Source organism: Lepidochelys olivacea (assembly GCF_965140295.1).
Source record: "Lepidochelys olivacea isolate rLepOli2 genome assembly, chromosome: 24".
Taxonomy (NCBI): domain Eukaryota; kingdom Metazoa; phylum Chordata; order Testudines; family Cheloniidae; genus Lepidochelys; species Lepidochelys olivacea.
The window spans coordinates 11,307,411-11,570,741 of record NC_140434.1 but is presented as its reverse complement, the minus strand read 5'-3'; the positions used below and the strand labels follow the sequence as shown (position 1 = coordinate 11,570,741).

General features: G+C 53.0%; 5 protein-coding genes and 3 long non-coding RNA genes across 15 annotated transcripts; 6 read left to right on the top strand and 2 right to left on the bottom strand.

Moving 5' to 3' along the window:
• Positions 1-21,285: 21,285 nt before the first annotated feature.
• On the top strand, positions 21,286-37,340 carry LOC311512683. The gene is made up of 3 exons (XR_014709528.1): positions 21,286-21,393; positions 31,856-31,895; positions 36,378-37,340. It is a non-coding gene; the product is annotated as an uncharacterized lncRNA (long non-coding RNA).
• Positions 37,341-38,712: 1,372 nt separating this feature from the next.
• DUSP23 (dual specificity phosphatase 23) lies at positions 38,713-45,734 on the top strand. Of its 2 annotated transcripts, none has more exons than XM_084613178.1 (3): positions 38,713-38,899; positions 42,903-43,177; positions 45,009-45,734. In XM_084613178.1, exons 2-3 carry the CDS (start codon positions 42,908-42,910, stop codon positions 45,192-45,194), a joined length of 456 nt encoding a protein of 151 aa, XP_084469304.1. In that variant the 5' UTR covers positions 38,713-38,899; positions 42,903-42,907; the 3' UTR covers positions 45,195-45,734. The 2 variants fall into 2 exon arrangements, with proteins under 2 accessions (XP_084469304.1, XP_084469303.1); XM_084613177.1 differs by lacking the exon at positions 38,713-38,899 and adding an exon at positions 38,926-39,126.
• A 26,087-nt stretch (positions 45,735-71,821) lies between these two features.
• Positions 71,822-126,000, top strand: IGSF9 (immunoglobulin superfamily member 9; the record flags this gene model as incomplete). Of its 3 annotated transcripts, XM_084613172.1 has the most annotated exons (22): positions 71,822-74,226; positions 74,651-74,723; positions 75,598-76,019; positions 77,175-77,366; positions 91,343-91,495; positions 94,882-95,033; positions 96,618-96,735; positions 97,168-97,309; positions 100,541-100,686; positions 101,285-101,427; positions 101,520-101,660; positions 111,294-111,410; positions 112,341-112,491; positions 113,389-113,512; positions 113,818-113,993; positions 115,661-115,920; positions 116,760-116,844; positions 117,156-117,326; positions 118,315-118,360; positions 118,732-120,225; positions 124,371-124,516; positions 125,771-126,000. In XM_084613172.1, exons 3-22 carry the CDS (start codon positions 75,962-75,964, stop codon positions 125,998-126,000), a joined length of 4,245 nt encoding a protein of 1,414 aa, XP_084469298.1. In that variant the 5' UTR covers positions 71,822-74,226; positions 74,651-74,723; positions 75,598-75,961. The 3 variants fall into 3 exon arrangements, with proteins under 3 accessions (XP_084469298.1, XP_084469300.1, XP_084469299.1); XM_084613173.1 differs by lacking the exon at positions 74,651-74,723 and having other exon boundaries at positions 71,823-74,226; positions 115,661-115,911; XM_084613174.1 differs by lacking the exons at positions 74,651-74,723; positions 77,175-77,366.
• LOC311512119 lies at positions 95,709-99,313 on the bottom strand. Its single transcript, XR_014709398.1, has 2 exons — positions 98,976-99,313; positions 95,709-95,978 (listed from the first exon to the last, which is right to left on the bottom strand). It is a non-coding gene; the product is annotated as an uncharacterized lncRNA (long non-coding RNA).
• A 94-nt stretch (positions 126,001-126,094) lies between the features above and the next one.
• On the top strand, positions 126,095-151,491 carry TAGLN2 (transgelin 2). 2 transcript variants are annotated; one of them, XM_084613175.1, is made up of 5 exons: positions 126,095-126,228; positions 148,265-148,457; positions 148,867-149,041; positions 149,697-149,799; positions 150,341-151,491. In XM_084613175.1, the coding sequence occupies exons 1-5, from the start codon at positions 126,206-126,208 to the stop codon at positions 150,480-150,482; spliced, it is 636 nt and encodes a 211-aa protein (XP_084469301.1). In that variant the 5' UTR covers positions 126,095-126,205; the 3' UTR covers positions 150,483-151,491. The 2 variants fall into 2 exon arrangements, with proteins under 2 accessions (XP_084469301.1, XP_084469302.1); XM_084613176.1 differs by lacking the exon at positions 126,095-126,228 and adding an exon at positions 137,930-138,061.
• Positions 151,492-168,253: 16,762 nt separating this feature from the next.
• CFAP45 (cilia and flagella associated protein 45) lies at positions 168,254-230,276 on the top strand. 3 transcript variants are annotated; one of them, XM_084614059.1, is made up of 12 exons: positions 168,254-168,424; positions 168,915-169,040; positions 178,191-178,333; positions 181,938-182,082; positions 189,055-189,225; positions 190,511-190,689; positions 190,929-191,058; positions 191,477-191,623; positions 192,258-192,371; positions 193,903-194,096; positions 194,855-195,079; positions 229,783-230,276. In XM_084614059.1, the coding sequence occupies exons 1-12, from the start codon at positions 168,422-168,424 to the stop codon at positions 229,838-229,840; spliced, it is 1,635 nt and encodes a 544-aa protein (XP_084470185.1). In that variant the 5' UTR covers positions 168,254-168,421; the 3' UTR covers positions 229,841-230,276. The 3 variants fall into 3 exon arrangements, with proteins under 3 accessions (XP_084470185.1, XP_084470184.1, XP_084470186.1); XM_084614058.1 differs by lacking the exon at positions 229,783-230,276 and adding an exon at positions 203,046-203,260; XM_084614060.1 differs by lacking the exons at positions 189,055-189,225; positions 229,783-230,276 and adding an exon at positions 203,046-203,260.
• On the bottom strand, positions 182,611-187,735 carry LOC311512721. The gene is made up of 2 exons (XR_014709544.1): positions 186,652-187,735; positions 182,611-186,547 (listed from the first exon to the last, which is right to left on the bottom strand). It is a non-coding gene; the product is annotated as an uncharacterized lncRNA (long non-coding RNA).
• A 23,001-nt stretch (positions 230,277-253,277) lies between the features above and the next one.
• VSIG8 (V-set and immunoglobulin domain containing 8) lies at positions 253,278-261,956 on the top strand. Of its 2 annotated transcripts, none has more exons than XM_084613102.1 (7): positions 253,278-253,382; positions 255,932-256,098; positions 257,381-257,582; positions 258,678-258,842; positions 259,223-259,302; positions 260,671-260,809; positions 261,143-261,956. In XM_084613102.1, exons 1-7 carry the CDS (start codon positions 253,334-253,336, stop codon positions 261,622-261,624), a joined length of 1,284 nt encoding a protein of 427 aa, XP_084469228.1. In that variant the 5' UTR covers positions 253,278-253,333; the 3' UTR covers positions 261,625-261,956. The 2 variants fall into 2 exon arrangements, with proteins under 2 accessions (XP_084469228.1, XP_084469229.1); XM_084613103.1 differs by having other exon boundaries at positions 259,223-259,357; positions 261,143-261,295.
• The last annotated feature ends 1,375 nt before the right edge of the window (positions 261,957-263,331 follow it).

The following is a 263,331-nucleotide window of genomic DNA, read 5'->3' as shown; positions in this document are numbered from 1 at the left end:
GCCTTGCCCTGTCCCCAAGCATTAGGTGGCTTTCAGAATGCCCCCCGCAGCAGGCCACACAGACAGGGTAGGCAGGGAACCCCTTGTTGCGAACCCTGCTGTGGCTGAGCCGAGAGCACACCTGCCCAGCAGCAGAAATGAGGCACCTGGAGACTTTTACAGAGCAAACTGTAGGTGCTGGCACCAAGGGACTTCGGGCCAGTTACCCAGCCCTGCAGAGACACCGGCTGCTGTACTAAGGGCAGACCCTCGCACACGCTGCATGGGGGGAGTGCACAGACTGTGCCATCACCCAGTGGCTGCCACGTGTCCAGGCTGGGGTTGGGGGTGGAGCAAACGGGGCAGACTCTGTGGAGGTCTCTGCCCTGCCAGCCTCGAGTCCGCCTGACAACACCCTGGGCATCACAGCCCTGACAGCCAGCTGTTTGGATGCAGACTACACAGCAAGGCAATTATTGCAGGGGTGATCGCTGGGCTGAGTCATTTCCCAGGCACTCTGGCCTCTTGGCAGATCCTGCCCCTTCCACACAGCAGAATCCCAAGGTTCTGAACCCCAAACCTGCAGAAGTTAATCCTGTTCGGGGTCATTGCATGGCCCGGCCCTGGGAAGGTTCTGAGTGTCTCCCAGCCCTACGGCCTGCTGGCATTGGGGTTTAATTGTAGCCACTCAGGCTCCTCAGTGAGCAGGTGTGTTCCCTGAGGTGCCCTGAGGAAAGCCAGCTGCTCCGCAGTGCTACTGAGAGCTCCCCAGGAGCAGGGCAGCCATAATTCCCTGGCATCACATTTCATTCACTCTCTCTCCTCGCCTGAGTCACCCCTGCTGCTGGTGTTAGTCACTCACCTGCTGGAGCAAATACAGACCAAGAACTTGTTATACAACCAGGAACATTTGCTGCCTCTCTTGTCCCATATTGCCTGGGCAGGTATTGCCTTTAAAGAAGGGCTTCCTCTGTCCCAGGCTTCTCCCTCTGCCTGAACCTGCTATAAGCTCAATCCTCTCTTTATGACATCAGCTTGTTGCCATAGGAACGACTGTGATGTCACCAGCTCAGCATTCTGACCTCAGCAAGGAGCACAGATGTAAAAATTAATGACCATCATCAGAGAAACATGTGAAATCCTGTATATGAGTGGCAATGCTTAATATGAGCTAATTCCCCACTGTGACAGCCCAGATACTATGGTGATGGGCAGCAGTATAAAACCCTGAACTAGAGAGTCCTTGGCAAGTTTGCTGGTGTGTAGACCATGCTGGGGATGTCATTTAAAACTCCCTTTTATTTCCAGCATTTGGTGCTTATGAATACTTCCCCAGGTGGCCTACGGACAAGCCGGCACCTGCTTGCTGTTGGGTTTAGTTAATGAACCTCCTCCTGGCCCAAACCACAGTCTTGAGCCAAAAGCCCATAAAAGTCACTGGAAGCCTTTCCATTGATCCCAGTGGACTCTGGATCAGACCCTAAAATGCCTGTGAAGTTGGAGCTGGTTCCGCTTCCCTGCGACAGGATCTAGGACATTCCTCCTGGGAGGGGAAAGGATGTGGAGTGAAACTGGATAGAGGGGAGAGTGAGTGATGCCAGGGCCCTGCTGTGACCCCATCAGACAGCCCAGCTGCTGCTCCCCTGTGGGCCAGGGCAGGATCAGCCCCACTTGTACACTAGCTCAGGTGTGGTGGAGTCCAGGGAGCTCCACATTCTCCACCCCACCAGCAGCCAGGCGGGTCCTGACAATCAGCCTAACCCTTTCCTGTCCTAATATTTGCTCCTGGTTACTAACCCTGGGCCTTCCCCAGTCGCTCATCAGTGTTAGGCCCTTATCAGGCCTCCCCAGGGCCAAGCTAGGCCGATTCAGCCCTTCCCAACAACACTGCCCCTCCTGCCCCTTAGTGTTTGGTGGCTCCTCTCGGTCAACCTGTTCCTGGTACTGTGGGGCCCAGAGCTGAGCATGAGGGCCTCAGCCAGGAACTAGCCACAGCAGCTCCCATATCGTTCTCAGGAGCCAGCCACAAATGGGAGCTCAGCCCTGTCTCCACATTAGTGCAGCAACCCAGAGCGCAGGCACTCAGCTGCTTGCCCCTTCAAACCAAGGATAGCAGTGGCCAGCAGCTCCACCAAGACAGTGTCAGTGCGTTACTGACACAACCTGACAGACCCACACACCTGGGGCTGGGGCTGTGACCCAGAGGCAGAGCGACTTGCTGCTTTCCCAGAGCCCCAGTCACTGGCAGAGGGACAGTGTGACGAGCTCAGGGACAAATTGTCTGGCCTCTCCCATTGGTTTGCTTGTGTCTCAACTAACAGATTCCCATAACCTTGTTGTGTTTGTGCCCCAGCCAAGAGATTCTCATAACCCCGCTGTTTTCAGATCCGCTCTCTGAACGGCAGGGTGGGGGAGGTGGGGCAGGTTTGATGGCGCGTTGAGTGCCCAGGCTGCAGAGAGGCATTTCCGCCCAGTGAAACAAGCCTGTTTCCAGCTCAGACCTCGGAGAGAAAGGATTCGCTGCTTAGTGCGGGGTGAATAACTCAGCAGAGCGGATGAATGCTCCACGGAATTCACTGGTGCTGCTTTGCTTCCTGTGCATAACCAAGTGACAGCGCTGCCAGCCTGAATGGGCATGGAAAGAGAATTTTAAGCAACTAGTGGAATATATTTGGGGAAAGCAAATTCTGAACTCACAGACCTGAGCTTTTCTCTGATCCAGTCAGGGAACAGGATCAAATCCAGAGTTCTGTGTGTCCAATCAAATTACCCACGCCGCCTGAACTTCCAGACTATGGGCCAAGAACTAGTTGGGGAATAAGTTGAAATAGAAAATAAATCAGAGAAAATCGCACCCTGCTCAAGGGCTATTAGCAAACAGAAAGAGGGGGAAAGGTCTGATTCCCTTCCTCCCTTCGAGCAGCCATTCCCTTTAGTGTGGTTTCTGCTAGGAAACTTCAGGGAAATGACTTAGGACCATAATCCCCAACAGGCTGCTGTTTGTGACGGCTGGATTAGACCCCAGATGAACTGAGTGGAAGAGTCTCCAAAGAGCAACTCCTGGGTTCTGAGACACAAAGTATCTGCCTGCATTGCCAGGGCCCTTCCAGCCAGGATCTGATCTACCTGCCTTGCCCATTCCTTCCTAACTGGTTCTCACCTTCCCCTTTGCTCTTGAAACCCTTGTTTCTGGGATCGTACATCATTTTACTGAAGTCACAAAACTCTCTGCAGTCATGAAAATAAAAAAACCCTCTGGGCAAACATGGTGGCTGCTTCCCATCAATAAACCCTATTTTTCTAAGGTTAATGAGTAGATTGTTGCCCCTTTTGACCCAAGAGGTTAATCAGTGTTTGGGACCTTGCCAGGTTGTTTCCGTTAGGAGGAGAAATTGATTCCATGAGTCCGGGAATCCTGTTTATTTACAAAGAACATGCGGAGTCCTGTTCCCTTGAACTCAGCAGGAACAAACAATAGTGTTAGGATATAGATATTCAGGCTTGCCTGTAAAGGCCTATACTTTAAGAACCTAGGTGTATTCTTATCACTTGGCTAGTTAGGGGTATAAAAGAAAGAATCAAAATCACTGTCTGCCGGTGTAAGGGCCTTCTTTTACTGTGACAGTCTGAGGCCCTGTTCTTAGGCTAAGGCCTTTGGCTAAGCAACAGAGGCAGCCATAAGCTGGGAAGCGACCAGTCACATCCTCACATTCCAAACCAGTCACATCGAAATAAGGTGCTATTGGGCTGTTAGGAATACAATCCTGTCCTGATAATTCCTATCACCTCCAGAGAAAGATGGTTAAAGAAAACTTAGTTTGATAGCATCCTGTCGGGCAAGAAATCACTTCTCAATAGTTGTGGTTGTGAAACCCTCATTTCTGTATGTTTTATCTTTATGGCCCCCACTTTTCTATTGTTAATCTGTCTGGTTCTCTAATTGTTTCTGTCTGCTGTATAATTAATTTTGCTAGGTGTAAGTTAATTAGGGTAGTGGGATATAATTGGTTAGAGAATTATGCTACATTATGTTAGGATTGGTAAATTGATCCCCTGGTTAATTACCTGTACTGATAAAATTTTACACCTTATTTCCAGTCTGAATTTGTCTGGCTTCAACTTCCACGCATTGGATGGTGTTTCTCTCCTGCACTGAAGAGCCCATTATTAAATATTTGTTCCCCATGTAGGTATTTGTAGATTGTAATCTTAATCTTCTCTTTGTTAAACTAAGTAACTTGAGCTCTTTGAGTCTATCACTATCAGGCCTGTTTTCTAATCCTGTGATCATTCTCATGGCTCTTCTCTGCCCCTCTCCAATTTGTCAACATCCTTCTTCAATTGTGGACACCAGAACTGAACACAGGATTCCAGCAGCAGTCACATTAGTGCAAAGTACAGAGGTAAAATAATCTCTATTCCTACTTGCAATTCCCCTGCTTATGCATCGCAAGATCGAATTAGCACTTTTGGCTACAGCATTGCACAGGGAGCGACCCCCAGCTGACCCCCAAATCTTTTTCAGAGTCACAGCTTCCCAGGATAGAGTCCCATGTTGTGGAAACATGGCCTACATTCTATGAGATGTCTGCATTTACATTTTGCCATATTAAAATGCATATTGTTTGCTTGCACCCAGTTTACCAAGTGATCCACAATGCTCGGTGACCTGTCCTCTTCATTATTTACCACTCCTCAATTTTCGTGTTATCTGCAAACTTTATCAGTGATGATTTTACCCAGGTCATTCATAAAAATGTTAGGGCTAGTCTACAGCAGGAGCACTACTACTACATGCCACTGCAGCATGTCTGGAGAAGACGTGCTCATGAATAATAAATCCACGTCCATGAGGGGCAGTAGCTCTCCCACTGTCCACGCTGGTGCTAAGGTCAGTGTAACTTACCTGGTTTAGTCACATCTCTGAGCAACATAAGTTATACTGAACTAAGTGGCCGTGCAGACCTGGCCAAAAACAGACTGCTGCAGGACCCCATTAGAAACACACCTGCTCAGTGATGATTCGCTGTTTACAATTACATGTTAAGACCTTTCAGCCAGCTTTTATCCATTTAATGTGCGTTAGGTTAATTTTATATCTTTCTCCACAAAGGACCATTTCATTGCTCCCTCCACTCAAGCCAAATGAAGGGTACCTAGCACACCCATCAACTCCCTCTAGGTCTGTAAATGATCTATAGATAAAAATCCTACTTGAATTGCAGGATGATTGTCAAATAATTGCAGATGAGTTTCAGACAAGACATGGAAAATCAGAGAAAAGTAATAATGGACATTTATTAATTGCAGTAATTTGGAAAAGCCAGAGAAGACCTATTTAAGAAAAATTTGCTGGAACAATATAAACACTCACGTATTATGTTAGGCCTGCGAATTTTTTGACAATCAGACTTTTTGCTGCAACTGTATTACAGTCATTAATGTGCGGGGCTCACAGAGGGAGCCCACGATGCACGGGGCTGGCAGCCTGAGCCCCAGCCACGATCAGCTCAGATAAATGGCGTTCTACTGTACTAATGGGGAAAAAAGTACAGTGTTGCAAACCTCTAAATGTATGCAAAATTGTGGCCTGTGCAAAGTAAGCTAATTAAAATCAAAATTCCAGTGGAAGCCTAATATTGCAGGATCTACAATATAGAAATTAAGTAGGGCCTTATTTGTAGATTAAAGACACCTTGGTGGCAGCCATTAATGCCTTCCAGAATAACAACATGATGGCAAACACCAGTGTGGACAGTGCTCAATGCAACACAAGCCTGCTACCATCACTTCAGGTGAAGGCCAGGGCCACAAAGCAGGTATGGGGCCACAGGGGGCCCTGTCAGAGAGTGGCAACAATTCAGATTTTTCGGGGCAGGGCAGGATTTCAGTCCCCATTCTCTCCACCCCCTAGATGGACCCCATTCCAGGCCCTGCTCATCCCCCCACTCCTCCCAGAGGCGACCCTTGGGGTGGGGGGAGCGATAGCTCAGTGGTTTGAGCATTGGCCTGCTAAACCCAGGGTTTTGAGTTCAGTCCTTGAGGGGGCCATTTAGAGATCTGGGGCAAAAATTGGGGATTGGTCCTGCTTCAAGCAGGGGGTTGGACTAGATGACCTCCTGAGGTCCCTTCCAACCCTAACCTTCTATGATTCTATGACCCCAGGTCTCAGCTGTGGAATCTGCTCTCTGTCTTATGCACAGCGCATGAGACAGTGCCACCAGAAGTCGAGTTTTCAGCAGACTCCCCTGCGCTACACCATTCAGGAACAGACAGTCCATGTGCCAGCACCCAACACCAGTTGTCCCGGCTGCCCCCTCCCCCCACTCTGTACAGAGGGGTGGCCAAATCAAATTTCAGTGGCGGATTTCAGCTGGAGCAATTCTCTGGACTCTCCAGCAGTAGCCATATTGAGTGTGGGCCCATTACTTCACAGTGGTCAGGTCAGGCCACGTCCCCCGCCCAGATCTGCGACCTATGGAACTTTGAGCCAGTGAAAATTGGCACCGCTGCTGTCAGGATGAGCCTAGCGCCCAGACAGGGTTGCCAGTTTTGGTTGGACGTATTCCTGGAGGTTTCATCACATGACATAATCTTTAATTAAAGATTAGTCTTTAATTTCTGGAGACTCCAAGACAATCCCAAAGGGTTGGCAACCCTAGCCCCAGAATATGCTAATCCTGTCCTGTGTCATGGCCAGGTCATGGGCAGATAGACCTAGTGGTCAGAGCCATAGTCCACAGTCACGAGACAGGCGTCAAGAGTCTACTAGGTCAGGGGGTCAGAGGCAGGAGACAAACTGGAGATCAGAACCACAAGTCAGACGCCAGGAGTCAAGCCAGGTCAGAATGGCAGGAGCAGGACTGAGCTCATTTGTTCAGACAGCTTTCTGCTTCTACTGCTGACTTAAGTAGGGCCAGTGGCCAACCGGCTGCTCTGGGACTCTGCCAATAGGACCTTAGGGGCAGAGCCTAAAACTGGGGCGGGGCTTCTTGGGTAAGCAGCTGTCAGCAGGTTGCCAAGTGGTGGGTTGGAGTGCGGCTGCTCCTTTGGACCCAGGTTCAAGGCCTGTGGGTCATGACATCATCCACTTCCCTAGGGTGCTCTCTGGGTAAAACGGGTCCAGGTTTCTCAGGGTGGCTCCTATGGAAGACCCGAACCAAGGAAGCAGCATGAACATTCACTGCTGGCTCCCAAGTGTGTTCCTCTGGGCTGTAATCTTCCCACTCCATCAGGTACCATGAATTATCCTGCTAGACCTTGGAATCAAGGACTTCGTGAACAATGTATTCCTCCTGATCTTGTGGTTGCACTGGTGGGTGCAGTGATTGGGTTCGATAGGGAAATGTGTTCTCAGTGTAGGGTTTGAGAAGTGAGACATGGAATGCAGGGTGGACTCTGAGGAAGCGGGAGCTCAAAGGTGACCAAGTTGATTTGTTGCCAAATCTGGTACAGGCCAAGAAACCAGTGGTCTAGTTTCCAAGAGGGCCTGTCTGGGTGGAGGTGTTCTGTAGAAAGCCATACCTTTTGTCCTATGGAGTAGGCAGGCCCTTGTTGGCTATGCTTGTCCACACGCTTTTTGTAATCCTCCTTTGCCTTCTCAAAGTGTCCTTTCACCTCTTTTTGGGATGGATGTGCTCTAATTGGTCCAAGGCCAATGGGTTGCAGAAGGATGTGGGTAGTTGTGGGTGAAATCGGTGGTACCCACAGTTGACAAGGAAGAGGCTGTGGCCTGTGGATGCGTGGTCTGTATTATTATGCGAGAACTCAGCATATGGTAATAGTGTGGACCAGTTCTCCTGATGATGGTTGGTGTAGCATTGTTGGTATTGCTCTAGCATCTGGTTGATTCTTTAAAAGTTTGGCCATTTGACTGAGGGCAGTAGGCATAGGACAGGTGCACATAGACCCCTAATAGACGTACGGCCTCATGCCAGAAGTGGGCAGTAAACTGGGAGCCCCAGTCAGAAGTGACGTGATCCAGGACTCCATGAAGATGGAATATGTTGTTGGTCCAGACCCAGGTGGTTTCTCCTGCAGAGGGTAAACCTGAGAAGGGAATGAAGGGGTCCATTTTTGAAAAGCGATTCACAACCGTAGTGAAACCACTGGATTCTGGTATTTCCACCACAAAGTCCAAGGAAAAGGCCTCCCAGTGCCGAAACAGGTGTACAAAGGAGATTGCAGCTCAACTCAGCTCATTCTGGGCTAAGTGAAGAGAGTAGTTGGGTGCAGTAGCCTCCTGCCAGGAAACTGCCAGGGCTCCATGTCGCCAGGACTGAGCCTTGTAGCCAAGCCACAGGAGGCCCTTCAACAATGGGAGCCACGGGTGACGACTTGCTGTCATCAGCAGAAGAGACTTCAGAGACAGACCGCAGAGGAACACAGGAAGGACCCCCAATACAACCCACTATGATGACAAAGGGATCAAAACAAGGGTAGGAAGCGATCCAGAGAATGCACTTAAAGGTACCAGACCCTAGGCTCAACACAGGGGCTACTGTTTTGAAGGGCCCTGGGTCAGTACCTGGTGGAGTAGGTGGGCCAGGTTCACCAACCTCCTCCCCTGACACATCCCGAACTGTAACCGCTAGGTGAAGTGGCCTTGGGACTCTCATCACTGGGCGACACTCCCCCGAACTGTAACCACTAGGTAAAGTGGCCCTGGGACTCTTGTCTTTGGGTGTTACACCCTGGAGTATCACCAACAGTTGGTACTGCCAGCCCAGAGCAGTGGTCTCCAAAGTGCGGTGCGTGCTCCTGGGCCTTTGATTCTTCAGCGGCACGCCGGCGGCAACTCAGCCCTCCCCTTTCCATCTTCAGTGGCAGGCCGGCAGCAACTCAGCCCTCCCCACTCCGTCTTCAGCGGCATGCCAGCAGCCGCTTGGCTCTCCCCGCTCCGTCTTCGGCGGCACGCCGGTGGCTGCTCGGCTGTCCCCGCTCCGTCTTCGGCGGCACGCCGGCAGCCACTCGGCTCTCCCCGCTCCGTCTTCGGCGGCAAGCCGGTGGCCACTCTTTTTTTTTTTTGCTTCCCTAGAGCTGGCCCTGGGCGTGCGCGCTCCAAAAAGTTTGGAGACTACTGGCCTAGAGCACACAGCCAACCCCTGACAATGGGACAGGGCCACACCTTTGGGACAAGGCATCAGTCTCACCATTTCTAGTTCCAGGTTGGTAGGTCAAGATACCGAATGAACCTGACCACAAGTGAGGGAGATTGGGCCCAACTAGTCATTATAGAGACAGTGAAGGAGGTAGTACAACTTGGATACACAGTATGTGCTATGGGATACTACAACTTTCTGGTGGAGACACCATGCCAAGGGAGCCTGGATGGATTTTCTCTGAACCTCACCTCTCTGATGCAGATTGGGACCCAAGCCCTTTGGCCAAGTGTGAAGATGAAGGAGAAAGTGACAGAGGCTGTGACAGACAACACCAAATGGGAATCACTGGTGACTGATCTCTTTGCACTCTCTTATCCATTAACACCACTAATTTGGTACAAAGGAAAATAGAGCAATTGGTGCCCATTGCCCAGATAATAGCTGAGCAACAAGCAATTGGGGATGATACTCTTTAGGCAGTGGAGACACCCTGGTGTGCCACCAGAGGAGGTGAGCTTGCACCCCCTGGCTCATACTTTAAGCCTAATGTTGGTGGTGACTCAAATGATTATTACCTTTGCAGTCTTGGGAATGTCCTGGTGGGTAATCAGCTTGAAGAAGAAAGCACAGAAAGACAGGAATGTGTTGCAAAAGAAATGAATGCTGATATGAAAAGAAAGAAGCAGGGAAATTAGGTGAGGCCTGGCCTGACATAAGTAATTAAGACATGGAGGGAGGCCTCATGTTTGGAAGGTAGGATTAGGGAAGGAAATAAATGATTAGGTTGAGAACAGAATGTTTGTGCTAAATAAGATAAATAAATAGGTCAGTAGGCCAAAAGGACAGAATGTCTGAGCCAACTAAGATAAAAGGGAAAACACTCAGGGAACTATTTACTATGAACTAGATAACAAGGGACAACAAATATAGAGATGAGGTAAAGAGCAAGTCAAATCATGGTCAGTGCATGGACAGCACCTGCTGCACAGGGATTGGTTCCTGAAAAGTAACTAAGCCAAGTCAAAAATGTGTGATGCAGCGTATAGTAAATGCAGTGAGATGTGTAATGTATGTAAAAGGAGAAGGTTTCTGTGTAACTATGGAGTTGTAATGTACCCTGCATCCGTCTCCCCCACATTTGAGTTTGGTCAACTTCAACGTAGCACTGCTGTATGTAATTTGCCATTTGTACAGACACATTTCCTGTTAGTATCAGTCCTAATTTGGGGTCAGTGACACAGCACCCTAACTAAGGCACAAGTTATTCAAAACAATCTTGTTCAGTGTCAGATTACCAATATTGAATCCTGACAACAATATTTGATAAATAGTTGACTGTTCATTCAGTAGGTCACCTGGAAAACAACATCAGCAAGGAACAGCTCGATCTATATCAACTACTGGTGTGTCACAGAGCCATGCAAACATGAAGAGCACCACACACGGCTTGTTATGCCAGAAATGTTGTTGGCATCGCAACTCCAGTGTGTGGCCACAATAATTTAGGCCAATCCAATGGATCAGAGAAGCTAGCCACTCCTGTCTTCTGCCCAGCAAAGCTTACCAGATGGTGACAACCAGCAGTAAGGGCAACCTATGTCATGGATGGACAGTACCATGTAGTAACTAATTGCAAGAAATTTATATATGAAGGCCTCATTTCTGATGTCACTATTCCAAATTCCTGTGTTACTCCTCATGTAGATAAAACTATGGAATGTATTGTAATAGTGCCTATCCCAGTTTTTCACAATGAATTTAAAACTACAAGCCTCAATCAAAATCCCAGAAATAACATTCCCAGGCCCACAATACAGGACTGAGATCAACTGCCTGAAGGAAAATTTCCACAGGTCATATGAGGGAATGTGCAGACCATTGGACACATGGGGCATGAATGTATGGATGAGCAGAGCAAAATGGCCATAAAATAGTGTTTAGCCCACTGGATCATTTTCATGCATTATGCTTTTCCAGGATGATGGGTAAACATTCTCCCCATAAAAAGACAAAAAGCTGTGGAATGTAGGAGAGAGAGAGAGGCTGGAGCACTGGGCCTGGTGCAAGATCTGAGGCCTGAACCAAAGGTTGTGAACCAAACTCAGGCCATGTATTAAAGCAGATGCTTACAAGATCACTATCCAGTACATGGACTTGGCAAAGTTACTGCTAATGTACTACGCACTAGATATTTACATAAATATATTCCAGCTAGTACAGATACATCCCAATCTAGTACAAGATAAGACGGTTTGACCAAATAATGAATAGGGATGTTGTGTTCAAGATATCAGGAACAAGGGGAGGTAACAAACAAATGTCATGAAATATATACAGTGGTACGTAGGTTGTTGATCCCAGTTGTTTGTCTATAAATGTTGGAGTACCTCACCTTAACCCGTTGTCCAACCAAGGGGGCAGCAGAGAGTCCCACTGCTGACTGAACTGACTCCATTGTAACAAGCATATGTATGTTAGTGTACGTATAGACGTAGATCCAGGGAGCTGGTTCCATGCTTCATTGACAATAAAGCTGGCTGAGCACCTCTGCCACCAGACCAAGTCTATGGTCTTTTTTTATGAGTAACATTGAGGTCTGCTGAATGAGCAGGCTGCCCTGTCTGCGGCTAGTAGTGATAACGTTGGAGCTCCAAGGACCAAAGCACTGGGCAGCCTGAATGACGTTACTGAGGCAACAACATTCCAGACTTCAACACTTAACAACAGAGATCACGGTATGTGGGTAGAGGGACCACTTTTTTCCTCTCTTCGTTCTCACAGTGCTCACCTATGTGGATGGCAAGGTCCACAAGGGCATCTAGGCCCATAGGTGTCTCTGCACAGGCCAGTTCATCTTTGATTTCTTTCTGCAAGCCCCACCGGAATTGGTACAGCTGCACTGCTTCATTCCCCGACTATCTACTGTGAGGCAGTGGATGTGTGCCACATAAGAGGCCACTGTGCCTGTAGGGTGACCAGCTGTCCGGTTTTCGACCAGAACACCCGGTCAAAAAGGGATCCTGGCGGCTCCAGTCAGCACTGACCGGGTTGTTAAAGGTCTGGTCAGCAGCGCTGTGGTGCTAAGGCAGGATAGTCCCTCCCTGGTCTGGCACCGCGCTGTGCCCTGGAAGCGGCCAGCAGGTCTGGCACTATTGCGGGGGTGGAGGTGCCTGCCCCGAGCACCGGCTCCACACTCCCATTGGCCAGGAACCGGCCAATAGGAGCTGGGGGGCAAAGCCTGCAGGCGAGAGCAGCACGTGGATATTTCTGTCCCTCCTCCACACTAGTGCCAGACCCACTGGCCGCTTCCAGGGCATGCGCAACACAGTGTCAGGACAGGCAGGCAGCTTGCCTTAGCCCTGCTGCACTGCTGACCGGGAGGCGCCCAAGGTAAGCCCGCACCCCAACCCCAAACCCCTGCCTCAACCCTGAGCCCCCCAAACCCAGAGCCCCCACCTGCACCCCAAAGTCCTCATCCCCAGCCCCACCCCAGAGACTACACCCTTAGCCCAGAACCCATACCCCCTCCTGCACTGCAACCCCCTACCCCAGCGCTGAACCACCCCAAACTTGGAGCCCTCTCCTGCACCTCAAAACCCCTCATCCCCAACCCCACCCCAAAGCCCACACCCCCAGGCAGAGCCCTCACCCCCTCCTGCACCCCAACTCCCTGCCCCGGCCCAGAGCCCCCTCCCACACCCTGAAACTCTCATTTCTGGCCCCACCCCACAGCCAGCACCCCCAGCCCAGAGCCTTCATCCTCTCCCACACCCCAACTCCCTGCCTCAACTCGTAGCCCCCCCCCCACATTCTGAATCCCTTGGCCCCACCCCCCAGCCTGGACCCCCCCCTCCTGCACCTCAAACCCTCATCCCCAGCCCCACCCCAGAGCTCACGCCCCCAGCCAGAGCCCTTATCCCCTCCTGGACCCCAAGCCCCTACCACAGTCCAGTGAAAGTGACTGAGGGTTGGGGAGAGCGAGCCACTGAGGGAGGGGGAATGTAGTGAGTGGGGGTGGGGCCTCAGAAGGGGCAGGGCTATGGCTGTTTGGTTTTGTGCCATTAGAGATGTAACCAGTGTCAGGATGAGCTCCACCCTGACATCTGGTGGTGAGGTGTGGCAAGTTGTGGAAAAGAACTTCAGGGGCCGATCTCATTTGCATAGGCACACCCACCCCGCCTAGAATGAGGCCATAGCTGCCCAAATGGTCACTTTGGCTGCTCTGGGATCCCCAGTGTCTCTGTTATTGGGGCAGGAAGAATAAATTGTTATTACCCTGATTATGGGAACTGTGCTTGGAACTGTACTTGGCCTTTTGTTATGACGGAGGGACTCACCATCAACTAAGTAGCACTCGCTAGGCAAGGGTCATGGGTTTTAAAACTCTGTGAATTGAGAGAGAGGCTGGGGACAAGTATTAATACTTGGTGGCATGGGCCCCTTGGTGAGGGCCTTACATGTTAATTGCACTTCCTCCTCTCTCCACTGTGGAATATCAGAGCTAATTTTGATTCCATTAGGAGTCTAGTTACAGGCTGCTGAGCTTACTTTGGGCTAATGGTGCACCAGCACTGAGGATCCTCTAGTACAAGCTGAATTAACCTAAGAGCTGAAATCATTGAGTGTTGTGTTAAGTAGTGGGGGAGCCTGAAGATATATTGCGGAGCAGTTTGCGGGATGGCTGGAGTGCCTTGTGGACAGGCTGGTGGAGCAGTTCGTAGGACGGCGGGAGCTGCTGGTGGGACGCGGAGCAGTTTGTGGACTGGCTGGTGGAGCAGTTCATGGGATGGCGGGAGCTGCTTGTGGGCCGCGGAGCGGAGCAGAGCGAAGGAGTTTGCGGGGCGGCTGGTGGAGCGGAGCGAAGTAAAGCGAAGCGAAGGCCTATGGAGCTGTGGGGTGGTCAGCTTCAGATCAAGTAAGGTGCCTCTTACCCCTGTCCCGTCTCCACCCAGGTTGGGAGGTAAAGCTCCGCAGATAAACTTTCGAACTCTGGGGCTGCCCTGAACGGGGACAGAGACTTTTGGGTCATTGGACTTTTGGGACTTTGGGTGATTTGGGGTTGCTGGACTCAAGAACCAAAGGGAAAGGGGCATGCCCCAATTTGCTTGGGGTGGGTTTTTTTGCTCATGGGTTGTGTTATGAATCCTGTTGGTGGTGTTTCCCCAACATAATGCCGCATTGTTTCTCTCTGTTATTAAAAGGCTTTTTGCTACACTCAGACTAGGTGCTTGCGAGAGGGGAAGTATTGCCTCTTGGAGGCGCCCAGCGGGGGTGGTATATATTTGTCCCAGGTCACTGGGTGGGGGCTCGAGCCGGTTTGCATTGTGTTATTGGAATGGATCCCCTAGATATTGAACCCGGCCCTTGTTGCTGCCAACTCTGACGGGCAGAAGGGTTACAGAAAGTTGGCAATCCTATGTACCTGGCGCCTACTGGAGCCTCCTCATAGCAACCTCAGCCATTCAAGTTTGGTGCAAGGCAACAAAGATGATTGATCTTGTCTGGAGAAAAGCATCCCAGTCTGACAGCACTAGACTGTGGCCTTCCAGCTGGGGGAGGCCCAGTCTAATGCATCTCCTGTCAGCAGGCTGATTACTGGCCAGAGGCATAGATTCTGGGGGGCATCCGGAACAGAAGGAAGCTTTGGTTCACGAAGACCCAGAACCACCGGCAACTCCCATGTAACTGTTCTGGTGAGGGTATCGTAGGCCCCTGTTCAAGGCAAGGCACCACAGGCTGTGCTCACAGCATGGCATTCTCAGCACTGAGCTGTCTCACTTGCCCCTGCAGCTGCTGGTTGCTCCCAATCAGTTGCGTAACTTGGGCTTGCAGGGCTTGATTATCCGCCTGAAGACAGACGGTCAATTCAGGCAAGTCCAATGCTTCTGATGACTGTGGCAGTGCGGTTGGATCCATTGTTCTCATGCTGGGTTCAGTCCTGTAGGGCAGAGGTAGTCAATTTTCTTTGTCAAGGTCCAAATTTCTTGGTCAAGGTTGAGACTCCAGAGAAAACAATTTTAAAAAATGATGATAATAAGTAAAAGATTTTGGTGTCTGTTCAAAAGCATCTGGTGGTCTAGATTTGGCTCGCAGCCCGCCTATTGACTACCTCTGCTATAGGGTTACTGTGGTCTAGACAAGCTGTCATGGCCAGGCCCTGAGCAACCAGACCCAGTGATCAGAGTTGGGTCCACAGACCCATGACAGGAGTCCAGAGTCACCTGGGTCAGGATACCAGGAGATCAGAAGCAGGGACAAATTTGAGATCAGAGCCACGAGTCAGTAACCAGAGTCAGGCCAAGTCAAGATACTGGGAGGGGTCAGAGGCAGGAGACAAACTAGAGGTCAGACTCACAAGTCAGATGCCAGGAAGACAAGCTGGGGGAGCGGGAACAGGAAGCACAAGGCATACAGTCCAGGGTGGAGCCCAGTTGTTCAGACATCTTCCTGTTCCTGCTGCTGGCTTTCCCCCTTAGTCGTCTCTTTTCTGAGCTGAAGAGTCCTAATATTTGTAGTTTCATACCACTTCATACTTTTGATGAGCTTAGTCACCCTTCTCTGAACCTTTCCCAGTTCTATTATATCTTTTTTGAGATGGCGTGACCAGAACTGCATAGTATGCAAGGTGCGGGTGCACCATGGACTTACATAGTGCCATTATGATATTTTCTGTCTTATTTCCATCCCTTTCCTCATGGTTCCTAACATTCTGTTTGTCTTTTTGACCATTGCTGTGCACTGAGCAGAAGTTTTCAGAGAACTATCCACAATGACTCCAAGATCTCTTTCTTGAGTGGTATCAGCTAATTTAAAACCCACCATTTTATATGTGCATTTGGGATTATATTTTCCAATGTGCTTTACTTTACGATTATCAATGTTGCATTTCATCTGCCATTTTGTTGTCCAGTTACCCAGTTTTGTGAGATTCCTCTGTAGCTCTTTGTAGTCAGCTTTGGACCAACTATCTTAAATAATTGTGTATCATCTGCAAACTCTGCCACTTCGCTGTACACCCCATTTGCCAGATCACAGAATCATAGAAATGTAGGACTGGAAAGGAACTCAATAAAACATCTAGTCTAGCCTCTTGCACTGAGGCAGGACTAAATATTATCTAGACCATCCCTGACAGGTGTTTGTCTAACCTGTTCTTAAAAACCTCCAATGATGGAGATTTCACAACCTCCCTAGGTAACTTGTTCCAGTGCTTAACCACCCTGATAGTTGGGAAGCTTTTCCCAATGTCTAACCCAGTGGTTCCCAAACTTGTTCCGCTGCTTGTGCAGGGAAAGCCCCTGGTGGGCCGGGCCGGGCCAGTTTGTTTACCTGCCGCGTCTGCAGGTTCGGCCGATCACGGCTCCCAGTGGCCCACTGCTCCAGGCCAATAGGAGCTTCTGGAAGTGGTGGCCAGTACATCCCTTGGCCCCCGCTGCTTCCCGCAGCTCCCATTGGCCTGGAGCAGTGAACCGTGGCCACTGGGAGCTGTGATCGGCCGAACCTGTGGACGCGGCATGTAAACAAACTGGCCTGGCCCACCAAGGGCTTTCCCTGCACAAGCAGCAGAACAAGTTTGGGAACCACTGGTCTAACCTAAATCTCTCTTGCTGCAATTTAAGACCATTGCTTCTTGTCCTGGCTTCAGTGGATAAGAAGAACAATTTATCACCCTCCTCCACATAACAACCGGTCGTGGAAAAATTAACCACGTGTTGTGTTTGGATCAGAACAAAGCTTGAGGTCCATTTATTCAAGCATGCGCATATAGGGAGCGTTAGCCAAAGCTGTTCTGGCGTATACAGAAAATACAGGAGCTTATATTGCTGAAAACCACAATTTGTTAAACCCACTTTTTTTAACAGCATTTTTTTTATTTGGCATATAGTGCAAGTTTCAACAGTAGCTTTGCCTTATTTGGAGTTTAGCAAAAACAAACTTTTCCTGTTATTGACAGGTGTTTTCTTTGTGGTTAATGATCTTTTTTAACTTCTAGCGGTTATGGTTACATTTCTTAAGCTGTGCTGTTTGCAATCGCCCCTTAATGGAATTTTCCACACTCTTTTCTTGTGCTTTATATCCACAGTTAGCTTGACCAAAGTTTTAGGCCTTCTCGGGAAGTTTATGCCTACTTGAGTCCACTGAATTTTTCCTCCACATTCCCCCCTTTTGGTGCCTTTTTTGGCACCACAAATTGGGCCTAAACTTCTATAGCCATGAGCCTGTTAATTTTTTTTTGTCCTTTTGCCAAACTGTGTCACACATTTTATTTACAATCATTAGTGCCACCTGCTTCCTTGCGTTGAGGTTGGCAGGTCTAGGGCTGGATAGGCAATGATAAATACATTTATTACAGCAACAATAACACAACTCTATGCTAAACAGCAGTAAAAGCAACAACATTTCCCCTGGTAATAATATGATGTGGTTGGGATTGGTGTATAGCTTTAGCCACAAAACACAATACATTAGTTTGGGTACACAAAGTAGGCATTCTATAGGCAGTATAAAAGGCATTTTTTTTTTTGGCTTGATATATATTTTGGAGCATGTAAATTTGTCCCTGTAATTTGGAATTTTTTGAACCTTTAATAGGAGTGAAAACAAATTTTGGAATCGGTTAGGTACTAAAGCAGTCCAGTTAAAGGGTATCTGGAACCTAAGGGCTAATTGTAGAGTTTTATCCGCAGGACAGTAAATTATATGATTGCCTGCGGCTGTGGTGAGATTAAAATGTACAGTATTTAAGTTAGTGGTCTTAACATGCACACAGCTATTATTAGCTTGGAGAAGTAGATGTCCTGTCAGGGTAGTCCCCTGTCCCATACCCTTCCAACAAATGTTGTCATGAACAGCGACAACCTCTTGTGGTTTTAGTTTAAGTACACACTGAAGTTGAGGGGGTTTTAACGGCCAGAGTGTCCACTGGCTTCCAATCCCTCCCCAAATGTCGGGCGTTACTCCAGGAGCACTGACTACGAATCAGTTGGACATACCAGGTGGTTTAAGTTCCCAAATGTCTTGGTGAATTATCCAATCCCACATGCATCCTCCCCACGGACCCGGCAGGATTCGGTAGGTGGGAGCCTATACCCCTCCGACCGGCCTGTATGCTTGGAAGGAGCACTGTGAACGTCTGCATTTCCATTTAGAAAATTTCCAAGTATGTCTTCATGGCCACAGATTAGATGGAACTCCTGAGGTATTTGTAAGGGCAGTAGGCCATGCCTGATATTCAAGATCCCTCTGAATGGCCGTGAGCTGGTCATTTAGAAAATCCTGAACCTCCGAACAAGCCAGATCCCACTGCAATGCCTTTCCAGTGTTGGTGATACCTAGTACCATCTCTGTTAACAGCTTTTGGGTTATTGAACTAAGGGCAGAGATAACGTGTAATTCACCAACACCATCCTGAACCTGGGCTAGCTGTGCTCCAGTAATAAGGCCCGTGGCTTTTTCCAACTGTTCCAATTTTTCCTCATGTTGCTGACCTTTATAGATATTTCAGATTGCAGCTACGCTATTTGCACCATCCCATAGGTGTCCAGCCAAGTCTTTCTTTTTTCTAGGGGAAACCCAGGTCTGTTGCTGTGCCAACCTAATGGCAGCTCCCTTTGAACAATTAGGATATATAGAGGTAATCTGAAAACTAGATAAGGGTAGTGTAAATTTTACAGTCCTTAGTGTAGCATTAATCACAGTTCATTGAAAGTCCAACACATTTTTTCTGATGAAGGTTTATACCACATTTGATGTGTTATACCTTTATTTACTTTTGAGAGCCCTTAACATCAATATCATAGGACGGGGTGTACTGCAATATGGTGCAGTTTACATTATTATTTGTTGGGACATTTTCAGTACAGGTAATTTTTTTCAGCAGCGGAACAAACCTTTTGGGTATTTGTTTATTACTTACCAGTTGGTTGACCAAATAAGAATAAGGGCCTTCTTATCTATCATGCTACAAACTTTGGGAATGGCCATTATATCTATCCCGCTATGGGCCCCATTAATTTCAATTTTTGACTTTTGGGGCTCAGTTGCAGTAATATTATATATTTTTATTTCCACCAACCCATCTGTTTTTCACTTTATTATTTGCTTATATGAACTATTTTGAACTTTAAAAAAAAATTTTTTTAACAAAATTTTAGTAAATTACTAAGATATGAAGGCCTGGGCCATTGGGTTTCATTAGAATATACAGTATTATTTGTATTGGGGTAAATTTTAGGGTTGATGACAGAGGTGGAGGGAATGGTGGGAGTAATGTCTGTGGCAGCAAGGTGTTTTTGGTATTCATTCTCCAGAAGCCAGTTAGGGAGGGCAGTGCATTTTGATGGTACTTGTTAGTAAGCACGGAGCCCAGCCCCTGGAAGAAAAAAAAAACCACCCCACCACTTAATCTTACATTTCCAAGTGCGGTCCCCACAATTCCCTCCCTGACAGTTAACAACACTTTGTTTTTTCCACCAGGACCAATTTTTAATGTCTTTTGTAGTCAGGAATTTCTGGACTTTGGTGGTACGCTAAGGGCTGCATTAGGGAGGCTGTGTTAGTGAGTATCTGAGTGTCTGTTGTGGGGACAGTTTGACCGTGTGCTTTATTGGTTGTTTGAAAAGTGTGAATTGGGAGTGCTTTGTTCCAGGTGAGCCTTGAGTGGGCCTGCCTGTTATAAAAAGCTAGTCACCTGCGAACCAGCTCAGCGGCGAACAGCAGAGGGGCTAACAGAGGGAATTTGCCTGGGGAGAGCCCACTGAGCTTTTACATCTTGCCGTCTTCTCTGAGTAGTCACTACAACTCCTGAGGAAGCTCATAGAAGGAAGGTAATATGAATGGGGAGTGTTCAGCTTTTGTGACCTGCACTGGATGTGCTATGTTTGTCTTTCTTCCACAGGGCAGAAGCGACTTCGTCTGTACAAAGTGCAAGTTGGTCTCCATATTGGAAGAGCAGGTTCAAGGTCTGGAGCAACAGGTATCGACCCTGCGTTGCATAAGAGAAACTGAAGATTTCCTGGACAGACGTCAGGATATGCTTCTACAGGCACAACGTTCTGAAGATTCAGAGCAGGCCGCACTGCGGGGACAGGAGGACGGTGAAGAAATTTGGCAGCATGTGACCTCCAGAAGAAGAAAGGGGAGTGTCCATGTACCAGCAGTGCAAATTCAGGTAAGCAACCGTTTTCATGTTCTCTCCACAGGTACTAATGTGGAGAGTGGACTAGATGATACATCCGAGGGAAGGGAACAGAAGGAGACTCCGCCAGTTGGAAGGCATGAGATGCACTGTCCTAGGGATGGGGGTTCCACGACCACCACTCCCAAGAGAAGGAGGCGGGTGATGGTGGCTGGGGACTCTCTCCTCAGGGGGACTGAGTCATCTATCTGCCGCCCCGACCGGGAAAACCGAGAAGTCTGCTGCTTGCCAGGAGTTAGGATTCACAATGTGATGGAGAGACTGCCAAGACTCATCAAGCCCTCGAATCGCTACCCCTTCCTGCTCCTCCACGTGGGCACCAATGATACTGCCAAGAATGACCTTGAGCAGATCACTGCGGACTACGTGGCTCTGGGAAGAAGGATAAAGGAGTTTGAGGCTCAAATGGTGTTCTCGTCCATCCTCCCCGTGGAAGAAAGAGGCCTGGGTAGAGACCGTCGAAACATGGAAGTCAACGAATGGCTACACAGGTGGTGTCGGAGAGAAGGCTTTGGATTCTTTGACCATGGGATGGTGTTCCAAGAAGGAGGAGTGCTAGGCAGAGATGGGCTCTACCTAACGAACTGAGGGAAGAGCCTTCCTCTGTAGCATGGGGCATGGGTCACTTGCTGGAGGATTCTCTGCTCCTTGAAATCTTTAAACCACGATTTGAGGACTTTAATAGCTCAGACATAGGTGAGACACACCCGGAGTGTTGTGTAGGAGCAATGCACACACGGCTCCTCTCAAGGGCATGAACCTTGGAATCTCGCCCAGAGGGCATGAACCGTGGGAAGCCTCCCAGGACTGGGCTCAAGGCCCGAGAGCAAGGAATGCAGTAGATAGAAATTGGTAAATAAGAATGTTAAACAAAGCCAGTGTATTCCTTTTATCTGTTGGAGAATGTAATGCGCGGGGCGAGAGAAAGAATAAAGGAGAGGGTGGAAAGCTGACAGGACGAGCCCGTTGGCAGACCAGCCTGCTTGCTTGCTTAAAGCTTTGTGCTGTCTTGTATTTGGACTGCAACAACTGGCGCCCAAACGTGGGGCCCTAAGCACTCACCTCGCCCGACAAGGGTTTCAGACGTGTCACTCATCCGCTTCGCGGATCCCGGTGAGTATTTTTCATTGTGGTAAGTATGGGAAGCTCCCTCTCTGCTTTGCAAGTGCAACACCGCAATGAGCTACAGTATTTGCTGTGTAAGGCTCAGCATGATTGCCCCACTCGAGAACTCACTCTCCTGCTACAGGAGGTGAGTGCCCAATGCCCATGGTACCCTGAAGCCGGAACCCTTAAGCTAGCGGACTGGGAGCGGTTGGGCCAGACATTGCACAAAGAGCCTTGGGCGCCCGTGCAGGCTTTACATGCCTGGCACCTCTGCCGCGACGCGATACAGCATGTCGCCTCGGAAAGGCCCTCCCTCGCACCAATAGAAAGGCTGGTGATCTCGCCACTCCCGTCCGCTCCTGCAGCCATCCCCCCTCCTGGTGATGCGATACAGCGTGTCGCCTCAGAAAGACCCTCTCCCACGCCAGTAGAGGGGCTGCCGATCTCGCCACCCCCGTCCGCTCCTGCAGCCATCCCTCCCCCTGCTTCGTCCCCAGTGCCTCAATTACTGCCGCCTCCTTTGTCTTCCCCTCTGGAGCCGGTGAGTGGTCACCGTTCCCCCGTGGGGCCCCATGCTCCGGGGCCCCCTGGGGGGTCATCCGTGTCTGCTCAGGGGCTTTCGCTGGTGCAACAAGTGGTTCACGCAGCGAAGACTTGCCCAGATCTTACAGCAGAGGAATTAGCTGATCTGGACTCAGTTTGCCCGGTGACCTGGCAGAATGATGGCCAGGGCAACCAGCTTGCAAACTTACAGTTTGCCTTACTCGGTGATCAGAGACATAAAGAAAGCGATTCGTGAGTTCGGCCTGACTAGCACGTATGTACGTGGTCTTCTTGAAGGACTAGGTACTGGGTACACCCTGGTCCCGGAAGACTGGAAGGCGCTGTTGCGCATGATGCTGATGCCCAGTCAGTATGTTATTTGGCTAGTGAGTATCGGCAGATAGCAGAACGCCAAGCCCAGGTATATATAGCGCAAGGTGTCACTTATGAGCAGTTAGCACGGGAGGGCCCGTTTGCTACCGTTCAGATGCAGTCTCAACTCCCTCAGGCCGTCTTCCCCATTATTTCTGCCTGCGCCCAGCATGCTTTCCGGAAGGTCCCGGATTCAGGCAAGCCTACCAAAAGCTTTGCCAGTATCCGTCAGGGTGCATCAGAGTCCTTTATGGATTTTACCAACAGATTGCAGGAGGCTATCCTCCGACAGGTGGATAACCCTGCAGCAGCTCAGGAGATTCTGTTAAAAATGGCGGTTGAAAATGCGAACGAGGATTGCCACCGTGCTCTCCAGGCGGCACACGCTGCTGGCGTTCTAGAGCTGTCGGACATGCTGCGGGCGTGCCAAAACATCGGCACACAAGCACATAAAGCTGGGGTTCTGGCCACCGCCCTGCGGAAAAGCGGGAAGGAGGGGAAGCGTTGTTATCGCTGTGGTAAGGAGGGTCACTTTCAGCGGGAGTGCCGCTCATCGACGGCGGCCGCTCGCCCCTCAAAGAAGTGCCCCAAGTGTCGGAAGGGCTATCACTGGGCTAATCAGTGTCGTAGCGGGTCGGGAAACTGCACGACGGGTCCCCCCCGAACCCAGGGCCAAACGGGGGTGTTTCCTTCTCAGACAACTGTTCCTCTGCCTTAAAATCCATAGACTCCATGAGGGCAGCGACTGCTGGAAGTGCAGGGCTTGATTTGATTATGCAGGAGGACGCTGATTTTCAGTTGCCGGGGGAGGTTTGCGCCATACCTACACAGGTGACGGGACCTCTCCCTGCCAGATTTGTGTGTCTGGTTCTCCCTCGCTCACATGCTGGGAAACAGGGTTTTTTTGTCATCCCAGGGGTCATTGACGCTGATTACACCGGCGTTATTAAGGTTCAGGTGTGGACCCATCTTCCGCAGTCGCTCCCACGTGGACGGTCGATTGCACAATTGATTTTAGTCCCTTATCAGGTGCCAGCCGCAGAGGATCGAGCCCGGGGCGGAGGCAGCTTTGGATCGACGCTGTCTCAGTCGCCGCCTCACGACATGTCCTCTCCACTTGTTGCTCTAACAATGTCGCTCCGCCCCTCGAAACCTCAGTTAACACTTCTTTTAAATAATGTTCCTTTTACAGGGCTGGTGGACACTGGAGCTGACGTTACGGTGATTCGTGATCAGGACTGGCCGGTCAGTTGGCCAACAGTTCCTTCTAAAGAGTTGTGGGGGATCGGGGGTAGCAAACCCGGGCGCCAAAGTTTATCTTGGGTCACAGTCTCTAAACCAGGAGGCCGTGCCCTTGCTACGATCCGCCCTTTTGTGCTCCCTGTCCACCTCAATATTTGGGGCCGTGACTTACTTGTAAAGCTGGACACCATGCTCGATATTAATATATAATGGCCCAAACCCTCCCCCACCCACCTTGCCCTCCGCATTGCCATTGGTATGGCAATCCTTAGAGCCCGTGTGGATTGATCAGTGGCCTCTCCCCCTAGAAAAGCTGAAAGCGCTTCATTCACTTGTGCGACAACATTTGCATGCACAGCGCTTGGAGAGCTCCACCAGTCCTTGGAACACCCCGGTGTTCGTTATTAAGAAAAAATCTGGTGCATGGCGGCTGTTACACGATTTAAGGGAAATAAATAAACGCATCCAACCCATGGGCCCCTTGCAGTTTGGGTTGCCAAACCCGAATTTAATTCCTCAAACCGATCAGCTTTGTGTGTTAGATTTAAAAGATTGTTTTTTCACAATCCCCCTTTGCCCACAAGATCGTGAAAAATTCGCATTTACGGTGCCAGAATATAATAATCAGCGACCCTCTCGAAGGTATCAGTGGAAGGTCTTGCCCCAGGGAATGCAAAATAATCCAACCTTGTGTCAATTTTTTGTGAATCGGGCCCTTGCCCCTTTTCGTGCCCGATACCCCACACTAAAGGTCTACCGTTATATGGATGATATTTTGCTTAGTGGTCCCCAGGTTACGGCACAACAGCTTGAATACTTGTCTCAGATTCTTGGCCAAAATGGCCTGTTAGTGGCACCAGAAAAAATTCAACGCTCTTATCCCTACCAATATCTTGGGCATAAGGTTTTACAAACCTATGGTGCCCCTGTTCGTCCGGAAGTGGTCCTACCCCAACCGCTAACCCTCGTTAAATTACAGCAAATTTTGGGTCATTTAAATTGGATTTGACCCTACTTCCATCTCCCCACATCGATGCAGCAGCCGTTGTTCGAGCTCCTACATGGAGCTCGGGCACTGGGCGCAGTTATTGCCATCACTGAGGAGCACATTGCCTGCATTCGACAGATCAATGCAGTTTTGAGTCAGCAGTTTGTGAATAGACTCACTGAGGTTCGTCCCCTGCGGTTAGTTCTCCTTGCCACCCCTCATATGCCTACTGCGGGTCTGTTTGTCCCGCGTACAGACATAGCCGTCTCTATCATAGAGTGGATATATTTGTCTTCCACTCCTCCCCGGAACATTTATCCTTATTTCGATGCCCTCTCCGACCTTGTTCGTAAAGCCCGCCACCGTGCAGTGCAACTCACGGGCACTGATTTAGTTGCCATTGTTTTCCCCTCATCACGTAGTAAATTTGATTCCTTGTAACACACCTCCTTGGCCTGGCAGGTTGTTCTTTCTGATTATGTGGGAGAGATTTCTTATAATCCCCCAAAAAATCCTCGGTTGGTGATCACACAAAAGGTGCCACTAATCGTACATTAGAATCATAGAATCATAGAATATCAGGGTTGGAAGGGACCTCAGGAGGTCATCTAGTCCAACCCCCTGCTCAAAAGCAGGACCCATCCCCAATTAAATCATCCCAGCCAGGGCTTTGTCAAGCATGACCTTAAAAACTTCTAAGGAAGGAGATTCCACCACCTCCCTAGGCAACGCATTCCAGTGTTTCACCACCCTCCTAGTGAAAAAGTTTTTCCTAATATCCAACCTAAACCTCCCCCACTGCAACTTGAGACCATTACTCCTTGTCCTGTCCTCTTCCACCACTGAGAATAGTCTAGAACCATCCTCTCTGGAACCACTTCTCAGGTAGTTGAAAGCAGCTATCAAATCCCCCCTCATTCTTCTCTTCCGCAGACTAAACAATCCCAGTTCCCTCAGCCTCTCCTCATAAGTCATGTGTTCCAGTCCCCTAATCATTTTTGTTGCCCTTCGCTGGACTCTCTCCAATTTATCCACATCCTTCTTGTAGTGTGGGGCCCAAAACTGGACACAGTACTCCAGATGAGGCCTCACCAATGTCGAATAGAGGGGGACGATCACGTCCCTCGATCTGCTCGCTATGCCCCTACTTATACATCCCAAAATGCCATTGGCCTTCTTGGCAACAAGGGCACACTGCTGACTCATACCCAGCTTCTCGTCCACTGTCACCCCTAGGTCCTTTTCCGCAGAACTGCTGCCTAGCCATTCGGTCCCTAGTCTGTAGCTGTGTTGTCTTAGCCGCTCTCGACCTATTGTTTCAGCTATCACTCTTTTTACTGATGGCTCTCCACATCGCGGTGTTGTCACCTATCAATTAGGTGACCCCCCTCATTGGCATTCTCGTTTTACGCTGCCTTAGCGTTCCGCGCAGCGCTCAGAACTGGCTGCTGTTATTTTGGCCTTTCAACTTTTTGCTGATTCTCCCTTTAATTTAATTGTGGACACCCATTATGTTTATCAAGTAATTGATCATTTACCCCTTGCCCTCATTACCCCTCAGGTCGATGCGGACCTTCTTCGCCTGTTTTTGTCCTTACAGTATCTCATCACCACTCGTAATTTCCCTTATTTTGTTGCTCATATTCGCAGTCATACCCCTCTGCCTGGGCTGCTCACTGAAGGCAATGCGCGCGCCGATCGCGCATTACGTGGTCAGGTAAATTTCCTCTTTTCTGCCCCCATTGAAAGCCATTCCTTTTTTCATCAGTCTGCCTCTGTTTTGCCCCGACAATTTCACATTCCTGCTGATCATGCACGTTCTATTGTTCGCTCCTGCCCCCACTGTGCCGCTGCTGCCCCTACCTTTTCTTATGCCGTTAACCCCAGAGGTACCACAGCGAATCAGCTGTGGCAAATGGATGTCACTCACGTGCCACAATTCCCCCCCTATTCGTTTTTACATGTTTCCATTGATACCTATTCGAGATTCCTCTGGGCGACCCAACAGCGTGGGGAAGCCACTCCCAAAGTTATTCACCATTTGCTAGCCTGTTTTGCTGTTATGGGTCGCCCGAGCCAGATAAAAACGGATAATGCCCCAGCCTATTGCTCCACAGCTCTCTCCACCTTTTGTGCCCAATGGGACCTCCGTCTCAAACACAGGATCCCTTATAATTCCACAGGCCAAGCTATTGTTGAACGTGCAAATCGCACGCTAAAAACCTTGCTCGACAAACAATTAAAACAAGGGGAGCTGCGTCTCTGAACCTTAGGAGACATTCAGCAACAATTGCATGTCCTTTTGTTTACTTTAAATAATTTAACACTGAATACAGATCAGCAGACTGTGCTTCCTCCCGGTATCCCGCTTTCCCACTTACCTCAGGGCTTTGGTCTCCTTCCCCTGGTGAACCTAGTTTAAAGCCCTCCTCACTAGGTAAGCCAGCCTGCTCGCAAAGATGCTCTTCCCTCTCTTCGTAAGGTGGAGCCTGTCTCTGCCCAGCACTCCTCCTTCATGGAACACCATCCCAGGGTCAAAGAATCCAAAGCCTTCTCTCCAACACCACCTGCGTAGCCATTTGTTGACTTCCACGATTCGACAGTCCCTACCCAGGCCTTTTCCTTCCACGGGGAGGATGGACGAGAACACCACTTGCGCCTCAAACTCCTTTATCCTTCTTCCCAGAGCCATGTAGTCCGCAGTGATCCGCTCAAGGTCATTCTTGGCAGTATCATTGGTGCCCACGTGGAGAAGCAGGAAGGGGTAGCGATCCGAGGGCTTGATGAGTCTCGGCAGTCTCTCCGTCACATTGCAAATCTTAGCCCCCGGCAAGCAGCAGACTTCTCGGTTTTCCCGGTCAGGGCGGCAGATAGATGACTCAGTCCCCCTGAGGAGAGAGTCCCTGACCACCAACACCCACCTCCTTCTCTTGGGAGTGGTGGTCATGGAACCCCCCATCTCAGGACAGTGCATGTCATGCCTTCCAACCAGCAGAGTCTCCTTCTGCTTTCTCCCCCCAGACATATCATCTGGTCCACTCTCCGCAATGGTACCTGTGGAGAGAACATGAAAGCGGTTAGTTACCTGTGTCTGCGTTGCTGGAACCCGGACATTCCGCTTACCTCTTCTGGAGGTCACCTGTTGCCAAGCTTCTTCACTGGCCTCTTGGCTCCTCTGTGCAACCTACTCTAAATCTTTAGAGCTTTGTGCCCATAGAAGCATATCCTGACTTTTGTCCAGAAAATCCTCCGTTTCTCGTATGCAACGCAGGGTCGTTGGTAGTCCTGGGTGCTCTTTTAACTGACCTCGATGAGGTCAGGGGTGCCTGGGCAAACATGGGAGTGACTCCGGCAGGTCATTTCCCTTTTAAGTTTCGCTCCATGGCGATTGAGTCCTACCAGCAGTGCACTGTCTTTTAATCAGCAGTCAGCAGAAGATGATGGCCAGCAGTCATACTGCACCGTCTTCTGCCGAGCACCCAGGAGATGACGATGGCTAGCGGTTGTACTGCACAGTCTGCTGCCAGCAAGATGTATAAAGATAGATGAAGTGGCTCAAAACAAGAAATAGACCAGATTTGTTTTGTATTCATTTTCTCCTCCCTCCCTCCGTGAAATCAACAGCCTGCTAAACCCAGTTTTGAGTTCTATCCTTGACGTTTTGAGTTCTATCCTTGAGGGGGCCATTCAGTTTCTTGCAAAGCCACCCCCTTTGTTGATTTTAATTCCCTGTAAGCCAATCCTGTAAGCCATGTCGTAGTCGGCCCTCCCTCCATCAGGGCAACGGCAGACAATCGTTCCACACCTTTTTTCTGTGCAGACGCCATACCATGGCAAGCATGGAGCCCACTCAGGTCACTTTGGCAATTACGAGCACATTAATTACCACACGCATTATCCAGCAGTATATGCAGCACCAGAACCTGGCAAAGCAAAACTGGGCGAGTAGGCGATGTCAGCGCGGTGACGAGAGTGATGAGGACATGGACACAGACTTCTCTCAAAGCACGGGCCCCTGCAATGTGGGCATCATGGTGCTAATGGGGCAGGTTCATGCGGTGGAATGCCGATTCTGGGCTCGGGAAACAAGCACAGATTGGTGGGACCGCATAGTGTTGCAGGTCTGGGACAATTCCCAGTGGCCTCACTAGTCAAAAGCACCCTATTTCAACCATGAATGATATCACTCTCCTGAGGATAACACAGAGGGATAAAGAACGCCAGCAAACATACACTGCAATGCTTTGTTCTACAGTGATTCCCGAGTACCTGCTACTGGCCTGGAGTGGTAAAGTGTCCTACCATGGTGGATGGAATAAGGCTGCCCTCTCCAGAAACCTTTTGCAAAGGCTTTGGGAGTACATCCAGGAGAGCCGCGAATGCCAGGGCAAATTAATCATTAAACATGCTTGCTTTTAAATCATGTATAGTATTGTAAAAGGTACACTCACCAGAGGTCCCTTCTCTGCCTGGTGGGTCCGGGAGGCAGCCTTGGGTGGGTTCGGGGCGTACTGGCTCCAGGTCCAGGGTGAGAAACAGTTTCTGGCTGTTGGGAAAACTGGTTTCTCCGCTTGCTTGCTGTGAGCTATCTACAACCTCATCATCATCATCTTCCTCGTCCCCAAAACCTGCTTCTGTGTTGCCTCCATCTCCATTGAAGGAGTCATAGAATCATAGAATATCAGGGTTGGAAGGGACCCCAGAAGGTCATCTAGTCCAACCCCCTGCTCAAAGCAGGACCAATTCCCAGTTAAATCATCCCAGCCAGGGCTTTGTCAAGCCTGACCTTAAAAACCTCTAAGGAAGGAGATTCTACCACCTCCCTAGGTAACGCATTCCAGTTGTCAAACAACACGGCTGGGGTAGATGCCCTAAAATGGCATGCAGCTCATCAAAGAAGCAGCATGTTTTGGGCTCTGACCCTGAGCGGCCATTCACCTCTCTGGTTTTCTGGTAGGCTTGCCTCAGCTCCTTAAGTTTCACGCGGCACTGCTTTGGGTCCCTGTTGTGGCCTCTGTCCTTCATGCCCTGGAGATTTTGAGAAATGTTTTGGCATTTCGAAAATTGGAACGTAGTTCTGATAGCACGGATTCCTCTCCCCATGCAGCGATCAGATCCCGTACCTCCTGTTCGGTCCATGATGGAGCTCTTTTGCGATTCTGGGACTCCATCATGGTCACCTCTGCTGATGAGCTCTGCATGGTCACCTGCAACTTGCCATGCTGGCCAAACAGGAAATGAAATTCAAAAGTTTGCGGGCCTTTTCCTGTCTACCTGGCCGGTGCATCTGAGTTGAGAGTGCTGTCCAGAGCGGTCACAATGGAGCACTCCGGGATAGCTCACGGCGGCCAATACCGTCTAATTGTGTCCACAGTACCCCAAATCCGACCGAGCAAGGCCGATTTCAGCGCTAATCCCCTTGTTGGGGGTGGAGTAAGGAAATTGATTTTCAGAGCCCTTTAAGTCGAAAAAAAGGGCTTCATCATGTGGACGGGTGCAGGGTTAAATTGATTTAACGCTGCGAAGTTCGACCTCAACTCCTCGTGTCGACCAGGAAATTAGTGCGGGGCACTGACTACAGCTTTTATTTGCTATTTGTTACTAAAACAGATTTAAAATCTTTTTTTTTAATTTTCCTGGCTTTGACTGCCCTGCTGCAGCCACAACTTTGGTCTTCATTTAAAAACATTTTAAATCTTCTAAAGCATTAAGTTACCTTAAGGATTAAATGCTAAATACCAAAATTAAACAACACTAGTTTCTTTTCTCTGGCAAAATTATTTTTTTTGGTTTTACAATTTTAAAACAACATTAATTTATCTTAAATTTATAAAACAAAGATTGTACACACCAGGAGTGGTTTTGTTTGTTTGTTTGTTTAAATTTGACTAACTTGTTCACAGTTAAATGATTTTACTTAAACAACCGTTTGCCTGGATTATTTACAGAAATTCTTCCAGAGAAATGTGCCCTTTCTCCAAAGGAACGGCTGCAAAGAAACCAAGAGTTTTCTTTTCATAACACCCTTTTTAACATTTGTACAAAGTTTTACTGCTTAATTTCCTCCAGTAACTACAGAGTTAACCTCTTACTTTCTTTTCTTTTAACTTCCTCAAACTGCAGTTGCCCACTTGTCTGGGCTCAATCCCTTCTGGTGTTGGTGTTGTTGCATTTTTTTTTTTTTCATGGGCACAGGCATTGTTTTACTACCAATTTAGCAAGGAGGGGTGGGCTATTTGACTAGCCCCCCTTTTATTGATATATACACACCTATTTACATGCACACACATTTACTCCTTATATCTAGATGCATTTTATTTAACCATAACCTTAATCCTTTTATGTTTGGACTTAATACAACCTTTTTCTTATTTGAGGCGGTAACAACCCCTCAGCACCGGTGCTTTGCAGGAAAGGATAGTAGCAGGACTAGGGACAACGGGAAAGATAGGAAGAACAGTAGCATCATCAGCACGGTAAAATGGGAGAGTTCCACTCACTGACCATAGGAATAATGACTCCTTGCTGAATGCAGGAGGTAAGAACAGGTTGGATTTTTCCTTGGCCTGTTTTGATAGGGGGTACTGCTGCACCTCAGGAAGGGGTCTTGCTGGGTTTAGGCAAATCTTAATGGGTTGGGCAGACCCAATGCACTGAACCTGGTTGGCATGATCATAGAATCATAGAATATAAGGGTTGGAAGGGACGGGGAGGTCATCTAGTCCAACCCCCTGCTCAAGGCAGGACCAATCCCCAACTAAATCGGCTCACAAGGCTTACAAGGAGGGAGAGACCTTAGCCAGCAGTTGCAACGAGGAAGGGCTGGGGTTGGTCAGGTAAACTGCCAGGATCTCATTGTGAGCAGGATCAGGCATGTCCAGATCACACCATTTGAGGTATAGCAGATTATACAATTTAATTTACACAACAAGGCTTTTCCCAAAAGGTTAGCAGGTGAACAAGGACTTAGGAGGAAAGCATGATGGTCAAACAAAGGACCGACAGAAACAGACAGAGGTGAAGAGACGGGGTGGGGAAAAAGAGTATTGCCAACCCTTACGGCTTTTGGATCAACCAGGGCAGTAGGGACATTTACTGTATCCAATGGCCCATTTGCTTGCAATAGTAACACACGCCATCACTGGGTTCCTAGGGGAGGTGGACGGTGGGGACCTTGGTTTGGCCTTCCCCTTCTCCCCCTGCAATGGGCGGCTATTACGGGGTTCTGTACGTTCTGGAGCTGGAAGGTCATTAATATAATGTTAATGTGGTGGTGAGAGTATTTGGGTTTTATTTAAATTTTTATTTTTACTTTGTTCACAGGTGCTAATTTTTGCTTCAGTCAGCTTTCTTTGGGCAGACGGTGAGAATTTTATTTAACAGCTTTTTCCTGATTTTATTTAACTTTTCCTGGTTATGGCCTGGATTTTGCTTGGGCCTCTGAGCTTTTTCACAAAAGCAACTCAGTGTTTTCCTAGGCATGACCCCTCATAGAAGCTGGTTTAAATCTGCCCATGTAGGGTTATAACAGTTTAAAACAATTTGCAATTTATTTTTTAATTTAACAGGGTCCTCTCTTATTTTTTGGAAAATTTTTAAGTAAATTATACAATTCCGTAGGAGACCAAGGTGCATGTGCAGACACCAAGGTCTCATGACCCGAAGCACCAATGCCCGGGAACTGGCGCAAGGGGAACATTTCCTCAATACGGGGAGACACTGTCTGAGGGGTGAACGTAAGGGGCTTCTGTTGCTTAATAGTTCTTGCCGGCTTAGTTGGATTTAAATTCTTTGCCAATTTTTCTTTTTATCTTTTTTTAATCATGTTGTAAGTTTCTCCTGGTAGTCCTTGAGACTCCTTATTTGAGATTCATGGAGCTGGGTTTTTCCCCCCCCCTTCTGTTTCTTCATGCCAATAGAAATATGCCTCACACTGACATTGGCCAGAAGCGCACTTCTGAGGGGCACAATCTTGTTAAGGTCGAAGCTTTCCCTCTAAGGGAAACCATAACTTCAAAGACAGGTTTCAGAGTAGCAGCCGTGTTAGTCTGTACCCACAAAAAGAAAAGGAGGACTTGTGGCACCTTAGAGACTAACACATTTATTTGAGCATAAGCTTTTGTGAACTACAGCTCACTTCATCGATTATCCCTATTCCTGGTATACCAATTCCAATTTTTTCAGAAACTTGCAAGTGAACTAGTGTGTGCCTTTTGGCAGGACGGTGATCCTTTTTGACTCACCAGCCCCCATTTTAGCTGGCGAGTGCTGGAATCCCTTTTGGATCCCCTGGCTCCCAGAATCCCTACAGATCTTTCAGTCATCCCACTCACACAGGGAAGGTTTGTTTAGGGCCTCCACGACTGTCTTACAGCCCCCCTTTAGCAAAGAGCATCAGCTGGTGCCACATACTCTGTTGTTTTTGGGTGAGGAGATCAGACCAGTCAGTGGCTTTTCAAACCACCTTCAGGCGGGAACCAGAGACAGAGGAGGAAAGAGGGTATGGAAACAGACCATCCGAGGATGGAAGGGATGGGATCACACACTCCTAGACCCAGACAGGCCCCTCGCCGGTCATGAGCCCACAGCTTCACAGGGCGCTCTGGGTGTCTTCCTGTGACTTACACTCACACCAGTCTACCAACCTTCAGTTTCACACTGGCACATGGAACCAGGTCTATCCACGACCTGCCCAGATCTATCCACGACCTGCCCAGCCACCCTCACTGGTTCTTCCCAGGGAAACCAAACCTGGATGGGACTCTGACCCACCCCAAGGGCATCAGGTGTGTCTGGCAGCAAAAGTCCAAATAGAGTGTGCAACTCACCCGAACCCAGAGCCTACGGGCAGTCCTCCATCAGAAACCCAATATAGAGATTTCAAAAGGTCTCTTACCTTTTCAGATGGGCCCGGGGTCTGGTGGGGAACAGCTCATGTACTCCGGCTCTTGGGGGTCACCATCTATCCGAGTCACGGCACCAAGATTATTGTGGAAAAATTAACCACTCATTGTGTTTGAATCAGAACAAAGCTTGAGGTCCATTTATTCAAGCATGCGCATACAGGGAGAGTTAGCTGAAGCTGCTCTGGCGTATACAGAAAATACAGGAGCTTATATTGCTGAAAACCACAATTTGTTAAACCCACTTTTTTTAACAGCCTTTTTTTTTTATTTGGCATATAATGCAAGTTTCAACAGTAGCTTTGCCTTATTCGTTTTACATACTTGAAGACGGTTATAGAATCATAGAATCATAGAATATCAGGGTTGGAAGGGACCCCAGAAGGTCATCTAGTCCAACCCCCTGCTCGAAGCAGGACCAATTCCCAGTTAAATCATCCCAGCCAGGGCTTTGTCAAGCCTGACCTTAAAAACCTCTAAGGAAGGAGATTCTACCACCTCCCTAGGTAACGCATTCCAGTGTTTCACCACCCTCTTAGTGAAAAAGTTTTTCCTAATATCCAATCTAAACCTCCCCCCCAGCAACTTGAGACCATTACTCCTCGTTCTGTCATCTGCTACCATTGAGAACAGTCTAGAGCCATCCTCTTTGGAACCCCCTTTCAGGTAGTTGAAAGCAGCTATCAAATCCCCCCTCATTCTTCTCTTCTGCAGGCTAAACAATCCCAGCTCCCTCAGCCTCTCCTCATAACTCATGTGTTCCAGTCCCCTAATCATTTTTGTTGCCCTTCGCTGGACTCTCTCCAATTTATCCACATCCTTCTTGAAGTGTGGGGCCCAAAACTGGACACAGTACTCCAGATGAGGCCTCACCAATGTCGAATAGAGGGGAACGATCACGTCCCTCGATCTGCTCGCTATGCCCCTACTTATACATCCCAAAATGCCATTGGCCTTCTTGGCAACAAGGGCACACTGCTGACTCATATCCAGCTTCTCGTCCACTGTCACCCCTAGGTCCTTTTCCGCAGAACTGCTGCCTAGCCATTCGGTCCCTAGTCTGTAGCTGTGCATTGGGTTCTTCCGTCCTAAGTGCAGGACCCTGCACTTATCCTTATTGAACCTCATCAGATTTCTTTTGGCCCAATCCTCCAATTGGTCATGCATTTAGGGATTAATAACAAGAATTTTAGTTATAAGCTAGGGACGCATCAACTAGAAGTAACGGAGGAGGAAAAGGACCTTGGAGTATTGGTTGATCATAGGTTGACTATGAGCTGCCAATGTGATATGGCTGTGAAAAAAGCTAATGTCGTCTTGGGATGCATCAGGAGAGGTATTTCCAGTAGGGATAAGGAGGTTTTAGTACCGTTATATAAGGCACTGGTGAGACCTCACCTGGAATACTGTGTGCAGTTCTGGTCTCCCATGTTTAAGAAGGATGAATTCAAACTGGAACAGGTACAGAGAAGGGCTACTAGGATGATCCGAGGAATGGAAAACTTGTCTTATGAAAGGAGACTCAGGGAGCTTGGCTTGTTTAGCCTAACTAAAAGAAGGTTGAGGGGAGATATGATTGCTCTCTATAAATATATCAGAGGGATAAATACCAGAGAGGGAGAGGAATTATTTAAACTCAATACCAATGTGGACACAAGAACAAATGGATATAAACTGGCCACTAGGAAATTTAGATTAGAAATTAGACGAAGGTTTCTAACCATCAGAGGAGTGAAGTTTTGGAATAGCCTTCCGAGGGAAGTAGTGGGGGCAAAAGATCTATCTTGCTTTAAGATTAAACTCGATAAATTTATGGAGGAGATGGTATGATGGGATAACATGGTTTTGGTAATTAAATATTCATGGTAAATAGGCCCAATGGCCTGTGATGGGTTTTTAGATGGGGTAAGATCCAAGTTACCCGGGAAAGAATTTTCTGTAGTATCTGGCTGATGAATCTTGCCCATATGCTCAGGGTTTAGCTGATCGCCATATTTGGGGTCGGGAAGGAATTTTCCTCCAGGGCAGATTGGAAGGCCCTGGAGGTTTTTCGCCTTCCTCTGTAGCATGGGGCACGGGTCACTTGCTGGAGGATTCTCTGCTCCTTGAGGTCTTCAGACTACAATTTGAGGACTTCAATAGCACAGATATAGGTGTGAGGTCTTTTTTAGGAGTGGTGGGTGAAATTCTGTGGCCTGCATTGTGCAGGAGGTCAGACTAGATGATCATAATGGTCCCTTCTGACCTAAATATCTATGAATCTATGAATCAATTTGTCTAGGTCCTTCTGTATCCTATCCCTCCCCTCCAGCGTATCTACCACTCCTCCCAGTTTAGTATCATCCGCAAATTTGCTGAGAGTGCAATCCACACCATCCTCCAGATCATTTATGAAGATATTGAACAAAACCGGCCCCAGGACCGACCCTTGGGGTACTCCACTTGATACTGGCTGCCAACTAGACATGGAGCCATTGATCACTATCATGACCCCTCTTCAGTCTTCTCTTCTCTAGACTAAACAAACTCATTTTTTTCAATCTTTCCTCATAGGATGTTTTTTAGACCTTTAATCTTTTTTTTTTTTTTGCTCTTCTCTGGACTTTTTCCATTCTGTCCACACATTTCCTGAAGTGTAGTGCCCAGAACTGAACACAGTACTCCAGCTGACGCCTTATCAGTACTGAGTAGAGTGGAAGAATTACTTATTGTGTCTTTCTTACAACACTGTTACTAATACATCCCAGAATGATCACTTTTTTTGCAACTATTACTTTGTTGGCTCATATTTAGTTAGTTATCTGCTATAATCCCCAGATCTTTTCCTGCAGTATTCCTTCCTAGGCAGTCATTTCCCATTTTGTATGTGTGCAACTGATTGTTCCTTCCTAAGTGGAGTACTTTGCATTTGTCCTTATTGAATTTCATCCTATTTATTTCAGACCATTTCTCCAGTTTGTCCAGATCATTTTGAATTCTAATCCTGTCCTCCAAAGTGCATGCAACCCAGCTTGGTATCATCCACATCTGTAAATGTACTCTCTGTGCCATTATCCAAATCATGTATGAAGCTATTGAATAGAATGAAACCCAGGACAGATCTCTGTGGGACCTCAGCTTGACTGTGAACCACTGATAACTACTCTCTGAGTATGGTTTTCCAATCAGTTATGCATCCAGCTTATAGTAGGCTATCTCTCCCTAGTTTGTTTATGAGAAGCTCATGCGAGACAGTATGAAAAGCCTTACTAAAGTCAAGATATATCGTATCTACTGCTTCCCCCCATCCACAAGGCTTGTTACCCTGTCAAAGTAGGTGTGACAGTCTGTACCCTTATGTTTACCACTTTTATAAGACGATGATAAATTTTGTACAAAATATGACTAGTGAGGTATCATTTGAAAACTCATAATTTGCAGGTCATTACTGTCCTGGTACAATATGTGTGACAACATTGTATGTAAAGTCATAAGATTATACAGTATGAGACTGCTGAGACATGTTCCAAGTTTAGAAAAGCAGGCACAAACCAGTTCCTCAGAGACAAAAGGCAAACTGATGCCTTGGCCAGGTGCCAACATAAACAAATGGACTATCACCTGATTAAGGGGACATTCTTTGGCAGGAAGAAGGGTGTGAGTGAGAAATTTACATCTTGGCAAAGGAACAGCTGGGGCTTCCCATGCAAACAGACTTGCTGCTCCCAAACCTCAGCTGGAGATGACAAAACTTAAAAGACAAAGGAAGCATCACTGGATGAGGCAGAGAGATCCTGGCTCGAAGATTCAGCCAGTAAGACTGTTAGAACATATGATGAGAAAGAGTTTTGCTTTGAATTCGCTGAGCTTGTTACATTAGATATTAGTTTGTGTTTTGCCTTTTATTTCTTTGTAACCAATTCTGACTTTTATGCCTCACTACTTGTAGTCACTTCAAATCTATCTTTCTGTAGTTAATAAACTTGTTTTATTGTTTTATTTACACCAGTGTGTTTGGTTTGAAGTGTTTGGGAACTTCATTTGGGATAACAAGATTTGTGCATATCATTTTCTATTCATTCATTGTTTTGCAGGGATATGGGAGGCTGCTCATTTATTGGTGAAAATGTTTTCAGATGTTCCTGAGGAAATTAGCCTGGGATATCCAAAGAAGCCTGAGAGAGCTTCAGTCACCTGTGAAAATCCCAGTCTGAATGCACAATATTTGTGCATGCAGATTTAAAGTAATAAAATTGTCACACACACCCTGCACAAGCAGCCCCTGTGAATCCATCAGCTGTTCCCAGAAATACACCAACCCTACACACCAGAGTCCATCAGCACTTCCCAGCCACCACCACAGGAATTCTTCTCCTCCCCAGGGATGAATTAGAGCCCAGGCACTTAGGCCTCTGCCTAGAGCCCTGTTCCTCAGAGCCTGCAATCACAGCTTTCCTTGGAACAAAAGGCAGTTACTAGCCCTCATGGCTGCAAAGAAAATCATAAAAACCTCACTTGAGTGTAACCAACACAGCAATGCTACCTGAGCCTGCAGAGAGCCTGAGCCCATTGCTGTGAGAGGGAGAAGCTGCCCCAAATGTACCTGACATAGTGACACTGCCTGAGTCTGCAGAGAGCCTGAGCCCGTTGCTGTGAGAGGGAGGAGCTGCCCCAAATGTAATGGACACAGCAACACTGCCTGAGTCTGCAGAGAGCCTGAGCCTGTCACTGTCAGAGTGGTGAACTGGTTCTCTGCATCTCAGTGAGGTGTTAACATCAATATCAGATATTCTGGGGGCCCTAAGGGGAACCTGTGTGGCAGAAGAATGCAGGGCTGTGTACAGAGGCAGATATAGGGAATCATGGAAGGGGGAAGAGAGAGCACATGCTGCGTAACATTTCGGGTTTTAATTAATTTCATGGCAGCATGGAGGTGTGTCTTCCAGGCACAAGCCCTTCAGTCACACTGCAGGGATCCCTTTACAGAGTTCAAGGAATTACTGTACTTAGAAAACAGAAAAATAACTCTGTTGAGTCATGCGCCTGATGGAGACAGCTCAGGCCTGGGACTCCAGAGCGGAGGGGTTCTCGTCTGGCTCTGCCAGGGGCCTGCTATGTGACCTTGGGCAAGTCACTTCCCTGATATGTGCCTCAGTTTCCCCATCTGCAAAGTGACAAGAATGGTTCTGACTCCCTTTATAACACGCTCAGTGGCTGTTACTACGCTACCTTCCTTCTCCTCCTGTTTCAGCCTGTTAGCCCTTCGTTGGCTTGGAGCTTCTGCAGGGCTTCTCTGGCTACAGCCATTGCCCGCTTCCTGCCCCACGACTCCTTCCGCGGCGGCCCTGCGTGGGCGCAGTCTCAGCTCTCCCACTAGTTGCGGGCCGGATAACTGGGTTCTGATTCAATCATAATCAAGCAATTTTCCAGCCTCTGTCGAGCCTCCCCGCGGCGATCAGCGATATCGACCGGACCCCCAGCGCCGGCAAGTCGCAGCGATTCCCCACCTCCCCCGCCAGCGCCGCCCGGAGCTCTGGGGCTCGCAGCGGCCTGGCGTTTCCCCCGGCCTCCGGGAGCCAGACACCCGCGGCTCGCACGGCCCCGGGTCACGCGTTGGCCCGGCCCGGCCCCGGTTCTGCCAGGTCCCGCGCGGCCGGGGCTCCCGCCGGCGGGCTGCGGAGAGCGGGTGTGCACCAGCCGGGCCGGCTTCAGGTGCTGGGCCGGGCTCCGAGAGCGGCCGCGGCCTCCGCCTGCTGCAGCCCGGGCTGGGAGCGTGAGACGCGGAGGGCCCGAGCCCTGGGGGTGCCAGGCTGGGGGGGTGCCGGGCTGTGGCTGTCGGGGGGGGGTGCTAGGCTGGGGGGGTGCCGGGCTGTGGCTGTCGGGGGGGGTGCTAGGCTGGGGGGGTGCCGGGCTGTGGCTGTCGCGGGGGGGGTGCTAGGCTGGGGGGGTGCCGGGCTGTGGCTGTCGCGGGGGGGTGCTAGGCTGGGGGGGTGCCGGGCTGTGGCTGTCGGGGGGGGTGTGATAGGCTGGGGGGGGCAGGCTGGGGATGTGGGGGGGGGTGCTAGGCTGGGGGGGCAGGCTGGGGATGTGGGGGGGGTGCCGGGCTGGGGAGATGTGGGGGGGTGGTTGGGGTGCGAGCTGTGCTGGACTGGGGGAGCTGTGGGTGCTGGGCTGGGGGCTGGATGCTAGCTCGGGGGACTGTGCCATCTCGGGAGATTTTAAAGGTGAGCAGAGGGGACTGTTAAGTCTTCTCCTTATTCCATTCCCATAATACAAAATAAGGCAACAAACCCCTTTTAAAACAAGGTCCCGTTATCCTGCAGAACTCACTGACACATATTATTGCAGCAAGCAATTAGCAAGCGTTTTAAAGGGTTAAATGTCTGTTATGTTACAGGGTAGGGCAGCGCCATGGGGCTGAGGTGACATTTTCTAAGACTTACCCAAAATGTACGGGCTAAATAATTGTTATGAGAGGTTGATGGAAATGATACTCTCAGCAACTGTACTGTGAAAATGTTTGATATTGGGTCTGGGACTCGCTGCTGGCTTATCTGTGATACTCAGTGTGGAACAGCTGCTCTGCTGGGCCTGAGGAGCTATGGTGCTGGGGTGTTACTGATTCACCAACACCCTCCCTTGTGATGTTAAGTGTGTGCAGGGTGCAGCCACCCAGGGAGCTCCCTGGAGGTCAGTGCAGGCCAGGTCATTGTGTTGCCCGGCTGGGGGTGCTGGCGCACTGAGGCAGGCAGAGATGTATCCGAGAGTTCGGTGCAGGGAGTCTGGGTGTCCTTTTCCCCCACTCTACCCCCCTCAGGAACTGAAGCTCTCCCCAGGCACTGGCTGGCTGAAATGTGAACCTTGTGCAGTTGTCAGGAAATGGCTAGTGACAGTTCTGTGACACCTGTAGTTCGGGTGTGTCCTGGGGCTGCGTTCCAGGCTGCTGGATCCATGGGGTGCGTGTCTTCTTTGGGGCAGCTAAAATGAGGACCGTGGTGTTGCACTAAATTAGGGCTCTTCTCCCCCCATTTAATCTGACTCCAAAAAGCATCCATCGTTTCCCTAGAGAAGAGACAATGAGCGGGGTTCAAAATGACCTGGGCTCCATTTCTGTGTCTCAGGACTAGACTGATGGGGTGGGGCAGGATAGCTTTCCTCTGGCTCTTGTCACTATAGGATCTGAGCCTGACAAGGAGCAAACAGGAAAGAGCAGGATGCCAAAGTGCCTGGGGTCCGTGCGTGCATGTGGGGAAGAGGTGAGGGGGGGAACTGCTGCATGGGGAGCGCTTTCAAAAATCTATCTTCAGTGGGTCCTCCTCCCAACACCTCAGCCAGAAGCATGGTTTGATCCCCATCTCATCTGGGGTGCTGAGACTCAGAGTGGTTGGGAACTAACCCTACAGAACTGCCCTGTGACTGTGGGTGCCTTGGGGCCCCTGAGTGGCTGAGGCAGGAGTCTCCAGGTGGCCCTGCACTGCCTGGGTGAGGTGAGGACAGCAGGAAGGAGCGCAGAATCGCCAGCCACTTCCTTGCAGGAAAGCCAGGAGAAATCATGGCTCTGACAGGTACTGGCATCTGCACGGTGCTGCCTGACTGTCTGGGGACTGGTGCCATCCAAGGGCTAGGCACCTTGCTCCCCCTTGTCTGTGACCATCTGAACCCCGAACAGATAATCCTGCTTTTTCTGGGGCCAGCCTGCGGTGGGAGCAGCTCTGATGCACCCTGACACCTTCCTCCACCTCCCAGAGGTCACGTGCCTCTGGGACAAGGGGCATCTCAGGCCCAGAAGGGCATCTAGCAATCCCACAATGCCCCAGGCCTGCCAGGGGACCCAGTGCTTCGGCCTTAGCACCCCCTTAGTAGGTGTGGGGATATGAATAGGGCCCTGAATCCACAGTGCACTCTGGTCTCTGGCACAGGCCCTGCTCCCCAATGAAAAGGTGTTCATGGATCTGCCCAGCCCCTTGGGGGGCCACGGAATTTATCCCAACTCGTCTATGGAGCAGGATTATTCTTGTAGCTGCCAGGTGCATTCTGGGATTGGGGCTCTGCTTCATGGCCCCAGGGAGTTTGCTCTGGGGGCAGCTAGGCCTGACCTGGGTCAATGAGCAGGGGGCACAGGAGGGCTCTGCAGTGGGCTGGGCCATGCCCCCTCCCCTGGCCCCAAGCCCTGGCACTCTGTTTTGGGGGCACAGTACATTAGGCAAGGGACTGGTGGGCCTGGGTGGGAGGTGGCAGTGGGTGCCACTGGACTCCTTGTTGTTTTAATGGCTGCACTGTGTCTGGGCTCTGCACAGCCAGCTCCTCTTTGCTCCAGTCTCAAAGGGATGGGGTGTGGCCAGACCCATTCGGAGTCAGGTAGGAGTCAACGCTCAGCCCTCTGCCCCCTGAGTGGGGCTGTCACATGACTGAGAGAGAGGAATCCTTTTGTTTAATAGCTTCTCAGGCTAGAAGGGATCACGGTGATCATGTAGTCTGATCCCCTGGATAACACAGGCCAGAGACCTGGCCTGAAATAATTCCTAGAGCAGAGCTGTTAGGGAAACATCCAGTCGTGATCTAAAAATGGCCAGTGATGGAGACTCCATCACCACAACCTTGGTAGATGGTTCCAGTGGTTAATCCCCATCATGGGGACACATGCACGCCTTCTTTCCCTTCGCAATTTGTCTAGCTTCAACTTGCAGCCCTTGGATCATGTTTACCTTTCACTGCTGGATTGAAGAGCCCGTTATCAAATATTTGTTCCTCATGTAGGTACTTACAGACCGTGATCAAGTCACCCCTTCACTTCTCTTGGTTAAGCTAAATAGACTGAGCTCCGGGACTCTCTCACTATCAGATAGGTTTTCTAACCTGTCAGTCATTCATTTCCGTGGCTTTTCTCTGACCCCTCTCCAATTTATCAACACTTGGCTCCTGTGCTCCTTAATCCCGCTCAAGTTTAGACAGTGTAGTGACTGCAGGTGGATCTGCGAGGGAGGCCGGGAACTGTGGTAATGGCAGCTCCCCACCCAGCCCCATAGAATGACAGACCGACAAGCTCCATTCTGCAGCTTTGGGGTCAGGCTGTGCTCTATACTCAGCAGCCTTGGCTTGTGTATCTAGCCCTCCCACTGCCAGCGTGTGTTGCAGCCGTGCCAGCTCCAGCAGCTGGAGTCAGTGTTGGACTCATGGGGCAGGGCTGGTGCCACCATTCAAGTGTCTGGCCCCATTGTCAGGCAGTTAAAGGATGGGCTGCAGAGCACGTGGAGTGAAAAGGGGACTGGATGGTGCCACCTTCCCCGTCCCCTCCACTGCCCTAGAGCAGCAGGGGTTAGAGCCTTTGGGGCTATGGGGATGAAGCTGTGAGGACCAGGTTGGAACCAGGGATGGGGATGGAGGGAGGCCCTGGGCCAGGTTGGAGATGGGGGCACAGGGGCAGCAGGGTGCTAGGAATGTGTCTTCCTACAGTGCGCTTTCTAACATGCTGCTGTGTCTGCCTGCAGCACCGATGGCATCAGCCGTCCCTCCAAACTTCTCCTGGGTGGTGCCTGGCAAGCTGGCAGGGCTGGCCATGCCACGGCAGCCCGCACACTACCAGTACATGCATGAGCATGGCATCCAGCACCTGGTGTCACTGACCGAGCGCAGCCCGCCCTACCACGACACCTGCCCTGGCATCAAGCTCCATCACCTCCGCATCCAGGACTTCTGTGCCCCATCGCTGGAGCAGATCAAGCACTTCCTGCAGATTGTGGAGGACGCCAGCACCAAGGGGGAGGTCTGGCCTGTCCGTAACCTCTCCCCACGTGCATACACACCCCTGCAGCCGGATTGGCTGTTGGTCTGAAACGCCATGTGGCTGTGATGCCCAGGAAGTGCCCCCACTCTCCCTGTGCCCTTCTCTTCCTGCTAGAGCCTGGCAACTCGCTGGGACCCACCCAGGAGTTGAGCTCAGGTCTGAAAACAACCTGACCCTCTGAGGCTCAGGTCAGCTCTCATCACCTCCCCCAGCCTGTGGGGTTGGCATGACAGTGTCTGCATGCCCTGTTCCCACCGGCCGCCCCCTTGGCACTCTGTGTACGCTGCGGAGTGAGTGCACTGAGGAGTCGCAGCGACTCCAAATAACGCAGCTGTGGCCAGAGACAGGTTGCAGGCACAGGGCGTGGGGAGCTGGGAGTCCCCACCAGGTTGAGCCCCAGGGACGAGGCTGTGGTGTTGGAACGGAGAGGAAATGTCAGGGTTGGGGCAGGTCTGAAAAGGACTGGACGCTCAGGGCAGGTTCGGGTCGGCTGTGCCCGGGGTGGGTTCAGCTTGGGCTTTAAAACTGGGCCTGAGCAGAGCTCTCCTTCAAGCCCAAACTCTGCCCAGAGCAGCAGGAAGGACTCTGGGCCTGCGGGCAGGGATTGCTGCTCTTCTGGGGCAGGTCCCAGGAGAAGGGGCCAAGGTCTGAGCCAGCAGTGCTGGAGTTCCCCCTCCCTGGTGGGGCTGCTCATGCCTCGTGCTATGACCCAGCTCAGGCGTGTCCCTTATGGGCCTGTCCCCCACTCAGTGATCGGAACAGCCCTGGTCCCTAGAGCTGGGGTCATTGTGCCTCACACTGTGTCCATGGGAGCTTCCCAGTGCTGGCTGGCATGGGGCTCCGCTTGAGGTCCAGGCCCTGGACACCTGCGCTGTAGGCAGTGTGGGGCCAGAGACACATGGCTGTGCCATTCTGATTCCATCCAGGAGAGGGCAGGCTTGAATGCTAGCTAGCTCCCAGGAGGAGACGGGAGTTGGTGGTGTGGATCTGCTGTGGGAACGGTAACAGGGCTTTCCACAGGCCCAGAAGCATGATGCCTGGCGTTGCCCGTGCCACAGAAAATCTCTGCCTGGGGGCACCAGGCTGGCATATAACAGCCCCCTACAGCTCTCTGTGAGCAGCCGCTCGGCCCCAGGCAGCTTGTAACCCGCCTCGGAGGGCCCTGACGCAGCAGGTTCTCAAACGTCACCACAGGTGTGGGGGGATTTCCCAGAGTCACCCCAACTCTGAGGCTGGCTGGAGTGGGGCAGGTCTTACAGCTCCTTACCCCTCCTATCCCTGCTTCAGTGGGACAGGGCCAAGAACTGTTCTGCCCCTGCACCCAGTGTGGATCCTGGGGACACTGCACCATTTTCACCCTGTCACGCCCTCTGGGTCCTGACTGCCTGTGATGGGAGCCTGAAGTCCAGACACCCGAGCAGCCATCACTTTGAACGTGGCTCATGCTGGGAAAAATGTCAGGGCAGGACGAAGAGCCTGCCAGTCCTTGGGTATTTCCCACTGCTGCTACCACCCCAGAGTGCTTGGTGCTGGGTAAGCAGAGGGCAGTCATTCTTCAGCCTTAGGGTATCTCTCTGCCACTCCCCACAGCAGCACACTGGGCTCCATGCAGCACATCCAGGGCTTCCACCTACCGGGCTGGCCAGGGCACTCATGGCTGAGGACACCCAGCTCTGTCGCTCAGTGCCGGAGATGAGGGCAGGCCTCTCCTGCTCTGCACTGGGACGTTCACCTGCTCCCAGGCAGTGAGATGTGAGTGGGGGTGAAGGTACCAGGCCTGGCCTAACCTTGCCGTGTGCTGTTCCCCCAGGCGGTGGCAGTGCATTGCATGCTGGGATTTGGCAGGACAGGAACCATGCTGGCCTGTTACCTGGTGAAAGCCCAGAGACTCACCGGAGTCGACGCCATCCACGAGATCCGGAGAATCCGGCCCGGAGCCATTGAGACGCATGAGCAGGAGAAAGCCGTGATCCAGTTCCACCACCACATCAAATAGCCACAGCTGGCGGCACCCCCCTCTCCCTACACGGGGAATGGGGGGCAGAGGGAGAGGGCTGCTCAGCTACACAGACACCTGCAGGAGGTGCCTGCTGGGCGTTTTTGGACCCATGGAGGGAACCTTCCCAACTCCTGGCTGCTGAGGGGAGCTGGGGCTGGTCTCAGAGCCTGGAGCCACACTCCGTTCTCGGCAGTATCTGCCTGCACTGGGGCAGGGGTTGCCCCAGCCCCCTTTACTCGAGGCAGAGAGGATGAGATCTGAATCGGGGAGGGGCAAGGGGCAGCAATGTGGAAGGGGGAGCCCCGTAGGGCAACGTCTTCTCCAGTCCCCTGTGATCCTTGCCTTGGGAGAGCCAGGCCCATAGAGACGGAGTGGGGCTTTGCCCTGTAGGGAGGCTATGCATGCCTGCAGGGTGTGTGGGCTGGAGCCTATCCAGCTAATGGCTGTAGATGAGGCTGGAGGTGTTGGGGGGTTTTACTCTTCAGAGCTGCTGCAAACGTGTCCACCCCCCGCCCTGAATAAAAGAAGTTGGCATTGGCTCCCTTTGTGATCTCTGAGCGGGGCACCATGTGCAGGTCGTAGAACAGGGAGGGCTGCTCCCATGGATGCCTGTGCTTCCTGGGAGTGTGTCCAGTGCTGCACAGAAGTGAAGGGGGCTGGGGAGCAGCTGGGGCAGGTCACTCGCTGCTGGCTCTGGGGGTTGTGGCTACATGAGAGCCAGTGTGGGATTCTCCTTGGTGCAGAGGTTGCGGGTCCTGGGCAGCCAGCTGTGCCATGCTACAGCAGGCTCTGTCCTGGGCCCCCTGGGCTCTTGGTACTGCCGGCCAGGTAGCGGGAGCATCTGCTGCTGCAAACCAGCTTCCCCAGCACACAGCCTATCTTCTCCAAGGCCACCAATTGGCTGGGAGCCTCAGGCTAAACTGGAGGGGCACTTCCCTCCTGGCACCTGTGTCACCCCCTCCCACAAGCCACGCCTGCTGCTAAAGCTGGAAAGTACCTGCCACAGAGGGAGACCTAGAGGAATGGCTAGAAAGGGCCCAGCATCCTTCCCTTGCTGTGCAGAGGGGGCCTGGCTGTTAGAGGGTTCTAGGCCATTCCCTTTGCCCCAGGGTCCCCACACCAGACATCACAGCCTTAAAGCCACTATGCTTAGCATAGCTGTCCTGGGAGGGAGCAGGGAGTGGCCGTGCAGTCACAGGGCCCTGGAGCCGAGCTGCCCCCATAGCTGCCGGGCTTGAGGCAGCCTGGAGCAATAGCTGTGTGCCTGGCTGTTTGGCTGACAGTGGGCCCTAAATACAAACCAATCAGCTGGGGGCGGTTTGGAGCCCTGTTTTTGCCTCCTCACCCCCAACTCCACCTAGGCAGGCTGCAGGATTTGTCAGTGTGGCTGAGAAGGGGAATGAGGATTTCCCACTCCTAGAGAAGGGAGCAGGCTTGCGTGAGCCTTTGCCCTTTTACCCCAGAGCTGCATTTGCCTCAGAACGTAAATGTTCATCATAACAGTGCCTACTAGCCTGGGTCCTGGCTGTTAGTTAGCTGTGGAGTTGCAGTAGCTCCTAGAGGCTGCAGTCCTAGACCAGGTTCGTCCTGGGCTAGGTGCTGTGCCTGCCCTGAGGCACTTACAATCCAAATTTTACACTTTGGTTGCCTCAAAGGCTTCCCCTCTAGTGCCCCAGAACTCAGAGGTTAATCTGCAGATTCACTGGGCTGTTGGGAATCAAGGTTCCTTGTTCTGTTTCCCTCCAAGCAGAGTGTAGCCTAGGTCAGAGGCAGCCTAGCCAAGCACTTAGTGTGGCACATTCCTTCTGAAAGGCAGCGTGGCCAAGTGGATGAGACCTGGCTCTGCCATGCTGAGGAGGGTTCTTTCCCAGCCATGCTAGCCGTGACTTTGTGCAGCTACCCCTTCTGTGAAATAGCTGCATGGCAGTTTCCTCCTGCTGCAGTGGGGGTCTGAGATGTTGCCTGATAAGGACTGTAAAGTGCACAGAGATATTAATGGCAGTTGGAAGAGCTGGGACGGCTAGTCTCCGCAGGTAGCTCTAGGCCAAATGGTGCGTAATAGGGGTCTTTTGCTCTGTTTTTTCTCAGATGTGGACAGGAATGCAGGGCTGACTGGATGCACCATACAAGTTGCTTGGCAAATCTGAAAAGAGTTTGGTCTGCTTTCCTCTAGTGGAAACCCTACTGGCTTTTGCCCAGCCGTGCCCCCTGAAGCCATGGCTTCACCAGGCATCAGCTCTCTGCCTTCCTTTTGCTGTGTGCAGGGAGTGGAGGGAGCTGTGTCTTGGGAGCCAGGGGCGACAAGTAGCTCTCTGGTTGGAAGCATCTGTCTCTCCTCCCTCGTCTGTGGTCTGTTAGGTTGTTTGCTGTGTGCCTGCTGGATTGACGTTTATAGTGTGGTCTGTTTAGGGGCCGTGTGTTGAGTCAAGCAGCCTTCTAGGCAAGGCTGAAAGCTTTCCATGTCCTCTGATTCCTCTTCCCTTAAGGCTCGCTTAATGAGAGGGATGGGCTACTCAGGGAGAACAGGGGGTTAAAAAGCCAGCTTCTAAGTGACCTCAGGCATTTTGCCAGGGAGTTTAGAGAGGGAATGTAGGAGCCAGATACACCTGATTAACAGTCTTTGAACTCAGGCCAATTAACACCCCCCTCCAAAAAATCCCCACCAAGCCTGCAGGAGTAAAAGGAATGCAGGCAGAAGTCCAGCGGGGGGAGGGAAGTTGTCCAGTTTATTGTACTGAATGCAGCATGTGCCATTTCCTGCCTTGTGGGCCGGTGACTTGTGTGCATTCCGTGCAAGGAGCTCTTGGCCTGCAGAGACTGGATATGGGACCCTGAGACCAGAATGGCTGAATTGGAGGAGCTAAGGGAGACAGAGTGGTACAAAGAGGAGGCTTTGTGGGACACAGAAGAGTGGTCCCACACCCAATCTGACAGCATTTGTACAGCTGAGGAGGATGAACATCTCAGAGAAGGAGAACATCAGGCTCAAGTAGAGGGAAATGATCCCATAGTTGGGACTCTCCTTCCAGATGATGTCTTGCACTGAGGATAACTGGGCTCCCCTCCCCCAAAGAGGTATCAGGAAAAGACAGGTAATAGTAATGGGGGACTGGATTATTAGAAATACAAATAGCTGGGTTTGTCATAACAAGGAGAACTGCATGGTGAATTGCTTGTTGGGTATGAAGGTTGCGGATCTTACCTAGTCTCATCTAGATCAGAGGTTCCCAAATTTTCTTATTGCATACCCCCATCCAGATCCACCAGCTGCCCACGTACCCCATCCAGATCCACCAGCTGCCCACGTACCCCCATCCAGATCCACCAGCTGCCCACATACCCCCTACCAAAATACAGGTTTTATAAAGCCTTTTAATGCCCAAATGTACAAAATGTACAAATTATAATACACAAATACAGATAATTCTTTGCTGCGTATCTGGCTGGTGAATCTTGCCCATATGCTCAGGGTTCAGCTGATTGCCATATTTGGGGTCGGGAAGGAATTTTCCTCCATGGCAGATTGGAAGAGGCCCTGGAGGTTTTTCGCCTTCCTCTGTAGCATGGGGACGGGTCACTTGCTGGAGGATGCTCTGCTCCTTGAAGTCTTTAAACCAGGATTTGAGGACTTCAATACCTCAGACATAGGTGAGAGGTTTTTCGCAGGAGTGGGTGGGTGAGATTCTGTGGCATGCATTGTGCAGGAGGTCGGACTAGATGATCATAATGGTCCCTTCTGACCTTAATATCTATGAATCTAAATACACATGATATAAAGGACTATAGTACATATCATTTACGGTTTTAATTTTAATATATGCATATTTTTGACCACCGTAAAGAATGGCTTAGTAGTACCGCTCACCATTAACATGACAGATGAGGTTGTTTGAGCACCAGCGTATAAGTTTGGTGTGATAGGTGATAGTTGGAGTCGTAAGTTGTTTTCTACACAAAGGCACTGGACAATACTTTGATTTCATTCCAGTGCATGATGAAAATCCACTTTCACACAGGTACATTGTAGCAAACGGCATCAAAACCTTGAACAGCCCTGTCTGACAATTCAGGGAACTCTGCTAGCATCTGGATCCCAAACTCAGCCAACTGCTTTTGTTCCAACTGCAAAGTGCTGGCTGCTCCTGACACAGGTCACTAATTGAGTTAGGACCTCATTGGCCATGTCATCAATTTGATGTGGCACTGTGTTGTTTGGGCCTTCTCTCCAAGCATAGTGCTTAGCATGTCTGCAGCCGCAGGTCGTGTTAATTGCTCTGCTACGGTGTGAGGTTTTCCTGACTTTGCAACTCTGTAACTCACTAGTGATGCGTCAAGGGCCTTAAGATTGTCACCAGGAGCAGCAGAGCACAAAACTTCCTTGCTCGCCATTAGCTGCACCCACATCCGCTTGAAAAATGCCGATGGTTTGCCCTTGTGTTGTTCATGTTTTGTTTCCAAGTGTCTGTGTAGAAGAGGTGGTTTTAGTCTGTTATTTGACAGGACTTCACCACATAGCACACGCTGCAGCTGAGGGAATTCACTGCCTCCAGCCCAAGTAAAGCCCATTTCGATGGACTTTTCATCATATTTGAGTCTCTTTGATATGCATCCCGTTTTGTCCCTGGTGTCAACGTTTCGCTTCACAGGCTGAGATCTGCATGTTGAGTCGGTAATCGTTGTCTCACCAGCGATTTCAGCAAGCAGGACAAATTTCATCACTTCACTTCTCATCACTGATCCTTTGTGTGTTCTTCTTCACACTACCTGTATTAGCCATCTGTCCATGCTGCACTGTTACGTACAGATATAGTTATAGTGCAACATATACAACCTCCCCAAAAAAACCCTGACTAAGTTCTGCACACTTGCTGGGCGACTGAACTCGCGCTGTACAGTGATTGGAGGTGAAGGCTCTGTACATTAGCATCTCTGTGTGTCAGGGTACTCATTGGTACATCTTAAAGTAAATTAACTACCGTATTTTATATAACAAATTCCCACAGAGTTATCTGAGTAGCCTCTTATGAAAATGCAATAAAGAAAATAATTAATAAAATCCACCATTACACAATTTCTCCCGCATGCCCCCTTGAGACATCTTGCATACCCCTGGGGCTACACATACCACAGTTTGGGAACCCCTGATCTAGACAGACTTATGTACAGTGCTGGGGAGGAGATGGAGGTTGTGATAAGTATAAGTAGGGGCATAGCGAGCAGATCGAGGGACGTGATCGTTCCCCTCTATTCGACATTGGTGAGGCCTCATCTGGAGTACTGTGTCCAGTTTTGGGCCCCACACTACAAGAAGGATGTGGATAAACTGGAGAGAGTCCAGCGAAGGGCAACAAAAATGATTAGGGGACTGGAACACATGAGTTATGAGGAGAGGCTGAGGGAGCTGGGATTGTTTAGCCTGCAGAAGAGAAGAATGAGGGGGGATTTGATAGCTGCTTTCAACTACCTGAAAGGGGGTTCCAAAGAGGATGGCTCTAGACTGTTCTCAATGGTAGCAGATGACAGAACGAGGAGTAATGGTCTCAAGTTGCAGTGGGGGAGGTTTAGATTGGATATTAGGAAAAACTTTTTCACTAAGAGGGTGGTGAAACACTGGAATGCGTTACCTAGGGAGGTGGTAGAATCTCCTTCGTTAGAGGTTTTTAAGGTCAGGCTTGACAAAGCCCTGGCTGGGATGATTTAACTGGGAATTGGTCCTGCTTTGAGCAGGGGGTTGGACTAGATGACCTTCTGGGGTCCCTTCCAACCCTGATATTCTATGATTCTATGATACACATAGGTACCAGTGACATAGGAACAGATAGGATAGAGGTCTTGGAGGCCAAATTTAGGCTGCTAGGTAATGGATTAAAGTCCAGGAACTCCTACAGCGCATTCTCTGAAATGCTTCCAGTTCCATGCACTGGACCAATTTCAGGCAGAACTTCAGGGTCTTAATGTATGGATGAGATGATGGTGTAAGGAGGAAGGTTTAAGGTTTACTAAGAACTGGGGAGCCTTTTGGGAAAGGAAGAGCCTAGACAGAAAGGATGTGCTCCACCTAAACCAAAACAAAATCAGATTGCTGGCATGGAAAATCGAAAAGGTCATAGAAGAGTTTTTAAACTAAAGGTGGGGAAAAGCCTACAGGTGTGGAGAAGCACACAGTTCGGCTAGAGACCTCCCATAGGGAAGGATATATTAAAAGGTATTCTCTATATCCTTGTAAAGAGGAGAGGATAGACGTTGATAAAATCTACTGAAGGAACCGAAGAGAAACAGTCAAATGAAAAAGAGTCCCATTCAATTACATCACATGAAGGTAGACAACTAAATATTGACCAATTTTATGAGTGCTTGTGTATGAATGCTAGAAGTCTAAACGCTAAGACAGGTGAACTTGAGTGCCTAATATTAAACTAGGATATTGGTATAATAGGTGGAATGATGATAATCAGTGGGACACCGTAATACGAGGCTGCAAAATACAGAGGATTGACAGAGAAGCTTGTGCTGGTCGGGGAGTGGCACTATGTATGAAAGAAAGCAAAGAATCAAATATAGTAAACATTTTAAATAACTCTAACAGAATCTCTAGGGATAGAAATTCCATGCTCGAATAAAAAGAGCATAGCAGTAGGACTGTATTACCGCTTGGTAATAGTGACCACAGTGTAATTAAATGTAATATCCTTGGGGGTGGGGGGAATACCAAAGAAACACATACAATAGCATTTAACTTCAGAAAGAGGAACTACAGAAAAATGAGGAAGCTAGTTAAATTAGGAACTTAAAACTAGGAAATTAAAAGGAACAGTCATGAGTGAAATGCTTGCAAGCTTCATGAAAACTATTTTAAAACACCATAATACAGGCTGTCAAAATATAAAGAGAAGGGTAAACCCCTTTAAAATCCCTCCTGGCCAGAGGAAAAATCCTCTCACCTGTAAAGGGTTAAGAAGCTAGGATAACCTCGCTGGCACCTGACCAAAATGACCAATGAGGAGGCAAGATACTTTCAAAAGCTGGGGGGAAGGAAAAACAAAGGGTCTGTCTGTGTGATGCTTTTGCCAGGGATGGAACAGGAATGGAGTCTTAGAACTTAGTAAGTAATCTAGCTAGATATGTGTTAGAGTCTGTTTTCTTTAAATGGCTGAGAAATTAAGCTGTGCTGAATAGAATGGATATTCCTGTCTGTGTGTCTTTTTGTAACTTAAGGTTTTGCCTAGAGTGATTCTCTATGTTTTGAATCTAATTACCCTGTAAGGTATTTACCATCCGGATTTTACAGAGGTGAGTCTTTTTATTATTATTTCTGTTTTACTGTTACTTCTATTAAAATTCTTCTTTTCAAGAACTGAATGCTTTTTTTAATTGCTCTTAAGAGCTAAGGGTTTGGGTCTGTGGTCACCTATGCAAATTGGTGAGGATTTTTATCAAACCTTCCCCAGGAAGTGGGGTGTAAGGGTTGGGAGGATTCTGGGGGGGAAAGACGTTTCCAAACAACATTTTCCTAATAAATAAACCCAGATAAACATTTGGTGGTGGCAGTGGAAGTCCAAGGGCAAAGGGTAAACTAGTTGTACCTTGGGGAAGTTTTAATCTAAGCTGGTAAAAGTAAGCTTAGGAGGTTTTCATGCAGGTCCCCACATCTGTACCCTAGAGTTCAGAAGAAACCTTGACACAGGCTGTGATGGGGTAAACTTACCCTCATTAGCCCTGCAAGAGCTGAATTAGGCCATGAGGCCCAAACAACTAATTAGGCTGCAAGCAGGGGAGATTTAGGTTGGAGGCAGCTAATTAAGGACAAGCTCACCTGTGCAGATACAGGCAGGGCCTGTATAAAGCCAGATAGCTAGCTGCAGTAAGAGTTGTTGCTGGGAAAGGCTGTATGGAAGTAGTCTGCAATCACTCTCTGAATGGTGGGAGTTAGAGGCTGGCAAACCCAGAGCGGGGGGAACCCTGATAAGTAGGAAGAAGCCCAGGGAAACAGCCGTAAGGGGTAAGACTGTACAGGGACTATACTAGCCACTGGGGAGTGGCAAAGACATTAGAGGTGCCAGCCAGCAGGTCTGGAAAGACCGTGAATCCCACAGAAGAGGAGGACTTTACTGACCTGGCCAGATGGCCAAGCCACGAAGAGGGAAACTGCAGACCTGGGAGTGAGCAGGGCAACAAAGTGAGACAAGATGGGAGAAAACAACACCAGAGTAGGAATGCAATCTGGCAGAGTAATCCCCAGGATGGCCAGCAGGAGGTGCTGCTCACAGTGAATGGACCCCATGACACAAGCTCAAACTAAAGGCATACCCCAAATCAAAGAGAACAATAACAAGATGACCAAAAAACTACCTCCCAAGTTAAACAACAGCGTAAAAGAAGTGGTTAGAGTCCAAAAGGCATTCTTTAAAGATTGGAAATAAAACCTACTGAGGAAAATAGAAAGGAGCCTAAGCTCTGAGTCAATTGTGAAAGTATAATTAGGCAGGTCAAAAAAGAATTTGAAGAGCAACTAGTAAAAGACACAAAAATTAACAGCATTTTTTTTAAGTACATCAGAGGCAAGAAGCCTGTCACACAATCAGTGGGGCCACTGTCTGATCAAGGTGCTAAAGGACCATTCAAGGTAGGCAAGGCCATTGGGGAGAAGTCAAATGAATTCTTTGCATTGGAGTTCACTGCGGAGGATGTGAGGAAGGTTACCACACCTGAAGCATCCTTTTTAGGTGACCAATAAGAATGGCCATACTGGGTCAGACCAAAGGTCCATCTAGCTCAGTATCCTGTCTTCTAACAGCGGCCAATGCCAGGGAATGAACAGAACAGGCAATCATCAAGTGATCCATTCCCTGTCGCCCATTCCCAGCTTCTGGTAAATAGAGGCTAGGAACACCATCCCCGCCCATCCTGGCTAATGACCATTGATGGACCTATCCTCCAAGAACTTATCTAGTTCTTTTTGAACTCTGTTATAGTCTTTGCCTTCACAACATCCTCTGGCAAGGAGTTCCACAGGTTGATTGTGCATTGTGTGAAAAAATACTTCCTTTTGTTTGTTTTAAACCTGCTGCCTATTTTCATTTGGTGACCCCTAGTTCTTGTGTTATGAGAAGGAGTCCTCTTTTTTTCAAGTTGAAAAGTCCCAGTCTTATTATTCTCTCCTGGCATGGCAGATGCTCCATACCACTAATCATTTTTGTTCCCCTTTTCTGAACATTTTCCAATTCCAATATATCTTTTTTTTTTTGAGATGGGGCGACCACATCTGTACTCAGTATCAAGATATGGGCAGGCATACCCTGGATTTATATAGAGGCAAAATGAGGCAATTTTCTATCTTATTATCTATCCCTTTCTTAATGATTCCCAGCATTCTGTTGGCTCTTTTGACTTCCGCTGCACATTGAGTGGATGTTTTCAGAGAACTATCCACAATGACTCCAAGATCTTTCTTGAGTAGCGACAGCTAATTTAGACCCCATCACTTTATACATATAGTTGAGATTAGGTTTTCCAATATGCATTACTTTGCGTTTATCAACATTGAGTTTCATCTGCCATTTTGTTGCCCAGTCACCCAGTTTTGAGAAATCCTTTTGTAGCTCTTCGCAGTCTACCTGGGACTTAACTATCTTGAGTAGGTTTTTATCATCTGCAAATTTTGCCACCTCACTGTTTACCCCTTTTTCCAGATCATTTATGAATATGTTAAATAGGACTGGTCCCAGTACAGACTCCTGGTGGGCACCACTATTTACCTTTCTCCATTCTGAAAATTGACCATTTATTCCTACCCTTTGTTTCCTATCTTTTAACTGGTTACTGATCCATGAAAGGATCTTCCCTCTTCTCCCATGACAGCTTACTTTGCTTACGAGCCTTTGGTGAGGGACCTTGTCAAAGGCTTTGTGAAAATCTAAATACACTATATCCACTGGATACCCCCTTGTCCACATGCTTGTTGACCCCCTCAAAGAATTCTAGTAGACTGGTGAGGCAGGATTTCCCTTTACAAAAACCATGTTGACTATTCCCCAACAAATTATGTTCATCTATGTGTCTGACAATTTTGTTCTTTATTGTAGTTTCAACCAATTTGCCCGGTACTGAGGTCAGGCTTATTGACCTGTAATTGCTGGGATCACTTCTGAACCCCTTTTTAAAAATTGGTGTCACATTAGCTATCCTCCAGTCATTTGATACAGAAGCTGATTTAAATGGTAGGTTACAGATTTACAGATTTTTTGATACAGAAGCTGATTTAAATGGTAGGTTGGTTGTTCTGCAATTTCACAGTTGAGTTTCTTCAGAACTCTTGGGTGAATACCATCTGGTCCTGGTGACTTATTACTACTTAGTTTATCAATTTGTTCCAAAACCTCCTCTACTGACCCCGCAATCTTAGAGGAGAGGAAAGTGATCAGGAACAGTCAGCATGGATTCACCAAGGGCAAGTCATGCTTGACTAATTGCCTTCTATGATGAGATAACTGGCTCTGTGGATGAGGGGAAAGCGGTGGACGTGTTGTTCCTTGACTTTAGCAAAGCTTTTGACACAGTCTCCCACAGTATTCTTGCCAGCAAGTTAAAGAAGTATGGGCTGGATGAATGGACTATAAGGTGGATGGAAAGCTGGCTAGATTGTCGGGCTCAACGGGTAGTGATCAATGTCTCCATGTCTAGTTGGCAGCCGGTATGAAGTGGAGTGCCCCAAGGGTCGGTCCTGGGGCCGGTTTTGTTCAATATCTTCATAAATGATCTGGAGGATGGTCTGGATTGCACCCTCAGCAAGTTTGCAGATGACACTAAACTGGGAGGAGAGGTAGATACGCTGGAGGGTAGGGATAGGATACAGAGGGACCTAGACAAATTGGAGGGATTGGGCCAGAAGAAATCTGATGACGTTCACCAAGGACAAGTGCAGAGTCCTGCACTTAGGACGGAAGAATCCAATGCACCGCTACAGACTAGGGACCGAGTGGCTAGGCAGCAGTTCTGCAGAAAAGGACCTAGGGGTTACAGTGGACGAGAAGCTGGATATGAGTCAACAATGGTGCCCTTGTTGCCAAGAAGGCCAATTGCATTTTGGGCTGTATAAGTAGCGGCATAGCCAGCAGATCGAGGGACGTGATTGTTCCCCTCTATTCGACACTGGTGAGGCCTCATCTGGAGTACTGTGTCCAGTTTTGAGCCCCACACTACAAGAAGGATGTGGAAAATTGGAAAGAGTCCAGTGGAGGGCAATAAAAATGATTAGGGGACTGGAACACATGACTTATGAGGAGAGGCTGAGGGAGCTGGGATTGTTTAGTCTGAGGAAGAGAAGAATGAGGGGGGATTTGATAGCTGCTTTCAACTACCTGAAAGGGGGTTCCAAAGAGGATGGCTCTAGACTGTTCTCAGTGGTAGCAGATGACAGGACAAAGAGTAATGGTCTCAAGTTGCAGTGGGGGAGGTTTAGGTTGGATATTAGGAAAAACTTTTTCACTAGGAGGGTGGTGACACACTGGAATGCGTTACCTAGGGAGGTGGTGGAATCTCCTTCCTTAGAAGTTTTTAAGGTCAGGCTTGACAAAGCCCTGGCTGGGATGATTTAATGGGGGATCGGCCCTGCTTTGAGCAGGGGGTGGGACTAGATGACCTCCTGAGGTCCCTTCCAACCCTGATATTCTATGAATCTGGGACAGTTCCTCAGATTTGTCACCTAAAAAGAATGGGTTTGGGAATCTCCCTCACATCCTCAACCATGAAGACCAATGCAAAGAATTCATTTAGTTTCTCCACAACGGCCTTATTGTCCTTGAGTGCTCCTTTTAGCATCTTGATTATCCAGTGGCCCCACTGATTGTGTAGCAGGATTCCTGCTTCTGGTGTACTTAAACATTTTTTTGATATTACTTTTTGACTCTTTGGCTAACTGTTCTTCTTTGGCCTTTCTAATTATGTTTTTACACTTCATTTGCCAGAGTTTATGCTCCTTTCAATTTTCCTCACTTCCACTTTTCAAAGGATGCCTTTTTGCCTCTCGCTGTTTCTTTTACTTTGTTTAGCCACTGTGGCACTTTTTTTGTTCTCTTACTATGTTTTTTAATTTGGGGTATATGTTCAAGTTGAGCCTCTATTAGGGTGTCTTTAAAAAGTTTCCATGCAGCTTGCAGGGATTTCACTTTTGGCGCTGGACCTTTTTAATTTCTGTTTAACTAACCACCTCATTTTTCGTAGTTCCCCTTTCTGAAATTAAATGCTACAGTGTTGGGCCGCTGTGGTGTTTTCCCTAATTAAAGGGATGTTAAATTGAACTATATTGTAGTCACTATTACCAAGTGGTCCAGCTATATTCACCTCTTGGACCTGATCCTGTGCTCCACTTAGGACTAAATCAAGAATGGCCTCTCCTCTTGTGGGTTCCAGGACTAGCTGCTCCAAGAAGCAGTCATTTAAGGTATCAAGAAACTTTATCTCTGCATCCTGTCCTGAGGTGACATGTACCCAGTCAATATGGGGATAGTTGAAATCCCCCATTATTATTGAGGGTTGTTTTATTTATTTATTTATTTTAATAGCCACTCTAATCTCCCTGAGCATTTCAGTCACCATCACCATCCTGGTCCGATGGTCAGTAAAATATCCCTACTGCTATATTCTTATTATTCGAGCACGGAATTATTATCCATAGAGATTCTATGGTACAGTTTGGTTCATTTAAGATTTTTACTTCATTTGATTCTATGCTTTCTTTCACATATAGTGCCACTCCCCTGCCACCACAACCTGTTATGTCCTTCCAATATATTTTCTACCCTGGTATTTCTGTGTCCCATTGAAAAACACTGACATTTCAAGAGGGATTCCAGAGTCATGTGGCGTCATAGCAGCTATTACCTACAGGCTTCTCAGGAGGGCTCACCAGGTGGTGGATAAGCTTCTTCTAAGGCCTATTGTTTTTTCTAATGGCTCATTACCCTGAATTGGCCCTTCCCAACCTACCATCTAGACTGGAAGCATCTTGCATGGGGGCTGTCACCCAGGTGTGACTACATGTGAAATACAGATACATAGTCAATATTCATAAATTCAGATACAAAAATGATGCATGCACATGAATGGGATTATCATATTCAGCAAATCATGACTTTTCCAATGACACCTCACATGACCCATCTTGCATAAAATGCATAATTATGCTCTCATCACATCATAATTGCACTATGAAGAATATAGGGTGCAGTGTCACAATGAGGTCAGACAAGGAGGGGCTTATGAGAAAGGCTAGTAGGGAAAAGCGTGTGGGTTCCTTTAGGCTGCTGCTGAATCCCCTAGCCACATCCTCTTCTTTTGGGGGGAGATGTGACAGATATGGTGACCCCAGGCAGTGCCCTGTGGACTCTTGTATTCACGTGATGAAGGGTCTCGTGGGTTGCTGTTGGCAAAACATTGCAATCCACTCACCAGGCTGCTGCAGGAACTAAACATGGGGTGGGGGATGACTGCAGTGCCTGGGTCTCTGGAAAGCATCAGAGAAGCACCCCCGGTCCCAGAGGAACAGGAGACAATGAAAGGGCCTTAAGTATCAAAGGCAGAGTCTATCCTGACAGAGGGCCCATCATTTTGATTTGGCACAAAGGGATGAGCTTGTGTCCCAGGAGGACCAGCCCTGCCGAAGGGCTAGAGCCACACGCAGGGGCAGCACACCTGGTCAGGCCTGTTGGGGAGAATCACAGTGAATTCATAGAATATCAAGATTGGAAAGGACCTCAGGAGGTCATCTAGTCCAACCCCCTGCTCAAAGCAGGACCAATCCCCAATTTTTGCTCCAAATCCCTAAATGGCCCCCTCAGGGATTGAACTCACAACCATGGGTTTAGCAGGCCAATGCTCAAACCACTAAGCTATCCCTCCCAGGGGAGCTGTCACCAAAACTCCTGATCAAACTCCTGATCACCAAAACTCCTCTCCTGCCTGGAGAGAGGTGATGGCTAGAGGCCTGAGAGGGCATCCCTTGAGTAGACCACATGGGGGTCAAAGGTGTAATTACCCCAAAGCTAGGATAGTCCCATTCCAGGCCTATACGGTTTCTGGCCAGTGGGAGCTGCTGAGCTGGCGCTGGGGGTAGGAGCAGTGCGCAGATGCAGAGCCCCCATGGCTGTCTCTCCGCCTAAGAGCCAGAGGGAGATGTCGCTTCTTCTCGGGAGTCGTACGAAGCTGGACAGGGAGCCTGCCAGCCCCAGGCTCCCCTGCCAACCAAACTTTTAACGGCCTGGTCAGCGGTGCGGATTGGAGCTGCCAGGGTCCCTTTTTGACCAGCCGTTCCGGTCGAAAACCGGACACCTGGCAACCCTACTGCTACGGCCATCTTGCTGGGGTAGCTGCTGCAGCACTAGGGGCATGTCCTTTTAGTGCTGAAGGACCCAGGTTCCAGCCCTGCTCCTGGCCATGCTGCAATGCAGCCAGGCGCTGAGACTGCACAGAAAAGAGCCCGGCCGCGCAGTGGGCTCTGCCTGCAGCGAGGAGGCGCATACAATGTCCCAGCACTGCATGTGAGCATGGCGCCTCAGAGGGTTGTGGGCTGAGGACTGCCACACTAACGGGAGGGGTCTGTATAACTCAAGTGGCAGGAGCCAGGGCCTTTGGAGCCCAAGGTCTGGAGCTCTCTTCTCCCCAGGACCTGGCTCACCATGATGCTAGCTGGCTGGGACAGGCTGTCCATGCATGCGTGGGGGAGCTTCCCTCTATCTAATCAGCTATTAGCATGCTTTAGGCTGTGAGATTCACGGCCCATTCTCCAACGCAGCCCCTTGTCTGACCTGCTGGGCTCATGGCAGAGTGGTCAGAGCAGTGGCTGCGTGCATGTCCCTGCTGTCCCCCTGTGGCCCCACAATACAGGGGCTGGTTGGCATTTGCTCTCCAAGGCATATGCTGCGTCCAGATGACCAGCTGGTAAGGATCTACCCAAGGGACCAGGTGCTGTGCTTTGGTGATCACCCCCCCTGACTGGACAGCGCTGGCATCTGCCTATGCCAGCACGTGTAGGTGGAAGCACTATGCTGGAAGAGCTATTTGCTGGCCTGTCTGGAGAATCGCTCCTGGGTTTCTGCTACATCTCCGATGGGCTAAGAGAAACCAACAGGCATTTAAGCAGCACTCGTGGCCTGGCCGGAGCCTATCTCCCGGTGTGTGTGTGTGTGTGTGTGTGATCCGTGGCTCCGTGTCCCAGGCCAGCGTGTCTGTGTGTGCCCTCCCAGCAGATACATTAGTCTGGGCCTCTGCTTTCATACAGTCCATGTAGTGGCTGTCTGGTCTCAGGGGGCTGCTCCCACTGCAGGAAACACAGCCAGCTCCATTATGTGTAATTGCTTTTCAAGCTAAACAGGTGCCACTTGGGAGTAGCGGTGCCCAGCTGATGGTGTCTCTCTCTGGGCTTGGCTGACAAGAAGCTGGGGCTGCCATGTATTGGCTTGTGAGACAGAACCCTGCAGCAATCCCATGGGTTCTCCAGGACCCGCTGCCATAATAGCGGGAGCAGGTAAAATTTACTTTGTTATGGGCAGGATTGGGTGGGAAGGGAAAAAAAAACCAAAACAGAGTGCAAGAGTTTGCAGGGGAAACCCTAAATCGCTCGTCAGAGTGTCAGAAACAGAATTTCAGCAATGTAAAGCAAGTTTTTCTTTTTTAATAAATGTTTTATGACTTACATTTAAGTGAGGGATAGAAAGAGATGATAAAGTATTTTTACATGGCTTAAGCAAGAGTTGTTTTATTCTTTTAGTGATAACAATTGTGTCTGAATTCTGTTTATTTGTATCATATATTAACCGACCATTGGTTTGGGTTTGTTAGTAGCATGGGGGAATCTGTCTCTTTTGCGGGATTTGCAGGATCTAAGGAGTTTTGCAAGTGGGAGCAGGATAAAAAGGCAAGAAATGATGCTGGGGAGGGAGTGGGAGTGGGTATTACGGGGTGGGATTAAATAAACAGTCCTGTACCAGGCTCTGCTGTGAGGGGCAGGGTGGCTAGATGTTGCTCAGCTGGGAGTATGGCCCATGACGGGCCCCTGCTGCTGGGCCAAAGCCACAGGCTTTCCCACAGGGTTTCTCTATTCCCAGGATGAGGCTCCTGGGCAAAGACCCCTTCCCCTCGGCTCCCTACCCTGGGCACCAGGATTGCTACTGACACAGACAGGCAGTGCCAACCCCTGCTTGGCACATGCATCTCCTGCCCCCAGAACCCTGTGGATGCTCTGCGATTGTCTGGCTGTGGGGAGCAAGCAGCCGGGCAGCCTCCCCCTTCCCCAACCACGCCTCCCCTTCCCCCACAGACTTCAGTGTCCCTCTCCCCCAGAGAGGACGCTGACCTTTCGAGGCTTGTTCCTGTGTTCACTGCATCATAGGTATCGTATGACAGTGGGCTGTGATGTCACAGCCCCGGGGCTGTGACCTGGCTGGATCTGGCAGAATGGGGAGGCACCTTGTTGGCAGAGGGGCTGCCTCTGTTCAACCCCAGTTCCCCAGACCACGTGCCCCAGGGGGACCGGGCTTAGGGAAGGTTGTGACCGGAGGGAAGGCCATGGGGAGGGCAGGGCTGAGCTAGGAGTCATTCCACAAGCAGCCTCTAAACCCAGCGGAGCTGCCTGACTCACATGGGCCGGGAGATGCAGGAAAGCTGCTTACCGCAGTATTATTTACTCTAACTCCTCTAACTGGAGCTCTGTCCTTAATAGTCTCCTGGGCTCAGAGTGATGGTCAGGGCAGTGACGCAGGCAGGGCTGCTGCCCACTGCCAGGGCAAAAGTCACTGTGCGGTGCGCCCCTGGCTCCGCTCTCAGACCCACTGTGCCGTGCTGATTGGCTGAATGGGGGGTGCAGCAGGAGCAGCGTTAGGAAGGCAGCCCTTTGTGCTGGAGCAGCCAGTGCCCACAACAGGTCACAGCAGCTTCCACATCAACTCAACCCCAGCGCCAAGCAGCGCCCGGCCCACGCATGAGCACAGCCCAGCTGCACCCTACACACACCCCACACACACCCTGAATGCACATGGACATACAGAGAGGTGCAAACCTCCTGCGCCCACACACACATAGTGGCAGTTCTGTTCAGGACCAGAGCCTTTCCCTGCAACAGCTCCTGGAGCAGGCCCTTGCATTCACTCCACTGGCTGGATCGGGGTCCAAGCCACGCTCCCTCCCAGAACTGGGGCAAGAACCCAGGAGTCCTGACTCCCAGCCCTCCCCTCCCCCCACTCCAATCTGCAGACTGCCCACCTGCCTTTTGGAATCCCTTCCTCCTTCCTTTTTGCATCTGATGGAAGGGAAAGAAAGAAAGAGAACGAATTGGGGGCGTGGGGGCTGAGATCTCAGTCCCATCAGCAGTGGGGCCATCACTCCCACTTCCAGCCTTGGAGCTTCCAGCCCACTCACAGTTCCCTCCACCCCCCTGGCTCCTGCTGGAGCACTTTGAACCCAGGGGATTGGTTTAGAGCTAGGAGGTTTGGCACCCATCGCTGTGGCCAGGGAGCCACTGGCAGCACCTGTGCCCATCTGTCCTGGCTGCTAGGCCCAGCAGGGTGAGGTGGGGCAAGAGCAACAGTCCCCTCTCCCTGCAGAGCCATTTAAGAGGGGACTATCCAGAAACTTCCTTGGAACAGCAAAGAACAGTGAACAGGGAGGTGCAGCAAAGGGCACCGCACAGCCATTCACCACATTGGGGACAGAGTGGGCACTCACAGCCCTAGGGATGGGGGTTGCACTCACAGCCCAGGGGACAGGGCCACTCCCATTCCCCAAGGGGTGAGGGGAGCACTCTTCCCCAGAGACAGGAAGGCACTCACAGTCCCAGGTATGAGGGGGCACTCACAGCACCAGGGAGCACTCCCATCCCTGGGAACGGCCATACTGGGTCAGACCAAAGGTTCATTGAGCCCAGTATCCTGTCTTCTGACGGCAGCTGGTGCCAGATGCCCCAGAGGGAATGAACAGAACAGGCAATTACCAAGTGATCCATCCCCTGCAAACAGAGAATAGGGACACCAGTGCCATTGATGGACCTATCCTCGGGGACACCATCCCTGCCCATCCTGGCTAATGACCATTGATGGACCTATCCTTCATGAACTGATCTAGTTCTTTTTTGAACCCTGTTATAGTCTTGGCCTTCACAGCATCCTCTGACAAGGAGTTCCACAGGTTGACTGTGCATTGTATGAAGAAATACTTCCTTATGTTTGTTTTAAACCTGCTGCCTATTAATTTAATTTGGTGGTCCCTAGTTTTTGTGTTATGAGAAGGAGTAAATAACACTTCTGTATCTATTTTCTCTACACCAGTCATGATTTTATAGACCTCTATCATATCCCCCCTTAGTTGTCTCTTTTCCAAGCTGAAAAGTCCCAGTCTTATTAATCTCTCCTCATACAGCAGCCGTTCCATATCCCTAATAATTTTTGTTGCCCTTTTCGGTAACTTTTCCAATTCCAATATACCTTTTTTGAGATGGAGTGACCACATCTGCATATAGTATTCAAAATGTGGGCGTACCATGGATTTATATAGAGGCAATATGATATTTTCTGTCTTATTATCTATCCCCTTCTTAATGATTCCCAATATTCTGTTCGCTTTTTGATTGCCGCTCCACATTGAGTGGACGTTACTTTGCATTTATTAACACTGAATTTCATCAACCGAGAAGTCTGCCGCTTGCCAGGAGCTAGGATTCACGATGTGACGGAGAGACTGCCGAGACACACATCAAGACCTCGGATCACTACCCCTTCCTGGTCCTCCACGTGGGCACCAATGATACTGCCAAGAATGACCTTGAGCGGATCACTGCAGACTACCTGGCTCTGGGAAGAAGGATAAAGGAGTTTGAGGTGCAAGTGGTCTTCTCGTCCATCCTCCCCGTGGAAGAAAAAGGCCTGGGTAGAAACCGTCGAATCGTGGAAGTCAACAACTGGCTACACAGGTGGTGTCGGAGAGAAGGCTTTGGATTCTTTGACCATGGGATGGTGTTCCAAGAAGGAGTGCTAGGCAGAGACGGGCTCCACCTAATGAAGAGGGGGAAGAGCATCTTCGCAAGCAGGCTGGCTAACCTAGTGAGGAGGGCTTTAAACTAGGTTCACTGGGGGAAGGAGACCAAAGCCCTGAGGTAAGTGGGGAAGTTGGATACTGGGAGGGAGCAGGAGCGTGTGAGAGGGGAGGGCTCTTGCCTCATACTGAGAAAGAGGGACGATCAGCGAGTTATCTCAAGTGCCTATACACAAATGCAAGAAGCCTGGAAAACAAGCAGGGAGAACTGGAAGTCCTGGCACAGTCAAGGAATTATGATGTGATTGGAATAACAGAGACTTGGCGGGTTAACTCACATGACTGGAGTACTGTCGTGGATGGATATAAACTGTTCAGGTAGGACTGGCAGGGCAGAAAAGGTGGGGGAGTTGCATTGTATGTAAGAGAGCAGTATGACTGCTCAGAGCTCAAGTATTAAACTGCAGGAAAAACCTGAGAGTCTCTGGATTAAGTTTAGAAGTGTGAGCAACAAGGGTGATGTCGTGGTGGGAGTCTGCTATAGACCACCGGACCAGGGGGATGAGGTGGACGAGGCTTTCTTCTGGCAACGAACGGAAGTTACTAGATCTCAGGCCCTGGTTCTCATGGGAGACTTCCATCACCCTGATATCTGCTGGGAGAGCAATACAGCGGTGCACAGACAATCCAAGAAGTTTTTGGAAAGTGTAGGGGACAATTTCCTGGTGCAAGTGCTGGAGGAACCAACTAGGGGCAGAGCTCTTCTTGACCTGCTGCTCACAAACCGGGAAGAATTAGTAGGGGAAACAAAAGTGGATGGGAACCTGGGAGGCAGTGACCATGAGACGGTCGAGTTCAGGATCCTGACACAAAGAAGAAAGGAGAGCAGCAGAATTCGGACCTGGACTTCAGAAAAGCAGACTTTGACTCCCTCAGGGAACTGATGGGCAGGATCCCCTGGGAGAATAACATGAGGGGGATCCTCCCAGTCTCTATTTAAGTCTAAATTAATAGTATCCAATTTGCAAATGAATTCCAATTCAGCAGTTTCTCGCTGGAGTCTGGAGAGACTGGGAGTGGCTAAGTCATTATGCAAGGTAGCCTATTTCCCCTTGTTTTTTCCTACACTCCCTCCCCCCCCCCCCCACGACATTCTGGTTAAACTTGGATTTATGCTGGAAATGGCCCACCTTGATTATCATACACATTGTAAGGAGAGTGATCACTTTAGATAAGCTATTACCAGCAGTGGAGTGGGAGGAGGTATTGTTTCATGGTCTCTGTGTATATAATGTCTTCTGCAGTTTCCACAGTTTGCATCTGATGAAGTGAGCTGTAGCTCACGAAAGCTTATGCTCAAATAAATTGGTTAGTCTAAGGTGCCACAGGTACTCCTTTTGTTTTTGCGAATACAGACTAACACGGCTGTTACTCTGAAACCTGTCAGTGTGCCCTTGTTGCCAAGAAGGCCAATGGCATTTTGGGATGTATAAGTAGAGGCATTGCCAGCAGATCGAGGGACGTGATTGTTCCGCTCTATTCGACATTGATGAGGCCTCATCTGAAGTACTGTGTCCCGTTTTGGGCCTCACACTACAAGAAGGATGTGGAAAAATTGGAGAGTGTCCAGCGGAGGGCAACAAAAATGATTAGGGGTCTAGAACACATGACTTATGAGGAGAGGCTGAGGGAACTGGGATTTTTTAGTGTGCGGAAGAGAAGAATGAGGGGGGATTTGATAGCTGCTTTCAACTACCTGAAGGGGGGTTCCAAAGAGGATGGATCTAGACTGTTCTCAGTGGCAGCTGATGACAGAACGAGGAGTAATGGTCTCAAGTTGCAGTGGGGGAGGTTTAGGTTGGATATTAGGAAAAACTTTTTCACTAGGAGGGTGGTGAAACACTGGAATGCGTTACCTAGGGAGGTGGTGGAATCTCCTTCCTTCGAAGTTTTTAAGGTCAGGCTTGACAAAGCCCAGGCTGGGATGATTTAGTTGGCGATTGGTCCTGCTTTGAGCAGGGGGTTGGACTAGAGGACCTCCTGAGGTCCCTTCCAACCCTGATATTCTATGATCTGTCATTTTGTTGCCCAGTCACGCGGTTTTGTGAAATTCCTTTGTAACACTTCGCAGTCTGCTTTGGACCTAATGATCTCGAGTAGTTTTGTAACAGCTGCAAATTTTGCCCCTCACTGTTTATCCCTTTTTCTAGATCAGGGGTTCTCAGGACAAATTTTTGGTGGCTGCACTCTCAGGCCACCAAACTTTTGCTGGTGGCCGCTCTCATATTTTTTTTCCTAAAATACTTGATTAGCTTTAGGAAAAACTAATAAATATGCACAGAAACATGTCTAAATTATTGTAATTTATTCATTGCTAGGTAGTAAACCTGTTGTGAAAAGTGATATTAACAAACATACAAGTTTCGCTTTTCACAGCAGACTTACTCAGCCCTAGCAAGCCTGGGGACAAATTAAACCCTAAATGGGGGGCACTCAGCCCCAGGGACAGGAGGTACTCACAGCCTGGGGGAGGGGGGTACTCCCATCCCTGGGGACAGTGGGGCACTCACAGCCTCAGTGATAGGGGCCATGGCAGGGTATCCAGCCCCAGGTGCCTGGAGATCCGCAGGAGGCGATCCTGGCCCCAGGAGCAAGGCAGATTGATAAGGGTTCTGTGCTGCTCGGTACATCACAGGCTCAGACTGAAATTCTCAGGGAAGGGATGTGATCTTTGGGGATGGGAGAAAGCTAGCTGCCCCCTGCCTCCCATCTCTCCCCACAGCCCTGCATCTCCTGAGGTAAGCAGGGCAAAACCCACTCCAATGCACCAAAGGCAACCAGGGATGGCACCTGCTGCTGCAGCCCTTGGGAGGGCAATGGCCCTCTGCTGTACTCCCCACCCTGGCAGAGGCAAGGGGAGGACTGACCTCTCTGCAGCATGCTGACTTGGGTATATCCAACGTGCCAGGCTTTGCGGTGTTCTGCACTGCCCCACGGGGGAGATTTGGTGCATGGAACTCACATCCCCTGAGCAGCTGCTTCTTAAAATTGAATCTACCCTCTGCTGCTTAGACAGGCTAGCAGTGCCAGGAAGGATGTTGCTCCCAAAGTCACCAGGCCACATTCATAGAATATCGGGGTTGGAAGGGACCTCAGGAGGCCATCTAGTCCAACCCCCTGCTCAAAGCATTGACACATTCCACCCGGGCCTAGCCTCACCTGGCCATTGCGTCCAAACGGCTGCAACTGTCCAGAACCCCTAAAAGGCCCGGTCCTGCCAAGTGCATGGCATGTCACGTTCAACCTAACACTTCGCTGCTATCTCCCATCTCTGCTCCAGGCAGGAAAACAAGTCAAGGCTCTGCGGAGCACAGCCCCTAGATCTACACTGGGAATAGCTGCTAGGAACCTGATGTTGCTGGAGTGGTAAAGTGGCAACCCTGGCACCCTACCCTCAAGAGCAAAGATTTACGGATTCCGAGGTCACAGGGGATCGGTGTGATCATCTTCTAGTCCGACCTCTGTACAACACAGGCCAGGAAACTGCCCCAAATAATTCCTAAAGCAGAGCTGTTAGAAAAACATCCAATGCTGATTTAAAAATTGTCAGTGACAGAGAATCTACTACAATGCTCCCTAAATTGTTCCAATGGTTAATTACCCTCACAGTTAACAATTTACACCTTATTTCAAGTCTGAATTTGTCTAGCTCCACTTTCAGCCATTGGATCAGGTTAGACTTTTCTCTGCTACTTGAAGAGCCCATTCGTAAATATTTGTTCCCCACGTAGGTACTTACAGACTGTAACCAAGTCACTCTTTAACCTTCTTTTTGTTAAACTAAACAGATTGAGCTCCTTGTGTCTATCACTATCAGGCCTGTTTTCTAATCCTTTGATCATTCTCATGACACTTCTCTGAACCCTCTCCAACTGATCAACATCTTCTTGACTTGTGAACACCAGAGCTGGACACAGGATTTCAGCAGTAGTCACACTAGTGCCAGTACAGAGGTAGAATAATCTCTCTATTCCTACTTGAAATTCCCCTGTGTAGGCGTCCCATGGTCATGTTAGCACTTTTAGCCACAGCGCTGGGTTCTCATGTTCTGCTGATTATCCACCTATAGTGGTGCACAGGACCGGCTCTGGGCACCGGCAAAGCAAGCACATGCCTGGGGCAGCACGATTCCGGGGGCAGCATTCCGGCCATCTTTTTTTTTTTTTTTTTGCTTGGGCAGTTGCGCTCTTGGAGCGGCAAAAAACCTAGAGCTGGCTCTGGTGGTGCAGGTGGCCCGCTCCAGTAGGGGACAGGGCAGAACCGGTCAGTGAGGCTGTGGAAACCTGCAGTTAATTGGGAAAAGGCTTGTTAGGAGGCAACTGCTGGGGTAGCCCAGATCTAAGGTGCTGCCCAGCAGAGCAGAGAGTCTCTCCCTGACAAGGGAGGGGGAGGACTGGCTCCTAGGGATAGCACCTGAGCTAGAAAAGTGCTTGGCATGTTCAGGGGAGCCCAGGGTGAGCTGTGGCCCATTACCTGATAGGCTGCAGGCCCCTGCCAGATAGGGCCAAGAAGGTGCAAGGGCCAAGGGGAAGTAGCCCAGGGACGATAGGCAGACAAGGGGAGAGAAGAAGGGCAGAGAGGCTGCCGCTTGAGGGTCCCTGGGTCTGGACCCAGAGTAGCGGGCGGGCCTTGGTCCCCCCCCCCCTTGCACTGCACCTGGCCGCAGAGGGGCAGGGCCAATACAGACTGTAACTTGCTAGTGAAGTGAAGGGCTAGACTTTGGGTTGTGGTTGGCCCCTGCAGTGGGTGCAAGCCAAATGACTGCCGTGACCCCCCAGAAGGGGGGTAAGAAAGAAGTAGTGGGCACTGGCAGAGGGCAGTGTCCTGAAGAGGACACCACCGAGTGGGGGAGCAATGTGGGTCTGAAACAGCGGAGTAGAGCAGACAAGGGGCAAGACACCACCCGCTGAGGGTGTTCTGGAACTGGACTGAGCCAATTCCTGGGGCAACCACCAGGAGGTGCAGCAGGGGTGAGTCTGCACCTGGTCACACCACCACAACCCCCAAATCTTTTTCAGAGTCCCTGCTTCCCAGGGTAGAGTCCCCCATCTGTAAGCATGGCCTACATTCTGTGTTCTAGATGCATACATTTACATGTAACCATATTAAAATGCATATTGTTTCCATGTGCCTAGTTTACCCAATTGATCCAGATCGCTCTGTGTCAGTCACCTGTTCTCTTCATTATTTATCACTCCCACAATTTTTGTGCCGTCTGTCCTGCCAAGTGCATGGCATGTCACGTTCAACCTAACACTTCGCTGCTATCTCCCATCTCTGCTCCTGAAAGTCTGAAAACTTTATCAGTGATGATTTTAGGTTTTCCTCCAGGTCATTGATTAAAAATGTTAAATAGTCTGGGGCCAAGAATCAATCCCTGCGGCCCCCCACTGGAAACACACCCATTCAATGATGATTCCCTATTTACAGTTACATTTTGAGGCCTATCACTTACCAGCTTTTAATCCATTTCATGTGTATCATGTTAATTTTTGTATCTGTGACCAGTTTGGTCAGAGAGACCCCCTTGGAACTGTCACCTGATGTGCTGAAGTTACCTCTGAGCCTGTTTTCCTGCCAGCTTGGGACTCCAGAACCCTGCCTTGTCGAGCCAGACATGCTAGCCTGCTGGAACATAGACCCAGGTCTGATCCATGCCCCCAAAGCTGCAGACTTTAACCAAAAACTGCTCAGCAGGTCACCTATCTCCAGCACCCAGACACCCAGTTCCCCATGGGATCCAAACCCCAAATAAATTCCTTATACTCTGTTGTGACAATGTGATGCAGCAGGGAGAGGGGAGTGTTGACCTGGGAATGGGAGACCTAGAGCCTGTAACCTGAGCCAGGAGGCGGAGGTGACACCTCTGCCCAGGAATGTGATCAGAGGCTGCAGGAGGGAGTCTGCTGGGGGGATTTAGGATGGCTTGCAGGTAAATAAACACAACCTATTGTCCTATTTAAGGGTAGCCATCAAAATTCTAAGCCACCATTAATGGCCCACACTTTGCATAATTACAATAGGACCTCTGAGTTATACTTCATATTTCTAGCTTCAGATACAAGAATGATACATTCATACAAATAGGAGGAATATATTCAGTTGTTATAATATCCTATTGCATAAAGCATATTCCAGTTGCATCATATTCACTCATAAAGCATATTTCCATAAAACATATGGAGTGCAAGGTTACAATATCACTGAAGTTTTTTAATCGAAATGTTGAGTGGTACCAAGCCAAACACCTTACAGAACATCAGCACTTTGCCTTTCTCAACCAAACTTGTAATTTCATCAGAAAAAGTTATCCAGTTATATCCACAGAATCTATTTTCCATAAATCCATGTTGCATGGCATTAATTATAGTACTCTCCTTTCATTCTTTATTAATCGAGTCCTGTATCAGCTGCTCCATTATCTTGTCCCGCTCCCAGGCAGCACACACCACTGGGGGAGCGGCTGCTTCACCCAGCCTGAGCTCAGCTACCAGGGCAGTGAGTTGCCAGAGCGCAAAGCAGCCCCATCGGGATGGCTCCTGAGAGAAAAAGAGACGGACACAACCCCTAGGCACCCATTGTCTCCAGTGCACCCCGAGCCCTGTCCATGTATGCAATCAACCAGGACAGCTCCAGGGAAACATGCATCACCCTGAATCCCAGGCAGGGCTCAGTCCAGGGAAGATAGGCATCTACTGGCATCAGTTCATACAATAGTGATTTCTCAGATATGGACCTCTGGAGAAGATCTGTCACCAGACACCTTCATTCTCTCTCTCTCTCTCTCCAACCATCTGTCCCCTACACACCCATCTATCTATCTATCCCTATACACCTCCTCTATCTGTATACCTATCTATCCCCACACCCTCGTTCTATTGGGTTGGTACTGGAGCCCATCACCATGTGATCCGAGTGTCAGAGAATATCCACACAGTGGGTGTCTCTAGACAGGGCTGCAGTCATTCACCCTTATCTGTACATCATTGCTGCATCTGGCCTTAGAGTGAGTCCTGGGGGTTGGAAACTCAGGATGGGGAACACAAATAAATTCCACAAATTGGCACTACCTTCTGGGATGCTACCTGATGTACTGGGGTTTCACTGAGCCCCTCCTGATCCATCAGCCTGGATTCCCTCTCCCTGGTTTGCTGAATTAGGCTCTCCGGCCTCTTGCAACACACACACACACACACCCCCGGTAGGGCCACATCCAGCTGCAGACACAGATTGAAGTCAGCTCTGTGTGAGAGGATTTACCCAGCACTCACTTGCACACCCTCTTTGGGGAATAAACCCAAAATAATACTGTCTAATAATACCGTCTTGCGCTATATAGAAAGATCTGCACCGCGCAAGCTCATAAAAATTTGTCCTCTCCCTCAATGTGAAGAGAGATATGCACAACTTCTTGCCTCCCACATTTAGAAATTGCACAAACTGGGTTTAAAAATTAAACAAAACAAATTTATTAACTATAAAAGGCAGATTTTAAGAGATTATAAGGGATAGCAAACAGAACATAGCGATTACTGAGCAAATAAAACAAAACAGGCATACTAAGCTTAAGATCTTAAAGAAACTGGTTTCAAGAAGAAATTTCTCACCCTAAATGTTATTTTAGGCAAGTTGCAGAGTTTCTGTAGTTTAGAGTTCCAGGTATTTCTTCTTAAAAATTAGACCCCTGTGTCAGTCTGGCTTCACCCCTGTCTTTTCTCTCAGGCTAGTTCCTTTATCCCTTCAGGTACTTTCAGCAGTCTTTCTTCTTGGGTAGGCAATGGAGGAGAAAGTCCTGTTTTCCTTATGCCCCAGTCTTTAATAAGATTTACATAAGGCAGGAATCTTTTGTTTCCCAGTCTTGATGTCCCCCTCCTTTTAGTGGAAAATTATTAGAAGTCCAAGATAGTTTTTATCATAGAATCATAGAGTATCAGTTGGAAGGGACCTCAGGAGGTCATCTAGTCCAACCCCCTGCTCAAAGCAGGACCAATCCCCAACTAAATCATCCCAGCCAGGGCTTTGTCAAGCCTGACCTTGGTGACAGGACCACCTGACCTAGAGTGTCACAGCTAGGTCCCAGGACACCTCTCAGGAAGGAGAGAGATTAGTATTTTTAAAGTCTTATTGTTTCTTCCTAATGGTCCACCAAAACTGATGGCCTGTTGTCTGGCAGGTGTCTCCCAAATACATACACATACAGCTGTGATTATTACATAGTCAATATTCCTAACTTTAGATACATGCATACAAATTGGATAATCACATTCAGTAAATCATAACCTTTCCAATTGTATCTTACAAGAGCCATCTTGCATAAAGTATATCGTAATTATGCCATATTCACATCATAACTATATTTCTGTAAAGAGTATGTAGCATAACTTCAGAGCTATGACTGGCACAGGCCATGGAGGACTGGGCCCACCCAGCATGACAGGATGAGTGTGTGCAGGCTTGTAGTTATATTGATCTCAGGATATGGAAGAGACAAGATGGGTGAGATAATACATGTTCCTGGACCAACTTCTAGTGGTGGAAGAGACTGACACAAGTTTCCAAGCTACACAGAGTTCAGGTCTGGACTGTGTGGCATCTGTGCAACAATGCAAGGTGCTAGGAGGCCTACAGGGCATCAGCTTGGAGCAGGGGAGGAGAATTGGAGAACCAGAGTGAGCTGTCCTGGTGACAGGCAGGATGAGGGGAGACAGACTGGTCCCTCCTAAGCTTCTGTGATCTCTGTGCCTAGGCCCCAAGCAGCCCTTGGCTTACCTTGGGGGCAGCTGGGTTAGAACATCCCAGGACCCAGGATGGCAAAGCCCAGCTGGGTCCCGCAGTCCCTCTTCCTAGCTAAGGCAAAGGCGAACTCGCTCCTAATCATCCGTGTCTGGTTCAGTCTAGTTTCCAACTCCCAAAGCAGTGAAGCAGGTGGATGGTCTCCCTGGCCAGTGAGTGATCTCTGTGCCAGGGGGGCTGTTCAGCAGAGAGCGCCCTGCACTGGGCTGGACGATCCGCTGGTAACTCCCCAGCAGACAACACAGCTCTCTGCGGCTGGGCTAGGGGAGGCGGTCGGGTTTGACTGGGAACGCAACCCTGGTGTGCCTAAGACCCCGCTGCCGGGCGCTAGCAGGAATGCCTTCAGCCGCACACGCCCACAGACAAGCTCCCTGCTACCGCTGGGGAAGTCGAGGCACGTAAAGAGGACGCACTTCGCCCCGAAGCCAGGAGCCCTGATAGTTCCCAGCACCGGGTCAACGGCTTCCCACGCTCAGCCAGGGGTTCCCAGCTGGCCGCGCTGCCATCACCTGGCTCAGACAGGAGCCAAGCGAACTTCACACGCCAGCTCCTGCGCTGCCCGGGCGGCGATGACCGAGACCCCGGCCCGGCCCGCCGCTCTCGCCCGTCGGGCCCCTGCGCGGCGCGCCCCGCCCCAGCTGCTGTCTGCGCCCCCGGCCCCGCGCAGGGCAGACGCAGCTACCAGGCGGAGCCTGGGACCGTCGCACCCCGCCGGCTCCCGGAGCGGCAGGGCGGGCCCGGCGACTGGTGACGCGGGGGGCACTCGGAGCTCTCGCAGGGCATTGGCTGTCCCCGTGGCAACGGGCGGCTTGGGGGGGGCGGAGGCACCGCCCCCTATTGTGTTGCTGGCGGGATCGGGGCCACGGGGGCCCTGGCTAGCTCCCTCCTGCCCGCCAGGCGCGTCCCAGCGAAGCGGCCGGCCCGGGCTGGGGATGAGCGCCGGGGCCCCGGGAGCTTGCGCGGCGCCGACTCGCTGCCCGCCGGATGCGGGTGCCCGGGAGAGGCCCTGCCGGTCCCGGAGCGTGTCCGGGCGCAGGCCGGGGGGGACTGGCGACCGGACCATGGCGCCGAGGCTGCGCTAGCGCTCGGGGCGCCGCGCCGCGCTGCGCTGCGCTGCCCGCGGAGGAGCCTTGAGTGCCCAGGGCGAGCGCGCGCGCAGGTATCCGGGGGCGCCGGCCTGGGGGAGGCGGTTGTGCTGGGCCCGGACTCCTGGGTTCTGGGGGCGGGGGGGTTCTCCGGGTACCTTAGCAGGGATGAGGGACTCCTGGGTTCTGCTCCCACTGCCCCCTCTGTGCCTCCGCTTCGCCGTCTGTAGTGACCCAGCCTCGGGGGGGAGGCGCTGAGATCCCGTGGGAAGGGTGAGCACAGGGAGGTGCGAGGGAAGAGGCTGCGGTGGGGGGCGAGCCTGGCCAATGGGGGCTGCCCGCGCCGGACGCCACCGTGTTTGTTTTTGAATGTTTTGCACCGGCGATGGCAGTGGGGCGGGGCGGGGGTGGCTGGGCGTGGGCAGGGGCTGGCCTTTGCCGTTGGCTGCAGGCACATTCGATCCCCACAGGAAAGTTGGTTTGTTTTCCGCATAAAAGCAGGGAAAGAAATCTCCTCTCGGGGCCCTTCATGGCAATCGGATCCGGGACCTAGAACAAAGGCAGCGGCCAGGTAGGAGCTCTGCTCAGCGCTGCTCCCCTTGCATGTGCCCAGGAGCACTGGGCCCTGGCAATGCCAAGGACAAGGAGTGGGGCTGGCAGAAAAATGGCCTGGTGGGAAAGGACAGGGAGAGCCTCCCCTGTCGGGTTCTGCCAGGCCGCATGCCCAGATCTCAGCACGAGGGCACTAAGGAAGAGAGGCAGGTCCAATGCTACACCAGGGCATTGAGCTGGAGAGGGTTCCTGCCGGGCATGTGCTTCTTATTAACGGAGTCATCAGCTGGGAAGAGCCCCAGCAAAGCAGAATGCGAAGGGTCCCAACCGCCAGAGGACTGGAGGAGCAGGGCTGTGCCCCCACCCCCATATCCAGGGGTCCCTGGGCTGGGGATAGGTAAGGTACCCAAAGGGGCTGGCTGGCTGAGGGCTCCATGCCTGTCCCCGAGGGAGCTCTTGCTGTACCTAGAAGGGCACAAACTCTGGGGGAACTAGGTGAGAGAGAAGTGATGAAAAGAGAAGAGCAAATGAAGGATGAAAGAAGGCACAGGAGGGGAGAGCTGTGATGGGAAGAGGAGAGGGGGCTGAAAGAGCTGCAGGCAAGGATCTCCTTTTGATTGCCCCACTCTGCAAGACCTCCTCCTGCTCCTCCACAGACAGCTGGCTGATTGAGAGATGGGCTGAGGGACTCTCCTGAAGTAAGGCTAGCAACTCCCTGCATGCCATGTTGCTATTAACAGAGCAGGAAGAGAAAGGGGTGCAAATGGGAGGCAGATGCTTTCTGAGCGCTTGGCTATGCTGTGTCTAGCTGGGGCAGTGACATGCTGGGACTGTTCTGCTCAGACCAGCTAGGGAGCTGCTCCCTAAGGGCTTTGTGCTGGTTTATTTCCTAGGTGTTTCTTCGAGCTCCCGATAGTCCACAGGAGACCAAAGGGCAGCTGGGAGGTGAGACAAGCTGGATCGTGCCTGGACTGCAGCGCCTGGTCTGTGCTAGCCAAGGGCTCTTGGTTTGAGGAGTGGCACTTTCCCATCAGGCCACCAAAGCACAGAACCTAGGAACAGTACCAAGGAGTCTCCTGCACTCCTGGCCCTAACAGGCCTCACCTAGGGGGACACCAGACCCTTCTGTCCCATCGCACAGCCATTCGGTCCTCCCACCCTCCTCCCCCACCCTGGGTCTGGTCTCTAACTGTGCAGTGCGGCGAGCCGGAGGACTTGGGACAGGGGGTGCAACGTGGCTATAAGGGGAGCTGTGCTATGAATTGGTGTTTATGGATTGCCTGCCTCAGCCTGTTCACCAACAACCTTGCTGAAGGTAAGTGGGTGAACATAGCACGCTGTATTGTGCAGCCGCACAGCTGTATGCACCAGGGGCCTGACCCGGAGCCACTGAACCCAATGGAGCCTTTCTGTGGGTTTGAATTGGATTTGATCAGGCCCCAGAGCTTGGGGTGTGCAGCGGGGAGGGTGCAGGAGCCACTGAGGTCATGATTAGAGCAGCAAAGAAGGCTAGTGCCCCTCTGGGGGACCATGTTCATGAAGAGCAGAGACAGTGATGCTGCTGAACTGCCAAAGAGGAGGGGGTGGGAGGGAATCCCAGACGTTCACCCCTTGCCAGGGAGGTGGTGCCCTGCCCAGATGCCCAGGCAGCAGGTTACATTAAGGGAGCTCTACTGGGGATGCTCAATCTCTCTGACCATGACGACTGGATGCCTGAGGGCCCCTGGCACTGCCCCTGCCCTGGAGTTCCAGCAAGCAGCCTGCAGGGCTATTCGAGAAAGTTATTTCCTGCTGCAAAGGGTCTGGGGTGGGGGATGCAGTACCCTCCCCCCACTTACTCCATTCCTTTCCCTTCGGCCCTGCATTCTGCAGTGATCTGGGTATCCACGGACCATGTTTGTGGATTAGTTGTGGTTACAAACTTTGTATCCATGCAGAGCTCTAACAAGGGGGGTGAAGACGGTGCCCTTCCTCTGTGAGGGGCGCTGGGATGTGGGGATGGAACACACTGTGTTGTTGTGGCACACACAGCAAAGACGAGGCCCCAGGTAAAGCCGGGCAGGACGCAACCTTAGCTCTCACCTTCTTCTGCCTTTTTGGAGTGTGAGTTGCACCCCACAGGGCTCCCTCGTCATCAGCAGAGTAGCGCGAGGCACTCTCCAGGAGTCACTTATGGCCCCAGGAGCCGTTCCCTCTCAGGGTTTTGAATCCTGCTCTGAGAGCGCCATGCCCAGGGTGCTGGGTGTAATGGGCCCTGCCTCGCTGCAGGGTATTGGGTGGGGCAGGGTACATGGGCTCTCCTTGCATAACCTGGATACCTGTGGGAGCATCCCAACTTGGGGCTTGGCTGACTGATGCGGTGCTGTGTCTGAGCTCCAGGACATAGCAGGGGCTCCACTGGAGATGGTGGGCTGCAGCTCATGGGATGTCCTCCCCATGAGTGTGAAATCTCCCTGTGCTGGCCCTACAGGTAACGGCCAGGTGAAGTCTCAGGCTGTGGTTGGGCGTGTCGGAGAGAGCGTGATCCTGGGCTGTGACCTCCTGAACGCAGAGGAGGCACGCCCCCATCTCTATGTGATTGAGTGGGTCCGCTTCGGCTTCCTCCTCCCCATCTTTATCAAATTTGGGCTCTATTCCCCACGCATCGATCCGGAGTACGTAGGTGAGTGCATGCTGGGACAGCAGTGAAAAGGTGAACCCGTTGGGAGGACCTGGGGGCTGGGATGTAGCAGAGGGGATGCTGGTGTGTATCTGAGTAGGAGAAGTCTGGGGGGAGGAGGAAGGCTGGGACGTAGCAGAGGGGATGCTGGTATATATGGAGGTAGGGTAAGTCGGGGGTAGGGCTGGGAGGTAGCAGAGGCGATGCTGGTGTATATGGAGGTAGGGGAAGTAGGGGGTGAGGCTGGGACGTAGCGGAGGGGATGCTGGTGTCTATTGGGGCTGGAGAAGTCCTGCGGGGCTGGGAGGTAACAGAGGGGACACTGGTGTATATGGGGTAGCAGAGTTGGGGGTGGGGCTGGGACTTAGCAGAGGGGACTCTGGTGTATATCGAGGTAGACGTGGCAGGGTGGAATGTAGCAGAGAACATGCTGGCATGTCTTGGGGCTGGAGGCTCTCTAGGTGGGACACACCGATGCGGGAGCAGTAGGGCAGTGGCTGGTTCTGTGGCATGTGATCCAGTGTCTGAGGTGCAGTCCGTGGGCTGGCCTTACACAGCTGCATGGTGTTTGCCTTCCCTGAGGCGAGCCCATCCCACCCTGGGGCCCAGAGGAGTTTCCTGGCAGGAGCCCTGGGTTCCTTCCCGTGACTGCAGTATCTGGTGACTGGCCAGGCCCCAGGAGGGTGAGGCCATGGCATTCCCTGGGCTGGACTAGCTCTGGGTCGTCTTGTGTGTACCGCGCACTAGTGCTCTACCTGCCGCACGCTCCTCCCCGCCCCCACGGCTGGGCCCCAGCCGAGGGCTGCTGCTGTCAGGCTGCATTAGTCACGCCCCATGGGCTGTGTAGCGCAGCAGGCAGGGCTCTCACCCTGCCCATGCCAGCTGGAGGAAGGGATGGCCATGGGGCAAGGCAGGGAGGTGAAGGGGTCCGTCCCTGCAGCTTGGACTGACTGGTCTGACCCTCTCCGCTGGTAGGGATGGGAGTGTGGAGGAAGTGGGGGGAGGGGCGCTGTGAGGGGCTGCAGGGGGGGTTCCCTCCCCCATCCTCTTATGCCTAAGGCTCTGTGCTGAGGGGGGTGGGGGCGGCAAATCTGGCCTCAGCCACACACAGCCCAGCTGAGTGTGGGGGAGGGGATGGGGCTGTGGACACATCAATGAGCACCTGCTGAGGCAGGAAACTCCCATAGTGTGACCCTCCCCTTATTGATGTGCTGGTGGCCTCCACTTGCAGGGAGACTCTCCTCCCTCCAGCCTGGGAACAGGCCTGTCTGGGGCTTTGTGAGACAGGTACACTGCCAGGTTCTGAGCCCGCATCCATGCATGGCGTCCCATGTCTGCACTTGAATGGGAGTGTTTCAGTGGCTCGGTGGTACATCTTTGCCTTGCACTAGAGTGTACTAGTCTCTGTTGGTCTGTGTCTTGCTGCCCAAAGTGCAGGCATCCTGCTCGGCGCAGGGCAAAGGGAAACTGGGAGGAAGTGGCACGCCACACCGGGAGCTGGACTCCCTGCAGCACAGAACCTTGCGGGGGCACCATGGGGCTGGGGCTGCTGAAAGAAGGCAGGCAGCAGTTGAAGGTCCCGGCCTGAACAAGTCGCTGGCCTCTTTGTGCTGTGCGCAGGAGCTGGGTGCCTTGGGCCTGGGCCACACAAAGGCTCTTTCTTGCCAGGGTCAGAGGTCAGATTGACGCTGCTCCTGGGATCTTTGTTACATTCTAATCCCATAATCCCAACTGGGGCCTGCTGCTGCCAGGGGAAATTCATGCCTGGGAGCCAACCGCCACCTGGGCCTCCTGGCAGTTCCTGTGGCTCTGGGATGAGCTGCGATCCCATGGGAAGAACTGCAGGGAGCCCTTGGCACAACCTTGAGCGTGGGCTTTTGTGTGACAGTCACAGCCTCTTCCTTTCCGCAGTTGCACTGCCGTTGCATCACAGCCCCCAGCCCCTGTGTTACCACTCACCCTCCATACTTCTCTTCACAGCCTCCTGGCTCCTGTTACAATCCCCGAGCTGCCCCATCCACAGTGCCATGTGTCACACCCACCTTCCGAGTCACAGCCCCCCACCCCCATCTACACCAACCTGCATCACAGCCCCCGGCTCCTGTTACTATCCCCACACCCCACCTGCACTTCTCTTCACAGCTCCTCCATCCCCCACTCCTGTGTTACAGGCCCCCCGCTGCCCCATCCACACTGCCCCTGTGTCACAGACCCCCGCCCCATCCTCACTGCCCTGTGTTACAGACCCCCACTCCTGTGTTACAGCCCCCCCACTGCCCCATCCACACTGCCTTGTGTCACAGCCCCCCCGCCCCATCCACACTGCCTTGTGTCACAGCCCCCTGCCCCATCCACACTGCCCCTGTGTCACAAACCCCCGCCCCATCCTCACTGCCCTGTGTTACAGACCCCCACTCCTGTGTTACAGCCCCCCCACTGCCCCATCCACACTGCCCCGTGTCACAGCCCCCCCGCCCCATCCACACTGCCCCTGTGTCACAAACCCCCGCCCCATCCTCACTGCCCTGTGTTACAGACCCCCACTCCTGTGTTACAGCCCCCCCTGCTGCCCCATCCACACTGCCTTGTGTCACAGCCCCCCCTGCTGCCCCATCCACACTGCCTTGTGTCACAGCCCCCCCGCCCCATCCACACTGCCCCTGTGTCACAAACCCCCGCCCCATCCTCACTGCCCTGTGTTACAGACCCCCACTCCTGTGTTACAGACCCCCCGCCCCATCCACACTGCCTTGTGTCACAGCCCCCCCACCCCATCCACACTGCCCTGTGTCACAGACCCCCACTTCTGTGTGACAGCCCCCACCACCGCCCCATCCACACTGCCCCTTTGTCACAGCCTGCTGTCACAGCCCTCCCGCTGAATCCACACTGCACCTGTGTCACAGCCCAGTGTGACAGCCCCCCAACCCCATCCTCACTGCCCTGTGTCACAGACCCCCCCACTCCTCTGTTACAGCCCCCCCTTCCCCCACTGCCCCATCCAGCCTACCCCTGTGTCACAGCCCCATGCGCACTGTGTCATAATCCCCTGACCCGTGTCCCACCCCTCCACCTCATCCACGCTGCCTCGTGTCACAGTACTGCCCATCAGCTACACTTACCCGGAATGTCCAATATTCCCTGCTCCCCACCCCACCCTTGTTGCCCTGAGTACCAGACAGCTCCCCCTACAGGAGAGGACTAAGTCCTACAACACCGTGGAACTGGGCACTGTCCTGCCTGTTCAGGCCCCAGCCAATCGCAGCTCCAAGAGTCGTTCAGTATTTGGGGACAAACAGAACTAAAATCTCCTTGGGAGACACAGAAGGACACACACATGCACACCACTCCCTCTCTCAAGCCAGCCCTGGGTTAGGATCTCTGTGTCTGAAGCATCCTCTAGCCCCTCTGTCCCTGCCACACACACTGGGACTGAGCCAGCCTTTCTTCACACTTTTGTGGCTTGATCGCTGCTGGAGTCCTGGGGCTGTGCGCGCTGCCTGCTCAGCCCTGCCTGGTGGGTCACTTGAAGGTTGAGCTTGGGGAGGGGATTTCGGCAAAGCTGCTAATTGGCAGTACTGGGTGGAGTGGGATTTGGAGCGAAGCTGCTGGAGAGGGGGCAGTGGCGTGGGAGGGGGATGTTCTTCTACTCAGAGGGTATTTAAAGTGGAACAGTGGCAGATTTTCAGGGCTCTTTGCAAACGCAGAGGCGTGAGCAACAGGATCTTCTCTTAGTGAAAGGGAATGCTGAAAGCTTTGGTTTGGGGCAGAGTGGGAGGGCCGGCTGTGGGGCTGGGGACTGACAGCCCTGCAGGCCAGGGCAGAGGCTGGGGGCACTAACACAAACCACATCCCAATAAAGGTCTGTTACAGCCAGACTCTGGGGGACAGGGTGGGATAGATCTGGGGCACCCAAACTTTGCCCAGGCAAGGCTGCATTGGCAAGCTATAGCAGGAGTATCCCTCCAGCATGAGCAGGGCTGGCTGCAAAAATATTGCTGGACTTTGTTTCAAAAGCAAAAATTTTAAAAAAAGTAAATCCCTCCTGTGCCCAAGCTGGCCAATGAGAGCTGACGTCTTGGACACCAAAATGCAGACCAAGAAAAGCCTGTTGCCAGCAGGGTGGCCCTGCACCCATAGAAATCGCAGCTTTCAACATGGGTTGAGTTGGGGAGGATTTAGGAGAAAAATGATCATTATATTTCAGCCAGCTGGCGTGGGAGAGACACTGCCGTGGAGGTGGGAGGAGTTGATATACACTATTTATCTGAAAAACTTGGCCCAGCTTTGCTGCTCAGCTGACAATTATGGAGTGCTGCCCCCAAGCCCTTGGGCGAGTCCCACTGGGCTCCCCCGCCCACTCTCAGATCACCAGCAGGAAAGACTCTGCCTTCAGAATGGAGCTAATTCCACCTGTCTGTCTCCTAATGCCTTTAAGCCCATCCCCACTGCCAGGATGAAGCACAAGCCAGACTGGAATCCAGTTCCTCTCCTGTGGCTGTGCTGACTTGCAGGACTAACGAGGGAGCTGATGGGACTCTGATGCCTGGACAAAGGGAGTGATTTGTTGAGTAGCAAGATACTACCTTGAAATAGCTAATCTTCAGAGTAGGAGTGTGTGCACGTTAACATTTAGGGGCTTGCTCCCAGCATGCACTGCTCTGTCCTTGGTTTGGGCAGTTGAGCTGCCCTCTGGGCTGCGGGTGGGCTGTAGAGTCCCTGGGTCAGGCTCTTTCCTGGCAGCGGGGACCACACATGGTTCAGCTTGCTCGTTCTGCATGGCTGGCCATGGGAGGGGAGCCTATGCCCAAGCTGTTCACAGTCCTGCTTCCTCACCATGACCCCTGGCTCACAGCTGCTGGCTGGGTTACTGCTGGGCAACTGCACACCTCCCCAGTCTGGGGGGTTTCTGCCTCCTGGTGCTCACTTATGACTGGGGGATGGTCTTGCATTGCCTTTTCCCCTACACTCTGACCTAGTCTCTGTGGAGACCAACTATTTCCTCCCCACACCTCTCCAGGGCCTCTGGCTCCAAGTCTGTCCTGAGGTCTGAAAGGCATTCTTGGCTGGCCGGGCTCTGGGATCCAGAGGCACCACCAGCCCTGTTCGTTCCCTGGTCAGAGAGCTGCCCCACTCAGCCTGTGGCTCAGAGCTGGCTCCTTTCTCTCTGCAGCCATGGCTGCTGTTCCTGGTATGTGAGCTGCTGAGGGCAGGGGTCTTGCCAGGGCCGTTGAATGCAGGGTTCAGTGCTGCTCGCAGGCATCTCTGCAGCAGTGAGGGGCTCCCCCGATGCTACCTACTGGCCAGACCTGAAAGCACAGCAGCTTGTGGGGCCCCTCAGGGACAGCCCAGCCAAGGCTCCCAGCATGCTACATAGATCAGGGTTGGAAGGGACCACCTCAGGAGGTCATCTAGTCCATCCCCCGCTCAAAGCAGGTCCAGTCCCCAATTTTTGCCCCAGATCCCTAAATGGCCCCCTCAAGGATTGAACTCACAACCTTGGGTTTAGCGAGCCAATGTTCAAACCACTGAGCTATCTCTCCCCCCAAGATGGAGAGAGATGCTACAGGCATGTTTGTCACTGGTTAAGAGCCTGGTTTGGCTTAGCTCCCTGGAATCATATTGCAATGTCAACCAGTCAGTGCTTCATCCTCCCAGGGCACCATCCTGGGCCTTTAGGTTTTTTGGAGGAGGATTTAAAAGCCTTGGGTTCTGTCTGCTTTGTGCAGGCAGTTCAAGATCCCAGGCAATTCCTCTTGATGCTAAACTTTTGCTGTGTTGGCCGGTTGCCACCTCCCCAGAGGTGGTTGCACTAAAGTATTTCTGTGTGCATCAGCCCTAATGCAGGTGCAGTGCCATGCATGGAAGCATTCTCCAGCGGCGGAGACCATGTCGGGGGGATGATGTATTTCGGGGTGGACTGGGATATTGACAGTGTGTCTCTACTCCCAATAGTGACTGCCATAACGGCACATTTCCTCCTCGCCCCAGCCAGCTCTGCGGAATGCAGCAATTCCCAGCAGCCCGGCATGCTCCAGGAGCCACTCCTGCGGGGGCAGCGGCAATGCAACCGGGGAGAAGTTCAAGTTGGCCACACTGGGGCAAAAGGGCCACCCAGGGGAGGGCAGCAAGAGGTTTGCCGAGCCCCTCTCCTGGTACTGATGGGGGAAAGAGAAGAACCTGGTTTGACTCATGGAGTGCATGGAGGGAGCCTGGGGCTGGCACATGGAAAAGCAGATAGATACTGACCAGAGGGACCCAATTAAGGGCAGAGGGGGTGCAGCTGTGACGGTCACTGGCCCCAAGGCAGAGTTGCACTGGGAGTGTGGGGGGGGTGAGTGGGCTCCCAGAGGCTGCTAGGCCTAGAGCTGTGCTGGGGGGAGAGGCTGGGAAGGCGCTGGGCTCAGGGCAGAGCTGGGCTGGGGGGAGGGGCTGAGAGGTTGCTGAGCCCAGGGCAGAGCCGTGCTGAGGGGAGAGGGCAGGGCTGGATCCAAGGTAGAGCCAGGAAGGGGCAGGGCTGGGCCCAGGGCAGAGCCCTGCTGGGAAGAGGAGGACTGGGAGGGTGCTGGCTGTGCTGGGGGGAGACGGCAGAGCTGGGGGCTGGCCCAGGGTAGAGCCAGGAGGGGGCAGGGCTGGGCCCAAGGCAGAGCTGTGCTGTGGAGAGGGCCTGGGAGGACCCTGAGCCCAGGGCAGAGTCCTGGGGCTGCTCAGTGACACCCTTGTTCCCATGGCAACTGGCTGCTGAGGGTGAGTTAGGAGTGGGGTGGGGGCGGGGCCTGCCAGTGGGAAGTGCCTTACAGTTTCACCAGGGAGGTCAGGCTGGGATTTCACATGGGATTTCAGTCCCGTTGCTGCAGTTCCCATGTGGCGCTTTTCAAACAGCTCCAGCCGTTGGTGGGAGCAGCTGCCAGGAAGCATCTCATGCACACCCCCGCCTGTGGCATGCCCCCCGGGCCCGTGATCAGGGGAAGGCAATTCCTCAGGATGCAGCTGCTGCTGGTGAGGCAGGTGCATGTGCTGGGCCTGGGGCAGGTCATGACTCCTGCTGTCTCCTGGAAGGTTGCTTCCTCCACGCTCCCATGTGCTGCTAGGTGGGCTCCCTGTGAAATCAAGGTGGGGGCTTGGGGGCCAGGAGTCACTCTCCCTACCCAGAGGCCCAAAGACGCAGGATCTTAGTGCCGCTAGACAAAGCAAGCCCTTCCTAATCTAGGCCCTAAAGTCTGAGCCATGGCCCTCTGTCCCTGCCTGGCAGCTGGGCGCAACCACACGCAGACAGGACTGGCTAAGGCAGGGCATGGAGTTCCTCTCTCCCTAGGGGCTGGTGGCAGGTGTCCTGATCTTGCCAGCCTCGGTCTGCCTGACTTAGGGATGGCTCCATGGGGGTTGCTTTGGGGTGGCATTTGGAGGCCCCTGGGAATGGATTCAAACCAGATCAAGTGGTGCCTGCACACCATGGATACAGGTGAGTAGAGCAAGGTCCAGGGGAGTTGCTTCCGGCCTGCTGCAAGGAATTGAGTGTGGGGCACGGAGGGGGCAGCCGCCGAGCCCCATGTAAATCCCCGCCTGGGACAAGGATGCGGCACCAGTGCTGCTGCCTGGGGAGGTGTGAACAGTTCTTCCACTCTCCCGCCCTCCTTTTCCTCCTCCTTTCCCCATCTTCCCCATGTCCGTCAGTGCAGCCCCTGCCTTCCTCTCCCATCCCTGACCTGCCACTCCTGCTTCCAGACACAGGAGCAGCTAATGCGGGGAGCTGCAGCCTTTGAAAGGTGGTTGCTAAGCAATGGGAGGCTGGGGTTGCTAAAGTCAATGATGTTTTGTTGCCAATCCTCTTGGTGAGTGAGGGGGAAGGAATGGGCAGAGCCAGTGCAGGGATTATGGAGGGGTTGGGGGAAGGGATCAGGGAGGGGTCCCCACTGCAGTCTTTTTGCAGGGTTTAGTTCCTTCCAATGGGGCCTTTGTTTAGGAGCCTGGCTGCTGCTCCAGGGTGGGGGAGGGGAATTCCCCGGAGCTCCCCGCCTCACTGACTCTGCTACCCACCCCCACCTGGCCCTGCCCGTGTGTGATACCCAGCACCCCTCCTCCTTGCCTGGAGGCCTGGGGCCTCTCAGCAGGCAGGCACAGAAAGGGCAGAGTGGGATGGGGGAGAAGGATTCCAGGCAGCCCTGGGCCTAAATTTGAGCAGTCCCAGGGGCTGCTCTAATTGACCCAGGCTGCAGACCAGAATTGCTGGAGCATATTCCCCTTTGCCAGGCAGTTGCAAGGGGTTAGCAAAAGGGATGCTGGGCCTGTGCTGCACCTGCACTGGGCACCGTTATAGCAGGGCTGGGATCTGGCCCCTTATATACACTGGCAATTTGCCTCAGCTCCCCCTGGTGCAGCCCCTCTGGCAATCAGTCGCAGCTGGGGGAGCACTAGGCATACCAGCATTACCGACTCACCTGGGCCCGCTCTAAGCAGGGTTAGGCTACGTGGCAGTTAATGCGCTACTGGCTGGTCTACATTGCTGCCCTTCGCTATGGATGCAGCAAGTCCGGTCATATTGTTGAGAGTAAACCTGGGTAAACTGAGTTTACCCACTTCCTGTTTGGGGCTGTGGAGTTTAGGTTAGGTTAGTTTAGCCATTTCATTGTTTATGTCTACAACCCTGCAGAGGGGCTGGTGCAGGGACAGGGAATCCCAGCAAAATGCTGGTGTGTACCCAGCCTGAAAGGGGATTGTGAGCGTAAGGCTTGGGGCAGAGGGCTGGTGAGCACACACATATGCGTGAAAGTGCACGGACGTCTGGGGGGTGGGGGAAGGCGGGGGAGTATGTAGCAACCTGCCACCAGACCAGGAATGGACACTACTGATAAATGGGCACAAACACAGCAGGACACCCTCCTGGTGCACATCTAAGCCCTGTGACTGGGGTCTCTGTGACATGCGGGCTGTGGCTACACTAGAATGGGTTTGCCAGTGGAGCTTAAAATCATAGGGTTAGAAGAGACTGCAAAGGTCATCCAGTCTAACCCCGTGCCAAGATGCAGGATTTGTTGTGTCTAAACCATCGCAGACAGATGGCTCCAACCTCCAGTGAGGAAGCTTCCACAACCTCCCTAGGTGTCTGTTCCATTGTCCTACTGTACTTACCATTAGGAAGGTTTTCATGAGATTTAATCTAAATCTCTGTGCTCTAGTTCGAATCCATTGCCTCTTGTCCTTCCCTCTGTGACAAAAGAGAACAACTTTTCTCCATCTTTTTTATGGCAGCCTTTCAAGTTTTTGAAGACTGCTATCATGTCCCCCCTTAATCTCCTCTTTTCCGAACTAAACATACCCAGTTCCTTCAGCCTTTGCTTATGTTTTGCATTCCATCCCTTTGATCATCTTTGTCGCTTGCCTCTGGATCCCTTTCCAATTTCTCTACATCCTTTCTATACATTGGTGACCAAAATTGGACACAGTACTCCAGCTGAGGCCTAACCAGCGCTCAGTAGAGCAGTTCTATCACTTCCCATGACTTGCATGCTTTGCTTCTATTAATGCAACCTAAAATTGCATTTGATTTTTTTGCAACAGTTTTGCGTTGCTGACTCATGTTGAGGCTGTGATCCACCACTCCCAGATTCTTCTTAGCAGTGCTGCTGCCAAGCCAGGTATCCCCCATTCCGTATTTGTGCATTTGGTTTTTCTTCCCTATGTGTAGCACCTTACATTTATCTTTGTTTAATTTCATTTTGTTGTCTGTAGCCCAGTTCTCCGATTTATCAAGATCCCTCTGCATTTTAGCTCTATCCTCCAAAGTGTTGGGAACCCCCACTAGCTTTGATCTACAGATTTGATCAGTACGCACTCTAGTCGTACATCCAGGTCATTGGTAAAGATATTAAACAATATTGGATCCAGAGCAGATCCCTGTGGAACCCCACTTGAGACCTCACTTCACTCCAACATCATTCCATTAATAGTTACTCTTTGTTTGCGATTAACTCAGCAGTTCTCAAACTGTGGGTCAGGACCCCAAAGTGGGTCACAACCCCCTTTGAATGGGGTCGCCAGGGCTGGCTTGGACTTGCTGGAGTTTGGATTTGCTGGAACCCAGGGCCGAAGCCGAAGCCTAAGGTAGCAGGGCTTAGGTTGCAGGCCCCCTGCCTGGGGCTGAAGGCTTTGAGCTTTAGCTTTGGCCCCCTTTCCTGGAGTGGTGGGCCTCAGGCTTTGGCCCCCCACCTGGGGCAGTGGGGCTCGGGTGGGTTCAGGCTTCAGTCCCCCCTCTGGGGGTTGTGAAGTAATTTTTAGTGTCAGAAGGAGGTCGCGGTGCAATGAAGTTTGAGAACCCCTGGTTTAACCAATTATGTATCCACTTAATGGTAGTTCTGCCAAGCCCGCGTTTCTCCAGCTTACTTATCTATCAGAATGTCATGCGGGACTGTGTCGAAAGCCTTGCTGAAGTCCAGGTATATTTTGTCCACCAAACAGTTACCCTGTCAAGAAGGAAATCAAGCCAGTTTGGCATGATTTGTTCTTGGTAAATCCATGCTGGCTGCTAGTGATCACCCCATCATCCTCCAGGTATTTGCAAATTGAATGTTTTTATATTACTCTAGTAGCTTCCCAGGTATTGAGGTCAGCCTGACTGGTCTATAGTTCCCTGGCTCCTCCTTTTCCCACTTTTTAAAGATGGGGACTATGTTAGCCCTTCTCCAGTCTTCCAGGACCTCTCCTGTCGTCCATGAATTTGTAAACATTGTTGCCATTGGCTCCAAGATTTCTTCAGCTAATTCCTTCAGTACCCAGGTGAATAGCATCCATCCCAGCTGATTTTAATTCATTCAGATCAGTCAGATCTCTGATATGATCTTTACTTATCCCAGTCTGCATCCCTTGCCCTTTTTTGTCTATGGCAACTTCGCTAGTCCTAGTTCTCCAAACCAAATGAACTACCTCATTAAAGGACTTTTTTGACAGTATAGCTCTGTCTACATAGGGGCTTTTGCCAGCACAGCTGTGTTGGTCAGAGATGTAGGATGGTTTTCCCTCCACACTCCTAATAGATACGGCTCTGCCAGCAAAACTTTGTAAAGTGGACCTGGCCTTTGATAGCTTTTTAGGCCAAGGGAGTCTTGTGGAATGGGATTGTGCTGAGCTGGTGGGGAGTGTTTCTCAGTGAACTGTGCGGTAAGCCCATGTTGCAGAGTGTTCCTCTCAACCTGCAGAGGTCTACTACAGATCCCACCTCCATGCAGGAGAGGGATTGGGTGATGACCTGTAGCGCTGGGAGCTTTGTGGAGCTCTGGGGTGTGTGCAGCCCGAGTCAGCCACCATCATTAAAAGGGACGAGCCCCAGAGACTGCGAGATGGGGAGCCAGTGTGGGTGTGAAATGAGGGACAGTTGAGTAGTGACCTATGTTGAGACAAAGTGTGTGTGCTCACTCACGTTTATATGGGTGTGTGCAGGTAGAGGTAGGTATCTGTGGGTAGGGATCCTGGTGTGCACATACAGGAATGTGGCCATAGGCGAGGATATGTTTGGTGTACATGCTTATGGGTGGGTGGCAATGCATGTGTGTTTGTGGGTTGCATGCAAGTGTGTATGCACACTTGTGCAGGTGTGGGTGTATGCATACAAGTCCTAAGCAGATGTCTCTCTTTCCCTGAGACAGTCTTTTTTTTTTTTTTACACTTTGTGAACCCTTGCGTAGCTTGTTGTGCCCATGACGTATTATTGAATTGTACTGTATGTATGTGCATGTCAGTGTGTGAGCATAAAGACATGGGTCTGTATAGGTGAACAAGGTGTGCATGGTGTGTGTTAGTATGTGTGTATTGGGGGGGTGTATATATCTATATCTCTGCGTGTGTGTGTTGGGTCGATGGATAAGATATTGGTGTGTGTAGTATATGTATCGGGTGCATGTGTATCAGGGATGTAGCAGTGTGTATTTGGGGGCGTGTAGCATTGTGTATTGGCGTAGCTGTGTGTATTATGTGTGTGTCTAGCAGTGTGTGCAGGTAGTAGTATGTATTGGGGTAACTGTATGAGAGGAGTGTAGCAGTGTGTATCTGAGTTGTAGCAGGTTTCTGAAACCTGTCATTATGCAAGGCACTGCATTTAGCCGTATGGAGTGGAAATCTATCAACTGCATGAAAAAACTTGTACAGTGCATCCGATGAAGTGAGCTGTAGCTCACGAAAGCTCATGCTCAAATAAATTGGTTAGTCTCTAAGGTGCCACAAGTACTCCTTTTCTTTTTGAGTTGTAGCAGTGTGTATTTGTGTGGGGAGGATCTAGCCGGGTGTAGTGGGGGTAGCTGTGTGAATTGGTGGTGTGTAGCAGTGGCTAGCGGCGGTTGTTCAGCAGTGTGTATTGGAGTAACTATGTATGGGAGGGCGTAGCAGTGTCCATATGTGTGTGTCAGTGGGCGTAGCAGTGTGTATTTGTGTGGGGGGGTGTAGCAGGGGTAGCTGCGTGTATCAGGAGGATGTGTAGCAGTGTCTAGCAGGGAGTGTTTAGCAGCATGTATTGGGGTAACTGTATGGGAGGGTGTAGCAGTGTGTATTTGTGTGGGTGGTGAGTAACAGGGTAGCTATGTGTATCGCAGGGGGGTGCGGTGTAGCCCTACATAGCAGGGTGTGTGTACACAGCCCCTGCACTGAGCCAGTTGCCCGCTGTGCTCCTGAGCCGATTATGGCTCTGATAATAGCCCTGGGGATTAGGGGGCTGCATTTGCTGCTTCTTTAGGGTACTTAGCCTCCTGCTCATGAAAGAGGCTGCGCACTGGGCCCCCAGTTGGGTGCTCTGCAGCCCCAGACAGTGGGACTGGGGGCAGCCCCTGCATCTGGCTTGCTGCCCCATGACCCTGCGCCCGCAAGTGCCGTCCCAGCCTGCGGTGTGTATTCCAGAGCAGGGACTGGGATGCAATGCTTGAGGCCCGCAACCCCCATGGAGGGGGGGGAGGAGGAGATGGGGTCAAGCTGGGAACCAGCAGCTCAGGTGGCTGGCAGGGGTAGGGACTACTGGGGGAGGGGAGCTCCTGGGGGAGGCAGAAGTTACTGTGGCAGAGGAGAGGAGGTTCAGACTTTCAGGGGTTCAGTGAGGGCTCCAGGGATATGGGGGGAGGGGCAGGGGAGAGTGGATTGGCCAGAGCTGAGGCAGGGGGAGGGGCAAGGGCTTTCTGGGGATGCTGGAGAGGGGGAGGGGGTGGCCTCAGGCTCCCAGGGAGGTGTGGTTAGCAAGGACTCTGGGGGAGGGGGCAGGCTGAAGATGGGAGGGGGGGTTGGGGGGGTGGCACTGGTGGTTGTGGGCAAAGGGGGCTGGAGGGGGCTCCCTAAGGAGGCAGCAGCTGCTGGGGAGGGGGCCCTCAGCGCACAGCAATCTGCAGGACTTGCGGCCGGGGCTCCCATGCCATAGTAGGTAGAGGAGACTGGTACTAGAGGATGACTCTGGAGGGTCTCATTAGTTCCTCTGTCCCAAGCTCCCTTTCTGCATCTCCCCTCCCCCACTGCCTTGCCCCTCCTGCCCCGCTGGGCCAGCAGCAATGTGTCTAATGCTGAGTCTGTGTATCTGACCTCGTCCTCAGCCAGGCATTTGTTTGCTGGGCAGTTCCCAGCCCCCCACCCCAGCCTGGAGCAGGAGCAGGGCTATGAGGCAGGGGGTTGAGCTGTAGGGCCTCAGCCTGGACCAAGAGCCAGCTGGCCCCTTTGGGTGGGTTGGGGAGGAAGCTGGGGTACTGCGCTGGGAGAGGCCAGGATGTGCTGAATGGGGACTGGATAGAGCTCACTGATCTGGAGCCTAGAGGGCTGCGAGATACTGAGCTGGCACTGCCAGCGTTGCACAGAAAGGGTTGGCGCAGGCTGGGCATGTGCCCTCCAGCACACGGCTGGCCCAGGCAACTGCCCTCAAGTAGGGGGTGTTCCCAGGCCAGACAGCTTCCCCTGTTGGTGCCTGGCACTGCCCCCAGGCAGCTCGGTGACTGAGTGACAGGCTGGCTCTATGTCGGCAGGTCGTGTGCGGATCCAGGAAGGTGCCTCACTGCGGATCGACCTCCTGCGCGCCGAGGACCAAGGCTGGTATGAGTGTCGCGTCCTCTTCCTAGACAGGCACAGCAACGACGACGAGTTCCAGAATGGCACCTGGACCCACCTCACTGTCAACGGTATGTGCCAGGCCAGGCGATGGTGTGCTCTGGCGGGGAGGCTGGGCAGTGCCACAGGGAGACGGGGAGAGATAGAGGCAGTGCCAGCCATGACCAGCTTCCCCCATGCAGGGAGGCTCTGAGTCCTGGTGGCAGCCATGACCAGTCTCCGCCATGCAGCGACACTCTGGGTCCTGCTGCCAGCCGTGATCAGCCCCCTGCCCCTCATGCCAGAGCTGTCTGGGTCCTGGTGCCAGTGAAACCGAATTCCCCCCCCCTCCCTTCCCGGGGCATTTTGGGTCCTGATGCCAGGCATGATCACCCCCATCCCTGTGCCAGGGCACTCTGGGTCCTGGTGCCAGTCATGTCCAGCCCTTGCCTGCATTGGGGGTCTCTGGATTCTGGTTCCAGGCATGACCAGTCCCTCCCCTGTGACAGGGCACTCTAGGTCCCCGTGCCAGGCGTGTCCAGCCTTTCCCCATGCAGGGGTGCCCTGGGGAGTGACCAGAGCTCCCTCCCCATCCTGGGCACAAGATTTGCCTGGCACCAGCAGCTATTACAGCCTTCTTAGGCACCTGCACTGGCACTGGTCTCCCCAGCTCTGTGTGAAGAGGCATTGCCTCCCCTACATAGGGCCTAGGTTTCCTAGAGGCAGTGCTGTGGTTGCCTGCCTGCACCATGGCAGGGGCAGTGCTGGGCAGGGCCTGCTGAGGCCATCGTGGCCCCATGCCATGTCTCGGGCTGGGCCTGATGGCGCTCCAGGGTGATTGCGGGTGTTGGATCCCAGTTCTTGTATTGGAATGGGGGGGGGGTTGGGGGTTCCCAAACCCTGTGGCAGACTCGAAGCAGCTGTGGGCAGGGTGCAGAGAGTGCTGAGTGTGCTGGGGACACACTATGCTCTGGGTCTGATCTCTGCTCCCTGTCCCATCTCCCCCCACCCGCTGCACTCTGGGTCTGATTCTCCTCCCCCGGGTACACGCTTCCGCTCAGGGCCTGATCCTCCTCCTCTGCATTCTCCAGGTATGCTCTGGGCCCAGTTTCCCCCCTCCTTCCCCCCTATACACTATGGGCCCAATTCCACCCCACAGTGGGTACACCCAACACTCTGGGCCCAGTTTTTCCCCCACCCCTCCTCTGGGTATGCTCTAGGCCTGATCCCCTTCCCCGGATATGCCCTGGGCCCAATCCTCCCTGGGCTCCTCATTTAGCCCTGAGCAGAACGAGCACACGGTCAGGGTAAACACGGCTGAGTAGAGTGAGACCATCACACCTGCTCCAGCCCGGGGGACAGGAGCAGTGAGGCATGTCCCTGTCCAGTCCCCGCCCCTCTTGCCTTTGCTAGCCTCTGTGAAACCCTGGCAGCTGCTTTCCTCGAAAGCTCCACTTTTCCCCTCTGTGCCAAGCACATTAGCAGAGCAGCCGGCAAGCTTATTGCTCCAGTTCTTGGGAGCCCAACTCGAGACTCTTCCGGGAACCCTCTGCACATGCCTGAGGCAGCCCCCGTTAGGGGCCCTTGGTAGACATGTGGGTGTAATTCTCCTGTACCCACTGGCAGTGCTAGCTCTGGGGATGTTGGCCAGGCTGCACTGCCATCACAGCCCTTGGCTTCAGCATTCCACACTGGATCTGAGCACATGGGCCCCATGGATGGGTTGCAGGGTCCCATTCCAGGTCTGTACAGCCCAAGTTGCTCAGCAGAAATATGGGGGGAGCCAGAGCGAGCCCCTAACCCAGCGGGGATCATCCTGCCTTGGCCTAAGGATGCTGTTCCTGGAGCAGACACAGCCCCTGCAGGGCCCCGACCTCCACTCCCTCTTCCCAATCCACCTTCCCAGAGAAGCCTGCAAAGGGACCCAAACCCACCCTCCTAAGTAAACACTTGTAAAAGGCCCAGCCTAACTATTAAACCTCCCAAAGAGCTGGGCCCGACCCTTGGACCCCAGGCAGCACACAATGAGCCTTTGTGCGGAGCCTCTTCTCCATTTATAGCATCAGGGGGTGGGGACTGGGAGGCCTGGATGCCAGGGCAGGTCCATCCCTGCCCTTGGCCTGCAGGAGCCACCCTGACCCTGTACTTTATGCCTTGTGGGCTTTCCCATCCTATCCAGCTGGGGAGGCAGAGGAGTTACCCGAATGCCTCTTTTCTGGCTCAGCCCAGCAGCCTGGCCTGGGGGCTGCAGGCACCCTGCCATCATCACAGGCCCAAGGGAGTGAGCCCTGCTCTGTACGAGGCGTTTGCACAGTCTGTGCCTCCCCTCTCCTTTGCCACAGAAACCCAGTGGCTGCCCCAGGGTCCCAGCAATCCCGGACCCATCAGGACCAGCACAGCTGTGTGCCTGGATGCTGGCCGGGCCCTAGGTGTAGTATGGACAGTGCCCTGTGCACTCTACAGCTGAGTGCAATGGACACAGGCCCTGCCCCGCGGAGTCTGCCATCTCCCTGCAGACAGGCCCTGCCCCACAGCTGGTGCCACCAGCGACAGCTGTGCACCGAGTGCCTCAGTGTTCTGCACCCCCATGGGAGGAGTGTTCAGCACCCACTGCACGTAGCAGGGTCGTGTGTCTGCACCAGCTGCTCACTTCCCTGAGGGGCTGCCTGACCCCAGCTCCCCTTGCGGGGGTGGGATGAGCGCAGTGTTCCTGGAATTCAGGATTCCAGAGACTTAGAGGCTGATTCATTCACTTCTTTAAGCTTGTGTGACACCCCCCCCCACACACACACACACACATCAGGGTCACTTAGGCTGCTAAAGGTTAAAAGGGACTGCTCCTCCTCTGGCTCTTTGTTTGCAGATCTGGCCCTTCATTTCCTTTGCTTTTATTAAAAAAAAAAAAAAAAAAAAAAAATTTAAAGCATCTGGGAACAAACAGTCTAATTCCGCGTCACACAACAGACTTTGTTCACCCCAAAACAAATCTGTCGATATTTCCCATTTTCTGACATTTCTGGGCATTGACAGTTTCAGTTTGGGCTGAATCAAACTTTTTCCAGTTTGTTTATTTTTTTCAGCACAGCCAGTGAAGCCCTCAGTCCATCCTCGGCCCCACACTGCTCCTCACTTCCCCACATGCTCCCTGCACAACACTGCACTGGGGGGAGGGAGTGGAAGGAATTTGCCCAACGCCACAGACAGGCTCGGACTCCAGATGTCCCGCCCCCTGTCCATACCCTCACAACACCTTTTCCCTGAGCCAGGAATGGAATCCAGGAGTCCTGGCTCCTAGCCCTTGGCTCTGACCCTCAGATCACACTCCCTGCCCTGTGCTGCCAGCCCACCAGGACTAAGCAGAGTTAGTGCCTGGGGCTCTCTACAGCAGAACCAGCTGGTGTGGCTGCATGAGGGAGCCCAGCCTGCCCTGGGGCCAGCAGCGCGGTTCTGAAGCACTGTTTCCGTGTCCTCTCCGCAGCTGCCCCCAGCTTCCTAGGGACCCCGCCAGCTCTTGTCGAGGTGCCAGACAGAGAACCCCTGAGTCTCACCTGCTCAGCCATCGGCAACCCCCAGCCGGTCATTGTCTGGAAGAGAAACGACCTGGCCATTGAGAGTGGAGAGAAGGTGCAGGTAAGGGAGGGGCAGCCCCAGAGAGGGAGGAGATCATGTAGCTTTCCCAGGCTGTCTCCTGCATTTCCCCACGTGCTGCTCACTCCGGGCTTCCTCCCTCAGCAAGCGCTAAGAGGGGGTTGGGGCTCATGCAGACATTGTGTGGGGAGCAGAATCCCCCTGTCACCACTGCAGAGTTCTCCCAGCCTGGGGGGCGAAGCTTTGTGTGGGGAGGTAAGTGCATCAAGGGCCTGTTTTGTTGGAGACCCAGACCCGAGCTGAGCCCCTGAGGCATGGGCCCCTCTCTGCCTCCCCCAGAGCTGCCCAGCTCAGCTTAGAAACCAGGGTGGGGCCAGTCCCCACAGGCCACCTGCCCCAGGCACTGGCCACGATCCCCTCTCCCCCAAGAGCTGTCTGGGAGTGATGCTGATCCACGTGCATCCCAGCTTGTCCTGGCCGCTTCCTGTCACAGATCCTCAGGACTGGTGGAACAGTCTGTTGGTGGAAACCCTTTGATGGGCCAGGCCCCCAAAGGTCTCACTGTTCCTTCAGGGTCACCTTCTGAGACTGACCCCTGGGCTCCAGCACTCCTGCTTCATGCTGTGAGGTCTGCTCAGCGAGTCCAGCTGAGCCGGACCCCTGGGAGAGACCTAACGCACCTCCCCCAGCATTCCCAGTGACACTCAAACAGCCAGATTTATCCAAAACAGGCAGATTTATCAGTCAGCTGGAACACAGCAGCGGTAGCCCGGAGGTCAGCACAGAGACAGGAAGACATTCTGGTCAGCCCAGAGCCGCAGCCATGCTGTAGTGAAGCCCATGTTCAGGCTGTGTTTGTATCTGCCTGGCCTCCTCAGTCAGTTCCAGGTGAGAGAGCTCCCAGCTTCCTCCAGGAGCCAGCACTTATCTCGCCACCTCACACCTTCCAGTCATTTGTTCTTCCGCTGACCTCTTTGCTCAGCTTCCCTGTGGAGAGGTGGGGAAATTCCTTGACCTTGAGTCATTGAAGCTTGCATTGTCTCACTGGTCTCCTTGTTGATCTGGGTCAGTTTCAGCCATTTCCTTAAGGACTCTTCATTCCACCCAGCCTGCCCTGAGAGAAAACTTTGTCCTTCTTCTCCCTCCCCCCCTCCCCCGTTCCCCACTGAGTAGCCATGCCAAATATAGGGGAAACTGAGGCACACACAGTGTTCATACAAATAATTCTCATTTTGTCACACTTCCATTCTGCCTCCCTAACCCACACTGTAGATTCAGTTGGATACAGGAGTCTTCATTTCTTGTCCTGAGCTGCTGTGTCATCTTGCTGTTAAATAGCCACCATGTTGTGTCCCAGAGGTGGCTGTGTTTTTGTGCTGGGCAACATAACTCTTCTGTATAGGACAGAAGATCACTGGGGAAGGGGAGGTGAAATACTGGCCCCATCTCGCAGCACCGTGCTGGGGTTGGCACTGTGAGCCTAGGGAAGGCAAGAGATTCAGCTCCTTGGGATGCTGAAATGGCCTGTACAGCTCATAAATCCAAGCCCTGGTCTGCTGCTAGGCTGGGAGTGCCTGAGGACGTCCTTCCCTGCACTCCTGCCTGTACTGCTTTGTGCCTTCACAGGTGAGCAATGGGACGCTGAGGATCACCAGCGTGGAGCGGGCCAGCGCTGGCATCTACACGTGCCACGCCTCCAGTAAGGAGGGCTCTGTCACCCACACCACCCAGCTGCTTGTTCAAGGTAAGGGGAGAGGGCTATCTCTGGGGTTCTGATTGATCTGGGGCGATCTCCGTAGTCAGTGAGGTCCTGTCATCTGGGCACCTCTTACCTTCCACTGAAGAGGCCAGCCTGTCAGACCAAGGGCTGGGTGCAGGTGCATGTGCGTGTGCGTACACACCCGGCACACGCAGTGAGATGTGGGAGTCTGGGCCTCTCTCATGACCCAAAGAAGGATCTTGCAGGGGTAGTCCTCTCCCTCAGGCCGCGTTAGCCCCCCACATCCCCTGCAGCCAGACCTTGCTCACTCCCCTTTCCAAGTCTCTGCAGAGGAATTGAAGCCTCTCTGGGAATCTGTTCTCCATGTCCCATTGGTCCAGTCAGCGCTTCCCCTCCTCAGAGTGAGCTGTCGCCCCCTTCTGCCCAGAGCCTCACTCTGTGCCCTGTGTGCGCCAGGGCCGCCGGTCATCGTGGTGCCGCCACAGAACATCACGGTCAACATCACCCAGGATGCCTTCCTGGCATGCCAAGCCGAGGCCTACCCTGGCAACCTCACCTACAGCTGGTTCCAGGGCAGCAGCAACGTCTATCATCTCAGGTACACAGCGCCAGGAGCCGAAGGGGTGGCACAGGGGCAGCGGGCAGGGGCAGAATGGCCTCTTGTGGGGATGGGCAGGAGCTTCGTCAGGGAACTGGAGACTCCACATCCAGGCACACATCCATACCTGTGCACTCACTGACATGCACCTGCACACTCACACACTGCCGCACACACTGCACACACCCATTGCATTCACACTGCTGTATGCACACATGCCCATGCACTCATACACTACCACGTGTGCACACACGTGCACTCACATGCTACCACATTCACACACGTGCACTCTCACACTGCTGCACGCACACACACCCATACACTCAATGGCACACACCCGGGCACTCTCACACTGCCACAGAAGCACATACCTCATAGATGTTAAGGTCAGAAGGGACCAACATGATCATCTAGACTGCACATTGCAGGCCACCAGTGCTTAATTTGTAATGAAAGAGTTCCCGGGACTCAAGCAATTTTTTTACATTCATTAACTGATGTAGCAAGCCTAGCGGTGCCGGGGCTATGAACTGCCCAGCCTAGCGGGGCCGGGGCTCAGCCCTGGCACAAATTATGCACTGCAGGCCACAGAACCTCGCCCACTCACTCCTGCAGTAGACCCAGAACCTCTGGCTGAGTTACTGACTTCCTCAAATCATGGTTTAAAGGCTTCAAGTTACAAAGAATCCACCATTTACACTAGTTTAAACCTGCAAGTGACCTGTGTCCCAAGATGCAGAGGAAAGTGAAAAACCTCCAGGGTTTCTGCTAATCTAACCTGGGGGAAAATTCCTTTCCGACCCCAAATATGGTGATCGGTTAGACCCTGAGCATGTGGGCAAGACCCTCCAGCCAGACACCTGGGAAACAATTCTCCATAGTAACTCAGAGTCCTTCCCATTTACAATCCCATCTCCAGCCATTGGAGATATTTGCTGCAGTTGCAGATCGGCTACATGCCAGTCCCATCACACCATCCCCTCCAGAAACTTCTCAAGCTCAGGCTTGAAGCCAGGTAGGTTTTTTGTCCCCACTGCTCCCCTTGGGAGGCTGTTCCAGAACTTCACTCCTCTGACTGTTCGAAACCTTTGTCTAATTTCAAGCCTAAACTTGTTGATGCCGCACACACACATCCATGCACTTACTGACCCACACCTGTGCGCTCATATGCTGCTCCCCCCACACACACCCATGCACTCAGTGACCCACACCTGAACTCCCCTCAGATACGCACACTTTGACACGTGCACACACACACCATACACACACTCATGCACTGATTCATAGAGAAGCGTATACACCACGAGATATACACCTGTACACACACACACTGACAGGTGTCGGTCGGTCCTCCGAGCCCCTAGGGGCAATGGAGAGCAATGGTCTCAGTGGCAGGCCTCGGCCCCACCTCCCAGGCATTGGGGAATTAGCGGGAAGGTGTGCCGGCCGGAGTCAGCAGGGGCAGGGGCACGCCAGCCGGCACGCCCCTCGGGCAGGGGAGCGCCGGCCGGAGTCAGCAGTGCGCCCAACTCCGCTGCGTTCCAGCCCAGGACCCTGACAGTGGTGGGAGGCGAAGGTCCCGCCGCTGGGTCAGCGGGGCAATCCGTACCTGCTGACCAAACACACCCACCCCACGGTGTAGTTGGGCCCCTGGGCTACTTCCTACCTGGTCTCTCTCAGGCGGGTTGCTCCAGTCCCTCCATCTCCTCCGGGTATTCTGCTGCGGGCAGTTCCGGATCCTCCATCTCCTCTGGATAATCCGCTGCGGGCAGCTCTGGTTCCTCTGGGTATTCCGCTGCGGGCCACCACCGCTCCCCCTCAGTATCGGACTCACACTGGCCCAGGCTGCAGTCAGGCCCCTCCAGGTCCTCTGGGTATTCAGCAGCCAGCAGCCGTGGTTGCCACAGGCCTTCCCCCGGGTCAGGCTCCTCCTTGCCCAGGGCTTCGCCTGGGTCAGCAGCAGGATCACGAGGGAGCAGCCTCTGTCTGTCTCCCTCCCTGGTGGTCTCCTCGCTGGGCAGAGGGCCCTACCCTTTGTACTTCCTGTCCCACCCTTCCCCTTCCGGGGATTGGCGGAAGCTTGGCCTGGCCCCGCCCACTCAGGCTCAGAGGGGGGCTCTTTACCCTCTGGTTTGGAGGGGAGCCACCCTGGCTCCCTACACACACACATACGCAACACAATGGCAGAGGTACTGCTGCACAGGCACACACGGAATGTTGTGGAGACATATGCATGCAAGCACACACCTGAAGAGACGTGCGCACACAGATGTATAGTTGCTGACACACAACAACGCCATTGGATACACACCAAGAGATGCAGGCATGCACACAGGCCTACAGCAAGGGAGATGCTCAGAGTCCCTAAGCACACAGATACGTGCAAGAATGTGTGTGCACACGGATACCAGCCCACGGAAAGCTGTGTGGCAAGGCTGATGCACACAGGCAGTATGGTGCTGGTGACAGGAGTGGTGACCCCAGCTGGGTCCCTGTGATGTGTCAGTGCTGGTGGGAGTGTGGGGACTCCCTGTTAGGCCTGGTGGTGCTGAAAAGGGGACTCAGATCCTCTGGTGGCTGGCAGCTCAGACATGGGTGGTGATGCATGGCCTGTGATGCTGACAGTGCTGGCAGCACATGGAGCCCGGGGCTGGAGCAGAGTAGAGGGAGGAGATCGGGGCAGGGACCCCCCGCAGCACCGTCCAGATCATACACACCTGGCAAGGGCTTGCGCGGTGAGTGCTGAGGGGGTGATTTGATTGGCTGGTGGCGGGAGGGTGAAGTGGTGCCGCTGGAGTCATAGGAGTCAGCGGGACAGTCAACAGCGATGAGAATGTGGACAGGGCTGTGATGATGGCAGCTGTAACAAAGTGATGGCAGCCAAGGCAGAGCTGTGGGACTGTGGGGAGAGTGGTTGGGTCCCAGTGGCGTGGCCGTGGCTGGACTGTGGGGATTTGGCTAGACAGTGGTGTGGCCGTGGTGATAGTAGCCGGGTCACAGTGTCAGGGCTGTGGAGGAAATGACTGGGTGCTACTGGCAGGACCGTGGGGGCAGCGGGCCGGGCCCTGGGAGCTGGTCTTGGGGGTGCTGCTGAGCCGTTGTGATGTGTTGGGATCAAGTTGCTGTGGATGTGCCCTGAGCCCTGCAGTGGAGACTGCCAGCAGTTTGGGTGCTGGCTCGTTGAGGCAGCTCCTGCTGGGCTGCTGACTCTGCCCCCTCCTTTCCTTCCAGCCACCTGCAGTCTCGTGTTCGTGTCCTGGTGGACGGGAGCCTTTTGCTCCAGAAAACAACCCCAGACGACTCTGGCAGATACACCTGTGTTCCTAGCAATGGGCTCTGGAAACCACCCTCTGCCTCGGCCTTCCTCACGGTGCTGTGTAAGGCCCCACTGCCCCTGCCCTCCCTGTACTGTGTAAGGGCCACCCCATCCCACACTGCCCTCTCTCAGGGACCCTACCGTACCCACACATACTGGCTCCTGAGCTGAGCCCTGGTGGCCCAACTTGTTTGACAGGAGTAGGGAATCGCCTCTGGCCTGTGGCCTCCCCCTTTGTGGCCTGAAACCTGGGAGAGAAAGGCCCATCCCCTGCCATGGTCCTTGGCTGACCTCCCCATCCGCCTGCCCTGATTTGGAGTGTGCCTGCCTCCCACCTGGCCCAGGTCTCTGAGCTGAGGAGCCCATGTGACCATGGCCCAGACGCACCCAGGGGAGCAGTGCTGAATTGCCAGGATCTGGGCTCCCTCCATGGGTAGATCCCAGGGTGTCCCTAGCTTTCCGAGGGCTTTGCCTTGGAGAAGCCCATCGGATAGAGAAGGCACCGTCCCTAGTGCTGCTGCCACCTGGGCTCATCTCTGCCTTGTGGGCCGGCAGCATATTGTGCATATGGCCGCCACACCCCATTCCGCAGCCCCTTCACTGCGGGTCAGGGAGCTCACCCAGGCCTTGACCACGTCCTGCCTGTTGGTGCCTTGCAGATCCAGCCCAGGTGACGACCATGCCACCGGAGACCCTCTTGCCCATGGGGATGCAGGGCATGATCCAGTGCCCCGCCAAGGCCAATCCGCCTCTTCTCTCCATCAGCTGGACCAAGGATGGGCATCCCCTGGAGCTTGATAAGGTACTGACTACACCGGGCCTCCCTGGAAACTCAGCCTCTGCCACACACCCGCTGACAGGGGGCCGCATTCTGACCTATCTCTCCCTCTGCAGTTCCCTGGCTGGTCCATGGCAGCCGACGGCTCCATTGTCATCGCCACGGGGAACGACGACGCCTTGGGGCTTTACACCTGCACCCCCTACAACAGCTATGGCACAGCTGGTGCCTCAGCACCCACCCGCGTCTTGCTCAAGGTGAGAGAGGGGGGCAGCCTGCCTCCACACTGGCTGAGCAGGGGCATGGCTGGGGAGCCCTTTCCTGGTGCCCTCATGCAGCCATGCAACCAGGTGTATTAATTTTGGTGTAACAAGTGGGCCCAGAGAGTCAAGGTGTGAACGTGGCCCAGTCATTGTATAGCACTAAACAGTCAAACGTGGTCGGGGCTTTTGAGTGCAGAGAATTTTTAGGTGGTATTAAAGATAGTGATAACTGACCTTGTTGGGGGAAGGAAAAGAAGTTAGATGAGATGGGCTGGAGCTGTTGCTGCTGCTCTTAAAGTCTGATTCTTCTTCCTGTAAGACAAAACAAGGCAAGCGCACAAGAGGGGCGAGAAAAGACGAGCAAAGATAGAAAATGCAGCTTCTGTCTCTGGTGCTGACTCTCACTTGCAAACTCACTGCTGGAGAAACGCAGGCCCAGCCTATGGTGTGATCAGCTACTCCAAGCCCTGGCAAACTTGTACCAAGCCATTGCTTTTAGCTGCCTCTCTGGTCATGGGGTTAGAGCAGCATTGCAAAAAATGCCATTGTCTTGGTTGGCTGAACCAGACTCTTGTTAGAAGGTGAAAGAGAGTGTGGGCTTATCTATATGAACACTTAAGTTTTTCTAAGTTGTTGTCCCTATGGGTGCTCCATGTGAGGATACGCATGCCCATAAATTCTCGATCAGAGGTTTTTCTGCTAGTAGTGCCTGGTGCACCCTCCTCCCCGAGAAAGGGACTCTAGAAGGCAGCAGATGTTTGACCAATAGCCCTGGTGAGACCACCCATGAGGTCTAGTACCTTTCCCTTATGCCCCTCCACAGTGGGTTTTTTGGAAACCCTCGGCTTCTTTTGGGGACCAAGTCTACAGGGTACCCTCACACGCAAGAGGTCCTACCAGAGTCTCTTCTGCCAACAACTGGGGAGCCTCCTTACTCAAGAGGAGGCATCAGTGCATTAAGAGTTGAGAATAGATGGGGAGGTGCCACCATCCTCTTTCTCCCCAATAAGGTGACTCCCCCCACTGCCATCCAACGCAGATGACTTCAGGGTCTTTCAGGGCTTGATGAAACACACAGCAGAAGCTTTGCAGAATCCCTTGGAGGAAATCCAGGAACAGCAGCACTCCCTGGTGGACATCACCCACGCCTCTACCCAGGGCAAGGTAGCCTTACCTATTAATGAGATCCTCCTCTTGCCAGCCCACTCAGCGTGGCAGACTTTAGCCAGCATCCCATCCACCTGTAAGAGTGCCGATAAAATGTATTGTGTCCAGCCAAGGGCCCAGAGTACTTGTTTACTCATGCCACGCCCAACTCCCTGGTCATCAGTGCTGCCAACAAAAGGAGTAGGCAACATTGTTTCAAGGCAACAACATCTGACAAGGAACTCAAGTGTCTGGACCTTCTAGGACAAAAGAGCCACAGTTCTGAGGCGCTTGCTCCCAAGCCCTGATGGTGAATGTGACTTTACCAGCTAGAGTAAATTTTCACACTAAATTGAGTTTTTGCCTTAGGACAAGACAGAGCTGTTTCATGCTCTTATTACAAAGGGCCAGACAATAGCCAAAGCCCTCCTGTGGCCTCCCTGGACGTGGCAGATATGGCCTCTTTTTAATGGCTACTGCCAAAGTCGTGTGTCAGGCCTCCTGGCTACAATCCTCCAGCTTGCCCAGGGAAGTGCAAAATACTGTGGAGGACTTGCCATTTGAAGAGCCTAAACTTTTCAGTGGCACTACAGATGGCTCTCTTCACCCATTCAAGGGTTCCAGGGTGACGTTGCACGCTCTTGGTATCCAGCTACAAGGAGGAAATACAGCAAGTCTCAGACAGCACAACGCTGCCCAAGAGAACTGCTGAGCCACCCGGAAAGAGGTTTAGGCCATACAAGAAAGGCCCATCCTCCACTGTCACCTCTCAGGTGGCTGCCTCATCCAAACAACCATTTTGACACCTTAGTTGAGGCCCACAAACCCTCCCTATTGGATCTTCAGCTACATCATTCCATTCACCAACTCTTTGTAGACCGTCTTGCCCATGTCTTCCCTTCTTCCCAAAGCCCTGGCTGGGATGATTTATTTGGGGTTGGTCCTGCTTTGAGCAGGGGGTTGGACTAGATGGCCTCCTGAGGTCTCTTCCAACCCAGTCTACGATTCTTGGGAGCGTTGCACCTCAGACAAATGGGTACTGGCAGTAATCTTGACTGGCTATTCCATCTAGCTCAGCTCCATCCCACCTCCCTGTTCATATTCAGGAACCCCACTCAGGAGGGGTTCCTTAAAGCAGGAGGTAGAATCCATTCCTCCAGACTTCATCATTAAGGGTTTCTTCTCCTGGTACTTCCTGGTCCCAAAGGAAAAAGGAGGGTGGAGACCGATTGCAGACCTTCCATCTCTAAACACTTTGATTCACATGCAGCACTTCTGGATGGCCACCCTAGCGGCCATCATTCTGTTGTTAGATCTTCATCACCCTTGACTTCCAGGATGCCTATTTCCGTGTAGCCATATACCCAGCACCATGGTGTTTCCTCAGGTTTGTAGTGGGCACTGACCATCACCAGTACTGTGCCATGCCTTTTGGCCTATCTGCTGCCCTGAGGGGAAAGTCCCCTCCAGCATTACAAAAGTCCCCTCCATCATCACAGCCCACCTTTGGCATCTGGGAACAGTAACTTTTCCATGTCTGGATGACTAGCTCTTCAAAGGCCATCCTTCACTCAAAGGTCAGTCCACCACCAAGAGGGACCTAGCTCTGTTCCACTCCTCAGGCCTTCACTTCAGTGTAGAGAAATCAACCCTATGCAACGCATAGACTTTATCAGGGCCACCATGGACTCTGGCAGCTAAAACATACCTGCCTGTGGATAGGTTCACCTCGATGTCTCACCTGATTTCTGCATGACAGCAGAGCCCACAAACCATGGTGTGGGCTTGTCTTTAGCTCCTGGGATGCATGACATCCTGCACTTTCATAACCCCCCATGCAAGCCTGGCTTAGGACAGCCTACACCCAGTAAGCACAAGCTCTCCAGGGAGGCATCAGTCCCTTGGATGGCACCTGACTCCCTCAGTTGATAGAAGGACCCTCAAAGAGTCTGCATGGGAACCTCCCTCACATCCACCTCTCACACATCATCCCCATGGACGCCTCTCTTCTAGGCTGGGGCACTCACTGACAGAATCATACAGTGCAAGGCAGATGGACTCCTTGAGAGTTGTCACTACATATCAACGTCTTCAAACTTCAAGCCACCTGTGATGCCTGCCTTTGTTTCCTACCTTATGTGGGGCCAGTCAATCAGAGTGAGGTTGGACAACGACGCGGCCACATACTATATAAACTTCCAAGGAGAAGCAAAATGCCAATTCTTATGCGAAGGGTCACTGAGACTATGGAACTGGTGCATACCCCAGTGCATAGATATCTCCATGGTCTATTTGCCGGGATCACAGAACACCATTGCACATTAGCTGAGCAGAATTTTCCATCGAGACCATGAGTGGGAGCTGACCAATGTATTCTTCGAGTAATTGCTCATGTCTATTCCACAATAGGTGTGCGTGCTTGCCACGTGCACTGGTGCTGGAAGTTTTTCCCCTAGCAGTACCCGTAGGGGGGAGCACCCCCCCACTGCGCATGCCTGGCGCAGTATAAGGAGGGCTGTGCTTCCCCCCCCCCCCAGTTCCTTCTTGCCGCCAGTGAAGGTGCATCGGAACTGCTCGGCTCCAGCTTTGCTGCAGCTCGTCCCCAGAACTCTTAGTTTGTCCCCAGAACTCCCATTCCAAGTCTCTGCCAAGGCACCGTAGCCCGGGCGTCGATCGCTGGCGTCTCACCAACGCGGGTCCACCCATTGAGGCCAGTCGTGGAACAGCTACTACCATCGGTGCCGCTCCTCCGAGTCGAGATTGCAGTCCTGTGGCCGACATAGGTCCCGGCACCACTGATACTCCCGGTCCAGAGGCAGCAGTGGATCATACGCCAGGCCAGCCTCCCCTCACAGCCACCCGTCTACAGACCAAGCTAGCCAGCTGGCCCCGCCAGTGCCTCAGCAAGCGCAATGGCACCAAGCGTCGTGGCTGGCCCAGTGGTACCAGTGGGCACCGTGGCCTCCAGCGCAGCCCCCAGTGGGGGCTCGCTCAGTGGCTGGGGCCTTGGAAGCACCGTTGGCGTCCATCTTTCGACCGCCAGAAAAAAGGTCTGGGGGACCTGTGTTCTCAATACCGTGCCCTGAGTCCAACCAGGTGGTGGATCCTCCAGTGCCGGACGACACCCAAAGCACCACACCAGCCTCACCTTGTCCAGAGGAACTGATTGTGGCCCTGCCCCCTTCGTCCCGCAGGAGGACATCCGGGCCCACCAAGACCTCCTAAAAGGGATGGCAGCGAGCCTCCAACTCCAGGTTGTGGAGATGGAAGAGCCCTCAGACTCTCCGTTCAATGTGCTGTCCCCTTCAGCACTGGGCAGGGTGGCCTTGCCGCTCCATGAAGGGGTGGCAAGAATTTCAAATGCCCTTTGGCAAATACCAGCCTCGTTGGCCCCCATCTCTAAAAAGGTGGCGCACAAGTACTTTGTACCCACGAAGGGACACGAGTATCTGTATACCCACCCGGCGCCCCGCTCCTTGGTTGTCGAGTCAGTCAACCACAGGGAGCGGCAGGGGCAACCAGCCCCGACCCCCAAGAAAAAGACTCTCGGAGGCTGGATGCTTTCAGGAGAAAAGTTTATTCGTTGTCAAGCTTTTTAGCTACGAGTAGCAAACCATCAGGCTCTCCTGGGTCCCTATGAGTTTAACCTCTGGGAATCCCTCCCCAAGTTTGAGGACTCTCTCCAGGAGCACGATAAGAAGGATTTTAAGGCGCTCATGGAGGAAGGGGCGGTGGCTGTCGCAAGGGCATCCCTGCAGGCCGCTTCAGATGCAGCGGACACGGCCGCACGGTCCATGGCCTCGGCGGTGTCCATGAGACGAGCGTCATGGCTTCTGCTCTCTGGGCTCTCCAGTGAAGCGTAGTCATCCATGCAGGATCTCCCTTTCGACGGGAAGGCTCTGTTTGCTGAGGAAAAAGACACAAGGCTGCATGACATGAAAGACTCTCGCACGACCCTCCAGACCTCTGTGTCTCTCCTCCGGCAAAACCCAAGTTCAAGCCGCTGCAGGCTCCTGCCCAGGCCACCTTCCCGAAGTACGAGGCCGCCCACAAAAAGCATCGGGACTATAGAAAGTGCCTGCAATGACAATCCCGGCCTGCTCCCCAGCCTGGGTCTTCTAAGGGCAGGCAGGCGGGCAAAAGGCGTTTTTGACGGAAGCTCGGGGGTACCCCACCAGTTCTCAGCAGGGACCTACTCCCAATAAAGCTCCTTTTCTCCAATCGGTTGTGTGCTTTCCTCCCAGAATGGTCGCGGCTCACCTCGGACCGATGGGTCCTCAGCAGCATCTCCTGAGGTTACACCCTTCAGTTTACCTCCTCCCCACCCAACCACCCTCTGCCCCCGTCCCTCCTGGGGGATCCCTCTCACGAGGCTCTGCAGGAAGTGAGGCGGCTCCTGGACCTAGGAGCTATAGAGGCGGTGCCCAAGGAGTTCCTGGGCAAGGGGTATTACTCCCGGTATTTCCTTATCCCAAAGGGGGGCTCAGGCCCATCAGGGACCTGCAAGGCCTGAACCACTGCATGGTGAAACTCAAGTTCCACATGGTTTCCCTGGCCTCCATCGTCCCCTCCCTGGATCCCGGGGACTGGTACGCTACCCTCGATCTACAGGACGCGTACTTCCACATCCACATATTTGAGGGGCACAGACGCTTCCTCCGTTTCATGGTGGGACAGAGTCACTACCAATTCACGGTCCTACTGTTTGGTCTGTCCACTGCCCCCAGGGTCTTTACAAAGTGTATGGCAGTGGTAGCGGCCAACCTCAGACACCAGGGGTCCAAATATTCCCATATCTGGACGACTGGCTAGTCAAAGGCACCTCCTGGTCGCAGGTGAGGGATCATGTGGCACTCCTCCTGTCCACATGTACTGCCCTGGGCCTGTTGATAAGCAGTGCCAAGTCCACGTTAGTCCCGGTCCAATGCATAGAGTTTATTGGGGCGCTACTGGACACAACGTCAGCCAGGGCCTCTCTCCCACCAGACAGGTTCGAGACCCTGAAAGGGCTCATTGACTCGGTCACAAGGTTCCCGGTGGCTTGCCTGCAACTGCTGGGTCACATGTCTGTGTGCACATATGTGGTCCATCATGCCAGACTCAGAATGAGGCCCCTCCTGCTTTGGCTGGCCTCGCAGTTCTTCCAAACCACGGACAGAATGGACAAAGTCCTCACCGTGCCGAACTCGGTGATCACCTCCCTGTGGTGGCGGTCCACCCCAAACAACATGCTCCAAGGGGTCCAGGGCCCCGTCATTGGAGCTGGAGTCTGAAGCATCGGACCTGGGTTGGGAGGCCCATGTGGGGAATTTTCAGACCCAAGGCCTGTGGTCTCTACAAGACCTAACCCTTCATATAAACGTCAAGAAACTCAGGGCGGTGCGGCTGGCGTGCATGGTCTTCTGCTCGCACCTGGAAGGCAAGGTAGTCAGGGTCCTCATGGACAGCAAGGCCTCAATGTTCTATATCAACAAGCAAGGCAGGGCCCAATCCTCTGCCCTCTGCCATGAAGCCCTCAGTCTGTGGGACTTCTGTATAGTCCACGATATCTACCTAAAAGCCTTCCACCTGCTGGGCGCCCGGTTCTGCTCCAGGGGGTGCCTTTACCTTGTCCTGGTCAGGCCAGCTCCTCTACGCCTTTCCTCCGTTCCCTCTGATCAGCAAGGTCCTGGAGAAAATAAAGACTGACAAAGCCAGGGTCCTCCTCATTGGCCCGGCATGGCCCTGGCAACATTGGTACAGGACCCTCTCGGGGCTGGTGGTAGCTCCGCCATGGCAGTTGCTGCTCCGCCTGGACCTGCTCTCTCAGGACCAGGGCCGCTTCCTCCATCCCAACCTAGCAATGCTTCACCTCGCCGCGTTGCTGCTCAGTGGCTAGGTGGCGAGGAAAGGACATGCTCGGAACAGGTTCAGCGCGTCCTCCTCAAAAGTAGATGGCCCTCCACTTGCCGCTCCTATGTGGCGAAGTGGTCTCGGTTTCCGCGATGGCCCCCCCGATCCAGCTTATCCTTGATTACCTCCTCCACCTGAGGGCCCAGGGACTGGCACCCTCATCAGTCAGGGTACACTTGGCGGCCATATCGTCCTTTCATCCCCCGGTGCAAGGGCACACGGTGTTTTCCCATGCTATGGCCGGCCAGTTCCTTAAGGGTTTGGACTGTCTCTACACATATTCCAAGCCCCTGGTTCCACAGTGGGACCTAAACCTGGTGCTGGCTCGTCTCATGGGGGCCCCGTTTGAACCACTGGTCATGTGTTCCTGGTCTCACCTCTCGTGGCAGGTTGCCTTCCTGGTAGCATTCACGTTGGCCAGGTGGGTCTCGGAGCTCAGGGCCCAAACCGCCGTATACGGCTTTTCATAAGGACAAGGTCCAGCTCCGCCCACACCCCGCGTTCCTCCCGAAGGTGGTCTCCGCCTACCACATGGGTCAGGACATTTTCTGTCAGTCCTCTGCCCCAAGCCTCACGCGACTAGTGAGGAACGCCATCTCCACACTCTCAACAAGAGGCGAGCTCTGGCTTTCTACTTTGAGCAGACCAAGCCGTTCAGAAAGTCGCAACTGTTCGTCGCCTCGGCTGAGCGCGTGAAGGGTCAGCCATTTCCACTCAGCAGCTTTCTAAGTGGATCACTTTGTGCATCCGTTCCTGTTATGAGCTGGCAGGGGTTCCCCCGCTGCCCATTGTGAGGGCACACTTGACTTGGGCGCAGGCCTCGTCAGCTACCTTTTTGGCCCACGTCCCCATCCAGGACATTTGTCGGGCCACCACGTGGTCTTCGGTTCACACGTTCACCTCGCACTATGCGATCGTCTCCCAGGCCAGGGATGATGCCGGGTTCAGCAGGGCAGTACTCCATCCCGAGAACTTGTGAACTCCTAACCACCCCCAACAGATATAGCTTGGAATCACCTATTGTGGAATACACATGAGCAATCACTTGAAGAAAAAAGAGAGTTACCTTTTGCGTAACTGCTGTTCTTCGAGATGTTGCTCATGTCTATTCCACATCCCACCCTCCTTCCCCTCTGTCGGAGTTGTCTGGCAAGAAGGAACTGAGGGTGTGGGGAGCGCAGCCCTTCTTATACTGCGCCAGGCTGGCGCTGCTCCAGAGAGGGCGGGGGGCTGCTCCCCCCTACGGGTACTGCTAGGGGAAAAACTTCCACCACCAGTACACGTGGCGAGCACGCACACCTATTGTAGAATAGACATGAGCAACACATCTCGAAGAACACCAGTTACGGAAAAGGTAACTGTCTTTTCTTTGGAGAGATCTGCTTTGCCTGGATTCTTCAACAGAAAGGCCTCTTTGCCACAACTTCCAACTGAAAACACCGCTACCTATTCTCAGCAGCGGGGTGGGAGGGGAGATACACGGTCGTGACTCCCTGGGGGATGCACTCCTTGCCTCTTGGCCCTGGGGTCTATTATATGCCTTCCATCCAACTCCACTGATCCACAAAGCCCTGCTTAAATTGAAACAAGAAAGCAGCAATCATTTTCATGGCTCTGGTGTGGCTGAGACGGGTGGTTCCTGACCATGATCCAGCTGGCAAAATATCTGCCTCTGCAATGTCCTCTAATGACAGAACTCCTGACCCAGGAGTTGGGCCCCATAACCCACCCTAACCTATCATCCTTGCCTGACTTTGCAATGGTTCTCGGGCCTAGAACAGGAATGTTCTAGTATAGACAAGTCCTGAGAGATAGGAAAGTGAAGAAGTAAGGTGGGGAAGGAAAAGGGAGGAGGCGACAGCCAAAGGACTTGAAGCTGGTCAGGATTCAGGTGGAGGGGGTGATGTCCTTGCTCTGGCCTGCTCTGGTCAGGACACTTTGGACAGTGAAGGCCCAGTGGAGTCACAGCGACTCCCAGAAGACGGCGGAGGTGGCAGCCACTATGGGGAACCTCGCTCCTGTTGGTCCCAGCCAGTTGCTAATTTCATTTGAAGGACCTCAAGAGGGGGTTGGGTGGAATAGCTCATCCCCTCCTAATCCCCAACACACCCATTCTGGTGCATTGATTTCCGTCCCACACTCCTCTTGTTTACCAGATGTGAACATAACACAGTCCTGGAGTTCCATGTGGAGGCCTTTTTTACTTGTACTAATCCAGCCTGTCTGTCTCACTCTTGTACCTTTTCCCATCAACACTGGTTACAGGTGACTGGGACATTCTTTAACCTTGGGCTAAGCTCACTAAGGGGTAGGCCTGCCAGGCCTGTTGTTACAATACCCACCCCATCTGTGCACTCCACAGAGCAAGCTGGGTAGCCGTGCTCAGGCTGGTCTCTTCCCTGCCCTGAGTGCCCCTGTGCAGAGCCCTCTGTCTGCTCTGCTCCCTGGACCTGTCGGATTTCTTGCCCATGAATCCAGGCCAGCACCACCTCCCGCTTGAGCTGCTGAGCCCTGACCCCTTTGTCTGTCTGTCTTGCTCCTCCTGTCCCCAGAGTGGGGTGCTGAGCTACCCCAGTGTGTCTGTTCCAGGACCCTCCCGTGTTCACCGTGCGCCCCAAGGAGGAGTACTTCCAGGAGGCGGGCCGTGAGCTGGTGGTACCATGCACCGCCCAAGGAGACCCCCCACCCACGGTCGCATGGGCAAAGGTAGGGGGCTGCAGCTCTGGGTTCAGATGACGGGATGGACTGCGGAGACTGGCTCCTTCACATCACACCCTCACTTTCCCCAGCCTGTGGTCTGGTGCCGGCTCTGCTGCTGGCCACCCATGTGGCACATTCCCCTTGGCAGTGGGGTGCAGCCTAGAGCTTCAGGGCTCCACAAGCAGGACCCACTGTGGCCCAGGACTCGGCTCAGTGCTGCAGGGGGAGCCAGCCCCACGTGGCCCAGCTGCCCCATGCAGCTCCTGCCTTACAGACACCCCCTGAGAGGCGGAGCCCTGGGGATGGGGGTCATCCACTGAGTTATTCATTCCTCAGGCTCTCCCTGTGAAGAGACTTTCTGTGCCCCAACCCTTCCAGAGCTCGCGGCGGGGTCGGGGTCTCCTTCCGGACAGCCCCCTCCCTCTGAGAAAGCGATGACCCAGGACTCTGGGGCTTTGTTCCTGTTCTGCCCCTGTCTCTCAGTGAGACCTTGGCCCAGTCACTGCCCCCCCTGTGCCTCACCTTTCCCACCCGCCACTGGGGCGGCAGGTTCAAGGCTTTTCGAGATGAATACGGCCCTGGCACCAGTGTGGTGGGAAGCAAGCTCAGCTTGGTCGCTGGCTGGATTACTGCCTAGAGACTCTCCTCAGCCCCCATCTATGCTCATGGCCCCCCTTTTCTCCCCAAGCTGCTCTCCCCCAGCCCGGCGCCACCCTATCTCCCCGCCAGTCTGTGCACGCCTGCCGGCCTGGCTCCCCCACATCCCTCTCCCGTCTGCACGTGCAGGGCCCAGCCCCCCTCAGATTTGCGCTCACAGCCCTGCCCACTTCAGGCTCTCCCTTGGTTGGTGGACAATGGCACGGGTAGGCTCGGGGACCCGTGGGTGACAGAGGGCTGGGCTGCTGGTGTCAGTGTGGCTGCACCTTTGCTTTGCAGCTGGGAAGCACAGGGCGGAACAGTGCCCAAGTGGACGGGAACAGCAGCCTCGTCTTCCGGCCACTGGTTAAGGAGCAGCACGGGGCCTGGGAGTGCACAGTCAGCAACCAGGTGGCCCGGATCAGCACCACCACCTCCGTCTACGTGCTGGGTGAGTTGGGCCATGCCAACACCACTACCAGCTGACCAGGGTGGGCGGGAGGCCTGACCCAGGACCTTTGGGCTCTGAGGAGGGAGCTGTGTGTGTGTATGTATGGGGGGGATGCATTGGCAGTGTGTCTATGGGCTCGAGATGGAGGTGGACGACTCTGTGTGTGGGGGGGTGTGGAGAGGTGGGCAGCTGTGTGTGTATGGAGCTCAGTGTGGGGGTGGCTGGCTGTGTGTGTCGGGGGAATGGGGCTTGGGGTGGGGCTGGGCAGCTGTGGGGGGTGTGTGTATGGGGCTCGGGGTGGAGGTGGGCTGCTGTGTGTCGGGGAGGAATGGGTGTGGGGCTGGGCGGCTGTGTGTCTGTGTATGGGGCTCAGAGTGGGAGTGGGTGGTTGCGTGCGGGGGGCTCAGGGTGGGAGTGGGTGTGTGTGGGGGGATGTGGGTATAACACAGGGTGGGGGTGGGTGGCTTTATGCCTGCCGGGGCAGGGGGGGTGCACTGGCTGTGCATGGGAATGCCTGGCGGAGTGTACATGAGACGAACACCCAATCTGCATGTCCCAGACCCCGTATCGCGCTGGAATCCATGTTGGATTCGGCCTGTGCCCAGCTCCATTGGGCACTGCCAGGGACTCTGCAGTGTAAGGCCAGTGTGCCCTGGTGAGCAGCATCCCAGCCGCTCCCGCCAGCACAGCCACTGCCCATTGTGAGCCCACAGATGCAGGTGCCTCCCCTGTGGGCGTCCTGTGGATGGCACCTGCCCATTTCATCTGTGGGGCGGGACATTCGTGCTGGCCAGGTGGCACTCTGCCCCTGGTAGCTCCCAGCCAGAGCCTGAGCCCTGGGAGGGGCAGGGCAGAGATGGCCCCTGACTCACCCCCCACCCCGGCTGTCTCCACCAGGCACCAGTCCTCATGCTGTCACCAAGGTCTTGGTGCTGCCGCTGCTGCTGGCAGCCAACGTCTCCTGGGAGCCAGGGTTCGACGGGGGATACTTCCAGAGGTTCAGCGTCTGGTACACGCCACTGTGAGTCCCATGCCAGGCAGGCTCTCAACTGCCTGGGGTGCCCCCTGTCTACCTGCTGCGGAAGTGGGCTGGCGCGGCCATGGGGGCACGGGGCACAGGGCACAGGCTAGCCCTGGGTGTGAGCGCGGGGATCCCTGCCCCATGCAGGACAGACACAACACAGGGAGTTCCCAGCTCTCAGCGCAGGTGGAGGCTGTGTCCCTGCGCCCTCATGAGGGGCAAATTTGGGGCTCTCAGGCACAGGCCCTCACTGAGGGGGGTTGGGCCCTAGCACTGGCTCCAGCTTGCCTGCTCTGTCTCCTCAGGGTGAAGCACCTGAACCGGCCCCATCATGACTGGGTGTCGCTGACCGTGCCTGTGGGGGCCGGGCACCTCCTGGTGGAGAACCTGCAGCCAGCCACTGGCTACCAGTTCAGTGTCCTGTCCCAGAACAAGCTGGGCAGCGGCCCCTTCAGTGAGATCGTCACCTCCTTCCCCCTGGGTGAGAGAGCCTCTGCCCCTCCCCCCCGAGTACCACCCCCGCACCAGCACCCCTGGGAACTGAGCTCCCCTCTTCCCCCACCAGCCCCCACCACCTGCACCCCTGAGAACTGGGCCCCCCATGCCAGCCATGGGAATGGCCCCACCACCAGCAGCACTCTCGAGAGCCGCCCCACCACCAGTGCCAGGAATGGCTCCCCCACCGCCAGCACCCCGGGAATGCCCCCCGCCCCACTGCCCACACCTCTGAGAACCAGGCTCCCCTCTCTCCACCCGCCAGCCCCAGGAATGGCCCCCCCACTGCCAGCACCCCAGGAATGCCCCCCGCCCCACTGCCCACACCTCTGAGAACCAGGCTCCCCTCTCTCCACCCGCCAGCCCCAGGAATGGCCCCCCCACTGCCAGCACCCCGGGAATGCCCCCCGCCCCACTGCCCACACCTCTGAGAACCAGGCTCCCCTCTCTCCACCCGCCAGCCCCAGGAATGGCTCCCCCACTGCCAGCACCCCGGGAATGCCCCCCGCCCCACTGCCCTCACCTCTGAGAACCAGGCTCCCCTCTCTCCACCCGCCAGCCCCAGGAATGGCTCCCCCACTGCCAGCACCCCGGGAATGCCCCCCGCCCCACTGCCCACACCTCTGAGAACCAGGCTCCCCTCTCTCCACCCGCCAGCCCCAGGAATGGCTCCCCCACTGCCAGCACCCCGGGAATGCCCCCCGCCCCACTGCCCACACCTCTGAGAACCAGGCTCCCCTCTCTCCACCCGCCAGCCCCAGGAATGGCTCCCCCACTGCCAGCACCCCGGGAATGCCCCCCGCCCCACTGCCCTCACCTCTGAGAACCAGGCTCCCCTCTCTCCACCCGCCAGCCCCAGGAATGGCCCCACTGCCAGCACCCCGGGAATGCCCCCCGCCCCACTGCCCACACCTCTGAGAACCAGGCTCCCCTCTCTCCACCCGCCAGCCCCAGGAATGGCTCCCCCACCGCCAGCACCCCTGAGAATCAGCATCACCATCACCAGCCCGGGATTGGCTCCCCCACTGCCAGCACCCTGCCTCCTGGAAATATTCTCCTCTCCCTTACTCCAGCCTCCGGGAACAGCTCCCTTACACCTGGGAACAGCTCCTCCACCTAGAAGAGGGACCTCACCTGTAGGGGCACCCTGACCTTCGCCACCCCCCAGAAGGGGCATTCCCACTGGATCCCTACCCCCTGAACTCCTGGGAAAGGAACCCCCACCCCTCAAGTGATGCTGGAAAATCCCAGGGCTCTAGGGCTGCCCCTTCCCATGTCCCCTTCCCATGTCCCGACCCCCAGGGAGGTTCCGATCACTAAGGGAAGAAGGAACATGCTTCCCAGCCACCCACTCAAGCTCACATCCCCTGAGTGGCTGCCCTGAGGCTCCCCCTGCCATTTCCCCCAAACAGCTGCCTGGGGCTACCCCTCTCCCTGAATGGCAGCTCTGAGACTCACCCCCCCCCTTGAGTGGCTGCCTGGGGTACCCCCAGCACCCCTCCTGAATAGCGTCCCTGGGGCTCCTCCGCAGCCCCTTCCCCCAAATGGCTGTCTGGGGCTCCCCCCCACCCCCACCCTGAATGGCTGTCCTGGGATCGCCCACTCCCCAGATGGCTGCCTGGTTCCTTTCCTCAGTGTCTCCTTTCTTTTCAGGTTTCCCGACGACCAAGGTGCCTCCTGTGCTGCCTACCACAGCCACACACGTCTTTTTGTCCCCCCCGCAGTCCCTGATGGCCAATGAGACATCGCGCGGGGTCCTGCTGCAGTGGGCGCCCCCATTGCAGTTCTCCGTGGCCCTGACAGGCTACGCACTGGAGTTACGGCAGGACCAGGGTGGCTGGGAGGTACTGGATGGTTCCATCCCCAGCACGAAGACGCAGGTCCTGGTGCCAGGACTCATCAAGGTTGGCTGGGTGAGGGGGGTTGAAATGCCAACCTCTGGGTCTTGCAATGGATGTTTCTGCACCGGGTCTCTGCCTGCCACTGCTGAGATTGGCAGCCTGAGCCCCTGGCACTGAGCTGTGAAGGATGCAGCCCCGGGCTTGAGGAGCAGCCCCTCCCTGGCTGGGTGGCACTAGATGACTGCACGCCCGGTGTGCTTTATGGCCTCTTCATTAGTGCTGTGCTGATGTACCTGCCCCTGGCTCGCTCTGTGGAGTTCGGAGACCCCCTGCCAAGCGGGACCCCCGGATAGGGAGGGGAGACCTGCACAAGCAGGGGGCTGGCAGCCCATGGGCTGAACAGTGGCTCCAGGCTGGTGCCTGGTGCTCCCTGCAGGGTGGGAAGCCCTGGGCCCTGGCTTGCAGGGTTCACTACGGATCCTGTGCCTGGTGCTGCAGGCTCCTGAGCTCTCAGGACAGCAGCAGGCCCTAAAAGGGCTAGCGGGGCCCAAACAGCCTGGTCGGGCCTGGGCCAAGGTGTATCATGGGAGTGTCCTCTTGCCCAGCAGGCCACTGAGGGTGGAAATGGGTTTCTGCTCGGCTCTGGCACTGGCCCCCTGGTGGTGAGTACTGCTTAGACGAGGCTGGCCGGAAGGGCCTCTGCTTGTCCCCAGGTGTCCCTGCAGAGTTGCTTTGCGAGGTGCTTTGAGACAGAGTGGGTCTGGTGCTATGGAAGCCCTCAGTTTGCTGCACACACGGCTGTGGCACTGCAGGTCCTGTGGCAGGAGCTGCCTCTGGTCAGCGCCCGATATCATGGGGGAGAGCTGGCCGGCACAGGCCGTAACGCTAATGCAGCCTCTCTGCTCTCCCAGGACGCCTACTACGAGTTCCGCCTGGTGGCCTTTGCTGGGAGTTACATTAGTGATCCCAGCAACACCGTGAACGTCTCCACAGCAGGTAAAGCTCTGTGCTGCCCCGGACAGCCAGCCATGCCCTGGCAGGGCCCTGGGTATCCTTGGGGTGCAGGGGAGGGGACCTGTACTGCCACAACTCCTGTGCTGCCCCCTCAGGCATGGGCCTACCTCCATGCACCCAAGCCAGGCCAGCCTGGGTGTGACCGGGGCAGGAATTGAACTGGCCATTGTGCCCAAACAGAGGGCCCCTCCCTACTAGGTAAGTGTCTATGGGCTGGTTTCCCCCTAAGGGAGAAAGACGGTATCCCCTCGCCCTGCTGTCTGTCTGAGGCCTCTCCCCGTCACCTTGCCCAGGTATGGAGGTGTATCCATCCCGCACTCAGCTGCCTGAGCTCCTGCCGCAGCCTGTGCTGGCCGGTGTCATCGGGGGCATCTGCTTTCTCAGTGTGGCTGTGATCTTCAGCACCATGGTAGCCTGCATCATGAACCGCCGGCGTGCCGCCCGCCTCCAAAAACGCAGGCAAGGTAGGGACCCAACCCTGGCATGGAAGGGCAGTTGCAGAGGCCGGGAGCACAGCAAGGGGCTGGGATCCTTCTGGGCAACCCAGAAACACACTGGAGGATGGGGTGAGGTCTCAGTGGAGTCAGGGGTCATTCCCTACATAGGGGTAAGGGATTGTAGCCCAGGTGGTGGGCGCAGGAGGCAAGGGACATGAGGTTGTAACTCAGGTTGGGTGACAGCCCCCTCTAAGTTGGTTGGGTGGGAAGAGCCCAGAGGAGTGGGGAGCTGAGGTCAGGCTGGCATGGGACACGCAGAACCCCAGGACTGTTGCAGTCAGAGCGGTGAGTTCAAAGTGGTTCAGTTAACCGGGTGCCCTGTTGGTGGGGCTGCTCTGACTTTGGTTTGACCCAGGCTAGTTAAGGTTAGCTACAGCCATTAGGAACCAATGCAGGCTAAACAGCAACTATCCACTGGGGTGAGCCACAGTCCCCGGGGGCTGCCCCGAGGTCACTGAACTCCTGGGGTTATACTGGTGCCACTTTCCCCAGTTGACAAGGCCTGGGAATGATGGAGTCCCCTTGATCCCAGCCTCTCTACCTGTCCCTTCATCTGCTGCTCCCTCCTGGAGGAGCAAAACCTGCCCAGAGCAAGTGCCCTGCTGGGAATGGGGCTGTGGGGAAGGTGAGCTGAGATGCGCAACACCATTAGGTCAAGGGACTGGCTGGGTCAGCGGGGTGGGAAATGGGACACGGTGCCTTTCCTTTCTAGGGGGCACCGGTTCTGATCCAGCCCCAGGGCAATAGGGGCTGTAACCCATCCCCTGATGGCTGTCTGGTGGCCCCTGGGCGCTGGTGGGTTTCATGCCAGTTGTCACAAGCAGGTTATCACCCCCCCCCAACCCGTGGGGCCCCTCAGGACACGTCTGGGGGGCAGGCACAGGCCACTGCAGTCTCCTCATTTCACATTGAGTTGCTCGCCATGTGATCCCCTTGTGTTCTCATGACCTTCCAGATCCACCACTCGTCTTCTCCCCCAACAAGAAGCTTCCACCTCCGCAGTAAGTCGCGCCATTCCACAACATCTTCCTGTCTCACCACGCTCCCTGTGCCATGCTGTTCTCCTTGCTTTCCTCATTTGCTCCCCGCTGACTCAGGGTGGGGCTTCAAGCGGGAGGGAGGGGGGCTGGGTCCTGGCTGCTGGGGTGGGGCTGAGGGGAACGGGCCACCCCTCTACTGGCCATGCTCTGGTGTGGGGCTAGCTCCCCAGCAGTGCACTTTGACCCTTCCCTCTCGGGGCCGGGGGGTTGTCCTCAGTTCTTGGAGTGAATGTGCAGGCCAGGTTGGATGGGGGGAACAAGTAGGCAGGGGCTGCCCTGTGGCAGGAGGCAGCGGGATCCCCCCCCGCAGTAATCCCTCTTTTTCTCTGCAGAAATTCTCTCAGCTCTGGTAGCCTAGACAGCACCATGAAGCTGAAGCTGCAGGCCTCCCCATACCAGAGCTTGCGCCGGACCCTGCTGTGCGGGGAGAAGGCTGGCACCAGTCTGGGCCTCACCATTGCTGGCGGCCCTAGGACCAGCTCCAAGTACACGGTGTACGAAAGCCATATTGGGGATGCGATGCCCCTGGAGCGCATCTGCCGGGGCCCGGACGGGCGCTTTGTGGTGAAGACTGACAGGCTGCCTCGGGAAGCCTTCCCCTGTGCCCTCGAGACGGAGCTGTTCCCCGAGCTCCTGCAGCGGGATCCCTCCCCCATCCCTCCTGAGCCCAGCCTGCCAGCACCCTACCTGCAGGTGTATGCTCCCCTGGAGGCAGAGGAGCCCATCTGGCAGAGGGGAGTGCCGCTGCGGCCCAAGGCCACAGGCCAGGCCCGTAGAGAAGCCAGATCCTCTGGCTACCGCCAGGGACGTTACTTCAGCTACAGCAGCAGCCCCACGGAAGAAGCCAAGCCCTTGTGCGTCATCAACCTCAGCCCAGTGGCCTCCCCGATGCCCCTGCCCCTCAGCACAGTGGAAGAGCCGCGAGATGGCACGTGTTGTGAGGGGTGCTGCCAGAGCACTGTTAGCACGCTGCGCAACTCCCCAGGCCCCGTGGGCTCCCCTGTGCTCAGCAGGCTGCTGAGCACCCCAGCTCTGGCCAGCCCCAAGCCACTGGACTCTGGGTCCCCGAGCAGCCAGCAGAGAGCCAGCTCCTCGGCCCAGAGTGGGATCCTTCAGTACCTGAGCCTGCCTTTCTTCAAGGAGATGAGCGTGGATGGGGATTGGCCGCCCCAGGAGGAACCCTGCGAGCCCCAGGCCCTGGGCAGCATGGAGCCCACCCTGCTGGGGGAGGAGGGTCCCCTGCAGAGCACAGAGGGGGTGGCCTGCCTGGACTACATGGACGCGCATGGCACTGCAGAGACTCCTCTGGAGCAGGCGCCCAGCAAGGCTCTCCTCAAACCACCAGAGCCACAGGTGGTCCTTGCCAAGGCTGCCCTGCCTGGGAGCACGGTGTGGCCAGGCTTCCTGGGCTCCGACCCGCTCCCGGCCAAGGAGCAGGCCCCCTGGGGCCGGGGGCCATCGCCCACGGACAGCAGCAGGACCGAGCTGATGTACACAGCCATCTCCTCAGAGTCCAACTGGGCCCTGAGCCTGCCAGGGCAGCCGCTGCCTGCAGGGCTGCTGGAAGCTCAGGTGTCTGAGAAGCACCAGGTCTTGGGGCCACCTGCCGAGAAGCTGCTGCGGGGCAGCCTGACCAGCCAGAGCAGCGGCCGGGGCAGCGTGTCCTTCCTGAGACCCCCCTCATTGGCGCTGTCACTGGGGGGCGCCTACCTCAGCTCCCCCCTAGGAGAAACAGCAGGCTGGCAAAGTGAAAGCGAGTCCCGGGGCTCCATGGCAGAGGAGGGCAGGCCAAGGAAGGAGCTGGCCATTGCCACTGTCAGCAAGAGGTGAGCCACATGGGTTGGGTTGGGGGAGAGGGGTGGAAGAAACCCCAGGACTCCTGGGTTCTATTCCCAGCTCTGCTGACTCATGCGGTGATGGGGATAATAACCCCAGGGCCTGTTTTGCAGCCTGGATGCTGAGAGCCCAGGACAGTGGCTATGGGGAGCTATCCGAGGGAACCCCAAATCTGGCATTACCAGCCTGGAAACCAGCTGCACACAGACACCTTACCCACCCAGGCCCCGAACACCCTCAGCTCTGCCCTGCCCTGGCTCCCGGGGAGAACGAGGGATGAAAAGCCCTTCTCTGTGTAATGGAATACAGGACTGTAAAGTGCCCCAGCATGGCCAAATGCAGGGGCTGGAGATGGACCTAAGCTGCTATGAACAGAGCTCCCACTGGCCTCTACCCTTTTGTGAGTGATTCTTTCCTTCCCAGTGTTCACATGAGCCGATGCCCAGCTCCTAGGCTGTTTGTCAGCTATGGCATGGAAGGGTGAGGGAGGGCCATGCTGCCATGGGCTTTGTTCTGGAGCAGGGCGTGGGAGCCTGCCCAGACCCCCACAGAGAGCCGCAGAGACTGCTGGTGGCTGGTCCATGGGGTGAAGAGGGAGCACAAAGGCTGTGAAATTCCTGGAGACCTGGCATGAGGCAGCCTGCCCTAGACACTGCCCAGTCCATGATTTTGAGAGAGACTGGATTTATGGCTCTTTACAATTATTAGTTTCCCACTAAGAGCTCCCCTGTTCCCAGGTGCTTTCCCCCACCGCCCTCCTTTCCGCCCTAGGCTGGAGGTATGGTAATGAGGCACTTCACCTTGAATGGTTCCTTGATGGGTGTTAACCACTTATGCTAAACTCTCTAGTCCCCCTTGTATTTTGCTGTGACGCTGGGGGTACCTTTCCCGGCCCTGTGTAGCTCGAAAGCTTGTCTTTCTTACCAACAGAACTTGGTCCAATAAAAGATATTTACCGCACCCCCCAAATCTCTTGAACATCCCAGAACAACCAGCTAGAGAGGCCTGCGGGGCAGCATAAGCCCCGGGAGGGTAAGGGCCATCAGCCTGCAGCGTGGTCAGACAGACTGATGCTGGTTCTTAAAGTAGTTTCATGTTTGAGCTCCAGAATCTCTAAGGTGCCACAAGTACTCCTTTTCTTTTTGCGAATACAGACTAACACGGCTGTTACTCTGAAAATTCATCGCTATGGAAATATCTGAGCCCCCTGGCTACCAAGAGCCCTCAGGCTGGCCACAAGAGGCTCTGCAGGCAGCCTGGACCGATAGCTCTGAGAGCAGGGGGGCTGTTCTAGTGCCTCAAGGTGGTGTTGACCCTTAACCCTAACAATGGCACATGTCACTGCCGATTGCTTTAGCAGCAGCCCCCAGTTAGGGTGCATTCCCGAGACTGCTGAACGCAGTGTCAGATACCCAGCTGGGAGCAGCTTGTCAGTGTCTGAGATCGCTGGGAGGAGACAAAGGCATGCAAATGTCCCTCCCTTGAAATCTCCAGGCCTCTTTTGCCCTGATCCAAGCAGGTGAGGAAAGGAGGGGCTGTTCCCCTCCCCCCACCAGAGCCCCCAGAGCTTCTGAAACCACCTCCCAAACCCTCCAGGTGCCCCCCCATCAGCGACTTTGCAGTTCCGGGGCAGGGTATGGCCCACACCATGGGAGATGTGCTGAGCCAGGGGAGGGAGCTCTGGGGGTCCTGGCTGCATGTCAGAACGTGCTTGTGGAGCTGGCGCTGTCCTAGCAGCCTGCTGCCTTGGGGGCCTCACTGGGTGTGCGGGGGAAGCCCCTCAGTAGATGGAGCAGAGCTTGTGTCCAGCCACCCCACAGCACAGGTCCCCTGGCAGACCATAGTTGGCCTGCTCCCACACAGCCAGCTCCCACCAATGCTGGAGGACAGTGGGATCATGGGGTGTGCAGGCCTCTGCTGCCACTGGCCTGGATTGTCACCAGAGCATCCATCGCCCCCCAGTGGCCACTGTGTCAGCTGCTGCTGTGTGCCTAGCTTGGTCTGAGCTCCTACCTTTGCTGCCATTGCAGGGGAGCAGGTCAGGCCAGGCCAGCGGTGGCACCGGGCTCAGGGGTGTGTAATGGGATCACACCCGAGTGCCCCTCGTTTTCAGGACTCCTCAAACCCAACTCAGGCCAAAGGAAATTAAAATATTTCCCCACCCGGGCTCCACTTTACTCTGTCCTCAGCTGTGTCCTGGCTCTCCAGGTCCCAACCCCATTCAGTGTGTCTCTCCCTTAGCTGGGGGGTTCCCAGAGCTGGGCACAATTCAGTGTCTGTAGGAGCCGGACTGGCTCCCTGCAGCCACTGCTTCAAGCCAGCTACAGCTCCTCAGGCTTCTAGCTCCTGAGCATCCCCCTCGCTGCAGCCAGCTGCTGCTCTCTGCTCACCCAGGTGTGCCTCCTTTGGGAAGGGGTGCTGGCTAGCCACAAGCCTCTAGCCCTGCAGGGGCGAGCCACTCGGCATGCTCTGTATGAGAAAGGGGGGCTGGACTGGTCCCTTGTGGCCAGATGGGACCAAGCAACAGCCCTGGTGTCCCTTCTCCCAGTGATCAACTTGCTCACTGCCCAGGGAGGGGAGAACACTGAACCCGGCTCGGCTCACTCCCCCAGGGCGCTATGGGGGGCTGAGGGGGGCACTCCGCGCCCAGCTCGGCTCACTCCCCCAGGGTGCTATCGGGGGGTGGGGGGGCACTCCGCGCCCGGCTTGGCTCACTCCCCCAGGGCGCTGTGGGGGGGCACTCCGCGCCCGGCTCAGCTCACTCCCCCAGGTGTTCAGTGCTGCCAGTTGTCGAGTGTTATGGGCTCAGGGTGGGTTTTGGGGCTCAGTGGCAGATCTAGCTATGGGGCAGTGTGAGTGACCCCTGTGTGGCCCATGGAGCAGCATGTGCGCCCCATAGGGAAGGGAGGCTAAAGGTGACCCCAGCAGCCCAGGCAGAGTCACCACCCCAGCCCTGGGGCTCTGCTGTGTAGCCTTGTGCCGTTGCTGACGCCAGCGCACAGGAAGGCCTCTCTCTCCTATGCCAGGGGGGACGCTCGCTTGCTGGCCTGGGGACCCAAGCAGCAGGGAGAGTCCAGCCCAGTGAGCTGGGAGGGAGTGAGGAAGATGGTAGGCTACATCACAGAGCCCAGGTCAAGCCCAGCAGCAGGCTGTGCTTCTTGGGCCTGTCTGTGAGGTGTTACCTTGGGCCCAAGCCATGCCCTAGGTCTGGGATGGATGGGGCATTGGGACCTCGCTCCCATCCTGCACCGCATGGCCCCACACTGCTGGACCCAGGGGCAGTCAGGCCCTGGGACCTGCTGGGTGTAATGCCAGGCCTAGGGCCCTGGAGTTGGAAGGTCGCTTGGCACCCACTGTGGGAAGCGTCAAGCTGCCCTGGGTCAGAATCATAGAATATTAGGGTTGGAAGAGGTCATCTAATCCAACCCCCTGCTCAAAGAGGACCAATCCCCAACTAAATCATCCCAGCCTGGGCTTTGTCAAGCTGGGCCTTAAAAACCTCTTAAGGATGGAGATCCCACCACCTCCCTAGGTAACCCATTCCAGTGCTTCACTACCCTCCTAGTGAAATAGTGGTTCCTAATATCCAACCTAGACCTCCCCCACTGCAACTTGAGACCATTGGTCCTTGTTCTGTCATCTGCCACCTCTGAGAACAGTGGAGCTCCATCCTCTTTGGAACCCCCTTTCAGGTAGTTGAAGGCTGCTATCAAATCCCCCCTCACTCTTCTCTTCTGCAGACTAAACAAGCCCAGTTCCCTCCTCTCCTCATAAGTCATGTGCCCCAGCCCCCTAATCATTTTTGTTGCCTTTCACTGGACTCTCTCCAATTTGTCCACATCCTTCCTGAGGCACCCCCTCACCCCAGCAGCCAGCCCCTTGTTGGCATCCTCTCTGCTCTCCCCTCACTCTTCACTGGGCATGGCACTGGGGCAGTGGTTCGGCCGGTCCCAGTGTTTCCCCTGCTCCTGTCTCCCCGACACTGAGCATGGCACTGGGGCAGCCAGCCCCCTGTCAGCCTCTCACTGCTCCCCTCCCCATAGAATTGGAGCAGCCAGCCCGACCCCCAGCACTGGACATTGTCCCACATTAGAGCCCCAGCTCCTAACGCTTGCTTTTGCCCTCTGCCCGGCAGGAGGAACACATCTGTGGATGAGAATTATGAGTGGGACTCGGAGTTTGCGCTGGAGTCAGACATCCTCGATGCGCTGCAGCTGTACCGCAGCGGGAACCCCAAGAGACCCGTCTCCACCATCGCTGTACAGGAGCTGGAGCGGCAGAGTGAGTGAGCAGGGTGCTCCTGCCTGCGGGCTGGCCACCCAAGTCCCAGAGTCCTGCCCTCCGAGCCCTCCCTGCTGTTCCAGGTGCCTGTGGGGCCTCCCTAACTCTCTTCCCTGGACTCCTGTACAGGGGCATGAGGATGTGAGTATAAACAGCTGCCACATCCTACTCCGGAGGTGGCTGCATCTCCATAGGGGAGGTGAGCAGAGCCTGTATTGTGATTTGAGATTCCGGGGCCTCCGGTGTATCCCAGGGATTAGCACAAGCCCTCCCCTCCAGAATGAGGCATGCAGAGAAACAGAAAGTTACAGCATGGTCCATCTTGGCCAGCACAGAGACCTCTGAACCCTCTTTAGTCCCAGCCCAGGAGCCTCTGCTGCTTCCAGCAGCCCACACTTAACAACCCCAGGAGGCCTTTGTTCTCCAGCTGGTCACACTTGCAGAGGGTGGGCCATCCATGGTCATTAGTTGCTAGGTGCCAAATGTCCGGGCAATGGGAGAGGCCATTGTCTTCTCGGACTTTCCATGGGCTTGGGGCCCCAGGCCCCACACAGCCAGGCATCAGTCACACCTGGATCTCTGCCAAGTAAGTAAAGGCCTATCAGTTGAACAACCTTTTCCCACCTTTGACTTAACCATGCGCCACCTAGGGGAAACTGAGGAACATACAAAATATTACAAAAAATTCCTACTCTGCCTCAGGGCTGGCTTCAGACCAAGCTTCCCATGTCCCTGCTATAGGCCTAGCAGTGGGTTAGCTGGGCACAGTGTTGTATTCCTACCCCACCACACAGGAGGCCACCAGGCCCAGTCTAGCTCCTCACCTATCCCCCTCTGGAGTCAGAGCCCCTCAACCCCGTGGGCTGCTGTTTGGTGCTTCTCAATCCCAGCCGGGGGCCAGGCTCACCAGCTGTTACCCCAGCCATGAGCGGGCACCAAGACAGGGCTGTGAGCAGTAACTCTCCCTCCAGGAGGGACCCAACCCATGGATGAGCCATGCTGAGCCGGTCCCAGCTGGGAGCCCCTGTGGGCAGGCCCGTGTGAGCTGCGCTGAGCCGGTCCCAGCTGGGAGCCCCTGTGGGCGGGCCCGTGTGAGCTGTGCTGAGCTGGTCCCAGCTAGGAGTCATTCTTTGCTTCCCTTCCCCCGGCCCTGGAGCAGCCTCTTGGGGACCATGGTGAGGGAGGGCAGGACTGGGGTGGGGGGTACTTCCTGCCCTCCCCTCCCTTGACGCCGTCCCTGTTGCTGGCTTGCAGGTGCCAAAGCTCCCAGTGACGGCAGTGGCTCCCCGGGGAACTCCAAGTCAGTGGATGCCCTGGAGGCGTCGGGCTCAGAACAGGCCCGTGCCAGCCCAGAGGCTCGCTGCGTGGCCCTGAGGGAGGAGTTCCTGGCATACCGGCGCCGCAGGGAGGTTGCCCAGCAGCGCAGGCAGAGGATGAGCAGCCGTCGCTACGATGAGCGCTTTGAGCAGGCCACGCTGCTGTGAGAGGATGCACCCCGCTCTCTCACACGGCCTGGCGTGACTGGGCTGCAAAGAGTCTGCTGGGTGGCAGGGCATCCCTGCAGCGCCCCGGCTGGGCAGATGCCATGCCCCACCATGGGATCATCAGCAGATGTGGGGTCAGGACTCAGGAGGCCCCTGCAGTGGCTGGTCTGCCAGGCTGTCCTAGGGCCTGTGATGCGGGGAGCCCATGCCTGATGCTCAGCCTGCCAGGTGCGTTTCGGCCTGACCGGCCCTTCGTACAGCACATGGTTGAACAGCTGTGGGGACCGAGCTGAGCCCAGGCCCAGCCCCAAGCCAACAGATAGCACTTGCCACAGGCTGCTTGTCCCTTGCTCCTGGCCCCAGGAGCTCCCACGGGCTGGGCCAGGGAGTGGGCCAAGGGCTTCTTGTGAGGGATGGGCCAAGGGGTCCTATCAGGGGATGGGTGGAGGGCAGAGGCATTTGTAACGGAATAAAGAGAGACTTGCACAGACTTTAGCCCCCATGGGAGTGACAGACCACGCCGGCAGGGGCGACAGGCTCCAATGCCAGGCGAGGGAGCCTCCACCCCATCTGCCAACCCCCTCCCACCCAGCTCTGTAGAGCTCCCTCCCACGTCTCCCCCCGTCACCCCTCAGCCCCACGGAGTGTCCTCCCCCATCTCTCGCTGTCGCCCCACGGAGTGCCCTCCCGCCATCAGTCCCCGGCCCCACACAGCGCCTGCCCCCATCTCCCACCGTCACCTCCTGGCCCTATGGAGTGCCATCACCCCCACCTGGGGCCACGCAGCCTTTCACCTCCAGCGCCCTACTGCTTCCAGCTGCCTTGGCTCAGGAGGGCTGGGGCCTGGGCCTACCTCCGGCTCGTCTCTATTTGGCAGGTGCCCCCCTCCCCTCTGGCCCTAGCTGCTGCAGGCCCTGTGGGCAGAGTGGGGGCAGGCTGACCAGGCTGTGGCCTCCACGCAGCCACAGGGGGTTGGCAACATGAAATCTAGCAAGGCTGCTGCTGTAGTGGCCAGCAGGGCCTGTTGGGGTGATCCCTGGCCAGCACCCAAGTGAGGGGCAGGGCTGTGGTGCAGCCCCTGCGGCGGGGACACGGGCTAGAGCAGGCCCTGGAGCAGCTCCTGGCACGGGCAGGGTTAGCGGAGGCCATGCCCGGCTGCTAGGGCCGGATGGGCTGCACTTCCTCGTTCCCCAGATTTGGCCAGGCTCAGGCAGGTCATTTGACAAGGGAAGTGGTTGGGCCGCGGAGCTCCAGGGCCATGGACCACCCAGCCCTGCCCCATGAACCCCTCCCTCCCCCATGTCGGCTGCCTCCCTCAGCCCTGCCCCATGGACCCCTCCCCCACGCCAGGTGCCTCCCTTTGCCTTCCCCTCCCCAGACCCTTCCCCACAGACTCCCCTGTACCATAGACCCCTCCCAACTCCCCCACCCCTTGAGCCAGCCCCAGGGCAGCACCACAGACCGTCCACCGCTACCCTGCACCATGTGCCTCCCCTGCCCTGCTCTCTCCACACACACCATGGACCCCTCCCATCTCCGCCCTGCCCCATGGTGCTCCCCCAGCCCACCTCCCCCCACCACTCAACCCCCCTTCCCTTGTCACCCCCCCCATACACCTCTGCACCATGAGCTCCACACGGCATCCCTCTGTGTCCCCTCCCGCCCACTACCAACCCCTCCCCAGCATCCCTGCCCCGAAGACCCACTCCTGCCCCACCCACCCCACAATCCTCCCCCAAAACCCCTCTGCCCCACCCCCATACCACAGACTCTTCCCTGCAGTTCCCCCTGCCCCCCCCACACTTCCTTTGCTCCCGCTGCCCTGGGATCCCTCCCCCAACAACTGAGCCAGGACAGGAGCAGCATGAGGGTCCCTAGGGAAAGAGGTGGTTTGGGGTGAATGAACTCAGGCAGCCTTGTCTGTCCCCCCAGCATGCTACCTCCTGTGGGCACTGCCCCCCCTCAGGCAGAGTCCCCATTACATTACCCCACACATAGGGAGCAGGGATTGGCCCAGAGAGCTGGGGGCACCTGCTGGCTCCTTGGGAGCCTGGTCATGCGGCAGGAGCAAGTGGGGCCAGCTCAGGCCCCAGTGCCGCTGTTGCTGGGTTTGTAGCTGCCCCAGAGCTTGCTGCCTGCAAAGACCTCGTGGGCATATGCCTCTCCCCATCCCCAGGGGTGACAAGGGTTGCTTGGCCCTGCTCTGTGCTGCTGCCCAGGATACCCTGGGCAAGGACTCTGCCAGGCACCAGGGGCCAAAGGGCACCCATCACTGTGAGATCAGGGCACTGCTCTCTGGCACATCCCCACTGAGGGTGGGAGCTGCTGTGCCAGCCCAGCCCACAGGCCCCAGGACACGGTGGGCTGGGACCAGGGGCTTGCCCTGGCCGCTGGGACTGGGGACAATCAGTGCCCAGGAGGTGGCACTGGACTGAGACCCAGGGAAGCAATGAGCCTCCTTCATGGGTGAGAGTTGGACTCCACCACCCCCAGCTCCCCAAGCTGCTCCCTGGCAGCAGAGGCTGGACACATCCTCTGGGACAGGACTAGAGTCTCGAGCTGGCAGGGAGAGGGGGCTGTCCCTGCTCCCTCCACTCCCCCCACATAGAGGGGCCTGCTGGCAAGGGCATCAGACAAACTGCTGGACTTCAGCATCTCCCAGGGAGGGGCACAGGGCCTAGAGCATGAGCTGTCTGGGCATCAGTCTCTGGCCCGCCCTAGCACCATGTGCCCTGGGATGCGGGCACCCCCCACATCATTGCCAGCCTGGCTGGGCTGCGGAGGCCGGGCTGGGGGAGCATATAACCAGCCCCAGTGCGCACCACAGCATGAGCGTCCCCAACCCCCTGCAGCTGCCTCAGCAGCTGGGGCCTATTCACAACAGCCACTCCATGGGGCTGCCTGCCCTCAATGCCAGGGTACCAGGGGGGCTTGATGGGGCTGCCTGCCCTCAATGTCAGAGCACTGGGGGGGGGCTCCATGAGGCTGTCCTACCTGTCCTCGATGCCAGGGCACTTGGGGGTGGGGGGGGCGCCTCCATGGGGCTGCCTACCTTCAATGCTAGGGGACAGGGGATGGTCCTTCCCTCAATGCCAGGGCACCAGTTGGCATCTGGGCAGAGCTCAGAGGACATGGTCATAAAAGTCCCCTCTGGCCTTGAATCTAAGGTGATTCCCCCCATCACCACGTATGGTCCTTGTGGGGGCAGTGATAGGAAGGGGGCTGAGTGGGATGGGGTCAGAGAAGAGATGGGTTGAAGAGAAGGGGAGGGCTGTGGGGGGCAGGAGACTGGTGAGCAGGAAGAGGGGGGGCTGGTGTGATTGGCCAGAGGGAAAGGAGTTGGACCCCTCCCTGCCTTGGAAGGGGAGGGAAGCAGTCCAGGCAGTGGAGATAACACCTGTGGTTTTACATGGGCATTTAAGGTTGAATCCTGGCCCCGAAATCCTCCCTGCAAACCGGACAGCAGCTGCCCGCAAAGGCTCGAATTGTGGTCGAAGCTGGGGTTAGCCGCAGGCATTCAGCTCTCGGGCACTGGCAGCATCTGCCTGGAAACACTCCAAGCACCAGCGACTGCAACAGGAAGCCATGAACCCAGTGACTGGGCGCCTGGGCCAGCCCTCCCTGGTCTTAGCCATGGGGCGGGGGCGACAGCAAGGCCTTGGCATGGCTGGGCTGAGCGACAATTGGATTGTGCCAAAGTAATTCTTTTCATTTTTAAAAAGTTTTTTACAACCTCCACTATCGTATTCACCTTTTCCACCTCCCCTCCTTCAGCCCTGCAAATGCACATCAGCCCCCTCTTAACTCAGCCCTGGGCTCCCCTTTACACACCCTCCATCCAGACCCTCAGCGCCCCAGAGTAGCCCTTGGGCCGGCTGCCCACCCTTCGTGCCTGTGACTCTCAAGGCTCAGACCCAAAGCTGGATTCTGGCTGACCCCTAACCTGCCTAGCCAGCTGCTCTCTGCCTCCACAGCAGCAAAGAGTCCTTCAACTTCCCATGCCACAGACAGTCCCCAGCTGGGCTCTTGCTGGGATGCTCAGGGCCCCAAGCCACCATCACAGAGGAGCCAACTCAGCCCCATGCAGTGTGTTCGTAGCATCTAGGGGTCCCACCCCGCTGTACTGGAGGGATGAGTCACCCTGACTCACTTCCTCCTGCGATGGAGCCTGCAGTGATGGCCACAGCCACATTGCTTCCATAGAAATGCCTCCCCCACTCGTGTGGGATCAAACAGCAGGAGAGGGTGGGAGCATGGCAGGGAGGGTGGAGTGGGGCAGCAGGAGGAGTGGAGCAGGAGGTTCCTTCCTTTCCAGCAGAGTGCGAATAGTTGACCCATTGACCCAACCCCCAGACTCAGCCCCCAAGGGAATACATCACGCTGCAGTAGTGATGGGCCACAGGAGAGACCCTCGGGGTTAGCGTCACAAACTAACACGCTCAGCATCACAGTGGCTAACACTGGGTGCCCTGCCACTGAGGGGAATCTTCACTCTGTTACCTGCACAAAATTCTCAGTTACTCACACACTCCAGGACATCCCACCTCTACCTAGTTCCTAGGGCTCAAGATGTAACCCGGTTAATTTAGGCACCCCCCACCCTTACCCCGTTCCTAGGGCTCCAGGCAAAAGGCACCTAACTTTACCCCTCTGTGGGCTCCAGGCTGTACTCCTCTGGGTAAACACCCTTTCCATGCCTGACTAACCTAATTACCTTCTATGACGAGATAACTGGCTCTGTGGATGAGGGGAAAGCAGTGGACATGTTATTCCTTGACTTTAGCAAAGCTTTTGACACTGTCTCCCACAGTATTCTTGCCAGCAAGTTAAAGAAGTATGGGCTGGATGAATGGACTATATGGTGGACAGAAAGCTGGCTAGATCATCGGGATTAACAGGTAGTGATCAATGGTTCCATGTCTAGTTGGCAGCTGGTATCAAGGGGAGTGAAACCATCTTGGGGTTTCCCTGCTCCCTTTCCCTTGGGGATAGGCTTCTTCTCTTCCTGACAGGGGCACCCTCTCTTGAAGTGTCACAGAATCATAGAATATCAGGGTTGGAAGGGGCCTCAGGAGGTCATCTAGTCCAACCCCCTGCTCAAAGCAGGACCAATCCCCAATTAAATCATCCCCACTGCCTACAGGCATAACACTGCCCTGCTTGGGCTTCTAGTCTGATCCTGGGACCTGGCTTCTTGCCCCAGGCTCTCTGGCCCCTGATCACCTCCTGGAGGGTCTTGAGCAAATAATGCTGCTCTTCTGCTAGTTGCCTCAGGCATTCCTGGAAAATCAGTGGCAACAGTGGGTCTGTCTCACCAGGGCCTGAATCGCCCCTTGGTTGCTCTTCAATCCCCTTCAGTGGAAGTGGCAACGCCAAAGTCCATCCCGGGAAGGTACACCTACCTTCTGCCAAAAAGGCCTCTGAACACGGCAGCTCCATCGTTCCTTTAATAGTCTTCCAAACTCCCCTTCTATCAGGGGCAGCTGCCAAACAGTCTGGGTCTCTCACTCTTCCCTCGGGGCAACCAAATGCCTGCATTCTCCAGGGTGCAACTCATCACTCCAGTGCCTCCTGCTGGCTGTCACACAGATTAGCTCTTCTTGCCAGTGCACCCTCTTCTGGTGGTGCCTTGCCACCGTCACTTCTGCTCTGGGACACACGTCACTCCCAGGTCTGCAGCGTCCTCTTCAGTGACACAGCCCTCCAGCCATGTTATACCTGGGTTCCCCGCTTCCGGGTGGGATAGTATCACAGTCCAGCCACTTCCTCAGTGGTGAGTGGGGGAGGGGACCTAGGCCCACCCACTAATCTGGGTCCCGACCCCGGCCCAGGGACCCTGTAGATGGCCACTGCTTTGAGCGCCCCCTCTGACTTCTCCTTGGGAGACTTCCCAGCACCCAAGGGAACTTCTCCCTGGGAGACAGCCCCAGCACCCTCTTTACCCGTGCCTCAGGGCCTCAGCCTGTAGATATCTGCAGCCCACCCGGAGCTGCCTTTAGCTCTCCAGGTCTTTGCCTGTAGCACTGCTCTGTCCCAGATGCTTGCTGCCTTCAGCCTGCAAGGCCTTATTGGAAATCCTGGGAGGTGCGCCCGCCCACGTCTAAAGGCCCCTCCCCCAGACTTGTGGGAGGGACCACTGGACCTGGGAACCAAAGGAAAATGGGGACCAACTAAGGAATAACAGGGTCAGGAGTGAAGGTCACAAGTTCAAAACTAGGGATCCAGAGCGGGACACTGAGCAGAGAACCCCGGACAGCACCCACTGCTCCTCACAGCTGTCTGGGGAGCCAGTGGATGCTGCCCAGAGGAACTCTGCCCAGATGCGTGAGACCAGGGAGGATCAGAAATAGGCCCCATAGTCGCAGAGCACCCCCTCATCTAACATCCTCCTCCTGATGTTGTAGATGGCCACCTTGGCCAGAGCTAGGAGGAGGTTGACAAGGAGGTCTCGCGACTTCATAGGGCCGCGGACAGGGTGTGCAAATGTAAACAGGTGTGGGAAAAAGTGCAGCCAGAACCTCAGCAGAAGGTTCTGGAGGAGCTGGAATAAGGGCTGCAACCTGGTGTATTCTAGATAAGCATACGTCAGGTTCTCCCTTACACCGCAAAAGGGGCAGGCAGCGGAAATGGGGGTGAACCATGCCAGGTACACACCTGTGCTCACGGCTCCATGAAGGAGCTGCCAGCTGATATCCCCAGCAGGCCGTGGGACCAGGGTGGAATTGAGGCTGCCCACCGCTGTTCCTCACCCTCCACAGGTGGTAAGTAGTCCTGCCATTTGGTATCAGGGCGGGACACGAGGGTGAGGAAGTGAGCATCTATAGTTGTTTCCTAGGCACAGTTTGGAAGTGAACCGGCTGCAGGGCGTGCAGCTAGCTCGGATTGTGGTTGGGAGGGGACTGGGAGGGGTCGCAGGACAGTGGCCCGATGAAAAGGTCCGGAGGGCCCGGGTTGAGGGGTGGGCGGGGAGCTCCCTCTTGCAGTAGCTGCTTGAGGAAAACCTGAGAGGTGGGCAACAAGGCTGCCCTCACCTCCTGGAGTATGCGCAGGAGGGGTCAGGAGTATGGAAAGCACCATGCTCTGACCGAGCGCTCAAGGGTCCACCGAGTTCCCCTGTCGTAGTCCAGGTGGTCTCCGATTCTGGTGGTTTCTGCCAGGATCAACTTCTGGTGCACTGAGGGGGACTCCACCACCTGCACACGTAGGTTGGAGTTGTGCAGCAGGGGCTCCGCGAGGAGGTCTGCCCCCTCGGTGGCCTCAATGGACCTGGTCGCCGAGAATAGCTTCTAGGTCTGGAGGAGGTCCTGGTAGAATACCGGCAGCCTGGAGAGGTCTCATGGAAGACCTCTTGGATGGAGATAAGGGAGCTGCCGGTCGTATCGCAGGTGGCAGAGGAAGGCATGTGCCAACATGCTCCACGTCGGACTACCTGCACCATAAAGGAGTCTCTGCAGGGCCTGGAGGCTGAAGACATGGACCTGGTTGCGGAGGCAGACCAGGCCCTGTCCTCCTTCCTCCACGGGAAGACTCAAGACCCCTACAGAGACCCAGTGCAGTCCTGGCCAGAAGAACTCCACAGTTACCCTCTGGAGCCGGGCCCGGATCTCCGGGGCTGGGCCCGGGTGTTGAGCCAGTGCCAGAGCATGGACAGGACTAGTTGGTTCAGTACCAGTGCCCTCCCTCACAGAGAGAGGCCTTGTTGGAAATCCTGGGAGGTGGGTGGGCACAAGCCCACCCAATTCTAAAGGCCCCACCCGCAGCCTAGCTGAAGGGACCACTGGACCCAGGAACCAAATGAAGACGGGGGACACTAAGACATAACAGGGTCAGGAGTGAAGGCCACAGGTTCAAAACTAGGGATCCAGAGAGGGACACTGTGCAGAGAATCCCAGACAGCACCCACTACTCCTCAAACTGTCAAGGGAGCCAGTGGATGCCGCCCAGGGGAACTCTGCCCGGATGCGTGAGACCAGGGAGGATCAGAAATAGGCCCCACAGTCGCAGAGCGCCCCCTCGTCCAGCTTCCTCCTCCTGGTATTGCAGATGGTGACTTTGGACAGAGCCAAGAGGAGGTTGACGAGGAGGTCTCGGGATGCACCATGTCCACCAGCACAGGCCCCAGCCGTAGCGAGATGGCCTTTGCTACTATCTTGTAGTCCATGATGAGGAGCGAGATGGGATGCCAGTTCTGAAGGTCGTGGAGGTCCCCCTTCTTTGGCAGCAGGTGAGCATGGCTCACCTGCACGACAGAGGGAGGACCCCGGTCTTCAAGGACTCAGCCCAAACGGTGATGAGGTCCAGGCCGAGGACATCCCAGAACACACGGTAGAACTCCAAAGCCCGTCCATGCCCAGGGATTTGTTGGTGGGCATGAGATGGAGGGCTTTCAAAAACTCAGCCACAGTGAGAGGCAGCTCCTACCAGTCCCGGTTGTCCGCACTGACTGTCGGGAGTTTGGTCCAGAGCACCCTGCAGGCTTCGGCATTGGTCAGGTCCAGGAAGAAGAGGCTGACATAGAAGGGCCCAGCCCTTCCGCACATCTCCTCCGGACCTGTGAGGAGGGTGCCATCCTCTGCCAAAAGGCAGGTGACGTGCTTTTTCACCCCCCTCCATGGGTGGAGGGGGAGAGGCAGAACAGAGGTTGAGCGTGGGTAGAATTGTCTCTGGGTTTGGTTTTTCAATGCATAGAAATAGAGGAGAGGTTAAGCCTGTTGGGATCCTGGAAGTGGGTGGCAGAAGCCTGCTCACTGCTAAAAGACCTCCCCCAGCCTAACAGGAGGATCCACAAGGTCTGGGATCTCATTTAATTACGGGGGACAACTAAGAAAACCTGAGAGGTGGGCAACAAGGCTGCCCCCACCTCCTGGAGTATGCGCAGGGGGGGTCCTCTTCCTAAGAGGAGCCGGAATTGGGCCTGCAACTTGGTGCACTCCAGATACACGTGTGCCAGGGTCTCCCTCTCTCCACAAAAGGCACAGGTGTCCAGGATGGGGGTGAACCATGCCAAGAACATGCCCGTGCTCACAGCTCCATGGAGGAGCTGCCAACTGATATCCCTGGTGGGCTTAAGGACCAGGGTGGAGTATAGGCTTGCCCACTGGGGTTCCTTACCCTCCAGAGGTGGTAAGAAGTCCCGCCACTTCATGTTGGGGTGGCATGAGGACGTGAAGGGTGTGGAGCACAAGCGTGTACAGATGTTTCCTTGGTGTGGTCCAGAAACGAGCTGGCTGCAAGTTGTGCAGCCAGCTCACAGTGAAGGGGTTGAATGGCCGGGTAGGTCCCCGGGGCACCATCCAGAAGGCCTGGGGTGCAGCGTGGGAGGCACCCTCTCACAGGACTCAGTCGAGGTAGGCCCGAGTAGCAGGTGGTAAAGCGGCCCTCACCTCCTGAAGTACGCGCCAGGGAGTACGAGGGCCAGAGAGCCCCATGCGCTGAGCGAGCATCAGGGGATCCAGCCAGTCTCCTCGGTTGTAGTCCAGGAGGTCTCTGAGTCTGCTGACTTCTGTCAGGACCAGCCTCTGTCGCACTGAGTGGGACTCCGCCACCTGCACACGGAGTTAGGGGTTGTGTAGCAGGGGTTCTGCGAGGAGATCTGCCCCCTTGGTGGCCGCCACGGACCTGGTCACCAAGACCAGTTTCCAGGTCCGGGTGAGGTCCTGGTAGAAGTCTGGCAGGCCGGAGAGGTCAGAAGACCCCTCAGATGGAGATGAAGGAGCTGCCGGTCATATCAGAGCCCTCGGAAGCGGCATAGGAAGGCGTGCACCAACATGCTCCACGCCGGACTACCTGCACCAAAAAAAGAGCCTCTGCAGGACCTGGAGGTGGAAGATGTGGATCTGAGTGCGCAGGCACTTCAGGCCCTGTCCTCCCTTCTCCGGGGCAGGTGGTGGACTCCTGCAGAGACTCAGTGCAGTCCTGGCCAAAGGAACCCCAGAACCAGCCTCTGGATATCAGCCAGGAAACCCGGGGCTGGGACCAGGCTGTTGAGCTGGTGCCAGAGCATGGACAGGACTAGCTGGTTGAGCACCAGTGCCCTCCCTCGAAGGGAGAGACACCAGAGTAGTCCTGTCCATCTCCAGAGCCACTCTGCCAACCTGCCCTCTAAACTGTGCCAGTTCTCTGGTGGAGACGGATGCGTGGCAGAAAGGTAAACACCGACATAGAGCAACAGACCCGCACTCCAACCCATCCCATGGCTTGAAGCGCAGGTGAGAGGGAGCTCGCCTACCACCCATCCGTGACCACCAGGCCAGAACTCTTGACCCAGTTGACCCAGACAGAGGGGGCCGCTGAGTAGATGGCCTGGCAAGCCTCCACCCGCACCAAGTTGCCCAGGTCCTGGACCACGAGGAGCACATAATCAGCGTATGCCGACAGGACCGGGCGCAGCTCCGGCTCCCGAAGCACTAGCCCCGTCAACCTCTGGCAGAGGAGACAGAGGAAGGGCTCAATCGCCAGAGCATAAAGCTGGTCTGACAGCAGACACCCCAGATGCACCCCGTGCCTGAAGCTGATCAGTTAGGTCAGGGTCCAGTTGAGCCTGACCAGACACTCTGCGGAGGCCTACAGCACCTGGAGAAAACCCACGAGCTGGGGCCTGAAGCTGAACACCCGCAGAGTGCCCAGGAGATACCTGTGGTCCACCCTGTCGAACGCCTTCTCCTTATCCAGGGACAGAAGGGTGAACGACAGAACGTCCCTACACCCGAGCTCCAAGAGATCCCAGACCAAGTACAGATTATCAAAGATGGTCCGGTCCAGGATGTAGGTCTAGGTCTGGTTGGGATGCCAGCACGGACCCCAGCCGCAGCGAGATGGCCTTCACTATGACCTTACAGTCCGTGCTGAGGAGTGAGACAGGACGCCGATTCCGAAGGTTGCGGCGGTCCCCCTTGGCAGCAAGGCGAGCATGGCTCACCTGCACGACAGAGGGAGGACCCCACTCTCCAAGGACTTGGCCCAAACGGTGACAAGGTCCGGGCCGAGGACGTCCCAGAACACGTGATAGAACTCCACTGTCAGCCTGTCCATGCCCAGGGATCTGTTGGTGGGCATGAGACAGAGGGCTTTTGACAGCTCAGCCAGAGTGAGAGGCGGCTCCAGCCAATCCCGGTTGCCCGCGCTGACTGTCGGGAGTTTGGTCTAGGGCACCCTGCAGGCTTCGGCATTGGTCACATCCAGGGAGAAAAGGCTGGTGTAGAAGAACCTGGCCCTTCTGTGCAACTCCCTGGGGAGGAGGGATAGCTCAGTGGCTTGAGCCTTGCCCTGCTAAACCCAGGGTTGTGAGTTCAATCCTTGAGGGGGCCATTTAGGGATCTGGGGATTGGTCCTGCTTTGAGCAGGGGCTTGGACTAGATGATCTCCTGAGGTCCCTTTCAACCCTGATATTCTATGATCCATGAGAGGGGTACTGTCCTCTGCCAAAAGGCAGGTGATGTGCTCCCCCCCCCCCCATGGGAAGAGGCGGAACAGAGGTTGAGCGTTGGTAGAATCCTCTCTGCATTTGCTTTTTCAGTGCATGGAAATAGTGGGGAGGTTAAGGCTGAGCCCAGACCTCGATCCTGCCTTCCCAGAGTTGTGTGTCTGTGGATTGTAGCCGGACCCCTGCCTGCGGGCGGTGGAAAGCTACAATATTCTCAGGGGTGTGTCAGGAACTGACGGTTACAGCCTGGACTTCGGGGGTTCCCATCAGACAGACACAGGGGGCTTCCCGCTACACGCAGGAGGAAGCGGCCTCCCTGAACTCAACGCCCTGCTCCCCTGAAGGTGCCGCAGGGGTGAGGGCGGCTGGGCTCGACCCAGGCTAGGGGAGCTAAAGGCAGGTTCGAAGCGGGTAGCTCTCCCGTGGGGCCCGGCAGAACCCAGGCGGCTCCAGCCCTGGAGAACGCCCAGCACCACCGCACCCCCCCTTAGTGCGAGGCGGGGCTGGGCCCTCCTGGCCCTTTAAGTCCCTTCCCCCGGCACCGCCCCTCTCCCAGGACGCTGACATCAGCCCTCAAATAGCCGCGCGGGCTGGGTGCGGCCCTATCCCATCGCTCTAGCTCCAGACTGCCGCCAGCAGGTCAGAGCCACGCCGGGGCTGGGTGGGGAGCCCCTAGCTGCGGGCGCCGGGCCGGGCGCGGGGGTGGGGACACCCGAGCTTGTCTCACGCTTGGGGGCGAGCGCGGGGCCCCTTAGGGCCGGGGGCTGCTGTAGGTGCTGCGCTCCTGGCAGCTCCCCGCGGTTGCTCCGGCTCAGGACCTGGGGAGCTCCCGACGTCTCGTCCCGGGGTGTGGGGCTGTTCCCGGTGCCGGGCCGCGCAGCGGGGCCAGGTGCGCTGCCTGCCACCCGTGTGCCGCGGGCGTTAAGCTGCGGGCCCGCGGGCTGATTGAGCGGTCACGGCCTCGGCCCCGGCGCAGGCTTCCCACGTGTCAGAACAGCAGCTAGCCCCGGGGCTGAGCCCCTGGCTTGGTGTGGCTGGGGCCCCTAAGCTCGGCCGGTCCAGTGGGTGGGTTCTTAAAGGTGGTGGCTTTGCTCGGTGCTGCTGCCAGCGAAGGCTGCCCCAGGACCCCCTGTTTGCAGGCCCTGGGGGAGAGGGTGCTGTGGCCTGGGCTGTTAAATCTGCCGTGGCTGGAGTGCGTGAACCAGTGGGTCCCCAGAGGGGAGCTGGGTCGGGGTGGTAGCTGCTTCGCCCTCTCGGGGGTGGTCGCTGGCGAAGGCACTCTGGCGCTGTGGGGAAAGTCTGGGTCTCTAGGGCAGAAACTGCTGTCTCATCGGGGATCATGACCCCTTCGCCGCCGGCTGGAGCTAGCAGCCTGTTGCTACAACAAACTTCTTATAAATCGGGGAACTTCTGCGAACTGGCTCCTTGTGCTGCTGCTCCTGGCTTCAGGCCTGCTCTCCTCCCCCTGCCTTGCGCTCCCCAGCTTGGCAAGCAGCACAGCGGTTACAAAGGCCGGTGAGGGGCTGACGACTTCATGCTCAAAACAGTCTCCTGGCCTGGGCCCTCTTTTCTCTCCAGAAAAGGAAAAATTAGCAGTGCTTCTGGGTCTGACCCAATTCCCTGGATGCTGGTTGGTTTCCAGGACTCTGCTTCTAAAATGGCTGTGAGCAGTGGAGATGTATGAAACCTTTGCCCTCCCCTGAGGGACTGGCCACTTGGAACAGCCACAACTGGTCCCTCAAGCAGGCTAATGCTGCTTTGACCCAGAGTGCAAATAATGGGTGAGCTCTCCAGCTCCTAAGTCCCTTCCCCCCTGCCGTGGCTGGTCAGGGTGTGGTGGTGCCTGGCATCCACCCAGTAGCATGCTGTTGGGCAGTGCCGTGTGAAGTGGCTGCACTTCATCCATAGCCTCCAGGTTGCTTTTCTCAGACTGTGGTGTGAAAATCCCTCATTCAAAAGCGGGGGCAGCCCCTGATGCAAGGCAAGGAAGGCCTGGTCTAACACAGTAGTTCTCAAGTAGGGATCCCTGTACCCCTGAGGGCACACAGAGGTCTTCCAGGGGGTACATCCATTCATCTAGATATTTGCCTAGTGTTATAACAGGCTACACAAAAAGCACTAGCGAAGTCCATGCAAACTAAAATTTCATACAGACACTGACTTGCTTATACTGCTTCACATACTATGCACTGAAATGGAAGTATAACTGTATTCCAGTTGAATTATTTTATAATCTGGTAAAAATGAGGTCAGCAATTTTGTAGTAATAGTGTGGCTGTGGCACTTGTGATGTCTGGTTTTGTAAGCAAGTAGTTTTTAAAGGAGGTGAAGCTTGCGGAATGCAAACAAATCAAACTCCTGAAAGTAGAGGACAGTAGCCTGGAAAGGCTGAGAACCAGTGGTCTAGCTCTAGCAGACTGTTTGTGTCAATGTAGCTGTTCTGGCTAGGGCGGGGCTCTGCAGTAGCTAAGTCAGCTGTCCTCTAGTGTGGATGCTGCGCTGCTGGTTTGGAGGTGCCTCCCCTGCTGGCATAGCTGGTCGTGTATGATCAGGCTGCAGCTGTGGCTTTTTACCAGTATAACAGCAGCCACTGGAGTGGTACAGTGGATGTGGTTCCAGTGCTGTGTAGACCACTCTTGTGGAATGGCCTCCTGAGCCAATGAAGTTCCTGTGGAATTGGACTGGTCCTAACATGGGGAGTGTTTGCTGGCTCCTGTGTTTGTCCTTCTCCAGAACTCTGTGCAGGGCCCTGGGGGCAGGGAGAAGATATTGCAGGTAACTGGGATGAATGGGAGTTAGATCCATCACTTTGGCCCGTTATTGGCACCTCTTGTGGGACAGCAGCAAATCCAGATGGGTTCTTGGGAGCAGGCTGGGCTCTCCTGTCCCAGGCTGCCTGATGGCTAGGAACATGTAACAGTCCTGCCTTCAGCATGGCTAACACAGGGAAAAGGCCTTGTCCAGCTCCCAGTTTGGCAAGCTTCAATGTCGATGTACAGCAGGCCTGGATTTGGGAGGGTGGCAGCATGTCCCGGGGCAGCAGATTAGCAACCTGTGCTCTTGGGCAGGAATGTTTAATGGGAATCTGTTCACAGCTGAATTGAGGGCCTCCATGAAGTGAAACTGCCCCATAAAACAGCAGCTGCGGTTCATGTGAATCAACCTGCTGCAAGCTGGCACCTCTCCGGGGCAGGCAGAGCGGGCAGTTTTATTCCCAGCAGCTGGAGCCTCTGAATGGTGGAGATAGGCGGGTTGGGGGGGTGGGGAATGTGCCTTCTAAAGTTTCATGAGATGCTGATCTGGCTCATGCATTCTGATTTCATCAAATCCTCCTCTGCCCCCAGGGTGCTCAGTTCTGGGAACTGCAGGTTAGAATGGCTGGGGCCTGCCCTGACTAGGGTCCCAGAACTCTCCTGGGTGGAGGTACTAATCCTGGGTGGCCCAGCTCTGAGCAGGGAGAATCTGCAGTTCTGAGGGGGGGCCAGAGAGACTATCCACCCCCCCCCCCACCCAGTAAGCCCTTCTGCCTCCCACACTAGCCCATCTACGCCCCCCCCCCCCCAAGCCAGCAGGCTCCAAAGAGCTGACCTGAAAGCCAAGAGAGCTGCGTAGCTCTTAGGCAGCATCTGCATGGCTGAGTCTCCTTGTGGCTTGCCTGCTTGGGGTGCTGCAGGCCCTCCTCCCAGCTGGAGCCAGGGTCAGTGCCCTCAAGAACATTGGCTGCAAGTGAGTGGATGTGGGGGTAGCAGGAGGAGGGGTGAGTAGGGTGGGGCCTTTCCTTCCTCATGGACCCCCATGGGGGTCATGGCCTCCCCACACCTTGGCAGTCTCAACAGCTGAAGCTGCAGGCTCTGTTGGCGCCTCTTAGGGTTACTACCTTTGAAATGCAAAAATATCACCACCCCCCAAGTAAGGTGGCTGCACCCCCAACCGCAAGGCAACCCCCTCCCTTCAACAGCCACTTATCTATAAGTGTTCTTTCTCTCGATACTATAAGATCGAGAACATCAATTTCTTAGTCCTTGGCAGACAGGAGGGGTGGCTGCAATTTCAATTTTAGTCTCTAAGGTGCCACAAGAACTCCCTGTTGTTTTAGACCCACACTTAATTTAAAAAAAAAAAAGGCAGCAGATTAAATTATTTTTCTGGCAAAACCGGCCAGGCTGGTCCTGCACCAGCCAGGTGGTAACCCTAGCTCCTCCCCCAGGGCTCTTGTGGGTGGGGGGGTGACACAGGCCAAAACAGAGCTGGTCCAAACTCCTGGGGAGGAGAGGGGGTGGCTCAGCAGCCCGGCTATTTGCCCAAGAGCCCAGCATGGGGCTTGTACCTTCTTGCTGGCTTGCTCCACTCCTTGGCAGCTCTTAGCCAGAGCCCTTCATGTGGGGTGTCTGCCCAGACACATGCCTCATGGAGCCCTGTGCTCTAGTGTGCCCACATGAACATGCTGCCCTCCTGCGACCCTAGTATAGCAGGGACCCTGCACTTCTGGTGCCTTTGGGTCTGTGGCTGGCTTGTGTTCTGTCCCCATGGCAACATCCCCAGGGGACCTGCCCACACTTCCAGGGGGCTTCCTGTCTGTGGGGATTTCAGCAGCAGCAACTTGCCCTCCCTGCTCAGATGTGTGGGGGGGCTCAGTTCCCCTGAGGGCTTATCGCTTCCTGGCCACCTGGCTGCTTTCCGCTCAGTAGCATCCGCCCCCAGGGCTGGCTCTTGTCTTCCAGCGCTGCCCCCCCAAGCGCTCATGTCTCCTGCAGATGCTGTCTGTGGCAGGAAATCAGCCCTGTCTCCACCAATTCCTTGGCCTGGAGCCCAGTGCTACTAATGCTCCTGGGGAGCTGCTTTTCACAGCTGCTTCAGGCTGGGCCTGACGGGTGCCCTCTCTGCAACCACGCTCCAGAAGCTCAGCTACCTATTCTGTAGCTTCCCAGATAGGGCCACTGACCTGGGCAGGGGCCATTCCAATCCCCCTTCATGCCTTTTCTGTGGCCTGTCCTCTCTGAGAACCCTTGCCAGGGGCCTCTGGCTCAGCACCAGAGTCTGTCCCACTAATCTTGTGGGAAGTGGGGTGCTCTCCCTCCCTCAGCCCTCTTGCTGCTGTCTGAGCCCAGTGCAGGCTGTGCCCCACTTGATGTTGCTCTAACTCTGCAAAGCTGCACTCCTGCTGGTGAGCTGCAGTGGAAGTGGGATCTGACTTTTTGGCCACCCCCGCCCCATCTGCCAAGGACTGATCCAAGGTTTGGCATGGGGGTGGGGGCTCTGGGGACAGCCCTCTTCAATCAGCTTCTTAAAGTTCCTGCAGGTCCCACTTGGGGGCAGGTGGAAGCACAAATAAGTGAGTGAGGGAATGTCTGTACCCAGATCATGTAAATGATGGAAACAAATCTCCAGCCAGCTTGTGGGTTCTAGCAGTGGCTGCTCACTTACTGCCTGGATGGGACAGGTGCTATCTCCTCTGCCCATGTTCCCAATGAAGGGTGTGGCATAGCATGCTGACTTGGCAGCAGCTGGTCCTGTCCCATTGTTCAGTGTGTCCCATTTGCTGCCCATGTCCAGACTGTGAGAGAACAATGGGCCAGCGTAGCCAGATGCTCTCCAGACAACAAGATCCTGCTGGGACCCAATTTAAAGCAACGTTCTCCTAGATTTCAAGACCAGAAGAGACTGTTGTGATCATCCACTCTGAATGACTGCTTAGCACAGGCCAGAGCCTGCCAGCTGAGCTCAATGTAAAATCTCCATGCGATGCAGAATCCCCACATCCCTTGCCAATCTACTTAGTGGCTAATTACCTTCACTTAATCTGCTGTTGCTTTTTGGTTAGCACTTCGCTGATTTCAGTTTCAAGTCATTGGCTGATGTTGCTCATCTGGCTGGTTAGATCTTTGGGTACAGGATATTGCCTCTGTGTAGGTGTCTGAGCACTTTGTGAAGCTAAATACAATAAAAGCTTTGTTATCTGGCATATTGGGGGGGGGGGAATGAGGGGTGCTGGTTAGTCAAAAATTCTGGTTAATTAAGAATTATACTTGCCAAGGGAGGGGGTTTGGGTTTGGGAGGGGGTTGGGGTGCAGGAGCGGGTAGGGGGTGTAGGTCATGTACAGAGGTAGTGCCCCCTTTCATCCTGCTTACAGACAGGAGAGTCATTGTCCCATGTACAGCTTGGGAGTACATGCTCAGGAAGGGAGCATGGTGAATAACCAAGTCCCTGCTCACTGCTTGCCAGCCAGCTGCCCAGCCTGCAAGGACACTATATCCTCTGGTCCTAGAGATGACCATGCACTTGGCTGTGTGGCTGAGGCAGCCCTGCTCTCACCCCATCTATAGTAGACGGGTGGGCATGCTCACATGGCTGTGATGGCTCACAGGTAGCAACTGTTCTGGGAAATGAAGTGATGTAGGTTTTCTTCTTCCCTGACATGCTGGGACAAAGCTGTGTTGTGCCGTCAGCTCTCAACACCTGGCAGGATGAACTGGAGAATTGGTGACACCAGCTCCTCTCCTGGCTCAGGTCCAGTTTATGACCAAGTGCTGGCCTGGCATGCGCCAAACAGACTTAACCCATACTGTAGGGAAACCAAACCCTGCCTTCTGAGCCCATTTCTACTTAAAGCATCCATCTAGGGGCTGGACTGGGCAGAGTTCCCACATGCCCTGGACTGTCCTGAGCTTGAGAATGTGAAACTAATGGGGAGGGGGGGTGCAGAAGTTAAATCCAGCTCAGTGAGTCAATGATGAGCAGTGAGTCAGGCAGCATCTGGCCTCCCGTTAACTGGCCCCTTCATGGTTCAGCAAGCATGTGCCTGAAAGGAGCTAGATCTGTATAAGTGCTGAAGAGGTGCTGGCTTCCCAGAAACACTGCCTGACCGTCTAACCTGCATGGTGCAAGTGTGGGTGTGAGATGCTCTCTGCAGAGCTGATCTGGTAGGGAAGGTCTGTTCCCAGCCTTGGCGATGGCAGGGAGTCGCCTCCTAGCAGCGCTGCCCTGGTCTCTTTCCCCACCCCCACAGGAGCTGTACACTTGCACTCCTGGACTGTGTGCCACAGAGGAGTGTAGTGAACACCAGGTTGTAGTTGAACCCATGCAGCACCTTTCCCCCCAGTAGCAGTGACTGCCTGGAGCCTGGCTAGGGTTGACCTGGGAGGATGATCATGGCTCTGGCCATCCTGAGTGGACTGGCTGCTGTTGCCCCCTGAACAGGCTGGGATCCAGGGATGAGATAGCCCACTCCTTGACTTGAGTGCTGCTGGCTGGGAGACTTGCCTAGAGAGCTGGGCTCCCTGCATGGGGGGGACACAACCCACCAAAGTGCAGCCTGAGGAGCTTCTGGAACATGCTGAGACAGGACTTGCCCCCATCTGTTTCCCACTGCCTGGGTGGTTCTGGCCAGCTACACTGAACTGGAAGGAGCTGCCTGCAGCACAGAGGGCTGGGAGTTGGCATGTGGCTGGGAGGGGCTGGAGCCCTCAGGGCTGACTCCTTTGTGTGACTGGGTCCTAGCTGGGTGTGTCTGCACCCCCTCAGACTGGCTCTCCTGCCTCAGATCTGCCTGCTTTGCAGAGGTGGCGTGCAGACCCAGAGCAGCAATTCCACAGCTGCTGAGCTGGATCTTCCCCTTCCCTGCCTCACTCCAACCTGTCAGCCATGCAGGCACCTTGCTGGGGACAGATGGTCTCTACCTCAGTAACACTGGCTCGGTGCTTGTGGAGGGCAGCCACTGGTGCAGGGGTGAGCAGTGGCTGTGGCTGGGGTTTTGGGGACTGCTGAGGACAGGCAGGCAGGGACCATCGATGAGGAGGGTTGGTAAGGCTGCTGCTGGGGGAAAAAAGCCAGCAGGACAGAGGGTTCCTACTGCAGTTCTTTCTCAGACAAGCTTTGGGGATGGCTCAAACCTTCCCCTGTGCCCAGCAAGCTGGGTGAGCTCTCAAGGGAGCTGTAGTGCGACCCAACAGCCACAGGCCTGGTGGGATCTGTGGTGCTGGGGGTTCTGGAGATAACCAGCTCCTCCCCTCACCCCCACCCCAAATGCTCAAGTACCTCTGGAAGGAGCATTTCAGGCCACTTTAGCAAAGGCTCAGGCTACTGGCTCAGGCCTCTTTCCCTAGGCATCTGCAGCCTGGGTGGGGGTAGAGTGCCTAGCCTTCCAGCTCTGGAATAGCACCCCTCCCTCCTGTGTGTGCCTGGGAACCACATTCCCATCTGGCACAGCCCCTGGGTCCCAGCCTTTTGGGGTGGGAGCCCCTGCCTGGATGGGTGCATGTGCCATTGTGTCTAGAAGAGCTCTCCCCTCTTACCCCTCCCTTGCCATATTGGCACCAGGCTGGGTGCGGGAGGGCCTGCTTCCTGCCACAGGAACGGTGCCCAGAGCTGCAGCGTCCCTGGCTTGTGGCATCCTTGCCCCTTCCTCTCAGCTGCCAGAGCCATGCATGCCCTGAACATCCAGCATAGGCTAGGTCTCAGTGACACTGAGGGATCTGGAGGGAGCCAAACTACTGACAATCTCCAGACATGATTAAATCGCCAAGTTGCTCAATAGCAATTGTCCCTGAATGGGAGTGATTCACCCCTCCTCTCCCCTGCTTGCCTCTGGGCCCCAGAGCCATTTCACAACCCTGGTAAACATTTCAGGGGAGGGGTGGGGTGCTGGGTCCACTGGGCTCTTGCAAGGTCAGCTCCATAGTGATGGGTGGGGTGGGGAGCCAGCCTGCTGGGTGCCCATGTGCATCTGGGTTGTGCTGTCCCCTTGTTCGGCCAGCTGAGGGTCAGGATTATAAGGAGCTCCCCCTGACTGAGCTGCTCGGGGAAGTGGTGCGGTCAGGGAGGATTGGGGCTCTATAAATAAGGGGAATCTCCGGAAAGGTCTCACTCCCATCTGGCACCAGGGCAGGGACCAGCAAATGCTGATTATTTCCTTCCCAGCCTTCCCTTGGAGCCTCTCCCTTCAGAATGGCTGCAGGAGCTGAAATACCCACCCCCCACACCACTTCCTGCTCCTAGGGGTGGTGCCTGTGAGTGGGGCTGCCATGGACACTGGTTGGGGGTGGGGTAGGGGTTGCTTGGGTAGGAAGTTCCCTGCAATGGTGATAAGTTGCTGTCCAGGAAGTGCTGATGCAGCATCATGGTGGGGGCTGTTGACTTAGGCCTGCCTTGGGGCTGGCTGGCCTGCAGGATCATTTATTGGGGCTTGTCTGTTCAGATCCCAGCCGGAGGCAGTTCCTGGTTAGTCTAGAGGGTGGTGGCTGTCATCCTGCCCACTGTGTCCAGCATGGGCCAAAAATCCCTGCAAGGACAGGCCTTGCTGGTGCCTGTGTGCCCTCCCTCTCCCCATGACTCTGCTAGAACTGTCCTGCAGGCATGGATGGGTACCCAGGCTTGGCACATCAAATGCTGCTGCTTGCTCCCTCCAGGAGCCACAGCAGAACTGCTCACGTTCACAAGCCCTGCAGGGGCCTGCCATGGCAGCACTGGTCAGAGCTCCTCTGGCCCAGCACTGCCAGCTGCCCTCCCTACAGTCTAGCCTTCTCTGCAGCTCCTGGGCATGGCCCCCCTCTGCCTCCATCTTGCCCATGTGCTGCGGATGTCTTCAACACAGGACCCAGACCAGCAGCTGCTCCATGTGCAGCCTGCACCTGGGGTAGAGCTTGCAGCTTTTGCTCCCATGTTGTGAGGCAGGAATCCCAAGTCTCTCCCAGCCAGGAGAGCCCTTGGCTGAGTGCAGCATTGTTGTATGGCACCCTGTGCAGTCTCGCTCTCTCCAGCGCCTGTCACTGCCTTGCCAAGCAACATTCCCATGCTGCAGGTGGTGGGGTGACGCTGGCAGCCCTTACAGAGGTGATGAGGTCTCCTGGCTGAGAACTCCAGCCTAGGCCTCACCCAGAGGTGCAAGCATGATTCAGCAGTGGTGGGAGGTGGAGCAATGGGGTGGATTGTATCAGAGTTGCAGCTCCTTCATCCCTCTTCTTCCTGGAAAGCCTGGTCCCATCTGAGACCCCGGCCTGCCACCAGCTGGCCTGGGCAGGGGGAGCAGAACAAGTGGGATTGAGATGACCATCCCAGCAAGTGGGGAGGGGTGTGGCACCTATCCCCTTACATGGGGTGTGAGCTGAAGAGCCAGCCAAGGGCTGGACTGGCAGCCCGAGCCAGTGCCTCTGGCCTGGCTGCATCTGTCCTGGAGCCCTAGTTTCCCCCTAAGGCTCCATGTAGCAGCCTGTGGGGCTGGGCAGCTCCCCTGCAGAACAGCTGCTGGGCTCCTCAGGCAGCTTGGGGCTGAGCCGAGGCTCTGGCACGTCCTGCTTGGCCCCAGCACAGAGCTGCATTCCAGAGATTAGGGCTGGAATGTGCCTGGCCAGCAGGGCTGTTGACTTTCCTGATACAGCACCCAGTGTATAGGATGGGTGGGAGAGACGGGCTCTCGGACAGGCACTTTCCCACCGTCTGGAGAGACCTTGGTCCGGGCTGCAGCCAAAGCAGCAGCCACTTCTTTTACAATCCTGACCCACCATGTTTTTGTCTCCTCTCCTGCCCTGACCTTGCGGAGTGGGCTTTGGCCCAGGAGGTGTTTTTTTTTTTTTGGGTGGGTGGAGGGAGGGGCTGAATCTGAATGATGCTCTGCTGGGCCCAGTGCAGAGGTGCCCCGATCAGTGCTGACCCTACAGCACCCCAAAAGCTGAAGGGATCAAGTCTTGGAATAGCAGAAGCAGGAACTGGGTGTAGGGAGAGGGAAGCTGTATCTGGAGCCCATCCCTGCCACACAGTAGGCAAGGTCTGGCTGATGGATGCTGCTGTCATGGCTCAGACTGCAGAGGGTGCCTCACTCAGCTGCCCTGTCTGTGTTGGCCCTGCAGACACTGCATCTTTGCCATGGCAAACAGGGGACCAGCCTACGGACTCAGCTGGGAGGTTCAGCAGAGGATCGACAAGCAGTACGACCCAGAGCTGGAGCAGATCCTCACCCAGTGGATCCTGGCACAGTGTGGGGGCATCCAGCCACCTGAGCCCGGGAAAGAGAAATTCCAGGAGTGGCTGAAAGATGGCACAGTGAGTATCACTGGGGCAGAAGGATCTCCCTGTGTGCCCCAGCAGCTTGGGCTTTCTTGCATGAGCTGCGACATCCCTTCCCCTCCAGGGAGCTGGAGCCCCAGGCAATTCCCCCTCCTTGATGGGGCAGTGAGATACAAGCATCCTCCAGGGTCTCTGTGCGGGGGCAGCACAGTTCCATAGACCAGGGGCACCTGGTCCTCCCTGCTGCCCCTTGAGCCTCCCCTAGCAGGGCTGGAGCACGCCAGGGCACACACTGGCTGTGCTGAGCTAACAAGGGTGGACTCTGCCCTGAAGTAACCCCCACAGATGGTCCTGTCCCCAGATACAGGGTGCTGTGGAGACTGCTACAGAGACCTGCCCAGCACACTGGCTGAGTCCTGGGTTTATCCTTGTTCTTCCTGCCCAGGTGCTCGGCAAACTCATCAACAGCCTCTACCCAAAGGGCCAGGGGCCGGTTGCCAACACAGAGCCTTCAAACAAGGCCTTCAAACAAATGGAACAGATCTCCCAGTTCCTGCGGGCTGCTGAGCAGTATGGCATTGCACCCACTGACATCTTCCAGACTGTGGACCTCTGGGAAGGTAGGGAGAGCGGGGGTGGCCTGGCACATAACTGCCCTGGCTTATGTGGGAGGCTTAACCCCTAGCATGGGGATGAGCAGGGAACCCCTGAGTTAGAAACTCCACATGAGCAGCCTGCCCTAGATCCAGCCCTTGTGCTGTGCAGAAATCCAAACTCTTCCCCTTCATGGGGTCTGGCTTCATCAGCAGAAAGCTGCCTCCCCAGGCTCTGCTTGTCCTGGGGATCCTCCTCAGGGTGACTCAGCCCATACCCTAGATCTTCTCCTGCCTCCCTTGTATCTGGGTGACACTGGGTCTCCTGCCTTCATGAGTTAGCAGAGCCCATTTGACCCTTTCCCAGCAGGCTCCACACCTGCTGGGTCAGCAGATGCTTCTGGCACATCCAAAGGCTGTGCTTGGACCCAGGAGAATCTGTCTGGGGATGGTATTGTCACCATTCTCTGGAATGGCTGCTTATCCTGAACCCTGGCCAGGGCTCTGTACATGGGCCAGAGAGCTTGGGGGTGAACTTAGATGAGCAGCAGGCCCCACTGGCAGGGTTGGGTAACTGACCCCATCCAAGTGCTGCCTGGGCTCACTGCAGAGGCTGGGCTCTGTGCTGAATGCACCTAGGTCAAATCACAGCACATCACTCATGGGCTCTCTGCCCTGCCAGGAAAGAACATGGCCTGTGTGCAGAGGACCCTGATGAACCTGGGGGGCTTGGCTGTCACAAAGCAAGATGGGTTGTTCGTTGGAGATCCCAACTGGTTCCCCAAGTAAGTGGCTCTTGAACTTCTGAGAGTAACAGAAAACCAGCCCCTCAGAACAGGGTGGGGGGTGTCAGGCCAAGTGGGTGTGGCCCAGCCCTGGGTGCAGTAAGGTTTGGGGCTCCCGGTCTCTAGCTGATCTTGGAGCCACTGGAAGTAGATTCCACTCTCCAGTCAGGGAGTAGAGCTGGGCAGCCTTGCTGTGCAGGAGCCACCTCTTCCAGCAGGAGGGCTAGAAGTGGTGCAAGCACCTGCCAGTGTTCTTGCCCCCTCTCGCCCAGCCTGCAGGAGGGACTCTGGGGCTCAGTCTGACTGGCTTGGGGACTTGGCTACATGGAAGCAAAGTGATTTGGGTCTCAGTCCCTCTACAGAGGAACGGGGTGTTGGCTCATACAGCCTGACTGTCCTGGAAGGCCCTGTAGTGTAGCCAATACAACAAAGGCATAGTTGCTGCTCCTCTTCAGCATGCACTTTTGCCTAGCCATTAGGTGCCACCCAGGTGTTCTCCCTGTGACCCCTCTGGTCTGACTCATGTTCTCCTCACCCCCAGGAAATCCCAGGAGAACCGCCGTGACTTCTCTAAAGACAAGCTGAAGGAGGGTCAGAACGTGATTGGGCTGCAGATGGGCACCAACCGGGGCGCATCACAAGCGGGCATGACAGGCTATGGGATGCCACGCCAGATCCTCTGATCAGCCCAGCATGGCAGCACTCCCTCTCCACTATCTTCCCCCCCACCCCACCCCCAGGGTTTAATATATTCATCTACAGTCTAGAAAATTGGGGAGTGGTGCCTTGAACACCCCCCACAAACCACCACAGTGAAATGGGCCAGGGCCTCATGCCCTGACAGTCTGTATTCAGAGCTCCCTATCCCAGCACCATGAACTCCCTCCCCCAGCTGTCTTACACCCTAGTTCTGTAGGGACCAAACAAATTTCCATATTTGACCAAATGACTGTCTAGACTGACATTGGGACCACTCAAGGCTGCCCCCTCCCACCCTGCCATCAAAGCAAAGTGCCAAAGCTATGGCTGCTAGCCAGATCTCTCCTCCCTCGGGCTTGGGGCTCTGCCTGAAGCAGCAAACCCACTTCTTGCATTCCAGGTACCCAGGCCAGTGGCTCTTGCTGATCTGTCAATAGTCTTAGGACCAAAAATCTCCCTTGCAGGGCTCCGTGCACCTGTTCAGCTGTAAGACCTGCTAGCAACTGTCTTGTCTCTAATCCCGCACGTGTGCTGCAGAGCAGTCTGTATTGTCTCCGAGTAACTCACCTGTGCTAGTAACAAAACATGTAACCTGATGTCCCAGGCTCCCGTAGCTGGGATGGAGGCAGAACGCTGCCCAGCTCAGGCTGTGAAGAAAGGGCTGCAATACCTTGCCCTGGGGCTTGGGACAGGGCATTGTCAGCCAGCTGGTCCAGGTCCTCCCTCTGGGTTAGGAGCAGCTGTGTGCTGTGCTCTCCCGGGTGGAGGAGCTAGGAAGTGCATTGCATCTGTGACACTGGGGCTAGCTCCAACACCAGCAGGCCCCATTGCTCCTGGCTGACTTGTGGCTTGACGCTAACCCTAGCTGGTCCAGCAGTGCTGCATGCCCAGCTCAGCAGCTAGGCTGTAGCTGTCACCTGTGCTCTGATCACTCTGACTGGAATGTATCGCTGAGGTCACCATTCAGAATAAAGGTCACCCAAATCTTGTTTATATCCCTGAGTCCTTGTGTGTGATGGGGAAGCCTAGCACAAAGCAGGGTGGGGGTGGAGGGGTGGCACTAGGGTCTGAGCAGCTCATGCAGGATTGGCTTAGCTTCCAATTCTCAGACACTGTTGGGGCAGCAAAGAGTGAAATGACAGGGCAAGCAAACGGCCACCTCTGCACAGCCTGCAGGAAAGGGGAGCACAAGAAGGGTTAGTGCCAGGACTCTGCTCAGGCTCGGGTCCTTCTGTGCTGGAGGGAGCATGAGTTGGTGGAGACCAGCTGGCTGCTCCTATTGGCCCAGCTTCCTCTGTCTAGGACACAAGAGGCCCCCTGAAAGGGAGTGAGGCTAGACTTTCACTGGTGGGAGCAGCCTGCTGGCATTAGGCCCTTACCCCAGCTGGGCCTCCGTTCCTGTATTGAGGAGCAATCCACAAAGGATCAGGCATGTCCATGCAGAACAGCCTGTGCCTTCAAGCAGCTGGACCAAGTGGGTAGGGTGGGAGGGGCACTCTGCCTTGGCTGTGCCATGGCCTGTGATCTCTAAGAGGATGAAATGGGCAAAAGGGGGAGATGGGGGTAATTACCTGGGCATGCTGTAGGGGCTGCAAGCAGCAGCCTGCTGCCCAGCCACTGTTACAGTAATGGCCAGGCAGCAGCAAGCTGAGCATGGTGTGTGTGGCTCACCCCCTCCCAGGACTCTGGGGGGGGGTATTCCAAAACCAGGGCCCCTGGTTTTGGAAGCCCCTATTGGGCCCCTGGATAATGGGGCAGCACCTGCCAGGAGTCACCCTCACCTCAGCCTGCTGAGTCCCTTGGTGACTGTAGGCTCCCTGAAGTGGCAGGATGCTCTTGGTTGTAGAATGGGTGTCTGGGTGGAGTCCTGACCTCTCATGGGCTGTTCATCTGGGTGGGTTGCTCAGCACCAGGTGTGGAAACTAGCTGTGGTGGGGCACCAGCTCTGCTCCCAAAGTACTGGAGGGGGTAGTCCCTGGAGCTGTTTTTGCTTCTCCCCTCTAGGCTGCTTTGACCCAGGGGTGCTGGGTGGCCCATGTAAACAGGCACATCTGCTGTTGCTGGGACTCATTGCTCGTTACAGTGGGCCGTTGGCTTAGGAGGAGCCAGTCACCTCAGGCCCCGGCAGTGCATGGCAGGTTCTTCTGCCCTTGGGTCACTCTGCTCCCTGGTATTTGGGGGTGCCCAGCTCTGAGAGAAGCTGCAGAGAGCTAATCACCTCAGGCCCCGGCAGTGCATGGCAGGTTCTTCTGCCCTTGGGTCACTCTGCTCCCTGGTATTTGGGGGTGCCCAGCTCTGAGAGAAGCTGCAGAGAGCTAATGCTGTTGCAGTCAGGATGGGCTGCTCAGAGCAGAGGCTAGTAACCCTGGCACAAGCTGGCAGCCTGGGTTCTCTGCATCTTCTACAGGTTGGGTGCAGTGGTCTGAATTCTCAGAAGCAAAGTGGCTTGCTCTGGCTCTGCTTTGGAGCTGGGTCCAGCACGCTCTGCACTGCTGAAAGCAGCAGCTTGGGAGCTGCAGCAGAGTGGAATCTGGTTCACTAAATGTACTAGCCTGGGCAGCAGGAGATGTGGCACCTCCCAGCTCTGCACGTCTTATCTCTGTCTGTCACTCCATACAATAGAGGCAATAGTGACCCTGACAAGGGCCTGGCCCAGCATGGTCAGGGCAGGGCTCTGCTCAGAAGGGCAGCCCCAGCCATTGTTGGGGAACAGAAGGTTGATATTAGCAGAGCTGCTGCCCACATCCCAGCTCTGGTAGGAACAAGGTTTGCATTGTAGCCAGGGCTCGGGCCCAGCTCACTGCCAAGAGCCTGCTTTGATCAGTGCATGTACTACCTGGAGCCGAGTGCTGCAGCAGCACCAGCAGGCCTGCCTCTCTCCAGTCACCTGTCTGGGAGCCCTGAGTTCCTAAAACTTGGTGAGAACAAACTGAGCCCACATAAAGAAAAGGAGGACTTGTGGCACCTTAGAGACTAATAAATTTATTTGAGCATAAGCTTTTGTGAGCTATAGCTCACTTCATCAGATGCACACAGGCTCTTAACCCTATTCCCAGCAGGCAGACAGCTCCTTGGCCCTACTCAGCTACAGCCCGTGGAGCCAGCCACCTACCCACTCTGGCCTCCCAAAAGACAGGCAGGCCCTGGGCCCCTTCTCAACCATGGTGTGGTGTATTGAGCGCTGTGGGAATTGCAAGCTATCACTTTAAGACTGGGGTGGTGGGGTTGCCTGGTCCTGCTTGCAGGCTCTGGGGCTCAGGAGCAGAGTCAGTCTAAAGAGTCAAATTGGAGCAAGGGGGGGGTGAGTTGTGCCTTGCTGCCTTCCACCCTCTGATGGAAAGGAGTGGGTAGTAGGGGGACCCTAGCCCAAGCTGGGAGCCTGGGTTCTCTATCTTCTACAGGTTGGGTGCAGCAGTCTGAATTCTAGGAAGCAAAGGGGCTTGGTAAGTTGCAACGCTCCCAGAAGAGCATTTGCCTTGGTGCAATCTGTCTGCATGTGTGTTGCGAAGTAACACTATGCAGCACCTGGCCCTGGCCATGCTCACACCCAGCCACAGCCAGTCCAGGAGTTCCAGCTGGAACATCCCTGATCCCTCAGCTAGGCACAGTGAACACAGCCAACTCCCATGGCCTGTGCTTAGACACCCTGGGCACATTCTGGGGCCTTTACAAGTAGCAGTGAATATGCCTTCAACACCCTGGGGTGCAGGCACCCCCACCCCCCTGAGGAGTTGCAGTGGGCCCACCTGGAGGGCATTCCAAGTCAAGGCACCACACCCTGTGTTTTCCAGTATCCTGGATCTGGAGAAAGCACAGCCAGAGGGGCAAGTACACCCTCCCAGCATCTGCCCTTGCAGCCAGGCTGATCCTGCAGTCACTGCCCCCTCCTGCTGGCACAGTTTGTGCTAGCTAATTGCAGAGTCTGATATCAAGGCATTTGCAGCCCTCTCAAACCACAGGCTCAGGCTGAACATGCAGCCACCTCCCAGCGCAAATATTTACTCTCTGCTGCTGCCGTGTTGCCTTAACTGACCAGCCTGGGTCAGGATCCCTGCAGCCACCAGCCAAAATTTTCCTGAGCAAGAACCCCTGATGGAATGCTCTCTGTGGGTGCCAGGGCAAGGCCACCCCTAGGACTGGTGTAGCCTGGCCCCAGGGCATGGTGCTGAGGAAGAGGCCAGCCATGGAGAAGGCCTGCTTTGAGTCAGGACTGTTAAACCATGACTTAGCTGGGCTAGAGTGGGGATTTGATGCAGGTTAAACCCACTCTGGCCACAGCTGCTGTAGCCAGGCAACCAGCATCACCTGCACCAGGCAGGCCTGTTGCTGAGCTGTAGGTCAGGCAGGATGTTACCATGCTGGCCTGATGCCCTACGCCTGTTATCATTTATATCAATGCCAAAGGCGTGCAAAGCACCACCTTGCTGACCTGGCAGCGCTTTGCATGGGTGTGAATGCCTGCACACAGGGTGGGTGGATGGCTCAATGGGAGCAGGGGGGTGTCCCTGGATGAGGAGAGGGGGTCAGCCCCAACCCCCTTGTGGCATGCAGGGGAGTAGAGAGCCAGGCCTGGGGGTGGGGCAGCTCCTCCCCTCGCTTTGAGTCTTGGCTCCAGGGATGCATGTGCCAACATGGGGCTTGTGCTGCAGCATCTGGGCTGGCAGACTGTACCTGCTGCATGTGTGAGTGGGAGCTGGGGGATGACGACAGGCTCAGGCATGGCTCCATGCTGCAGCTGGCAAGGGGTGAGGCAGGGTTTGTACTGCTTTAACGCTAGAACTTTGAACCCAGCACCACTGGACCGGGCCGGCCTCTGGTGTGGACACCGCAGACCTGGGGTGAAGGGCCATATGTTGGTGCTGTTCCTCTGCAACATACGCTTGGCTGGTAGAAGGCCCCTTTAGCCTAGTCTAACTAAGTCCACAGGGGGGGCTGTGCCAATTTCACTCAGTAACACTCACATCCCACCAACCATCATGCCGTCCCGGCAGAACTGGGTGCAGGCCTGGCCTGAGACTGACAGGCCCTTGCTCCAGCCCTGGGGAGGGGGCAGAGAGCAGGGAGGAGAGACTCAGCTGGGATGAGGGGAAGGGAACAGAAACCTGCAGGGTCACTGCAGCAGGACAGGCACAGAGCCAACCCCTCCTTACAGGCTTCCCTGGCTGAATGGAGACCCCTGCACAACTCCAGAACCAGCTGATAGGAAGAAAGCTGGGCTGGGGGGGGGCAGCGTGAGGACAGGGCAGGGTGTTTGCACTCAGTGTGTGTGCACATGTGGTGGGTGTCAGGGTGTGTCTGTTTGCTCTACTGTCATTGGTGCACATCAGCTCACCTATGTGCACTGGCCAGACACAGAGGCCGGCTCCTAATCCTGTCTAAAGAGCCGCCAGTCAGCAGTGAACCAACAGTTGGGCTGGGTGTGAGGCTGGGAGCAGCGGCAAGGAGGTGACACAATATCCCAGTGAGTCATTTCCTTTCATTCACGTAGTGGAAAATCATTGTCAAGGGCTGTGTCCGGGGCAGGCCCTCAGATCAGAGGCACTGGAGTGTAATGGAGTGAATGAGACATTCCCAGTGCAGGCAGGGGAGGGAGGATATAAAAGGGCCCAGCTCCAGCTTGCATGCGTGTGCTCATGTGCGTACACACTGTGACCCAGCCTTCTCTCGAGGACCTGGGAAGGGGCTGGGCCTCCGGCCCCAGGAGGGAAGAGGGGCTGATATTCCCACCTCCATAGGGCTGTCAGGTTTCCTCATCCCCTGAGTAGTCTCAAGAACCAGCTCTGCCTCTTGGCAAGGGGCAGTGTGATGAGCCCCTGTTCTCAGCTGTGCTGGGTCTGGCATTACCTTGCAGTCCCCCTGGCTCCCTCCACATTGCAATAAAAGGCCCACTGCAAGGCTTCAGCTGGCCCAGGTCAGCTGACTCAGGCCTGCGGGGCTATAAAATTGCAGTGAAGATGTTTGGCCTGGGGTCTCTGGGACTCACAGTGTGGGAGGGTCTCAGAGCCCAGGAGTCCACCCAATAGTTACACTGCTATTTTTAGCCCTGCAGCCCAGGGCTGAGAGACTTGGTGCTGCAGATTGTTTTATTGCAGTGTAACCATTCCCCCTCAGCACAGCACCACTGCACTGGCTAGCTCTGCACAGCCAGTGCTTCGGGGGGGCTGCTGCTGAGGTGCCATTTGAGGGGTGCTGCTCTTGCTGGTTTTAGACATTCGGGCATTTAGCTACAATGGGGGTGGGGGAAGTCACAGACCCTGCTGAACCAGGACAAGGATTGGCAGGGAATTTTCCTGGCTTGGGCTGACATTTCTTTGGCTTCTTTAGCAGCATCTTGTGCTGGCCCCAGTCACTGACCTGACTGGCCTCATTAGGCCACCCATCTCTTTGGCACGTTCACAGGAGGGAGCCAGCTCAGCGGAAAAGTGGCTGAGATGCTATGGAATGGCAGCTTCATGGGGTCAGGGTGCCCCTCCATGGTCTTACAGACCAGGGGACACAAGAAATACCCCCTTACTCTGGGGTGAACATGCCTGACTGCCCTGCTGCTGGACAAACTTGCTGACAGGGGAGGGGAGTCTCATGTTGGGGCACTTTGCAAGAAGGTGAAGGAGATGGGATGGAGTCAGCCTCTTTTGGGGAGAGCTCAGCCTGTTTATTCCCAGCATTTGAAGGGTTAACAGTGCACCTGTTCCCTCCTGAGAGCTGGCCATCAGCACAGGGGCTCTGGAGCCCGGAGCCAGAGCACAGAAGCCAGGGTCTTTGGCATAGGCCCCAAGTCACCCATTGCTATGTACCTACCCCTCATGCCTGTGATACATTCAAGGAGGCAGACATCAGCTAACGCCATGCAAGACCCAAAGAGTTAAAGAGAGACCAGGCAGCTGTCTGTCTGGGTCAGTCAGGACCATATGATCCAACTGTTTGGGAAGATCCTCCACTTCCCCTTCGAACAAAAACTCCATGTTGTTTTCAACCTGCTTCTAGGGTGTGAACTTCATAAGACTCTCCAGAACCAAATGCCATGGCTCTGCCCAAACCCAGAGCTTTGCACCCCATTCCCCCAGGAGCCAGGTAATCTCTACTATGGGCATTTATGAGGCATCACCCAGGAACTGAATTCCCTAGCCCACAGGTGGGCAAATTTTTTGGCCTGAGAGCCACACCTGGGAATATAAATTGTATGGCGGGCCATGAACACTCACAAAATTGGGGTTGGAGTGTGGGAGGAGATGAGGGCTCTGGCTGGGGGTGCGGTCTCCGGGGTGGGGCCAGAAATGAGGAGTTCAGGGTGCAGGAGGGGGCTCCAGGCTGGGGGATAGGATGTGGGGGGCGGTAAGGGCTCCAGCTGAGGGTGCGGGCTCTGGGGATGAAGAGTTTGGGGTGCAGGAGGGTGCTCCGGGCTGGGAGCGAGGGGGTTGGAGGGCAGGAGGTTGAGGCATGGAGGGAGGCTCAGGGTGCAGGCTCTGGGCGGTGCTTACCTCAAGCAGCTCCCGGAAGCAGCGGCATATCCCTTCTCCGGCTCCTATGTGGAGGCGCGGCCAGGCAGCTCGATGCGCTACCCCGTCCAGAGGCATTGTACCTGGAGCTCCCATTGGCCACGGTTCCTGGACAATGGGAGCTGCAAGGGCGGCACTTGGGGTGGGGTCAGTGTGCAGAGCGGAGGCCCCTGGCTGCCCCTACGCACATGAGTCGGAGGGGGGCCATGCTACTGCTTCTGGGAGCAGTGTGGAGCAGCCCTTGACCCTGCTCCCCGGCTAGAGCGGGGCAAGCCCCAAACCCTGCTCCCCAGCGGGAGCTTGAGGGCCGAATTAAAAAGGCTGGGGGGCTGTAGTTTGCCCACCCCTGCCCTAGCCTCTGCACTTTTCATAGATCCTAAGGCCAGAAGGGACCATTGTGGCCTCCTGGATACCACAGGCCACAGAAGTTCCCCAGAATAATTCCCAGAGCAGAGCTTTTAGAAGAACATCCAACCGTGATTGAAAAGTTTGTCAGTGATGGAGAATCCACCATGACCCTTGGTAAGTTGTTCCAGTGGTTAATTAGTCTCAGTTAAAAATGCACATCTTAGTTCCAGTCTGAATTTGTCTAGCTTCAATTTCCAGTCATTGGGTTGTGTTAGACCTTTCTTGGCTAGACTGAAGCCCAGTATCAAATATTTGTCCCCATGTAGGTTCTTACAGACTGTAACCAAGTCACCCCAGAACCTTCTTCTTGTTAATTAAGCAGCTGAGCTAGGAGTGGAGCTTGGGCTGCGTGCTGGAGAATGTGGATTTCCAGCCCAGCAGCTGGATACCCCTTCATGATAGCGGCAGCCCTGCTCTATCAGCCAGACCCTGTCACAGACCAGAACAGCTCAGTTAGGGGGCTGGGATGTTGCAATCAGAACAGAAGTTAGCAGCAGCAAGGCCCCAGCACAGCTGTTTCATGCAAGGAGAGTGAAGTCTGTTCCAGTCAGGCCCTGTTCACACTGGGAACACATGATCTAGGTTCCTTCCTCTCTTACCTCTGGCCACTTAGAATCATAGAATATCAGGGTTGGAAGGGACCCCAGAAGGTCATCTAGTCCAACCCCCTGCTCGAAGCAGGACCAATTCCCAGTTAAATCATCCCAGCCAGGGCTTTGTCAAGCCTGACCTTAAAAACCTCTAAGGAAGGAGATTCTACCACCTCCCTAGGTAACGCATTCCAGTGTTTCACCAACCCAACTAGTGAAAAAGTTTTTCCTAATATCCAATCTAAACCTCCCCCACTGCAACTTGAGACCATTACTCCTCGTTCTGTCATCTGCTACCATTGAGAACAGTCTAGAGCCATCCTCTTTGGAACCCCCTTTCAGGTAGTTGAAAGCAGCTATCAAATCCCCCCTCATTCTTCTCTTCTGCAGGCTAAACAATCCCAGCTCCCTCAGCCTCTCCTCATAACTCATGTGTTCCAGACCCCTAATCATTTTTGTTGCCCTTCGCTGGACTCTCTCCAATTTATCCACATCCTTCTTGTAGTGTGGGGCCCAAAACTGGACACAGTACTCCAGATGAGGCCTCACCAATGTCGAATAGAGGGGAATGATCACGTCCCTCGATCTGCTCGCTATGCCCCTACTTATACATCCCAAAATGCCATTGGCCTTCTTGGCAACAAGGGCACACTGTCGACTCATATCCAGCTTCTCATCCACTGTCACCCCTAGGTCCTTTTCCGCAGAACTGCTGCCTAGCCATTCGGCCCCTAGTCTGTAGCTGTGCATTGGATTCTTCCGTCCTAAGTGCAGGACCCTGCACTTATCCTTATTGAACCTCATCAGATTTCTTGTGGCCCAATCCTCCAATTTGTCTAGGTCCTTCTGTATCCTATCCCTCCCCTCCAGCGTATCTACCACTCCTCCCAGTTTAGTATCATCCGCAAATTTGCTGAGAGTGCAATCTACACCATCCTCCAGATCATTTATGAAGATATTGAACAAAACCGGCCCCAGGACCGACCCTTGGGGCACTCCACTTGACACCGGCTGCCAACTAGACATGGAGCCATTGATCACTACCCGTTGAGCCCGACAATCTAGCCAGCTTTCTACCCACCTTATAGTGCATTCATCCAGCCCATACTTCCTTAACTTGCTGACAAGAATACTGTGGGAGACCGTGTCAAAAGCTTTGCTAAAGTCAAGAAACAATACATCCACTGCTTTCCCTTCATCCACAGAACCAGTAATCTCATCATAAAAGGCGATTAGATTAGTCAGGCATGACCTTCCCTTGGTGAATCCATGCTGGCTGTTCCTGATCACTTTCCTCTCATGCAAGTGCTTCAGGATTGATTCTTTGAGGACCTGCTCCATGATTTTTCCAGGGACTGAGGTGAGGCTGACTGGCCTGTAGTTCCCAGGATCCTCCTTCTTCCCTTTTTTAAAGATTGGCACATTAGCCTTTTTCCAGTCATCTGGGACTTCCCCCGTTCGCCACGAGTTTTCAAAGATAATGGCCAATGGCTCTGCAATCACAGCCGCCAATTCCTTCAGCACTCTCGGATGCAACTCGTCCGGCCCCATGGACTTGTGCACGTCCAGCTTTTCTAAATAGTCCCTAACCACCTCTATCTCCACAGAGGGCTGGCCATCTCTTCCCCATTTTGTGATGCCCAGCGCAGCAGTCTGGGAGCTGACCTTGTTAGTGAAGACAGAGGCAAAAAAAGCATTGAGTACATTAGCTTTTTCCACATCCTCTGTCACTAGGTTGCCTCCCTCATTCAGTAAGGGGCCCACACTTTCCTTGGCTTTCTTCTTGTTGCCAACATACCTGAAGAAACCCTTCTTGTTACTCTTGACATCTCTTGCTAGCTGCAGCTCCAGGTGCGATTTGGCCCTCCTGATATCATTCCTACATGCCCGAGCAATATTTTTATACTCTTCCCTGGTCATATGTCCAACCTTCCACTTCCCTGCCCCTGAGAGAAAAGGCAGGCTTCCTGCTGCTGATGTATGCCATAAGTATGGAAATTGTGGGGAGCTCTCCACAAGGTGGGTCTGAGTGGGGGTGCTGCTAAGCTCTCTGTAACCTAGCACAGGTAGTGCTGACATCTCTGCAGGCCTGGCAGGACAGAGAGCGTGCAGCTTTAGTGCCCCATATTCTTCTCCTTGACGGGGAGGTGTGGGGTGTGTGTGATTTGAACCTAGACAAGGAACTTAATCACAAGCCCATCTTCTCTCCTAGGCACATCAACCCTCCAGGACCCAAAGCCTACTCTGCCACCCCCTCCTTTCTAGATATTTGTTTGGATTCCTGAAGCCCGTTAGGGTCCAGGTGCTGGCTCCCTCATACCCATCTCCCTCTCCCCCAATATGCCAGCGAGACCCAACTGTGATACCACCTGCATGGGTAAGATCAGCTGAGGCACTTGGGCTAAAAGCCCCCAGGTGTAGGTGCAAGGATTTGGGGATTAAGCATGCTTGGAGTGCCTGCTCTCCAGGGGCCAGATCAACTCTTTGTGAGCCCCCCGGGGAACGATTGTGTGAGACAGCAGAGCGATGTAGGCATTGTCTTCACACAGCAACACAGGCTTTATTTACGAGTTTAAGTTACAGATGGAGGTGGCTGCCACTAGGGCTCCAGCCACGGTAGCCCTAGAGCAGCGGTTCTCAAACTGTGGGTCGTAACCCCGTTTTAATGGGGTTGCCAGGGCCGGCGTTAGACTTGCTGGGGCCCACGGCTGAAGCCAGAGTCGAAGCCTCAACGCCCAGGGTGGAAGCTGAAACCAGAAGGATTCAGCCCTGGGCGCTGGGGCTCAGGTTAGAGTCCCCTGCCCAGGGCTGACACCCTCAAGCTTTGCCCCTACCCCACAAGGCGGTGGGGCTCGGGCTTCAGCCCTGCTATCCAGGGTGATGGTGCTCAGGCTTCACTCCCCCTTCCCGGGGTCCTGCAGTAATTTTTGTTGTCAGAAGGGGGTCGCAGTGCAATGAAGTTTGAGAACCCCACTCCTAGAGCAAAAGGTACACACACAAGTGTACATCAAATCCATTATAAAAGAAAAAAATACAAAATAAAAGACAGTGGGTAACAAAAGCCAAAGCAGCAAAAACACCAGCTATGTGCTGATCTCACTAAAAGGGAACCTTCACATTTCTCATCTGAACCACCAGGGCTTGAATCACATTTTTGTATGAAATTGGGGTAGATTTACAACTCTTTAAAACATTTTAAAAATAAAATGTATGAAAAACTTTAACACATTTTATTTACAGCATCATTATTCATACTGGTCTTGCTAGTCAGGCAGAGAGACTAGGATCAGGACCAACTATGCCCCCAAGACCGTGCCAACCCTCCAGATCAGACCAGACCTGATCCACATCCCTCCCCACGGGGTTACCTCGTGCAACGAACACTCACAAGTTGGAGTGTGCATCCACCAGGCCACAGGTGGAGACTTTCAGCTTTTCCCAGGGATGCTCCATGGCAGGAGGGTGGGGTCCGTCAAACAGCTGATTGGCAGGTAGCTGGTGGATGCTGAGCACGCACTATATTTCTATGCGTCAGGCACCACCCCCTGACCAGCATGGTCTGGGACCCCTGTGCTCCCGCACCACCTGGTTTGGCCTCTGCATTCATATAATGGCAGGGCCAGGGTGGATGCACTCCCAAGTGCTCAGCACCCTTCTGCCAGCGCTGCCCCAGGCTGGGCGAGGGCCATGCGATCGGCACACAGGGGAGCCCAGCCATCTGCACGGCAGCCAGAAAACCCTGACTTGGGCCTGCTGAGCCACCAGGAGGAGAGAGGGCCAGACAAACCGCACCACCTACCGCTTGCTGCCTCCCCAGGCCAGGTGTGGCAGAGCTGCTGTGCTCCCCTGAGCCCTTCAGTCGGTGTGAGGCACTGACGTGCTCCATCTTCAGCTGAGTGACAGACAAACATCCCCTGGCTCCCCCCCCCGCAGCCTCTCCCCTGCTGCCCTCACCACATATGTGACCCAACCTTCCCTTCTTACCTCCCAGCCCCAGGGAGAGCTGCCAGTAGTCGGGGAGGGATTACAGGCCCCTTCCTGAGGGCGGGCCCAGCACCACGGCACCCTTGTTAACCTAGTATTGCTGCTCTCCCATTAACCTGCGTTTGCCACCCTTCAATGCTTGCTGTAGCTCTCTATACAGGGAATGGTTGGTGTGGGAGAGAAGCCACAACCCTCTTCTCAACCACTGAGGTGAAGGGGAATCTCCTGTAGGAGCCACCCATTCTAGCCTCTCTTCTCAAAATGTACACACATTTTCAAATCTGTCCTGCAGGAGGCAGCGTTCCATGCAGCCTATGGAGCTCTCAGGGAGCAGCCAGGCATCTTGGTAACCAAAGCTGCTCAGAGGCCGTTTCCTGCCAGGGCTGGAGAAGAAACCCTTTGGGTAGTAAACACAAAGTATTATACTGAATCAATGGTTTTGTATGCAGGAACTTGAGAAAGCTACTGATAGTCACAAGACTACATCCCCAGTTAAAGATAATATATGCAACAATGTTTATATCTCTCCCTAAAAGCAGTTTGAGAGTTATCTTGGAATTCTATAACGCCATATGGAAAAAAGGAGCGATACCGGTAGGGTGGAAACACGCAGCAGTAATTCCAATGTGAAAACCAGGCAAAGTAGCCATGAAAGTGGATGCCTATAGACCAATTACCCGCACATCCTGTCTGGGTAAAATTACAGAGAAAGAATGGTGAATGAAAGATCAGTTGCCTATTTGGAAAACAATGGCATAATAGACAAGGTGCAGCGTGGTTGCAGGAGAGGAAGATGTACCATTGATCCCAGTGTTTAATTAAGTATGAGGGAGAAAGGTTTTACGAGAGTGGTCTTTCTAGATATTGAAAAGGCGTGTGACATGCTGTTGTACAAAATAGGTGGCCTAGAGATACAGGGAAGAATGTATGGGTAGATTAGAGAGACAAGGTGGGTGAGGTAATATCATTTATTGGAACAACTTCTGTTGGTGAAAGAGGCAAGCTTTTGAGCTACACAAAGCTCTTCTTCAGGTCTGGGTGGATTAGACACTTTGAGTAAAAGGACCATGCAGGTCAGAGTTGGGAAAGTTATATCTAATGTACACAATATTGAAAAATGGTACACCACAGGGAAGTATTATCCACCCGATATTTATTATAATAAATGATCTCCCAAAATGAATAAGTACTGGGGGAGGTGTCATTCTGTTTACAGATGATTGTGCTCTGTGGGTTAGAAACAGGACTGTTGGCATGGCAGAAAAGAGAAAGTGTTACAACAGACCTCTGAGTGGGGAAATGCCTGGGGTTTTAAGTTCTCCATTGCTAAAAGCAAAGGACTGATCTTTACAAGAAAGGAAAGTTATAAAGGAATGTGAACAAATGGAGAACAAATATTGTTAAAAGGATTAAATTCATATGGGGGTGATATTTGATACTAAATTACTTTGGAATGATCATATAACTGATGTTAAAGATAAATATACAGGAAAGATTAACCTATATAAGAATCTTCCTGGGACTAACCAAAGGGCAGATAAGTAAACACTGCTGAGGGTATATAGAGCCTTAATCTGAGCCGTTACTGACTATGGCTGCCAAGGTTTTGGGTCAGCATCAAAATCAGAACTTAAAAAATTAGCTTTAATTCAAGCTAATTGCATGTAGCACCTCTATTATAGCACCTATAAGCGAACTATGGATAGCTTCTAGTGAAATGCTAGTTTGACTGAAATGCTACACTAGGAATGAAACTACCAGACCTAACTTTTGGGGCCAGAGTTAACGGGAATTGCAATGATAGTATCAAACAAATATATCAGGATTGTGGGGAATTTGACAGGCAAACTATAGCACACTAGCAAAAAACAAAGACTGACAGCAAAAATAAATAAATAAATAAATAAATAAAAAGTACATCAGAAGCAGGAAGCCTGCCAAACAATCAGTGGTGCCACAGGATGTAGGAGGTGCTAAAGGAGCACTCAAAGGAAGACAAGGTGTTGCAGAGAAGCTACAAGTTAATAAGTCACCAGAACAAGATGATATTCACCCAAGAGTTCTGAAGGAACTCAAATATGAAATTGCAGAACTACCATGTAACCTATCACTTAAATCAGCCTCTGTACCAGATGATTGGAGGATAACTAATGCAACGCCAAGTATTAGAAAAGGCTCCAGAGGAGATCCAGGCAATTAAAAGCCTGTAAGCCTAACTTCAGTACCAGGCAGATTGGCTGAAAGTATAGTAAAGTACAAAATTATCAGATGCACAGATCACCACAGTATGTTGAGGAAGAGCCAATATGGCTTTTGTAACAGGAAATCACACCTCACCAATCTATTAGAATTCTTTGAGAGTGTCAGAAAGCATGCGAACAAGGGTGACCCAGTGGATATAGTGTACTTGGACTTTTATAAAGCCCTTGACAAGATCCCTCCCTAAAGGCTCTTAAACAAAGTAAGCAGTCATGGGATAAGAGGGAAGGTCCTCTCATTGATCAGTGACTGCTTAAAAAGATAGGAAACAAAGGGTAGGAATAAATGGTGGTTTTCACAGTGGAGAAAATTAAATAGTGGGGCCCCCACAAGGATCTGTACTGGGGCCAGTGGTGTTCAACATATTCATAAATGATTCAGAAGAGGGGTAAACAGTGAGGTGGCAAAATTTGCAGAGGATACAAAATTATTCAAGATAGTTAAGTCCAAAACTGATTGCAAACAGTTACAATGGGATCTCACAAAACGGGGTCACTGGGCAACAACATGCAGATGACATTCAGTGTTGACAAGTGCAAAGCAATGCACATTGGAAAACATAATCCAAACTATACATACAAAATAATGGGGTTTAAATTAGTTGTTACCACTCAAGAAAGAGATCTTGGAGTCATTGTGGACAGTTCTCTGAAAACACCTGCTCAGTGTGCAGTGGAAGTCAAAAAAGCTAACAATGTCAGCAACCATTAGGAAAGGGATAAATAATAAGACAGTAAATATAATAATGCCACTATATAAATCCTTGGTACTCTCACACCTTGAGTACTGCATGCAGTTCTGGTTGCCCCGTTTCCAAAAAAATATATTAGAACTGGAAAAATACAGAGAAGGGCAACAAAAATGATTAGGGGTATGGAACAGCTTCCACAGGAGGAGTTTAAAAAGACAGAGTGTTCAGTTTAGAAAAGAGATGACTTGAATGGTGTGAAGAAAGTGAATAAGGAACTATCCCTTCACATAACACAAGAACCAGGCATCACCAAATGAAATGGTTTAAAACAAGCATAAGGAAGTACTTCTTCACAAAACGCAGTCAACCTGTGGAACTCATTGCCAGCTAGGGGATGTTGTGAAGGCCAAAAGTTTAAAAAAATGGGTTTAAAAAAAATGTTAGAGAAGTTCACGGAGGATAGACCCACCAATGGCTATTAGCCAAGATGGTCAGGGATGCAACCCTCTGCTCTGGTGTCCTAAACCTCTGACTGCCAGAAGTTGGGACAGGACAACAAGGGATGGGTTCACTTGATAATTGCCCTGATCTGTTCACTCCCTCCGAAGCATCTAGCATCAGCCACTGCCAGTAGACAGGATACAGGGTTAGATGGACAACTGGTCTGACCCAGTACAGCCAACCTTATTTTTTGACCTCCTGAGGTCTCGTCCAACCCTAATCTTCTATGATTCTATGTTACAGTATTAGAACGCCACAAGTTAAAAGTGTGGATGCAGAAACACAGGGAAAAACTAAATGGATGGAAAGTCACATGTCCAAATATGGATTTAGATTTATTTTTATAAACTTAAGAGTAAAAAAGAGACAGTGGGTATTAAAAATGAAGTGAACCATGTGTATATATATATATATATATATATATATATATATATATATGAAAATTGGTGTGGGTTTTATCAAAAATATACAGATAGATCCTAAAAAGAAAACAAGAGGAGTCTGAATGGCATATTTTATGCAAAAATTTGGAATTAGTACATCTAAAAGAATATTTGATTATATAGCTGTCTTGAGAGCCAAACTACTAGCAATAAATCCTAGCACTAAACTGAAATTGGACTGTACATCCAGTAGTGGTAGTCATTTTTTTGGACTTAATCTCAGGCTTTAGGGTGATAAAAAAGGTGTCTCAGTATGTAGAAGTGATTAATCAAAGAAATTATATTCCTAATAACAGCATTAGTACAGAGACGGATACACGTAGCATTAGCTTGGATCCCAGCGCATACTGGGATAACAGAGAACAAAATGGTGGACAAAGCTGCTAAAACACTTTAAAAATGGAAAGACTGATGTAGAAATACCCAGGAACGAACAGGAATTCAAAAGTCTCCTACAGAAAAATGGAAAAGAGGAATGGAAAAAAATCGGATTCGGATTAAGGAAAAAAGAGGAAGCAGCTTTTCTGAATTGTGCCCTAGAGTTAAGGATAACAAAATAGTTCAAGTCTTGGTTAGGAAAAGCCAGGTGCTTTGGTTGAGGTTACTAACTGGTCAGGGTAGTTTAAGCAAAGATCTTTGGAATAACTAGACCCAAGGAAGGCTGATGTGCCCTCTCTGGGCGGGAGAAACAAGCGATCACCCCAGGAGGATGCGTAAGTGCTTGGACAGAGCCAGGGAAAAGCTGCGGGAGTAATTCAAAGGTCTCAAGGCAACAGGAGGGAGGTCACCCTGCTGTGAAGCGCCTGGGGCAGCAGCAAGGCACATAGAGGGACTGGTCCAGCACCCATGGGCCAGCCGGAGCACCGCAAACAGTGTAGGACCACAGCCAAGGCAGCCACCGTCTGCTCTGCCCCGAGGCAAGGAGACGAGCCAACGGACACGCCCAGTGCCCACGGCACCGGGACCGAAGGCTGCAGCGAGTACCGAGGCAGGGCCCCGCTAGGCAGGGCTCAGGGAGGCCCTGGGCCAGAGGTGCTGGAACTAGGGGTGCTGGTGATGCTGCCGTGCCCCAGCTTGAAGCGGTTTCCATCATATTCGGGGTTTACAGTTTGGTTCAATGGCTCTCAGCCCCCTGCCAACCTGGGGCTCAGGGCAGCGCCAGGCCCTCCCAAGGGCGCGGGGCCCCGCCCAAGCTGGGCTCCACTCACCCCTCCCCCCCCCCGCGCGCTCCCGCTGCCCAGCGCGCCCCCAAGCGGGCCGTTCTAGCGTCAGCTCCTCCGACACCTCCATGGTACCGCTCTCTCTGAAGTACAACCCCGCCCCCTCCCCCGTCGACTGAGGCGGAAGCGGCCTCCCTTCCGCCAGGACAGAGGGAGGGGAAGGGGGCGGGGCTGGGTGGATCACCTCCGGCTGACCCGCAACGTTCCACGCCGTGGCTCCGGTTGCCTAGGAGAGGCCGCGGGCTCCGCGGTTGCCAAGGCGACCAGTCAACACCGGGGGCGGGGCCGGCGCCGAGCCTGGAGAGGGGCGGCCGCGGCGGCCCCAGCGAAGATGGTGAGAGCCCGGCCCGGCCCGGCCCGGCCCCCCGCCCTGCCCCGCGGGTCCCGCCATCCCGGCCGGCTGCTCCCGCAGCACGCTGGGACCTTTCCACTGACCCCTAACGACGGGCCGCGCCCCGGGCCTCGTCCTGCCTCTTTCCCGGCGGCGGGCTTCCCCGCAGCCCCAGCTCAGCCACTCCCGGGGCTCTCCCAGGCGGAGCCTTCAGCCCAGGCCCCCGCCAGCAGGCTCCGCTCCGCTCCCTGCGCCCGCTGGGGGTGTTCCCCTCCCCTGCCCGCGGGCCAGGCCCCCAGCCCCGCCGCTCCCTCGGAAGTGCCCGGCCTGGGCGGTGCGTGGATGTTGGGCGACCCCCTTGTTCCAGGCCGGCCCCGAGGGCAAGGGCACGTCCGCATCCCAGGTTGAACCCTCTGGCTTCTAGGCTTGTGTTGGCCCCGTGCTGGGAGCGGCTGTGACTAACAAGGGCTTGGGTTCTCTCCCTGCTCCCCAGCCGGCCAGCGTGTCTGGCTCAATGAGCGCTTCATCCAGTGCATCCAACAGGTCCAGGACCCGCACTCGCTACAGAACCAAGGCCCTGAACTCAGAGGTGGACGAGAGCCTGTTTGGAATTGCCAAGGTAAGGAAAGGGGCTTGTATGGGCAACTTGTATGTCCCACCCTTTCGGCCTGTGCTGGTGTTGAGACACCCGTAGAACAATGCAAACAATATTTCCAAAGCACAATCATCAAGTATAAAACACCCTAGAAAGAAGCGAAAACGAATATACCCGTTTACTCCCTTCTTTCCTTGGATATAAAGGAGCTCCACTAAAGCACCTTTCCAGCTCCTTTATTGATGAGACTCAGGAAAGGGACTGTTTGAGGGCTTTTATAGCTTGTGCGGTCACTATAGGCAGGAAGAAAAGGAGGACTTGTGGCACCTTAGAGACTAACCAATTTATTTGAGCATGAGCTTTCGTGAGCTACAGCTCACTTCATCGGATGCTCACGGTAGCTCACGAAAGTTCATGCTCAAATAAATTGGTTAGTCTCTAAGGTGCCACAAGTACTCCTTTTCTTTTTGCGAATACAGACTAACACGGCTGTTACCCTGAAACTATAGGCAGGGGTAGTCAGCCCACAGGTGGCCCATAGCTTACGCTCATGGCCCCACTGCAATCAGGCTTTGAAAGAATCAGTTGTTCCTAATTAAATCCAACTGTATTCTAATCTCTTAGGCCCAGAGTCACAAAGGGATTTAGGGGCTTGTGCCCCAATTTTGGGTACCACCATGATCTACAAAAAACCTGCTCAGCTGGTGTCTAGCCCTGTAGACATCTAAACTCCCTTGACACCTGTTTTCACTGTAAAGATTTCCTAGATGCTTATGAGTCTGCCTCTGGGCACACACGCTGCTGCCTCATTCTAGGCGTCTCGATGCCTGATACCCATTGCAAACCAAAAACCAGGAGCAGATAGTTGCTCCTCCACCTACCTTGCCTGATCCAGTAAATGTGCTTAGAGAATGTCCACCACATCAGGCGCCATTCAAAATCCAGGAGGCGGGGGAGGTAGTAGTGATGATCTTACAAGTTTTAGCACAGTGGTTAGAATGCTCATCTGGGATATGGGAGATAGACGTTTAATTCCCCTCTCTGTCTGATGGGAGGCACCCTCAATCTCTCTTCAGAGTAACAGCCGTGTTAGTCTGTATTCGCAAAAAGAAAAGGAGTACTTGTGGCACCTTAGAGACTAACCAATTTATTAGAGCATAAGCTTTCGTGAGCTACAGCTCACTTCCTCAGATGCATATCGTGGAAACTGCAGCAGGCTTTATATATACACAGAGAATATGAAACAATACCTACTCCCACCCCACTGTCCTGCTGGTAATAGCTTATCTAAAGTGATCATCAGGTGGGCCATTTCCAGCACAAATCCAGGTTTTCTCACCCTCCACCCCCCCACACAAATTCACTCTCCTGCTGGTGATAGCCCACCCAAAGTGACAACTCTTTACACAATGTGCATGACAATCAAGTTGGGCTATTTCCTGCACAAATCCAGGTTCTCTCACATCCCCCCCACCCCCATACACACACAAACTCACTCTCCTGCTGGTAATAGCTCTTCCAAACTGACCACTCTTCAAGTTTAAATCCAAGTTAAACCAGAACATCTGGGGGGGGGGGTAGGAAAAAACAAGAGGAAACAGGCTACCTTGCATAATGACTTAGCCACTCCCAGTCTCTATTTAAGCCTAAATTAATAGTATCCAATTTGCAAATGAATTCCAATTCAGCAGTTTCTCGCTGGAGTCTGGATTTGAAGTTTTTTTGTTTTAAGATAGCGACCTTCATGTCTGTGATTGCGTGACCAGAGAGATTGAAGTGTTCTCCGACTGGTTTATGAATGTTATAATTCTTGACATCTGATTTGTGTCCATTTATTCTTTTACGTAGAGACTGTCCAGTTTGACCAATGTATATGGCAGAGGGGCATTGCTGGCACATGATGGCATATATCACATTGGTGGATGTGCAGGTGAACGAGCCTCTGATAGTGTGGCTGATGTTATTAGGCCCTGTGATGGTGTCCCCTGAATAGATATGTGGGCACAATTGGCAACGGGCAATCTCTCTTGTTGAAGCTGTTCCACTTATGATAAATGATGGAAGTATGACTGGGGTAGCCGTGTTAGTCTGTATCCACAACAATGATTGAAGAGTCACTGGAGTAAGGGGTCGGGATCCTGGATTTCCCACCTTCCTGGTGGGTGTCCTAGCCGCTAGGTTATAGAGTCATTCTCATTCAGTTTCTCTCTGTCCTAATGATTATTTAATTAGTTAATCCAAAGTGGAATGGCTTCAACAAGTGAGACTGAGAAATCTCCAAATCAGACTATCACATAGCCCCATGGTTGGGCACTTTCCTGAGAGGTAGAAGACCCCTGTTCCAATACTTTTCCGCTCCCTGTCCCCCATCAGACAGAGGGAGGAACTGAACCTGAATCTCTGACTGCTTGGGTGAGTATGCTAACCACTGTGATAAGTGTTATAACACTACCATGCTTTATTTTATATGGAGTTAGCTGGGTGCCTAATTCACAGGAAATAGTTCAGGTGCCTAAGCCACTTGACTCCAGGAGAGGGGTGTACAACTCTGGGTCACATGCTTCCCTGCAGCCAAGGCTTTTAGACACCTAACCCTGAAAGAGGCGGGGCTTAGGACACACCCCTCTCATTGATATCAGCCTGTCAAGGTTCCTCCCCCACTCTGAACTCTAGGGTACAGATGTGGGGACCTGCATGAAAAACCTCCTAAGCTTATCTTTACCAGCTTAGGTCAAAACTTCCCCAAGGTACAAAATATTCCACCCGTCGTCCTTGGATTGGCCGCTACCACCACCAAACTAATACTGGTTACTGGGGAAGAGCTGTTTGGACGCATCTTTCCCCCCAAAATACTTCCCAAAACCTCGCACCCCACTTCCTGGACAAGGTTTGGTAAAAAGCCTCACCAATTTGCCTAGGTGACTACAGACCCAGACCCTTGGATCTTAAGAACAATGAACAATCCTCCCAACACTTGCACCCCCCCTTTCCTGGGAAATGTTGGATAAAAAGCCTCACCAATTTGCATAGGTGACCACAGACCCAAACCCTTGGATCTGAGAACAATGAAAAGGCATTCAGTTTCTTACAAGAAGACTTTTAATAAAAATAGAAGTAAATAGAAATAAAGAAATCCCCCCTGTAAAATCAGGATGGTAGATATCTTACAGGGTAATTAGATTCAAAAACATAGAGAACCCCTCTAGGCAAAACCTTAAGTTACAAAAAAGATACACAGACAGAAATAGTTATTCTATTCAGCACAATTCTTTTCTCAGCCATTTAAAGAAATCATAATCTAACACATACCTAGCTAGATTACTTACTAAAAGTTCTAAGACTCCATTCCTGGTCTATCCCCGGCAGAAAACCATCATATAGACAGACACACAGACCCTTTGTTTCTCTCCCTCCTCCCAGCTTTTGAAAGTATCTTGTCTCCTCATTGGTCATTTTGGTCAGGTGCCAGCGAGGTTACCTTTAGCTTCTTAACCCTTTACAGGTGAGAGGAGCTTTCCCCTGGCCAGGAGGGATTTCAAAAGGGTTTACCCTTCCCTTTATATTTATGACACAGCCATTGGTTAGTTTAGGACATTCCCTGCCTAACATGTTTGCTTTTGTGGCTCGCATTCTCAGGCCTCTGTCTCTCCCCATTTGTGGTACAGTAACTCCTCACTTAACGTTGTAGTTATGTTCCTGAAAAATGCAACTTTAAGTGAAACGATGTTAAGCAAATCCAATTTCCCTATAAGAATTAATGTAAATAGCGGGGGTTAGGTTCCAGGGAAATTTTTTTTTGCCAGACAAAAGAACGAACACACATACACACACTCTCTCTCTCTCTCTGTTTTAAACAAACCATTTAATACTGTACACGATGATGATTGTGAAGCTTGGTTGAGTCGGTGGAGTCAGAGGGTGGGATATTTCCCAGGGAATGCCTTACTGCTAAATGATGAACTAGCAATTGGCTGAGCCCTCAAGGGGTAACTAGTTGTTAATGTAGCCTCACGCTCTGCAAAGCAGCACAAATGGAGAGAGGGGAGACAGCATGGCAGACAGAGACACACACCCTTTGTGTGAAAGAGAGAGATGTGCATTTCCCCTTTAAGTACCTAACACCACTCTTAAGTACATTACCTTGTTAAGTTAATCAGCAAGCTGAGACAGCAGCAGCTGCTGCCAGGAAGATCCCTCTGTCCTGAGCCCTGTCGTGTGTCCCCCCCCTCTATGGAGATGGGGTAAGCGGGGTGCAGGTGGACACCCTGACATTAGCCCCCCTCTCCCCCCGAAAGCAGGAGGCTCTGGAGAGCAGCTCCAAGGCAGAGGGCAGGAGCAGCACATGGCAGTGGGGGGAGGGACAGCTGAACTGCTGCAATTGATAGCCTGCTGGGCGGCTGCTGCACAGGGAACTTAGGGGAGCGGAGATCTGATGGGGGGGCTGCCAGTCCACCCTGGTTCCAAGCCCCCACCAGCTAGCTGCAATGGGCTGCTCTTCCTGCAAGCAGTGGACAAAGCAGGCGGCTGCCAAAGACATTATAAAGTAGCATTGCACAACTTTAAATGAGCATGTTCCCTAATTGATCAGCAAGTAACAATGAAACAAGTTAACCGGGACGACTTTAAGTGAGGAGTTACTGTATAGGGAATCCCAGCACCTTACTCGGACTTTGTAGGTCCCATGGGTTGTTCCAGTGATTTCCTGGATGCCTAAAATGTAGGCATTGCAACACGTAAGTCTCGTTATGACTCTGGGCTTTCTTGCTTGTTTTCACTGATTAAAAAAAAGTGTGGGGTGTTTTTTGTTTTTGTTTTTTTTAAAGCTCAGGCTAACTAATTCATGTGAGTTATCCCAAAGTAAAAACACCATGAAGACAAGGCACCTTGGCCCTGATCCACAACCCCAGACTTTGGCATCTAGACCCAGATTCCCAAAGGTACTTAGGTGTTGCAATACCTAATTGTTAGGTGCCTAGAAACACTGGAAGAACAATGGTATCCACAAAGCCTGAATTAGGCCCACAGGCTCCCAACATGCTAGGCGAGGAGCCACCTAAGCTAGCCAGTGGGATATGCCGACAAGAAGGGTGTGTCCTAAGCCCCACCCTTCTCATGGAAGTCCAGACAGCAAGGAAGTACCTAAGTCTGTTTAGCAATGCACAGATGGGGATCTGTCTCCTGGAGTCAGGTGGTTTAGGTTTCTAAAAGGTGGTGGTGCTGCTGCTGCCTCCTCCCTTGTAACTTTTAGCCCACTAATTGGAGCACTCATCTAGGATGTAGGAGACCCAAGTTCAATTCCCCACTTTGTCTGATGTGGAGAAAGGATTTGAAACAGGGCTGGAGAGGGGCCAGTCTCAGGTCTCTCAGGAGAGTGTCTTAACCACTGGGCTATGTAATAGTCTGATGTGGGTATTCCTCAATCTCTCCTGTTAAAGCCATTCCATTTTGGATTAAATAGTCATTGGGGCAGAGAGAGGGAATGGCTTTATAGCCTGGTGGGAGATATGAGGGGGGAGATAGGAGGAGGAGGGATGTCCCCTCTCAAGTGTCTTAGCCATTGAACTATGGGATATTCTGATGTGGGTTCCACGATCTCTCCTGTTGAAATAGTTCTACTATAATGAAATAATTGAATATTCTCAATAATTAAATATTCATAGACTCATAGGAGCACAGGGCTGGAAGGGGCCTTGAGAAGTCATCAAGTCCAGTCCCCATTGCTGAGGCAGGACCAAGTAAGCCTAGACCATCCCTGACAGGTATTTTTCCAATCTGTTCTTAAAAACCTCCAATGTCGAGGATTCTGCAACCTCCCTCGGAAGCCTTTTCCCGTCATAACTCTCCATATAGTTAGAATGTTTTTCCCAATATCTAACCTAAATTTTCCTTGCCACAGATTAACCCATTAGTTCTTGCCTTATCTTCAGTTGACATGGAGAACAATCGATTACCAGTCTCTTTATAACAGCCCTTAACAGTCTTCAAGTATGTTATCAGGTTCCTCTCGCTTCGGCAGCACATATACGAAAATAGGAAAAATACAGAGAAGATTAGCATGGCCCCTGTATAAGGATGACGTGCACAGTCGTGAAGCGTTCTCAGTGGTTTTTTCTCAAGTCTAAACATGCCCAGTTTTTTTAACCTTACTCATAGGTCAGATTTTCTAAATCTTTTTATCATTTTTGTTGCTCTCCTCGGACTCTCCAATTTGTCCACATCTTTCCTAGTGTGTGGCACCCAGGACTGCACACACTACTCCAGCTGAGGCCTCACCAGTGCGGAGCAGAGTGGGCAGTCACCTCTCATGTCTTGCATATGACCCTGCTGTCAATACACCATAGATGACATTAGACTTTTTCACTACTGCATCCCATTGCTGACTCGTATTCAATTTGTGATCCACAATAACCACAGATCCTTTTCAGCAGTGGCACCATCTCCTAGCCAGTTATTCCCCATTTTGTAGTTCTGCATTTATTTTTCTTTCCCAAGTGAAGTACTTTGCACTTATCGTTATTGAATTTTATCTTGTTATGAATTGGGGCAGACACAGAGCAACAGTCATTCCACAGTCCGGTGGTTAGGACATTCACCTGAGAGGTGGGGAATCCTTGTTCAAATCGCTTTGTCTCATCAGGCAGAGGGGGAATTGACCAAGGGTCTCCCATATACTGGGTGAGTACCCTGACCACTGGGCTAAAGATTATAAGAGTGGTTGCCTTTCTCCCTCAACCCTAGCCATTGTGTGCATAGTTAGGGAGACCCTTACTCATTCTCATAAGAAACAGCTGAGGCACCTAAGCCATCTGACTCCACGAGAGGAGTTCCCGGCTCTGGATCCCAAGCAGAGAGAGGCACTTCCCTTGCAGCCCAGATGTAGGGGCTGAACTCTGAGGGGCAGGGGGCTAGGACATGCCCATCTTGTCGGCAAGCTTAGGTGGTACCCCGCCTAACATGCTGGTTTTTGTGAGTCACAGTGTAAGGCACCAGTTCATTGTAGCGGTGCCTAAGTCAGACTTTGTGGATCACATTGTTTATTCCAGTGATTTTCTAGAAGTCTAAAAGTTAGGTGTTGCAAAGCTTGGTGTTGCCATGCCTAAGTCCCTCTGTGGATCTGGGCCTTTAGTTTTACCATCAAGTAAACTACGTGAGGTCAGCAGTGTACCCACTCCTGGGGCTTACCTCCCAGTGAAACTAGTGCCTTGTCTTCACTGGGTTTTCCCCGTGGGATAGCTCATGTGCTATATACTCCTTTCTAGCAGAGAAGGCAAGGCTTTAGTAGCTACTTAGTCAACACAGATTGAGAACATCTTTATTCAGTCACAAGGGGAAGAGCTGTATAAGCCAGGAGTGGCTGCTGGCTCCCAGTCCCGTAAGTGCTGATTGCTGCACTCTAGCAACTTGTGAAGGACGTGTTCCATTCTTTTATCCAAAATGGCTGTTTTGGGCTAAAACTTCCTATTTCTGCCTCACTCCCAAGATGATTCTTTCAGAGAAGATCGAGTAAAACCCTTTTGGCCATTTCTGAGTTAGGAAAGCAGAGGTAGAAAATGTGGTTAAATGAACAGTAACAGCCCTTTCACACTTCAGGCTTCTCAAGAGGCACCCTGATCCACAAGGAGGAGGAGTCCAGCTTTAGCTGGGGAATGAGCATTGGCCTGAAGTCTGGGACTTGCTGTATTAAAGGCCAGACTAGTGCCAGAAGAGCTCTAGACAGGTTTATGATCTGATATCACACAAGCCTCCAGGCAGATATTGTTTTTCAGCAGGGAGATTAGTGTAGTAATCACTGTAGCATTAATTGAGTTCCTTGATATGTGTGACAGCACAGAGTAAACACAGCCACTCTGAGTTCTGTGGGATCAAGAGGAACTGTGGGACTGGCTGACTCAGTCACAGACTGGAATAAATGACACTGTTTTCTTTGTGTTAAAGGGTAGGTAATTCAGTGCTAACACTGTTATTTCATCATTTGCCACTTAGACGCTATATTGACAAGTAGATTATATTAATCTTGAGAATTCTGACACAGACAAATCAGGATGATCCAAAGTTACAATCCCTAGAGCAGCATTTATCTTAGCCACATTGCACATCTATTTCTAGGCATGTGTCACAGGACCCAGTCTGACCACTCTGGGTCTGTTTCCCCCATCTGTAAAATGGGTGTAATAAGGTTTGCTTTGTCTCATGGGATTAATTAGTCCAGGTGTGCAAAGAGCTTTGAGGTACTACAGACGCAGCACTATTCAGTATGCTGCATTCGCCACCCCGGGACCATTCTGCACTGGGTCTGTCCCAGCACCACAGTCCATCTCTGATCTCCAGGAGTGCTGCATGGCTCCGTTAACATTGTTCTGGAGACCATCACCTTTCAGTTTCTTGGGTTTGTGCATTTGAACTTTTTACCTCCATGGTGCATTAGCAAACCGCTTGTACTGATACATGTTTTTGTATTAGAAGACAGCACAAGTGCCTTCAGGCTGGTCTAGCTGAATCACCCCTGGAGTGTGCTGGATTGTTCACTAGGTGGCAATGTCAGCTCAAATGAATGGGGACAGGACCAGCTTTAGGGAAAGTTATTCTTTGGAAGGTTCATTTCTAGGGCTGAATTAATCTGTTCTGCAGGATCCAGTGTCTATGACAGGGGCTGGATGCTTGGCTCCTACAGAATCCAAACCTTGTCGTCACTCCTTTCTGCTTTTAGCTTTTTGCTTCTGCCAGGCCCCAATCAGAGTAAGTACGGCTATTTCTGGGGCATTAGGCAGGTGGATTGTGAACAATGTCAGCTCAGTTCAGCCAAATGTTCATGGACTAGGGCTGATGCTGGCACCTAAACAGCTGTTAGGAGAGAATATCCTTCAGGTTCTGGTGACTGGGGCTAGAAAGGGGCTGGGTGTTTGGCCTGGATTAGAACCAGGTGAAAAGCTTCAGCTCCAGTTCCCTGACCCAGTAGTCTGTCAGGATGTTTGCTAGAAAGGGTCATGAATGTTCTGTGGTAAGTTAGTGCTTGGGGGTTAGTGCTCACACAATGGTACAGCCATGCACAGGAGCCAGGGGAGAGACACATCAGGATTCCAAAGGTGTGTGTTGTGCGGGGAGCAATGAGCAACCCTGAGAAGACCCCACTTCTTTCTTTCTTTCTTTCTTTCTTTCTTTCTTTCTTTCTTTCAGAACCTGCAGCGATCATGCTCTGGCAGCCCCCTAGTGATCCTACGGGATGTGCAGACTGTCCAGAAATCACCCTCTGCCTGTGGCTGGGGCCACAAACCTGAGACCATCCGCCTCATCACCAGGGACCTCATCCGTGATCTCGTGTAAGCCAGCACCTGAGCCTCTGCTTTGAGGTTGTGTTAGGGACCCCATGGGGCTGCATGCCTGTCCCATGAAAGTGCTACAGTGCTAGGCTAGCCCTTACTGTGTAGTCTCCTGTAGATGAAGCAAGTGGCAATCCCCTGGAATGTCTGGTCTGAGGTGTGAAGTGAGTTACGCACTGTGGAGGGGAATGACTCCTCCTGAGAGCCGGTCAGAGAGCACTGTTAGCACCCTGCTCTATAAAGTTCCCTTCCTCAGTGGCCACATTACAGGCCCCTCTTGTTCAGTCAATAGTATATGCAGGGCAGGAGCAGCACAGAGCACCTTCAAGACATAAGCAGTGATTGGTCAAACACTGTCCCATATGTCCCCCTATGTGTGAAAGGCAGCCTAAGTACAGAAAATAGTGCATTGTCAACATCCAGCAGACAGGGCTGTGGATTGCTCCAGGAATGTTTTCTAAGCAGGACTGAAATGTAAAAGAAGGGCCATGATTACTCATTAAAGAACCTGCAGCACTTTGCAAGAATAGGGCTATTGTCTGAATTGGTATTTGGCCAGGACAATTACTTTCTGCCTCCCTAAATTTTCCCTGCAGTTTTAACTTCATGCAGGCTTCTTCACCTCCTGGCTTGAACTGTTGTGTAATGTTACTGTGCATTGTTAAACAGCCATCACATCTCACTCCAGAGGTGGGTTCATTTTTGTGGTAGGTGAAATGATCCAAGGCACTCTGGTTAACGTTTTCAAAGGTGGCTACTGATGCTGAGCACTCCAATTTTTTGGGCACCCGGTTTGAGACCCCGGAGAGCTGACTTCTAGAGATGCTGAGCAGCCAGAGCGCCAACAGAAGTCAATGGGAGTGCCTGAAAATCAGGCCCAAGATGTCTCAGACTGGGCAACCAAACACCGAGGCACTTAGGTTAATGTCTCATTTGACAAGGTGGCTGTTTTGGATCCTGTGGGATGAAAGGTTCTGAGTACAGCAATGATATTATTATTATTACTATTAACCATTCTTTGAAGTGTTTCTGGAATCCTGTCTGCTGCTGCTCTCTTTGAAGAAATCGTTCAGCAGGTATCACTATTTATGTGGGTGGATGAAAGGCAACATATAATAATACTACTAATAATTATTAAATACTTAGCACGGAACATCTTCAAAGTGCCTTACACATTCTCTTCTATTCGAGTTCTTATACCGCGCCCATCACCATGGTATCTGAGTAATACACAGAGTCATTTATTTCTTAGAACTCCCCCAGGAACTAGACCCATATTATCCACATTTTACAACTGGGAAAATGGGGGCACAGTCAGCTTCCCCTAGGTCACGCAGTGAGTCAGCTGCAGAACCTGGACTAGAATTCAGTTGCTTCTGCTTCCTCATTCTGTTCTCATTACAGGAAACTACACTGCCTTCTATAAAGATATTAACCCTTTAAGGGTCATTTGTCAGCAATGTGTGCAGCATACTGGTGTTTTCTGTTTCCTGGTTAGGAGAGTGTCCTTATATTTTCCTGGTATCTTCTTTCCCTAGAGACTCAATACACTTTGAAATCTCAACAAACTGCCATACAAACTAGGCACAGGGATTACATCATCCATTTCTGAAATGCAAACATCACTGGGGTGGTGTTATGCTTATAAGAAGTACACGGAATCTTTTTCAGGGGAAAAGGCAATACGCCATGTTTATTGGATATACAACAATTAGCATATGCATTCAAATACACACACACACTGTCCTGCCAGTCAATGTTATAGTTACCAGTCCAGAGTCCAGATCAATCTAGTGGACAGCTAGGTTGATCATTGCATTTTTTTACTTATTTTAAAATGCTAAACCTACAACAAAGTGGTGATCCTAAAAGTCTGTCACTGCCTTGAAATTAGCTTCGGACACAAGATTTTGGCTAATGCATCTTTACCAATGGCACACTAGCCCATTCCTTTCTGCTTTCAGAAAGGGTGGCTGGCAGAATATGATTGAATCATACATCAATACATTTAATGCATGCTACATTATTATTTTTTATTTAAAATTATACAAAATACAAACACAAAATCCTACTACTACAGTGGAGGACAACAGCTGTTTGACAGTGCACAGCAGTGCTGACCTGCTGTTGAGGACAGGCAGTGAAGATGATCATGTCCCACTGAAACTGGTGAAAGCACCAGGATGACAGTTGAGCTGCTTTCACAAAAAGTTGGGAAATTCAAGTCCGACTCTGAAATGTTTTGAACTTCTTTTATCAGGGGCTAAATAGCTCCACACGTAGTGTTTTTGTGATTCCAGTCAAACTTATGGGGAGTCCACAGGAAATGACCTGTTGGCATCATGCTGTCACAGATGCACCTTGTGCTGTTCGGTACCATGTGCTTCTATCCAAACTCCATATGGATCAAATCCAGTCCCTGGAGGAAAGCTGGCCTATAGGCTTTGGCTTAGTCATGATTGTCTTTGTGCTGCCCCTCTCTCTCATGTGCATATATGGGATCTGCAGAGCAACATTCTGTAGATGCACTTGCAGGTCGATAAGCCATTTCAAGGCCTGCTCTGTGACATTGTGGATATCACCCAGTTCACCTTTGAATCCGTATTTGGAGTTCTGCATTATGATGTGTTTGATGGTTTCAATGTTTGCACTGGAGTCGCATGAAGGGGAGTCTTTGATTTTCTGCACTTACACAGTATCACTGAACATGTCTAAACACCGTCACTCTTGGAGTGAGGTCAGTTTGCCCAGCATGTGATAGCATCATGCTGCTCTCACTGGGGTTTGGGGATCTTCCTTCCCCACTAATCTGACAGTGCTTCTCCTGAAGCACCATTGCCTACTCCCCACACTAGACTATGCCCAGGCACTTTGGCCCATATACACAAAGGTCCAGATTTGGGTACCACGGCAGTTCACCAAATCCCTGCTCAGCTGCTCCCTAACCCTGTAGACACCTACATGTTCATTGTAAAAGTCCCCAAGGCACTTAAGTTTTTGCCTCGAGGCATGGATACTACTCCCATGGGGGTTTGGGTGTCTGCCTATTTCCTAATGTGATCCTCAAACCTATCCTGCCTGCAGGGCCTGCTCTGATCTGTGTGCTCTAAGAATGCCTAACTACACAAACTGGCCAGGGAGAGGGGACAAGGAGGAACTCCCCCATACCCTTCAGTGCAGCGATTATGAACCCACCTGGGTGTGGGAGACCCTGATTCAATTTCCCCCTTTGCCTGATGAGGAGAACAGATTTGAACAAGGGTTTCTCACCTCTCAGGTGAGTGCCCTAATCACAGGGCTATGGGGTGTTCTGGAGCCAGACTCTCCATATCTCCTGGTGAAGGTGTTCCACTTCGTATAAATAATGAAATAGGCATTGGGCCAAAGGCAGTGCCAGTGACTTTACACCCAAATCCCTCATGGTCCTTCCATGGATCCGGTAACCCTTATTGCAGGCAGCACCACAGGGTCTGTTCTCCACACAGGAAACCACCAGACATTGCCCAGGCTGATGTGGTTATGGGGAAGTGTGTGCGAAGTGTGGGGTAGGGAGAATCTATGTCAGTGACTCTGCTCTCTGTGCCCTGCTCACTTGTTCTGCCAGTGTTCCTGCAGAGGACCCATCAGGAGAATCCCTCATTATGAGCCCAGAGGATTTCCACCGCATTAAGACCGCATCCCGAGTACTGACCAAGGAGGAGCGTGAGGCCAGGATAGCAGCCCTCAAGGCAGAGAAGGAAGCTGTTATAGTATGTGTCTCCTGTTGCTTCCTTTTGTCAGCTGGTTTGTAGGCAGATTCCATGATGCTGTTTGAAATGGCCATGTAGGGTTGACTTGCTGGGGAAAGGCAGCCACCCCAGGCATTCGTGGTGTGCTGGGTCCAGCTGTTGCCTGCCAGAGGTCATTGGGCTAGACAGAGGGGGAGGGGGGTGTGACATTCCCCTCTGGTGTTGTCTGGACCATTGATCTGCTAGGCCGGTAAAGGCCACTCCCATCCTTGACTCTGGGAGCCAGCCTTACCCTGCTCTGCGGTGAGAACCCCACTCCTGGGCCGTTCATGCACAGCCTCTGGCATATCAGCTGCTCCCAGCTACTTGCAAGCGAATGATACTAGCCCATATCTAGACACAACCCTGGGAACCTCAGTCTTGCAGTGTCCAGTTATGCCCACTGGATGTTGCAAACTTATATAAGTTCATCAATTTAACAAAGAAATTAATATGTACCAGGCTTCTTATCCCAGTGGAGCCTCTGAGACTGCAAACCAAACACACTGCTTCAGGTAGGATAAACAGATTTATTAACTATAAAGATTGATTTTAAGTGATTATAAGTCAAAGCATAACAAGTCAGATTTGGTCAAATGAAATAAAAGCAAAACGCATTCTAAGCTGATCTGAACACTTTCAATGTCCTTAAAAACTTTGATGCTTCTCACCACAGGCTGGCTGGTTACTTTTCAGTCAGGTTCGCCCCTTTGATCAGCATTTCATCTGGACTTTGCTCCCCTCACCCCCTTCAGAGTCAGGTGCGCATTACCTCATTGCAGTCCCAAACTACCCAAAGGAAGGGGGTGATTGCCTCAAGGGTCTAACAGATTCTATCATTGCTGCCTAAGCCAGTGTCCATTGTTCCTGTGAGGCTGGGCTGGGGTTGTCCCATTTATGCCCTGACAAGGCGTGAACTGCCTCTGTTTTTGGAGACTTTTTGCATGGGCTTGCTTTAAGCCATGAGGATACATTTTCAGCCTCATAACTATGTCCTATGTCCCTCATACCTATGTATGAAATTATAACCTATAACCTTACTATAACATTACTGCAACAATTACTATAACATCACTATAACAACCATGCTCAGTGTATTAGGAGCTTTCCGAAGACACCCAACATGACAAACTTTGCATTGGATACCAAACAATCATTTTATAAAGATGAACATGGGGGTGTAGGGTGTTTCCCCAGGTTACAGAGCATCACACCTCCCCTGTTATTCAGTGATTAACCCTCTTGCAGTAAACTTTCTCGAAGGCAGTTTGTTATAGTTCTCTTGGCGTCCTGCCATTAAGGCCATGAGGCAGCATGCCTCAGTTTTCCCAGTCACACACAGCAAACCAGGAGGTTTTTTTTAAAATGGTTTCTCTGCTGTGATAAGCTTTAAACCTGTTTACAGGTATTAATTGAAAAGTAGCGTTATCATAAGGTTTAACATCTGTGTTGAAATTCTTATCCCCAAAACTTAACATTAATACCCAAATATTTATCACAGATGGGTGTTTACAAGTATCTTTATGATACCATGCCCTCTGTTCAGTTAGTGTAGTTTGAGGTTAGTTTGTTCATTACCCATGGTGTCCTTTGACTCTCTCCCATGTAATTAGTCACTGGCTTTTTTCCCTCCAGTGTTTCCCTTTGTGTGGGCTCTTAATTTAATCATGTTTCTGGCATTTTGGTATCTCAAGGTCTGGCAAGATAAGGGTCTAGGTCCTCGAAGGCCCTTTGGGGAGCTGTCTCCCAACCACAGGACTGTACATATGTAGGTAATAGAGCTCCCCTTTTGGGGTTACCCTGTGTTTCCCCCTCCCAGCACTGAGTCCTTCCCTGCCCCCGGGAGGGCTGTGATCTGTGCTCTCTGGGCTAGGTGTATTTACCCTTTGATCAGATTCAACCTTTCCCAGCAGCTTTCCCTTAACTGCTCTCTGTGTCTCACCAGCCTGGGGGAAAGCACCCCCACTTCGGTGAGTTGGGTCGTCTGTATTCTGGCAGACAACCACCTCGCAATTTCCTGGTCTCAACTCCTCTGTTGTTACAGGCGTTGGAGCTGCATCTTGATGTAAAGAGACACAGTTACTTTCCAAAAACTTATCAGGAATACAAGATGCATCCGATGAAGTGAGCTGTAGCTCACGAAAGCTTATGCTCAAATAAACTTGTTAGTCTCAAAGGTGCCACAAGTACTCCTTTTCTTATCAGGAATAGCATCCTGAAAAACTGGGACTTGGATTGGGATACCCTCCATCACCCCTGTCTCTGTCCCTGAGAAGTCAGCTGTGTGACTGCTCCCCTCCAGGAGGTCAGTGACACAGTTCCTTCTCAAAACCTGGGTCACAGGCTGAGTGCCTGGGTGCACAGATGCTGACCCAGCCATCCTCCTAGTGTCTTGGGCATCCTGCCCCAAGTGACTAGTGAGGAGACATTCCTTTACCCGCACTATTCCTTCCCCAGTTTCCTCCTCTGGGCCCCTTCCTTCAGCTGCAGAACTCTGTCAGCTAACAACTGGGACAGTTTCCTTAATCACTGACAGCACCTCTCCTGCCCCTGTGCCTGAGGACATGTTGCCTTCTGCTGGAAAGGAGCTAGTCTCAGCCTCTCCCATACTTGGAAGCACCCTGCTTCCCTGTGTTACAGAGTCACAGGAATCCTCACCCACCTCAGTGGTTTCTGAGATCTCCTGCCCCTTCTCTGGGCTCTCCTCTGGACACATTGCTCTCTGCTCCCTTGAGCTGGTTTTGCCTCTGGTTCAGCTGCGACCTGCTAGCAACTAACAACCTGAACAATTCTCTCTCTGGCAGGTATTACACTCCCATCCCTTCCTGATGTGGTGTTGCCTCCAGCTGCAGTGCAGGAGTTGGTCTCAACCACCCTCCCACCAGGAAGCACACTGCTTCCCCCAGCTGCAGAAGTATCAAGGAGACTCTTTCCCATTCTCTCAGCAGTTCCTGAGACCTTCCCCCTTCCCCTCACGGGTCCCAGCATAACACTCCCTCCTGCTACAGGCAAATACTTTAACCTGAGCTACACAGAAAAAAATCATTACCAAGGAGCAGGTCAAATAGGAGGTGTTCCATTACCCCCACAGTCAAAACACTTTCCAAACCAATGGATTTTAGCTAGTGGTATGAGGAATCTGCTTTCACGCACCCCCACAGTCTCTCCCATTTGGCCAGGCAACATAGTGGCCTTTAGGACCACACTCTACTTAAACAGAGAGATCTGGGCCCCTGTATCCCTCTGCTCCAAGTATTCCCTGCCATCAGTTTGGACAGACAGACTTAACATGCTCCATATCTGGTTCTGCAGAGACTAACCTCACAGAACAAGTATAATAGGTTTCCATTGCTTGGGGGGTTTCTGTGTTGAGGACAGCAGAACTAACATGAGCTATTGTTTGCCTGCTTCCTCCTAGCACAGGGCATCTATTGCTCAGGTGATCAGTGTAATTACACTGATCGCACCTTCTGGGCTCTTCTGCTTTTACAGGAGATTTGGGATGAGAGTTACCACTGCATGCATCCGATGAAGTGAGTTGTAGCTCACGAAAGCTTATGCTCAAATAAATTTTTTAGTCTCTAAGTTGCCACAAGTACTCCTTTTCTGTTTGCAGATAGAGACTAACATGGCTGCTACTCTGAAACCTGTCAGTAGAGGAATGTTTTTGGGTAAGAGACTGTTTAGGCTCCCAGCCCCCTTCTCTCTTCCCAGGGGCAAAATGGGATTCTCCCTTCCCACCAGTTTTAAACCCCTCTTTCTGGAGCCTGCCCTCAATAGACTTCTGAGTCTGCTCAAAGGCATCAGCAAAAAAAGCTCTCTCATCCACAGACTTGATATCTTTGTCCCATAGACACTGCTTCACATCAGCCTCACATATGCTTAGGAAATGCTCTTGAGCAGCAAGATCCAACATTCCCTCAAAACTTGCCACCTCCTTACCCCTCACCCATTTTCTCAACAAATCTTCCATTTTGCTTACATATTCCCCATTACTCATACCAATATCCCTTTTAAGATTCCTAAATTTAACTCTATGTTCCAGGGGTAATCTGAAAACTTTGCAAAACAGTATCTTTAAATTTACAATAGTCTAAAGCATCGTCAATAGGCATTCCATTGAATACATTTTCAGCTTTACCAGTTAATTTTGTAATCAGGGTAGGAACTCTTATCAAGGATTTCATGTATTACACACAGCCTTTTGAAGGTAGTCAGATATTCAGCAATATCATTGTCCTCACTGTATGCAGGACAGAAGTGTTCCCATTTGTGAATTTTTGGAGTGACGGGAGTCATTGAGGTCAGCTGGTTCTGGTTCTGCTTCTCTAGCAGGTCCAGTTGATGTTTTCACTCTCGCTCTCTTTCTTCCTGCTCTCTCTCTCTCTCTCTGTCTTGCATGGCCCTTCTGTGTGCAGCTTCTTCCCTGGCTGCCTCCTTTTCTTTTCTAAAGCATAACAAGTCAGATTTGGTCAAATGACATAAAAGCAAAACACATTCTAAGCTGATCTGAACACTTTCAGTGTCCTTAAAAACTTAGATGCTTCTCACCACAGGCTGGCTGGTTACTTTTCAGTCAGGCTCGCCCCTTTGATCAGCACTTCAGTTGGTGGTGGTGGTGTCTGCAGATGTAGGTGGAAGAGTGAGAATGAGCATGGAAAATGTCTCTCCCTTTTATCATGTCCTTTCTTCCCTCTTGGCTTCCTCCCTCCCCCCTTCAGAGTCAGGTGAGCATTACCTCATTGCAGTCCCAAAAATGCCCAAAGGAAGGGGGTGACTCCCTCACGGGTATAACAGATTCTTTTGTTGATGCGCAGGCCAGTGCCCTTTGTTCCTGTGAGGCTGGGCTGGGTTTGTCCCATGCATGCCCTGACGAGGCATGAACTGCCTCTCTGTTCTTGGAGAGTTTTTGCATGGGCTTGCTTTTAGCCATGAGGGTGCATTTTCAGCCTCATAACTATATACATGAAATTTTAACTGTCAAGGTTCCTTCCCCACTCTGAACTCTAGGGTACAGATGTGGGGACCTGCATGAAAGACCCCCTAAGCTTTTTCTTACAACTTAGGTTAAAAACTTCCACAGGGTACAAACTTTGCCTTGTCCTTGAACCCTATGCTGGCACCACCAAGCGTGTTAAACAAAGAACAGGGAAAGAGCCCACTTGGAAACGTCTTCCCCCCAAAATATCCCCCCCGTAACCTTATGTCATAAATATAAAGGGAAGGGTCACCACCGTTCTGTATACAGAACTATAAAATCCCTCCTGGTCAGAGGCAAAACGCTTTCACCTGTAAAGGGTTAAGAAGCTAAGATAACCTCGCTGGCAGCTGACCAAAATGACCAATGAGGAGACAGATACTTTCAAAGCTGGAGGGGGGGAACAAAGGGTCTGTCTGTCTGTCTGTGTGATGCTTTTGCCGGGAACAGAACAGGAATGGTGTATTAGAACTTGTTTATAAGTAATCTAGCTAGAAATGCGTTAGGTTTCCTTTTGTTTAAATGGCTGGTAAATAAGCTGTGCTGAATGGAATGTATATTCCTGTTTTTGTGTGTTTTTGTCACTTAAGGTTTTGCCTAGAAGGATTCTCTGTGTTTTGAATCTGATTACCCTGTAAGGTAGTTACCATCCTGATTTTACAGAGGTGATTCTTTTATTTTTTCTTTAATTAAAATTCTTCTTTTAAGATCCTGATTGCTTTTTCATTGTTCTTAAGATCCAAGGGTTTGGGTCTTTGTTCACCTATGCAAATTGGTGAGGATTTTTATCAAGCCTTCCCCAGGAAAGGGGGTGTAGGGCTTGGGGGGAAGATGTCTCCAAGTGTGCTCTTTCCCTGTTCTTTCTTTAACACGCTTGGTGGTGGCAGCATAAGGTTCAAGGACAAGGCAAAGTTTGTACCTTGTGGAAGTTTTTAACCTAAGCTGGTAAGAATAAGCTTAGGGGGTCTTTCATGCAGGTCCCCACATCTGTACCCTAGAGTTCAGAGTGGGGAAGGAACCTTGACACCTTACTATAACAACTATGCTCGGTGCATTATGAGCCTTGTGAAGACACCCAACATGACAAAGTTTGCATTGGATACCACACCATCATTTTAGAAAGATGAACGTGGGGGTGTAGGGTCTTCCCCCGAGGTACAGAGTGTCACAGTGGGGTGCAGACTGCAAGGAGGGGGTGGGGTTTGTGACCAGCCAGGCCCCAAATCATGTAGGGCTTTACAGAGGAAGCCCCTGGACAAGCTCATGTCTATGGGCCAGCGAACTGTTTATGCTGCTAACCCCAAACTGCTTCCCTGTCAGGGGAGAAGGGTCATTGTGCTCCAGAGTGACCTCTGGTGACTTCTAGCAATTGGCAGAGATCTGGAAAGAGCTCTCCACCCAAATGCTCCTAGCAGCAGAGACGTGGAACTTGTACCCTACACTGGGACCCAAGGGAGCAAGCCCAGGCTCTGATGGAGGGGTGTAGGGATCAGCCAGTCCCCACAGTTCATATCCCAGTGAGAATCCTCACCCCCTGTGGGGTGGGGAGACAGCAGTGCTACAATCTCAGGAAGTTCTGGCAGTGGAGAGAGTGGCTCATTTAATGGGCTTGGGTGGTTGCTACCAAACTCAGGGATCCCATGCAGGAAGGAGCCTTCTGTACAAAGCCGCTGGCTCATGAACACAGGATGAGGGGGTATATCACAGAGCCCATGGTTCCAGGCAGCTCTCCTGTCTCGGAGACGATAGGATTCGTGCGTCTTCCTCAGCACTGCTGCCTCCCTGAAGCACCCCCCAGGCAGGCCCAGCACTCCCCACAGTTCAGGTCAACCCCACCCAGATATGGTGTCATGGTGGTGCTGGCCCAGACGAATCTGGCTTGTGACAGCACTCTGGAGCGAGGGTCAGCCAGTCTCTTCAGCGCCAGGAATGTGGTGTGGGGATCCCTCTGTCAGCAGCCTGCCTTTCCCCTCCAGGCTGGGGTGAATGAGCGCAAGAACGTCATGAAGCTGAAGGGGATAGTGCAGAAGAAAAAGGAGAAGCTGAGTGACCTGGAGGAGGAGGCCAAGGAACGAGCCCAGTACCTGCTGCAGCGGGCCAACAGGATGCGCATGGAGCAGGAGGACGAGGTCAAGGAGCTCAGCGAGGTGGGGTCCCGGGCTCTCTGCTCTGCAGTCTGCCCCTCTCCCCAATAACTAGGCCCTTCTGTGAAGCAGGTCAGTGCGGTACCCACTGACCCATGGCACTCAGAGCCAGGTTTATCCAAAGCAGGGCAAGCTCAGCCTTTCCCTGGAGGGACCCTGTACAGGGAGAGGGAAGCTGAGTCTTCTTGGCCCCTGTGCGATAGCTGTCAGTGAAGGTGCCTGCTGTGATGGTGCAGATCATGACTTGTCTACGAGGAGTGGGACCAAGACTCATTCCACATGGTACCACTGGCCAGCCATCTGATAGCAAGGACTTACGGTCACTACTGACCTGGGCTGGATATGAACTGGTTACCTGTGGGGGGGAAGCTCTTTGGGTCATTACCAGCCTCCTGTGCCATGCAGTCCTTGCTGTACTCAGATGTGAGGAAACCTGGGTGCAGAAAAGTTAAGTGACCTGCCCGAGGGCACACGGTGAGTCAGTGGTATAGCTGAGAATAGAGCTAATTCTTTGCTCTAACCACTAGATAGATCATGGTCTGTTTCTTTCTCCTTGAACTGTCTCTCCCTTCTCCTCCCCCGTGTGCAAGGTTGAGCCAGTGTGGTTCTTTGTCATAGAATATCAGGGTTGGAAGGGACCTCAGGAGGTCATCTGTCCAACCCCCTGCTCAAAGCAGGACCAATCCCCAACTAAATCATCCCAGCCAGGGCTTTGTCAAGCCTGACCTTAAAAACTTCTAAGGAAGGAGATTCTACCACCTCCCTAGGTAACGCATTCCAGTGTTTCACCACCCTCCTAGTGAAAAAGTTTTTCCTAATATCCAACCTAAACCTCCCCCACTGCAACTTGAGACCATTACTCCTTGTCCTGTCCTCTTCTACCACTGAGAATAGTCTAGAACCATCCTCTCTGGAACCACCTCTCAGGTAGTTGAAAGCAGCTATCAAATCTCCCCTCATTCTTCTCTTCTGCAGACTAAACAATCCCAGTTCCCTCAGCCTCTCCTCATAAGTCATGTGTTCCAGACCCCTAATCATTTTTGTTGCCCTTCGCTGGATTCTCTCCAATTTCTCCACATCCTTCTTGTAGTGTGGGGCCCAAAACTCGACACAGTACACCAGATGAGGCCTCACCAATGTCGAATAGAGGGGGACGATCACGTCCCTCGATCTGCTCGCTATGCCCCTACTTATACATCCCAAAATGCCATTGCCCTTCTTGGTAAGAAGGGCACACTGCTGACTCATATCCAGCTTCTCGTCCACTGTCACCCCTATGTCCCCACAGATGATCCTGAACGCAAAGTGCCAGGCGATCCGCGATGCACAGATGCTGGAGAAACAGCTGATTGAGAAGGAGCTGGAGGAGGAGGAGAAGCGCCTGGACCAGATGATGGAGGTGGAGAGGCAGAAAGCCACCAAGATGCAGGAGGAGCTGGAGCAGAAGAGGAAGGAGGAGCAGATCAGGTGAGCAGGAATGCCCCTCCCCCAGCACTGGGCAGAGCTAGTCATAGTGCAGCCCTTCTCCCAGCACTTCCCACTTCCAGTGCAAGGTGACAGGCACCCAGGGATACCTGCCTGTGTGGCCATGGGGCATGGCCAGCATAGCAGCCCTCAAGGCAGGTTTTGCAGACATTTGTGCCGGGGACAATATGATGGGCCACTCATGTCTCCCTGCCAGAGACATTGTTGTGTCCTGTTCTCAGAGGGAGGCAACATATCATCAAGCAGATAGAGAAGAACCAAGAGGAGAGGGCTATGAAGGCGGAGCAGCGGGATCAGGAGGCCCAGGAGATGCTGGATTATCTGGAGCAAATGCAGATGGAAGACCTGAGGGTAAGAGAGATATATGTAAGGTGAGGTGTCAGAGATTGATTCTGAGCCCGTCCAACCACTCTTCTCTTGCTCCCAGCGGTGTAAGTGAGGAGGAGCTCTGCTGCCAACCCAGCGCATGTGAGAGGAGACTCAGACTCCGGCTCTCTAGTATCCCCTGGGGCCCGGGGAAGGGGCAGCCCAGAGCTAGTTAATCTCCTCACGGTTGAGGACTATGGGAAGCAGACAAGGAGCCCACTTGGAAAGTGAGCAATTGGAAAGTGGGCTCTTCAACCCCAGCCCAGTAGCTGGCCCCTCTGTCCCTCCTGGTGCATGGTACCAGGAAGGCTCCAGGCAAATGCCAAAGCAAGAATGGGCCGGGGCTGGGGCCATCTTCCTGGGGTCCCTCTCTCATGGCCACCTTGTCTTGTACCTTTCTCAGGACATGGAGCACAGACATGAGCAGAAGATGAAAATTCAGGCTGAGATTAAACGTATCAATGATGAAAACCAGCAGCGTAAGGAGGAGCAGCTGGCACAGGAGAGGATGGCTGACCAGCGGGTGCTGCAGTACCAGAAGCAGAAAATAGTATGTTCTGTGGGCAGGGGGACAAGAGACCAGGTGGCATTCCTGCCCAGTAAATTGAGCTGCATGTCACCATGAAGGTTCTGCTCTAGTTTAGCCAGGAGTTCTGGGCCTGGTGCAGAAATTACTGGGTGAGGTTCTCTGGCCTGTGCTATGCAGGACTTGAGACTAGATCATCATAATGGTTCCTTCTGGCATTAACATCTGTGAATCTGTCAGCGAGATCCATCTGTGCTGATGGATGTCCATATCCCACAGGCAGAGACACACATCTGTATGTACCACGTTTTCTGCTCGTGAGCATTGTTCAGCTGAGAACAGAGGGAGCATGTCTGGAGAGCTAGATGCTGGCCCCTGTAAGGAGTCCAGACAAGAAGGGGAACAATTTACTAAGGGTCGTGGTGGATTCTCCATCACTGACGAGTCTGGATGTGTAGCTAAATATCTGTGTTAGGAATTATTTGGGGGAAGTTCTCTGGCCAGTGTTATACAGGGGGTCAGAGATGTGTGTGTGAGCAAAAGACAGAGACGCTGGGTGTGTATTATGCTGTGCACTCGCACGGGTTGGCGACGGGGAAGGGTTACTGTTAACAGCCCGGGTGCAGTTCATTGACCCGGCGCTGTTTGCCTGGCCCAGGCACGGGAAGCAGAGTTCGAGGCTGAACAGGAGAAGATCCGTCGGGAGAAGGAGATGGAGACGGCACGTCTAAGGGCGATGCAGGAAAAGGCCCAGGATTACCAAGCAGAGCAGGTAACATGCTCGCAAAGCCTGCCCCCATGCCAGTCCGTCTCCCTCCCTACCTCTCTCTCCCCTGCTTCCATCCCATCCCAGCCATGTCAAAACCTCAAGAAACCCAATGGGAGTAGCAGGGGAATGGTTCCTCTTGCCAGGCCAGTCCCTAGAGCCCTAGTGGTGAAGGGGGCATGGGTGGGCGGCACCCCATGGCCAGGACACCTGGTCAGAGTGCATTACATCTGCACGCTCCAGAGCCAGTGGGCGGAGGGGCCAAGCAAGGGGCCAGGGGAGATGCTGCATTCTCTTAACAGACTTGCATTGAGCAGCATGTTCCCCAGCCCCAAGGAATTAGCAGCTTCCCTTCACACAGAATGTCTGTCCCCCTTGCTGGAGCTGGCAAGGGGCTAGCAAGGGCAGCTGGGACAGAGATAAGATGGAGAAGCTGGAGCTTCTCTTCTCTGCTGGCTGTCCTGCCAGGAGCCCATCACTCAGCCCATGCTGCTGCGAGGAGGGGGAATATTTCAGTGAAACGCACTGAGAAATGGACCTTGTTAAACCAGTTGTGTTGCCCTGTTGAGGCACTGTGGTGTAGAGCAGCCTTCCCTTCCCCTGCCCTGGGAGGAGGTCTCACCCCATCCCTCGCCTTGGCAAGGGACCAGGAATGATGCTGCTGCCTCACATACCTCTTGGGGGTCTCACAGCAAAGCAAGGGAGACATGAGAAACCTGTGTCCACAGGTCTGTAACCTAGCTGAGAAAGCTCTGCTCTTTGTCCTGGAGAGGCAACCTCAGGAGCACAGCCAGGCCTTGCTGCCATAATGGGGTAGGAGGCAGGTTTCTCAGGTGGCCCCAGCCCACAGCTCTGGAGATCCTATCAGCCCCTCAGTGGACCCACTAGAACCTGTGTTATGCGCTCCCAGCAGCCTGCCTTGCTCAGGAGGTGCCTGCAGCGTCCTATAGATCAGGGATAGACTATTTTTTGTCAAGGTACAGTCCAGATCCACACTCCAGAGAAAATTTTAAAAAAACCACACACAACAACGATAATAAGTCAGAAAAAAAATTTCAGGGTCTGTTCAAAAGCATCTGGCAGTCCGGATTTGGCCCACAGTCCGCGTATTGACTACCCCTGCTATAGATGATCACTGGCTCTGAAGGACCATGAGGACCCTGAGGCTGTGAGCTGGGTGCCAGCATAACTCAGATGGCACCAGCACATTGTTCTGTATCTTTCTTCTCTCCGTTCAGCTCAGATCCCAAGTCTAACAAGGTTTCTGTAACGTCCAGCACCACTGGCTCTGCCCATGCTCAGCCACTCTGGCTGGGTCCATCCTGCATCACTAGTAGGAGCATACACATAGCTGGATGCTGTGCTGTGGGGCAAGAGGCAGGACAGAATCCAGCTGTTTCCTCTGTAACCCAGACAAAGGGAGCCCAAGGTCCTGAGCAGCAACAGGGGCTGTCTGTCCTGGGCCCCGCATCAGGTGTGTGGGGCTAGGGTCCTTGCTCTGCTCACAGTGGGAGTCAGTGCTCTCCCTTCCTGGCAGGATGCGCTGCGGGCCAAGCGGAACCAAGAGGCCACCGAGCGAGAGTTGCGCCAGAAGGAGAAGGAAGCTGCGCAGAGGAAGGCAGAGACTGAGGCCATGCTGAAGAGGAGCCGGCTGGAGCAGATAGCCTACAAGGAGCATAGCCTGGCTGTGCAGGTGCAGCGGGACCGCAAGGAGTTCGAGAGGATCCTCAGGTAGCACAGGTGGCGCTGGTGGGGTCACTGATGTAGTAACTGAGGCCCAGCCCCGGAGAGCCAGGTAGTTCAGGGACCAAGTTCCCAGTGATGTTGTGAAGCACCCCTGGTTGTGCACCTTCCCTCTGCCCTGTCCAGTGCTGAAGGGACTGGGGGCTGATCTCCTGCCCCCTCAGCACCAGGGGTTCCTTCAGAGGCTTTTCACACCATTAATTTTCTTTATATGGACAATGGTTTTATGGATCTTTGATCACATGATCAGAAAATTCTACCCAGCATGCACTGTGTCATTTCTGCCCCTCCAGCTTTGAGCAGCATAGTGGGAAGCAGGGTTCTGTAGAAAATCTCCCTCTGTATGTCAGGCTCACGCTGCTCTCTGTGCCCACCCAGCTCCCAGGCTGAGCAGCCATCAGCCAAAACACTGGGCCTGAGCTGCCTGCTCAGACTGCAATCTGCCTTGGACTGCACGGGGAGCCTGCCCATTACAGATCTGCCTGGGGAGCCCAGCTTCCCCCATGAAGCCATGGTGGGGAGGACACAGCCTGGGCAGTCAGCAGCAGGAACAAGGAAATCCTTGTCTGCATGGGAGGGTGTGTAGCATGAGAGTGGGGAAATGAAACCGGAATGCATCGGGAGGAACCTATGGCTGCAGCATGGGCCAGAGCCTTGGACAGAGGGTTATTTGCCTTTCCAGCGCTGCTGCTGGGGCAGGCGGCAGTTCAAGCACAAGGGTCATGCAGCCCAATGTCTCCCTGCAGAGCCCAGCGGGATCAGATTGAGAAGGAACGGAAGGAGCAGGAGCGACGCGCAGCCCTGCAGGTGACGCACGCCGACCAGGTGCGACGCCAAGTGCGTGAGCATCAGCAGAAGCAGGTGCAGGAGAGAATTGCTACCTTCGAGGAGGGCAAGCGGCTGAAGGAAGAGGCACGCCAGCGCAGTGAGCGTATCAGCGAGATCAAGAGGAAGAAGATAGAGGAGCTCAGGTGAGGTTGCAGGGCCAAGCAGGAGGCCTGTGCCTTGGGAGTCTGGGCTCGGCTGGGCATGATATCAGCCCATTCCAAGTGCTGGGAAAGGCCATGGGAAGGGCTTAGAGGGTCACTGCTCATGCAGCACAGTCCAGCAGGATACCCCGTTACATTTTGGGGTGTAATCCAGACCAGTAAGGGGTTGTGCCCTGTAACCCTGAGTGCTGTAAATGTTCTGCTGCTATAGTTCACAGCTCAGATACCAACAGCCAGCAGACAGGCATGCGATATCTTGAGTGTCTGTGTGCTGTGCAGCCCTGGGTCAGCACTTCTGACTTCAGCAGCCTGTCACAACATAACAGTCCCACCCTGCCGTCCACCAACTTTGGTTACACCTGGGAGGACGACCCTGTAGCAAACCGCCAACTCACTGGTACAGCACCTCCTGCTGGTTGTCTTGGGAATTAGCGCTTTAGCATACAGAGCGCCTCCTACTGGCCAGTGTCTTGCCTGCCGCTGGCCCCTGTTTCCCTCCAGATCCCGGTGCCCTTTGCCCTGGGGTTCTGCCCCTGCAGTACCCCCACACTCTGGGTCTCCCCTCCCAGTGGAAGCCCCAACCCTCTCACTCACCTTGCCTCAGTGACTACTGCCAGTCATCATTTAGCCCCCGCTTACTGGGGCTAACTGCAGTCTGTCATGGCCACTCATCATTGGCAAGGAGATTGGACCAGCTGCCTCTGCCTGTCTCTGGTCTGCACCTCCCAGCCCCTGCATAGGCCGTTGCCAGGCTGGAGCTTTCCCCCAGCTCCGCTCCAGGTACCCTTTTTCCCTGACAGCTAGGTCCTTCTCTTGCCATAGCTAGAGAGAGACTAACCCAGCTCCTCCCTGAGCCCTTATAACAGGTCCAGCTGTGGCCTGATTGGGGCGTGGCCCCAGCTGTGGCTGCTTCCCCAATCAGCCTAGCCTTTTCTCTCAGGAGCGGGGTAACTGCCCCGCTACAGACCCCAACACCCTTCCAGTCCTGAATTTCCCCAAAACCATCTGCCTTGAAGCATCCAGCCCTGTCCTGGATCACTCAGAGAAATCAGGGTCGTTTATTCCTTTGAAGAGACAGTACCCAGCAGCTTGCCCTATTAATTGGAGTTAACAATTCCTTCAATTCAGACACAGCACTGGGTTGGTTTAGATTAAAATAAAACCAGTTTATTAGCAACAGGGCACAGGTTAAGTGATGCCAAGTAAAATATATAAAGGGGGAGATGGTTTCAAGAAATCAAAGTGAAAACCCGTATTTAAAAGACTGAAACTTTATCTAGCAAGGCACTGTGTTTTGCTTAAGATGGTGTCACTGACCAGTTACTCATGGTCCAGCATGGCTGACTGTCCTTCAGTCAGGACCATCACAGAAATACAGGGCACTGGTTCCCTTGTCTCCATGGTGAAGGATAATAACTCAGTGGTTCACTGTCCCTCTCTTTATGGTCCAGTAAACCTTTGAAAAGCTTCTCTCTTAAAGTGCATTGATCCTGCTTCAACAAGGATGAAGGTTTCCTGGGGGTGGTGTCTCCATCAGCCGTTGATAGTTTAGTCTTCGCCTCTTCCCCTTGTTCACTGAATGGCTTTGTTACCTTTCATGTAAATGTAGCTTCATTGTCTCTGCCTGGTGATGAGGCTGGTTAGACAAGTGAATACACAGTCGTTTATGGTCTAGACATGCTGACTCCCCAACCACCAGGTGAGATTTAATGGTTCTAGGTTTCAGAGTGGTAGCCGTGTTAGTCTGTATCAGCAAAAACAACAAGGAGTCCTTGTGGCACCTTAGAGACTAACAAATTGATTTGGGCATAATCTTTCGTGGGCTAGAACCCCAATTAACAGTAGGATACCAAGGGAGGAAAAATAACTTTTATAGTGGTAATGAGAGTGGCACATCTCGTTAGACTGACCTCACACTTGGTAGGGCAACTCCCATCTTTTCATGTATGTATACCTGCTCCTGTATTTTCCACTCCATACATCTGATGAAGTGGGTTCTAGCCCACGAAAGCTTATGCCCAAATAAATTTGTTAGTCTCTAAGGTGCCACAAGGACTCCTCGTTATTTTTGAATGGTTCTGTTTACAATTCCATTGTCACCAGTCACCTGCTTCATTGGTATGCAAGCCCTGGGCAGACCTGTTTCTACTTTGTTCAAATACAGACTTTAAAACATAGTCTCAAGGGATGTTCATAACTCTTCATGCAGCTTTGTCACATCTATTCTACAATGATAGTATTGACCTGTGCATTAGTAGTTTTCAGATGATACCCCACAAGGATAGTTTGATCCGTGCTGTGGGCGTAGGGCAGAGGTGGGCAAACTACGGCCCGCAGGCCACATCCGGCCCACAGGACCCTCCAGCTTAGCCCCTGAGCTCCTGGCCTGGGAGGCTAGCCCCCGCCCTGCCAGCCTCAGCGCACCATGCCACGCTCTGGGTGGCCGAGCAGTGCAGTTGCAGAGCTGCAGCCTGACCCAATGCCCTGGGCGTCACAGCTGTAGCGCTGCCAGCCACCGGTGCGCCAGGCAGCGCTGTGAGGGGGCAGGTGGGTGGATAGGGGTCGGGGGGGGTCAGAGGGCAGGGAACAGGGGGTTTGGATGGGGCAGGGGTCCCGAGGGGGGGGGAGTCAGGAATGAGGTGGGGATCGGATGGGGTGGCAGGGGTGGGGGATCTGAGGGTGGTCAGGGGACAGGGAGCAGGGTGTGGTGGATGGGGCAGGAGTCCCAGGGGGGCCATCAGGGGACAGGGAACAGGGGGGTTAGATGGGGCAGAAGTCCTGGGGGAGCTGTCAGGAGGCGAGAAGCGGGGGGGTCGGATAGGAGGCGGGGACCGGGCCACACCTGGCTGTTTGGGGAGACACAGACTCCCCTAACTGGCCCTCCATACAATTTTGGAAAGCCGATGTGGCCCTCAGGCCGAAAAGTTTGCCTGCCCCTGGCGTAGGGTGTGAATACAGGGGTACGTAGGGTCACAACCCCATCCCTGCTTTCTCTCCCCATATCCACTCCCTGGTTCTGGGCCCAGCAGGGTAGATGGGGGCTGTGGAGATGATGGAGTCGACAGGGAGATGGGGAGGAACAGCTGCTGGGCAGAGCTGGGCAGGCCAGAAGAGGAAGTTGGTTAGCAGGATCCCCATCTTAGAATCCTAGAATATCAGGGTTGGAAGGGACCTCAGGAGGTCATCTGTCCAACCCCCTGCTCAAAGCAGGACCAATCCCCAACTAAATCATCCCAGCCAGGGCTTTGTCAAGCCTGACCTTAAAAACTTCTAAGGAAGGAGATTCCACCACCTCCCTAGGTAACACATTCCAGTGTTTCACCACCATCCTAGTGAAAAAGGTTTTCATAATATTCAACCTGAACTTGAAGACCACTGCAACTTGAGACCATTACTCCTTGTTCTGTCATCTGCTACCACTGAGAACAGTCTAGAGCCATCTTCTTTGGAACCCCCTTTCAGGTAGTTGAAAGCAACTATCAAATCCCCCCTCATTCTTCTCTTCTGCAGACTAAACGATCCCAGTTCCCTCAGCCTCTCCTCATAAGTCATGTGTTCCAGTCCCCTAATCATTTTTGTTGCCCTCCGCTGGATGTTTTCCAATTTTTCCACATCCTTCTTGTAGTGTGGGGCCCAAAACTGGACACAGTACTCCAGATGAGGCCTCACCAATGTCGAATAGAGGGGAATGATCACGTCCCTCGATCTGCTGGCAATGCCTCTACTTATACATCTCAAAATGCCATTGGCCTTCTTGGCAACAAGGGCACACTGTCGACTCATATCCAGCTTCTCGTCCACTGTAACCCCCCTAGGTCCTTTTCCGCAGAACTGCTGCCTAGCCATTCGGTCCCTAGTCTGTAGAGGTGCATGGGATTCTTCCATCCTAAGTGCAGGACTCTGCACTTGTCCTTGTTGAACCTCATCAGATTTCTTTTTGGCCCAATCCTCTAATTTGTCTAGGGCCCTCTGTAACCTATCCCTACCCTCCAGCGTATCTACCTCTCCTCCCAGTTTAGTGTCATCTTCAAACTTGCTGAGGGTGCAATCCACACCATCCTCCAGATCATTAATGAAGATATTGAATAAAACCGGCCCAAGGACTGACCCTTGGGGCACTCCACTTGACACCGGCTGCCAACTGGACATGGAGCCATTGATCACTACCCACTGAGCCCGACAATCTAGCCAACTTTCTATCCACCTTATAGTCCATTCATCCAGCCCATACTTCTTTAAGTTGCTGGCAAGAATACTGTGGGAGACCGTGTCAAAAGCTTTGCTAAAGTCAAGGAACAACACGTCCACTGCTTTCCCCTCATCCACAGAGCCAGTTATCTCGTCATAGAAGGCAATTAGATTAGTCAGGCATGACTTGCCCTTGGTGAATCCATGCTGACTGTTCCTGATCACTTTCCTCTCCTCTAAGTGCTTCAGAATTGATTACTTGAGGACCTGTTCCATGATTTTTCCAGGTTTCAGAGTAGCAGCCGTGTTAGTCTGTATTCCCAAAAAGAAAAGGAGTACTTGTGGCACCCTGGAGACTAACCAATTTATTTGAGCATAAGCTTTCGTGAGCTAGAGCTCACTTCATCGGATGCATAAAGTGGAAAGTACGGTGAGGAGATTTTATATATACACACAGACCATGAAAAAATATACATTGTAAGGAGAGTGATCACTTAAGATGAGCTGTTACCAGCAGGAGAGTGGGGTCGGGGGAGAGAAAACCTTTTGAAGTGATAATCAAGGTGGGCCATTTCCAGGAGTTAACAAGAACATCTGAGGAACAGTGGGGGGGGGGGGGGAGGAATAAACAAGGGGAAATAGTTTCACTTAGTATAATGACTCAACCACTCCCAGTCTCTATTCAAGCCTAAGTTAATTATATCCAATTTGCAAATTAATTCCAGTTCAGCAGTCTCTTGTTGGAGTCTGTTTTCGAAGTTTCTTTCTTGAAGGATACTCACTTTGAGATCAGAAATCAAGTGACCAGAGAGATTGAAGTGTTCTCCGACTGGTTTATGAATGTTATAATTCTTGACATCTGATTTGTGTCCATTTATTCTTTTATGTAGAGACTGTCCAGTTTGACCAATGTACATGGCAGAGGGGCATTGCTGGCACATGATGGCATATATCACATCGGTAGATGTGCAGGTGAACGAGCCTCTGATAGTGTGGCTGATGCGATTAGGCCCTATGATGGTGTCCCCTGAATAGATATGTGGGCACAGTTGGCAACAGGCTTTGTTGCAAGGATAGGTTCCTGGGTTAGTCGTTCTGTTGTGTGGTGTGTGGTTGCTGGTGAGTATTTGCTTCAGATTGTGGGGCTGTCTGTAGGCAAGTACTGGCCTGTCTCCCAAGATCTGTGAGAGTGATGGGTCGTCCTTCAGGATAGGTTGTAGATCCTTGATAATGCGTTGGAGAGGTTTTAGTTGGGGGCTGAAGGTGACGGCTAGTGACATTATGTTATTTTCTTTGTTGGGCCTTTCCCGTAGTAGGTGACTTCTGGGTACTCTTCTGGCTCTGTCAATCTGTTTCTTCACTGCAGCAGGTGGGTATTGTAGTTGTAAGAATGCTTGATAGAGATCTTATAGGTGTTTGTCTCTGTCTGAGGGGTTGGAGCAAATGCGGTTGTATCGTAGAGCTTGGCTGTAGACAATGGATCGTGTGGTGTGGTCTGGGTGAAAGCTAGAGGCATGTAGGTAGGAATAGCAGTCAATAGGTTTCCAGTATAGGGTGGTGTTTATGTGACCATCGCTTATTAGCACTGTAGTGTCCAGGAAGTGGATCTCTTGTGTGCACTGGTCCAGGCTGAGGTTGATGGTGGGATGGAAATTGTTGAAATCATGGTGGAATTTCTCAAGGGTTTCTTTTCCATGGGTCCAGATGATGAAGATGTCATCAATATAGCGCAAGTAGAGTAGGGGCATTAGGGGACGAGAGCTGAGGAAGCGTTGTTCTAAGTCAGCCATAAAAATGTTGGTATACTGTGGGGCCATGCGGGTACCCATAGCAGTGCTGCTGATTTGAAGGTATACATTGTCCCAAAATGTGAAATAGTTATGGGTGAGGACAAAGTCACAAAGTTCAGCCACCAGGTTTGCCGTGACATTATCGCGGATACTGTTCCTGATGGCTTGTAGTCCATCTTTGTGTGGAATGTTGGTGTAGAGGGCTTCTACATCCATAGTGGCCAGGATGGTGTTTTCAGGAAGATCACCGATGGATTGTAGTTTCCTCAGGAAGTCAGTGGTGTCTCGAAGATAGCTGGGAGTGCTGGTAGCGTAGGGCCTGAAGAGGGAGTCTACATAGCCAGAGAATCCTGCTGTCACTGGTTGAGTCATTATATTAAGTGAAACTATTTCCCCTTGTTTATCATAGAATCATAGAATATCAGGGTTGGAAGGGACCTCAGGAGGTCATCTAGTCCAACCCCCTGCTCAAAGCAGGACGATCCCCAATTAAATCATCCCAGCCAGGGCTTTGTCAAGCCTGACCTTAAAAACTTCTAAGGAAGGAGATTCCACCACCTCCCTAGGTAACGCATTCCAGTGTTTCAGCACCCTCCTAGTAAAAAAGTTTTTCCTAATATCCAACCTAAATCTCCCCCTCTGCAACTTGAGACCATTACTCATTGTTCTGTCATCTGCTACCACTGAGAACAGTCTAGAGCCATCCTCTTTGGAACCCCCTTTCAGGTAGTTGAAAGCAGCTATCAAATCCCCCCTCATTCTTCTCTTCCGTAGACTAAACATCCCCAGTTCCCTCAGCCTCTCCTCATAACTCATGTGTTCCAGTCCCCTAATCATTTTTGTTGCCCTCCGCTGGACTCTTTCCAATTTTAACACATCCTTCTTGTAGTGTGGGGCCCAAAACTGGACACAGTATTCCAGATGAGGCCTCACCAGTGTCAAATAGAGGGGAACGATCACGTCCCTCGATCTGCTGGCAATGCCCCTACTTATACATCCCAAAATGCCATTGGCCTTCTTGGCAACAAGGGGCACACTGTTGACTCATATCCAGCTTATTGTCCACTGTAACCCCTAGATCCTTTTCTGCAGAACTGCTGCCGAGCCATTCGGTCCCTAGTCTGTAGCGGTGCGTTGGATTCTTCTGTCCTAAGTGCAGGACTCTGCACTTGTCCTTGTTGTTATTCCTCCCCCGCCCCCGCTCCTCCCTCCCCAACCACTGTTCCTCAGACATTGTTGTTAACTCCTGGAAATGTGCTGGAAATGGCCCACCTTGATTATCACTTCAAAAGGTTTTCTCTCCCCCCACCCCACTCTCCTGCTGGTAATAGCTCATCCTGAGAGATCACTCTGCTTACAATGTATATTTTTTCATGGTCTGTGTGTATATATAAAATCTCCTCACTGTACTTTCCACTTTATGCATCCGATGAAGTGAGCTCTAGGTCACGAAAGCTTATGCTCAAATAAATTGGTTAATCTCTAAGGTGCCACAAGTCCTCCTTTTCTTTTAATGATTTTTCCAGGGACTGAGGTGAGGCTGACTGGCCTGTAGTTTCCAGGATCCTCCTTCTTCCCTTTTTTAAAGATGGGCACTACATTAGCCTTTTTCCAGTCATCCGGGACCTCCTTCGATCGCCATGAGTTTTCAAAGATAATGGCCAATGGGCTCTGCAATCACATCTGCCAACTCCTTCATTGTGACCAGGCAGCGGGGCCCCAGGGGGAGCAGCCAGAGGGACAGATTTAAATTCCATGGCGAAGAGGCCCCCTGCCCCACCAGACAGAGGCCCCACTGATCATGGTGAGGAGGCTGGTAGTGCCAAGTCCAGTGTGGCCCTCCCAGCTGACTCTATGGGACCTGGGAGAGATGGGGGCTCCGACTGTGGGCTGGGCCCATACCCCAGCATTCTGCAGCAGGGCCTTGGGGCTTTCAGTGACATCCCTTCCTTTGTTTTCTTTGTTTCTAGAGCTGCTGGCCTGCCTGAGAAGTACTGTGCCCAGGTGGAGCGCCGAGCCCTCGTTGGGCCAGCCTCCGTGCACTGAGGGTCTCCAAGGCAGCATTGCCTAGCCCAACCTGGCTCCACCGCACAGAAAGGAATAGCAGCCCAGCCTCGCCAGGGGCTTAGATTGTATATTTTGTTAGTTTCTGAGAGTATGTTTTTTGAATAGAGATATTTATGGAGGTGTTGGTGTCCTTCGCTTTACTGTGTCCCCAAACCAACCCCACCAGGGAAGGTGGGAACAGCATCCCCTCTCCAGCTCGACCCAGCTCTATGGGCTGTGGAGAGTGGCTCACCCATGCTCCCCAGGTGAGAGGGACGCATTAGAGGGTACCTCCCCTCCGCTTCCATGGAGGGGCTTATGTCAGGTCCTGGACATGGGTGGTCCAACCACAGGCTTCCTGGGTTACTGTGGGCAAGGTACATGGGCATTTTCTTCACTGTGCTACAGTCCTTAGCTCAGTTACATGGGGCTGCTCAGCCAGCTTGCAGCTTGTGGCCAGAGCCAGACCAGCCAGTCACTGGCAGCAGGGAAAAATCCCGGCTTGATCTGTTCCCATATCCCCATGTCCATCAGTATAGAATGCTAAAGGCTAGAGTTGTGCGCTGATGTCTGAGAAGAGCAAGAGAAACCATACGCTCCTGGAAACCCTGCTGGGCCCCTGCCCTCCAGACGGCATCGGCTCCAGACCCCGCTGGGCCCCTGCCCTCCAGACGGCATCGGCTCCAGACCCCGCTGGGCCCCTGCCCTCCAGACGGCATTGGCTCCGGACCCCCAAACAATTCTTTGGACAGAGTTAGATACAGCGCAGGTGGGTCCCTTCCTTGGCTTGACTGAATTGATGGCTCTCAGCTCAGTTCCAGGTCCCCTAGCATCAAGCAGCGCTCCCTGGACTTTAATAACCCTTGTCATTAAAGCTGGATGAACAGTGTAGCAGCTGCCAGAACACCATCAAGAACTCTCAACAGGTTCATTCTCCCAGTACACCCTGCCCTTGGCTCCCGATTCCCACTTCGATGGCTGACAGTCCCCGCACAGTCCCACCACCCGTCCTGCATGCAGTATTGGCTCTGTAGTGCTGTAGGGATTGGTGCTGAGAGCAGCACTAGAGTTAAAGTTGAAACCGGATTTTCCTTTGCAGTCTAGTTCTGTTCTGCTGTCAGTGTTTTTTGGAGCAAATTCTTGATGTATACTCTGAGAACGACATATTGGAGGGAGTCACATTGCGTGGGGAAATGGACTGGCGCCAAGTACAGCAACAGCAGAAAATCCCTGAGTATGGATAGATTGCTCCCAGCTGTGCTACACAGGAGTGCCAGGAGCCAGTGTGTCAGGCACAGCAGCGTACCCCACAGAGAGCTTTCTCCAGAAGAATCACTGTCAGAGGCAGGAAAATTTGCCTAACTGAAGGCTCCAGGCACCCATATCCCTGGGACAGAAGTTTCTCCAGCTGCTCCTCCCACCTCATACAACAGCATCTGCCTGAACCCCAGAGGTGATAAACCTTGCTGTTACAGAGAGACTCTGGGAGGGAGGAGGAGGGGGAAAGGAGGAGAGAGAGAGCAAGCGGGGAATGGAAAGATGAGAAAAATCACCGGAGGGTCTTTGGTAGAGGGAGGCACAGACTGGCTTACCTCCCTCCTCTGGCTCCTGCAAGTCCAGCTCTGTCCCCATGTCCCAGAACTGCATGGTCCTATACATGGCGTCAGGGGCTGTCAAGGTTCCTTCCCCACCCTGAACTCTAGGGTACGGATGTGGGGACCTGCATGAAAACCCCCTAAGCTTATTCTTACCAGCTTAGGTTAAAAGCTGCCACCACCAAAGTGCTACACAACGAACAGGGGAAGTGCCCACTTGGAAACGTCTCCCCCCCACAGAATATCCCCCAAGCACTACACCCCCTTTCCTGGGGAAGGCTTGATAAAAATCCTCACCAATTTGCATAGGGGAACACAGACCCAAACCCTTGGATCTTAAGAACAATGAAAAAGCAATCAGATTCTTAAAAGAAGAATTTTAATTAAAGAAAAAGTAAAAGAATCACCTCTGTAAAATCAGGATGGTAAATACCTTACAGGGTAATCAGATTCAAAACATAGAGAATCTGTCTAGGCAAAGTTACAAAAAGACACAAAAATAGGAATATACATTCCATTCAGCACAACTTATTTTATCAGCCATTTAAACAAAACAGAATCTAACGCATATCTAACTAGATTGCTTACTAACTTTCTACAGGAGTTCTGACCTGCATTCCTGCTCTGGTCCCGGCAAAAGCATCACACGGACAGAGAGGACCCTTTTTTTCTCCCCCCCGGCTTTGAAAGTATCTTGTCTCCTCATTGGTCATTGGTGCCAGTGAGGTTATCTTAGCTTCTTAACACTTTACAGGTGAAAGGGTTTTGCCTCTGGCCAGGAGGGATTTAAAGGTGTTTACCCTTCCCTTTATATTTATCACAGGGGTGGGCTGAGATCTCAGCTAGTGGGGCTGCCTCTCCCTCTCTGAGTGTATGGCATCGGACATGGAGCTCAGGGCTTGTTCTGCTGAATAATTCAGAGCAGCGTGATGGACCCAACAGATCTGAGAGCGTGTGAATCTCTACCGTGCCTTGCGGGCCTCAATCAGCACAGGGGCCTCAGAGAGGCTGTGTGCCTCTCCTGTGCAGAGGCAGATGGGGACAGATTGGCAAAGGCTAGAGCAGCCTGAGGGCTGCCCTAAGTAATAGGCTTTCTAAGCATTGTGGCAGCAGAGGTTAGCTGGGGTGCAAGACTCCGCAGGCCATGTCTCCTGTCCCTGAACGCTCCCTGTACCAGTGGTTCTGAAGGGGTGGCACAGAGCTGGGAGATCCAATCCTCTTTGCACAGCTTAGCAGGGGCAACGTATCCCCAGAGCGAGAGTGAATCCCCTGCATGGGGGAAGTAGGCCAGGCAATTCTTCCCAGAGCCCAAAATGTCCCAGACCTATCTGTTACAACAGGACAGGGAATAAGGCCCAGCTGACACCCGCCCAGAGGAGAGCATTGAGGTTGTCTGGCCTAGGAGGGCAGGGACTGTGTGTGATAGAAGAGGTGCTGTGGGAAGTCCGTGGCTTTAGAATAGGTTCTGTGGTGCTGGGTGTTGTATCATTGTTCCTTCGGAACTCGAAGTGCTTTTCCAGAAGCATTTACGTATGAATAGTCCCAGGCCCCGTACCATCTTGTGACCTCTCACGAGCAGACCCTCCCCAGCAGGAACTGTGCAAGAATTAATTCCTCAGTAGGAGATTCCCTCAACCCTGTACGTTGTCGGAGACGTCAGAGCCAGACGCTCAGAGACGTGTGCACCAAGCGTTCCCAAAGAAACCCAGACGAAACAGCTACCTCCCTGAATAGGCTTAGCCCACTGACTAAGAGCCAGCGCGCTAACCTGTTGTACCACAGCCATGGTTTGCGAAGATAATGGGAGGAAGCAGGTGGTGCGAGGCTTGTCGCTGGCTTTTCTCCAGGAGGCTATTGCTGCATCCAGGCAGAGTTTGTAGAGAACTCTGTAAACGGTACAGCTTGGAGAAAATATTTACACCAGGGCTTGGTGTAAACTGGAGGGTGGGGAGGTGGAGGAATGCCAGCTCTTTGAGGGGGATATCTCAGCCAGACCATTAGCAGCACATTACGATAGGGACCATGAGCAGCGGTCCGTATCCCCCCACCCAACCTCAGCTTCAAGTTGCGCAGTGCCGCATCGTGCAGGTGCCTCTCTGGGCTCCACAGCTCAGTTTGGGCCGAGTTTTGCTCTTACAGCAGGGATTCAACCACTTTGTTAATGTGAAAAGTGCGAATAGCCTTCAACATGACAGCACGTGCTCTGAGTGTGGAATGGGTTTTCTGAGAATGTACCACAACATCTGTTAAATAGTTTGAATAAAAACTAATTAAAAAGGGATCCTCTAAGATTCTGAGAATCCTATGTCAGACCTTTTCTGTCTGAGATGATCTGAACAGAATAACTCTAACTCTTCCAACTTCCCAGAATCATAGAATATCAGGGTTGGAAGGGACCTCAGGAGGTCATCAAAGACTTAGGATGCACTGAAATCCCCACACTGACCATGTTTCCAGCCACGTTTTAGAGGCAATGGCCATTTTTGACATTGCTCAGAGTGAAAGTTTCTCCTTCAGCAGAGGCTGGCCTATAGCCTGTCAGAGAATGCCATGAGCTGCCCCATTTCAGAATGGGCTGCCATCTTTTATTGTTCTCAATAGGGCCGAAGCTCCAGGTGCCCTCAGCAGATATGTCCACTGCCTCCATTTGCTGGCTCTTTGCAGGGCTCCTGAATCTGCTTCCGAGCAACACAGGATGCTGCTACCGTTTTCACTGCTGGAAGCAACAGCAGCTAGGAGCCATTTTGAAAGAGAAGTCTTCACAGAAGATCAGGGTTGGAAGGGACCTCAGGAGGTCATCTAGTCCCACCCTCTGCTCAAAGCAGGACCGATCCCCAACTAAATCATCCCAGCCAGGGCTTTGTCAAGCCTGAGCTTAAAAACCTCTAAGGATGGAGATCCCACCACCTCCCTAGGTAACGCATTCCAGTGCTTCACCACCCTCCTACTGAAATAGTGTTTCCTAATATCCAACCTAGACCTCCCCCACTGCATCTTGAGACCATTGCTCCTTGTTCTGTCATCTGCCACTTCTGAGAACAGCCGAGCTCCATCCTCTTTGGAACCCCCCTTCGGGTAGTTGAAGGCTGCTATCAAAGCCCCCCTCACTCTTCTCTTCTGTAGACTAAATAAACCCAGTTCCCTCAGCCTCTCCTCGTAAGTCATGTGCCCCAGCCCCCTCATAATTCGTGTTGCCCTCCCCTGGACTCTCTCCAATTTGTCCACATCCTTTCTGTAGTGGGCGGCCCAAAACTGGACGCAATACTCCAGGTATGGCCTCACCAGTGCTGTTTCTTGGAAGCTGATTTCATTTTGCAACCTCTGATGACCTTTGTTAAAAAAATAACAGCAAAAAGTGACCATTTCCTCTAATTATTTATCCTCTAAAACTGATGCAGGGTCAGAAACCTGTGTGCATGCGGATATGTGATTGCATTCAGGAGGTGCGGGAGGGAGAGAGAATCTCCAAAACTTTCTTTAGTGCAGGAATAGCAAGGGCAGCTGGGAATGCTCTACATGTCTCAGCCAGCAGGGACTCCTCCAAGAAATCTGGACTCCAGCCAGGCCTGCCTTTTGCCTGGGAGCAGCAGTGCAGGGGAAGTGTCTGGGAGGGGAGCATGCAGAGCCCTTGGGGATGCACTGCAAGAACGGGCAGGCCTCAGGCTCCTTATCTTTAGCTGAGGTGCATGGAGTCTTCTCTGCCCCAACACATGCCTATGGGCAGAGGCAGATAAAGATTTATTGGGGCCCTGGGCACAAAGAATATTCCCCCCACCCCATTCCCTGCTTCTCCCCTTCTCCCCAAGGCCCCGGCACCTGCCCTGGCCAGAAGCAGGGCCATGATAAGAGCTGTCTGGTGCGCCCAGAACCCTCTACCTGCCCAGCGCAGTGTGCCCTGGAGGGTAGGGACATGGGCTGGGGGCTGCTCTTGGGGCCCCTGGCCCCCCCACCCAGGGCAGGTGGAGGATCTGGGGTTCCTCACAGCTGCCCGGGCTCCCTGGGTGGCTCTTACCACAGCCTAAGGCAGTGGTCCCCAATATGCGTCATATGCCAACATTTGGGAGGGGTATGGCAAGGCCTGGGTCAGCCCCCATGGGGAGTGGGGAGGGAGCGTGCCCCAGTAACGGTGCCACTCCTGACCACGGCCCCAGCCACAGCTACAGCCCCACTCCTGGCCCCTGGCTCCCAACCCCCAATCCTGGCTCTGCCCCTACTCCTGGCTCTGGCTCCCAGAGGCATGCAGACTGGGTAAGCGGGGAGGGGGGCGGGCGGGCACCAAAAAAGTTTGGGAACTACTGGCCTAGGCCATATGTCCAATTTTGGCCCCGGTTTGGCCTCTTGCCAACTGATAATCAATTGGCAAGAGCAAATGAGATAAATGCCCAGTTTTGCCAAAAAGGGGATTGGGGGGCCGAGTGGCAGGGTTTGGGGGGGGGTGAGCAGTGGGACTTGGGCCAGGCCCACACAGGGAGCAAGGGGGTTGGGCCAGCTCCACTCGGGGGCTGGGGAGGGGCTTGGGCCAGCGTCTCATGTGGGGGCAGGCAAATATGGTCACCCTCCCATAGCCAGGCTCCAGCTTCTGGCCTGGCCAGGGTGTGGGGCCTCGGGGGAAGAGGAGGAGCAGGGGTAGGGGCCAGAGTTCTGGTGCTCTTGCGGGGTGCCCTCCAATTGGCTGGGGCCTTTGGGCAGGTGTCCCATGGGCCCGTGTGGTAATCCGCCACAGCCTAGGGGCGGCAGACAGCGCCACCCGGAAATAGACTGCCGGGCTCCAGGATCGTTCTGGAATCTCCAGGAGTAAAGATTAACCTTTAATTAAAGGTTATGTTGTGTGATGACACCTCCAGGAATACGTCCAACCAGCACTGGCAATCCCAGCCAGAAACAAGCACCATCTCGCGGCAGCAGGCCCAGCCCAGGCGCAAAGTGTGTGTGTGTGGGGGCGGGGGGGGGGCGTCCACCATTATTCCTCAGACTGGCCTCTAGGGTGAACACCACTTCTTGCTTCACTCGTGTGTGCCCCCAGAGTGCACACACTGTGTTCTCAGCCCTATGCACCCCCCGCTTTATCATCCATATAGCCAGCCCTGCTCCCAAGGGAGCCCCTCGTCCCCCTACTTTCTGGCCTGCAGGTCCCCCTGGGCGGGGTCTGTTCCCACACTGCTGCCTCACAGGGACTCTCCCGCAGCTCTTGCCTGGGCTGTTTGCCCTGTGAGCCACCCTTAGGCTGCAAGTTCCACCCCCAGCCCTGCGCCTGCCCCATTCCCAGGCTGTAACACCAGGGGTGCAACAGCTGATTCTCAGGTCCTGCCTTGTGGGGAGCTGCCAGCCCATGCTACTCAGAACCCCTTTAGGCCCCTCTGTTCATCCATTCAGCTGCAGGGCCCCCAGTCTCTGCTCCCCACAGGCTCTGTGCCTGGCCTGCTGGCCAGCCAGCCTGTGTCCTACTGCCACAGCTCCAGTCCTCTCCTGCTGCTGGGGCCCAGAGAACCCCTTCCTTAGTCTTATCCTCCTGCAGCCCAGGAGAGCCGTGGGTCTGCTCCCCCACGCCTGCTGACCTGCCCATGGGGAAGGGAGAAAAGCAGTGAATCTGCTGCTCAGCAGGTTGCTCTGAGTAACTGCTGCCTTTCTCTGGTGCTCCTCAGGCACCTGTCACGCTGGTGCCAATTCTCTGCACCCAGCCCAGCCAATTATACCAGTGCATTGGCTGCAGCGTCCCCACTCTGAGTCAACAGCTTTTCGTACCCACTCCAGCTCCCTTTGTCCTGGAACGGGATCCAGCAGCTCAGTGAAGGGACGCTCCCGGCTGGAATGAGAGGGCTCTGCCAGCCAAGGTCCCAAGGACAGTGCTGAGCTGGGGGAATACTGCTGCTGTCTGTGGGTGAGAACGGACCCAAGGGACAAAGATGCTGAATCTTGATTTAGGGTCTACAGGGACGCTGAGCTACTGGGTTCAGCCAGCCTAAAGGACGCTGCGCCTCTCTGCAGATCCCATGACATGGGACATGTTGCCGAGTGGTGCAAAGAGGGGGTTGGGCCCCAAGGCTCTGGGGTTCTAGTCTTGTCTCTGCCACTGAGCTTAGATTTATTTATCAATGTGCTTGCAGGTGACAGGAGATGAAGCCATAGGCAAGCTCTGAGGTTCCCATCAGAGCCTCAGGAGAGGAGACGCACAGCCTCCCAGTCCTCTGCCGCTACCAGCGCCTAGCACAGTCCAGCACTCGGCCTCATAAGCTCTACGGCAGTGGTCCCCAAATTGTGGGGCATGCCCCTATGGGAGCATGGAGGAAAGTTTGTGGGGTATAGGGAGGCTTGGGCCAGGGTTGCGGAGGGAGCACCACCCAGCCCAGCTCTGCTCTCTGCCCCGCCCCAGCCCCGCCCAGCCCCCAGCCGCAGCTCTACTCCTGGCCCCAGACCCACCCACAGCTGTGGCTCCAGCCTCAGCCCCCTTACCCCTGTCTGCACACCCCCCAGCCCCCAGGAGTGCAGCCCTACTCCTGGCCGCCCGGCTCCTGGGGGGCACAGGAGGCATGACATAAAAAGTTTGGGGACCACTGCTCTACGGTAACACAAATAAATAACTAATAACTGAGCTGTGCCTGGCTCTGGAGCACCTTGGGTCATAGAGGTCTGGGTCCCCAGGCCCGGCTGCAAGGCCCTGGGGGATTTCTTTGTGTCTGCTGCTGCTGGGGGGCTCCATGGGGGGTTCTGGTGAGGGCAGGAGGCCAGGACAGATTGTTGCTGAGCTCAGGATCCAGAAGCCACTCAGCCTTGTGGTGCAACAAGGAAGAACGCTGTGATGAGATTTTGTCAGCGGCCCCCCAGAGAGTGAAGCCCCATGAGCGTGAGCCTTGTGGAGGGGTGTGGAGCAGAGGAGCTGCCAGGGCATCCAAGCTGGGCGCGGCATTCCTCCCAACAGTCATTCTGGCTTCCCCACCTGACACTTCTCTTCAAACCAGATCTAGTCTGGGCTGGATAAATCACAGACACTGCAGAGCGTGTGGCTGGCTCAGAGCCTTCACGTGGATCCACCCCTCTAAGGGTTAAATCAGAAGACTGAGCTCGGTGCAGCAGATGACCCAGCGGAGTGTTAATAATCAGGCTGTGGCTGAGTCTGGCTGGAGGAGCAGGCCGGGCAGCACTGAAGAGGCTGGTTCCGCATCACTCACAAATGGGCGTGGGACCCATCTGGGAAACCACAGACCCAGGCTGTGCCCAGTGCCCAGGGCAGATGCTTTTACTGAGCAGGAGCTAGGTCTCAGTGCCTGTGCTGGCAGCGGGAGTGGACAAGGCAGGTGGATGGTGCTGCCATGGCCTGGATTGGCAGGGGCTGGAATTCAGGGCCTGTGAGTTAATGCCCAGGTGCAGGGTATCCGGGCTGGAGCCAAATCCTTGGATTCGGTGCCCCTGCTGGGGGCAATTCTGCACCAGATGCAGGAGGTTTTTACTGGATCTGATACACAAACAAAAGCTGTGCCCGGGTGGTTTATCTTCCGATTCAGATGAGGTCAATTTATCTCCCCACACACTCAGCTTTCGAGATGCCAAGGATCTTTGTATCCCAGCCTCAGAACTGCAGCGTGGAAACGGGAGCAAGGCGAAGCTGGGGATGCGGCTTGGTAGTTGGGAAGGGACCCTTGTGGGGTTGGTCCCCAGAGGAGCAGGTTAGGATTGGGGGATAAGCACGCTAGCTGGATGTTGCTGCTAAAATGTTCAGCTGTGAAGCAGTTAACTGTCATTTAAATTATCCGTAGATTTCAGAGACAACCCCCCACTTAAATGAACAGGCTGTTTTCACCTCTTTTGTTTCAGGCTCTCTGCAGGCTCAGGCTGTCCCTGCTGCTTGGTCTCATTCTGCTCACATTTCTAGGGGCGTTTTGTGACCAGGAGGGCTGGCATTATTGTAGAGGAGCTGAGAGTCCAGGGCAGGGAGGGTTCTGTGATTAACCACACAGCTACAGCATGGCAGACACCACAGCCCCTGATCAATGCCGGACTCTCACTAACCCCAGTACTGCACTCAGAGGGTTAAATGACAGGCATTCTTAGCCTAGGGTTAGGTCAGCCCTGCTCACCCCCCCGCCCCAGGCAGCACTGTTGTCCTAGCCCAGAAACAGGGTGGAAGCAAAATGAGGGGCAAGTGGGCTCTCAGGACTCCAGTGGGGCCCATCATGGAGGGAAGCTGCTGAAGCTGAGGGTGGCTGCAGAGATGAGATGCATTAACAATGAGATGCAAGCCATCTTGGAAGGCCATGGGAGGGGGGCCGGAGGGCTGCACTCAGCCGCAGGACCAGGCTTTGGTGGCTGTCGGGTGAATTCTGCAATGCTTAAATAAACTGATGTGGGCATTAAATACAAGCGCCCTGAGCCTTAACAAGGAGACGCCAAGGCCATGGAGGCACTAACTACGCTGCATGGGTGTGCTGGGAACATCAGCACATGTGGGGCCACCTGAGTCAGGCCCTGAGCACCAAGCACAAGACTGTAATTAACAAGCAAATTGCACCCATAGGCTTAGGTGTAGTTTGACTTCTCTATAGGGGGCATGGGGGTGGGAGGGAAGGGCTTTAATCATACATATAGATCTACCGATTGTTCGTGGTACAATTGTTAGTGGTAGTTAAATTACAGTGTACCCAAAATCACAAATACAGTTTACATTCATTATTTAATCACCCTTTTTTTATTTTAACTTAATTATTTGCCATGTTTACCAGCTACCACTTAAAAAATCAGCATTTGCTTAAACACAAATTATTGACAGGTTTCAGAGTAACAGCCGTGTTAGTCTGTATTCACAAAAAGAAAAGGAGTACTTGTGGCACCTTAGAGACTAACCAATTTTTTTAGCATGAGCTTTCGTGAGCTACAGCTCACTTCATCGGATGCATACCGTGGAAACTGCAGCAGACTTTATATACACACAGAGAATATGAAACAATACCTCCTCCCATCCCACTGTCCTGCTGGTAATAGCTTATCTAAAGTGATCATCAAGTTGGGCCATTTCCAGCACAAATCCAGGTTTTCTCACCCTCCACCCCCCCACACAAATTCACTCTCCTGCTGGTGATAGCCCATCCAAAGTGACAACTCTCTACACAATGTGCATGATAATCAAGTTGGGCCATTTCCTGCACAAATCCAGGTTCTCTCACCCCCTCACCCCCCTCCCAAAAACCACACACACAAACTCACTATCCTGCTGGTAATAGCTCATCCAAAGTGACCACTCTCCCTACAATGTGCATGATAATCAAGGTGGGCCATTTCCAGCACAAATCCAGATTTTCTCACCCCCCCACCCCCATACACACACAAACTCACTCTCCTGCTGGTAATAGCTCACCCAAACTGACCACTCTCCAAGTTTAGATCCAAGTTAAGCCAGAACATCTGGGGGGGGAGAGGGGTAGGAAAAAACAAGGGGAAATAGGCTACCTTGCATAATGACTTAGCCACTCCCAGTCTCTATTTAAGCCTAGATTAATAGTATCCAATTTGCAAATGAATTCCAATTCAGCAGTTTCTCGCTGGAGTCTGGATTTGAAGTTTTTTTGTTTTAAGATAGCGACCTTCATGTCTGTGATTGCGTGACCAGAGAGATTGAAAGCTGGAGGCATGCAGGTAGGAATAGCGGTCAGTAGGTTTCCGGTATAGGGTAAACACATAAACACATAAACACCACCCTATACCGGAAACCTACTGACCGTTATTCCTACCTGCATGCCTCCAGCTTTCACCCTGACCACACCACACGATCCATCATCTACAGCCAAGCTCTGCGATACAACCGCATTTGCTCCAACCCCTCAGACAGAGACAAACACCTACAAGATCTCTGTCAAGCTTTCTTACAACTACAATACCCACCTGTGGAAGTAAAGAAACAGATTGATAGAGCCAGAAGAGTTCCCAGAAGTTACCTACTACAGGACAGGCCTAACAAAGAAAATAACAGAACGCCACTAGCCGTCACGTTCAGCCCCCAACTAAAACCCCTCCAACGCATTATTAAGGATCTACAACCTATCCTAAAGGATGACCCAACACTTTCACAAATCTTGGGAGACAGGCCAGTCCTTGCCTACAGACAGCCCCGCAACCTGAAGCAAATACTCACCAACAACCACATACCACACAACAGAACCACTAACCCAGGAACTTATCCTTGCAACAAAGCCCGTTGCCAACTGTGCCCACATATCTATTCAGGGGACACCATCACAGGGCCTAATAACATCAGCCACACTATCAGAGGCTCGTATACCTGCACATCCACCAATGTGATATATGCCATCATGTGCCAGCAATGCCCCTCTGCCATGTACATTGGTCAAACTGGACAGTCTCTACGTAAAAGAATAAATGGACACAAATCAGATGTCAAGAATTATAACATTCATAAACCAGTCGGAGAACACTTCAATCTCTCTGGTCACGCAATCACAGACATGAAGGTCGCTATCTTAAAACAAAAAAACTTCAAATCCAGACTCCAGCGAGAAACTGCTGAATTGGAATTCATTTGCAAATTGGATACTATTAATTTAGGCTTAAATAGAGACTGAGAGTGGCTAAGTCATTATGCAAGGTAGCCTATTTCCCCTTGTTTTTTCCTACCCCCCCCCCCCCAGATGTTCTGGTTTAACTTGGATCTAAACTTGGAGAGCGGTCAGTTTGGGTGAGCTATTACCAGCAGGAGAGTGAGTTTGTGTGTGTATGGGGGTGGGGGGGATGTGAGAAAACCTGGATTTGTGCTGGAAATGGCCCACCTTAATTATGCACATTGTAGGGAGAATGGTCACTTTGGATGGGCTATCACCAGCAGGAGAGTGAATTTGTGTGGGGCGGTGGAGGGTGAGAAAACCTGGATTTGTGCTGGAAATGGCCCAACTTGATGATCACTTTAGATAAGCTATTACCAGCAGGACAGTGGGGTGGGAGGAGGTATTGTTTCATATTCTCTGTGTGTATATAAAGTCTGCTGCAGTTTCCACGGTATGCATCCGATGAAGTGAGCTGTAGCTCATGAAAGCTCATGCTCAAACAAATTGGTTAGTCTCTAAGGTGCCACAAGTACTCCTTTTCTTTTTACAAATTATTGAATAAACAGAACCGAGCACTTTCATGTAACTATGGCTCATAACTCCCTGGTTTGAGAGTTACATAAAGATTGTCTTAATATAGAAATACTGTATTTATCTTAATGTAGAAGCAATTGTCTTTCCCTACGGTTAGCTTTTCTCGGTTTTAGCTAAAGTAAAATAATTTGATGGCTCTAAATTAAAACAGAGTAATATTTTACTCAAATTAAAACTTTCATAGGCCACAGAGTCACTTTTCCACAGGTGTTTTGCATCATCCTATAGCATCTAATAGAAAATTATAACTATGCTGTAGCTTTTTAGAGTAATTTCTCAAGATGCTTGATCCAATGCCCATTGAAGTCAATAGGAGTCTCTGGTGAGGTCTATACTACACACACTGCGGTAACATGTTACTGAGGGGTGTGCCAAATTCAGCCCCTGATCGATGTAGTTATAGCGAACCTAACCCCCGGGTAGACAGAGCTATGTTGGTAGGAGGGCTTCTCTCTCCCATCGGCTTAAAGCATCCTCCCCAGACGTGCTACAGCAGTGCAGCCAGGGCTGGCCCTAGGGGTGGGTGGGCTAGGCCCCTGCCCAGGGTGGATAGCCAAGAGGGCACAGTGCTGGTAAATCCCACCCACTTGACCTGCCGATAGCAGGGCTTAGAGGCAGCCAGCCAGGCATGGCAGCGTCTGGAGAGGGTGGACGGACTGAGCTGCGGGGGGAGGGGGGAAGAAGGGGGGGCAGCTGGAGCAGCCAGGTAACTGCTCTGAAGTGGGGGTGCCCCTCCTCCCCGCTGCCCTGCTCCACTGAGTCTGCAGCAACCGCTGCTCCTGCCTCCCCCTCTGCCCCCACCCATGGAGCCGCCCTGGCCAAGCTCAGGACCTGGAGCGTGGCTCCTGTGTGCTGGAGAGGAGGCTTGCTGATGTCAGGCTGTCTCCCTCCCCCGAACCCGGGTACCCAGTCTCTGCTGAGCTGGGGTGGGGGTGAGGGGGAGCCTGTCTGTGCTGGTGCCTCCATATCTGGAGTGGGAGCTGGCGCTGCTGTTCAGGCTCCTAGTGGTCTTCTTAAACAGACAGCGCACTGACACACTCGGCACACACACACACTCCCCCAGCACACACACTGTCTCTCTCACACACACACTCCCCCAGCACACACACTGTCTCTCTCACACACACACTCCCCCAGTGCACACACTGTCTCTCTCTCACACACACTCCCCCAGCACACACACTGTCTCTCTCACACACACACTCCCCCAGCACACACACTGTCTCTCTCACACACACACTCCCCCAGCGCACACACTGTCTCTCTCTCACACACACTCCCCCAGCGCACACACTGTCTCTCTCACACACACACTCCCCCAGCACACACACTGTCTCTCTCACACACACACTCCCCCAGCGCACACACTGTCTCTCTCACACACACACTCCCCCAGTGCACACACTGTCTCTCTCACACACACACTCCCCCAGCGCACACACTGTCTCTCTCTCACACACACTCCCCCAGCACACACACTGTCTCTCTCACACACACACTCCCCCAGCACACACACCTGTCTCTCTCACACACACACTCCCCCAGCGCACACACTGTCTCTCTCACACACACACTCCCCCAGTGCACACACTGTCTCTCTCACACACACACTCCCCCAGCACACACACCTGTCTCTCTCACACACACACTCCCCCAGCGCACACACTGTCTCTCTCACACACACACTCCCCCAGCACACACTGTCTCTCTCACACACACACTCCCCCAGCACGCACACTGTCTCTCTCACACACACAGACTCCCAACACACTAGGGTGACCACACATCCGAGCACCCCCGCCCACGTGTGGCTGGCCCGAGCCGCTCACCTGAGCCTCCGTCCCTGCGCCAGGTGCAGGCGGGATTCGGGTGAGCAGCAACACACATGGTGACCATATTTCCCAAAGGCTGGGAATGGCACTGCTGCTCACGCGAGTCCTGCCTCCCCCCTGCGCAGGGCTGGCATCGCCGCTCGCCCCCACTCACGCTCCTCTGCACCCCACCTTTTTTGACAAAAGGGGCATTTCTCCCGTTTGCTCTTTCCAACTGATCAAATTATCAAGAGCAAATGGGACAAATGACTTTTTCCAAAAAAGCACTGTCCTGGCCAAAATGAGACATATGGTCACCCTACAACATACAATACACCCCCCCCCGCAACACTCCCCCGGCCCGCAAACGCTCAGAGAGGGATGCCTGGCCAGCACCAGCCGCCAGTGCTGAATTTGTGGGGGGGGGGCTCAGCCCCAGCATCTCTTCCAATACAAATTAAGCACTGGGGGGAGGCAGTGGGGCCTGGAGGTGATGGGGGGGAACTGTGGGGATCAGGGGCGATGGGGGAGAGCTCTGAGGGTCAGGGACAATGGGGGGTGGTGTGCCTGCGGGGGTCAGGAGCGCCAAAATACAAGTGTGCCTTCGGCACCATTTTCATGAAGATCAGCCCTGGGCACAACTACATCAGTGCAGCTGCGCCGATGTAATTTTCAAGTGTGGACCTGCCCTTTGACGTCTAGCTTTTTCTAGGGGTGTTAGAAGAGGCCACAGAGCCCCACGATGTTGCTAAAGACACCTGTTGGTTCCACCTCTATTGATGCAGTTGAATTCAGCTTTCAGTTTGTTCCCCAAACTCCAGGCAAGCATGCGGGAGGGGAAGAAAAGGGAAAGCAACATCAACAAAACAAGATTTGTACAGCTCACTCCAAACTGAGATCTCCGTCTTGCACATAAGTTCCCCGTTTCTCACCCTTTGCATGAAGCAGATCTGCCTGCATTGCTTGCCACAGAGTTAATTGCATTTTTAATAAACACTTTGTATTTATTAACCATACTAAACTGAAATTAAATCCTCATATAGCGTGTCAAAATATGTCTTTCAGAAAGACTGGTAGCTCCGATTTTCTCTTTTCCTATGTCACCTTTTTAGAAAGAAATACGCTCTGTTCCCCCGAAATGGGAGGGCTAATGTCTTTTGCACACATCAAACAAACCCATTGCTAAAGGCTGTCCCCAGCCCCTCCACACCAGGTGCACCAAGATAGCAAGTGAGAGGGACAGAGTCTCACAGGAATGCAATCCAGGTGTGGGACAGGCAGTGTCCAAGCCTCAGCCTGGCAGTGTCCAAGGGTGGAGGGGATCAGTGTGGGGGAATGCAGGTGCGGGGTAAGAGGGTTCTGTGTGGGGCAATCTTGGTGTGAGTGGCTGTCACGGAGTGTGGAAGAGTCAGGACCCAGCACCCCCCACTTCCTAAGGTTCACTGAGACTCTCAGCCAGCCAGTAAAACAGAAGGTTTATTAGACAACAGGAACACACTCTAAAACAGAGCTTGTAGGTACAGAGAACAGGACCCCTTAGTCAGGTCCATCTTGGAGGGTAGGGAGCCCAGACCCCGGTTCTGGGCCTCTCTCCATTTCCCTGGCCAGCCAAACTGAAGCCCCCTCCAGTCCCTCCTCTGGCCTTTGTCTCTCCCCGGGCCAGGACACCACCTGATCTCTTTGTTCTCCAAAACCTTCAGTTGTTGGAGAACAAACAGGGGAGGGGCCCAGGCTATCAGTTGCTAGGAGACAGGGTGTCGGCCATTCTCTGTGCAGACAGCATCACACCTGCCTAGAGCTCTGCAACTATCACACATCCTTATCCCACCACCTTATACATAAGATACTTAAGAAATGCATAGGAGAAACTGAGGCACCCACACAGTATTCAGAGAAAACATTAAGAACATTCCCACTTCGTCAAAGTGGCTCAGTGCGGGGTCCGGATGCAGGGGGAATTTGAATGCATAGAGGCTCATTGTGGGGTTCTGGGTGCAGAAGGAATGGGACTCTGCAGGGGGTGGGTCCAGGTGAAGGTGGGTGGGGCTCAGTGGGGGAGGGGTCTGGGTGCACAGGGGTTGGGCAGACGGGGCGGGGGGAGTGGGTCCCATACAGTGACCCCTCCCCACCGCAGCTGAGAAGTGATGGGGACAGGAAGTTGGGGAGAGGTGCAGAGCTTCCTGCAGCCGGGGGTGGTTCTGACTGGCCCCAGTGGCTCCCAGCAGGGGCAGTCCAGTCATCCTCTCCCCCACACCCCCAGCCGGGACTAACAACTGACAGCTCACCTGGGTTGGGAAGCAGCTTAGGCGCCTGGCTATCCTCGGTGAAAATAGCCACAGCCCAGTTGGGGAAAGTGACCAGCAGGCACAGAGCTTCCGGCATCACTGCTCCCCCCACCCGAAAGTTCCAGAGCTAAGGGAGAAAACTGGGCGCCCCTCCATGCGTCACCTCTGCCTCCTATTCAATTTGGGGGGGCAAGGCCCTCCCATACCCCCCAATCTCCACCCATGCCCATAGGACTGAACCTCACTTTACTGCTTCCTTTGCCCCTCGTGCCTCCCACTGTCCTTGCCCCTCCCAGTAACACGGCCACTCCCTAGGCAGCCCAGCTCTCTGGCAGAGGCCAGTTCTCCTGGCGCCGTCTTGGGATTGAGTGACACCTGGGCTGGGCTGGTCAGACCTGGGCAAACCAGTTACAAAGCTGTCACTCACAAAGGGACTAAGCAGTGTTTAATTTGTGCTAGGGCTTGCCAAGGTTGAGCCCCGACACCTCTAAGCTTGACAGTTCACAGTCCCGGCACCTCTGGGCCTGGCAGTTCACAGCCCCGGCACCTCTGGGCTGGGCAGTTCACAGCCCCGGCACCTCTGGGCTTGGCAGTCCATAGCCCCGGCACCTCTGGGCCTGGCAGTTCACAGCCCTGGCACCTCTGGGCCTGGCAGTTCACAGCCCCGGCACCTCTGGGCTTGCCACATCAGGCATGAAAGTAAAAATGTTGCTTGAGCCCTGGCACCTCTTTCCTTACACATTAAGCACTGAGACTGAGGCTCCTAAAGATGCAGACAGGCACCTAAGACTAGGTTCACGTAGGGGATTAGGCACCTACCTGCCACATTAAGTGCCTACGTCCAACGTTTAGGCACCTCTGACATCCTTAAGACCAGCACTCAGTGGCTACCTAACCCTGAAGGTGTCTAAGTCCCCCAGTGCCTAAGTTCCTGCTGGTTGGCATAGGCAAAGTTCTGATGCGGCCCCCTGTAAACAAGCAGTGCAGACCCCTTGCTCGTGCCTAAGACCCAGTGGGATTCTTAGGCCAGGCATTCCCCCGCCTAGCTCCCCTGCGCACAAGAGACAGCTGGGGTGACCAGGTCCAGCATTTTTCAGTCTTGGGTGTGCACGTGTGTGTCTCCAGAGAACCCAAAGGCCTGGGGGTTCGAGTGCTCATCAGAGTTGTGGCCGATACAGCTTCAAATCCCTGCACTACCTGAGTTGGAGCAGGGATTTAAACCTGGCTCTCCCACACCCCGGAGTGTCCTGACCTAGCAAGGAAAGTCCTTCTCTCTCTGGCCCAGTGAGCAGTGAACTGCGCACAAAGTGGAACTGCTCCAACAAGAGTGATGGAGAGTGTCAGTGACCAGGACCAGGGCAGTGGTTAGAGCAGGTGTCAGTAGCCAGGAGTCAGAGCCAAGGGTCAAAGCCAGAGCCTGAAGTCAGGAATCGGAGCCAAGGCTCAGAACCAGGCTACCTGGAGCGAGACAAGACAAGGGCAGGGTTGGGTCCAAGGCAGAAGCAGGGTTGGAACAAGGCTGGGAAACAAGCAGGCACAGAAGCTATCACAGCTGTGGGCAAGTGCTTTGATCAGCCACTGAACTGCTGCTGCTGTTGGGCTTAGGAGCCAGTCTGCGGACCCTTCCAACCAATCAGACAGTATAGCCAGTTAGGTAGCTTGTTACAGGCCATCTGTGCTCAGTGGCCTGGCTCTGCTGCGGCCCTGATTCCTCCCCACCCCTTGAAGGTGCCTCTAGGGGCCTTGGGGCCTGATTTCTCAGGATACTTCCAATGGAACTTTTGCAATAGGTCTAGAGCGTGGATGTTGTCTACCAGTTCCCAAGACCACTCGTCTGTACTGTCGCCTTCCCAGTACATCAAGTATTGGAGCCTTCCCCTAACTTGCTGAAAGTCAAGAATTCAGTGGACTAAGTTCTCCTCCTCCAATAGAACCATAGAATATCAGGGTTGGAAGGGACCTCAGGAGGTCATCTAGTCCAACCCCCTGCTCAAAGCAGGACCAATCCCCAACTAAATCTTTGATCAACCCGCTGTTTGCAGGAAGAGCCAAGTCATCTCCTGTGCAGTAGGAACAGCATGGCACGAGACAAGTGCCCCTTCTTTGTTGGGAGGTCAACGACAACCAGGCTTGGCAAGTGTCCACAGGAGTATAGCTGTTCTACAATGAAGCCCTTTGAGATCATAGACCCAAGCTGTGGAGGTGTGGGCAGGGGCTGATTGTGAGTTCTTGGTACTGGTGCAGACGTCACAGGACCTTATAGAATCCTTGATGTAAACTAGTAGGCCTGGCCACCAGCAGCACCTGGAGATCAGATTCCTGTTCTTACAATGGCCCAGGAGTGGCCAATTGTGGGATGGTGTCAATACCTGAAGCCTACATTCTTCCTGCAGTAGCATCCCTATGGCTGCTCCACTTCAGGTGCATGCACCTCTCGAGCCCTTGATCAGAGACTTTCAGTTTGCAGCTTCCATTTGGCACATGCATGCATCCTCCTTGTGCTGGACACTCAGGCTATCTAGGGGTGCATGGGTGAATCGCCCTCAATTGTCTTGGCCTGAGATGGAGCCTTAGTGTGTCTGCCTTGAGCATGCCTCGGCTTTTAAACCGCTCTTAGAATACTTAGGGCTAGAGCACACATGGAAAAAAATTAGCTGGTGCTTAGCACCCACCAATAGTCAGCTCCCCTCACCCCCACAGCGCCTCTCATCTGCCTGCGGCCCCACTGATCAACCTCTCCCCCTCTCTCCCAGTGCCTCCCGCCTGTCGCAATCAGCTGTTCCGTGGCATGCAGGAGGCACTGGGAGGAGAGGCGGAAGGGAGGAGCAGGACAGGTCGTGCTCGGGGGGGGGGGGCGGAACTGGGTGGGAAGAGACGGGGCAGAGGTGGGGGCTTGGGAGAATGGATGGGGTTGGGGTGGGGCCTGGGGCAGAGCTGGAATGGGAAGAGGTGGGGCAGGGGGGGCTTGGAGGAAGAGGGTAGGTGAGAGTGGGGCCTGAGACAGGGCAGGGGGTTGAGCACTCCTGGGGCCCAGAGGAAGTCAGGCCTGTGCAGAAGTTAGTTAGGTTGAGTGTTATTATGGTTAGTTAGTAGAGTGAAATAGGGAGAGGATAATTTTCTCTCCTCTTTCCCTTTTGGGGACTTGTTTTCTCCTGGCAGGGCATCCCTGGCTCTCCAAGCTTCAAACATTGCCTCACCTGCCAAAAGGCCATACTGGTGAGCAATGGCCACTCTAAGTGTGTCTGTTGCTTGCGGGGGGAGGGGGTCCCTCATCTCCCAGAAGCGCACGTCTCAGTTCAGGGCAAGGAAGACCATGGAGATTAAGCTCAGACCATTTAAGATGGAGTGCTCCATTTGACCAGTGTCTGAGCCGGATCAGGAGAGGCCATTGCCCCGCACACCACATCTATCCCTGGATAGATCCAGCGCCCCCTCTACTTTGGCGCAACCTTCCACTAAGAAAGGGGAGACTTTGGAAGCACCAAGGAAAGCTTTCAAAAAGAGGACTGTGGAGTCTCACCTTAAGGAGCCAGCTCTAAAAAAGACCGGGTCCCCAGAGAGATCTACAGTTTCCAAAGCTTTGTCTTCTCAGCTGGGTACTGTTGAGTCAAAGGACTCCTCTGTACTGGCAGGACCATGAAGTCCTGGGATGCCAAGGGGAAAGGACACGGCTCTGATAAGACCTTGGTACCATCTTCAAGCAAGGAGGGCAAACATAGACACTCAGGATGGGCACTGTCAAGTTTGGCCCTGCTGTCGGTACCTTTGCATTCTGCCCAGCTGTCAGTATCTATGCCTTGTGCTCAGCTGTCAGTATCTATGCCTTGTGCTCAGCTGTCAGTATCTATGCATTTGGCACTTTCATCATGGAGCAGGCAATGGCACCAGGCATCACTGGTGTTGTCTTTGGTATGCCCACCAACGGCACCATTGGTGGCAGCAACCATGGCCTCAGCTACCATGTCACGACCAATCCCTCACTTGTTCTCAAAGGTCCTGGCAGTAGTGGCTGCTTACCAGTAACAAGATGAGATCCTAGTCTTCCCTCAGTGACTGGCTACTCAAGGGCTGTTCTTATGAAGCAGTGCTATCTTCCCCCAGACGGCCCTTGCTCTATTCCAGACGTTGGGTCTGCAACTAAATGTAAAAAAAGTCCACATGAACCCCTGTGCAGAAGATTTAATTTATAGGGGCACATTTGGAATTGATGACAGCCAGAGTCTACCTTCTCTCAGACAGATTCATACCATTGTCCAGGCTGGTACGGGCAATTCAGGGAAGTCCTCAGACCATAATAAGAAACTGTCTTCAGCTCCTGGGGCATATGGCAGCTTGAAGCCTTGTGACTGATCATGCAAAGCTATGAATCCGCTGCTTCCAGGGTTGGCTCAGAATGACCTATTCTCTGGGCAGACAGGTGACGGTTCCTCTACAAGTAAGAAACTCCTTCAACTGGTTGAAGGCTCAGCCTAACATCTGTGCAGGTGTTCCTTCCTGTCACCCAGCTCCATTGGTGATGTTAAAAACAGATGCTTCACTATTGGGATGGTGAGCCCTCCCCAATGCCAGGACCCAAGGCAGATGGACAGCTCAAGAAACCAATCTCCACACGAAATTGTTGGAGATCAGGGCTGTCAAGAACACTTGCCTTCATTTCTTACCACTCATCGGGGGCAGATCAACCAGGGTCATGACAGACAATGTATCCTGCATGTTTTATATCAACAAGCAGGGAGGAGCAAGATCTCCCTTTTTGTGTGCCATAGCCATGAAGCTATGGAATTTGTGCATAGATCATCAGATCCAAATTTCAGCAGTCTACTCCCAGGTGTTCAGAACATCACAGATGATGTCCTCAGCAGACACGTCTCACAGAGTTAATCCCTTTCCCTTTCACGAATGAGAGCTAGATACCCAAGTTCTCCATAGCATATTCCAGGGAGGGGACTGCCAGTGGTGGATCTCTGTGCCACCTCCAGGAACAGAAAGTGCCTCTTTTCTGCTCAAGAGAGGGCCTGGGCCACCGCTCCTGGGAGATGCCTTTCTTCTATCTTGGAGGAGGGGTCTGTCCTATGCATTCCTTCCAACACAGCTGATAGTAAAGGTGATGAATAAGATCAGACAGGATAGAGCCAACCGGACCAAGACTAGCTTTATACCCTTACCAGCTTCACCTGTGTGTCCACTTGTGACATATTGGTGTGCAATCAAGACTTGTTGGGAGGCTGTGTCTCTGCAACCTTGCCCTGCAACCCTGGGTGCCTTACAATGCCTTTCTGAAGTAGCTCCCTCCTGGGCTGCTCACACACAGCCTTCCAGCATGCGAGCCACACCCCGAGTGTTTGTGTGTAACTGCAGCCTGCCAGCCACACTTGGGTTACACTCTGGCTCTCACCAGCCTGGCTTACACTGCAGGGTGACCCCTCACACTCCCAGCCCCAGATTTTTCCCAGAAATGTATGTCCTGTATTGCCCAACCCTCTCCTGGACAGTATAAGTACATAACATCTGTTATTCCTTTAAGGGAATAATATACACCAGCTTACCACCTTAAATGGAGTTACCCAGACACTTTAACTTAAACACACTGGATTAAATAAAACAGTAAAACAAGTCAAGTTTATTAACTACAGAATGACAGCTTTTAAGTGAGTACAAGTAATGAGGCATAAAAGTCAGAAATGGTTACAAGAAAAATAAAGGTAAAAAACTTTCTATTGCCTAGCATAACAAACTATGTTAGATTCAAAGCAAAGTTTCTCACCACATGCTTCCAAGAGCATCACTGACCAAACTTTCAGGTCAGGACCCCTGCCCCAGAGGCCAATGGCTGTTTCTTTTGTCTTTTCAGGTGCAGAGAATAAGATGAGCAGGTGGAAGGTCTCTTGGGGTATTTGCCCCTCCTTTTTATAATTTCAGTCTCCCTTTGAAAAGCATTTCCAGCTGAGAACCAAGAGACTGGGGTCTGGTGGAGGAAGGAGACCGCATGCTGTTTGTTTGCTAAGGTGCAGGTCTCTTTGTTCCTGACCACATTTCTTGCCAAAGAATGGCCACTTTATAGGTGATGGCCCATCAGCTTTGTTGACACTTGGCTGAGGAATCATCTTGCCCTTTGTCTTTGAGAAACTGGTTTATTCAGTGCCCAGACTTATGTGGGAAACACACTTCAGTCATGATTTCAGCTTACGTTCATCATTTTACACATAATGTTGCAACATGCATTTTACCATGATATTACTGATGAGTAAGTTATGTTTTCAAGTGACACCTCAGAAGGCATGCCTTGTACGAAGATTAGTACAGAACTGTATAGGGTGTGTGAATACAGGGGTGCATAGCATCACACCAACCATCATTTAAACTCCTGACCATTACTCATCTCAGGTCACAGGATGCAGGTCATGTGCTTCATTCCAATCTAGCAGTTCTCTGCCTCAGGGCGTGGCTCCACAATGGTTCACAGGGTTAGAATCCCCCTGCTTTTTGGAAGTACAACAGGTGTTACTGAATGGTAGAAAGAGATCAACCCACACTAGTTACCTGCAGAAATGGAAGAGGCTCTTCCATAGGTGTTGTCATCGCTACCTCATGCCTGATTTTTGCCACTTTCAGTCTTCCTGGATTATCTGCTGGATCTAAAGCAGGGGTTCTCAAACTTCATTGCACCACGACCCCTTTCTGACAACAAAAATTGCTATACCACCTCAAGACAGGAACCTGAAGCCTGAGCCCTCCTGAGCCTTGTCGCCCCGGGCAGGGGGGCCAGGGCCAAAGCTAAAGCCAGAGCCCCACTGTTCTTGGCAGGGGGGCCAAATCCAAATCCCAAGGGCTTCAGCCTGTAACCTGAGTCCCCGCCAGCACCCCACCTATGTTAGAGCAGGCAGTGGAGCTCGGGCTTTGGCCCTGGGCCCCAGCAAGGCTAATGCCAGCCTTTGGTGACCCCATTAAAATGGGGTCATGACCCACTTTGGAGTCCTGACCCACAGTTTGAAAACCACTGATCTAAAGAAATCAGAGTTATCAATTAGTTCAATTAAGGTCCATTTGGCCAAAATATCAGTCTTTCATCCTCTGGTGGAAGGATTTTCTATATTTGCCCATCAGCTGCCATCTAGGTTTATTAAAGGTTTGGGGAATCTCTATCCACAGATTAGGAACCCTACCCTGACCTGGGACCTCATCCTGGTACTCAATTAGTTTATGAGATCTTCAGTCAAACCTATGGCAACCTGTCCACTGTTGCATTTATCTATAAAATCAGCCTTTTTAGTAGCCGTCACATTGGCCTGTAGGGTTGAGGAGATTGGAACTTTGATGACAGACCTCCTGTTCATGGTGTTCTTTAAGGACAAGGTCTCTACACGTCCAAACCCTAAAATCTTACCTAAGGTTCTATCGGAGTTTCACCTCAGTCAATGCATTCATCTACCAGTATTTTTCCCAAAACCACATTGTTCCCTCTAGGAGTCCTGCTTACATACTCTGGCTGTTGGAAGGGTATTGGTCTTTCACTTAGATAGCAATTTAGAAGTCACCAAGACTCTTCATTTCCTTTGCGGATAGATCCAAGGGATCCTTCATCTCTACTCAAAGACTATCAAGGTGGATTTCTGGAGTGATAGCACATTCAACCAGATCACAGGCAACTTCTATGGCAAGCACATTCCTAAGAGATGGCAGAAGAACACATTGACCCCTCATAAGATAAGGAGTGAATGACAGGCTAATGGGTGACAATACTTTGTTCAAACTAGCAGGTACAAGAATAAGGATGGTAACTAACAACATCTGGAGTGTATACGTAACCTTGTTTGTAACAGTGTATAAAAGGAGAAGTCATAGGAGGGGTATCTTTATACTTGCTGAGGGGACAGCATTCTGGTGTGCTGACTGAGTTGGTACCATTGATATACAATGTTGTACCAATGTTGTTGTACCTGTAACCATTGAGCCAGCGGTCTAGTACTGTGCTTTGTTGACAATAAATCTGGCCGAGTACCTTTGCCACCAAACTGAGCCCGTGGTCTTTCTTTTACGAATAACTTGGACTCGAGGTCTGCTGAATTAACATGCTGCACTCTCTGCTCATGCAGCTGACATCAGAGTTCCAAGAACAGCAACAGTAACAGCAGTATAAATGCTGCAGCTTCAGCAACGGTCCACATTACTAACAACAACCAGTGTCCATTCAGCCTGTGGACACGCCCTATGCCTCCTTGCGAGAACACCAAGGCTATACAGGCGTGTGTGGCAAGCTGCCCTCAATTCCTTCTCCACCCAAACATCCGTTAAGGAGCAGTCTGAGCCCTGCTCTACACTAGGCTTTAGGTCGAATTTAGCAGCGTTAAATCGATGTAAACCTGCACCCGTCCACACGATGAAGCCCTTTTTTTCGACTTAAAGGGCTCTTAAAATCGATTTCCTTACTCCACCCCTGACAAGTGGATTAGCGCTTAAATCGGCCTTGCCGGGTCGAATTTGGGGTACTGTGGACACAATTCGACGGCACTGGCATCCCGGAGCTATCCCAGAGTGCTCCATTGTGACCGCTCGGGACAGCACTCTCAACGCAGATGCACTGGCCAGGTAGACAGGAAAAGGCCCGCGAACTTTTGAATCTCATTTCCTGTTTGGCCAGCGTGGCAAGCTGCAGGTGACCATGCAGAGCTCATCAGCAGAAGTGACCATGATGGAGTCCCAGAATCGCAAAAGAGCTCCAGCATGGACTGAACGGGAGGTACGGGATCTGATCGCTGTATGGGGAGAGGAATCCGTGCTATCAGAACTCCGTTCCAGTTTTTGAAATGCCAAAACCTTTGTCAAAATCTCCCAGGACATGAAGGACAGAGGCCATAACAGGGACCCGAAGCAGTGCCGCATGAAACTTAAGGAGCGGAGGCAAGCCTACCAGAAAACCAGAGAGGCGAACGGCCGCTCTGGGTCAGAGCCCCAAACATGCAGCTTCTATGATGAGCTGCATGCCATTTTAGGGGGTTCAGTCACCACTACCCCAGCCATGTTGTTTGACTCCTTCAATGGAGATGGAGGCAACACGGAAGCAGGTTTTGGGGACGAAGAAGATGATGATGATGAGGAGGTTGTAGATAGCTCACAGCAAGCAAGCGGAGAAACCAGTTTTCCCGACAGCCAGGAACTGTTTCTCACCCTGGACCTGGAGCCAGTACCCCCCAAACCCACCCAAGGCTGCCTCCTGGACCTGGCAGATGGAGAAGGGACCTCCAGTGAGTGTACCTTTTAAAATACTATACATGGTTTAAAAGCAAGCATGTGAAAGGATTAATTTGCCCTGGCATTCGCGGCTCTCCTGGATGTACTCCCAAAGCCTTTGCAAAAGGTTTCTGGGGAGGGCAGCCTTATTGCGTCCTCCATGGTAGGACACTTTACCACTCCAGGCCAGTAACACATACTCGGGAATCATTGTACAACAAAGCATTGCAGTGTATGTTTGCTGGCGTTCAAACAACATCCGTTCTTTATCTCTCTGTGTTATCCTCAGGAGAGTGAGATATCATTCATGGTCACCTGGTTGAAATAGGGTTCTTTTCTTCAGGGGACACTCAGAGGAGCCCATTCCTGCTGGGCTGTTTGCATGTGGCTGAACAGAGATGTTCCCCACTGTTAGCCACGGGGAGGGGGGAGGGTTGAGGGGGTAGCTATGCGGTGGGGGAAGGCAAAATGCGACCTTGTAACGAAAGCACATGTGCTATGTATGTAATGTTAACAGCAAGGTTTACCCTGAAAGAGTGTAGCCACTGTTTTATAAAATGTGTCTTTTTAAATACCACTGTCCCTTTTTTTTCTCCACCAGCTGTATGTGTTTCAATGATCAGAGGATCTTCTCCTTCCCAGAGGCTAGTGAAGATTAGAAAGAAAAAAAAATGCACTCGTGATGAAATGTTCTCTGAGCTCATGCTGTCCTCCCACACTGACAGAGCACAGACGAATGCATGGAGGCAAATAATGTCAGAGTGCAGGAAAGCACAAAATGACCGGAAGGAGAGGTGGCGGGCTGAAGAGAGTTAGTGGCGGGCTGAAGAGAGTAAGTGGCGGGCTGAAGACAGGGCTGAAGCTCAAATGTGGCAGCAGCGTGATGAGAAGTGGCAGGATTCAATGCTGAGGCTGCTGGAGGATCAAACCAGTATGCTCCAGTGTATGGTTGAGCTGCAGCAAAGGCAGCTGGAGCACAGACTGCCACTACAGCCCCTGTGTAACCAACCGCCCTCCTCCCCAAGCTCCATAGCCTCCACACCCAGATGCCCAAGAACGCGGTGGGGGGGCCTCTGGCCACCCAGCCACTCCACCCCAGAGGATTGCCCAAAAAACAGAAGGCTGGCATTCAATAAATTTTAAAGTTGTAAACTTTTAAAATGCTGTGTGGCATTTTCCTTCCCTCCTCCACCACCCCTCCTGGGCTACCTTGGTAGTCATCCCCCTATTTGTGTGATGAATGAATAAAGAATGCATGAATGTGAAACAACAATGACTTTATTGCCTCTGCAAGCGGTGATTGAAGGGAGGAGGGGAGGGTGGATAGCTTACAGGGAAGTAGAGTGAACCAAGGGGCGGGGGGTTTCATCGAGGAGAAACAAAGAGAACTTTCACACCGTAGCCTGGCCAGTCATGAAACTGGTTTTCAAAGCTTCTCTGATGCGTACCGCGCCCTCCTGTGCTCTTCTAACCGCCCTGGTGTCTGGCTGCGCATAACCAGCAGCCAGGCGATTTGCCTTAACCTCCCACCCTGCCATAAATGTCTCCCCCTTACTCTCACAGATATTGTGGAGCGCACAGCAAGCAGTAATAACAGTGGGAATATTGGTTTCGCTGAGGTCTAAGCGAGTCAGTAAACTGCGTCAGCGTGCCTTTAAACGTCCAAATGCACATTCTACCACCATTCTGCACTTGCTCAGCCTGTAGTTGAACAGCTCCTGACTACTGTCCAGGCTGACTGTGTACAGCTTCATGAGCCATGGCATTAAGGGGTAGGCTGGGTCCCCAAGGATAACTATAGGCATTTCAACATCCCCAACAGTTATTTTCTGGTCTGGGAATAAAGTCCCTTCCTGCAGCTTTTGAAACAGACCAGAGTTCCTGAAGATGCGAGCGTCATGTACCTTTCCCGGCCATCCCACATTGATGTTGGTGAAATGTCCCTTGTGATCTACCAGAGCTTGCAGCACCTTGCGGTTTATGTACTCGCCAGCTTGGTGCTCCGGTGCCAAGACAGGGAGATGGGTTCCGTCTATGGCCCCACCACAGTTAGGGAATCCCATTGCAGCAAAGCCATCCACTATGACCTGCACATTTCCCAGGGTCACTACCCTTGATATCAGCAGATCTTTGATTGCATGGGCTACTTGCATCACAGCAGCCCCCACAGTAGATTTGCCCACTCCAAATTGATTCCCAACTGACCGGTAGCTGTCTGGCGTTGCAAGCTTCCACAGGGCTATCGCCACTTGCTTCTCAACTCTGAGGGCTGCTCTCATCTTGGTATTCATGCGCTTCAGGACAGGGGAAAGCAAATCACAAAGTTCCATGAAAGTGCCCTTACGCATGCGAAAGTTTCACAGCCACTGGGAATCGTCCCAGACCTGCAACACTATGCGGTCCCACCAGTCTGTGCTTGTTTCCCGAGCCCAGAATTGGCGTTCCACAGCATGAACCTGCCCCATTAGCACCATGATGCATGCATTGGCAGGTCCCAGGCTTTGAGAGAAATCTGTGTCCATGTCCTGATCACTCACGTGACCGCGCTGACGTCGCCTCCTCGCCCGGTATCGTTTTGCCAGGTTCTGGTGCTGCATATACTGCTGGATAATGCGTGTGGTGTTTAATGTGCTCCTAATTGCCAAAGTGAGCTGAGCGGCCTCCATGCTTGCCTTGGTATGGTGTCCGCACAGAAAAAAGGCGCGGAACGATTGTCTGCCGTTGCTCTGACGGAGGGAGGGGCGACTGACGACATGGCTTACAGGGTTGGCTTACAGGGAATTAAAATCAACAAAGGAGGTGGCTTTACATCAATGAGTATTTCAGGCAGGACTTCACAGAGGGTTCCAATAAGAAATGGTGCACCTAAGTAATTGTTCTTATTGGAACAAGCAGGTTGGTCTGGCCTCTGATTGATACATGGCTAGATTTACCTCGCTGCACCTTCTCTGTGAGTGACTGCAGTGTGACCGAGAGGAATGAGTCCCCTAGATGGGGGAGGGGGGGAAGCAAATGAGTACAAAACAAATCTGGTCTATTTCTTGTTTTGATCCACTCCATCTATCTTTTACATCTTTGGCTGGCAGCAGATGGTGCAGAAGGACTGCAAGCCATCCACATCTCATGGCTGCTTGGCAGAAGATGGTGCAGTAGGACTGCTAGCCATCCTCATCTCTTGCCTGCCTGACAGAAGATGGTACAGTAGGACTGCTAGCAATCTGTATCGCCTGCCTGCTCACCATAAGACGGTTCAATAGGACTGACTGCAGGACTAAAGAGAATGACCTGGTCAAGTCACTTCTAATGTAGTCCCTGCACCCATGTCTGCCCAGGCGCTCCTGGCCGATGTGGCCAGGAGCACCTTGGACATGACGATGACGGCAACCAGTCCTACTGCACCGTCTGCTGCCACAAGGCAAGGGGTTGCTGCTGCTGTGTAGCAATGCAGTAGCGCGTCTGCCAGCACCCAGGAGACATACGGTGACGGTTACCTGAGCGGGCTCCATGCTTGCCGTGGTATGGCGTCTGCACAGGTAACTCAAGAAAAAAGGTGCGAAATGATTGTCTGCTGCTGCTTTCACGGAAGGAGGGAGGGAACGGGGGCCTGACGATATGTACCCAGAACCACCCGCGACAATGTTTTAGCCCCATCAGGCATTGGGATCTCAACCCAGAATTCCAATGGGCAGCAGAGACTGCGGGAACTGTGGGATAGCTACCCACAGTGCAACACTCTGGAAGTCGACGCTTGCCTCGGTACTGTGGAAGCGCTCCGCCGAGTTAATGCACTTAATGCACTTAGAGCATTTTCTGTGGGGACACACACACTCGAATATATAAAAACGATTTCTAAAAAAACGACTTCTATAAATTCGACCTAATTCCGTAGTGTGGACATACCCTGAGACAGAGAGGAAGGAGGGCAGGTAGTGGAGCACTCACAGGGACAAACTTCTTGAAGAACTGCAGTTACTGCACAAGGTGAGTCACCTCTTCTTCTTTGAGTAGTGTCCCTGTGGTTGCTTGAGAGATCTGTGTGTTTTTGTACTCTTGTCTCTGGTCAGGAATGTACTCACTTGGTTAGCTGAATCCTGGTGCGTTGCTATTTTGCCAAAGCCAGGCGTACTCTGGCTCACAGCCTACTGAAGAATGTACCAGTATCTGAAATATGTAGGGTGGCTACTTGGGCTTTAATGTGTATGTTTCTGAAATATTATGTCCTGATCCAAGCCATCAGATCTGATGCAGCCCGTGTTTCTGCAGTACTGACTTCAGTTCTGGACTCTATTCTGAAACTTCCTCCTCCATCTGGGGATACTGCTTGGAAGTCACTTGAAGTGAAACTTAGCTTAGGGCTCCAGCAAGGCCTACACCGCTAACTAAAAATCTCCGATGAAGGGCTTGAGAGGCGCATGTGCAACTGAGTTACCGCACAAAGTGAATAACCTTTTCTTGTCCCTGTGGAACATGAAGCCAATCCTTGTGATTCTGTACTTGGAACTCGAAGGCGAGTTGACTACCTGCATCATTCAGGATTTGGTGGATCTGGCTTGCAAACAGGTCATTGGGGAGCAAGGAACAGATGGAGGACATTGGACTGCTGTTGATCATCCCCTTCACACCCTTGAACATGAATCATAGAATCATAGAATATCAGGGTTGGAAGGGACCCCTGAAGGTCATCTAGTCCAACCCCCTGCTCGAAGCAGGACCAATTCCCAGTTAAATCATCCCAGCCAGGGCTTTGTCAAGCCTGACCTTAAAAACCTCTAAGGAAGGAGATTCTACCACCTCCCTAGGTAACGCACTCCAGTGTTTCACCACCCTCTTAGTGAAAAAGTTTTTCCTAATATCCAATCTAAACCTCCCCCACTGCAACTTGAGACCATTACTCCTCGTTCTGTCATCTGCTACCATTGAGAACAGTCTAGAGCCATCCTCTTTGGAACCCCCTTTCAGGTAGTTGAAAGCAGCTATCAAATCCCCCCTCATTCTTCTCTTCTGCACGCTAAACAATCCCAGCTCCCTCAGCCTCTCCTCATAAGTCATGTGTTCTAGACCCCTAATCATTTTTGTTGCCCTTCGCTGGACCCTCTCCAATTTATCCACATCCTTCTTGTAGTGTGGGGCCCAGAACTGGACACAGTACTCCAGATGAGGCCTCACCAATGTCGAATAGAGGGGGACGATCACGTCCCTCGATCTGCTCGCTATGCCCCTACTTATACATCCCAAAATGCCATTGGCCTTCTTGGCAACAAGGGCACACTGCTGACTCATATCCAGCTTCTCGTCCACTGTCACCCCTAGGTCCTTTTCCGCAGAACTGCTGCCTAGCCATTCGGTCCCTAGTCTGTAGCGGTGCATTGGATTCTTCCATCCTAAGTGCAGGACTCTGCACTTATCCTTATTGAACCTCATCAGATTTCTTTTGGCCCAATCCTCCAATTTGTCTAGGTCCTTCTGTATCCTATCCCTCCCCTCCAGCATATCTACCACTCCTCCCAGTTTAGTATCATCCGCAAATTTGCTGAGAGTGCAATCCACACCATCCTCCAGATCATTTATGAAGATATTGAACAAAACCGGCCCCAGGACCGACCCTTGGGGCACTCCACTTGATACCGGCTGCCAACTAGACATGGAGCCATTGATCACTACCCGTTGAGCCCGACAATCTAGCCAGCTTTCTACCCACCTTATAGTGCATTCATCCAGCCCATACTTCCTTAACTTGCTGACAAGAATACTGTGGGAGACCGTGTCAAAAGCTTTGCTAAAGTCAAGAAACAATACATCCACTGCTTTCCCTTCATCCACAGAACCAGTAATCTCATCATAAAAGGCGATTAGATTAGTCAGGCATGACCTTCCCTTGGTGAATCCATGCTGGCTGTTCCTGATCACTTTCCTCTCATGCAAGTGCTTCAGGATTGATTCTTTGAGGACCTGCTCCATGATTTTTCCAGGGACTGAGGTGAGGCTGACTGGCCTGTAGTTCCCAGGATCTTCCTTCTTCCCTTTTTTAAAGATTGGCACTACATTAGCCTTTTTCCAGTCATCCGGGACTTCCCCGGTTCGCCACGAGTTTTCAAAGATAATGGCCAATGGCTCTGCAATCACAGCCGCCAATTCCTTCAGCACTCTCGGATGCAACTCGTCCAGCCCCATGGACTTGTGCACGTCCAGCTTTTCTAAATAGTCAGAGGGTGGCAGAGGGCCTTTCACCAGATTCAACATTTTGTTGGAGAGGGCTTCCACCTTCCAGTTTCCTGTCCCTGACTAATAGGTTACCAAAAATTCAAAGTGAGTGAAAAACTGATACCAGTGGATCTGACATTGGTTAAGGCCTCTAGCAATCTGTAGGTACTCCAGGTTCTTATGGTTTATTGGATTGGGAATTGGATTCCTTCTGCAAGATGGTTTCACCCCTCATAGTCCACCTTGATAACTGGTACCTCCTTGTTCTAAATATTGTAATTTTTCTCAGCAAGGGTTAGCTTCCAAGAAAGAAAGCACAGGAAAGGGGTGGGGTTGGTTGTGGAGGCCCACATGTTGCCATACTGCACCAATGGCAAAGTTCAAGGCACTGGCCTTGTTCCTAAATGGTTTAATGGGATCTGGGTCAATCAGGACAGGTGCCTAGGTGAATGCCCTCTATAGTCAATGAAAGGCCAAATGAACCTCCATAGACCAGGTGAACCAGGCCCCTTTTTGCAAGAATGCCACTATGGCTGCAACCATAGAGAATTCTTTAATAAACCACCTACAAAAATTGGCAAACCCCAGGAATTGCTAAACTATGCATACGTCCTTGGGTGATGCCCAGTTGATTATTGCTGCCACCTTACATAGGTCCATGGTAAATAACTTGGGAAAGACAATATATCCCAAGAATTTTACAGTAGCCTATCAAACTTGTATTTCTTGAGCTTTGCATAAATGTAATTTTGGCAGAATCTCTCCAAGACAGTGAGCACATGATAATTGTGGAGGGCCTGACTTTCAGGGAAAATGAGGATGTTTTTAAGAATAAATAATGAAAAATTGGTCTAGTATGTCCCTAAATATGTCATTTATGAAATACTGGAAAGTTGCTGGGGTGTTGCACAGCCCAAACAGCATGACCAAATGCTCAAAGCGACCATACCTGGTATGAAAGTCTCTCTTCCATTCATCTCCTTTCTGGATCTTCACCAGGTTATAAGCTCCTTGGAGGTCCAACTTTATGAAGACCTTGGCAGAGCAGAGCTTTTGAACAGCTCATTAATCAGTGGTAAGGGGACGAGTTTCAGTTTGTAATCTTGTTCAGCACTCAGTAGTCCACAAAAGGCCAAAGCCTTCATCTCGATAAAGATTGTGGCCCCTCATGGGGATGTAGAGGGCAAATGAATCCCTTCTGCAAGTTTTTCTCTAGATAGGTCCAGAGTACTTGTAGTTTGGGTTCAGAGAAGGAGTAAATGCATCTGAAAGGAATCTCTGCTCCCAGATGGAGCTCATTGGGATGGGCATAGCCGTGATGAGGTGGTAAGGTGTTGGCTTTCTTTTTGTTGAACATGTCAGCATAAAGTTGATATTTAACTGGACTATCTCTGAATTCTTTGAAAGACCGAGTAAGCCATAAAGAGTTGCTGGTCCAAGGTCAGCTCTGGGAAACAGGATTGTCGGCAAGATGGGGAGTCAAAGCGTACTGTGCCTGACTGCCAGCAGACATGCGGGTCATGTGCAATGAGCCACAGGATGCCAGTGACAACATGCATGTGGTGCATGACTTAGCCCATACTGGAGGGTTTCTCAGTGGCCTCAAGGGGTAATTATCTCTAAGAAAGCTGTCTGGTGGTTGACCAATCCTATAGAAAGGCATGACCCATCTATGGACTTCACTAACTTGGAAGTCCTTGCACTGGGAGGAGATATTGTGTGCTTGGGCAAACTCCAGATCCATGAAATTGCCTGAGGCACCCAAGTCCACCAGCACCCTATAAGTTGGTGTTGGACATCACAGGGTGCTGGAGAGGGAGTTAAAGATGTGTTGGGTACTGACTGGCCATCACCAGGGCACTGGAGGATGAGTGTTGGTGTGGACTGTTGGGGAAAAGAGAAGGACACCAGCCCAGCTCAGACCTTCCTATTGCAGCTGGGGCTTGGTGTTTCCTGACCTGGGTGCAGATTGTATCTAGGCAGGGCAGCTTGACTTGGTGGCCTGCAGTATAGGCCCGATGTTCTGTGTCAATTCTTCTCCACATTGGAGAGGTGGGGCTGGACCTGATCGACTTGCATGTGTTTGGGAGATGGAGACAGGACGGGTGAGGGGGGTGGGGCAGAGCCATGAGGGCTGGCTGGAGCCAGGAGGACCATCTTTTTCCATGGCAGCATTTGGTCAGGTGGTCGTAAATCTTGATGCAAAGGTTGACTAAGGCATCCAGGCTGGATGCGGACTCCTCCTGTGCCAGTTCATCTTTAATACCATGGATGAGGCCGTGCCAGACATAATAATGCTGAGTGGCCTCATGCCACTCGATGTCCACTACCAAGTGCTTGGACTCTGGTGTCCCTGCCACAACCCCTGAAGAGTGACTTCCGCCATGTCCTCATGGCAAGGGTCATCAAAGATCGCTGCCTTAGCTCTGACAAAGTCCTCAAATTGTCCCAGACATGGGCTTGATTTTCCCAGGAGTGGAGGTGCCCAAGCCAGGGCCTCCATGGGAAGCAGGCTGACAATTAATCTCACCTGGGCTTGGTCAGTGGGATATGACTGTGGGCGTAGCAGAAACAGGAGCTGACACTGATTTAGATCATAGGGTTGCCAACCCTCCTGGTTTTCCCGGGAGTCTCCTGGAATTGGGCTCTATCGCCTGGAGGCTACTGAAGCCAAACCAGGAGAGTTTAGGCCGCTAAAAGTCTGTCGGCGCAACAGGACTAAAGTAGGCTCCCTGCCTGCCCTGGCCTCACACTGCTTCCAGAAGCAGCTGGCGTGTCCCTGCAGCCCCTAGGTGCAGGGGGGGCCTAGGGGTCTTCGTGCACTGCCCCCTCCCTGAGCGCCGACTCCACAGCTCCCATTGGCCAGGAACTGCGGCCAATGGGAGCTGCGGGGGCAGTACGTGCAGGCAGGGGCAGCACGCAGAGCTCCCTGTCCCCGCAGGGGCCGCAGAGATGTGCCAGCCACTTCCAGGAGCAGCACAGGGCCAGGGCAGACAGGGAGCTTGCCTTAGCCCCGCTGTGCCACCAACTGGGAGCCATCCGAGGTAAATACCTCCCAGCTGAAGCCTGCACCACTCACCCACTTCCCCACCCCTACCCCCGCCCCAGCCCTGAGCCCTCTCCCAGAGCCAGCACCCGAAACCCCCTCCAGCACCCCAACCCCCTGCCCAGCCCTGAGCTCCCTCCTGCACCCAAACTCCCTCCCAGAGCCTGTACCCTGCACCCACTCCCACACCCCAACCCCCTGCCCCAGCCTGCTGAAAGTGAGTGAGGGTGGGGTAGAGCGAGTGATGGAGGGGAGAGGGGATGGAGTGAGTGGGGCAGGACCTTGGGGAAGGGGCGGGGCAGGGGCGGGCAAGGGTGTTTGGGTTTATGTGATTAGATAGTTGGCAACCCTAACTTAGGAACCCACGAAATTTGTCACAATCACCATGAAGCTTGCCAGACAGAGGGAGCCGTTTGCAGGGGGCGGGGGAGGAGTTGATGGTGGCACAGCTGGAGCTTACAGGACATCATTCTGGGTCTGCAGGATGGCAGCTTGGGCCTGCAAAGTCTGTAGGGCTCCCACTCTGTCTGTCAGAGAGAGATTGGCCTTTGCAGGATCCATGCTCGCTGTTACAGCTCTAGATCTCCTAGGGCTTGTGCTGGGGCTGAGCCAACTGTCAGTGACCAGGACATGGGCAGTCTGCCTAGTGCTCAGAGCAGGAGTCAGACCTAACAGCTGGAGCAGGCGTCCGTAGCCAGGAATTGGAGCCCAGCTCAGAGCCAAAGTCAGAAATTGGAGCCGAGGGTCAGAACCAGGGCACCTGGAGTGAGACAGGGCAGGGGTAGGTCTGGGTCCAAGGCAGGGGCCTGCCTGGAACAACGCAGGAAACAAGCAGCTGCAGGAACTATCTCAGCTGTGGACAAATGCATTGAGCAGCCCATGAACCGCTACTGCTGCTGGGCAGAAGAGTCAGTCTGCCACTCTCCCCACCAATCAGGCAGGGTAGCCAACTAGGGAGCCCGCTACAGGCCAGCTGCGCTTGTTAGGTTGCCAGAGACTGGCTCTGCTGCAGGTCGTGTTTCCTGGCAGAGAGAGCCTCACCCTAGCATAGCCAATAGCCCAGTGGTTGGGGCCCTCAGCTGGGAGCAGGAGATGTGTTCATTCCTCACTCCAAATCAGGTAGAGCAGGTGTTTGAATGTGGCTCTCCCAGGTGAGTGTCCTAAATGCTAGGCTGTTGGCTACAACAGGCTGGGGTTTGTTTCCCTCTTTCATGAGAATGGGCGGACCTGGCTCAGGCACTAAACTCCTGCAGCGGGTTCACGGCTAAGACACCTGAGTAGAGAGAGGTGCCTCCATCCAGCCCATCAGCCAATGACCTAGGTCAATGGGAGTTAGGCGCCTACATCCCTTTGTGGATCTGGGCCTGTCAAGGTTCCTCCCCCACTCTGAACTCTAGGGTACAGATGTGGGGACCTGCATGAAAAACCTCCTAAGCTTATCTTTACCAGCTTAGGTCAAAACTTCCCCAAGGTACAAAATATTACCCCCGTTATCCTTGGAATGGCCGCTACCACCACCAAACTAATACTGGTTACTGGGGAAGAGCTGTTTGGACGCGTCCTTCCCCCCAAAATACTTCCCAAAACCTTGCACCCCACTTCCTGGACAAGGTTTGGTAAAAAGCCTCACCAATTTGCCTAGGTGACTACAGACCCAGACCCTTGGATCTTAAGAACAATGAACAATCCTCCCAACACTTGCACCCCCCCTTTCCTGGGAAATGTTGGATAAAAAGCCTCACCAATTTGCATAGGTGACCACAAACCCAAACCCTTGGATCTGAGAACAATGAAAAAGCATTCAGTGTTTTACAAGAAGACTTTTAATAAAAAATAGAAGTAAACAGAAATAAAGAAATCCCCCCTGTAAAATCAGGATGGTATATATCTTACAGGGTAATTAGATTCAAAAACATAGAGAACCCCTCTAGGCAAAACCTTAAGTTACAAAAAAGATACACAGACAGAAATAGTTATTCTATTCAGCACAATTCTTTTCTCAGCCATTTAAAGAAATCATAATCTAACACATACCTAGCTAGATTACTTACTAAAAGTTCTAAGACTCCATTCCTGTTCTGTCCCTGGCAAGCGCAGCATACAGACAGACCCAGACCCTTTGTTTCTCTCCCTCCTCCCAGCTTTTGAAAGTATCTTGTCTCCTCATTGGTCATTTTGGTCAGGTGCCAGCGAGGTTACCTTTAGCTTCTTAACCCTTTACAGGTGAGAGGAGCTTTCCCCTGGCCAGGAGGGATTTCAAAGGGGTTTACCCTTCCCTTTATATTTATGACACGCCCCCCAAATCTCAGCTAGGGTGAAACACTGGCTGGGATTTCTTCCTGGAGCTCTAGGAAAACAGAGTTAATAAGACACATGCATCTCTAAATATACTACCAAGTACATAAAGACTAACAATATTTTCCACATCTCAAGGACGATTTTAACCAGTTGATTCTGGGAAACTTTCACGGGAGAGTGCATCAGCCACTTTGTTAGAAGCTCCTGAGATGTGTTGGATGTCGAAATCAAAATCTTGGAGAGCTAAACTCCACCGAAGAAGTTTTTTGTTAGTTTCTTTGACGGTGTGAAGCCACTTTAGTGCAGCATGGTCGGTTTGCAGGTGGAAACGCCGTCCCCAAACATATGGGCGTAGCTTTTCCAGAGCGTAGACAATGGCATAACATTCTTTTTCAGTGACTGACCAGTTGCTTTCCCTCTCAGACAGTTTTTTGCTGAGAAACACTACAGGGTGGAATTCTTGATCAGGTCCTTTCTGCATTAAAACTGCTCCCACACCATGCTCGGATGCATCTGTGGTTACTAGGAACGGTTTGTCAAAGTCTGGGGCCCTTAGTACAGGGTCAGACATGAGTGTCGCTTTAAGCTTGTTAAAGGCCTTCTGACACTTTCCGGTCCACTGAACAGCATTTGGCTGTTTCTTTTTGGTTAGGTCTGTCAGTGGGGCAGCGATTTGGCTGTAGTGCGGTACAAATCGTCTGTAATAACCGGCCAAGCCTAAGAAGGATTGAACCTGTTTCTTTGACTTTGGGACAGGCCACTTTTGGATAGCATCCACTTTGGCCTGTAGGGGGCTGATAGTTCCTTGACCCACCTGGTGTCCAAGGTAAGTCACTCTGTTTAGGCCTATTTGACACTTCTTAGCCTTAACAGTTAGTCCTGCCTCCCTTATGCGCTCAAGGACTTTTTGTAGATGTTCCAGGTGGTCTGCCCAGGAATCCGAAAATATGGCCACATCGTCAAGGTAGGCGACTGCATATTCTCCTAATCCCGCTAGGAGACCATCTACAAGTCTTTGGAAAGTGGCGGGTGCATTTCGCAGCCCGAAAGGGAGTACATTAAATTCATACAGCCCGAGATGTGTGATGAAGGCTGACCTTTCCTTGGCAGATTCATCTAGCGGTACCTGCCAGTACCCCTTGGTTAAGTCCAAGGTAGAGATGAACTGGGCCCTTCCCAGTTTCTCTAATAGTTCATCTGTGCGTGGCATGGGATAGTTGTCTGGGCGAGTTACAGCATTTAGCTTACGGTAGTCCACGCAAAAACGTATTTCCCCATCTGGTTTGGGAACTAGAACCACTGGAGATGCCCATGCACTTTCAGAGGGGCGGATTACACCCATCTGTAACATATCCTGGATCTCCCGTTCTATAGCAGTTTTAGCTTGAGGAGACACCCGGTAAGGTTGGACCCTAATTGGGTGAGCATTACCTGTGTCAATGGAGTGGTATGCCCGTTCAGTCAGTCCTGGGGTGGCTGAGAACGTTGGCGCGTAGCTAGTGCACAGCTCCTGGATCTGCTGTCGCTGCATACACCCAAGGGTCATGGAGAGGTTCACCTCTTCCACACCACCAGCACATTTCCCTTCGTAGTAGACACCTTCAGGCCACTCAGCGTCGTCTCCTCCCTGGGCTGTAAACTGACAAACCTTTAATTCTCTGGAATAAAAGGGCTTTAGAGAATTAATATGATACACCTTAGGCTTTCGGTTGGAGGTGGGGAATGCTATGAGATAATTAACAGCTCCCAGGCGCTCCTGGACCACGAATGGCCCTTCCCACGATGCTTCCATTTTATGGGCCTGGAGCGCCTTTAAGACCATGACCTGGTCTCCTACTTTGAAGGAACGCTCTCTGGCATGTTTATCATACCAGGCTTTTTGCTCTTTTTGAGCATCCTGTAAGTTTTCTCTAGCAAGGGCTAAAGAGGTTCGGAGGGTGTTTTGTAGGTTGGTTACAAAGTCCAGAATGTTAGTTCCTGGAGAAGGTGTAAATCCCTCCCATTGCTGCTTCACCAACTGCAATGGCCCCTTAACCTCACGGCCATATACAAGTTCAAATGGGGAAAACCCTAAACTGGGATGTGGTACAGCTCTGTAGGCAAAGAGCAACTGCTGCAATACTAGGTCCCAATCATTGGAGTGCTCATTTACGAATTTACGTATCATGGCCCCCAAAGTTCCATTAAACTTCTCCACCATGCCATTTGTTTGATGATGGTAAGGAGTGGCAACCAAGTGATTTACCCCATGAGCTTCCCAAAGGTTTTTCATAGTTCCTGCCAGGAAATTAGTCCCTGCATCTGTGAGGATGTCGGAGGGCCAACCTACCCTGGCAAAAATGTCTGCTAGTGCCTGGCACACACTTTTAGCCCTGGTGTTGCTTAGAGCTACTGCTTCCGGCCATCGGGTGGCAAAATCCATGAAAGTCAGTATGTACTGCTTTCCTCTGGGTGTCTTTTTCGGAAAAGGACCCAGAATATCCACAGCTACTCGCTGAAATGGAACTTCAATGATGGGGAGTGGCTGGAGAGGAGCTTTGACCTGGTCTTGGGGTTTTCCCACTCTTTGGCACACCTCACAAGACTGGACATAGGTAGAAACATCCTTGCCCATTCCCTCCCAGTGGAATGACCCCCCAAACGGTCTTTGGTCCTGTTCACCCCAGCATGGCCACTAGGGTGATCATGGGCTAAGCTCAAGAGCTTGGCCCGGTATTTAGTTGGAACTACCAACTGTCTCTGAGGATGCCAGTCTTCCTGGTGTCCCCCAGAAAGAGTTTCCTTGTATAAAAGTCCTCTTTCTACAACAAACCTGGATCGATTAGAAGAGCTGAGAGGCGGTGGGTTGCTCCGTGCCGCCGTCCAAGCTCTCTGGAGGCTTTCATCTGCTTCCTGTTCGGTCTGGAACTGTTCCCTTGATGCTGGAGACATCAGTTCCTCATGGGATTGTGGACCTAGGCTTGGTCCCTCTGGAAGCGATATAGGGGATGGAGCTGTTTCTGTTGACTGTGAACCGCTCTCCACTGGTGCACTATGTTGGGATTCAGGCTCCGGCTGAGCCTCTTGTGTAGGGTTATCGGCTGCTGCCAGTTCAGGTTCGGTGGGGCCCTCTGGTGTTGAGGTTGCAAGTACTGGATTCAGTGCTGACACGGGGTCTGGTGTTGGTTGTTCGGCTGGTTCCGGTTCTGGGACTGGTTCCGTCTGGGTCTCTGGGACTGGATCCACTACTGCTGTTGCAGACATTGGCCTGGGGTCCAGGTCCATCACCTCTGACTGGGTCCTGATAGAAGTTTCCGGAACAGAGCTAGGCCTCACGGCTTGTTTAGCCTGGTTGCGGGTGACCATTCCCACCCTCTTGGCCTGCTTCACATGATTGGCCAAGTCTTCCCCCAACAGCATGGGGATGGGATAATCATCATAGACTGCAAAAGTCCACATTCCTGACCAGCCCTTGTACTGGACAGGCAACTTGGCTGTAGGCAAATTGAAAGAGTTGGACTTGAAGGGTTGAATCGTCACTTGGATCTCTGGGTTGATTAAATTGGGGTCCACTAAGGAAGCATGGATAGCTGACACTTGTGCTCCGGTGTCCCTCCACGCGGTGACCTTCTTCCCACCCACACTCACAGTTTCCCTCCGCTCCAAGGGTATCTGGGAGGTATCTGGGCCTGTGGACCTCTGGTGTGATTCCGGTGCAATGAACTGTAATCTGTTGGGGTTCTTGGGGCAGTTGGCCTTTACATGCCCCAGCTCGTTACACTTAAAACATTGTCCAGCTGACGGGTCACTGGGGCGAGGAGGGTTGCTGGAGAACGGGGTGGTGGGACGATAAGGGGTCTGGAGGGTTCTTTGGGAGGTAGGTGGGGCTTTGGGCGGCCCCCGGTAATAGGGTGTGGTCTGGGGTGGTCCCTTCTGGTCTCCGCTCCAACTGCGACCAGTTTTCTTCTTCTCTGCCACCTCCACCCATCTGGCTCCAATCTCTCCTGCCTCAATTACAGTTTTGGGTTTCCCATCTAGGATGTATCTTTCTATTTCCTCAGGAACACCCTCTAAGAATTGTTCCATTTGCATTAGGAAGGGCAAATTTACTGGAGATTCAACACTTGCTCCTGATATCCAGGCATCCCAATGTTTTACAATGTGGTAGGCATGTCGGGTAAATGACATGTCTGATTTCCACCTTAGGGCTCTGAACCTCCGACGAGACTGCTCGGGTGTTATCCCCATTCTGACTCTCGCCTTGGATTTAAACAGTTCATACTTGTTCATGTGTTCTTTAGGCATTTCAGCTGCCACCTCAGCTAAGGGTCCACTGAGCTGCGGCCTCAGCTCTACCATGTATTGGTCAGTAGAGATGTTGTACCCAAGGCAGGCCCTTTCGAAGTTTTCTAAGAAGGCCTCAGTATCATCACCTGCCTTGTAGGTGGGGAACTTTCTGGGATGGGAAGTGGTACCTGGAGAAGGATTGCTAGGGTTTGTTGGTATATTCTGCTGGGCCTTTATCCTCTCCATCTCCTCCACATGCTTCCTCTCTTTTTCCTTCTCCTCCTCCTTCAGCCGCATGAGTTCTATCTGTCTTTCATGTTCCCTTTGTTTTTCCTCAGCCTGAAATTTGGCTAATTCCAGCTGTAGTCGAGCTGAGGATTTGGCCATTCTAACCTCTCTGTTTTTAACTAACTTTACACCCGAGGTTTAGAAATAAACAAACAAAACTTGGCTGTAAAATTTTGCTGTGCTGGAATAGAATACCTATTCTCTGATAGTGATTGTCAGCCTACAGAAAAAGACAATTCCCTTGTCTCTGCTCTGGGCCCAAATTAAAGCAAAAAACCTCCAACTACTTGGAAACCTGCTTACCCAGCCCAAAGAAGAAAAAAAATTTCTTTTCAAACCTGTGCTCCTTGTAAAACAAAAAAAAAATCAAAATCCTAAAAAAAACCCTGCCACTTTTGTCTCCAGGCAAATGGGTAGAGCACACACCCCCTATTTACTTTTAGGAAGAAAAGAAAAAAAAAAAAACCTCTGGGTTGGAAGACTGTGAATTTCCCTGCAGGAGTTAAGTACCCTGCCTCCAGGCAAAGAAAACCTGCAATTCACAAGATAATCCCCTTTTGTCTCTGCTTGGCCACAAAGCAGAGAGAAACCAAGCTGCTTTCAGTTTCAAAGCTGCCTTCTGGACTTCCTAAAAATTCCTTTTTAAAATCTGTATTTCTAGTTCAAAAAATCTCAACTGGATCTCAAAATGATTTCAGGTTAATCCCACCACTGTGCCACCATGTCAAGGTTCCTCCCCCACTCTGAACTCTAGGGTACAGATGTGGGGACCTGCATGAAAAACCTCCTAAGCTTATCTTTACCAGCTTAGGTCAAAACTTCCCCAAGGTACAAAACATTACCCCCGTTATCCTTGGAATGGCCGCTACCACCACCAAACTAATACTGGTTACTGGGGAAGAGCTGTTTGGACGCGTCCTTCCCCCCAAAATACTTCCCAAAACCTTGCACCCCACTTCCTGGACAAGGTTTGGTAAAAAGCCTCACCAATTTGCCTAGGTGACTACAGACCCAGACCCTTGGATCTTAAGAACAATGAACAATCCTCCCAACACTTGCACCCCCCCTTTCCTGGGAAATGTTGGATAAAAAGCCTCACCAATTTGCATAGGTGACCACAAACCCAAACCCTTGGATCTGAGAACAATGAAAAGGCATTCAGTGTTTTACAAGAAGACTTTTAATAAAAAATAGAAGTAAATAGAAATAAAGAAATCCCCCCTGTAAAATCAGGATGGTATATATCTTACAGGGTAATTAGATTCAAAAACATAGAGAACCCCTCTAGGCAAAACCTTAAGTTACAAAAAAGATACACAGACAGAAATAGTTATTCTATTCAGCACAATTCTTTTCTCAGCCATTTAAAGAAATCATAATCTAACACATACCTAGCTAGATTACTTACTAAAAGTTCTAAGACTCCATTCCTGTTCTGTCCCTGGCAAGCGCAGCATACAGACAGACCCAGACCCTTTGTTTCTCTCCCTCCTCCCAGCTTTTGAAAGTATCTTGTCTCCTCATTGGTCATTTTGGTCAGGTGCCAGCGAGGTTACCTTTAGCTTCTTAACCCTTTACAGGTGAGAGGAGCTTTCCCCTGGCCAGGAGGGATTTCAAAGGGGTTTACCCTTCCCTTTATATTTATGACAGGGCCCTAAATCCCATCCCTTCACACTTCGCTCCTGGCCAGCTTAGGGGGCTCCCTGCTCAGCTTGCGGGTGTCAGAGGATCCCCTCCTTTGGCGCCCAACTCTCCCCATGCATTGTACGGGCAGCCTGGGTGCACAGCTCAGCACTGAGGATCCCAATGTGCAGCAGGGTGCCGAGGAGTTCAGCATTGCAATGGCTAAGCCACTTTGTGGATCTAGTCCCTGGGGGGGGGGTCTTTACTCCTATGTGCCTAATTCCCATTGAAATCAATCAGGCTGAGGGGCCTAACTCACCCAGGTGCTTTTGCAAATGCCACTAGGTGCCTACCTGCATCATTAGGTGCCTAAATACTCCTGTGAATCTGGCCTGAGGACCGTGAGTTTCCTGGCACCCATCCTGTGGTGAGAATGTCCAGAGCTCCATTGCTATGTCCCTCCTTTCTGAGGGTTGTCTACACAGGGAAACTGACTGACAGCTATGGTGAAATCAGCTGCTCTGGAAGAGCTCCCTCTGTGGACTCTATTGTGTCCACAGGGGCAGCTATTCTGGTCCATTTCTCTGTGTAGACAAACATCAGATGGTGTATGAGAATGAAACAGGTACCTGGAGACTGTCAGACTCGTCCAGGACATGCACAAGATGCTGTCACCACAGTCAGACGGCCATGTGGAGGAAGTGAACAGTTTGTAGTAAGAGTCGGAGCATATGTAGGCTTGGCACAAATCACCTTTGCGTTCGCGTCAGTGCTCCAGACACTAACAGAAAATGTCCTGAGAGTGGCACCCTGGAGCAGGAAAAATAGTGGGTGCTCAGCTCCCCGCTCCGTGCTTCCTGCCTGCCACTGATCAGCTGTTTGGCAGTGGATGAGAGGTGCTGGGGGGAGTGGGAGGAGCGAGGGAGGAAAGAGGTGGGGCAAGGGTGAGGCCTTGGGGGAAGGAACGGAGTGGGGGTAGGGCCTCAGGACTGAGCTGGGGTGGAGCACCCCCGGGGAAAACTAGCTGATCAGTCTGGGGGCCATTAGCTGAGGGCTGTAAAAGAAGACACAGGAAGGAAGGAAGGAAGGAAGGAAGGAGGGTGGGGAGTTTTGGGGACACTGGGGCATGGCCACTAGGTAACTTGAGGCGATGAAAGACCACGAGTGTCGATGAAGCCCCCTCGCACTAGGCCCAAGTGTCCTTGGCCCCCCACCCGCCTGGAGGCACTCACAGCAGTTATGCGCACTAGGCCCAAGTGTCCTTGGCCCCCCCGCCTGGAGGCACTCGCAGCAGTTATGCTGAGGATCTGCAACAATATCTTGCAGAGTCAGACTGTCTGAAACTAAACAAGGCCAAACAAGACAGATATGGAAGAACAATGCTGAATAAAGCAGCTTTATGTATGATTTAACAGCTGGTACAGAGAACAAGGGAACTAGCTGGTAACTGGATTGGCTGGCTATATGGATACTTAGGGCAGCTTGCTATTGGATAAGTATGCTGAAGAAAGGATGTATAAAAGCCTACGTAACTTCCTGCTCTATGTGCAGGATTTGAGATTCTATTCTCCCTGTACCTTCTTTGAAGCTTCAAATAAACTTTTCTGCTTCTCCACCCCATTATGATTATTGGGTGATGCATTCCGGGCAGCGAACCCCCTGCTGTTGCTTGCCTCTGGCACTGGGTGCCGGCAACAGGAGGAAGAGGATTGGCTTAGCTAAGCCTAGTATGCTCTCAGATCCCACAGGAGGGAGAGCTCTGGTCCCCTCTGGTCCTGTGGGAAAGCACAAGAAACCACTGCTGCACAAGACTGTGTTGGGGTTGATGACGGGACTATAAAGAACTAAGGTGGAGGTGCCATCCACTGGAGCATCTGATTGGTTTCTGGACAGCAGAGAGTGGGGATGGAGCAGGCCCCACTGCAGTGTCACCCAAAAGGACTGATTAGCTGTGGAGTTTCTGGGGAACTGCTCTGAGATCGACTGCAATGGAGAAGAAGGACTCAAAGAGCTGGCCCCACATAGATGGAACTACAGCTTGAAGAAGAAGACAAGCCCTGAGATGAAACAATCCTAGCCAAGGTCCCTCCTGCCTGCTTCCTTCAGTGTTCAAATCACACCTCAGCCTCTGAAACCAGCAGGCTCGGGGGGTGGGGGGAGGGGCTGCAGTCCTGCACCATCCCACATACAGGGATCGATGTGCCTGATAATGGGATATGGGCAGCCCTGGGGCATTTTCCCAATAACACTTCCCTCCCTCCTCATCCTCTCCAGTTGCTTCCCCGTGGTCTCAGTGCCCACCCCACAGGAGTCCCCCTTAATTCTAACATCAGCCCTACCAGCAAGGTGCCAGGTGCTGCCCAGGTGAGTCCTACCCACTTCCTGTCCATTAGTGGAGAGCTGGGCCTGTCCACACTGGTACCAGCAGGAATGGTTTGGATGGGATTGGGAAGGGAGACATGCAGCCTGGTTTGTATAGGCACCAGCAGAGCTGCTCAGCTGGGGCTCCCAGGGCCGCTCCAGCAGCCGGGGCTGAACAGACAAGATTCCCGGTCTCCTTTTGTTTCTCCAAGCGAAACTCCCCACAGTTCAGGAGGCCCAGCATGCGGCCAACACTGCTCATCCCACTGAAATCCAGATGGGCTCCGGCGTTTGTACTGGGGGGCATCCTCGGGGCAGGCTTCTCCCTAGAGGTAGCGAGTGGCTCTGCTTGAGTCCGGAGGTCAGGAGTGCGCCAGTCCCTATGGCCGGGCACAGAGGGACATGCAGCACTGTCAGCCCCAAATGGTACCAAATCAGGAGTCCAGGCCCAAAAGTTGTGAGATTGGTTTAAAATCATGAGATTATTTTAAAACTAGTGAATGTTGGGTTCTGTCTCTTTGTCCCCTGGTTTGGAGCTCAAGGGTCGCACTCAGTCCATGTTTTTCTCTTCAGCCACAAGTGCTAGAAACTAACTTTCTATTCAAATAAAAGCCGAGGTCCTGCTGCTACATCACAATTCCAGAAGCCGAGGCATGAAGAACCTTGCAAATCTCAGGATGAAATCGCAAGAGCTGGCCGCATTGGCCACGGGCAGATTCTCACCTGGACAGAGCAGGCCGGAAAATTTCAAAAATAAGTTGGTGGGAAAAAGAGACAAATTCTTGTGCAAATGTCCCCATTTTCTGACCTGCTGGAAAATCCTGGGCCTTCACCAGCCCTGGGGGCCTCATGGGGGGCCTCAGGCAGATTTAATGACATAACTCCTCCATGGGGGGTTGCTCAGATCTCTTCAGCGGGAAAGACCATCAGCCAGCACCCTTCTCCCCAGGCATCCATACGCCTTCCTGTTCCTGATCGTCTCCCTCCACAGTGACAATAACAACAATAACAATTGGCACCTGAATTCCATTGAAAGTGCTCTGGGAGGATGAGTTAGTTAATTACATGATAAGTGCACGCTGGGGAGATCCCCTCGGGCTGCTACTAGGCATATCTCCCTGGATTACCCCAGCTGGGCGGGTTCAGCTCCTGGCAGAGATTTTCAAGGAAGAGTAAGTGCAGGGAGTGAGGCAGGAGCACCACCCTCAGAGTCAGTGCTGACCCCAATGACCCTGTGCGGTGCTAGAGGATGCTGTATTGCAGGAAGCAGGGTGGGGGGGCTCAGTAGGGGGTGCTCTCCCCTCGAAGTCAGTGGTGGCCCCAATGACAGTGTGGTCCTAAGGCGTGCCGTATTGCAGGGAGCGGGGTGGGGGCTCAGTAGGGGGCGCTCTCCTCTCCCAGTCAACACTGGCCCCAGTGCAGCACCTGCTGCTGAGGGGCGCTGTGCGGCAGGGAGCAGGGCAGGTGACTCCGTAGGGGTCGCTCCCCACTAGCAGTCAGTGCTAACTGGTGTGCCACACCCCAGCACATGTACATTGTGCCAGACATGCACACTATCCCTCTCACACCCGCACACAAACACTGTGGGTAAGATACAACCTGAGATGTGGTGCCCAGGCCCCCGGGGGGGACTCAGAGCACCTGGAGAAGCAACACGAGCATGAGAACATCTAGATTTGGGTTCACCCTGTCACACACTCAGTCACACATCCCATCACATGCTCACAGTCACACACACTGTCACACCCCATCTCACACACACTGTAACACACAGTCACACAAACCATCACACATGCAGTCACACACTGTCACATGCTCACAGTCACACACACACTGTCACACCTCATCTTACACACACTGTAACAGTCAACAAACCATCACACATGCGCAGTCACACACACACACTGTCACACCTCATCTCACACACACTGTCACACAAATCATCACATATGCACAGTCACACACTGTCACACGCTCACTTTCACACACATCTCATCACACCCCATCACATGCTCACAGTCACACGCACACCGTCACACCCCATCACATGCTCAAAAGTCACATACAGTGTGTGTGAGATAGGGTGTGACAGTGTAACACACTCCCAGTTACACAAACCATCACACACAGTCACATCCTCACAGTCACATCCCATCACATGCTCAGTCACAAACCCTGTCACATCCCATCTCTCATACACACTGTAACACATAGTCCCACAAACCATCACATGCTCACATTCACACATACCCCATCACACCCTTTCACACCCCGTCACATGCCCACAGTCCCACACCCCGTGTCAAGGTTCCTTCCCCACTCTGAACTCTAGATGTGGGGACCTGCATGAAAACCTCCGAAGCTTACTTTTACCAGCTTAGGTTAAAACTTCCCCAAGGTACAAACTATTTTACCCTTGGACTTCCACTGCCACCACCAAACTTTATCTGGGTTCCTGAAAAAACGTAGTTTGGAAACGTCTTTCCCCCCAAAATCCTCCCAACCCTTGCACCCCACTTCCTGGGGAAGGTTTGGTAAAAATCCTCACCAATTTGCATAGGTGACCACAGACCCAAACCCTTGGATCTTAGAACAATGAAAAAGCATTCAGTTTTCTTACAAGAAGACTTTTAATAGAAGTAAAAAAGGAATCACCTCTGTAAAATCAGGATGGTAGATACCTTACAGGGTAATTAGATTCAAAACATAGAGAATCCCTCTAGGCAAAACCTTAAGTTACAAAAAAGACACCCAGACAGGAATATTCATTCTATTCAGCACAGCTATTTTCTCAGCCATTTAAAGAAATCATAATCTAACACATACCTAGCTAGATTACTTACTAAATTCTAAGCCTCCATTCCTGTTCTGTCTCCGGCAAAAGCATCACCCAGACAGACACAGACCCTTTGTTTTTCTCCCTCCTCCCAGCTTTTGAAAGTATCTTGTCTCCTCAGTGGTCATTTTGGTTAGGTGCCAGCGAGGTTACCTTTAGCTTCTTAACCCTTTACAGGTGAGAGGAATTTTCCTCTGGGCAGGAGGGATTTTAAAGGGGTTTACCCTTCCCTTTATATTTATGACACCCCGTCACATGCTCACAATTGCACATTCACACACAGTGTTACAGGCTCATTGTCACACACTGGTGCTCCCTATGTTGCACGCTCACATCCAAACTGGCCGCTCAGGTGGACTCATGTTTACTCTCCCTCCCTGGCTGTTTCTAATCCTCCTTTGGTTTTGCTCATTCTGCAGATGGTCCCTCTGCCCTCGGCACCAGAGACAGATGTGTTGCCGGCACAGGCAGCCTGCCCTGCCCCCTCCTCCACTGCCTGGCCAGACCTGGGATGTTCTCTCACTAGGGATGCCAATTTTGGTTGGACATATTTCTGAAGGTTTCATCACATGACATAATCTTTAATTAAAGATTAATCTTTAAATTTCTGGAGACTCCAGGGCAATCCTGGAGGGGTTGGCAACCCTATCTCTCCCTTGAGACTCTGTGTGACAAGCGGGCGCCTGGTATGGGCTTGCGGCTCTGTCCCACTGGCTATGGTGCAGGGGGAGGGGCCGGCAGCCTGGCAGCCACACACACCACACAGGGAGAATAGACATCTCCCTGCTACCAGGTCACTGGTGCCCGCCGCTGCAGGTGGAAACTGTAGGTATAAGCTCAGCGGATGGGTTGAGGCCCCATTAAAAGCTTTGAGGCCAGCTGTCGCTAACCTTCCTCCCAAGCCCTGAGCCTAGAGAGCCACCTGTCAGGCCTCCCTGTGCGAGAAGGATGCAGGGCAACAAGCCCGGCTAGCAGGAAAGCCCACGCCAGCCAAGCCAGTGTTAATTATCAGGTAGGCACAGGAGAGAGCGGGCGGCAGCTCACACTCACGGCTTGGAGCCGCTCACTCACCTCCTCACTCACCCCAAAGGCATTCTCCTTGGAGGGAGGAACACCCAGCCCCGGCAGATAAAAGCAGCCCCAAGACGCTCTGCTTCCCTGTCTCCGAGCTCCCCACTCAGGATCGTCTCTCTTCTCTGCTGCTCTGGATACGCTGGGAGAGGCTGCAGGACCATGGCTGGGCGAGGGACTGTCCAGCTCCTCCTCTTGTGTCTAACACCAGGTAGGCTTCTCCAAGGGACCCCTCAGGCCCTCCCCAGCCAGTGACAGGGAGCCGGAGAGGGTGGGAACGCTACTGAACTTGGCTCTAAACCCCCCTCCCTCCCCATGGCTCCCAGCCTGGCAATTTAGGGCTCATCTACATGGGGAAATTGCCCAGCATAGCTGTAGTGGAATAATGCCTGTGAGCTCCTTGGGGCAGGAACTGTCTCTTTGTTTTGCATTTGCACAGCCCCAAGCACCATGGGGCCTGGTCCCTGGCTGGGGCTGTTAGGTGCTATGATAATACACCTAATAAATAATGTACAGCTCCTAGCACCATGGGGCCTGGTCCCTGGCTGGGGCTGCTAGGAGCTACGGTAATACACCTAATAAATAATAACAATAATAGTTGTGCTGGAATAACTTCCTTGTGTGGACACTTGATTCGAGAATAACATGGAGTTCATTATGGAACAGGAGCAATTATACTGGAATACAGTCATTCTCGTTCCAGAGAAGCGTTCACACCGGGCAGTTTAGCAGGCAGAGCTAGAGCCGAATAGTTTCCCCTATAGCTGTCATTTTACACCTGTGTGTACTCAAGCCCTTAGTGCGCCACAAAACTGCTCCGGCTCCATAAATCTGGGCATTTCCCATATGGAGCAGCGCTGACAAAATGCAGCAAGAGAAAAACCTCTTACGGTACGTCTACACTGGAGCTGGCAGTGTAATTTCCAGCTCAGGTCGGTGTACACAGAGTAGTTTTGATTGAGCTAGTGCACTACATCTGTGGTTCTCAACCTTTCCAGGCCACTGTCCCTCTTTCAGGAGGCTGATTTGTCTTGTGTAACTCCAAGTTTCACCTCACTTAAAAACTACTTGCTTGTAAAATCAGACATAACAATACAAAAGTATCACAGCCACACTACTACTGAAAAACGGCTGACTTTCTCATTTTACGATGTATTTATAAAATAAATTGATTGACATATAAATATTGTACTTACAATATAAAAAGCAGTATAAACAAGTCATTGTATGGAATTTTAGTTTGTACTGATTTCGCTACATATAGCCTGTTGTAAAACTAGGCAAATATCTAGATGAGTTGATGTACCCCCTGAAAGATCTCTGTGTACCCGCAGCATTTCAGGGAGAACCACTGAGCTACACAGAACAGTGTAGCTGCCACGGCATGGGTGGTAGGACACTTGGGATAACCACCCCGAGTACAGTCCCGCCCAGGACTCCAGGTGCTTGCTCAGGTGGCTAGCCCATCCCACCGTCAGTGCTGCCAGAGCTGGACTGCTATTTTTACTGAGCTAGCAGCTCCATCAAAGCTAGAATATGTGTATCTACCTGAGCTGAAATCCCCTCAGCTGCTGCAGGAGTGACAATCAGCCAGCAGCACCCTTTTCCCAGGCATGTTACCTTCCTGTGCTGTCCTCCCATATAGTGACACTTTGCAAGCAAGAGTCCTTTGCACCTGGATTACACTGCACCTAGAAAGTGCTCTGCAAAGAGTCACCAATTAATTACACAACAATGAAACACTGGAGAGGTCCCCTCAGGCTGATAGCAGGCAGCTCTCCCAGAGTACCAAGGCTGGGTGTGTTCTGCAGACATACCTGGCTTAGACACATCAGCCCTGGCAGATCTAGCTCTGAGAACCTCCCCTGTGGACTCTTTTCCAGCTGCAGGCAGGGGGCATGGCTGGGCTTCCCGGGCCTGTGGATCCCTGGCTGCTGTTGGCAATTGGTGCAAGTTGGAGAAGCCTCTTAATGAAGCAGTGCAATAAATAACAACACCCCCGCCCCCTCATTCCCTGCAGGACCTTCGCTCACTTTCCCGAGGCTGAGTCAGGACCCAGCAGGTTGCTGAAACTGGCAACTTTAAAAATCAGTTGAGTGAAATTGTTCACTTCATCAGCGCGGGGGGGCTTTGTGCAGGATGCTGCCCTCTGCTGGCTGGAATGTGTTGGACTGGCACACTCGTGAGTGCATTATGTGCACACTTGTTCATTGCAGTGCCCCCTGCTGCACGGCATTTCAAATCGAGCCCCAGTATCAGCAGTGTGGCTCCCCCTAGGGGCTGTCTGAGCTCACTAGCCTGAGGTAAGTATTCACCAGAGATCACCCCAGGGGCACTGGCCTCAGATACAGGGCAAAACCCACCCTGCTTCGCTGTATTCTGACAGGGCCAAGTGGGATCCTTGCAGCAAGATGTCCACAGCTTGACAAATATTGGGCAATAGAGCCCAACTCCGGGGAAGGGAGCCCATCTCTGCCCAGGGCACAGCCTGGTCCCTGCATGGATAATGCCCCCCTATGCAGCATCTTCTAAAAGTTGATGGGACATGCTTCCCCCAGAGCCCCTTCTCTGACAATCCCCTCACTCATTCCCACACTGGCAGGCCACAGGACTGGCTCCCTGCATAGCTGGCTCTGGGCACTGCAGGAAGGGCTCAGTCTCCGCAGAAGGTGCCCGGGGACTCCTCCCTCTCTTTGCAGCTGTTCTGCCCAGAACTAGCCTGTCTGTCCTGATGGGTGGCTCTGTCTGTCTGACCCTCAGCTCTGCTGGAGGCCGTGCGGATCAATGCAAAGAGCCAGCAGGTGCTGTACCTGGCTCAGGGGGACTCGGTGAGGCTGGGCTGCCCCTACATCCTGGAGCCTGAGGACAATGGACCCAACAACCTGGACATTATATGGACCATGGTGAACCCTGACCAGAGGCTGCCGGTGAGTCTGAGTCCTGCCCCTCATCCCACTTCCTTAGCAAGGCACATCAAACGCCTGGTTGGAATCTGTGCTGGGGTCTGTTTCCAGCTCTGCCCCTGGCTTGCTGGGACACCTTGGTCGAGTTCCTGCCCCTGCCTTTGCCTCATGGACTGCTACCCCCTGCCCAGCACTGGGTCCTTGCTCAGATTCCATCTCCCACGGATCCAGTCCAATTGCGGAGACCCCTGGGCACTGCCCCCTCTGCCAACCTGGCTGATGGCACCCGGCCACCCTTCCTCACCCTTGAGTGTGTGCATATTCTTGAGCCCCCTCATGGTGCCGGTCCCTCCCTCGGGCACAGCCCCAGCAGCAGGTCCGAGTCTCCCCCAGGGCCCATTGAATTGTCCTGTTCCAGCTGCCCCCTGTGACTTGCCCCAGCGAGAGGCCTCCCTCAAGAGGGGCTGTCACCCTCTGCTCCTGAGGCCTTGACCCCTTCCCCCTGGGCCCTGCGCTTCTGCCTTCCACAGAATCCCTTACATCCCCTTCCCCCTGCCACCCCATGCCTGGACTCTGAGCTCACCTGGCTTGGGCTCCACCAGCCTCTCCGCTCCCAGTTGGCCCCAGTCCCTGGGCAGGGCATTCCCTGCCCCACCACCCAGCACCATCAGTGTAGACTGGGGTTCTCGAACTTCATTGCACCGTAACCCCTTCTGACAACAAAAATTACTACACAACCCCAGCAGTGGGAACTGAAGCCTGAGCCTGCCCGAGCCCCTCCACCCTGGCCCTGGGGGCCAAAGCCAAAGCCCAAGCCCCACCATCCTGGGTGGGGGGTGGTTGGAGGGGGGCAAAACCCAAGCCCTACCGATCCAGGCTGGGGGAGGGGGCAAAGCCAAAGCCCGAGGGCTTCAGCCCCAGGTGCAGGGCCTGTAACCTGACCCGCAACACCCAGGGCAGAAGCCATGGGACTTTGGCCCTGGGCAGTGGGGCTCGGGTTTCAGTCCTCAGTGGTGGAGCTGGAGTTGGGGCTTGGACTTGGCCCCAGGCCCCAGAAACTCTAACACCAGCCCTGGTGACCCCATTAAAATCGGGTTGTGACCACTTTGGGGTCCCAACCCACAGTTTGAAAACCACTGGTGTAGAACATGCATCTCTAGCAGCTCCCTGTACAGGACGGTCCCCAAGGACCTGGATTCTCAGCCCCCAGTGCTGCTCCTGCCCTGGTTCTGCCCCTTGGCAGGTCTCCAGTCCCCCTTGCTCACCACTCACCATTGCTCACTGCTGCTCGGTTCCTCCCCATCAGTTCCTGATCTACCAGGACCAGAAGATCAGGTATGGCAGCGTCCCAGGCCTGCAGCGGAGGGTGGCATTTGTGGCCCAGGACCCAAGCCTGTATGATGCCTCCATCCACCTGGCAAACCTGCAGGTGTCGGACTCGGCCACCTACGAGTGCAGGGTGAAGAAAGCCACTGTCGACACCCACTTGATCACCATTACTGTGCTCGGTGAGTCCCGCCCCCAACTGCTGGCCCCTCACCCCCAGCAGTGGCAGATTAGCCACTGGGCCAACAGGGCCCATTCCCAGGGCCCCCAGCCAATTGGGGGCCCCGCAGAGAAATGGGTGCCCATGCCCCGACTTACTTGGCCACCCAGCTCTCCTTCTGGGGAGTGTGGGATTGCTCTGCAGGCAGAAGGGGCCTTCACTTGCTCTGACCCAGGGCCCCACAAACCTTTAATCTGCCTCTGACCCCGACCCATCCACTGCCCACTGACTCAACCCCATCCATTAACCCAACCCCACCCACTGACTCAGCCCCACTCACTGACCTAACACGAACCCTTGCCAACACCCTCCAGGTCACCCTCATCGTGCTAGGTGAGTCCCACCCCCCCGCTGATCCCCCCATGGTCCACTGACCCACATTCTACTCACTGACCCAACCCCACCCATTAACCCAACCCCACCTTCTGACCCAAATTCCACCCACTCACCCAACACCAACCCCTGCCAACACCGTCACTGTGCTAGGTGAGGCCCAGCAACCCTGCTGATCCCCCTGCACCTACTGACTCAACCCTCACCCATTAACCCACCCCCACCCACTGACCCACCCTCACCCACTGCCAACACCCACCAGGTCACCATCACTGTGCTAGGTGAGTTCCAATCCCCACCCACGGACCCAACCCACTAACCCAAACTCCCCCTACTGACCGAACCCCCACAACCTAAGCCCGGCCACAGATCTAAACTCCAACCGCTGACCCAACCATCACTGCCCCCGCCACCCCCAGACCTACCTCTGCCCACCACCCCCGCCTGCTATTCCCCGTGGACAGACACTGCCTACTGATCTGACCCTGCCTGCCAGTCCCCATATGCTGACTTCAGCCCACCGACCCTGCCCACCAATCTGCCTGTCCATCAGCAATCCCCATCCTCTGACTCCCCCTTTCAGGGGGCACTGCCACCCCATTCCTGCTGTACCCGAGCTCTGCCTGCCTGCCTGCCTGTCTCTGAGCATGGCCATGTCCACCTGTCCATCCCTGCTGCTCCTTACTAGCTCCCATTAACTGATGTGATTTGTGTCTCTCCCCAGAGAAGCCGGCCGCCCCTCGGTGCTGGATGGATGGGGAGCCGGCCAGGGGCAGGGACCTCATGCTCAGGTGCTGCTCTGATGGGGGTTCCCTTCCCCTCTCCTACCAGTGGTCCAAGATGGGAGGGGACTATGCCATGGGCTGGCTGCCCCCCAGGACAGTGCAGGGTAAGCAGTGGGGGCGGGGGATCCCTGGGAGGTGGGCTGCTCACTTTGCTGAGCTCATCATGGGGTGTGTGCCCCAGGATGGTGCAGGGGAGAGGTGGGGGCGCCCAGAGGGTGGGATGCTCTTGTGCTGAGCTGGGAGCATCCCCTTGGAAATGTCTGTGACATGAGTTTCCTGAGGTCTTGGCACTGGGGGGACCCTTTTCATGGATGGAGCAGCTGGGGTGTTTTTGGGGGTGGGCCCACACATGGCCCTGATGTGTTGCCAGGGGGCTCTGGCTGTCCTGCGCTGTCCCAGGGCCACCTAGGGGTGGAGGAGCTTCCGCCGCCCTGTCGGGGGTACTTTGTGGGGGCCCACTCAGGGCTGGGTCTCTCCTGAGCAGGGCAAGGCTCCGGAGACCTGATGATCCAGAGCCTGTCTCAGGAGCACGCCGGGACCTACTGCTGCCGCGTGACCAACAGGGTGGGTTACTCCCAGTGCATGGTGCACATCTCCATCCCTCGCACCGGCTACTCAGGTAGGATGGGGGGCACAAGGCCCGGACAGGGGGCAAGCACCCGAGTGCCCAGCGGGGCAGGACCCAAGCATCTGGCAGCAGCTTCTTGAAGCTGAGCCTGGACCCCAGGCTGGGCTGGGAGCGGGACCAGCCTGGCGTTGTGAGCACCCCGAGGAGAGGGGCATGTCCAAAAATATCAGTGTGAGGGGCAGCCTGAGGGGCCAGAGCCAGAACAGAGCTCAGCCCCCAGCAGCCCCCAGGGAGCACTGGAGACCCCCCCTTCCCTGTAGGTAACAATGGAGAGCCCCCTTCCCTATAGGGAACAATGGAGAGCCCCCCTATAGGGAACAATGGAGAACTTCCTTCTCCATAGGAAGAAAAGGAGGACTTGTGGCACCTTAGAGACTAACACTTTTATTTGAGCAGAAGCTTTCGTGATGCATCCGATGAAGTGAGCTGTAGCTCACGAAAGCTCATGCTCAAATAAATGTGTTAGTCTCTAAGGTGCCACAAGTCCTCCTTTTCTTTTTGCGGATACAGACCAACACGGCTGCGACTCTGAACTCTCCATAGGGTACAATGGAGACCCTCCTAGGGAACAATGGAGAACCCGCTTCCCCAAAGGGAACAATGGAGAACCCCCCCGCAATAGTGAACAATGGAGAACCCCCTTCCCCATAAGGAACAATGGAGAACCCCCCCAATAGAGAACAGTGGAGAACCCCCTTCCCCGTAGAGAACAATGGAGACTCGGCCCCTCCTGGGCTCTGTGGTTGGTGCCCCACAGCTAGGGCTCTGCTGGGCTGTGGTACTTTAGTGTAATCCCGGTTCTATGGGGTGCTGTGGGGGGAGGGCTGGTGAGCTGTGATGTGCAGGAGGGCAGACTGGATGATCTGATGGGTCCTGCTCGCCTTAAGCTCTCTGACTCTAATCCCCCTTGCCTCCTGCATTGGGAACAATGACCCATAGACAGCAAAGGCGACTCCCCCATCTCTGCCCCCATCGCTGGGGCTGACCAGGTGCCAGGGACGGCCAGGTTCTTGGGGCCAAGCTGCAGCTCCAGGCTAATGCACTGACCCCGCGTAGCAGGCACCTTCTCACAGGAGCTATTGCCCGTGCAGGGCCCCATGGATTACATGGGCCTGGCCAGGGCCTCATGGGCAGCCCAGCAGGGGACGCCCCTTGGGCCTGCAGAGCGAATATGGGAACAGTGCCCGGTGGGCAGGGGTGTCGATGGGGCTCAGCGGCCAGGGGTCCCTGTGGTGTTTTCTGGGTGTAGGTCCCAGCCCGGTACGGGGCGGGGAGAAGGTGACAGGTTTGCTCCCATTCTGCAGGTACAAGGAACGTGGGGCTCATTGTGGGCTCTGTCCTGGGGGCCATTTTCCTCCTGGTCCTGCTGCTCTCGATCCTCTGGGCCCTGCTGTGGTACTGCCGACGGAGGCGCAGCCAGCCCGTGGCGCCTACTGAGATCAGGTGACGCCTCTGGGCTGGGGGGAGGGGGCGCCGTGGAAGGGAGGTGGGGAATAAGGGGGAAGGGGCAAGGAAAGAAAGGGGGTTAAGGAAAAAGAGGGGAAACAGGCAAAGCCTGGAAGAGGCTGGAACGATAGAGCGAGACCCGAGGCTCAGGGTGACAGTGTGACCCGAAGCGGCTGCGTTGGCACCCAGAGACCCTGCATGCGCCCCGAGGGCGAGCAGACTGTGGCAGGCCAGGTAGGCCTGGCACTGGCTCAAAATGAGCCAGCGGAGGGGGCTGGGTGCTAAAGGGGCAGGGAAGAGTGACCTGACGCTGCCTATCCCTGCCCACAGAGACTGTGCCCCTGCTGGCCCATACAGAGGTGGCCACCTGCACCCCAGCCACGGCTGCTCGCATCACATCAGCTACACGCCATGCCAGAAGTAACACCCCCAGGGGTGGGGAGGAGAGCACCCCCTGCAAGCAGCGGGACTCCCAGCTATGCTCCAGCTCCAAGCAACCCAAGAAGCAAGAACCTCCCCACTGTGTGCCCAGCCCCACGGCTCCATCCACCCTCTGCGCAGATCCAGGGAGCTCCGACGCTGCTCCTGCCCATGGGAAGCCCATGAACAATCCCAGCTGCTGCGGGGGCATCCCCATGATGGTGCTGACACTGGGCAGGGCTCTTGGGCTGAGACCCCAGGGCGGTAGCAACATTCAGGGACCTAGCGCTGACCTTTGTGCCTCTTTCACAGGGTTGCTGAGCCCCTGCCCCATGTCCACCAGTGGGGAGTGGGAGAACCCCCCACCCATGCCATACGCACCCCACGGTTAGGGAGACTCCTTACTGCACACAAACAAGACGTAGGGCTGGTAATACCCCCCGCACCCACCTTACACACACACACTTAGTGGGGTGAACTGTATCACGACATGTCAGGCCGTGTGTCGTGACATGATGCACCTGGCACTAGCCGGATACAAGTATGGAATGTGACGGGGGGAGGGCAGACAGCACCCAGCAGCCTGGGAACTGCCCCTCTACAGCTCAACACCTTGTTTCTCTAGGAGGCCCTGGGGTTTGCACAGCCTGTCTGGGCTCCAGCTGGAATGACAGACACACCTTACTCATGGGCCAGGGTGATGGGGACAGATGGGGAGGGGGCTCCCTGGGGCTGGGGTGATGGGGTAAAATGGGGAGGGGGCTCTCTGGGCCAGGGATGATGTGGGGGACTCCTTGGGGCTGGGGGTGATGGGGTCAGGGATGATGGGGGTCAGGTAGGGAGGGGGGCTCTCTGGGCCAGGGACAATGGGGTCAGATGGGGAGGGGGCTCTCTGGGCCAGGGATGAGGGGGGGACTCCTTGGGACTGGGGGTGATGGGGTCAGGGATGATGGGGGTCAGGTAGGGAGGGGGGCTCTCTGGGCCAGGGACAATAGGGTCAGATGGGGAGGGGGCTCTCTGGGCCAATGGATGAGGGGGGGACTCCTTGGGACTGGGGATCATGGAGTCAGATGGGGAGGGTGCTCCCTGGGGTCAGGGATGATGGGGTCAGATGGGGAGGGGGTTCTCTAGGCCAGGAATGATGGGATCAAATGGGGAGGGAGCTGCCTGGGGCTGGGGTGATGGGGTCGGGGTGGAAGAGGTTCCTAGGGATGATGGGGACAGATATTGAGGGAGCTCTTTGGGACCAGGGGTGATGGGGTTGGGTGAGGAGGGGGGGTTCCTGGGACTGGGTTGATGGGGTCAGGGGGGGAAGAGGTTCCTAGGAATAATGGGGGCAGATATTGAGGGAGCAACTGGGGACCAGGGGTGATGGAATCAGGTGGGGGAAGGGCTTCCTAGGGGTGATGGGGACAGATGTTGAGGGGGGTCCCTGGGGTCAGGGTTGATGGGGTCTGATGGGGAGGGGGTTGGGGTGAGGTGGGGTAGAAGCTTCCACACCAACTTTGGTTATTGCATGGTTCAGTCATCATGCTCTAGTGTGGCAAGCAGGGAACCTGGACTCCTGGGTTCTGTTTCCATCTCTGCTACTGATGTGTCCCTGTGTGACCTGGGGCAGGTCCCTTTCCCAAGCTGTGCCTCAGTTTCTGCCTCCATAGACTGCGGCTGGTGATGCACACTTCATCTGTGGAGAGTGGTGTAAGAGCCAAGTAGCGCTGCTCCCAAGGGAGAGGTATCAGCCTATAGATCGTGTGTGTCACACAGGGGCTACCAGGCTGGCCACAGGTAGTGGCATGTACAGAGCAGTTCCATTAAAGGAGTCAAACGGACTGAATCATTTATGGGACGTGTCCTCTAACACCATCAGAAGGCGAGACCCGCCCCTCCCCAAAGCAATGGATGGGGCTGAGACCTCTTCCCCTCCTGGCTACAGGGTGGGGAGAGCGTGAGGGCTGTGCCCCATTAGAGCCACTCATGGGTGCGTATACACACACACACGCAGCCCTCTCACTGCATGCTCACTCACATACACACACACCCCTTTTCCGTGGCAGGCTCTGGGCCTGCATGGGCACATGGGTTCCTTTCAGACCCTGTCA

Excerpts from the sequence above, each read along its gene's own strand:
- VSIG8 (XM_084613102.1), top strand. The coding sequence starts at position 253,334 with ATGGCTGGGCGAGGGACTGTCCAGCTCCTCCTCTTGTGTCTAACACCA. Across the intron at positions 256,099-257,380 it reads ACCCTGACCAGAGGCTGCCG|TTCCTGATCTACCAGGACCA; the intron begins GTGAGTCTGAGT and ends CCTCCCCATCAG. Across the intron at positions 257,583-258,677 it reads GATCACCATTACTGTGCTCG|AGAAGCCGGCCGCCCCTCGG; the intron begins GTGAGTCCCGCC and ends GTCTCTCCCCAG.
- DUSP23 (XM_084613178.1), top strand. The coding sequence starts at position 42,908 with ATGGCATCAGCCGTCCCTCCAAACTTCTCCTGGGTGGTGCCTGGCAAG. Across the intron at positions 43,178-45,008 it reads ACGCCAGCACCAAGGGGGAG|GCGGTGGCAGTGCATTGCAT; the intron begins GTCTGGCCTGTC and ends CTGTTCCCCCAG.
- CFAP45 (XM_084614058.1), top strand. Across the intron at positions 190,690-190,928 it reads AGGAAGGAGGAGCAGATCAG|AGGGAGGCAACATATCATCA; the intron begins GTGAGCAGGAAT and ends TCCTGTTCTCAG. Across the intron at positions 192,372-193,902 it reads AGGATTACCAAGCAGAGCAG|GATGCGCTGCGGGCCAAGCG; the intron begins GTAACATGCTCG and ends CCTTCCTGGCAG.
- TAGLN2 (XM_084613175.1), top strand. The coding sequence starts at position 126,206 with ATGCCTGATGCTCAGCCTGCCAG. Across the intron at positions 126,229-148,264 it reads CCTGATGCTCAGCCTGCCAG|ACACTGCATCTTTGCCATGG; the intron begins GTGCGTTTCGGC and ends TTGGCCCTGCAG. Across the intron at positions 149,042-149,696 it reads GACTGTGGACCTCTGGGAAG|GAAAGAACATGGCCTGTGTG; the intron begins GTAGGGAGAGCG and ends CTGCCCTGCCAG.